The sequence below is a fragment of the Rhinolophus ferrumequinum genome, chromosome 7, assembly GCF_004115265.2.
Source record: "Rhinolophus ferrumequinum isolate MPI-CBG mRhiFer1 chromosome 7, mRhiFer1_v1.p, whole genome shotgun sequence".
NCBI classification, from domain to species: domain Eukaryota; kingdom Metazoa; phylum Chordata; class Mammalia; order Chiroptera; family Rhinolophidae; genus Rhinolophus; species Rhinolophus ferrumequinum.
In genome coordinates this window covers 35,443,109-35,731,466 of record NC_046290.1, presented here as the reverse complement: position 1 = coordinate 35,731,466, position 288,358 = coordinate 35,443,109, and the positions used below count along the sequence as shown (strand labels likewise).

The 288,358-nt window shown below is 38.8% G+C and overlaps 3 protein-coding genes, 2 long non-coding RNA genes and 1 pseudogene across 8 annotated transcripts; 4 read left to right on the top strand and 2 right to left on the bottom strand.

The window, feature by feature from the left end:
- Positions 1–30,238: 30,238 nt before the first annotated feature.
- LOC117025201 (60S ribosomal protein L7-like) lies at positions 30,239–30,972 on the top strand (annotated as a pseudogene).
- A 50,798-nt stretch (positions 30,973–81,770) lies between these two features.
- On the top strand, positions 81,771–112,005 carry MIER3 (MIER family member 3). 2 transcript variants are annotated; one of them, XM_033111183.1, is made up of 13 exons: positions 81,771–81,810; positions 83,247–83,271; positions 86,604–86,749; positions 94,887–95,021; positions 96,644–96,764; positions 98,119–98,204; positions 98,420–98,492; positions 100,533–100,684; positions 102,768–102,849; positions 104,216–104,310; positions 109,701–109,828; positions 109,912–110,054; positions 110,166–112,005. In XM_033111183.1, the coding sequence occupies exons 1-13, from the start codon at positions 81,802–81,804 to the stop codon at positions 110,621–110,623; spliced, it is 1,653 nt and encodes a 550-aa protein (XP_032967074.1). In that variant the 5' UTR covers positions 81,771–81,801; the 3' UTR covers positions 110,624–112,005. The 2 variants fall into 2 exon arrangements, with proteins under 2 accessions (XP_032967074.1, XP_032967075.1); XM_033111184.1 differs by lacking the exons at positions 81,771–81,810; positions 83,247–83,271 and adding an exon at positions 83,905–84,048.
- A 3,471-nt stretch (positions 112,006–115,476) lies between these two features.
- SETD9 (SET domain containing 9) lies at positions 115,477–123,913 on the bottom strand. Of its 2 annotated transcripts, none has more exons than XM_033111181.1 (6): positions 123,548–123,684; positions 121,341–121,708; positions 120,045–120,168; positions 119,726–119,841; positions 118,917–119,018; positions 115,477–117,608 (listed from the first exon to the last, which is right to left on the bottom strand). In XM_033111181.1, exons 1-5 carry the CDS (start codon positions 123,643–123,645, stop codon positions 118,966–118,968), a joined length of 759 nt encoding a protein of 252 aa, XP_032967072.1. In that variant the 5' UTR covers positions 123,646–123,684; the 3' UTR covers positions 115,477–117,608; positions 118,917–118,965. The 2 variants fall into 2 exon arrangements, with proteins under 2 accessions (XP_032967072.1, XP_032967071.1); XM_033111180.1 differs by having other exon boundaries at positions 117,251–117,608; positions 118,917–119,022; positions 123,548–123,913.
- On the top strand, positions 123,410–201,674 carry LOC117025305 (uncharacterized). Its single transcript, XR_004423578.1, has 4 exons — positions 123,410–123,581; positions 140,335–140,404; positions 200,785–200,885; positions 201,182–201,674. It is a non-coding gene; the product is annotated as an uncharacterized LOC117025305 (long non-coding RNA).
- On the bottom strand, positions 140,941–215,086 carry MAP3K1 (mitogen-activated protein kinase kinase kinase 1). Of its 2 annotated transcripts, none has more exons than XM_033111178.1 (20): positions 214,567–215,086; positions 177,647–177,797; positions 174,437–174,637; positions 170,779–170,979; positions 170,263–170,379; positions 169,736–169,884; positions 164,278–164,399; positions 163,312–163,393; positions 163,013–163,196; positions 160,435–160,713; positions 157,120–157,241; positions 155,431–155,522; positions 154,965–155,154; positions 153,364–154,642; positions 152,844–152,996; positions 151,977–152,139; positions 146,380–146,511; positions 145,339–145,481; positions 144,486–144,617; positions 140,941–143,563 (listed from the first exon to the last, which is right to left on the bottom strand). In XM_033111178.1, exons 1-20 carry the CDS (start codon positions 215,046–215,048, stop codon positions 143,414–143,416), a joined length of 4,524 nt encoding a protein of 1,507 aa, XP_032967069.1. In that variant the 5' UTR covers positions 215,049–215,086; the 3' UTR covers positions 140,941–143,413. The 2 variants fall into 2 exon arrangements, with proteins under 2 accessions (XP_032967069.1, XP_032967070.1); XM_033111179.1 differs by lacking the exon at positions 214,567–215,086 and adding an exon at positions 213,513–213,943 and having other exon boundaries at positions 140,975–143,563.
- A 57,539-nt stretch (positions 215,087–272,625) lies between these two features.
- On the top strand, positions 272,626–277,564 carry LOC117025017 (uncharacterized). Its single transcript, XR_004423545.1, has 3 exons — positions 272,626–272,753; positions 273,719–273,818; positions 275,486–277,564. It is a non-coding gene; the product is annotated as an uncharacterized LOC117025017 (long non-coding RNA).
- The last annotated feature ends 10,794 nt before the right edge of the window (positions 277,565–288,358 follow it).

The window sequence follows — 288,358 nt, the reverse complement described above, 5'->3', positions numbered from 1 at the left end:
TTCTGGGCAACAGGGTTGCAGGTTTAATTCCCACCTCGGCCAGCCAGCTGGGCCATCCGCAACTAGAATGAAAACAACGAGCTGCCGCTGAGCTGCCACTGAGCTCCCAGGCGGCCGCATGGCTCAGTTGTTGGAGCGTGTGCTCTCAACCACAAGGTTGCTGGTTTGACTCCCTCAAGGGATGGTGGGCTGTGCCCGCTGCAACTAAGATTGAACAACAGCAACTGGACTTGGAGCTGAGCTGAGGCCTCCACAACTAAGATTGAAAGGACAACTTGACTTGAAACTGATGGGTCCTAGGAAAAACACACTGTTCCCCAATAAAGTCCTGGAAATACACACTGTTCTCCAAAAGTCCTGTTACCCTTCCCCAATAAAATCTTTAAATAATAATAATAATAATAGAACTTCGATATAATCAAGACTTTATTTAACTTTCAGGTTACAGAAAATAAAAAAAGAACAAGTTAAACAACGCTACAAGGAAATAATCAACCAAATAATCCAGTATCTGGACTATTCTGTAGGACAAATAACCTGATTTTTCAAGAAATAAATGGCATAGGGTGGGAGTGGGGTGTAAGACAAAACTTTTAGAAATTAAGAGAAAAATCAAGAGACAGAACAATCAAAATATGATGCAGTAGACCTCATTAGGATTCTGACTGGAACAAACCAACTGTGAAAGGATATTTTTAAAACAATCAGGAAAATTTGTAAGGTGTGATAAGGTGGCTGTGTTTAAAAAATCAGACTTTGTATCTTTTAGAGATACATAGTGAACTCTTTATAGATGGAATGATATGAAATCTAACATTTGCTTTAAAATAGTCCAGCAAAATACAACTGGGGGGCTAGATGAAAAAAGAATGGAAAATTATGATAATTGTCAAAGCTAGGTGGTAGGTGCGTAGGATTCATTATACTATTGTTTTCCACTTTTATGTATATTTGAAATTTTCATGTAAGGGTTTTTTTAAATGATGAAAAAAGCAACAAGTTTGGACAATGTCACAGCCAAATTTCCTTTAATCTTCAAGTCACAGATAATTCCTGTTTTTCAAACTATTCTAAAATATATAAAAAAATCTTTATAATAGTTTTATAAATCCAGCATAGCCATGATAATAAGTATTGAGAAAGAAGACAAAAAAGAACTATAAAGTAAAAAAAAAAATTAAAATTAGAAATAGAAATACTCATCCTAAGATGTGCCCCAGGGAGAGAATACGTATTTCTGGGCATGATAAGATGGCCTGAACTCTCAGTGCTTTTGCACCTGAGAGGTAGCTGCTCACAGGACTATTTCCACTATTAAATATACAGCTAAGTTTATGCATCAGATTTTTAAAATGTTTTTACAACTATGGCAACTTCTTGATGACTGTTGAATCTGAATGATGGGTACGTGGTGGTTCATTGTACTGTTCACTCTACTTTTGTATAGGTTAATATTTTTTCATGAGAAAAATATTTTTTATGAAAAAGATAAGATTCTGGTATAACCACCATTTATTTTATGATCACAGCCCCTGAAAAGAAGAAAATAGATGTATTTTTCCTAACTCAAAGAAAATCTGACAATTCCTTTATACTCATTGAATTGATTACAATAAGACCAGTTACAATGTTGATGAGTAAATTCCAATGGAAATTCCACTGATAACAATGAGGAAATACAATTTCTCAAAAACAAACAAGTGAAACAAGCATCACTGTCTCAAAATGAAGGTAATATAATGATAAACCATTGTAGTTAAACATCAAGATGTAATCAGCAAACTTCTTAAATGCAAACAAGCCAAGAATCAACTTCATCATGATAAAAAATATAAATCTATCAAGAGGAACCTTCACCCCAACCTGGCTAATGTTTACATTTTTTAGTGTCCTCAAAACGTCTGATTGGCTAATAGTGTCCTTCTTTGATCTTTATCTCTATAACAAGCTGCAATGGCCAGCTCAGAGTTTTGTAACCTTAAAATGTCTGTGTCAATGTCTCATCTGCCTAAGGTTCCTGTTATCAAAACATCTGGTACAACCATAATTTTATTCAAGGCTGAATCACTGGTATTTGGAGCTTACATTATTTTGAAAAAAAAAAAAATTTCCTCTGCTCTAGGTCTGTAACTTTGAGAAACTCAGTGTGAAGGAGGCTTGAAAGAGATTAATACTATGTGAGGGAGATTGCCCTCTCCTGCCACCTTGAGACAGCCCCATGGGATCACCAAGGGAGCTGGCAGCAGTGGATCGTGATCCAATAGGTTGGATCATACAGGGTTAAGCATCAATAATATGTGTGCCAGCAAGACATCACGGAAGTGGGTTCTAATCAGACCCCAGACCTGTTGCTATTTGGGTGTGGAAGTTGACCGATCCTCTTTTTTCCAAGTCAAGTTGTTGTCCTTTCAGTCTTAGTTGTGGAGGGCGCAGCTCAGCTCCAGGGTCAGTTGCTGTTGCTAGTTGCAGGGGTCATAGCCCACCATCCCTTGCGGGAGTCGAGGAATCGAACCGGCAGCCTTCGGATTTAGGAGCATGGAGCTCGAGCCACCGGGCTGGCCCCGACCGATCCTCTTTTGACTGTGAAAACCCTTAAGGCTTTTAGACAATTCAGAGGCAACGTGGTGACTTCAAGGAGATACCGAAGTTCCTGCAAAAAAGTCTTATGGACTGTGCACTCTGCCGTGCCCTGATACCCAAGTGTGTGGAGCATCTCCAACTGAATACACTTGTGAAGTGCAGTCGGTGCTCTCTTCTGAGGATGAGGAGAGGTCTGTAGAGTAAAGGAGTCAAGGAAAGTGGCAGGAGTTTGAAATAGCTGCCAGGATGAATGGCAAAGTAATCTGACAAAGCATTCACTGAAGGACTTTTGGGCTGTGAGGAAGACTAAGTAGAGGTTGGAGAGCCTTATTGCTTGATTTTCTCAGCAGCTCTAAAGCACTTGAGTTCTAGGGCAAAGAGGATAGATAGATAAAGACTGGGGTAAGATGGGAGGCAAAGGCAAAGGGGCAAAGGTGGTGAGATCACTGATGAGACAATGATTGGACTCATACGACCTGGGGTCTGTGCAGAGTAAAGAAAGAAGACAGAACCGTATGGAAGTTAGGGGAAAACACAGGAGGCAGTCCCTGGGGGGCTTGACTAGATCAAAGGTCGAGTGGTAAAGATGTGGGAGAGCTAAAAGGTTGTGGTTAGTGAGCATTTTACTGGAATTCAATAGATCAGAGGTGGAGCACATAGACGGGCAAAGGTCCCCAGGTGTGCCTATGGGCAGAGGCAGTTGTTATGGAATAAAGGTCGTTATCCATATAGGCGCTAACACTGATGACAAATAGCAAAGAGAAAGACACTTTGGTATGAATTTGGGAGAATACCCAAAGATTGGTAGATGATAGGGTGCTTTTATTTGGGACTAGCAGCCCCAGCTTCTGGTCTCTATCTCTTCATTTTGGAATATTGGAGAGGAAATCAAGAACCCTGTTCACCTTCCCCCTGCCCCATTTCCCAACACACACACACACACACCTCTGTCATTCTAAAGTAGTTAAGAGCGATTAAAAGTTCCTAAACATCCCTCGTTAATTCAAAAGAGAAAAAAATGAAAATGACAACAATTTATAAGGAAGATGAATGGTTTCTCATAATATTGTGAATCAAGAAAGCAGGACATTTATTGCAGGTTGAGTTTGTGCTTTCGCAGAGTTGAAGAGTATGGCCTTTGGAGTACAGTGATCTAAAGACCATCTCTGCCACTTAATAGTTGCCTGAGCAGAGCAAATCACGTTACTTCCTGAAACTTCAGATTATTGTCTTAAAATTTCGATAGTACTGCCTACTTCATAGAGGTGCCATGAGGATTAAATGAGATGCCCCTTATAAGGTATAAAATACTTGGACTTGTAAATGCTCAATTCCTGCTAGCTATTATTATTGTTTTTCTCCTTCCTCCTTCCTGAGGCATTTTTCTCACAGGTTCCTCTTTACTTATTCCAGATGAAGTGAAATTCTGCCACATCTAGTGTTTGTCTGGGAATGTGGTGGATCCAGCTTATATCAACTCAGGGTTGTGTGCTTTTCTTCCCAACTTGCAGTTCAGTGATGTTGATATCGGAGGTCCACCATGGTGGGAGTATTTGCACCACGGAAATTGGCAAACACTACAAAATAGGGCTTTTGGGGGTGGTCAGAGTCTGTTTACCAGCACACTACTGCCCTTGGGTTTCGGCGTGGGTGTTCCTTTCTCAGATCTGTAGCTAATTTGATGTGCAGTTTTTTGCCTGATTCCCAGCCTCTTGCAAGTTTTCATCTAGTGAGACTCTGCTGGCCTGAGATGGTGTCTTCTCTTGCCCCACTGCCTCTATCATCTTCCAATTAGTGGGATCTGTGAAACATACAATTGCCAATTCTTCTATTGTCACAGCTGTTTCTGTCTTAATGTCTCTAGTGTGTTTAATTGGGGGACTACAAAGCCTCCTTTATTACCCCAGTTCCTGCCTTGTTTTTATCATGGAATTTGAAAGGTTTTAGAAAGAGAGGGAAGGGAGGACGAGGAGAGAACATTTCAGCTGCCCTCAAAACACAGCTTCTGTATGGGAAATGTTGGCTGTCTCAGGTTTCCCATTGCTACAGCCTTTTATTTCTTCAGTCAGGGCAAAGGGAAGGGCTTTTTGACCTTCCTTCTTGCCTGTAAGTTTGCTGTTTTCCCCATATAGGAAGAGAGCGCAATTGATTACATTTTTCTAAACTCTTCCATCTGACTAATACTTAGTGGAGTTACCGCCTTGTTTCTACCCACAGGTTAATTGTCAGTTTATATTTTATTTTCGTATTCATCTTCTTTCTTCTTATTATTTCAATTGGAAGTTGAAAAAGGTTCTGTCTGGATCTGCTAGCTTAATGCCATTTTATATTAGAAACCATCCTAAGATAAACTCAATTTTACAAACTTTATTTTTGTTCTACTCCTTTTCATGCTCCCCCAAAAGTTGTTATTAAATAGAATTATTTGTATTATATCTTCTTACAGAAATTACAAGTAGTAATGAGAAGATCCAATTCAACCTCGAGTTTCTAGGAATTTGTTAGAATGTACAATTAGTGCCCTAAATAAAAAGATTCCTCTAATATGCACAAATTAATTAATAAAATTATGAACTCTGCCTAGACGGAAAGCTGCGAGCCAGGAAGTACTCAGATATGGTAAAGTATGTTTTCAAAAATTACCTTTTAATCTAAATAGATAAAGCCTATATCCAAATTGAAATTTTAAAATCCCCCTTGAAACTAATGGATTTAGGTGAAACTAATGGATTTAGAAACAAAGTCCTAAAAAAAAAAAAAAAGAAAGAAAGAAAAAGAAAAAGAAAAAGAAAAGAAAAGAAACAAAGCCCTAACTCAAGTATGTATTGGATACTATCGACCAAAATAATTTTTGGCAGAGAAAAAATTTTTATCAAAAGCTATACCAGAAAGGCCTATATTTTAGGAACATCCTTAGGAATTAACACTCTACAGTTGATAGAGGACATTTTCTGAATAAGATCTGTTGATTTGAAATGGACAAAAAAGGTAACCAGGAAGGTATCCATGGATTATTCAAAGGCTGGTCTTGTGCCATGGAGCTCTGGGGACTGTGTGTGGATGCTGGAAAGCAACAGGAGTGAGGCTGTACCCCTCTTCCCTCATTTCTCATCAAAGGACAGTCTAGGAGGATGAGTAATTCAATTTGATTTACTTTATCTGCATGCTGCCAGGTTGTGATTAGCTGTCAAGAGGTGTAACCTCACTCCTGTGAGTGAGTGAGTCACCACATTGTTTTATTTCTGTAGGAGTTACACCTTCCCTTCCACACCCTCTAGGAGAGCTGGGTGAATTTATTAGGCGTTGTTAAACAAATCAGAATCCTTTTATATGGCAGTAGGCACCAACTTGCGTTCAGCAGGAGCAAGGCATGCCAAAGTAACCTCATTGTCTTCTTTATAAGAGATTGGTGAAAGAGAGGAAAGCTATGGATAGTTATTTCTTGGCTTAATAAGATACCTGACAAAGCAATCATGATATCTTTATGGATGAGTCCAGGAAATGTCATGTGGAAAATAACACAATGGATTAGGTGGATTAGATTCTTAGCTAATTTAGTAATGGTGACCAAACATTTCTGATTAATCAACCATGTTGGCTTGGAGGATTTTTGTTTGGTTGGATTTTTTTGCTTGTTTTGTAGTTTTATGCAGGATTCGTGAATTATTTGTATTTTTATTAGCTACCTCAATGACAACTTAGAAGAGATGTTTACCAAATAGGCAGATGCCCGAAAGCTGGAGGAACAGATTATAGGGTAGGTGATAGAATCAAGACCGCCACAGACCACACAATGGACTCTTAAAAGATAAAGCTTAGCATGATTTAATAAGTCTACGCTTAAATTTTAAAGATCAGCCTCACAAACAGAAGTTGAAGGGGAGATCTAGAATAGAAAAAAAGCAAAAGGCTTTGTTGATTTCAAGATTATGTTACCTAACAGTTTATGACTAAGAAAAAGCGAATACAACCTTAGGTTGTATTATAAAAGTATAGTAAAAGGAGAATGAGCCCAATAGTTTCTGTAATGATCAGACCATTCATGATTATTTATTATCATGGTTCAGGCCATCATTCTAGCAGTTATGGGAATCCAAAAGTGGATCAGTCCAAGTTACTTCAGGAAACTTCCAGTTTACTCAGAGGATAAGTCTACACTTGAATAACCATAGCAAAAGGTAGGAATTGAGGTATTATTAAGGGAGATACAAGGGCGGCCGGATAGCTCAGTTGGTTAGAGCTCAGTGTTCTTAACAACAAGGTTGCCGATTCAATCTCACATGAGCCACTCCACAACAAGATTAAAACAACTACTTGACTGGGAGCTGATGGCTCCTGGAAAAACACACTTAAGGGGTGGCCGAATGGCTCAGTTGATTAGAACCTGAGCTCTGAACAGTAGGGTTACGGGTTCGATTCCCACATGGCCCAGTGAGTTGCGCCCTCCACACCTAGACTGAAGGACAATGACTTGAAGCTGATGGACCCTGGAGAAACACACTGTTCCCCAATATTCCCCAATAAAAAATTTAAAAAGAAAAAAAAAGAGCTTATCCTTTTTTTAAAAAAAAAAAGAGAGAGATACAGGTAAAATTGTATGTAAATTCAGAGGAGTCAGTGATTATTTCTAGGAGTAGAGATCAAGAAATGCTCATTGAGTAGAAGGAATAGCTGGAGTAAAGAACATGGACAAATCTCTTGTGTTGTGTATGAGTCTTTAGGGGCTTAGTGTGTGTCCAGCAGATTTTGGCTCGTGGTTACAGAAGAAAAAATGTCAGAGGCAAAATGAACCTAATTGAAAATCCCAAGTGCAGAAATGGTGCAGAAAGTAATTAAGTTTAGCTGAGTTTGTCAAGGGCAATACTGTGAAAGAAGACTAGCAAGAAAATTGGAGCCAGATAATTGTACTTTATTAATATCAGTAGGAAGGGACCTCGGGTCTTCACAGAAGTTCTTTCTCCTTAAACAGGGCTGAATTTCCAAGCTTTCCCTCTATTTTCTGACCATCATAGTTTTAACTCTGGATTATTATTCTCTAACTCATGCTACTGGGGATTGGATGCCTCCTGCTATTCAGAACCATACATGACTCTGGTTTCCCTTATCTCTTCCTTTGCATCTCTTCTATCTATGCTTTTTCCAAAACCCAATACCAATAATTTCATGTCTTATTAATACTTGTAACAACTACACCTCATGCAGAAGGCCTTGCATGACAAGGAAAGGTGTTTTTATTTTACAGACTAGACACAGAAGTGGTGTAATCAGAGCAGTGATTTGAATACCTACTCAACCATCAAGGGTAGATAGAGTGAAAAGGGGAAGATTGAGGCAGAAAAAGTGGCAAAGAACATCAGATTTAGGTTTGTACTTATGGGAATATAGAGGAGGGAGCAGTTTGAAAAAATATACATAGTCATCTCTAACACAGGATCTTATTTACTGGGGAAATACTTTACACATTCCTTCTCAAGTTAGGAACTGGACGAGAATGATCACTATCTCCACAACAAACTGTCTCTATCAGACTTTAGCCTACACAAGCACTTGGTAGAAAACAATTAGAAGGTAAAAATTAAAAAGAGGCAAAACCATCGTTATTTTCAGATTATATGGTAGCTTAACTGAAAAAAAACACACCTCTAAATGGAAAGCAAAATGAAACAAATCAATCTAACTATATATCAAATTGGTGATACAACCATAAAGAGGAAAGAATTATTTCAACTGTCCATGAAATAGGACTCTGACTATATCCTTAGTGAGATATATCATATGAGTAAAAAGAAAAAAAAGGCAAAGAAATCTTAACATTTTACTTAGTAGCAACGTTGGTATTACTAATGACATAATTTAGAAACTACTTCATGTACATTATAAGATAAAACAAACCAAAAAATAATTATGTTAGTGTAATTAGGAACCAGTATTTTCAGCATAAGGGAGGTGATATAAATATAAAATCAAAGAAGTTATAAAAACCTTATGTGATTCTCAGCAAACTAGGAAGGGAACTTCATCAATTTGGTAAGGCACACATACAAAACAAAAATAACCACAATGTCACTTTAATGGTGAACTATTGAATGTTTCCCCCCTTCTATTCACATTGTACTGGAGACCTAAACCAATAACAAGAAATAAAAGGCATATAATTGGAAAGGAAGAAGTAAAATTCTCTATTCACAAGTGATTTGATGGTATACTTAAAAAATCCAGTCAAGTCTACAAATAAATTTCTAAAATAATAAGCTGAATTTAACAAAGGTATCTGGATAAAAAGTCAATAGAAAAAAAAACATATTTTACATGTTATATAATTTTCACATATTATATATTATATAAAACTTAAGAGTAATCTAAAAGAGTAATTAAGACAGTGTGCTAGTGACATAAGGATAAATAGATCAATGGAATAGAATAGAGAGTTTGAAAATAGACCCATCCATATGTAGTTACTTGACTTAAAACAAAGTCACTAATGGGAAAAGGATAACTTTTTTTCAATGAATGGTGTTGTAACAATTTAATGTTTACATGGAATAAAAAGACCCTAGTAACATGCTCTGCCCTACAGCATGCTCAAAAATTAATTTGAGATTAAATCATTAGGTCTAAATGTAAAAGGTAAAACTGTAATACTTCTAGAAAACACATAAGATAATATATTCATGGAATTGGGGTAGGCAAAAAAAAAATTGTAACTAGGACACTAATGATTTAATCATAAAAAAAGAAAAGTTGACAAATACTTCCTCAAAATTAAAAACTTCTGTTCATCAAAAGCACGATTAAGGGCTGGCCCGGTGGCTCAGGCGGTTAGAGCTCCATGCTCCTAACTCCGAAGGCTGCCGCTTGGATTCCTACATGGGCCAGTGGGCTCTCAACCACAAGGTTGACAGTTCAATTCCTCGACTCCCTCAAGGGATGGTGGGTTCTGTCCCCTGCAACTAAGATTGAACACGGCACCTTGAGCTGAGCTGCCGCTGAGCTCCCAGATGGCTCAGTTGGTTGGAGTGCATCCTCTCAACCACAAGGTTGCCGGTTCAACTCCCGCAAGGGATGGTGGGCTGTGCCCCCTGCAACTAGCAACGGCAAGTGGACCTGGAGCTGAGCTGCGCCCCCACAACTAAGACTGAAAGGACAACAACTTGAAGCTGAATGGCACCCTCCACAACTAAGATTGAAAGGACAACAACTTGACTTGAAAGATAGGCCTGGAGGTGCACACTGTTCCCCAATAAAGTCCTGTTCCCCTTCCCCAATAAAATCTTAAAAAAAAAAAAAAAGCACGATTAAGAGAGCAAAATAAAATCATATGTTTACAAAGACAACTGTACTGAGATGTATATAGCAGTTTTACTCATAATAGTCAAAAACTGGGAATGGTCCAAGTGTCCATCAAGAGAAGAATGGATAAATAAACTGTGCATATGGGTGATTACTGGGCAATCCTTTCAACTTTTTTATATTTTTGAAATTTTCATAGGAAGATTTTGGGCAGAAAAGTACAGAAATGGAACAAACACAACAGGGTGCTAAATATGCTTTTAGATTATCCCTGTGTATTTAGATCTGGAATGAATTTATGAACTGGCAAGGACACATCACATGCCATAAAATAGTTTCTAATTTATGTTTTATATAGCATACATGCATTTTTTAATTAATTGGGGAATATCGGGGAACAGTGTGTTTCTCCAGGACCCATCAGCTCCAAGTCTTCCTTCAATCTAGTTGTGGAGGGCGCAGCTCAGCTCCAAGTCCACTTGCCATTTTCAATCTGTAGTTGCAAGGGGTGCGATCCACCATCCCATGGGGGAGTTCAACTGACAACCTTGTTGTTGAGAGCTCGCACTCTAACCAACGGAGCCATGTGGCTGCCCCTCCAGAAGCTCAGCAGCTGCTTGTTGTCTTCAATCTAGTTGTGGAGGGCGCAGCTCACTGGCCCATGTGGGATTTGAACCGGCAACCTTGTTGTTCAGAGTTCACGCTTTAACAGATTGAGCCATCCAGCTGCCCCCATATTTTTAAATTTAGTATATATTTTTTGATAAATCATGAATTTTACTTTATCATATGGTATAAAAGAAAAAGAAGCATATGTACATCCTGTTACTGCAGCTGCACCTATGATAGATCCACTGCCAACACAATATTTTCTGTGATTTTTAAAGGTATATGGAATTATCTGACTTTTTCATAATTACTCTGAGTGCATATTACCAAATAAGATAGTTATTTTAAAAACATAGAAAATACAGAAATAACTGTAGTCAGCAGTAATTTGGATGTACTTTGCAGTTTAAATAGGAAATTTCTCATATTACTAAAACTATTTCTAGAATTTTTTTTACACAAAATGCACACAGTATTTCCATAAAAGTAAATGTACAGTGATTTTAAATACAAAAAAAAAAAAAAAAAAAAGGTAATGCATTGCTTTCCAACACAAATGTATGAAGACCAATTTTTTCTTTAAAGAAGACAAAGATAAAAATTGGCTGTAGGGGATGAGGCACTGACACCAGTCAGAGATAGCCCAGAGTCCAGCCTGAGTGAACACAAGTAATCTGAACAGACTATTTTCTGGAATGCTAGGTCTACCCGTAGGCCCCTCTGAGAGGTTCCTTCCCTGAACCCCCACAGAGGGAAGCAGACCCTGGTGGTTGCTCCTGCCTTAGCTCATTGCAGTAGGTTGTCCCAGAGGAACTGTAGTGATTTCCAGGACCAATCAGATTCTCACTCGTGGGGAGTTTGGGAAGTTTCAAGAGATAGCTGAGCAGTGGGCAAGTTGTAGAAGCTAAGCTCACATAGAAAAAAACAGTATGCAGATGCCACGAGGGAGTGGAAGCCATGAGTAAGCCAAAGCCATCAACAGCAGAAGCCATTAGCATGAGAAAGTGATATGGGATTCTGATGTCTGGTGCCCGGAGATCGTGGTCTCACATATGTGGACTCGGAAGAAGAGATAGAGGAGCAAAGATTTTTATTAGAGCCAAAGTACAGCTCTCTTGTGAAAGGGGGTACCCGAAACTGGGATGCCCACTGCTAAGGCAAAAGCCTCTTACTTTTATACTTTCTCTTGCATGCATGGGGAAGGGAGTTGTCGCCTTCTGATGGATTTTGTCTATCAGATTCGCTCTGTTGTCCAGCCTAAAGGGATTTATGAGATAATCCATTTACCCTCAGAGCACAATTACATTTTTGCCCTGGAGTGAATGAGTCATTTCAGAACCTGGAGTTCCAAGATATGGCTGCCTTTGTTTATCCTATCAGAGACTTCCCTGTTTACCTAACAGCATGCTAGCTAACCTGTCTCAAAAGGGTGAGACAGGGTAGTTGGACGACAGGAAAGGGAAAAGTCAGAAATGGCTTTGAGCTAAGTCATTAAAGCTCATATAGTGCTTACTGCTTGCCAGCAAATGTGCTAAGTGTTTTACATATACTAACCATATAATCCTTAATGTAAGGTAGGTACTTTATTATTCTCATCTTTACAGATGAGGAAACTGAGGCAGAAAAGCATCAAGTCTCTTGGCAGTCTGGTTCCAGGGGCCCTGCTTTTAGCCACTGCACTGTATTCCCTGCCCCACCACATGGCTCCCCAGGAGAGGCAGGCTCAGCTGCAGAAGCAACTCGTGCCCTATACTGATGGAGAAACTGACCTAAAATGGTTCCGTGCCACGTGGAGCTGACCTAAAATGGTGGCCCGAGCAGAGAGAGAAGTCCCCAGCTTAAGCCCCAGCCCACTTCCGCATAACTCCCTCCAAGCTACACCCCGAACCAATCACCAGAAGACACCTACACCTTCCCCAACTCAAGGAAGTCCCCAACCCATAAAAACCTGCTCAAAACCTTGCTAGGGGCTCAGTCTTTGGGAAGGATCCCGCTGAACCCGCCGGCGTAAGAAAGCTGACCTTCCTAACTCTCTAAGTGCCACTTGGGTTCTTTCCGGACCTGGTATCCGTAACAATACCACACAGGACTCAGGCCCAGCTCTATGGTTTTTCAAGTTGTTTCTCATGAAGCCTATCTGTGTGACCTGTCATGGGATTTGATGAAGTCTGGCTCTGGGCTTGAGGATCCTATCTTCTAACACACAAGGGCAGAGGACAAAGAATGGCCACCAGGAGAGAAAGAGTTGTAATAAGTTGAGACTTGAAATGTAAGCAGGGACCACATCAGAAAGAGCCTTATCAGCCATGTTAAGGTGTTTGAACTTTATTCCAAAAGTAAGAGGTGTCACTGAAGTGTTGTCAGCAGGAGGGGGCGGGAGGATCATGATGACATTTGCATTTTTAGAAAGATCTTAGCCTCCTTTGTGGAAGAGTAAGATAGGAGGCAGCATGAGTGGCGGAAGGCTTCTGGGTAAAGGGTGATGACAGCCTGAATTAGGGAGGTCGGCAGAGGGGATAAAGAGGTGTGGACAAGCTGGAGAAATATTTAAGTGGGAGAATTCAAGATTTGGTGATTTATTAGATATGAGGGAGAGGAACAGTCAAGAATGATAACCAAGGAAACTGGATTCGATGATGCCACTCATTGAAAACGCAGTAGGAGCGTTCATCAGGTAGGGCTGGCTTCATGGGCGTGTGAACTGGGCAGCCACACAGGGCCCTGTGCTCCGAAGGGCTCCATCATTGGCTTAATGCTCTGCCGCTGTTGTTCGTCATTTTGGAACAAGGAACTCCACACTTCGGTTTTGCACTAGGCCCTACAAATCACATAGTTGGTCCTGCCATCAAACATTTGGGAGTGCAGCATCGGAGCTCAGAGAAATCAGGGTCTGAGTCGAGTTCCCCAGACGGTGTTTCTCTGGAGTGCTAATAGGTGTTATTGGGAGGGAGTAGTGGGGGGAGGGGAGTAGGGTCCGTAAAATGGGGCTTCATGGTCAAGGAAACTGAGGAAGTGTCAGGTTAAGCAAAGTTAAATTGTTTTTTAAACTGCAGAGTATCCCAGAATTGTGAATATGCTAAAGAGCTGTGGTAAAATAAAGAATATCTGGTCTTTGTCCTTGGTTCCTGGCCCAGAACTTCCTAAACCTTTGGAATTTCCTTACTGATAGGAGTGTCTTTGTTATGCTAATGTTAATGTGGGTGGGGGTGCCTCAATAGCCTCAGGGTGAGGGTTGATTATTAGAAAGACTAAACATGTAATTAGAAGGTTGGAAATTTTGGCCACCCAACCTCCAAGGAAGGGAAGGGGGCTGGAGATTGAGTTCAATTACGTGACCAGTGATTTAATCCGCCATGCTTATATTATACCTATAATGAAGTCCCAATAAAAAACAAACCAAAAAACCCCTCTGGACTCAGAGGCTTGGTAGAGCTTCCTGGTTGGTGAACACATTGATGTGCTGGAAGGATGATATACACCCAGATTTTACAAGGACAGGATGTGGAAGCTCTGTGTCCTCCTGCGACCCCTTGACCTTGCCTTATGTGTCTCTTTCATTTGTCTGTTCATGAGTTGTATTCTTTAGAATAAAACTAATCATAAGTACAGTGCTTTTAATAAGTTTAGTGAGTCACTCTAGTGAATGATTGAAACTGAGGGGATTGTGGGAACCCCCAATTTTATACCTAGTGAGTCAGAAGTGCCCCTGTTGCACTTCTGAATCTTGACTGGTCCCTAAGACTAGCATTTGGTGTCTGAAGTGGAGACAGTCTTGAGAAGGACTTAACTTTTAACCTGTGGGGTCTGTGCTAACTCTGGGTAGTTAGTATCAGACTTGAATTGAATTGTAAGACACGAGTTGGTATCTGAGAATTCATGTCAGGACCATTGAGCTATAGTGTGGCATTTTGGTGTACCACCCAACTCGGGTTCCCCCTTCAGAACTGAAGTACTCATTCTCCCAGCTGAGAAATCAGAGGGGCTGAATGCTGGCTGCTCATAGCTCCGTCTCTCTCTGAGAGATGCCCTGTTCAGAAGAGAGCTGAATTGCCAGTGGGTTTCCCTCATTCCTGGCACAACGTGCATCCAGTGACTAGAGAAGCCTGACCCCTTGTGCCTCAATGCAGCACAACTCTGAATGGCAATCAAGCTCCACAGCTCCCTGTGGGATTAGCTGAGGGCTTTATGGCCAGTATATTGCCACGAAACTTCTGTCAGTCTTGCTTCCCTCACTCCCTTACAGGTGGTGTTTCCAAAGGCACTCCCCAGTGAACCATCTGCACACAAATCTCAGTCTGTTTCCTAGGGAACTGGACCTAGAGGCATCATGAACCTCTAAAGGAAATAAAGTATGTAGTTTTTCCCAAACTTATTTGACAGTGGAATCCTTTTTCTATAGCATCATGTGGAGTGAGAGTGTTGCTGACTTGCTGGCTTTCAGAAATGAAGGGTGGCACTGATTGTTTGGCTTGCAGAAGTGTATTATTCTCTGAGGCAATTTGTCCTTGATTGATTAAATGGGTTGAAATCTGATAACAGCAGATACACATTTCTATGGCTACAAAATAATCAGGTTTTGATTTTTTTTCCTTAGGAATCTGGGAACTTTTTTTTCTTTCTTTTTTTTCTTAAAATAAGTTTCAGGTGTACAAAGCAACGCGATAACTAGACATTTACACCCCTCACAAAGTAACAACCCCCCGCCCCAATCTACTACCCCTCTGACATGGTATGCAGCTGTTACAATACCATTGACTATCTTCCCTATGCTGTACTCCATATTCGGTGGCAATATATACTGGGGTGCCAAAAACTTTATACACATTTTAGAAAGGAAAAACCTGTATTAAAGTTGGACTACTCAATATATACTGATAACAAAAGATGTATAAAAGTCACGTTTGACTTCTGCAACTACAAGAGATGCTCAAAGTGGTTACCATCAGCATCCAGACATTTCTGATTATGGTGAACTACTGCTTGAGCAACGTTGACCAAAGTGTCCATTTGTATACAGTTTCTTGTCACCCCCGGTGTGTGTGTGTGTGTATACACACATATATATTCAATTATAGTTGACATCCAATATTATTCTACTTCAGCTTTAGGTATACGGGAACTTATTTTTCATAAGGAGGTACTCTTTTTTACCATTATTGAACAGAATAAGGAATCTGAAGAGAGAAGATTAAGTAACTTGCCTAAGATCAAAAGTGGCAGGGAGAGAATTCACATTTCTAGATTTTAAAACTTACTACAAAGCTACAAGTGATCAAGTCAGCGTGGTACTGGCCTGAGGATAGACATATAGGTCAATGGAATAGAATCGAGAGTCCAAAAGTACACTCTTTACATTATGGTTGCTTGATTTTTGACAGGGTGCCAAAATAATTCAATGGGGAAGGAATAGTCTTTTCTACAAATGATGAGACAACTGGATAGCCACATGCAAAAGAATGAAGTTGCTATCACACCGTATAAAAAGTTAATTTAGAAGGATCATAGATGTAAATGCAAGAGTTAAAACTATAAAATTCTTAGAAGAAAACATAGGAATAAATCTTCATGAATTTAGATTAGACAAAGCCTTCTGAGATATAATATAAAACATGTACAACAAAAGAAAACACTGCATTTTATTGGATTAAATTGAATTTTATCCAAATTTAAAACTTATGCTGCAAATATAACCATTAAGAAAGTGAGAAACCAACCACAGAATGGGAAAGAGTATTTGTAAATCAAATATTTGGTCAGGGAGTTGTATCCAGAATACAGAAAGAATTCTTACAACTCAAATATTAGAAGACAAATATCCTGATGTACAAATAGGCAGAGGACTTAAATTGGCATTTCTCTGTAGAAAATATAACTATGGCCAGTGAGCACATGAAGAGATGCTCCACATCATTAGCCTTCAGGAAAGGAACTAGTGAAAGAAGAGGCAAATCCTTAAGAGAGAGGCTGTAAGGATGAGACAGAGTTTTGAGAAAAGGAAAGAAGTCAAACCAAGGACACAAGTGGAAAACTTACTTTTGGAAAATAGGTAGGATGTTTCTTTAAGATAATAGGAAAAGTCAATTCAACACACAAAGACATTTAAAGCTGATGAAAGAAAACTTGATGGAGTTCTCTTCAGATGGTTTCTACCTTCACGGTAAATCATAAATCAAGGTTGTCCAAAGAAAGTAGGTTGAATATTTTATTTAACTCTGAATAACAAAGGTTTTTAAAGAGTTCAAAAATTTTAGTGGAATATATGGAATTCTTTTAAAAAAACCTTTTCTTTCCAAAGCTGCATAACCTCTTTTAAAAAGATTTTTATTAAAATATATCTAATACTCTGGTTTCTCTTCAGATCATATAAATCTTTTGCCTGTTTAAAATATATCTAATATACAATATTATATTAGTTTCAGGTATACACTATAGTTATTCAATGTTTATATACCTAAAGAGTAATTACCGTAAGTCCAGCAACCATCTGACATCGTACTATGCTATCACAATATTATTGACTATACCTTACATCCCTATGACTTATTTGTTTTATACCTGGAAATTTGAACCTCTTATTTCTCTTCACCTTTTCCCCCCTTTTTAATTTTTCAGTTACAGTTGACATTCAATATTATTTTATATTAATTTTAGGTGTGCAGCTTAGTTGTTAGACATTTATATAAGAAGTGATCCCCTGACTAGCCTAGTACCCACCTGGCACTATACATAGTTATTACCATATTATTGACTATATTCCCTATGCTTTACTTTATATCCCCATAACTATTTTGTAATTACCAATTTTTACTTAATCCCTTCCCCTTTTTCACCCACCTCCAACCTCCCTCCCATCTGGCAACCATCAATATGTTCTCTGTATCTATGAGTTTGTTTCTGTTTTGTTTGTTTATTTTGTTTTTTAGATTTTACATATAAGCAAAATCACATTGCATCTGTGTTACTCTGTCTGACATTCTCCACTCAGCCAGTATCCTTCAGGTCCATCCATGCCACTGCAAATAGCAAGAACCAACTCTCTTCTCTGGCCAAGCAATACCATATATATATATGTATATATGTATATGTGTATATATATATATATATATCTCCCCATTCATACATCAATGGACATCCAGGCTGCTGCTTCCACATCTTGGCCATTGAAAACAATGCTGCAATGAACATATGGATGCATACACCTCCTTGAAGTATGCATACACCTCCTTGAAGTATGCAAAACACAAGTAGTGTTTTGGGTTTCTTCAGATAAATACCCAGAAGTGGGATTACTGGATCCTTCTTTGTCTCTTGCTGTAGCCTTTGTTTTAAAGTCTGTTTTGTCTGGTATAAGTATTGTTACCTCAACTTTCAAAAATTTTCATTTCCATTTGTGTGAAATATCATTTTACTTTCAGTCTGTGTAGGTCTTTCAATCTGAAGTGAATCTCTTGTAGGCAGCATATGTAAGGGTCTTGTTTTCTTATCCATTCAGCCACCCTATCTTTTGATTGGAGCATTTAATCCATTTACATTTGAAATAATTATTGATAGATATGTAGTTATTACCATTTTATTATTCATATTTTCTCTCTCTCTCTCGTTCATCTTAAAGAAATTGCTCTAAGATTCCTTGTAATTCTGGTTTGGTGGTAATGAACTCTTTTAGCTTTTTCTTGTCTGGGAAGCTCTTTATCTGTTCTTTGATTCTAAATGATAGCTTTGCTGGGTTGAGTAATCTTGGTTGTAGGTCCTTGCTTTTCATCACTTTAAATATTCCGTGCAAATCTCTTTCTGGACTGCAAAGTTTCTGTTGAGAGATCAGCTGATAGTCTTATGGAAGCTCCCTTGAAGGTAACTATGAGGTGTGATCAACAATATGGTGAATGTTTAAATTTAAAAAAAATTATTACAGTAAAAGGCACATTGCCATTAATCCCTCTCAAAATACTCCCCCTTGCTTCGAAGATCCCATCGTTCTTGCCACTTTCTGAAGCAGTTATGGAAGTCCTTTTTCATGAGTGCCTGTAGCTGTGCTGTTGTGGCTGCTTTGATGTCCTGAATCATTTTGACTTTGGGGAATAGCCAGAAGTTGCACAGTGCCAGATCTAGTGAATAAGGAGGATGAGGACACACTGTAATGTTTTTATTTGACAGAAATTGCCATATACCAGAAGTGATGTGTGACACAGAGCATTGTCATGATGCAGGATGATTTATGGTACACTTTAAACACACCTTTTCTCAACCATAGCCCTAACCCAACTGACTGCACTATGGATGGCATTTGGCAGCAGCATTCACCATATTTTGTGATCACAACGGAAAGGCTCCATGTTACACATAGCTTCTGGTATGGCAATTTCTGTTAAATAAAAACATGATCATGTGTCTTCATCCACCTATTCACTGGATCTGGCACCGTGTAACTTCTGGCTCTTCCGCAAAGTCAAAATGACCATGAAAGGTAAATGTTTTGAATAGATTGAGGACATTGGGGCAGCCACGACAATGCAACTGAAGACTCGTGAAAGAGGAGTTCCAGAACTGCTTCAGAAAGCATGTTAATGTTCTGGGGATTTATCTCCCTGGCACAGGAACCCTGGGCTGGGGAGCTTGGTGTGGGGCTGGGATCCCTCACTCCACAGCTAAGATATCCCTCCCATTTTTTAATGGTCACATGCAGGTGTGGGACCAGCCCATTCTGAGTCTCTGCCTCTCCTACCAGTTTGAGGTGGCTTCTTCTGTATGTCCTTACTTCTAGGGCTTGAGTTCAGCTAAACTGCATAAAGTTGATAAATAAATTTATTATAATTAAACAATAAGTCTCCAAGGATTGAACATTGGTTCTAAGCTTTCTATATTATTTGTAACTCTAGGAAAATATTTTCATACCTAGTATGGATTTTTCTTTAGAATACATTAACAAGTAGAATTACTTGGTTAGGAACTAGAAATAATTTTCTGCCTCATGATTTATAGTGTTACTTCAAGTACACACTTGGGAAACTATCACCTCAGTAATAATTAAACTAAAAACAAAATATAATTTTTGGTTTACCATCAATTTGGCCTACCAAATTAACCAAAAAAGTGAATAAATTAAATATTTGTTAGTAAGTTGTTATGAATCTTTTAATAAAGCAATTTGACAGAAAACGACAGCCATAAATATTCTTATGCTCAAGTTGCAACATATTTAAGGGACATTGCCTAATCAAAGCATGCTTAGCAAAGGTATTTAAGATTTTTCATATTGGAAAGAGGTGGTCTGCTTAAATTTTCAAAACCTGAAAACAATGAAAATGAGCAGCCTTCAGTTGCATAGGATTAAATTTAGCAAACAGGACATTATATTACAAATTCTGTTTAGCAAGTGTTTAATTACTCATCAAAAACAATGAAAATGAGCAAGAAAATTATTCTCATCAAATCTACAACTTGAACAAATAGATGAAATTTCTGCAACTCAAAATTTTGTAACAGAGGGAGAATTTACTTATTGATTTAAAAATTCAAATATGAGTAGACGCCATTTATATTCTTGCCCAGGGATCTGCGAATGTTAGGGGTGGACCTGTGAGAACAGAAAGGGGGTGTTAACATTTTGATGGGGAGGGCCTGTTTCTTTTTAGTGTCTGAGCTCCGCTTTTGTATTTTTTATTTCTTTTGCTTGTTTTATTTATTTATTGAGATATAATTGGCATATAACATTATATTGGTTTCAGATGTACAACATAAAGATTTGATCCTTGTATATCTTGAGAAATGATCACCACAATAAATCTGGTTAACATGTCACCATACATAGTTATAAAAAATTGTTTTCGTTCTTGTGATGAGAACTTTTAAGATCCACTCTTTTAGCAATGTTCAAATATAAAATACAATATTATTAACTAATTCACCAAGCTGTACATTATATCCCCAGGACTTATATAAGTATTTTTTCATTTCTAAATCAAATATAACAGTATTCAAGATACACAAACTTTATATACACATATTTATAAAAATGTAAATTAAAGTGAAATTTTAAAAATAAAATATTCTATATATTTTATATATATTTGACAACATTATTTTATGTATTTTATATTTTACATATAAAAATGATGGTTAGTTCTATGTATCAAGCTGGTTAGGCTATATTACCTAGTTATTCATACTAATCTGGATGTTGCTATGAGGATATTTTATAGATGTGGTTAACATCTATAATCAATTGACTTTAAGTATAGGCGATTGCCCTCAATAATGTAGGTGGGTCTCATCCAATCAGTTTAAAGGTCTTAAGAGCAAGAACTGAAGTTTCCTAGACAAGAAGAAATTCTCCCTCAAGACTGCGGCATCAATTTCTGCCCACGAGCTTCCAGTCTTGCTGGCCTGTCCTATAGATTTCAACCTTGCCAGCCTCCAAAATCTCATCAGCCAGTTCCTTGAGATAAATTAATAATTTTCTCTCTCTGTCTCTCATCCTAATACATTAAGTTTTAAAAATAAGTTTTTCTTCCAAAATACTCAAGATTACTGAAAGTAAAAGATCTAATTTAAATAATAATTCATTAATATAAAAAATTTTAAAGCCCACGTATTTAAATAAACTTGTATTTTAATTTTTTGAGAGTTTAATTCAATCTTATTAAATAAGTTGATAAAAATAAAGCATTCACATTGCAGCACTCGGTGTCCATCTAGTTGCAGTATAAAGAATATTGTTATGCTTCATGCTTACTACATTCAGACCTATTGTATCAGTCAGGGCCAGTTAGGGAAACAAAAATAACACCAGTTGTTTTAACAGCAAAAAGTTAAGGAATTGGGTATCAGAGGACTGAAAAACTGAAAATGGGTCATGAAGGTGACCTGAAGATTGTATCTGCAGAAGCTACCATGCCTAGGGCTGGTAGAACACGGAAGAAACTGGAAGCTTGGAGGTGGGCACTGCAGAACTGGGGCAGAGGCTTTTGAACAGGAAGAGTTGCCTGGCTCATGGATGCCATGATGCTGCTCTGGCACCTTGATAAAGCTGGACATAAACCAGCTAAACATATGCCAAGCTAAAGTGCTGCCGGGGAGGAGATACTGACAGGAACACCCAGCAAACAGGAGGGAGGAGCAAGTCCCTACCTTCCCTGGCCTTACAGCCTCTCTATTCCCTATTAGTGGAAAGTAGAAATGTATTTTGCAGAGACCCATTGTTATGCTTCATGCTTACTTCATGCTTTACAAAGCAAAATATAGAAGATGGTTTGGATCTGAGCGACAATACGATTTAAGAGTAAAACAACTTATTTAATGTTACAAAATACTCCTCTGCCACCATATGCAACTGTTGTGAACACAACATTAATTCGTCAGTTCCTCCAGAACCATGTATTGGAACACAAAGAAAAACAAGAAAGCTTGGCACTATTGGGAAATACTTCACTATGGAAGAATCTATTGGCTTTCTGCTCTCTGAGAAGGATTTGACAAGTTAACAAATTTATCTTTTTTTTTCCCTAACCTAAGCACTTTTGCTGCTCAAATCTGTCCTGAACTCCAAGAAGGTATTAGTTAGTCTCCACTGTCTGCAGTGGAACTACCTACAAATCTTCATGCACATTTGACACAGTTGCCTTCAGCTTTGAGGATACACAGAGGGCAAGCCATGTGAAGAAGTATTCCCTGGGTCCTGAACAGGAGCAGACGTTTAGGGTTAAAGATTGTGCTGTGTCAGTGCTGATGGTAGGACACCAAATTGCAGACATGCTCTCTACTGTGTGTGTGTGTGTGTGTGTGTGTGTGTGTGTGTGTGTGTGTGTAAGTTTGTGGTATGCAGGGCAAGTCTATAGCATTAAGCCCAGGGCAGAGTTACTTCTTATCTGCATCTAAGAGTAGTACTGTTCAAGAGTACCCTGGCAGTGTTGGAGAATTAGTGCCTCATATTAATTCCAATGAAAGATGGGAACCTATGGATAAAGTCTTCCTTTTTTCCCTCTTCCTTCCCCAAACTGGGGCTGAGATGACATTTATGTGATTTCCCAGGGGTGTGATCTCCTGGCTGAGTTATCAGTTGTACTCACTGGTGGCCAGCCTGATAAATTCTCTTCACCTTGATTCTTTCTCCTTCCCTGCCTCACTGCCCTGCAGCCTTGCTCCTGCTTCCTGGGCCTGCATTCTTTGGTAAAGTAACCACACATATGCCCTTGGCTTCAGATTCTTTCTTTCTGGGAACCTGGGCTATGACACTGTCAGTACCACTAACTTGAGAATCATAAATGGAGAGTATTTCTATTCTGGTAAAGAGGAGTGAAACCAGCTCTCTCAGGCAGGGTCAGGACTGGGGTGAGGCAAGAGAGATGCGTAGGTGCAACATTTAAGGGGGCATTCACTCCCAGGGTCACACAAGTGCAGGCTGGCCTGAACTAGGAGTGTCTCCTTGAATTTTGTGCCTTAGGAGCCTCGCTTCCTTATACTTGTCTGGCTTTCCTGTTGGAGGTTAGAGGGAATCAATCAATCATTCCTGCACTTGGAGTCACAATCAATTGGACATAGACATAAGAAACCAGTAAAGCAGAAGCTTTAATATTGTTCAGGCAACACCCAACAACTCCAAAATATAGGATTTTTACTAAATTGTGTTGGAGGATGTGGAAATTGTACTGTAGTTTTCTTCAAATCCACCTAGCTGATGTTTTTCAGAGGGGTTCTACATAAGGAGACAAACAAGTTCATCATTGTTTTTCCCTGTATCCAAAATGATGTTCCTATAATTAGATTTCAGGTGCAGAGTACTGAGTTAAACATTCTTAGTGTGTGGCACACTGTTACTGTTGGTTACATGATGTCTTTTAGGCATAATTGTTTAACCTTCATTTGAATGTCATTTTTAGAAACCTCTTTATTTTTCAGTTTTATGTTTTCTCTTCTAATTAATAAAATAATTTCTTTTAATTATAGAAAATGTAGGAAGTTTCGTAGAATATAGAAATACCAATAACCCCACACCCAATGGCACCATTGTTAACATTTTGGTAATTCCTTCTAGACCGTTCTCTGTGCATTTTAAATTTTTGAATATATTGTGCATATACTTTATAATTGTACATCATGCTCTTTTACTCAAGGTTATATCATGATCATTTTGCAATGCCATTAAAAAGTTTTAGTAAAATTTTAAGATGGCAATAGCAACTTAATTTTGGTAACAAAAGTTGTGACATGTTTATTGTAAAAAATATTGCTAGTATAGAAAAATATAAAGAATAAAGTAAAAATCACCTGTAATTCCATGTCCTAAATACACACCACTAACACATTAGTGGTAGATTGTATGCAAAAGTTGCCACAATTATTCTCTTCCCTGTATCCACGTCCCTTTACAATGTGACTTGGCAGCTTCTCATATAAAGAGGTAGAGTCTATTTGCCTTCCCCTGGAACCTGAGCTGGCCTTTTGATTTACTTTGGCCAAGAGAATGTGGCAGAAATAACATGCCAGCTCTCAGCTTAGGATTCACTCTTGCTCTTAGAACCCTAGGAGGTACATGTGATCAAACCGATGCTAGTTTCCTTGGGAATGAGAGACCAGGAAGAGCAGAGATGAACTGTCTAGCTGAGGCAATCTTAGATCAACGAGTTTCTAGCTAATAGACTACTGACTTCAGAATCATGAGGGAGCCCAAGACCAGAACTGCTCCACTGAACCCAACCCAAATTGTTGCCCTGCAAAATAATGAACTACAGAAATGGTTGTTGTTTTAAGACGCTTAGTTTTAGGGTGGTTTGTTATGCGGCAAAATATTAACAATACAATCTTTCCAGACTTCTTTTTTATGTTTCACAAACATATGAGGTCTGACAATTAAGTTCGAGAACTTGTTGCAACGATGTTGCTAACCTTTTTTGATATTAGAGGGATTATTCATTATGAATTTGTACCAACTGGACAAACAGTTAACCAAGTTTACTACTTGGAAGTGCTGAAAAGGCTGTGTGAGAAAGTTAGACAACCTGAACTTTTCACCAACAGCCCATGGCTCTTGCTTCACGACAATGCACCAGCTCACACATCCTGTCTGTGAGGGAGTTTTTAGCCAGTAATCAAATAACTGTATTGGAACACCCTCCCTACTCACCTGATCTGGTCCCCAATGACTTCTTTCTTTACCCAAAGATAAAGGAAATATTGAAAGGAACACATTTTGATGACATTCAGGACATCAAGGGTAATATAATGACAGCTCTGATGGCCATTCCAGAAAAAGAGTTCCAATTGCTTTGAAGCGTGGACTGGCATCGGTGCCTAGCTTCCCAAGGGGAGTACTTTGAAGGTGACCATAGTGATATTTAGCAATAAGGTACCATGTTTCCCCGAAAATAAGACCTAGCCGGACCATCAGCTCTAAAGCGTCTTTTGGAGCAAAAGTTAAAATAAGACTGGGTCTTATATTAAAATACAACCGGGTCTTATATTAATTTTTGCTTCAAAAGATGCATTAGAGCTAATGGTTCGGCTAGGTCTTATTTTTGGGGAAACACGATATGTAACACTTTTTCTAGGATGAGTTCGCGAACTTAATTGTCCAACCTCGTATACTTTTTAAAAACCAAACTAAGATTTTGCTCTATGTATTAATATTATTTTGTAACATGCTTAATTTTTTTACTTAATACTATAGCACGTGTTAAATAAGTATATTTCTGTGCTAAGTAAATGCTGATGTCATTGTTTATTATTAACTTTAGTATTATGCTATGTCAAACTCTAATTTATTTGAGTAATTCCCTGTCGGTGGACACATTTTTCTACTACAAAAAGCCTCCATTAACATCCTGTATATACATGTTTGCAAATTTGTGCTATTATTTACTTGGATTAAATGTTTTAGAAATAGAATTTTTGGGTAAAAGGCAGTGTGCATATTTAAGGATATTAATACGTGTTGTTAAACTGCCCTCAAGAAAGGTGATGCCACATTGCCAATTTTTTGTTGTCTCCATTATATCGATTTTAATTGCATAATTTCATAGTTTATCTCACTCACCTCATTTTCCTTTCATTCCATTGTCTTTCCATCTCAGCCCATCCTGTGCTTTTCTGAATCTGTTTCAAAGAGGTCAGTTGCTTTGCCTTCTTCTGAGGAGGTAAAACTTTCCAAACTTTTTTTTTTTTTCCTGATTCCTGTAGGAAATCTTTTCAGGGGCCTGCAAATTATTTGAGTCTGAGGATGATGTCTCTTCTCTTGTTGTTGGTATTTTTTCACAGGCTCCATTTTATTATTTGTAGTTTACTCATATTCTATGTATCCTCTGGAGAAGCAAGATCTGTACAGAGATCCCACTTACGTGTGCCTTTTGCCCTCAGTGATGCTCGCTCATCACGTGGGTGCTGGTAGGGACTGCTAGTCGGCTCTACAGAGAATGGCTGGCAGGTACACACTGCTCCTGGCTTTCATCAGACATCTCTGCTGGAACATGATGGGATCTTCCATACCTATCTATTTGTTGGCCCTCTCACACTCTGGACAGACGCGGTTCATAAAAGGATACAATCCCTAGCACGCACATCTCAAGGGTTCTTGCTCTCTCTGCCCCCCATCTCTAGGACTTTGCTTTGAGGGTCAGCCACTTCGCAACTTAGTTGAGTGCTTTGTAGCTAATGGCTCTCTTGTTACTAATTAGATCATCATGTAAAGACATTTGCATTAAAAAAAGACAAACGACACACCACTGTCTATGTAAGAAAGGGCCTCGGATGCTAATAGGCTCTTGTGTCACTGTGGTTTGGTGCTCCATTTGTGTTTGCACTGTAGCATCTTTCAAAATTCTAAGTACTTGGCCAGCATTACCTGCAATCCTCAAAACAACCTTACAAGGCAAGTAGAAGTCAGGCGTTCTTGTCCTTGAACTTTAGGGGGACACAGCACCACAGAGGGACAAGGTGATTCATCTGCTCAGTTGGTGGGCATCTGTGGTTCCCTAGCTTCCCCTCCAGTGCTTCTTCCCGTCGCATTATGCTGCCAGTCCGCCCATCCCCTCAGGTTAGTTGGGCTTCCGCGGAGGGTCAGTATGCATGAGTGATTCAAACACTTGAATTGCTTTGCTGCTGCTTAGAAAGTTCCCTTAACACAGACCGCCCTGCTGAGCAGTGAGGTGTGGTGCTGGATGAAACTGCATGCCACTCCGCCTGCCCCAAAAGCCCTGTGTTACGTGTTTACTGCTCAGACTCTGTTAAGTCTTAATCCACTTCATCCTCAATAACAGCTTAGTCAGTATGAAGTGCTTCTAATAATAGCAGCAGGACATGAGCATACACAATACCTGTCATCCTGAAGGTGCTTTCTTGCACAGGTGTTTCTGTGTCTGTCTGGTCATCACTTTAACCATGCATCTGGAGGCAGATGGAAATATTTGGTAACTGGGAAGTCATGGGGCTATATCCTATTCAGTAGAGAATGTAACTATGTCCAGCTAACCACATTAGATGTGTCACCTGCCATGAACTTGCATTCCTAGGAGAATGGAAACCAGCATTTACTAAGCATATTTTAAGAATCTTTTGGTTCTTGTGGAATGTAGAACTATAATGGGTTCAGCAGGTGCAGAAGGGAGCCAGCTGTGAAAGGGTTAGTAGGTCAGGTAGCCCAAGGGCTAATATTAGACACTCAGAAAGTGGTTATTTGTTGGACCTACAGAAATGGCAGCTGGTATAGAAGAGAGGGAGAGAGAGAAATGGAGGAAGAGAGAATAATATTGTTCCTGTTTCAGAAAAGGGGGGATTAAATTATTGATTGGAGAGATCCTGAGGCTGGTGTGTTCCCGGGGGGCAAGGATAGTAAACAAGACAATTCACTGGCCAATGGCAATGAGGCTGAAGTGATATGGGATCCAGGAGAACTGTGAGATACCTGAGGCCTCCTCATTCTGCAGAAGAGATGTGGTCTTTTACCCAGAGCCACCCTTCAAGTATGAACAGCTTAGACAGACGTAATGGGGACTGGAGAAGAAAGATGACAGTGAGAGAGGAAAAGAGAATCTGTGATGGATTAGTTGCTTCAAGTTTCTGAAACAAATATATATAACATATACAAAATATGTAACCATATACACATATAAACATTTGTGACTCTTTCAGGAGAAAATCCTGATTCCATGATTTCATTCCATGAACAAATCCACCTTGTCATTTTTCTTGATAAATGAAATTTTACTCATGGACTCAAGTCTATTTAGAAACCTTTTTTTATTTTAAAATCTCATTGATTTAAGGACTTATGTAAAACCTGTTCTCTGCAGAATCTCCTCAGTTATGATCTCCACATTGTGACAATTCAGTTTCTAGTCAACCATAGAAAGAGGAATAATCTTTTGAGAATGGGCCTAAAGATAGAAAAGCACTGTAATGCTTTTAATATACAAGTCATACTTCTGGAGGGGAATATACTTAGTATGAAAAGAATTACAGTGGGTAGGGCAGTTTTGGGTTTCACTTCCTTCTTCAGCCATAATTTTAGAGGTGTGCCATGCTAAGCCATAAAACCAGAATTACACACTAAATTGTATTCACAGGCTTGGGTATTATTTCAGGGGTTCTGGAGTGACTCAATGTTTTCATTGACCTTAAGTGACTAAATTGTGTATTCCTTTTTTTTTTTCTCCAAATTTATATTACAGAAATTTTCAAGCACTCAATAAAGTTGAAAGAATAGTTTAAAGAACACTCATGTACCTCTTCTTAGATTCAGCAATGGTTAATATTTTGCCATATTTGCTTTTTCTTTCTCTGGACATTATATAGATTTATAACCTTTGAAAGTAAGTTGTAGATATTCATGACACTTTACTCCTAAACATTTCACCAAGCTTGACACTTGTTATGCCATCAGAAAGTGAGAATTCTTGAACAGTAAACTCTTGTTTAGAAAAGGATGGGTAAGATGAATTGTCAGTGGAATGGAGGTTTCTAGCACGTAGCTAATTCTCACATTGATTTTCTGATAGATACATGGTGCCATTTTACAAAGCGTGCATAATACATTTTGTCTTGGCAGCTTTGTTTCAATAATTTCAAAAGAGACAAAGCAGATCCATTTTAATTCTACACTTCCATGTCCATTTTCTTCATTGTTTACTTCAAAACCACGTCTTTATTACGATGTCCTCTTGTACACACGAGAAGATAGAACTTGCTTTTATCCTACCAGAATACTAAGTACTTCAGTTATTTTGTGGTACGTATTTGACACTATTAGGAGAGAGTGAAGTCCTTTCATTATTTTACCTGTGACTTGAATCATAATAAAATGCTCACTTTCCAAGGTGAAAGATGTTAAACATCACAATTGATACTTGCTGATGTTTACAGTGCATTACTGTGTGGCACATTATAATAATGGTTATCTTCTGCAGAAAAAATAATTATATTGCTTTAATGCACTCATAATATCTGCAATTTTTAGCTGCTGTTTTATTCCCAGGCCAGCTTGTACACAAAAACAGAGCTTAGTGCTGGTTAATCAGCGGCTACATTATAGAAGAGAGAAATTATTCATTAGGACATTACAGATGTCCTGTCTTGGTTTCAGAACACAACAGAGAGTTTAATTCAGAGTTCTAAGTAGTTCTAAAAAATTTTTGGCAGGCAAATGGGATATGAACTTAATAAACCAGTTACAGAGCAGCACTTTCTAATATGTCAAACCCCTCTCTGGCACTTCCCTTTTCTTCTCGCAAGCCCCTATACCTCACAACAGGTCAACAGGTGGCACCCATGACAAATCCTCAACAATAATCGTTTAAAATCAGATGAAAGCCATTGTAATTGGACAATAATGGTATATAAAACAGTAGAAGCCAGTTGTTTTAGGTAAAAAGTAGTTTGGCTACATATTAAATACCCAGGAACCTGGTTCTGCATTGTGTGTCTTGATGCAGTTTAGGTAGACATTCTGGTTCAGTGGTTCTCAAAGTTCAGGGAGCCTGAGGATGATTGGGTGCCTGACCAAAATGCTGATTCTTTGATCCTGATCCTAGAAGTTTTGATTTAGCAGATCTGGAGTGAGGCCCAGGAATTTTTACTCTAGTTCCCCACGTGATTCTGATGCAGGCTGAGATGGAACATGCTTTGACCTATACTGTTTCCAGCCCCTCAGATGCGGGGTGGTGGAGGGAGAGGGGGTGGTCATTGCTCAGCCTGATCCATTATGTGTGAGCTGGTTTAAGGCTTGTCTTTGCTCGTCAACCAGAGCTAATCGTCGCTTTCTCATCCAAGATCAGTCACTGATCAGAAGGAACAAGGGACTCGTATCCTGCAGCTAAGAACCATTGTGTGGGTTCACTCTGAAAAGGATGCTTTTTTCCCCTGTCAGTCCTGAAACAAACTTATATAACAGGACACCTGCCTAGTAGTGTTTAAACAAAGCTCGTGGGGGCGTGGGGGGCGTTGCACGCACAAGCCCACGCACGCACAAGCCCACGCACGCACAGCTATTGGACCCAAGATTAGTCTTTCATGGCTCTACATTACCCTTCTGATATAGTTCTACAATAATGTGACATATAGCTTCATAAAAACCACCATGCTGTGCACAATAGCGCAATAAGAGCCACAGGACTTACGGGAAAAGATGAGATTAGGGAGACAACACTCCAAAACTTCATCAGTGACATATTACAAAATAAAGATAGGAACCTAATACAAATGCGATCACAGTTTTACACATGTTAAATGGTTAAGAAATTCGTAAATAGCCTTTTCTCTGGCTGAAACTCTGTGGGGTGTAGAAGAGAAGAAAAAGAAGGTTCCTGCTGTACCAGAGACCATTAAGAAAAAGCAAAGGAATTTTTCAGAGCTAAAGTGAGGATCAAGCACCTGAGAAAGAAGTTTGCCCAAAAGATGCTTCAAATGGCAAAGAGGACGCTTACCTGTGAAAAAGCTTAGCACCATAATAAGGAAAATAGGCAGATGTTCAGAAGTGAGAATCAAATAGTGAGGATGGCATGAAAAGCAGGCACCTTCTATGTAACTGTGGAACCCAAATGGAATTTGTCTTCAGGATCAGAGGTATCAACAGTGAAACCCAAAGGTGTTGCAGCTCCTGTACCTTTGTCAGCATTTCAATGGCACCTTTGTTAAACTCAACATGGCTTCAGTTAATATGCAGAGGATTGTGGAGCCATGTACTACATGGGGGTACCCAAACCTGAAATCAGTAAATGAATGGATCCAAGAGTGTAGTTATGGCCAAATCAACAAGAAGCTAATTGTCCTGACAGATACCTTTTGGATTGTTAGATATTTTGGTAAATAGGGTATGTCTGTATGAAGGATCTGATTCATGAGAACTATACTGTTGAAAAATGCTTCAAAGAAGTAAACAACACCCTGTGGTCCTTCAAATTATCTTCTCCACATGGTGGAATGAAGAACAAGACCTGGCATTTTGTAGAAGGTAGAGATGTTGGCAACAACGAAGACGAGATCAACAGGCTTGTTAGAAGGATGAACTAAAGACATTATTTTTATAATCTGGTCACTTAATAAACAGCTTTCAACTCAAAAATGAAATTCATAAATAATACAACAAATATGACACTTTACCATAAAAAGATTTGAAATTTGTTTGAAGAAGTGCACATTGGAAGGGTTGTAGCTTATGATTCATTACAAAGTGGTAGGAAGGTAATTTATCTAAAATCAGAGGGAAAATTGTAATACCAGATGTAGAAGGGCACAACTCATAACACAGGTATGAACTGAGGTAGCTGGTCAATATCTGAGGGGAGTGTGTGTGTCTGTGTGTGTGTGTCTGTGTGTGTGTGTGTGTGTGTGTGTTATATGTACATAAATGCCCATTTTGTGTATTTGTAGGCAGCTCAGTTCAGGTAGGCGCATTTTTTTTGCTTTTATCTAGTGTTTCTTGCTTATAAAAATCTCACATAGGTAAAGGCGTGTTTGCATTATGCTCATATTGTTTCCTAATATAATCACATTGGAATAAATTTGTGTTTTCGAGACAAGCATTATAGCAGAACTGACTGTACCTGTAAGGAACTCACTTCAAAGCAATGGTTTCAAGTTGTCTAGACTCTGAGGGTAACCAGATGGGCATTTACTGCCCTACAAGGAGTATTGTCTGTGTAAGAGGGTTTGGGGACTGAAAATATGAAGGTAGGGTGTTCCCTTCCATGTTCTGGGCCATCTGCATGGCCACGAAAGAACTCAGTGTCCCCCAGGCATTATCTCATTCCATATTTTCATAGATTAACAACTACCCAAGGGTTTAGGATAGCTAGATATAAAACACACAAACAAACAAACCAGCATTAGAGTAAGCTTCAGAGGATTCACATTTTATTCTTTGCTTTGCAAACTGTGTGACCTAAGGGAAGTCCCTTTATTTTTCTTGTATTCATTTCCTCATCTGTAAAATAAACTGGACTGTATTTTGTCCGAGATCTCCCCCATCTCAATATCTTGTGACCCTAAGGCCTTCTATGCTGATTAAATGCAGAGAATATGAACACTTTGAACCTTTTTAAAACTTTCCACATGGTTCAGTAATATTTTTTTCTCATCCCAGGTTGTCTTCTTTGATCATTTTCCAAAGTGAAAATTCCAAACTGTTAAATGACCGCCAATCTCTGTCTCTACCAACAGATGGAATTCACTGAGGCAAATCAAGTCTGAGCTCACAAAGCTCCTTTATTGATTTTGTTGATAGTTTTATTGAAATAAAATTTACATACAATGAGCTGTACAGATTTAAAGCATGCAATTTGGTAAGTTTTGACATATGCATACACCCATGAAATCATCACCACTATCAAGATAATGAACATATCCCACGCCCCCAAGGGTTTGCTCATGCCCCTTGTAATCCCTCCCTCCCTTTCTCTTTCTCCTTCTGTCCCCCCCCACCCAGGCAACCACCAATCTGCTTTCTGTCATTATAGACTAGTTTGCATTTTCTAGAATGCTATATAAATGAAATCATATAGTATGTACTATTGTTTTTGTCTGGCTTCTTTCAGCATAATTATTTTGAGATCCATCCATGTTCCTTTTGTTTTAAAAAAGGAGTAATAAATATGAGCTAGGTAGTAGTCTATCATATGGCTATACCACAATTTGTTTATCCATCCACCTATTGATGAACATTTAGGTTGTTTCCAGGTTTATAGCCTTTAGAAACAAAACTGCTGTAATTTTTTTTACAAGTCTTTTCATGGATACATGCTTCCATCTCTCTTGGTAAGTACTTAAGAGTCAAAATGCTGGGTCACATATGGTGAATGTATGTTTCACTTTTTTAGAAACTACCCAACTGTTTTCCAAAGTGGTTGTACCATTTTACATTTCCATCAGCACTATATGAAAATTCGAATTCTTCCATATCCTTGCAAAAACTTAGTATGGTCAGTATTTTCAGTTTTGGCCATTCTAATAAATATGCAGTCATCTCTCATTGTGGTTTTAATTTGCATTTCCACAATGACTAACAATGTGGACCATCTTTTCATATGCTTATTTTTCTAGTGTCTATCTTCTTTGGAAAATGTCTGCTCAAATATTTTGCCTAATTTTAAAAACTAGGTTTCTTTTTATTTGTTGAGATTTCTTTAAATTGTGGTAAAATATACATAGCATAAAATTTACCATTTTAACCATTTTTATGTTTCCAGTTCAATGGCATTAAGTACTTTCACATTGTTGTGCTACTATCATCACAATCCATCTCCAGAACTCTTTCATCTTGAAAAACTGTAACTCTATATCTATTAAATCATTCTTAACAATGTCTTCCAGAGAGCAGAGATTTTTAATTTTAATGAAGTCCAATTCATAAAATTTTTTCTTTTTTATAAATTTTATTGGGGAATATTGGGGGACAATGTGTTTCTCCAGGGCCCATCAGCTCCAAGTAGTTGTCCTTCAATCTAGTTGTGGAGGGCGCAGCTCAGCTCCAAGTCCAGTTGCCGTTTTCAATCTTTAATTGCAGGGGGCACAGCCCACCATCCCATGCAGGAATTGAACCGACAATCTTGTGGTTCAGAGCTCGTGCTCTACCCTCCAGAAGCTTCGGAAGGTCAGCGGCAGCTCTTTGTCTTCAATCTAGTTGCGGAGGGCGCAGCTCACTGGTCAATGTGGGAATAGAACCGGCAACCCTGTTGTTCAGAGTTCGCACTCTAACCAACTGAGCCATCCGGCTGCCCCAAATATATCTAAGAAATTTTGCCTAACCTGAGTTAATTTTTTAATGATACAAGTATGGGTCAAAATTCATTTTTGTGTATATGAATATCCAATTGCTCCAGCATCATTTGTGGAAAAGGCTATTTTTTTCTCCACTCCATTGCTTTTGCATCCTTGTCAAAAATCAGTTGTTCATATATGTGTAGGTCTCTTTCTGGACTCTCTAGTTTACTTCATTGATTTATTTGTCTTTCTGGATACCACACTGTCTCGATTATTGTAGTTTCATAATAAGTGTTGAAATGAGGTAGCATTAGTCCTCCAGTTTCGTTCTTTTTCAAAAACAGTTTGGCTCTTCTGGGTCCTTTACACTGCTATATACATTTTAGAATAAGCTTGTCTATTTCTACAAAAAAAGCCTGGGATTATTGAAAATATAGGTCAATTTGAGAACTGACATCTCAACAATACTGAATCTTCTCTGAACACCATGTCTCTTCCATTTATTAAAGTCTCCCTTAATTTTTCTCAGCAATATTTTTGTAGTTTTCAGGGTACATAGCTTGCACATATTTTCTCAGATTTATCCCTGATTATTTCATATTTTGATGCTGTTTTAAATATTATTTTTATTCACTTTTCAATTGTTTATTGGTAGTGTATAGAATTACTATTGATTTTTATGTATTGACTTTGAATTCTGCAACGTTGCTGAACTCATTTATTAATTCTAGTAGCTTTTATATATATTCCTTCTGATTTTCTACTCAGACAATTATGTCTTCTGTAAATACAGTGTTACTAATTTCTTTGTAGTCTTGCTGCTCTTTATTCATTTATTTATTTTAGCCTTACTGCACTGGTTAGACCTGACAATGCAATGCTGACTAGAAATGCAAAAGTTCATATCTTTGTCTTATTCCTGAATTTATAGAAAGAAATATTCAGTTTCCATTACATATGATGTTAGTCGTAGGTTTTTCGTAAATGCACTTTATCAGATTGCGGAATTTTTTTCTTTTGTTTATTAAAAAATTGATGCTGGATTTTGTTAAATATTTTACTACATCTATTGAAATGATCATACATAGTGGTCATCATTATTTTAGTTTTTTAGCTGAAAAAAAGAAACCTGTATGGTAAATTATGTTTGAATGTTTAACTAATATTGTATTCTTAGGATTACCCCCATGTACTGGGGAATACACTAGGGTAAGCCCCAAGTAATGACACTGTAGTGTCATTTTTATATTGTTGGATACAATTTATATTTAAAATTTTGTTTGGAATTTTTACATCTATGTTCATGAGGGCTGTTTGTCTGTAGAGTTTTTGTATTATCTACCTAGTTTTGGTATCAGGATTATGCTGATCTCATAGAATGAATTAACAAATATTCTATCTTTTTCTATTTGGGGGGATTGTTTGTACAGAATTTGTATGATTTCTTCCTTAAATATTTGGTGGAACTTTGTAAAGACCTGTGTACCTGAAGTTTTCTTTGGGGAAGGGTATTTAATTACAAATTCAATTTCTTTAATAGACATAGGGCTATTAAAGCTATCTATTTCTTCTTGAGTAAGCTTTGGTAGTTTGTGGAATTTGTCCATTTGATTATCTAAGTTGTTGAATTTATTGGCACAACATTAGTCATAATATTTTCTTATTATTTTAATATCTGTAGAATATATAGTGATATCACTTCTCTTATTCCTAATATTGTTAATTTGTGTTCTGTTTCTTTTTCTGATCAATCTGGCTAAAGGTTTATCAATTTTAATCTTTTGGTTTGGTGTTTCCTCTTCCACAGAGCAGTATGAATTTGTAGTCTCCCATACTTGTGGCACAGATTTGGGATTCTGATTTCTGATGGATGCCACTCTCCCTTGGTAGAAAAATAGCTTCATTAACATTTCCTGGATAGTGGTCAGTGTCCTTCCATTTCATTATTATGGGCAGAGAAGGCTTGTGAGCCCTGGCTTTTGTGGGAAGTCCAAATCCTCACCTCTCATCCCCATGAAACCACTATACCCTAGTCCTTGACCTCTCAGGTTTATATTAATTTGTCAATATTTTCTTGAGAAGTTTGGCTCCAATTCCTATTTTGTGCATCTGGCACCTAGGGATCTCCTTTACTTGCTTTCGAATTTAGCTATGTATGAATTTTTTTTGTTGTTAGACTTTTTTTTTTTTACCAGCAATATTATTGTTTGAGGGTGATCCTTTTATATCAGCTCAATCCACCATATTGCCTAGAAATTGGAGCTATATCTTGTACATCTTGAGTCTTCTTTATCATGGAACCCAGACAAGGTATGTAGAAGGGTTGAACAAATGTTGAATGCATGAATAAATGCGTTGTACACAACTCTGTTGATCCCCCTACCCAAGTCTTGCTTCTCCGTAGATTGATGTACATAATCACAAAATCTTTGATCATAGCAGGTCTCCTTGTTCATGGCCTAAAACAAAATGAGAAAAGCTAATGTAAAAATCAAGAACTTTCCCAGTTTGTGGGCATTGTCTTTCCTAGTCAAGATTATATATACTGACCTGGGTATACATGCCTGAGCAGTGGTAATGCTCTCAATCCCTGACAGTGCAGCAGAAACAAACTCTGGCTATCACATTTCACTTGCAGCATTATCTCACAGGGGCTATGGTGACACTCCCATCACCACTGAAGGGACATAGAGATCTTTTGGAGGGGGTGGGCCATGGATTACTGTCATTTAATGGAGGCCTCTCACACTACATTGTGGGAACAATGCAGATTCATTTTGGAATGATGGGAATCAAAAGAATCTTGTCTGGGATCATCCATGATCATCATTCTTTTAATAATCTACTTTCAGGGTAGGATATTTTGCATAGAAAGACTATTGGTTTTTCCAAATTTTGTATGGAAATGGATGCATGAAAGTAAAACAGCTCTAATGATTTGCCAGGACTCTGGAGAAGAGGGTGGACTGGAACAGAAAAGACTCACATAATGAGTAAAGGGAAGAGCTAAACAAATTGGTCATCCATTCCTTTTAAAGAATCATGATCTGTAAATTCAAAAACAAACTATTGTTTAGGATACCAGAATTTGTGGCCAGCTCTGCCCCTAATTAAGAACATTTGTCAGGGTTAATATACTTTATAAATTTGACTGGAAAAAATCCCAAGATGGCTTTTGTTTATATACAGAGGGTGCCAAAAAAATGTATACACATTTTAAGAAAGGAAAAAAACTGTATTAAAATTGTAACACTTAATATATACCAATAATAAAAAATGAACACAATCATGTGTATACCTTTTTTTTTGGCACTCCAGTATTTATTGAATATCTACTATGAGTCAGTACTATTCTATATATAATAAGTGATGCAATGATTCTTACCTATTACTACAAATAATATATGAGTAGATGCACAAAAATCTATATCAAAAGTCATAATATAATGTGTCAAAAGAGAGGAAAGTTGCAAAAGAGAGCTCATAGAAAGCTAAGAGGTGATTAAGGAAAGCTTGTAGTGGAGGTGACCTGAAAAATGAAGACTATTTCAGCAGGAAAAAAATGGGTGTGGAGCCAAGGGGAGCATCAGCACAGCCCTGGGAAGATAAGGCAGTTCAGCTGAACTGGTGTGTTGTGTACACAGAGGAGAGAGGAGGACATACGTCCATAAAAATTGGGTAAGGCCTGAGAACGTGAGGTATTGAATGCCAGTCTAAGGAACTAGAAGTTAATTTCCAACTATTTCCAGAGGTAATAATAAGCTATTGAATAATTTTGAACAAAAAACAAACAGGAAGCCTTTAGGCAGGACAATAACAAGATTAATATTCTACATTTAAGTCATTGCTTCCCAAACCAGGTAGATCTCTAAAATCACCTTGGGGAGTTTATTTTAAGATATAAATTTATAAGCTACATTCCTCCAGGTCTTGACTCATTAGAATCACCTGGAGATCCTGATTTTTCATCTTCATTCGTACTGTTCCCAGGGGATGCAGCTTCCCAGTGAAGGTGACAACAGTGGTGACTCCCAGGGTCCAGTGGGAGCAGAGCCATTGACAACATTCATATTAGCTGTGGTGGCAGCAGCAGCATTGGCTCCAACCAAGCTGGCATGACCTTGGCAGTAGGCCCAACTACTTGACCCACCGTGGTTTATACTCCTTTTCTGAGGTAGGTTCTTCATGCTTCCTGATGATAAATTCCCATTCTGCTTAATTACCCCAAATCTTTGTCTGTGTTTGCAACCAAGTCTTCTGACCAGTACAAAAACCAAATGGAGGGGCGGCCGGATGGCTCAGTTGGTTAGAGTGCGAGTTCTAAACAACGGGGTTGCTGGTTCGATTTCCACATGGGCCAGTGAGCTGCGCCTTCCACAACTAGATTGAAGACAATGAGCTGCTGCTGAGCTGCCAGAGGGCCGGCTGGGTGGAGGGACAGTTAGAGTGCGAGCTCTCAACAACAAGGTTGCTGGTTCAATTCCCACATGGGATGGTGGGCTGCGCCCCCTCCAACTAAAGATTGAAAACGGTGACTGGACTTGGAGCTGAGCTGCGCCCTCCACAATTAGATTGAAGGACAACGACTTGGAGCTGATGGGCCCTGGAGAAACACACTGTTACCTAATATTCCCCAAATAAAATTTATAAAAAAAAACACAAGTGGAGTTTCCAGTAAAGTTCAGTCCCTGCTCATTTCCCCTATCTGCCTTTAACAGAGAAAAGAAAACATACAGATCATCCCTTTGTCCTCTGAGAGAAAGCCTAATTGCTTGATAGCAGAGTCTACTCCTGGCCATGAAACCTGGCCGTGAAACATGCTGGAAAAGATCTTCAAGTGCGAGGATATAAAAGTGAAATGTACCCCAAGCATATCCATCCCGCGTCTCCATCCCCAATACATTGCTCCCCTACCTCCCCTACCTCAACATAGATTTTTTTGGTGTGGATTACTCTCTAATCAAAATTCCTCTCAACTTTCTAATGCTTTGGTAAAGTCTTGATTTTTTAGCCCTGAATTTCCTCTGTTGAATTTAATTTCTCAGATTTCAGAAAAGTTGCAGCTGTGAGGCTGCCAAGACATTTTGGGAAGCAAGCAGCTGTCTACTACAGTTTTTAATTCTTTCTATTTGGCATCAGAGGTAACTTGTGTGTCTTTTTTAACATCCCTGTTTGCCTTATATAAATTTTAGAAAAAAATGGTTTCCTTTAGCTTAGCTGTGGACCTTTACCCCAAGGCAAAAAATGTGTGATTACATGGTACCCAGAGCTGTTGTTTTGACAAGAGACTTTCTTCTTGTTCTTTACCATTTGCAGGGTCAGGAACTGTAAGTGTAAGCACTTTTATTTTAAAATCAGCTCCTTCGTACTTTTCAAAAGATCCTCATTTTGACCCTAAGCCTTTGAATACCATGTTTTTTTTCTCTCCAGATGAAACTAAATGGGTCGCCAGGCACAGCCTGGAGAGGTGGGCAAAGGCATTACACAGGAAGTAGGAGGCTATGGTCTGTTCCAGTAGGAACATGTCCTATGATACAGCAAGAGCCAGACTTTCTTGGAAGATGTCTGTGTAGCAAAGCTCAAGGACTTCTTTATCCTTCCACTGACCCCTACGGTCACTTACAGGTGAGCTTGGAACATTAATTTAGAATGATGGGGAATGATACCAAATTTCACCTAAAACAGTGGTTTAGAGCATATCAGATCTGATTGTTAGAAATATAGACTTCTAGGCATTGACCTGCAGCGTGTGTGTTGGGGGTATGTGGCTTGGTCATTTTTATTTTTTTAATTTTTATTGGGGAATATTGGGGAACAATGTGTTTTTCCAGGACCCATCAACTCCAAGTCAAGTCGTTGTTTTCAGTCTAGTTGTGGAGGGCACAGCTCACTGGCCCCCGTGGGAATCGAACCAGTTACCTTTGTGTTATGAGCACTGCACTCTAACCAACTGAGCCAACCGGCCACCTGTTGGCCATTTTTTTAAATTAGCAAAATGACTTTAATAAGACCATTACAGGTAAATCCAAAAATAACTAATGATCAATATTGGTATGTGATGTTAACATTGAACAATTGGGAACTATTACCTTGTTTTATTAAATCTTTTATTTTGAGATAATTATAGATCCACATGCAGCTATAAGACATAATGCTTGTTAATGTTTTGTTAGATTTATAGCTAAGTATTTTATTGGGTTTTGAAAAATTCTAAGTGGTATTATATTTTTAATTTCAATGTCCATGTGTTTATTGCTGACATATAGAAATACTATTGATTTTTGTATGAATTTCTTATATCTTGAGATCTTGATGAAGTCACTTATTAATTATAGGAGGTCTTTTTCTTTTAATTACTTGGGATTTTCTATGTGACAATCATGCCAATAGTGACAGTTTTATTTCTTCCTTTCCAATCTGGGTACCTGTTATTTCCTTGCTTTGCCTTACTACACTGGCTAGAATTTCCAGTATTATGTTGAATAAGAAGGTGAGAACAGGCATCTTTCCTATTCTAATCTTAGTGAGAATGTATTCAGTTTTTCACCATTAAGTGTAGTGTTAGCTATAAGTTTACCTGTAGATGCTTTTCAAGAGGTTGAGGAAACTCCCCTTCATTTCTAGGATACTGCGAGTTTTTATGATTAATGAATGTTGAGTTTCATCAAACTTTTTTTCTGTGTCAATTGATATAATCACATGCTCTTTTATTTTCTTTAGCATGTTGATATGGTAGATTACATTGATGTTTGAATGTTAGACCTATCTTGAATACCTGGAATAAATCCCACTTGGTCTTGGTGTATTATTCTTTTAATATATTGTTGTAACTAATATCTAAGGGTGTGTGTGTGTGTGTGTGTGTGTGTGTGTGTGTGTGTTTTGGGGTGAAGGAAATGGTAATTATCAACAAACATCCCATGTGGCTCTTATGTCTGTGGTCCCCAGACCATACTTTGAAAGACCTTGAATGGAATTAGAGATAGAACCAGCTATAACAACCAGCTGATGATTCAGGTAGGCAAAACTAGCAGAATTAAGAGAAACAGATCATGAACTAAGGCAGTATTTCCAGTGTCTAGAAGCTCTCAAATGTTGAGGAAATGGAACTGAAAAGTCAAGAGACCAAATAGAATACACTCCTCCTCCAAAGAACAAGCCTGCTGCATAGCAGCTGTGCAGTGCACCTCAAGGATAGACAGGATGGGCTGGGGGCCCACACAGAGAAAGAAGATTGGAGAATTCTGAAAAAAAAATTAGAAAACCACCCTGCTTTACCCCAGTGGTATCCCCCAAACTGACCTAAGCTGCGTTCATGCACCTTAGTCTACTCTCCAAGTGAAAGAGCACAAAAGAGAAGGATCAAGTTCCTATGAACCTTGGGTACTGTGCAAACAAAACCAGTCTTGGGCTTTTCTAGTTATTTTAGCATTAATAACTTGTGTGTAAAGAGCCCACATCTATGATCTCTACTTGGCCACTTCAGCTCTGATGAGTAGACAGACCAGAGTGCCCCTAGAGGCCAGGACTGGTAGTGTCAGCAGTTTTCACGAACCTGGCAAACCTTCATGTTGCCTGTGGCCCTGAGGAAGTTACATAGGTGAGAGCTTTGCACGGCTGGAATCAGGAACAACTGGGTGGCTGACCCATTCCTACTCGGAGATGTGCTTCTCAAAGGCAGAGCAGAGGGGTCTTGGGAACCAGAATAGCCTACAGATTAACCTGGCAAGTGATGACAGGATTGGGACAACTCTTTCCACCACAGCTCCACACATAATAACCCAGATGCAGGATTAAAGACCATAAAATGAAAAAAAAAAAAAAAGAAGAAGAAGAAGAAAGAAAGAAGGAAAGGCTATGCAAGTGGGTCTGTACTCATCTGGATGCAGTAGAGAGAGCCCTTCAGAATCACTGCCTAAGACTTAATAATAATCATATCACCGCATCATTTCTAACTTACAAAATAATAATAGGTACTATATGATAAGCACTTACTACATGCCAGGAATTGTGTACTGCATTACACGTACATCATTGCTAATCTTCATATAACAGGTGAAATATCGTGAGCATATTAAACAGGTATATTTTTGTCCTAGGTAATCCCTGGGGCCAAGTCATCTTATGGACCCCAGTTCCAGAGCCACTCTTGAGGCATTCAGAACATAGAGGTTTATATCATAGCATCAAGTAGCTACCACTTTTATCAGATGGTTAGACCATGAAGCCACATGTCCCAACAAACAAGGAGGATATAATATAGAGAAAGTGAAAAGTTGAAATCCATACCTTTTGATCTCAGGAGATTTTAAGGGAAACAATAAAGTAGAGGTACAAAAAGAAAGAAAGAGAGCTTTTTTTCTTTTGATCCTCAGGGCTGACCCTTGGGATAAGGTTACAAAGATCCTGTCGTTGTTTGAAATATCCAAGGATTCAAAGAATATCATGCTTGGTGACCTTCTACCCCAGGTGTTTTCCTGGGCTGGGATTCTTTCCCTCTGCCTGGGTAAGGAGGGGTAATTGAAAGGAGCTGTGGCTTACTGGGACCCAGAAGTGTGCTATCCCACCCTCATTCTCCTCCCTCACTCCCTCTGATGGTCCTCAGGGCCTCTCACTGGCGAAATATAACTGGAAACCAGTAAGCAAGGGAGCCACAGAAGTAGTCTATAAAAGTCTGGGTCCGCCTCAAGACAAAGCAAAGAGCAGGACGTAGGAGAGTGTAACAAGAAGGGACAAGTAGAAGACATGTGGAACACCTGCTTTCCTTTAACATCTCTCTCTAGCCCTTCTATTTCTCTCTCTCTCTCTCTCAGACACACACACACACACACACACACACACACACACACACACACTATAACCCAGCAACTCTCAGCTAATAGTTTTCCACCTTGGGTCACAGTCACTGTTCTGTGGAGCTTTGTACATGCTGGTCCTACTGTCTAAAACACCTTTTCCCTCATCTACACTCATCCTTCCAGTCTCGGTTTTGAATCTTCTCCAAGAAGCCCTTTTTGGTCCCCAAGCCTGATGAATGCCCCTTTTCTGCATTCCTATAACAATCGTGGTTAACATATTTAAGTGCATATTGTGGCAGGCGCTGGTCTAAGTAACCCCTAAAATGTATTATTTATTTTTTAAAACCTTATCAGAAAGGTACTATCATTTTCCCCAATTTAGAGACAAGAAAACTGAGGCACAGAGCAGTTAATTGATCAAAGTGACACAAGGAGTGAGAGATAAGGCCTTCATTTGAGTTCAGACAGATAGGAGCTGGAGCCCATGCTGTAAACTACTGGGGTAGGATGCTCCTGGTTTCAAGCTGTACTTATCCTTAGACCATTCACAGCCTGGAGGCACTCAGTAAATACGAGAAGACTTAACTAGCTAGTTAAATCTATGCAGAACAGGAGTCCTAAGGCAGTTTTTCAGAACATCTGGGTGAGAAGGATTTGTTATCTAGCTTTTGCTTTGTCCCCACTAAATGCTCACAGGAGATTGTGTTTTAATGCCCAAGATCTGGCTGAGAACTTCTGATACATCAGAATTTATTATCTTGGTTCCTCTTGGGAGTACATGTGTCCATATGATGAAGGATCAGACAGTACAATTTCTGCAAAAACCATTAATGGTATCCACTTCAGCAATTATATTTATCATATCCCACCTGGGGATTCAAGCCCTATCCTTTGCTCACGTGGATGAGCAGTAACTTATGGATCGGCTGCTGTGTCTGACGCCGCAGCTTCTGCAAAAACCATTAGTGATGTCTGCCTCAGCAATGAGGTACAGGAATTAGCTCTTGGAAGAAATCAAAGAAAAGAGGAAGGTAGCTATACAGGTGACTCGCGGGAAGATGGTCTAATATACAGGAAGGAAACAGCGCTAAGGGGGAAAGAATAAAGAAGGTGTATCAGATTGGATTAGATGAAGAGCTAAACCGAGATGTTGCAAAAGTGAAGAGAATCAAGAAACTAGAATTTTAGGGTACACCTTCCTATGACAGGCACCATGTTTTAAATAATAATTCATTTAATCTTTACAGCAATCCAGAGAGATTTTTCAGTTTAAAGATGAGAAAACTGAAGGTCAAAGAGGTTATGTATTTGCCCAAGGTTATCCAGCAGAAGGCTATGCTGGGATTCAAAGTCTATGTTCTTCCTACTGCTCCTAGCCCTCATGGCACATAGCTTAGAGCTTCAGTGTCTAGTACAGAGGCCAAAACATCACTTATTCATTCATTCACTTATACATGAATATTTATTGAGTGTCTACATTGTGCTAAGCACTGTGCTAAGAACTGGGGATACTACAATGAAGAAGGCAAATCCGTGCCTCATTGTGAAATATGCAATGATTGGATGCTATTGGAGTACAAGAATATGTAGCCCATCTTGGTGGAGGTGAAAAGGAAGGCTTACAAAAGAAATGGATTTAAATGGAGACTTGAGAGACTAGGGATTAGCAAGGGAAATAAGTGGGCAGTACGGGGTTGGACATTTAAGTTCGCGAACTCATCCTAGAAAAAGTGCTACATACCTCATTGCTGAATATCACTATGGTCACCTTCGAGGTACTCCCCTTGGGAAGCTATGCACCGATGCCAGTGCCTAGTCCACCCTTCAAAGCAATTTTGGAACTCTTTCTGGAATGGCCATCATAACTGTCGTTGTATTACCCTTGATGTCCTGAATGTCATCAAAATGTCTTTCTTTCAATATTTCCTCTATCTTTGGGTAAAGAAAGAGGTCATTGGGGACCAGACCAGGTGGGTAGGGAGGGTGTTCTAGTACAGTTATTTGTTTACTGGCTAAAAACTCCCTCAAAGACAGTGCGGTGTGAGCTGGTGCATTGTCGTGATGCAAAAGCCATGAATTGTTGGCAAAAAGTTTAGGTCATCTAACTTTCTCACGCAGCCTTTTTAGCACTTCCAAATAGTAAACTTGGTTAACTGTTTAAAAGTTTAGGTCATCTAACTTTCTCACGCAGCCTTTTTAGCACTTCCAAATAGTAAACTTGGTTAACTGTTTGTCCAGTTGGTACAAATTTATAATGAATAATCCCTCTGATATAAAAAAAACGTTAGCAACATCGTTGCAATAAGTTCGCAAACTTAATTGTCACATCTCATATATTTCAGGAAAAGGTTACAACTGATACAAAGCCTTAGACATCTCCCAGAACTACAAGTAGCTCAGCAGGAGGTAAGATGACAGCAAGAGATAATACAGGGCAGATAAACTGGGTCCCAAATGTGTAGTCTTGTGTAATACATAAAGTATTCTGGACTTTATCTTGAGAGGCATGAGGAGACAATGGAGTGACATTATCAGACGTGTGTTATGGAAGGATGACCAGGCTGTGTTGTGAAGAATGAATTAGGGAAGACAAGATGGGAAGCAAGAATGATAGCTTGAACTAATCTATTGGCACCAGAGAAGAGAGAAAGATTCAGAAAATATTAAGAAGGCAGAATTGACAGGACTTAGTGATGAAGTGACTATTTGAATAGGGGAGAGGAGAGTCGACTATGATGCCATGGTTTCTGGTTTGGACCATTGAAAGGTGAAAGATATTGGTATTCACTGAAATAGGGACGGCAGGAAGAGGCTTGGGACAGATTATATTGACTTTAATTTGCGACCTCCAAATGGAAAGGCCCAGTAGGCAGTTGATTTTATGGGTCTGGACCTCAGGATGGAGCTCTAAACTGAAAAGAACAATTCGAATGATCAACATGAAGATCAGAATTGTGTGGCTATAAATCAGAATTGCCTTTGGGGCTTTTTGCAAATTAGATGCCTGACTTCATCTAAAACCAACTAAATCAAAATTTTCGGAAGGCATGATATAGATACATATGTTTTTAAAGAGCTCCATCAGGATTCTGATGCCCTGCTAAGGTTGCAATTTATTGGTATGTGTGTTAGCTATGAAAGTGTTCTGCTCAGACCTCCTTCAAGAGAACCTGCTATGAGAAGTATGGTTGACTGACGGACCTCGTTGAACCCACCTTGGTGACTGTTCACACCAAGGCCATACTTCTCAGTGAGCCACACATCTACTTATCAGACAACTTTGGCTCCAGGATTCCCCATGAGCCTGACTGGAACTTTTTTAGAACTGCATGGCAGCCTGAGACTCTTCCTGCCCAAACTTCTTTCTTTTTTCCTCTTCTCCCACAGTTGTCAGAATGAAATCATAATTTTCTAAATGTTTTCCCAACCTACCTCGGCTACCTCCCCTTTTATCTTTCACAGATGTTTCCCCCAATAAATCTCTTGCACCTCGCATCACATCTTGGTAGATGCTTTTGGAAACCCTGAACTGACACAATATGGATGTTAATTGAAGGCACAGACATAGTGGAGACCATGCAGTGGGGAAGAGGAGAGGGTGACAAAAGAGCCCTAAGGATCCCCTACACGCACAGGGGCGCAGAAGGAAGGATGCTTAGGGAAAACGACTGAGACGAAGTGGCCAAAGAAGTAGGGGAGAAACCAAGAGAACATGGCTTCCCAAAAGCCCAGGGAAGGGAACTTCAAAAAAGATGAAACGGTGAATATGGTCAAATGCCACAGGGCTCAAAGAAAGACTTGAACGTGTTTTCTGGATTTAATAATATGGATTGGAGGTCTCCGTGAGAATCATGTCAATGGAGTGAGAAACCAAATTGCAGTAGCCAATGACAGGCAAGGAAGAGGAGATATTTAGTGCAGACACCTCTTTTAAGAGTCTTGTCTATGAAAGGAAGAAAATTATGCTGGGTGGATGTGGCGCTGAGAGTGAGTTTATTTTTTTTTTTTAAGATGGTGAATTCTGGGGCCGGTATGAATGCTTTCAGGAAAGAGGTAATGTGAGGGCAAGAGTGAAGATACAATATTGAGAGGTGTCAGGACCAAGTGAGATTAGGTTACAAGCAGAGAGAATAGACTTAGATAAGAGGCAAGGCATCTTTCCCATTTTGGAAACGGGGAATAGAAGGACAAAGAGTTATAGACACAATAAAATTTGTGCGTTGGGTAGCACAAAGTTAAGGGTGTTTCCTTCTATTTTCCTTAAGGTGAAGTCTCCTGTGGAGAGTGAGGAATGATGGAATATAGGTTACGAAGATGAGAGAGAAGTTTGAATAATTTCTGCAAAGAGTGGGAGTAAAGCTATGCAGACAACAGAAGGATTTCCAGGCAGCCACTTAAGACCTGGTTGGAGTCCATTACTTCAGAGTGGCCTGACTATATCTGTTTGTATAGTTGTTGTTGTTTCCATCAGTGCCCAACATACCTGGTATGTGGCACAGAAGCCAGGTTGTTGGGTTCTCCAAGCTTAGAGTTTTGCTGAGCATGTGTGATGGAAGGATCAAAGAGGGAGGTAGTGAAGGAAACTGGATGGAGAGTGGTAGAAGAGATGGGCTATGGAGTCTAGAGTACATAGAAAAGGAGATGCAGAAAAGATGAAGAAAAATGTCAAGAATAGATACTGGGAATTTCAGAGTAAGAAAAACATAAGGACAGCAGATTATGATCCAGTTAGTGGGATGTTTAAAGATTTTAGAAGTGGAATCATTTTAGATGGTGATATTCATATATCAATTGAAGTAGGTAAAGGTAATGGTACTTGGAATTGAATAGGTAAAGAAACAAGATACTAAAGTGCTTTATGGGTCTTTCATATGGACTTTGAAGCAACCGTCAATGATGATAGACTGGGGGAAAGAGGGAGATGGTAGATGAGAATCCAGGTTCGTAGTGAATGATGGGATATAATGAGGAGGTCAAAAAAATAAGAGAGATGATGAAGTAAGGACAGTAAAACTAGGTTATGGGCCTTAAAGGAACATAGGATTTTACTCAAGGATGGACGAATAATGGCTGGAATGCATCATAGTTTAAGGAAGAAGCTGTCAAGCTAATCTCTTGACCTAAGGTGTGGAACAGTGAGAAACAAATTTTCAAAGGGCAAGCAGTTTCTGTTAGGAAGGTCTGAGTTTCTGTTTTGGCAAGAAGACCTAAGAGAACATTTTGTAATGTTGAAAATCCGGTGGAGTTTGGAAATGTGCTCTGTCCAAGAGCACAATGGACAGATTTGGGAGGAAAAGGAAAAGCAGTGACAGAGGCAGGAGAAAGGAAGAACAAAATAGTATGGGAAAGAGAGTCTAGGAGAGAAGAGATGACAAAGAAGAAGATTCTTCTTCAGGGGAGTCCAATGTGGATATGGAAGTAAACCATGATGCACTAAAAGTTGGGTATCTGGAGTATTTAGTCCCCACTTATTTTCTGTAAAAAGTCAGCGATGGCCCAGATTGATTATATTTTCAAGGGAACTCTAGTCTGGATGAGCCTGTGAGCAATGATAGTTTCATTGTAAGAAAATGTAAATTGTGAGAACATGTAATTAGTAACAGCTTTTGGCGGGGGAGGAAGGAAAGAGTGTATTAATTGTATCCTGATTTCAGAAACAGTACAATATGAAACACGTATGCAGTGGAGTCAAGAAAATATGAAAGTTGGTTCTGTGTAGCTTCTCATGTCCCTGGTTGGTGGAAGGGAAGACACAGATCTCATCAGAACACACTATGGTTATTAAATGAATAAATGAATAAATGAGTAAGGTATTGAGAGATAGCGATTCAAAGAGAGTAAGAAGAAATGAGATGAAAGTTCAGTCTGGATGATGTTAGTAAGAATTTTCTAACACTGATCCTTCTAGTTTGGGCTGATCTTTGTTAATCACCAAACTGGGTTTTTACATGAAAACGTGGCACCTCCTCTGAAGGGACTCTAAATATAGTGGATTTTCATTCTTTTGAAATGGGTTTCCTGGCTGTAAGCTGAAATTTTGATAATCTCTCAACTTCTCTACGAAAGTGACTATTTGTTATAGTTCTTCTGTAATTCTTGTTTTTTTGTCTTTACCCAGCCAGTTTAGCCCTTGCTTACAGGGCAAAGTTTTATGTAAATAGGCTTCATTTAGTCTTTCTCTGAGACTTGTTTCTTTAAATCCTAAAATAAGAAATTAACCTAAGAAATTTCCTAAGTTTTCCTCTACTCTATTTACATATCAAAATGAGCATAATGGTGGAGTGATTTGTATACTCCAGGAGGCAAAACCAAACCCCTACTTGATATAATTTACTAAAATGCCAGATTCTCCTGGGGAAACTGGGCTCTCTTTATAACTTGATTCAAATAACTACTCTGATTCTCAATAGCTTTTTATGAAATTACCATGTAGAAACTAAATTTGTGCAGCTGAATTAAATAAATATCAGAGCTTAACATTCTTAATCGCTAACCTTCAATTTAACCAACCATTTATTATAATCAAAAAGCAATCAATATGTTGATTGTAGTGACGTGCAAAATGGAGATAAAATTATTAGTAATTACCCTATATTTGTGGTTCAATGTGATGAAGAAATAACTGGAAAGAAATTTTAAAGCACACTACAGTTAAAGGACTGGTTGCTATGTGTTGGAGTTGTGTGTTATATTGATTGTAGTCTTTAAATAAATTGAATAACACAGGTTGCTGTCAAACATGTGAATTATTCATGAAGCGGAGTTTAGGAACACTAAAGCAGACTCTGTTTTTGAATATTCAGATGCGCTCATGTATACGTAAATGACTGACCCAGCACTCACCAATTCTTACATGAAGAAAATGTCTCAGAAACAAAATAGAAATCTGTCAGTCAAACTCATTCACTTGGGTCACTCACTTGAAACATAACTACTGTGAGAGATGGAAAATGAAACCTAAACCTGCAGTCAGAGAGGCATTTGGCCCAGGAAGGAGGCATTGGGGACCTTTTTGGACTGGGAACACTTGATGACACCAAAGTCATTTCTGCAGGCTCCAGGGACCTTGGAGTTTCCATGATAACATTTCTGGTGTGGCCCTTGGATCACTTCCTATTAATAGTTGGAGCTATATATCAACATACGTTTGGTTTGCTTTTTTAGTCCTATTTAAGTGAAAGAATGAAAGATTACAGAGCATCCACTTTTGAGAAATCCTAAATGACGATATTCTTTTCTCTAAATAGGACTCTACAGTGGCCTATAAGCTGTATGTTTTAATATTTATGAGGCTTCATTAGGAATAAAATCCTTATTTCCTGAAAACTCTGGATATCATTGAGTCTTGGGATGATATATTTTAATAAAAAATAAAATAGGGAATTTGTCTGAGGCCATCACATACAGAGAGTATCACAAGAAGGCAGTGATTTGTGACCGATTAGGGTGACCAACCAACCCACTTTACCTGGGATTCAAGGGGTTCCCAGGGTATGGGTGGGACCTTCAGTTTTAAAACTTTCGACAGTCTCAGGCAAACTGGATGAGTTGACCACTATACTGACTCTACCAGTTTGACTAGAGAAATGTCCAGGGATATAGGACTTCCAGTGTTAAAAGAAGGAAAGCCCTGGGCCAACCAGGACTGGGGGACCCCTACCCAAACTACAAAGTGAAATGAACAGATTGGTGGTGGGGTTGGGGTGGCAGAGCTACTCCTGCTGATCAACTTCCTAGAAGAGTAATGTACAAAACTGATAACTAACCTATTAATTCACAAAAATATATAAATTTTCCTCTGAGTGGAATTTTATGCATGCCACCTAATATACTCTGTCCCATTGTCTACATGGTTTTTTACATGGAAATTTTAAATAGAATCTTTCAAGTGTGTGAATCAGAGCCAAGGGAGGGAAAGCCTGGAGTATTAATTCCCAGATGTCACTGCATATCAGAATCACCATAGGGGCTTTGTAAGAATATGGATCCTGGAGCCCCACTCCTTGAGATTTTCATTTAGTAGGGGCTTTGGGAACTGTATTTTTATAAGCTCCTGGATGACACCAACCAAACTGAGCAACAGGTGGTTGAAGAAATATTTCATTCAGGCCCAAGTGGAGAACAATGAATTCTTCCTGCCCTTTCATGGGGCACAGCTCCTGGGTGATCATGCTTTGCATGTCCCATATGATGCCGGAAGTGCACTGATTCTCAGCTTCTGGTATCCAAAACCCTTGGTTCACTCCTCACTCTGACACTTATAAACTGAAAACTTAAGCAGGTTATTCACACTCCCTGACCATCTTTTTCCTCCTCTGTTAAAAAGGTATTTCATAGAGTTGTTAAGAATTAGGTGATACAGTGTATGTGAAATATTTAGAAGCCTGAAAGACACAGAGTTCAATGAATATTAGCTCAAATTATGATTTCATGTTTCTCTCTGAACAATGATGAGAAAACTGCCAAATCTTATTCTTAGCGCTTTCTTTTACTAATTTTTTTTAAAGATCACCTCTTTGCATGAATGCACACCTTCTTCAGATAGAGTACTTCGCATTGTTAGGTTTCAGGGTAAAATATTTAATTAACTGATGTTTGATTGTGCCACAATTTCAGATCTATCGGTACAACCATGTTTCTGAAGATTGGACCCAAGTCAGCCCAGTTCATCTTGGGCGCTCTCAGATCTTCAGTCATCCCCATCTAGCTAACTGTTGGGTCGCAGTCGTAGATAACATGAAGCCATTCTATTCTGGCAACATGATCACGAGTTAGATGGTCAAAAAATAAAAAATAAAAAATGAGGGCATAGGTGAGAATGCCCTCTTTTGCGATGTCCAATTAATTCTCTCTTCTACATTGCTCAAATAGGCGGGAATTGGATATATTTTATGTATTTGGGTTGGGTTCAGCTAGGTTAATTTTCCTTTCCTTACCTCACTCCTACCTCCATGGACCACGCAGTTACCACTTGGAGGTCGTTCCCATAATGGTTATGCTAGTGTGAGCTGCAATTTGCAAGTTGGTTACCAAATTATTTCCTTTTTCCTCCTTATCACAAAACTAGATGTTTCTTAGTCTTTCTTGCAGTTAGACATGGTAATATGACCAAACTCTGGCCAATGAAATTGGGCGATATTATGAGTTATAGCCACGATTGTCTAAGAAAACTTCCTATGCACCCCTACAAACTGTCTCTTCCCTTTCCTGCTGACTGAATGCAAAGGATCTAGTGAAGCAAGTAGACTGAAAAATACTTGGTTGCTGAGTCACTGCTCATAGAAGATCTGCCTAGGAACGGCTGCACTGGACCATTATATTTGTGAAAACTAACCTCTCATTGGGTTTAGTCACAGAGATGTTGGATTTATCTGTTTCATCAGTTATCCTATCCTGACTTTTCAACTAGGAAGGAGGGGTGGCAGTATCTATGACAAGTATCTGGTAGGTAGTATTTTTGGACTCTACCATTTTAATTATTTTTTATAAAATGTGTTTTTAAAATAAAGTTATGCAAGTCTTTATGTATATTTATTTGAGAAAATGTAGAATGACAGGAGAAAGTTAAAATAACCCACAGTTATACCATATATTCTTCTGGACTATTTTCTGTATGCGTGTAAATACATTTTTTTCCCCATAAAAATTATCTCATCCATCTTTACTATTTTATAACTTTTCCGACACTTAGCATTTTATGTAAACATTGTTAGATTTCAATAATCATTTTTAATGGCTGTACCATCATCTAATTAGTGCCCTGTATTGAGCATAGAGATTCTGAATTTTTTCCTATAAGACAAATCCTGCTATGAATATCCTTTTACATTAATCTTTGTTTACATCTTTATTTTCTTAATATAAATTCATGGGAATAGAATTGCTAAATTCAACATTTTATTCTTGTAACTCATGCAGGGTTGCCTTATTTAATTGGTCTTGACCAAAACCACAACCATATTTTAATTTCATAGATTGTAAATAGGACCAAGGAAGGACTTGCCAACTTTAATTATTATGTCATGGGAATAGAAGAAGAAAATGTTGCGTCTCACTACTTAGAATTACAATCTCTCACCATAAAATATTTTTTGAGAAGGTTTGTTACAACTGCAATTCTTTGGAAAGTGATATATGAGCCTGGGGTAGATAGGACCTTTGCCATTCTGCCTCACTTTTCAGTATCTGAGGTCTGCCTGGAAGGGTGCAGTTACGTACTGAGATACATGTTAACCCAAGTGCTGCATTTAACATTCTGTAGAAATCATTCTGGTAAAGAAGCCTTTTATTTTCAAATTTGCATGCATAATTACTTGGTTAAAACATTTTCCTTAAAATTTATCTTAGGATAAACTCATAGAATGTTGTATATACGGCAAGTCTTGCCATTTGAAGGTTTTTAAATGATAGTTGACTGGTAGATTTCACAAGTCAATTATCTCAGGGCAAACAAGGCAGTAGTATGCATTTTTTAATTTCAGAAAGGAGTCCCTGCTCCCTTGGTAACACCTCTCTGGTCTCACTGATATTGTGCAACCATGAAGGCCACACACAGTTTCAAAGATTTTTATCTTCCATCTGTGGATGACTTCGTGTGCCACTGTCAAACGATACTCTTTGGAAGCTGAGTGACCTCTCAATTAATGCCCTTCAACAGCTGGCTTCAAAGATGAAGAATTGTGCAAGTGATTGAAGGCACAGATAACACAGGTTGTGTGCTCAATTGTTGACATGTGCAAGAGTTATTTTTGGAAATACAGTGGCTCAGAACATGCTTCCCTAAACATTTTTTTAAATCAAGATTACACAAATAGTTTTAAAACATTTGGCAACATCTGATTATGTTTATGCCATTTGGATGGATGGATAGAGTCTAAGGACAGATGATATAAGTTCTTCACAGAGTCCAGTTTCATACGATGCCCTTAGTATCAAAATGGTAACAAAATGTCTGGGCCATTTGCTTGATAAAGGTGCACCCTCTCCACATCAGTGTTCCTGTCTAGCTGCTCAATCACCAAAGCACAGTCTAAGAAGGTGATTGTGTCTCATCAATATCTTCTCTAGGTGGTGTCTTAGTGGCCACATGGAAACTGTCACTCTTGGTGGTGTGTTTGTTTAAAATAACAACGCTTTCTAACAACTCAAAGCCAAATAGATTGATGTATAGATCCTTGGAGTGTAAAGCATTGAGAGGATCTTAACCTGCAAGCAAAGGCTATAGATTTTATTTTGGCCTTTGCCCAATGAAAAAGCAGTAACTGCTTCAATGATTTCTTAGCTCTTGACAGTAGAAAAAAGCACGCTGAAATTAATAGCCATGTTCATGACACTATGCTCTTGAGTCAGGAAAAGTTGTCTTAATGGTGGTGAGCGTTTTCATAACAGAGATCATATGTCTTGAAATGGAATCTCACCTAAATTATTCTGATTAATGAACATCTCTCTCAGAATCTTTGAAGCACTGAATTGGCATTCAGCGCTGGTTCCTTTTCTCCTGCTAAAGTAAATACTTCACTGATAAACCGTGCCCATCGACTGTATTTTGTAGGCTAAGAATGAAGAGAAGGCATAGGTGGCAGTAGGGCTTTTCGGAACGGGGAAGGCAGGAACCTAAAGATAGGACAGATCTATGGTCTGTACACTCCACATTTGACATGTGATCTCAGCATGTCTTTTCTTTCTTTCACTCAGATCACCTGACCAATCCTCTAAAACTGGAGCTTTGCCCTTTCCAGAAAACAATTGTTTACTGATTACTTTACGTTTTTATACTGACTACTCTGAATTCTGCAATTTTAGTAGCCATGCTGAACCATTAGTTAGATGTGTGATATTGGACAAGCCACTTCACCACTCTGGGCCTAATTTCTGCCATTAAATACGATGATTGGTTGAGCTCTAAGATCCCTTCGTGCTCCAAATTCTGATTATAAACACGTCTGAATATTCATTCATTTATTCGAGAAATACATATTGAGCCCAAACTGTGTGGTAGGCATTGTGTTGGATGTTAGCAATACTGCAAACAACTTCCGACTAGTTTCTAGACCTCTAGCAGGTTCTCTCAGGCAGAGAAGACCAGAATGGGGACTAGGACGCCTGAGGCCAATGAAGCTTGACAAAGCTCCCCTGGGGATCCTAGTACTCACTCCCTCTCTCAGTTGAGAACTTTATATTCACTCTGAAAAGGTCAGGCACAATAGGCCATTAGGACGCATTATTCCCCTGTAGATTGGCTAGATAAAATCAAGCTGGAGGTCACTCCACTCTGTATATTCACAATACAGTGCATGTGTAAAGTATTCTTTTACCCAGTGCTGGGTAGTGGGTCTTTCAAAGGCCCAGGATTTCATTTGCATTAAAGCATTAGTTATGTGCTCTGTGATGTAGTCTCTTTGTAGTGTCAGGGAGTAAACATAAGGGACTTGTCAGAGAAAGGACTGGTTCAGCGGAGTGTCCTTTGACTTGGGCCCCTGTTTTCTCCACACCCCCTAGTTGGATGGGGGAAGGAGAGAGTTGAACCTGACAGCTGTCGTCTATAAGGGTGCAGCTGCCACACAAGTCTGTTGCCATTCTAGGGGTGAGGGCTTCTGAGGCACTTTGGGGCTTGTGACTCTCCTTTAGTTTGTCACCAGTTCCTCTCTCTAAGCACCAGAATAGCTCTCTGTATACGTATTATATCCATCAACACTTTGAATTCTCTCTCTCTCTCACAAATCCCTGTATAATGATGGTTGTACATAGCTATTTTCCTCTCCTCACCATTCATTTATCAGTCTACTGATCCTTCGATTCATTCACTGATTTGTTCATTTGGCCATTCATTCATTTATTCATTCCTCTGTAGATCAGGTTTGAAAAGCTTTACTTACAAGGGGGACTCAATTCTAGCACAAGATGTTTCAGAGAGACATCTGCTGTCTCTCTTTACACCACTTCCTTTTCAGTGTTCTTCCAGTTTAGACCTCAATTAGAGCTAGTTCCCTCCCATCAATCCCTCGTTCTTTACATCCTATCCTCTCCCATTTAAACATCTCTGATAGGCTTTGTTCAAGGAGATTGCGCACAGGTTTGGGAAGTTGGGGCTGGCTGCCTAGAAAGAGCTCTGTGGGCTGGTGGCAGGTGCAAGATGGCACCAGGGAACCACTGAAGTCAACTAACAACCAATTGCAGAGGATATTGGAAATATTTAAAATCTCAACCCAGAGAGTTTCCCAAGTTTTCCTTTATCTCTTTAATACAGTGACCTGTAAGTCTACTCTGGGCCAGCAAAGGTAAGGGAGACTCCAGGGTGCTTGGTACTGTGTTTACAATGGGGCAACAGAAACAATCAAGGATCCCACAGCCTGACGGTTGTTAGCTCACCACCTCTTTTGTCCAGTTTGGACCTGGTTTCTCTTTTCCTTTCCCCACAAAGTAGTCTTTCTATGTCAGCTCAGCTATGCCACAGGTCCGTAAGCAGCACCTACTTTGTCCCTGAATTCTCTATCTTTCACAGGCTCCATTTTTTGAATTTGGGTTTCTGTCTTTGAGTCTGTTCTCAATAACCTGGCTGGTGTCCTCATCTCCTCTTAGAACAGGAGCTCCCCTTGGCCTTGCCCTTTCAGTTCCCAGGGACCAGAAGTGCAGATTTCTCCAGTGCTGAGACTCCTGGCTTGGCGCCCTGGACTTCTAAGGGTGATCCACCTTGCACGCCCCATTCTGTGCTTCCCACACCTACTGGGCTCCTCTTCCCTCTCAATGCCTGCTCAGGCCATCTGCGTCTGCGCTCCCCCAAGGCTGTGCTCAAAACTGGAATTCACTGCAACTGCAGCTGCTGGTTCCCTCTCCCTCCCTATGTCTGAGTCCTCAGGGCAGAGACTCATCCAAGTCCTGCTGCCTCCTCCCACTCCATCCATCCATGAGTATTGCCAGGCCTGGCTGAATCCCACAGGGTGACACAGGTGACAGTCATGCGTGAATTAAAGGTTATGGCATTTGCTGTTCTGTAGATCCATGCCACAAAAAGAACAGTCGAAACTTGAATAACCAGAGAAATTTCAGGGCCACAAGAAAATCCTGTAATTGAAATGTTTGAAAGCAAAAAGAGACAATTAGCTACATTGTTTTTTTACTATTTCCCAATTTTACTTTCTGGAACAGGACTCTAAAAGTATCCTTAGGGCACATGCTATGCAGCTTACTTTTATGCCAAACCCCCTTATAATGTGGTTATTTTATCATTTTATCAAAATCATTTTGTGTGTCTTCAAAGGACTTGCTTAGTAGCAGGGTATCCTAGTTGAAAGAGTATTGGGCTGTGTCCTAGTCCAGTTTCTCTGGAACATACCAGCTATTTGAATTGTGCAAAGCATTAACCTCTGAGGGACTTAGCTTTCCTATCTCTGTCTGCCTGGGAAAGTGCTGGGGGGTGATGTGGAATATATAAACATATTTATTTATATATTATGTTATACATATATACATATATATATATATATTTTAAATAAGTTGATTTCTTTGACATTATTACCAAAGGCATTTATTTTATGTTATTGGTAAACCTTTAGGTTATTTGAAAATCACCTTTATGTTATCATTTTATTACAAACCACTTTGCAAAATAGATTTAAAAGCATTCCTGTTTCCATTTTATGAATGAGAACCCAGAAGTTAAGAAAAGATAAATATATAATAAGCAGTAGAACTAGGGTGCGAACCCAGTTTCCCTGCTTCTCTGGGCCAGGATTCTTTTATTGTTTTCATCCGGGCTTTTCTCTAACCAGCTCTAACACCCATGTGTTCCCTTTGTCTAATCTCTTCTGCGCCAGTGGCAGAGCTGAAGTAAGCACTCAGGTGCCAAGCAGGAGGGCAAGATGCTGAACTCTAGTAGATAGGTGGAGGACCGGGCTCTCCAGAGAACTGGACCAAAATCGAATTGCAGAATAGGAGCCAAGTTCAGATATCTAGCCAGATATCAAGTATGAAAAAAATTTTAAAAACCCAAATTCTTAGTGGATAAATATATCAGCCAAAAATGGTACAAGCAGACAATTGCAGTTGACCAGCTGTAATACACAGAAATTGGATCCGGAACAGAGTGATCTGGATTCGTTTTCTGGGAAGGGGTCTGTTTGTGCCCCTTGGAAGGCTTGGGGCCTGACTCTGAGCATGTGCTCTCACTTATCTCAAAAGTCTTTAACTCGTTTAGTCAGTTTGCACACAGGTGCCAACACATATTTAGTGAGTATTTACTAAGGACCATGGGATGTTAAGTGCTAGAGATACATTGTGAATAAACAACTATATGGTTACTGTTCTCCTAAAGCATACAGTCTAGTGTGGGGTTCTCCACATGGGCACTCTTGACATTTTGTTGTGGGACTGTCCTGGGCATTGTAGCATGTTTAGCCGTATTCTGGCCTCTACCCCCTAGAAACTAGTGCTATCTTTCCAGTTAAGACAACCCAAAATATCTCCAGACATTGCCAAATGTTCCCTGGTGGGGGTGGGGACAGGAAGGGACAGACGCCCCAGGGTTGAGAACCACTGATCTGGTATTAATAATGATTAACAATTACTGAGCACTTACTAAGGTACCAGGCGCAGTGTCAGCACAACCAGCCAAAAGGCAGATAACAATGGAAACTCCTAAGCAGACCCCACTAAAACAACTCATCAGATTCCCCAAGGCTCTCCATTTCCTCCATGGCCTACAAGGATGGACTCCAAGGTCACATGGAACATTTACAGCCAATAACTCTGGTTTGCCTGTGCACTTCTGCTCCCAAAGGATGAGTCATGTGCTTATATAAAAAAATTTTCTTTGTTCTCACACCAGTTTGTGCCTATTGTATTTGTTATAATTGTGCAATTTGATTGAATAGTACATAGACGTTGGGTACAAGTGTGAAGAGTTGCTCCTAAGAAAATTAAGGGGAGTACTTTGGAACAATGTGATAAAAAACTTTTGGTCAACTAAATGTGGGTAAGAACAATTGTTAACAGGTAGAAAATAAAGCCTAGAAGGTACAAATTTTTGCTATACCTTAAAGAATCCCAAAATGGAAATTGTTGCCATTGGGATTCAATTTGCCATATGGATCTGGATTAGATAAGAAAAAATTCGTGAAGTACAGTTAGCCAAAGAAAAGGCCTATGCTCTACATAAAGATGTATAAATAAATGCATATTTGTATGTTTTAAGTTTAAAAAATGTTTAACATATATGACATTTTATGATTCTCTATCTCAATTGTTTGATATAAGTGGGATTCTCTTACATTACCGCATTTTAGAGATGAAAGTTGAAAGCTGGAGAGGTAACTAGTCTAGATATATGTCCACAGTTAGAGATGGTGAGCCAGGAATGAAGTCTGGGTGTGTCTGGCCATAGTTCAAGCTTTTGACCATGATGTGATGTCAGCAACCCTCCCCTTTTCCAAAGATGCTCTTGGTTATATTAAAATTAAGGATTGCTGTTCAATCAAGGACATCGTGGACAAAGTTACTAGATGGTAAATTGGGAGATGTTTGCAATGTCTAAAACCAACAAGAGTTCAGTATCTAGAATATGCAAGGCAGTCCTGAAAAAAAAAAAGAAAAAGCAATGGCAACATAAAAATGGGCAAAGAATGTAAGAGGTAACTTACAGAAGAGGAATCCCTAAAGACTAATAAGCATATGAAGAAGGAGCAGTAACTCTAATAATCAGAGAAAAGAAATGTAAAACAACAAAGAGATACCACGCTATACTTGTTAGATAGGCAGAAATTAGCTGGAGGCAGAGATGAGAAGATACAGGAACTCCCTGTGCTGCTGAAGGGAATGCGAGTGGGAGCAGCCCCGCCAGGGAACAATCAGGTCTCATCCTATGATCCAACAATTTCCCTCCTAGTTGTACATCCCAACCAATCTTTACACAGTTTTATTAGGGCACATGTACAAGGATGTTTGGTGTAGCATTATGGGTCTTCCAAGAAACCGATGTCAAAAAGTAGATTAAACCAATTAACTGTACGAAGATTCTATTACGGGAGATGCCTGTGAGAAAATGGGGAAGACTGGGAGGCCCATCGTACCATGACGCAAGTATGATCCTAAGTGGTGGGAAGAGGGAAGGAAGCTTGACAGAAGTGTACGAGACGGCCATACAGTCTAAGGAAGCTTCTTCAGCCCACTGGAAGACCTCAAGCCGAATCAGCTGTGAGAGGGACCCCGTGTCTCCCAGCAATGGGTCTGTCTTCGTGTACCTGCTGCACTTCCTCACTGAGTGGGACAGCCCGTACAACGTGAGCTTGGGTGAAACACAGATGGATTTCAGAGCACAGCAGCAGTGGTGGGAGGCAGGGGCTGCTTTGGTCAGCAACACTCCATGTGACTAGAGCTCTGTGAGGAGCATTCTCATGGATGGCACACATTATTGGGGGTACCGGCAGCAGAGAGAGGAAGACAGCCTGTATATCAATCATGGGGAGAGTAGCTAGGTAATGCGTAGTGCACACACACCAGTGAGCAGTGAGAAGCAAAGAATTAGGTGTACTCTTAACAGTGTGTGTAGTGCAGGGGATCCGGCCGACTACGCCAAGCGTCATGCGGGGCGGCCTGCAGGGTCTCAGCTCCCACTCCCCACATAAGAACGCAGGACATGGCGAGGCCAAAAAGGAACACCCACGGAGCCATAGATAGGGGAGTCAGACCACTATACTCTCACTGGCGGCTGGGTTGGAGACACAGGAACAACACAATTCTCAACCCTCACTGTGCCGCTTGCAGACTCAGCCACCATCTTCTTGCTAGCTCCCCCCTTTTTTTGCTAGCCTAGCCACGGAAGTTATATTATTGCCCAATGGCTCACTGGTTACAGCTGACGGCCAACTAGCCACAGCTGCTGGCCATTTGATCACAGTCGATGGCCATTTACTACCTGAGCCAGCACCTTTCTATGTGAGTCCAAGAGCCTGGAAACTGCTTTTTGGGGTTCTGTCCCCACACTCCACCCCTACAGGCTCTCGCCTCACAATCTACGCGACAAGCGTCTTCCGCGAGGGGCCCTGTGCGAGGAAGCCTGGAGGTGAATGCTATTTCCTGGACACAGCCAAGCTCTCTGTTCACAGCCAGGGTTTCTCAGGGCACCACCAGTACTTCTGGGCACAGCCAGACTTCCTGGACTTCTTAGAGTACCACCAGTCTCCCCGGGCACAGCCAGGGTTTCTCAGGGCACCACCAATACTTCTGGGCACAGCCAGACTTCCTGGACTTCTTGGGGTACCACTAGTCTCCCCGGACACAGCGAGGGCCTCTCAGGGCACTGCCACACTCTCTCTCTGGGCACAGCCAGACTTCCTGGACTCAGACAGGGCTTCTCAGGGCACTGCCACTCTCTCTGGGCACAGCCAGACTTCCTGGACACAGCCAGGGCTCTCAGGGCACTGCCACTCTCTCTGGGCCTCTCAGGGTACCATGCTGGAACAACAGCGGCTCACAGTCAAGGTGCTTACATATTCTCGATGGCGGCCGGTCAAGACACAAAAGCAAATATCCCCAAGTTCCATTACATAGTGGTATGTTCCCAAACAGTCAAGTGGTCAATTAAATTAGGGATGGAAGGCAATTCCCCATAGTCCATAGTCATTTGCCAGGGCTGTCCTGGGGTGAGGGATGACCTTGACCTCACCCTCACCTCCCATGGAAGACTCAGCAAGTGTTTCCTCCTGGGACTACAAGTCCTGCATCCGGGCTGCCTCAGCAAGCACTTCCCAGCTCACAGGGCCGAAACTGCCTTCGCTTTCTCCAGCTTTGATGGATGGGGAACGTCCACGTCTTCCCACCCCTCCACGGGGTCCAGCTCTCAGGCAGCTGCTCCTCCTAGTCTTCCTGCAACTGAGTGTTCATAGGCACAAATTGCTCCACCGTCCTTCGGGGAGCTTTGGCCGACACCGTACCCTGCTCGCTGCACCATGTGTCGTGCGGGGCGGCCTGCGTGGTCTCTGCTCCCGCTCCCCACATAAGAACGCAGGACATGGTGAGGCCAAAAAGGAACACCCTCGGAGCCATAGGTAGGGGAGTCATACTACTATACTGTCACTGGCAGCTGGGTTGGAGACACAGGAACCAGGAACAACACAATTCTCAACCCTCACTGTGCCGCTTGCAGACTCAGCCACCATCTTCTTGCTAGCTCCCCCCTTTTTTTGCTAGCCTAGCCACGGAAGTTATATTATTGCCCAATGGCTCACTGGTTACAGCTGACGGCCAACTAGCCACAGCTGCTGGCCATTTGATCACAGTCGATGACCATTTACTACCTGAGCCAGCACCTTTCTATGTGAGGCCGAGAGCCTGGAAACTGCTTTTTGGGGTTCTGTCCCCACACTCCACCCCTACAGGCACTCGCCTCACAATCTACGCGCCAAGCGTCTTCCGCGAGGGGCCCTGTGCGAGGAACCTGGAGGTGAATGCTATTTCCTGGACACAGCCAAGCTCTCTGTTCACAGCCAGGGTTTCTCAGGGCAACACCAGTACTTTCTGGGCACAGCCAGACTTCCTGGACTTCTTAGGGTACCACTAGTCTCCCTGGACACAGCGAGGGCCTCTCAGGGCACTGCCACACTCTCTCTCTGGGCACAGCCAGACTTCCTGGACTCAGCCAGGGCTTCTCAGGGCACTGCCACTCTCTCTGGGCACAGCCACTCTTCCTGGACACAGCCAGGGCTCTCAGGGCACTGCCACTCTCTCTGGACACAGCCAGACTTCCTGGACACAGCCAGGGCTCTCAGAGCACTGCCACTCTCTCTGGGCTCAGCCAGACTTCCTGGACACAGCCAAGGCTCTCAGGGCACTGCCACTCTCTCTGGGCCTCTCAGGGTACCATGCTGGAACAACAGCGGCTCACAGTCAAGGTGCTTACATATTCTCGATGGCGGCCGGTCAAGACACAAAAGCAAATATCCCCAAGTTCCATTACATAGTGGTATGTTCCCAAACAGTCAAGTGGTCAATTAAATTAGGGATGGAAGGCAATTCCCCATAGTCCATAGTCATTTGCCAGGGCTGTCCTGGGGGTGAAGGATGACCTTGACCTCACCCTCAGCTCCCACGGACTCAGCAAGCCTTTCCTCCTGGGACTACAAGTCCTGCATTTGGGCAGCCTCAGCAAGCACTTCCCAGCTCACAGGGCCGAAACTGCCTTCGCTTTCTCCAGCTTTGCTGGATGGGGAACGGTCCACGTCTTCCCACCCCTCCACGGGGTCCAGCTCTCAGGCAGCTGCTCCTCCTAGTCTTCCTGCAACTGAGTGTTCATAGGCACAAATTGCTCCACCGTCCTTCGGGGAGCTTTGGCCGACACAGTTCCCTGCTCGCTGCGCCATGTGTAGTGCAGGGGATCCTGCGGACTACGCCAAGTGTCATGCGGGGCGGCCTGCAGGGTCTCTGCTCCCGCTCCCCACATAAGAACGCAGGACATGGTGAGGCCATAAAGGAACACCCACGGAGCCATAGGGAGGGGAGTCAGACCACTATACTCTCGCTGGCGGCTGGGTTGGAGACACAGGAACCAGGAGCAACACAATTCTCAACCCTCACTGTGCCGCTTGCAGACTCAGCCACCATCTTCTTGCTAGCTCCCCCTTTTTCTGCTAGCCTAGCCATGGCAGTTATATTATTGCCCAATGGCTCACTGGTTACAGCTGACGGCCAACTAGCCACAGCTGCTGGCCATTTGATCCCAGTCGATGGCCATTTACTACCTGAGCCAGCACCTTTCTATGTGAGGCCAAGAGCCTGGAAACTGCTTTTTGGGGTTCTGTCCCCACACTCCACCCCTACAGGCTCTCGCCTCACAATCTACGCGACAAGTGTCTTCCGCGAGGGGCCCTGTGCGAGGAGCCTGGAGGTGAATGCTATTTCCTGGACACAGCCAAGCTCTCTGGTCATAGCCAGGGTTTCTCAGGGCACCACCAGTACTTCTGGGCACAGCCAGACTTTCTGGACTTCTTAGGGTACCACTAGTCTCCCCGGACACAGCGAGGGCCTCTCAGGGCACTGCCACACTCTCTCTCTGGGCACAGCCAGACTTCCTGGACTCAGCCAGGGCTCTCAGGGCACTGCCACTCTCTCTGGGCCTCTCAGGGTACCGTGCTGGAACAACAGCGGCTCACAGTCAAGGTGCTTACATATTCTCGATGGCGCCGGTCAAGACACAAAAGCAAATATCCCCAAGTTCCATTACATAGTGGTATGTTCCCAAACAGTCAAGTGGTCAATTAAATTAGGGATGGAAGGCAATTCCCCATAGTCCATAGTCATTTGCCAGGGCTGTCCTGGGGGTGAGGGATGACCTTGACCTCACCCTCATCTGCCATGGAGGACTCAGCAAGTGTTTCCTCCTGGGACTACAAGTCCTGCATCCGGGCTGCCTCAGCAAGCACTTCCCAGCTCACAGGGCCGAAACTGCCTTCGCTTTCTCCGCTTTCTCCGGCTTTGCTGGTTGGGGAACCGTCCACATCTTCCCACCCCTCCACGTGGTCCAGCTCTCAGGCAGCTGCTCCTCCTAGTCTTCCTGCAACTGAGTGTTCATATGCACAAACTGCTCCACCGCCCTGCGGAGAGCTTTGGCCGACACCGTACCCTGCTCGCTGTGCCATTTGTCGTGCAGGGGATCCTGCGGACTACGCCAAGTGTCATGCGGGTGGCCTGCAGGTTCTCTGCTCCCGCTCCCCACAGAAGAACGCAGGACATGGTGAGGCCATAAAGGAACACCCACGGAGCCATAGGGAGGGGAGTCAGACCACTATACTCTCGCTGGCGGCTGGGTTGGAGACACAGGAACCAGGAGCAACACAATTCTCAACCCTCACTGTGCCGCTTGCAGACTCAGCCACCATCTTCTTGCTAGCTCCCCCTTTTTTTGCTAGCGTAGCCACGGCAGTTATATTCATGGCTAATGGCTCACAGGTTACAGCTGACGGCCAACTAGCCACAGCTGCTGGCCATTTATCACAGTCGATGGCCATTTACTACCTGAGCCAGCACCTTTCTATGTGAGGCCAAGAGCCTGGAAACTGCTTTTTGGGGTTCTGTCCCCACACATGGATCCTTGGTTGCTATTCTTACACCTTATGTAGGGCGACGGATCCATGAAGTTACAACTGCCATGGCCACCCTAGGGGATGTTGAAAGCCAGAGGCGAAGGAGATTAAGACAGGAGGTTCGCACAGTTGAGACCTGGAAGCCAAAACCAAAGGTAAAGGGGCGAGGTCGCGGACCTCAGAGAGTAACACGCGCACAGATGTGGCGTGATCTTGTGGCAGCAGGGGTCGATCGGGAGAAAATAGATGGAAAACCCAATGCACTCCTGCTGGAACTTTGGAAACAGTTGCGTCCAGAACAACAATTCCGGAGAAGCATAAAGGAGACGTCTGGGCAAGCGCGACCCGTGTCCCTCCAGGACTTCATGCAGCCACTTGAGGACAACTCCTTTCAGCTTGATTAGATGTGGGGCCAAGGTACCCGGTCAGAGGGGACGAGCAGGGTCCCCTGCATGTTAAGGTTAAAAATAGCATGTCTCGTACCCATTTCACGGATGATTTGCGTAAGTTCTGTATATGACTGCCATTGACTCACAGTGTCTGGCAGCTCGCCAGCCTGTCCCCATACTGTGTGTACCGCGGCAGTGAGCCACTCCTTAGAGAATGGTTGCCCTGGTCGTGGGCCAACCTATGGCAGTTCTGTAACCTTTGTCGCAGGGACGGATGCACTGTCACAAAGGCTAGCTTTTCCATCTCGCCCGGGGAGCAGAGAATGCTGTCTGCCCCCTCATCCCATAAACGTAGTAGCCAAGCCGAGACTGGCTCTCCAGGGCACTGTCTGTACCGCCTCCCCAGCTCCTGCAACTCAGTGGGAGTGTAAGGGGTGCAGGTTGTGAACTCAGTCACAGCTGGGTTGCCTGCAGCAACACCTCCGGGGCCCAAAGGTTGCTCACGTTTTACTCTTTGCTTCAAGATTGGCCGGGCTTGGGGGTTGGGAGCTACATTGTCTCCACTGGCTTCCTCTGCCTCTGTCTCAGAGTCTCCACTGTGGGGCCCCTCTTCTAACAGGCAGACCCGAGCTTCCAGCGCTTCCAACCGGGACACCTGGTCCGGCACCTGGGCCATTTCATTAAGCGCATTTTCCGTATTGAGACTCAAGGCCGTGAGGAACAGCCAGCCCACATGGCCGGCTGTAGCCTTCACCTCCTCCGGCAACCGCTCAGCCAGAGCCTGCAGGGCCCTCTCCACGCTGGCCGGAGAGCCATCCATGTCCTGCGTTCTTGTGTGGGGAGCGGGACCAGAGACCCTGCCTGACACCCCGCATGACACTTGGCGTAGTCGGCAGGATTCCCTGCCTGATACCCCGCATGACAGTGTGGATAGGTCTTAAACAATGTGTGGAGTGAAAAAAGAGAAGAACCAGAGTGAGACCTCCTATACAAGAATATTTACTAAGTTTAAGGATACATGCATACAAAACAGTAGCACTCGGGCCAGCCTGGCCCAGCCCGGTGGCTCAGGCGGTTAGAGCTCCATGCTCCTAAGTCCGAAGGCTGTCGGTTCGATTCCCACATGGGCCAGTGGGCTCTCAACCACAAGGTTGCCAGTTCAATTCCTCAAGTCCCACAAGGGATGGTGGGCAGCGCCCCCTGCAACTAAAATTGAACACGGCACCTTGAGCTGAGCTGCCGTTGAGCTCCCAGATGGCTCAGTTGGTTGGAGTGCATCCTCTCAACCACAAGGTTGCCTGTTCGACCCCCGCAGGGGATGGTGGGCTGTGCCCCCTGCAACTAGAAAACGGCAACTGGACCTGGAGCTGAGCTGCACCCTCCACAACTAAAACTGAAAGGACAACAACTTGAAGCTGAAAGGCACCCTCCACAACTAAGATTGAAAGGACAACAACTTGACTTGGAAAAAAGTTCTGGAAGTACACACTGTTCCCCAATAAAAGTCCTGTTCCCCTTCCCCAATAAAATCTTAAAAAAACAAAAACAAACAAAAAAACTAAAGAAGAAAAAAATAAAGTGGACATCATTGAGGGTAACAACAATAGAACATAAACACATCTTTAAAAAAACAAACAAAAAAACAGTAGCACTCATAGGCAAGTGTACAAACCAAAAGATGTTCATTATGCCCATTAGAATGGTTGCTTGAGTCAGATATGGGAGTAAAAACGAATAAATATAAAGGAATATACAAAAAGGCCTTACATGAGGTCAGAGAGGATCAAGTGTCTTGAACTGAGTATAAATAACTCTACATTGTGACCCTGAGGACCTAAATAAGTCAACACAGTGCTCACCACCAGCCCCCTAAAAAAACCCTGAACACAAAAGCAGCCTCTTGGGATTCTTTAATAGCAAATATAAAAGCACTCTTCTTATAAAAACAGCAGTTCACTATACAGTAGATGTCTAGCCCATCCTCTGGTCCTGTACATTCACCTCCCCGTGTCAGTGCCCCAGGTTGCAGCAAACAAAGACCAGCAGCAGCAGCACACAACACCCAGCCCAGGAACTGCCTCAGGCCACCTGCCTGCTTACTCTCTATCGCAACCCCACCCTTCTGGTGAACTTGTGGGTCTTCCATTCCTGCCTGGGTCCCCTAGTTCTTTTTTTCCTCCTTGTAATAACTGTATTGAAATAGAATTCACACACCATATAATTTTCCCATTTAAAGTATACAATTCAATGGCTTGTAGGATATTCACAGTGTTGTGCAACCATCACCCCAATCACTTTTAGAACATTTTCATCACCCCAAAAAGAAACACTGCACTCCTTAGCCATGAACCTCCAATCCTTCCATGTGCCACCTCTCCCTTTCCCCACTCCCACCGGCCCTAGGCAACAGCTATTCTACTTTCTGTCTCCGTAGATTTGCCTGGTCTGGACATTTCCTATAAATGGAATTATACAGCATGTAAGCCTCTGTGACTGGCTTCTTTCCTATAGCATAATGTTTTCAAGACTCATCCACGTTATAGCATGTATCAATGCTTCATTCCTTTATGTTGCCAAATAATATTCCATTGTATGGACAAACCACATTTTGTTTATCCTTTCTTCGATTGATGAACATTTGGGTTGTTTCCACTTTTTGGTAATTATGGGTAATGCTGCTATGACATTTGTGTATAAATTGTTATGTGGACATATGTTTTCATATCATTTGGGCATATACCTATGAGTGGAGTTGCTGGGTCATGTGGTAACTCTGTGTTTAACCTTTTGAGGAATGGCCAGACTATTTTCCAAAGCAGCTGCACCTTTTTGCATTCCCACCAGCAGTGTACAAGGGTTCCAATTTTTCTACATCCTCAACACTTTTTATCATGTCTTTTTTTATTATGGTCCCCTTGTTATTGGCTCCCCTGGGCCACACTAAAGTTACTGTCCTATACTTCCTTGATTTCAGGGCTTTTCTGGGTTTCCTATAAAAGGCATCCTCCATCACACCGGCAGACTTAGCCCTTGGCTTCCCCCACTAAAGAAAAGAAGTTGCAGATAATGGTGTGCTTAGATTCTACCCCCAAAATAAAAGAGTAGAGAAAGAGGAGCGTTGAATATGACTAGCAGTTTATCGTAGTCCTTCTCTTTCTTTTCTGCTCCCATTGTTGGACTGACAAGATGAAGAGTCCAGGAGGGGCTGACCTGAGGACAGCAGCCATTCTGGAATTTTACCGTGAGAAGAACAAGGATGGCAAGTGCAATTCCCGGTTTAGAGGTAGACTCTGATTTCTTTCCGTTTTTTCACTTTCTGCACATGCAAAGATAAGGGAGAGAAGGGTCAGTGTCAGGCATGGTGATAATAAATCACTGTTTTTACTGATGACAGTTACATAATTGATAATGTTAATTGTTCCTCTTATGAATGACTTCTCTTTTATGGCTGGTTTATTTGGAAACAATTGTTGGCATTGGTACCATTTCTATTTGTTCCAGGCTGAAGGGTCCTAGTTCAGGGTGAGACGGATTTTAGGATCAGCCAAAGGAGAAATGCTGTCAGCACAAAGAGAAAAACCACCAGAAAATTCGTGAATCGTGTTTCTGTTTAACCCTCTATTCTGAGGCTGGGGTCACTCAAGTAGAGTTTTCTGCCTTGCAAAATTGACTTTGATTTGGATTTCTCAAGCATATTTAAATTTCGCCCTAGGAAAGTAGGCTCAGTGAAAGTACACTTTCCTACAATAACCATTCTATACACAGCGGAAGCCTTTACTTAACAACCATTTAGACTTGGGAGTAGTTTAAATCCATTAACTAGGCCAGTGTTTTCTCTCTTAACTGTGGTCATTAACCAAATTGCTACCTTTAGTTATAGCACAGATAACCATGTTTAAACATAACCTAGACTTATTGGTTAGCATTTTTATTTTGATGGGCATGACTAGGAAATACATTCTCAACCTATTTAGTTTTGTGGAATTCAAGCACAAACCTTTAAATATCAAGTCTCTTGAGGTGAAATTCCCTTATGTCTAAGTGCACCAATTTTAAGGGTACTGGATTAATGAATTACACATTTGTGTAGCCACTGCCATAATCAAGATATAGAACATTTCCATCACCCTTTTCTCCTGCCCTTTACTGTCAATCCCCAACCACTTTCTGGCTCCAGGCTAGCACTAATCTACTTTCTGTCACTAGATTAGTTGTGCCATTTCATGAACTTAATGTAAATGAAATGGATCCAGAGTTTTTTTGAGATTCATCCATGTTGTTGCATGTATCAGTTGCTCATGCCTTTTTACTGAGCAATAATATTCCCATTGTATGTATTCACCACAATTATGAAGTTTATCTCGGGAATGAAAGGTTCGTTACACATTGAAAATGACCATATTACCAGAATACAGGTGAAAACCCTACGATCATCTCAATATATGGAGAAAAGGTGCTTGAGAAAATTCATACCCACTCATGATAAATACTCTCAGCAAACTAGTAATACCAGGGAATGTCCTAACACGATAAAGGGCATATACAGGAAACACAATACTTAATGACTGTATTAGTTATCTCTTACTGTGTAAAAAATTACCCCAAAACTTAGCAGCTAAAACAATAAACACTTATCTCACTATTTCTTAGGGTTAGGGATTTGAGAGCAGCTTAGCGGGGTAGTTTTGGCTGAGATTCTCTGATGAGGTTGCACTGAAGATGCCAGCTGACGCTACAGTCATCAGGAGTCTTCACTAGGGCTGGAGGATATGTTTCCAAGATGGCTCATCACGGAGCTATTGGGGTAAAACTTCAGGTCCGTACTTGCTATTTGTAGGAAGCCTCAGGTCCTTCCCATATGGATCTCTTCACAAGGCTTCTTGAGTGTTTTCATGGCTTGGCAAATTGTTTCCCCCAGAGTGAGTGATCCAAGAGAAAGAGAAAGCAAGGACAGAGCCACAATGCCTTTAATGACCTAGTTGTTTGGAAGTTATATACAGTCATTTTCATCAGAATCTATTCATTAGAATCAAGTCACTAACTATGGCTCACATGCCAGGGGAAGGGGAATTAAGCTCCACTTTTTTTCTTCTCTTTCAATATATTATTATTATTATTATTATTATTATTTTAATTTATTGGGGTGACAATTGTTAGTAAAATTACATAGATTTCAGGTGTACAATTCTGTATTACATCATCTATAAACCCCATTGTGTATTCACCACCCAGAGTCAGTTCTCCTTCCATCACCATATATTTGAAGCTCCACTTTTTGAAGGGAAGAGAATCAGAGAAATTGTGAATATATTTCAAAACCACTCCAACAGGAAAAGATGAGATGCTTTATATCCCCCAGGAATATCAGAAATGAGGCAGGATAAGTACTCTCCACATTTTTATTCAACGTTGTTGTGAAGGTCCTTCAACAAGAAAACGAAAAAGGCATGTGGATCAGAAAGGCAAAAGTAAAACCGTCTCTATTCACAGATGGCATGTTTATGAACATAGGAAATCCTAAGCATTCTACTAAAAAGCTACTAAAATAATAAATAAGTTTAGCAAAGCTGTAGGATACTCATACAAGGTCAATATATAAAATATAATTAAGTATCTATATACTAACAACAATCAATTATAAAATAAAAATTTTTAAATGCTATTTAAAACAGTATTGAAGATACACAAAATACTTTGTTAAGTTTAACAAAAGATGTGCAAGACTGGTATAATGAAAACTATAAAACATTACTGAGTAAATAAGATCTAAATAAATGGAGACATATGAGTATGTCGTGTTCATGGATTTGAAGAATCACTGTTTTTCAGATTTCATTTCTCTCCAAATGGATCTATAGATTCAAAACAATCTCAATCAAAATAGTGGCAGGCGTTTTTTATAAATTGACAAACTGATTCTAAAATTCTTATAGAAAAAAACAAAAGATGTAGAATAGCCAAAATAATTTTGAAAAAGAAGCAAGTTGAAGGGTTTCTACCTGATTTCAAGATTTGTTATAAATCTTATTATTATAAGTCATCAAGACAGTGTGGAATTGTCTTAAGGACAGACATATAGAACAATGAAACAAAATATGGAGCCCAGAAATAGGCATTATATACTCACATATATAATATATTGTATATAAAATATGTATATAATGCATATTTCAACTGATTCAGATACATATTATATTCTCAGATGATTTTTGACAAAGGTGCCAGTAAGGAAAACTTTTCATCAAATCGTGCTGGGACAACTGTACTCGTATATTTATGTGGGGGGAAAAAAGAATCTTGATCCTTAACTCACACCAAACATAAAAATTAACTCAAGTAGATCACAGACCAAAACATTAAACTTAAAACTGTGACATATTTTGAAAAAAGGTATCAAAGAAAACTTTTGAAAACTTAGAGTAGGCAAAAATTACATAGGCTACAAAGAGTAACAACCATAAAAGAAAAAAATCAATACACTGGACCTCATTAAAATCAAACTCTTTTGTTTTTCAAGTATAAATGTAACCAAGAGAATAGCAGTATTGGGGTGATGAAGGCTCTGTGAAGGGCACCAGATCCTGTGAAAGGCAGTGACCAGACAGTTTGTAAATGACCGTGACTGGGAGTGAAGCGAGTGTGAATGAAACTAGGATCCTCAGAGGGCACAGCATCCTGGCTTCCCATCAAAGGAGCAAGGGCATGGACCTCACCTCCTGATCCTGAGGTTTGTGTAGCCTGAAAGGACGGTGTACTGGGGGGATTGAAAAAGGAGACAGGTTTCAGCTAAGGCAGACGGTGGGGAGAAATGCCTGGGGAAGCGGTTCTGGCTCGGAGGGTGTGTTGATCACAGAGTGTGACTTCTGGGGACTTGGTGCAAGGATTTGGGAGGACAGTGAAACCTGTTAGGAGGAAGAGGTCCCGAGGATAGAGGATAGGAGACATTTTGGACCTTGGTGGAGGATAACAAGGACCAGGTCAGGAAGACTTAGTCCTCTCTGGCTCCGAAAGTAGTGGTCTTCAAACTTTTTTGCTTGAATACTCTCACAAAAGAATTTTGAAAAACCTCTTTATTTACTTTTTTGCTTTTATTAAAATATAACTTTTATAAGGTATGCAAATCTTAAGTATATGGCTCAGTGAACTTTTCCATATTTATACACTCACGTTACCTCCACCAAGATCAAGATATAGAATATTCCAGCCCCTTAGCAGGCTCTCTTCTTGTTGATACGTACCCTCTTCTATGCACAGGTAACCATTATTCTGACTTCTGTCACCATCCTCTCACATTTTAAAGTCAACATGTACATGTTTCTATTACGAATCTACATAGTTGCAAAGGATGTTATTTCTGGAATATTATATATTGTACTTTGGCCTGAAAATTTAACCAATTTAGTCTATGGAAACGTCTGATATAGTGAGTAAATGGCAACACCAGTCCGCATTGTCAAACCAATTAGCCAGATTGAATTTTCAGTCAGAAAAAGTCTGACTTCATTAATCAATTCATATAAATGTGTTAATATGTCTCCCTGTGATCAACTTATCTTACTTTTGGATTCTAATTCTAAGACATATCGATGGGGACATAAAGGCCCAGGGACTTGCCAGGAGTTTGTGACCTGTGTAAAAGAAGACACTGCTGCTTTAATATTTTTATGAAACACTTTTGCTTTGCACTCAGGGAGCTGCCTCACAGTTCCTCCTCACAGGGGAGAGCTGTACATTCTCAAATTGTCCCTTGTTGTGTGCCTTGGAAGTTTTTATACCCAGGAAAATATATTTGGGATTTGGGAGAAAGGTCATTGTGAAACGGAGGTGGGAAAGGAGAATGTGGCCAACCAAATTTAGGAGAGGACAAATAGAAAATGACGATTTATCACCAATCAGCTTAAAATCGTCTGTGTCTGCTCACCCCTGGGAAGCATACATACAACCGTAGGCCAGAGTTTCCCAGTGCTGGCACTATTGACATTTTGGGTCATTTAATTGCTTGTTGTGGGGGCTATCCTGTGCATTGTAGGATATTTAGTGACATCCTTGACATCTACTTATTAGATGCCAGTAGCAATGTCCCCCATTCCAATTATGACAACCAGAAATGTCTCCAGACATTGCCAAATGTCCCCTGCAGAGCAAAACTGCCCTTGGTTGAGAGCCACTGTCCTAAGGTACTCCAGTTTGAGGACTGCTACCCTGGAAGATAGTAGCTTCGCAGAACTCACCAGCAAGCTGGACAGGAGAACCACAGTTGCATTGTGGGACCCTGTGTTTCTTCTGTGCTTAGTCCACAGAAGTGGGACTTGCATCTCCTTCCCAAGTAGGCTGGGTGGCAGCAGGAGCAGGGAGGCAGGGCGCCAGGGAGTATGGACTAAGGGGTGGACTAAGTATTGCAGGGGTGAGCGGAGGGTGTGGGCAGTGTTCTTCACCCCTGCTTCTAGCCTTCACATTAAAGGAGAGGATGGGGACCTTCTGTAAATGTGGTTTGATGACATCATCAGAGACGTCCTTTAGAGACTCCAACAAATAACTGAATGAGACTTTGGAGGGCTAGGGATCTTTTCACAACAGAGAAGGGCAAGTGTTAGAAAAATTTTTTTTATATTCTTGAAACAAGCCGTTTTTTCCCCAGCCCCATTTAAGTGTGGTCGAGGGCAGTGCTACTCAAAGTGTGGGTCCATGAACTGTTACTGGTCTCTGACTAGAGAACAGGCTTGTGCCAAAATATCAACCAACACACTGCTTCCTTCATTGAGAATATCTTGCTATGAATTTAGTACTTAAGGACTTTAGTGTATAGTGACATCGTTTATTTACAGTCTGGCTCCAGCTCCTTATTTGTCACAGCAGCAGTCAGCACTTTGAGTAGCTAGAATAATGAACTATGTAAGGTCTTTAGAGGGTCATAAAATCATTTTGGGGACTTGCAACCTTTGTTTAAAAACGTCGAATGAAATAGGAAAATATTAGAATACATGCTACTTAGAAAGAGTAAGTATTGTTTTATGAAACTTTTGTTTCAGTTATAGATGTGTATGTATACAAATATACACATGGTGTATACTGGGTCGCAATGTAAAAATATATTTCTAACTGTGAATATTGGTCAGAAAAGTTGGAAAAGCCCTGGTTTGGAGAAACATGAAAGCACAGTCGTGCTGCGTTAAGGCTGGACTGAGGCCCCTTATGATTTTTAGATCTTTTGCAGCTGTACATCAGCAGCAGCTACTGCCCGTGCTGATCCCCATTCCTCCGTCTACCCAGCAGCCGCCTTCGCACAGCACCTGTATATACTTGGTTCCTGCATCTTTCCACCTAAGTGTCTTCTCTGGCTCCAAGAGTGGGCTGGGCTCTCCTGAAGGGCAGGCCAAAGTGCCCAGGAGTTAATACCAGGAGTGACCTTCAGTGGGGATGGGGATGGGTAGGTAAAATCCAACTTCCTCACTTTTCAGTGGAACAATTCTGAAGTATTACACACTGTTTCTAGGAGGGTGACAGCACAGAATGAAAGGAGGAAACTGAGGTTCATGTAAATTAAATGACTTATTCAAGGTCACATGCTAATGACGCTTGAATTCAGATCTGTTTTAGTCCAATGTCCACTATGTTTAACTGTGTTTTATTTTTTTCTCCCAAGGTACACTTCCCTGGTTCTTAAATTTGTTGATCTAACTATTTCTCCAGCTTAACCTTTGTTGTTTTCTGGGCCAGTCCTTAGCCTGTGCCATTAATTCCATTCTATATTCTTCCCTCAAACTGCTCTGTATTGACAGGAGTGCCAACTCCTGCAAGCTGCATTTCCCAGGCTCCTGGGTCAGCTGGTTTTTTCCTGAATTCAGATAATGGGAGGCACTGGCAGGAAATCGGAGGAAGTAAAAAGCGGGATATTCGTCCTGTGGCTCTGTCTCTGGTTGCATCCCAGCAGAGTTGTATCTTCAGAGCTCTAGCTGATCAAGCACACCAGAGTTCCAGCACCTTCCACTGAGTGGTCTCTGGGCTGTGGTAAGACTGATTCTTCCTTTTGTCTTAGGAGTGGTAGCATTTTCTGCTTTTGCAAATATCTGGATAGCTTCACAGTCCTTTCTTGTACCTCTCAGCTCTTTCATGACCTATGTAACCAATTCATGGATTAATTTCCTTTGTTTTAAATCCTAGAATGGTTTCTGTTTTTCCAGTTAGAATGGACTGATACACTTTCCAGTCTCATATTTCATAAGATGTGATGATGAGTCCTCTGAACTCAACATATATAATGCAAGAGCTTGTTTTTGATGAATGATATTCAGCTCAGAATCAGAATCAGACAAGATTCCTTGTCAGTGTTTGTCAATTTTAACAGGTGGTTCCTCTTTTTGCAGCCTTATTTTCCTGTTGGCAAGTATGCTAGCATCCTAGCCTGACTTCCCTAGAAACTGAGCCTGAGGCAGGAATGAAAAGATGATGTACTTGGGAGTATTTAGGAGGTACAAAGCCATGGCAGCAAGAGTGAGGAAAAAGGGAAGTTAAACAGGGAAGGATGGGAAGCAATGCAAGGTGATACCTAACCACACTGGTCCCCGCTTCATGACAAAGCCATGGGAGATGTGGCAGGCTGCTCAGCAGGGACTTCTGCTGGACATTTTAGGATGTCGTGCTGTGTGACCTGCTGTATGGAGAAACAGTGCCCTAGAGCCATCCACCCAAGGGAGGGAAGAGAGGGAGTTTAATTGCCTGGCACCCTTTGTCTTCTATGTTCCCATTCACTGAAGTTTGCCTCATGTAGAATTAAAACCTCCTCCACATTTTTGGCTTATACTATCCAACTTCTCCAACAGTCACTCAGGAAGCCAGAGTCTATACTCTGCAACGTCTTCTGAGTGATAAAGTGGCAGGAGCCAGACACCAGCACGCAGCTGCCCAAGTGTAATTGGTCATGCATGTTGGAGGCTGTGGGTCGGAAAGGCAAATTGCGGGGAAGGAATCCGAAGAGGCACATCTTATGAAATGAGTCATTTCCCCCCAAATTCATGGGTTGAAGTCCTAATTCCCTGGTACCCTCAGAATGAGAGATGGGCCCTTTAAACACGTGATTAAGTTAAAATGATGCTGTTAGGGTGGGTCCTCATCCATTCTGACTGATGTCCTTATGAAAAGATACAATTTGGACACAAACAACAAGGATATGTGTACACAGAGGAAAGGCCATGTGAGTATGTGGTTAGAATACTCACAGCCATCTGCAAGCTAAGGAAAGAGGCCTCAGGAGAAACCAAACCTGTCTGCACTTTGGTCATGGATTTCCAGCCTCCAGAACTATGAGCAAATAAATTTCTGTTGTTAAAGCCACCCATTACATTGAATGATAAACTAAGTAATGAAGAACTGTACGTTGATTACTTTTATTTTTATAACATAAAATGAGTAAACTATTTTAATCGTGCATTGCCTGCTTTATAGAATGTGGTTTATCATTAGTTTTCAATGGTTTTTAATATGCTTCAAAATAAGATTTAACATGTTCATTAGAATTGAAAAATGAAGTCAGATTTTTGCTGAAAGAAAGCATACCTGACCTGGCACTTTGGTTTGACAAAGAAGACAGTCTTTGCTAGTTGGGTTATAAGGCAGACATTTTCCACAAACTGAAAGGGATAAATGTACACCTCCAAGGTTTTGACAAAAATATATTTTAAATGTGTGACACAATAAAGCATTTTATTTAAAAATACTATATTGGCAAGAAAGTATTGAAGTTAAGAATATTTTCATTTCCCCTCCTTTTTCTGAGTCTGTTGGGTTAAACAGGTGCTTCTGAGCAAAGAAAGTAACTGGTACAATTAATAGACGTATAAGTCTTGGCGAAGTCTTTTTTGGCATTTTTCATAGAAATTTAAGTGAATTATAGTGAAAGACTGTAAGGGATGGGTAACAAATCCTTTTGTATGTCAGGCAGCTTTTAATTCTTTGCTTTCAAAAAATTGAAGACAATCAAAATATCAATGTAAGAACATTAAAAATAATGTTTGATAGAAGATCACAACATGAGTTCAAAGAATTGAGTGATGGTTTAATAAAATAATAAAACCCTTCCATTCTCATCTACTTATTGTATGAATATGGTTTCTCTGAGCTTACTTCTAAACAAATAAAAACTAAGAATATCGTTGATGCTAAACTCATTCTCATTTTAGCATTAAGTAATGGTCACCCACAGGTACGTACATGAACTAATTTGTTTTAAGGTCCCATTCATCTTATTAAGAGATTGATTTCCAATGCAATTTTGATTTTTGTTCAATAAGCTTTAATCAAAATTTGTAATACATGTATATTGTTTTGATTGTGAATTAATAAATTATACTGATAATGTAATCTAGAGGAAAATTATTAATTTTGAATGCCAATTTATAGGGCTATTTGTTTTGCAGAGCAAGATAGTAGGGTATCAACCAAAGACTTCTAGGCATAAAGCTTTTACATTGGGATAAAATTCTTTGGAGGAAAAAGAAGGTGAATATGAGTTTAAAGACAAAAAGGAATTATAAAGTGTTTTATTGTTAAAGAAGAAACATGCTCATTTTTAAAAGAATAATGGCTATATCAAATTGCTATGGTATTTAGATTACATTGCGTACATTTAAAAGTGTTAGATAATAGCTTATTTTACAATGACCATTACAGTATGTTGTAAAGTACATCCTTTGCAACTATTTAAACTTACATGAAAAAATTAGATGTCCACTTGGGTATGTGGAAAGCAGTACAGTTCTTCAAAATTATTTTGAGAACATTCCTTCAATTTAAAGCCACTGAGTTGTAAGATCTAAGTGGTGAGCCTTACAAAGGTATGTTAGCTTGATGCATCCATCTTATTATAAAGTCAGCCTTGAATCATTATAGGTCAGATAGATTCTCATGTCTATGAACCAGGTCCCATCCTCCTTTGTAATGAACTGAGGATTTACTCTCTTTTTATCTCTGAATGCTCTTTTCTTTTCTTTTTTTTTTAGGTACCATGCAGATCATCTCCCTTCTGTGAACAATTTTGTTTAGGCAAAGCTTACTACAGTGAATTAGCTTTCTCAGAGAGTAGTCATTCATTCCAACACAGAATATTTGAGTTTCACACACGTGTATATGTTTAGAAAAATGCAAGAAGTTTGATGTGATGGAGAGCTGAATTGTTGGTGTCACAGTTTTATCCAAAGCCATGTTGAAAGGATATTAGGAGGATGTTCCAGGTTAGTCTGCCAACTGGAAGCTCACAGTTAACATGATTTACTGAATGTGATTTATTTGGCCTACATTGTGTTTAAAAAGTTTGTAATTAGTTGACAAGTTTTATAAACCAGGAGAATTCACATTAAAAATCCAGCTTTCCAGCTGTTCTTGGAAAATCAGAAGGTCTGGAAGCACTGGGCTCACATTCTCACAAGGCAAGAACCAGTCTGCTGAGAGCGAGTGGCTGCCCCATTTAGGCAGGATTTCCATCAGCGGGTTTGCTGTTGCCCCCACTTCTGTCTTCACACTGGCCTGCTTCATTCATTCATTGTGCCTGCTTGACTACTATACCACTTGAGATTAACTTTGGATAGTCTATTATCTTTCCTTGGGTTAGATAGAATCTGTAGAAAATGAAATATTTGTATTGCATTATTGTGGCCCTATTAAAACTGCTTTCAGTAAGTCATACTTTCATGGATGGTCACCAAAAAAGCCTGCTAGTGGGTTTGAAGATCTGGCAGAGGATATTTCCCTCTGCATTACTGTTACTGCGTAGCTCAGGTAAGACATTTCTTTTCAAGTGTCCTGAAAAGCTTTGCTTCCTTTGAAGAATTTGTATATTTCTCCTCAAAGACAATGAGAACCAAACAACTGATTGTATTTACTTTTTAAAAATTTTTTTGCTTTGGTTCCAGAAAGCTCTAAGCCAAATTTATGGTTTAACTCTCATATTGTGCGTTACACTTCATTACCTGCCTATTCTTGTTCTAACTTTTTCTCTGGTGTTAACCTCCTAGCCTAACTAGTTTCACTGGTTCTCATTTTTTCACATTTACATTTTCCTACTTTATTGTGTGTAGTTATTGTAAAATATCTCAAATCACATATTCATAATCTTTTCCTGATTTATTTTATTTCTGAAGATGACAGGAGGATCTATTATATTTTGGTTCTCCTTAGGGAGTTACCATGGTTTCAGTTTTGAGTTTTCTTGGCTCTTGTTCCCATCTACCACATATAAAAATTACTCAGTTACATTATAAGCTTTTGAGGGGCCAGGACTTTTATGGTGACCCCACAGTGCCCAGTGTTCAGCATTGGACTTCCTTTCTACATAACGCCACCTTTTGTGTGGTGACAGGATAACAACAGTAAAAAGTAATTTTGTGTTTCAACTCCCTGGAAAATGGGACTTTTTATCTGTACTAACTCCTTGTCATCAAAAGGAATGAAAGATACATGTACATACAGTAGACTCTTCACACTTTATCATAAAAGAACTGTGTTATATGAGACTGGGTAGTAAAATTTTTCTCTAGTGATTAGGGGTGGGAAAGGAGCTGTTTCCTTAAACTGTGAATTGATTTAGCTTCACTTATCTTTCTATGAATCATTCTTTAATAACCGGGACACAGACTACATAAACTTTGTGCTATGATGGAGAGAATATAAGCAATCAAAATTACAAATGCCTGTACAAAATCTTTACAATTTAATAAAAGGAGAATCTGCAGAAACTCTACTAAGTTTATGCAAGTGCATGAGTCTGTATATTTCTTAAATATGGCAACATGGAGCCTAAGGCTACATTTATAGTTTAGACTAGCAATGTTTTGCTATGAAGAAAATGTTTTTCCTTAGGATTAAGTACGAGGCAAACTGTTGGAGACACTTTCTTCATGACTCAGAGTCCAGGCCCTGTGGTCAAGCTCAAGGCTCTGTTTCATGGTCGGTCCATGGCGTGTGCTCACTGCCACATTTCTAAAGTTCATCACTTGCACTTAATTTCAAACCATTTTTTTCCCCTTTAAAACTCTAAATGCCTCATTGAGGACAGTTCGTACAACATGTGCCAAGCCTCTGGTTTCAAAGTTCAGCTGTTTTTAAGTTATTTGACTGGACAAAAGGTCGAAAGGTATCTTTCACAGCAGGGAAAGTGTAATTTTCCATATCTTTACGATGCTCAGAAATGGTTGAAGTGATTTTCCCTAAAATTTCCATAAATAAATAGGTTTTACCAGTGGAGTAACTTTAATTTTGAGATGCCTTGGCAAAAATGTTGAAAGTAACCCTTCCCCTCCTATCCACCATCCAGTCTCCAGCCTCATCCTCAGTATGCACCCATGGAGGGGAGAATCAAAGGTGACCCCAGGTTAAAACTCAGACCTTTCACGTTTAGACTAAGTATGGAAAGTTTTAGAGACTCCTAAAAAGTCTCTCTCTCAACTTGTGAGATTACAGCAAAAACCTCAACTCTGTATCATTTAATATTACATGTTTCAGCAATAGTTGGGAGAAGAGCGTACCTGAGATCACTTTCCTCTCAAGTTCTTTGCAAGGCCCTGATTGTGTAGGCATCTCACTTATCCATGAACCTTACAGCAGACTTTTCTTTTCCATATTTTTGGACTTTCTTTTCCATACATATTATTATTTCTGGCCTCCTGCCTCAAGACAATCCTGTGCCAAGGTACCCTGGCAAGATGCCTTGAACTTCTTGTAGGGTTTACCTCTATGGGCTATGAAGTTTTTAGTATTTCTGTATACTTTGCACAAAGTTGTTCAGTGGATATGGATCTGTCTGGAGTTAGACTTACGTCTTCTAAGGAAGAGCAAATGGCCATAAGGTATGCATAGGAGCAGGTATACCTGTTAAGCATTTTCCTTCCTTCTGCACCCATCCACTTGCCCATAGGACTAGTTTCCATTTTGACCCTAAGCTTTTAGGGAGGAAGGTGGGTGGTAGAGTATTTGAGACTCATTTCAGGGACTTTGGTATACTATTCCTGCCCTTCCACAAGTCTATCAAGTGAGTACCTCTGGGTCACCCCCTGGACTATCTGGTGATCAACAACCCCTAGGACTGTTCTAATTTTTTCTGTACGCGCACGGTTTATATTTCATGAGTGTCTTCTTTGGACTGTGCAAGTCTATGTATCACCAATTGTTTGCCCTGTTGATCTTTTCTTCTTTACTGTCACTACCTTCCAGAGACTTTTTGGCAAATGACCACTTCTACCTTACACTCCAAGAGCCATTGTATGTTGATCTGCATCCCCAATTCGGCAGGTATCTTCCGGTAAAACTCAAAATGCCTGGTCGCTGTCCTCTCATTTTGGACTGACCCTGCCGTCCATCGTCCACTTCTCCCATTTCTCGGGGCTTCCTCTCGTCCATCAGTCTACTCCATCGATCACCTCCTCTCTTCTTAAGGAAGTCTGTCGAGTTGCCCCTCCAAGTCTCCTGCCCGCTTCCCCCACGCCCTACTCGACCAGGGTGTCTGTCGTTGGGTCCTCAGCCGCCATGGCCGGCTCTTTGGCCTCGACTAGCTGGATGTGGGTCTGTCCCGCACCCGTGCTTCCATCCGTCCCCCGCTTGACTCCAATTCTGCAAGAACTTAACTCCAGCCGAGAGAGGAGGGGCGGGTGAGCGCGGGTGCAAGGCGGGCCACCCGCAGTGGGAGCGGGGCGCGGCGAGGGGCGCCGGGCGGGGTGGGCGTGCAAGGGGGCCGGGGGCGTCGTGGGCTGCCCTGCCCTATAAGGGGCCGAGCCGCCTCCGCCGCCGGGCGGGTGCCGGGCGGACCGCGGCGGCGGCGGCGGCGGCTGCTGCGATTGGCTCAGGCGCCCCATCCGGGGACTGGGCTCGGCGCTGCTCGTTCGCCCTAAAGGTACCAATATGGCGGAGGTGAGCAGGGAAACCGGGCAAGAGCGGCCGGGCTGGACCGGGCGCCCGGCGGATCCCCGCGGTTCCCGAGCCAGCCTGGAGGATCCGGGGCCCTTCCCACGGCCCCATGGGGGGCGGCGCGGGGGCCGCGGGGCGGCGACTGGCCGCGGCGGGGGCGGCAGGGGGGCGGGAGCGGGCGCGAGAGCGGTCTCCCTCCGGGACTAGGCCGCGTCGGCTCCAGCCGCGACCCGACCGGGCGACGGGGCCGGACCGGAGGCGGTGGCCAGAGGCATCGAGCCCTGCCCCGGGGACTGCGCCGTGTCGTTGCCCCCGGGCAGCTGACGCGGGCCGCCAGATCCTGCGCGCCGCCTCCCCGGGCCGGGGTGGGTGGAAACCGGCCGATCCCCCCCTTCGCGGCCGGATTGCAAAGCGGGGAGCGGGCTGCGCCACTGCCCCGCGGGAGGAGTGCTCTGTGTCCCCGGTCCACAGGGTCCCGGCTGCAGCGCGAAGGAGCCTCACCCTCCACTTTGCTCCCTGCGTGGAGGCGAGCGGGATGCGCGGCCGCCGGGCTTCGCGGGAGGCGAGTGGGACTCCAGGCTCCGCAGCCCCAGAGATGCGGGAGCCCCTGGGGGTGACGGGGGGACGACCAAGACCCTCTACGCTCTCTCCAGGGGCTCTCAGTAGCCCCACTTCCCCCTAGGCTGGAGGAGGGAGGCAGGGCGAGCGAAGCTGCCCTGGCCGTGTCCCCCGGGACTAGTGAGCTGGGGGGAGGGGGTAGCGCAGCAGGAGCCCCTCGGCAGGAACTCGTTGGGGCGAGGGGCTCGCTGGCAGGCCCGGGGAGGGAGTGAACACCCGGGAAGGAACCAGCATCTTTGCGACCGAGGGACCGCGTCTCCGGACTCGGGGGAGAGGATGGCGGTTTGCGCTTTGGTTTGGGGGAAAGTGTCCGGTTGCGAGCTGGCCTACGCGCTGGGGCAGAAGACAGCCCCGGAGTTGGGGCTCCCAGGCCCCGGGGGATGGACTAGGTTGTCAGAGGGTGTGCCCCTTCCAGGCAAGGGTGTGCGTTGCGAGGTGGTGTTTGGGGTGATGGAGAGCTGGGTGGGATTTGGGGGACTCCTGAGATGCCAGGGATGGGGACCGATGTTGCGAACCGACTGCTCTGGGTTTTGCGTCTTCCCTTTGTAACTTGCTGAGCTCCGAGGGGCTGCTTGGAGTTGCCTGTTAGATTCCGGGCTTCGTCCCGGGTCTGTGAGTTTGTACACTGGGGACTCAAAAAGGAAGACGAGGCAGCCAAGAGGGGCCCGAAAGGGGCCGGGAGCGATTGGAGCGAAGCTACGTCTTGCACTTTTGGCAGCTGCGGAGGAGCGCTGGGCTCCGCCTCCTCTGCGCCCAGTTGCCGGCGCTGCCTCTTCCCCTAGGCTTCGCGATCTAACCGCACGTTTTCTTCTCTCTCCTAGGCTTCTTTTGGAAGTTCGAGCCCAGGTTTGTCCTATTTTCTTACCTCTTCAGTGGGTCCCAAAGGGTAATGGGGGCTCAAAGGTCTATTGCTAAAGGTTTTTCACAAAAACTTGTCTTGCGAGTTTTTCATCATTTGTTTTTAAGCGTTTCAGTGTACATGTTGGTGATTAAGTTGTTCGAGGAAGGAACAGTTAAACTGTTCTCTTTTTCTTTTCATGCTTGTTGAAAAAAAATTACCTTGTTGCAAAGCTGCTAACAGACAAGTGTTCTTTTTGAGTAATATTTGTTTAATGCTCACGATATCTTGTTTTTCTCCAAGGCTGAAACAATTAATCCCAAATTATCTTTGCACAACTTTAGAAATTTAGTTTAGATTTTAATTTTGGTTTCTTCAAGAAATCAACTCTTTAGTTTGTCAGAACTTTGGGGTTGCTTATATTGACTATTAACTATGACTCTTGTCTGCCCTATTTTGTCTTATATTTTTCATAATTGAGCAATGTCTATAGACTGTATTAAAATAGAATTTTGAGAGTTGGGTAAAGCCACCTTAATTTAAAGAAGCAAAATTTCCAAGTTTGGCACTGAAAAATGGTAACATAGAATTTCTGAGGTGAGACTACCTTCGATCTTCTAATACAGTGTTTCTTAGCCTTTTGGGGGCCAGAAACTCCTGTCAGGATCGGATGAAAGCAAGGGACTCTCTCCAGAACTCTGCACACATGCGTAATTGCATACAATGGGGTTTATGGAACCCCTGAAGCCCATCTATGGTGAGGACCTTTCCTCCTGTGCTAAAATGTAAGGATAGCATTGTTTCAATTTCTCATCCCCTTTCCAGCCCCCTCTTGGCTGACTTTTCCCTCTTACAGTCTCCAGGAAAAGTACCTCTGAACAGTCCAACTCCCTTATTTTACACTTGAAGAGATTTTTAAATAATTCTACTGAGAGTCACCTAGTTAATAGCAGAGCCTGGATGAGCTCCCAAGTCTAAGTATATTACAACATGTTGTCTTAGAGTGAATAGTCCATTTCCTTGCATATTACTTTGTGTGCTTAGTTGCCTTTGAGTTCTACGCGATTATCATTTAAAGTATTATAAAATAGTTAACACCAAGTAGAAGAAATTGTGGCTATTTTAAAAATAGCTGTCTACATCTTTACATTTTAAAACACTTCTCTAATTTTGAGACTAACGTTTTTTTTTGTTATAACTGATTTCAGGAAAAGAATATTTATATACATGATGCCAAACATCTGGATGATAATGGAATTTTTTCCATTTTGTATCACTGTCTGCTTTTAAGAAGTTGCAATCCAAATAAAAAGCAAAAAGATAGTGTGGTTTTCGTGTTTTAACAAATTTATAACCTGTTTTTAATTGATTGGCCCATTTTAAAGGGAATTTTATAGCTAGAAGAGACTCTTGAGGTCATTTAAACCAACCCTATGTGTTTTACAAATGAAAAACTGGACCTAAGCCCAGAAAGTTTAAATGACTTGCCTCCGGTCCCAGAAAGCCAGGGACAAAGCCAAACGTAGACCCTGAGGCCCTTCATTTCTGGCCCTTATTGAATACCTTCCACTTTACGGAGCCTGCTGGGCCAAGTGATAGGGATTAGAAAAGAGGTAGAACTAAGTTACCATCTGTTTACTCCCTGACACTTTGGCATACCACAGAGGTTTCCAGCAATTCCTCAAAAAAAGAAATTTGTAATGGTGGGTGTTCTGCTTTTGAGCTATTTAATAAGTATTGTTTTTTCTTTCAAGTTAAGTTAAACCACCTATATTTAAACAGGTTTTGGAATGAGCAGATTTTTCAGCATTAAAAAAAACAAACATAACATAACGTGTGCCAAAAAAATGTATATCCATTTTAAGAAAGGAAAAAAACTATTAAAATTGTAATACTCAATATGTACCAATAACAAAAGATGAATACAAGTCATGTGTATACATTTTTTTGGCACCCGTGGTAAAAACCTCCTAAAGAATTCAGTCCCACAGAAATTGTATTATTTTTGGAACTAATTGTCAGAGTTCTCCAAACTCAGAATCAAAAACATTGTGTTAAATGTCTGTAGTATTTTTCCATAGTGAAAAATCTTTTGGTCTAGTTCAGTATCTTCTTAATGATCTCACAGTGTCCTTAAATATTTGAAATTTCAAAACATTAAATAGCTTGACTAAAAACAGATCAAACTTTTTATGTTGAATATGCTTCCTTCCACTTTTCTTTCACCCCAGGATTCTGACACTTCTTTCCTTCCGTGCTCTGAGAGTCACTGGTCTAATTGAATTAGATACTATAGTAAAACAAATGGAGAAAATCCTGCTTTTCATAATTTGATTTCATTCTCTTGGAATTTTAGATCTTATTTATTTTTCCACTTGGTTTTCAGAGTATCCTGCTAACTTCATATTTGCCATTAAAATGCAATACAATTTTATTAGCAAGTATGATTTGACCAAAACTTGGAACGGGATACATCTTCCAAAACTTTTAGATATGATTCTCAATATTCCCTTTATTACTGATGTAAAGAAAAGCATGCTCTTACAGTTTAATGCTTGTCTGATTAAAGCTGGGGAGCTTGAAATACTGTACAGGCATGAAAAGTGATAGTGCTTTTAAAGAGTGAATTGCTGTATAGCTGTTTCACAGAAACTTACATTTGTTCAAAAACCATATTCCTGTTGTGTTTTGCATCTTTGAGGGTTAGAATTTGGGTAAAATTTATATTCTTCTGAAGTGTGTTTGGCCGTAGTGTATAACAGATTCTTGTGAACTCTTTCATTCATAATCCTTCTGACATTTTCCTATTGCTTTTAGACAAATAATTAAACCAACTCATAAAGCAAGTTTGACTTTCCTATTAAAACTTTTCTTTATTTTAAGGGCCACTCCATTTATTTATTTAAATGTGTTTTTCCAGGACCCATCAGCTCCAAGTCACGTAGTTGTTTCAATCTAGTTGTGGAGGGCGCAGTTCAAAGTGTCCCATGCGGGGATCAAACCAGCAACCTTGTTAAGAGCACCGCGCTCTAACGAACTGAGCTAACCGGATGCCTGAGGGCCACTCCATTTAAAAATCACTTTGATGCCATTATAAGTCTTATTCTCATGGATTGGACCCCTTATAAAAGTGTTAAATTACTCTGCCTTCTTCTTTTGCTGGTTTAGATATCCTTTCAGAACTGTGTGGTCTTACTTTATAACCTGTAAAATATATAGTAAATGCATTTAACAAAGCTCAACCTTACGCATTAAAAGGAACTGGCAGAAGAACGCAAAATATTTTCTTTTGTAAGTAACCTTGTGAACTTGTAAGGTGATTGAGTTTGTTTCATTCTAGTTGGGTCTTTGTCTTCCGAGGATCATGATTTTGACCCCACTGCTGAGATGTTGGTCCATGATTATGATGATGAAAGAACTCTTGAAGAAGAGGAAATGATGGATGAGGGTAAAAACTTCAGTTCTGAAATTGAAGACTTAGAAAAGGTAAAGGATTTTACTTTAGTATTTCAATAGAAACTTTAAGTAAAAATTTTGAAATTTTATCATAAATTACTTTACAATCTATCTGAAATAATAATAGGATCAGCTTTTTTGTTTTTGACCTCGTTTTTCTAGATTGTCCCTGTTTTTCTCATTATTTTGGAGGATAGACAAAGTACACTTTTAATTCTTCAAAATTATTTTATATTTGTTGTCCAAGTTTTTAAGTTTATAGCAGCATAGTGAAGTAGGTACATCTGCTTATCTTACAGATAGAGACAACTGTAGACCCTAAACTTAGTTCTGAATCCTAGCCCAGGCTTCTTTGCATTATACCACTCTATTCTACTGAGGGTCAAACTTGAGTTTAAGCACTGCAGTAGATACAGGGAGAAGTCTTGTCCTTCAGATTACTTACATCTGGTAGAATACTGTAAGAAACTTGAAAGAGAAAAAAGTTTCACTCTATTTTAAAATGTAAATTAGTAATATCCCATTTCCTAATTCCAGTCATCTTTTGAAAAGTTGGCAGGAGTAAATCTAGTTTATAACTTTTTAAACTCAAAAATCAATATAAATTCAAATGAACTGGATTTTAAACACATATTTATACCAGGACTACAAACAGAGACCTCCATAGGGGTCACTTTGAAAAAATGTAGGATTATACTTATCTATAAATTAATCTTATTTGCACATCTCTAGTCAGCCCAGAATAACAAGACCTTTCAGGAATACTATTGAATAATAATAATCCTTTGAGTTTCTATACCTCTTGTTCCTCAAGAAAACAAAGTACATTCTTATATAATCTTTTCTGCTATTTTTGTGAGGCAAAGGTGGCTATTATTGCATTTCTTTCTTCGTGTTAATATACAGGGAAACAGAAAGCAAAGTCATCAGGGCTTAGACCCCAGGCTTGCTCTGGTAGACCTAAAATTTTCTAAACACGTTCATTTGGCAAATTAATCTAACACAGTTACAGTTAGATTTAGTCATTTAAAAATATGTATATCTTCTATAAAAGCCAAACATATTTGGGAATGTAGAGATAAATTTGTTAGGAAATACTCAAGAAGAAAAGTCTTGCCAATCACTTCTTTCAGGTGTGATGACAAAGTGTTGCCTGTTGATGAGGAAAGAAGCCCAAGAGTCTTCAGCTCTGCCTTGGCAATTCCTTTCTAGCTCTTATCCATGTGTAACCTAGAATAACTGAGAATTACAACCCAGCTAACATTATCACTAAACCGAGGACTGTGGTAGATCTTGGGATTGCAAAAATGAGCAATTTGACAATGTTCCTGAACTCGAGGAGCTTACAATCTAGTGTGGGGTGACAAATGGGAACAAATTTTTTTTTTTCAGATTTTTAAAAATTTATTGGGGTGACATTCATTACTAAAATTATATAGGTTTCAAGTGAACATTTCTATAATACATCATCTGTATATTGTATTGTGTGTTTACCACCCAGAGTCAGTTCTTGTTTCATCACCATATATTTGAATGGAACAAATATTTTTATATGATATGCCAAGAGCTATGAAAGCAATGAGAGCTATGGAAGAAAGGGTATATACAGAGGGTGCCAAAAAAAAATTATGTACACATTTTAAGAAAGGAAAAAACTGTATTAACATTATAATACTCAATATATACCAATGACAAAAGATGAATACAAGTCATGTGTGTACATTTTTTTGGCATACCCCCCGACATATTTAGTAAAAGATGTTTAGCCTGGTGTGGAAGTTCATGGAGGGCTTCTTAGAATCGTCACTTTTCTCCTGTAGATTTTTAAGTCAGGACACCACTATGGGTATGGGGCAAAAGTCTCAGGTGTTCTCGTAATGCACCTTTCTTGATTACATATTAACAAATGTAAAGATAGGGAGACAGCAGTCTAGTTATAGCATGACATAGGAAAATAATATAAATATGCCGGACTGCATGTCAGTCATGCAGGTAGCTGTTTTGTCAGTAAAACAGTAAGAATTAAGAATTTCATGTAATGTGTTAACTCATTCAGTACTAGAGATTCTTATGGTTTGGTAAAATTCTGTTTTTCAGATTTATAGGTTTTATTCTTCGAAAGATTGTAATAATTGCTTTGATTTGTGCTTATTGAGTTTTAAAAGGAAATTAGAGAAGATACAGAGAAATAATCAACAGCAAAAAGTTACTTATCTATTCACAGAAATACCTAATCCCTGATTTCTGCGATTTTCATTTTGTTTAGTAAAGACTGGTAATTAAATTCTTACTTTGTAATGGTATCTAGCACTGAATTTGTAGATTCGGAAAAATTATAGCCCTTTATATATTTCAAATGAAATATGTAAAGTTTTGCTTCTTGGCATTTTATCACATTCTTGGAAATCGCGACAAAATAATACAGATGATCTTTAAGCAAATTCCAGTGAAGTCCTAAGAGCTGTGTCTCCACTCAGAAGGCTAATCCTTCTCTCATTGAGCAAGAGACAAGAGCTATTTCTAAAAGTGACTGACGCCCACTTTCTCTGAACTGTGATTCTTATCTGTAGTAAAGCATGCTGTGTAGATGTGGTCTCTATTCTTTATTGATGTTTAATGAAACATGAAAATAAATAAAAGAAACAGAATCACAGATATGAAGAGTAAGGATCATTTAACTTTCAGAAATTTAAAATTATTTGTACACAGTTTAAAGTAATGTATTCTATTAATCTTTTATTGAAACGGTGATTTAGGCACTGGTACATGTTAAGAGTCTTAGGGGCTAGATGTTAATACTCATTTTCAAAATTCACAATAAGGTTTTATACTCATAGTAAATAAACTCAATAGTTTGTAGACTAAAAGTATGGCCTACGTTTTGGTGCTTACAATTTTTTTTAGTACCTTATTTGGCATGAAAAATAAGCACAAAATCAGTTTTCTTATAGCAGCGATTTGGTAAGTATAGAGGACAGATTATGTAACTAGATTTTTGTTATTAAACATTAAAATAAGGTTTATATGTCATGTGTTTCTATATTTTAATTTATTCACGTCACTCTTTCCTGAGAGGTTTTATTCAGTAGTCCTAGATTTAGAACTATAACTTTTTTTTAAAAAGTCCTTGACATTTTTTATATTAACATATAGATTTCCCCCCTGATATTCTTTGTGAAATGAGAAAGTAGAAACCATCTTTTGTAACACTTAGACTTTGGTATTGGTCCTTCCTTTTTTTATTTTTTTTTAAGCATTTTTAAAAAGTTACATGTATGCTGTTTTGTATCTTGTATTTTAAGATACCAGACTAGCGTTATATTAAAATTGATCTGTACTTCACTTAGACAATCTCATTTGACCCATCCAGCAGCACTATCAGGTGTGTCAGATGAGTATTAGCATTATTTCCTTGTCTCAGAGGCCTTGTTGATTGTAAGATGTGCCATAGATTGAGAAATCAATAGATGGGGCCAGGGAGGAGCACTGTACATTGGTAATGGGATGCATCCTGATTTCTGATATGTGAGGATACGTGTCATAGGATCAAGGAAATTAGATATTTTTGTATTTACAGATGAGGAAATGGAGGTAGAAGGGGTTAGGTGATGAGCCAACAGAAATAATAATAAGTGCATCCTCTGCCTCTAAATCTTGTTCTCTTCCTGATATAAGCCCTTCAGCTTATAAAACAGTTCATTTATAAGTGGACCTAGATTTAAATGTGTCCCTTAAAAGTAGGGCCAACAATATACCTGAGAAAAAATACAGAAGAGAAAAATCCTTATACTTGGGGTAAGGTGCTAGGTCAAACTTCTAAGCTGATCTCGTCACCACAGATCCTTAGAGACTGAGATTTACTAACTCGGTTTTGAAAAAAATGTCATTTATGCTTTAAAGGACTACTAAGTGCTTTCTTTATTAATAGGCTTTAATAGAAAGCTCATTCGCGATAAGTGCTTCAGAGACTGGATGCACCTTTTCTAGTTTTGCTTTAAAAATTTTAGTGCAGATAATTTCTGTGTTTTAGAACCAGACCCCTTTAGGGGACTAGTATGAGCATAGAGTGTCACCCCCTGAACGAATTAATGAGGTTTCCACTAAGGTGGTCCCCTTCTCCCTCAACAGATGATCATGCTTGTGTCTTTATAGAGAAAATAGGATTTTCATGAGTGACTACCTGGAACCTCCTGTTTGCCCCACACATACAAACTTAACTTTTATACTCATTCTTCCTTCTTTCCCTCTGTCCCAGGAGTATCTGCCACACCCCCAGTAAACGCCTAGATTCCATCCCTGCTGCCCTCAGTTTATTCTTCTAATTTTTTATTTCAGCATAGAATCCTACTTGTACATTTCCCACATTTGAAAGAAATGCTCTTTTGACCCTGTGTTGCCCTGAGTCATTCTTGTATAGTGTATGTACTTTCTCTCCTCCCATTTTGGTGCTTAGCTTTGCTTCTTCAAACAGGTTGTAAGTTCAAATTCCTAATTGACAGATACTAAGAATGCATGTCTGTCTTTATCTCGACCGATTTCTCTTTGATATTTGACCCAAGTCACCACCCCTGATTTCGTCACACTCTCTTCTTCTAACTTACATTATCTTGATTTCTCCTAGTTCTGCTTCTGCTCTCTGATGTGTTCCTCTGTCACATTTATGGACTTTTCTTTCTTTGTCCACATTTTAATTTATGGTGTTCTGCAGGGTTCTAGCTCTTGTTTTCTTACTCTATATCCTTTTTCTGGATAATCGAATTCAAGCCCATGCTACAACATTTACATTAAGTCATCATCTACCATCCCACCCTCCATCCTCAAGTTTATTTGTTTTGTGTTTCTGTCTCATGGTGCTATAGCTATTTAGCCTTCTCAGGCCAGAAATGGGCAATCCATTTAGACTCAGTGTCACTTTCATTCATTCTATCAAGTAAGTCAAGAAACAGATTCTTTTCCTCAATTTCGTTCAGATAATTCCCTTCTTTAGTTCAGGCTCTCATTCTTTTACTCCCTGTAGAATGTTATTTCCAAAATGTAAACCATGTTTACATTTTTCTAGACATACCTCATTGCCTGTAGGGTAATATATCTGAAAGTTCCTATAATAAAGCATGTATCCCCTTCTCTTTTCCCTCTACCCTCTCCCTGAGTGAGCTCATCAACTCTTGTAGCTTTAAATATCATCTAGATGCTAATGAATGCCAGATTTATATCTTTAGCCCAGCCTGATCCTCTGAGCTCCAGGCTCCCCGCCAAGTTGACTTTTCCACTTGGATGTTTCATAGGCCTCTCAAACTTAGCTTGTACCCTATGTAGAACTCTTAATTTTTCCCTGCAAAGGTCTTTTCTTTCTTTAGTTTTCGTCTATGTCAGTACAAGTGACCACCATCTAAGCAATTGCTCCAATAGAAGTCTGGGGGTATCTTTCCTTCTCCCTTTCACTCCCACATCCAGTAACTCATTTGATTGCACCTCAAAATATGTCTCATCTGTTCACTTCTCTCCAGGTCTGTATCAATACCCTGACCCAGCGTGAGCATCCTGTATGATCTCCCTGCTTCCTCTGATCTCTCCACCTCCCCAAACTTCTTCAGGACCCCACTTATTTCCTTTTTATTCTTCAGAATTAGTAGTTCTGTATTTGTGTATTATCAGTATCGCCCTTAGACTGTAAGTTGTAGAAAGGCAAGACCTGTGTTTTATACCAGCGCCTGGAGCAGTGGCCTGGCACAGTCAGAGCTCAGTGTTTCTGGCGACAGACCACAAGTCCCTAGTATACAACCTAGTATACGTCTACAAATGCCTCTTCATATTTCAAGTCTTAGCTCAGTATTCGCCCTCTGTGTGGTACCTCACTACCCTATACCATTATTCCTGGAGTGTAGGTCTTCCCTTCTTTGTACCCACCAGTTTATAGCACCATTTCCAGAACTGATTATTGTAGCCATGACATTGTAGTATAATTGTAAACTTACCGGTTTCTTCTACTAAGACTGAACTTCTTGAAAGCAGGAATTTTTCTATAAATGTCATTTCTGTATCCTTAGCTGGTAGCCCTCCTCACAGTACCTAGGACCCAGTAAATACTGTATTAAGGGGAAGGTGGACTGTCAGTGTACGATGAGTACAAATTGTCATCTCTGCAGCTGATGGAGGGAATCTGAAACTCTGAGGTTTTGGAGAAATACTATTGGCAGGTGGTTGGCAAAGGCTGCAACCCAGTTTCCTCTTATATTATAACCATTAGGAGCCAAAGGGGAGGGGTTGCATGGATTCTGCAAGGAGCAGGACTAGAGAGACTCTAAGTCTAGTTCAGGGCATCTTTGAGGAGTTCTTTGATTTGGGAGAAGAGTAATTCATAAGGTTTACCCATGGCGTTAGGTGAACTTCTGTCCATCCTGACCATCCAACTCAATTTGCATTGACTCACTGCTACCAAAGCAGCGTTTTACTGATTTTAGTCCCAAGCTAAAAGGATTTCATGAATGATATGATTGGGATGGTCATTGGAAAGGCACAGGTCTCCTACTGCAAATTGACAAATGAACACATTCAGTTGTGTATCTTATTCTAAGTTTGTTTAGCATGAATGTGCTTTAAATCGGGCATAGTGAAAAAAGTAAGTTACATACCTGCAAAGGGGAAGGCCAGATTTCTTGGGGACCCCTCAGATCCTGCATCCTCTGTGGGCCCTGGGGGGCAGTCAGCTGGCTCCCTAGGAGTCATTCATCACTGGCTCCTCTCAGCACTTAATGATCATCTGTGGGCATGTTTTGCACACTGTGCTTTAGCATCGTCACGCTGTTTGCTTCATGACTTAGGTATTTGTCTTAAGGGGAACACTAAACCAATAAGCAAGCTTTAAAAAGGAATCTCTTAATAGATGGGCATAAGTATCTTAAAAATATTTAACAAATTAACTTAACCATGGATATATTGTTTTGAAGTTACTTATTTGAATAATTTTAAATAGTCCTATATACTTCAGCAGTTGAATTAAAATATTTTTAAAAAGAAAATACAGTTGACCCTTGAATAATGTGGGGGTTAGAATTGCTAATCCCCCTTGCACAGTTGAAAGTCCACATACAATTTTTGGCTCCCTAAAAACTTAACTACTAATCGCCTGCTGTTGACCAAAAGCCTTACTATTAATATAAATAGTAGATTAACACATATTTTATATATTATATGTATTATAGACTGTATTCTTAAAGTAAGCTAGGGAAAAGAAAATGTTATTAAAAAAATCATAAGGTTTTTCAAATTGTCTGCAAGTGTTTTCAAATTGTCACAAACCTCCAAAACACTTTCCAATATATTTTTGGAAAAAAACCCACGGTTCAGTGGACCCATGACATCCAAACCCATGTTGTTCAAGGCTTGACTGTATAGCACTTATTTTCAGATGGATTAGTAGGGGGAAAAACAGTGACTCGGTGTCACTATGTGGCATGGCATAGATCTTCATAATACAGATAGCAGTGCAACCAGAGTATGTCATTTTATAAAAGCAGTGCAGCCAGTAAGGGAACTGGGGGTCCTGGAATTTGAACCCAGAGCTAAGCCTCAGTTTTCTCATTGGTAAGATGGTGGTAATAATACAAACTCCAATAGACAGTTTCGGAAAAAAATCTAAAATAATTGGTATGGAAGGTAGATATACTAGTAGAAATATAAAAGGATAGTTATGTTTTGAACATTAATATATAAATATTGTTGATTTTTAATGTTCAGCAAAGGTTTCCCATCAGGTATCTTCTAATTAACGTGAAGATTAAACCAAGTGGTAAACTGTTAATTGCAAGGAAACATGCTGAAAATTACTTGAAGTTATCGATTGATTAATTGGAAATGTTTTCAAGGCAAAGCTTTATATGTGAAAGGTAAAAAAAAAAAATCTGCACTAAAGCAGATATTTGAGGAATTTTTTAAAAAGTGAAGTGCTAGAAAATAAAAATTAAGATGTTAATTGTTAGGCTTTCGTTAATATATTAGGTGTTTTTGAGACTGTTTTCCGGCAATGGAACAAAAGGAAAAACTAAAACTTGGCTTTGATTTGATACTTCTGTTTTGATAATGTGCTTTGTGAACATTAAGGGCATGATAGTTTATCTGATGTTTTGTGACATCTTCTGAGCTCATGTTTGTGTCTTGGCTTGAATAGGAAGGAAACATGCCTTTAGAAGATTTACTGGCATTCTATGGCTACGAACCTACAGTTCCAGCAGTTGCAAATTCTAGTGCAAATAGTTCCCCAAGTGAACTTGCAGATGAACTACCAGATATGACACTAGACAAAGTAAGTACAATCATTTAAAAGAAAAATTCCAGACCTATCACCACTAATTATTTTTATTAGTTTCCTTAATTTAAAGGATTTCATAATTCTGAAATGTAAACTTCTTATTGACCCATTGCTCTTATCATTTTGGTGACTGTTTTAAATATTGTATGGCTTTGATCGCACTACTTTAGAAGTAGTACTTTGTTGCTTCATAATACATTGCATGCTTGAGTATTCTTCCATAATTTTTCCTTCTTTCCTATGCAAACACATTATATCTAAACTTAGATTTTGCCCTAACTTTTGATCCTGTGAACCCTTGAATACATTGATTAATAAATCCTCTCCAAGACTTCAAACCGATCTGGCTTAGGCATGGCATGGTTGGAGAGAATCTCTTGTTTAGTTGGGCTCTGCGAGTGACAGCGGCTGCAGCAGCCGAGGCCTCGGTGGTACATCTCCAACATAGGCTGGTTGTGGGGAAGGCCTAGTCCTTGCTGAGGAAAATTCACACAGTCACTGTCTCTGCTAACAGATCCCTGGAAAGCTTTCCTCGCCTTTCCGATCTCAGGCAGGGAGAGGAATCCACTTCTTGGAACCTCTTCCTATGAGTTATGTTCCCACTCTTCAGTCAAATGTGATATTAATGTAACACGAACCTTAATGACCATAGTCCCTCAGCAAATATTGAGTGCCTATTATGTATGAGGCACAAGGATGAATGTACACTTAGACATAAAAATTAATTCAGACCTGTTTCTTTTGAACTTACATCACTAGTCAGAGCTATTCATTAGTTGGACTTTTCAAATTATTGGAAGTGTGGAGTTTGGAGACTTTCTGGTTTTGTTTTACAGTCATCCCTCAGTACCCGTGGAGGGAGGGATTGGTTTTAGGACCCCTTGGATACCAAAATCCAAGGATGCTCAAGTTCCTTTTATAAAATGGTGTAGTATTTGCATATAGCCTGTGAACATCCTCTTGTATACTGTAAATCATCTCTAGATTACTTATAATACCTAATACAACATAAATGCAATGTAAATAGTTGTAATACTGTATTGTTTAAGGAATGTGACAAGAAAAAAAGTCTATACATGTTTAGTACAGATGCAACCATTGTAGCCCTAACTGCACAGACAATTAACAACAATGTAACATTTTTTTCAAATATTTTTGATCCGTGGTTGGTTGAATCTGTGAATGCGGTACTCGGATACTGAGGGCTGACTCTTTTTATTTATGTTGATAGAGAGTGAGTTGAATTGTTAATCACTTAGAAGTAAGATTACTTTTGTTGTAAATTCACTAAAAATTAGCCTGCAGCTTCCAATAAGTTCTCTGCATATCCATAAATTATTTTTTATGGATATAAACAATATGGGAAAATTGTTTGTTATAAGTGTATACTAATATAGTTATTAAATATTACATATAATTAAATCTTAAATGTTATTAAATAGTTACATGAAGTAAATTATAGAATTTTAAATTTTCTCAAAACTATGGGACCTTCAACTAGTTAATTATATCATAACATCATAATATGTTTATGAATAATGTTATAAAAAGACATTTTTAAAAATTGATGAGATGTAATCAGTGCTAACGCCAGCACTGCATTCCTATTCTTACAGGAGGAAATAGCAAAAGACCTATTGTCAGGTGATGATGAGGAAACTCAGTCTTCTGCAGATGATCTGACACCGTCAGTGACTTCCCATGAAACTTCTGATTTCTTCCCTAGGCCTTTACGATGTAAGAAACCCAGTCATTACTGATTAATAGTAGTATTGATATTCTAGCTTGGGTACATTTTATTACATTTCGTAGTTTGTCAAAATATTCTAAGTTTTATTTTATTTTTTTTTAAAGATTTTATTGGGGAAGGGGAACAGGACTTTATTGGGGAACAGTGTGTACTTCCAGGACTTTTTTCCAAGTCAAGTTGTTGTCCTTTCAGTCTTAGTTGTGGAGGGCGCAGCTCAGCTCCAGGTCCACTTGCCGTTGCTAGTTGCAGGGGGCGCAGCCCACCATCCCTTGTGGGAGTCCAACTGGCAAACTTGTGGTTGAGAGGATTCGCTCCAACCAACTGAGCCATCTGGGAGGCAGCTCAGCTCAAGGTGCCGTGTTCAATCTTAGTTACAGGGGGCGGAGCCAACCATCCATTGCGGGACTCGAGGGATTGAACTGGCAACCTTGTGGTTGAGAGCCCCCTGGCCCATGTGGGAATCGAACCGGCAGCCTTCGGAGTTAGGAGCACGGAGCTCTAACAGCCTGAGCCACCGGCCGGCCAGTTTTTTACTTGATTGAAATAAAATTCTATTAGAATCTGAGTAAGATTATAACCTTTTTTATTGGGATAGAGGTCAACTAACATTCAAACTAAAACATTTGCTTAGTTTTACAAGGCTGTTCTTTTCCCCAAGACTCATCTGTTGCTATGGTAATCAGTCTTAGTTTAATCATGAAATTACATAGATAGTTTTTGGACTTCTGTTAAAAGGCGTTACTCTCCTGGTTTTGACAGCTATCAGTTGATCAAAAAGTATTTTTTATTTTTAGTGATGTATTTAATCCTTTTCCTTTAGTTCTTGGTATTATCCCTTAATGTTTATGAGTAATTTAAAAGATCTTTGAACTGAAATAATTTCTCATATACCATCTTGATTATTTCTCATGTATTTATATGGTAGAAGAACTGTTCAGTTAACAAATTCAAATACACACACACGCATGCATGCACAAAACTATAACTTTGGTGGCCTTAATGTGCAGCTCTTTATGTGTGTCCCAAGTCTACATTAGTATAATCAGAACTCCAGCACTTTAATTTTTTTTTAAGGTGACCATAGTGGTTTGCCTTTTACATTCCCAAACTACTTTCTGAACACCAGATAATTATAAGGATACTATAAGCTTTCTTAGTCTTTTCAGTGTCTTGTTTTGACCAGTGTTAAAATGTAAGACTGTTACAAGACTGTTTAGTATATTTGTGCTGATCTCATTTATTCAACAAATTTTTATAAATATCACATGCGAGGCATTTTTTCAGGTGCTGCAAAAAAAGGCAATATAAATCTTTTTTAAAATTTCGTTTTCTTCTTTTAAGCAAATACTACGTGTGATGGTGATAAGGAATCAGAAGTTGAAGATGTTGAAACAGACAGTGGTAACTCACCTGAAGATTTGAGGAAGGTAAATTGAGTTACCAACTATCATCATAACTTGATAGACCATTTGGACTAAAGTATTAAAGTAGCTTTTTAAAACATTTTTGAAATAATTTGAGAAATTTTATTGTTGTAAGATGAAGTTTCTTTTGACCTATAGTAACTGATTAATGAGTTGTAAATCTTTTTCCAGTATTTATTTTTATAATAAGTTATTTTTACTTCTAAATTTTCCTGTAGGAAATAATGATCGGTTTACAATATCAGGCAGAGATTCCCCCTTATCTTGGAGAGTATGATGGCAATGAGAAAGGTAAGGAAGAAGGCTTTTGATTTTGATAATATCTGATAGGGAAGTTATCCCTTAATACATTTATTTAAACATCTGGTTATAAACCAACCTTGGTAGTATAAAGATTGATGTAGAGTCAGGGAAAATTTAGGCCTGACTTAGGAATAATATATCAAAACTAACCATGAGACTCAGAGAATCACCTCTCTCCTGGTACAGTATTTCTTGGCCAGTGTACTCAGCACCTGTTGAAATAGTAGAGTGCCTCTTATGGTGCAACTAACTGCTTGGCGTACAACCTGCTCCAATAGAATTGGGTAGAATTTTACCACCTGAGATAATGAGAATGTTAGAGATATAAACCTCTTGAAAAGAAAACTCTTGAGTGAAAAAGAGACCAGAAGAAATTCTGTCCCTTTCCTGAAAGAGAAGAAGTTGGTGGAACATAAGGATTCTGCTTCTTTTGTTGTACACCCCTACTTAAGTGTAATTAGTTTTTCCTCACATTTTTGGTAGATTCCAACTATAGTTTGTTCTGAAAATATGCAGAGAAATGGTGGGAAATAAAAATGCAGTTATACCTTCCTAGTTGAACTTGGAAACCAAGTAGATCTGGCCACGTGCAGTTGGCTTTTTTCTAATGAGTTGATTGGTCCCTGTGAAGTCATGAGGGCAAAACAGCATAGCAACACAAAATTTCCAGAGTTCTTTCGTCCTTTCCTCTATGTCAGGTCACCTCCTATTTAAAGGAAGGGGGGACTGGCTACCTTGGGGGTCATTAGCCTTGGCTAGCAATACTGTTTCGCTAAACCGCTTTCAAAGTGATGGAAAGCAGTTGTCCTGGGAAAGCAAACAGTAGCTGATCTTATTCAGATGTCCCAGCCTCTCCACCACTGCCGCCCAAATGCCACACACACCCTTGGAGCCAATTACATGCTCAGTACCTGTCAGTTCTTAGAGTAAACAGAATGAAGGTAATATTCTCTCAGTTTTATGCACACATTCAAGATGGAAGGTTTCCTTCTCTACCTTTTGAGGGAATAAACCCAAGCTATTTTACCTATTTCAGTTTTGTCCAAATTGTAAAGAAACTGGTTCGAAAAACTTAGTGCAAAAGTCAGTCTTACTGCTTCACAGGCACACTTTATTTTTAACTTTCCTGGTCACCGAGAATGATAATGGTGACCAGGCCTATACAGTTGTGAATATAAAGTACTTATCATGATCCCTGGTACATAGTGAGCTTGCAATAGATTAGTTTTGTTAACTATCCTTAGTACTTATTATGCACTTGAAGAATGGATTGCACTTGAAGCACTGAGAAAAAAAACTTGGGCCACCTGTATTTATTGTGTGAGGTAGAAGCTTTGACTACAGCAGCAATGTGTGCATTAATAAAACGGACCTGTTTTAGTGATATTTTGCTTATTAGTATATCAGCTTCTTTGTATTGCAGAGATTGTAGAAAGTTTATTCCTCTTACTGTTTATTGTTATTTTTTCATTTTTGATTAATCTGCTGCCTCCTGTAAATAAAAAATTCACCTTTTGGGAGGAAATCAGTAAAGGAATAATATACTTAGATATTTTATTATTGGCAGATATTTTGGGTTTTATTTTTGTTTGTCAATTTTTAACTTCTAGACATTTCATAGAGCCATTTTGAGAGTTCAATAGAAAATTCCATTGAGGTTATTAAATAATTTACACAGGTTATTTTTACCTCCTCATTACGAGACTATAAGACACCACTATGGAGTTTTATATTAGACTTTACTAGGCATAAAAAGCCTTCTGATTAGTTAGTAAATCCTGAAATCCAACCACCAAACAAGCCACTTGCTTTAGCCACTGAACACTTGGCCCTTAATAAAGGTTAAAAAAGACATTTTTAACCTTTATTAATGAAAAGCTCAAACTGCCAGATAATGAAATTACCGGTGTCCTTAAAGTTAGTTACTTGTTCCAGTAATAGCCTATCAAGGAAGAGGAACTACAGTTTGTATATATATCTTTGAGTGTGTTCACTATTTTTAACTTGTTAATGGGATTTCTTTATCAGTATATGAAAATGAAGATCAGTTACTTTGGCGTCCTGGTGTGGTTTTGGAGAGCAAAGTTAAGGAGTACCTTGTTGAGACCTCATTAAGAACTGGAAATGAAAAAATAATGGACAGGATTTCTTCAGGAACACACACAAGGGATAATGAGCAGGTATACTTCAACTTCTGTTGTTAATAGCAGTTAACTGGTAGTATCTTACCGGTTTTCTTATATTTGATCCAAATATTTCTTCCATGTCAACTGGATATCTTTTTCTGATAGTTGTTTAAAACTTGGAAAATACTGGTTTAAAAAAATCTTGACATAGTGATAATCACTATAATATTTCATATCTCCTGGCCTTTTTTTCTGTACAGATACATATACCTTACTTTAGATACAACTTTATATTCTGTTAATCACTTAATCTTATTTTCCTTTGCCACTGAGAATTCTTTATACCTCATTGTTGATGACTGCGTATTCCATCTGATAGTTGTGATATCATTTAGGTAAACATTCTCTATGCTTGGACTTTTAGATTTTATAATAAAGGTATTTTTGGATTATTCTTGAACTTCATTCAGGAAGTGGTTAAAGGTATGTTTATTAAGATTGTATAAATTTGACTTAGGAGCACTTGTTTAAGCTCTGTGTATCTGTAGCTGCAGAACACTCCTGATTGTGTGGGGCGGAGGTGAGATGTTGCCCACTAAAGGCCTTTTGAAGTCCCCTTTGGCCCTCTGATATCATCTTGCCTCTCACACACCTTTTCACTCTGTTGCCAGCCTAGTGAGTACCCAAGATAGGTGGACTTAAAGTTGAATTCCCAAGTAACACAGAGAAGTCGTACTAGCTGAACTTCAAAGTATGTAGTTTTGTCAGCTGTCAAAAAGAAATCCCATTGGGTTTCTGTACTGATATTCCATTAAAACTGTAAATTAATGTTGGAAGAATTAGTACCTTTAAAACATTAGTAACTTTAAAACATTAAACCTTATACTTTAAGAACGTGTTCTGACTCCATTCATTTGACTTTTTTTTTAATCACTCAAATGTTTTTGTTGAAAATCACATTCATCTAATTAATTTCTCAGTATCTTTTAAATATGTGTATGTATATTTAATGCTATTGTAAATGGGATCTCTGTTATATTTATAATTGTATATTGTTGTAGAGAAATATCATTTAAAAATTTTTTTCTCGAGCTTTTGAAACTAACATGATTTTCAGTTGTTTCTTAGGTTTTCTAGTCTTAAAGTCATTATTGAATTATACTTTTTTGTTCCTCCTTACCATTGTTATATCTCTTATTTCTGTTCTATTTCTAACTGCATTAACCATAACTCTCAGATACGTTTGGTAGTAATAGTGATATGAGGCCTGCTTTTGAAGGAAGGTAATACATTTGCGGCTTTTACATTAAGAATAATACCAGCCCTTTGTTTGATATAGGCTATCTTGATTATCGTAAGGTAGTAACTGTAGTAACTGTCTGCTTATAACTATTAGTTTTTGTCTTTTTAAAATTTGAAATGAATACTAATTTATCAGATGCTTTTTCAGCTGCTGTTGAGATTGTTTTTAATGATTGATTATTAAACTACTGATGTAGTAATAGGTTTACTGAGATTGAGCTATCCTTGCCTTTCTTGAAACTTACTTGAGAAGGTGGATTATTATTTAACTTTTAGTTGAGTTCTGTCTGCTTCTATTTAGTATATTCATAATTTCAAACATTTAATAGGAAGAAATTCTGTTTTTGAAAAATGACACCCTTCATAGCAAATGGAAATAACAGACCATTATAAACCTAGTCACTCAGGTACACATATTTCTATTCCAGGTCTGCTGCTATTCCTGTTCATTAAAACTCAAAAGCAGGAAGTAGGTGATAAAGAGATAAGACTATGGTTTTAATTTTTCCCAGCTAGGAAAAATAATGCAAAATAGGGGAATTACCACAGCTCAGAGGCCTAGCAAAAAAAAAAAAAAGTTAAGGATGATACTGCTAGATAACTTCTGAGAGGTAGAGTGAGAATGAACAGTGAACTCGGGATACCAGAGTCAATCTGCCAGGATAGTTATGTAGACTAAATGTCTGAGTCAACACACCCTTAAATGTCCTGAAATTCGAGAACATATCAGTCAATATTTGTCAGGACTTTTAAAATACACTTTTTTTTCAATGATGCTGTTAAGTATGAACTTCGGGTTATTTTTATTGAATAGTTTTTTTCCTCTCTCTACTAGGCATTATATGAACTTCTCAAGTGTAACCATAATATAAAGGAAGCGATTGAAAGGTACTGCTGCAATGGAAAGGCATCTCCAGGTAGGAACACCCGGGATTAAGAGAGGAACATGACAGACGTGGTCATTTGAGGGTCAAATTAAGCAGAGCAGCCCTTGTAACACTTTTGTAAGATCTTTGTTCATCTTCATAGCAAATAAATGTTTCCTTTTTCTTGCCCTCTATTTTTAGATGTACCAGAGTGATCAAATAAAATTAGTTACCCTCCTTGTCACTTCCACTTTCTTGAAGAAATAGTTACAGAACAAAGCAGACCCCAGAGATAACAGTATATTCAGAGTAATTAAGAAGAATGATTTTATGATTTCATTGAAAAAACTTTTTTTTAAATCAGACTGGAAATGAAAGTAGATTAAATATGTAAAGAAATATATATAATATAGTCCATTGAATTTTTTGCAAGAAGTATATTTTGAGTAATTATGTAACATTTTTATAGTGTTCAGGTTTTGTCTTATGTGTTTCAAGGAAAATGGTTAACTTTAATTTCAGTATTTTTATCATTACATAAATGGATTGCATGCCCCATTAAGTTTATGTATAGTGAACTATTACTTAGTATATGAACGACTTGGAAAAATAAAAAGCTGAAAACAGTACATTTAAACTTATAGGTCGAGATAGTCTATTGAAATGTTTCCTTTTAAACGCTTCTTTGAAATTATTTTAAGCTCTCATAACTTAAAATAAAAATTAAATTACTGGTTTCTTTCTTAGTTCAAACTATTTTTCACCTTTATGGGAGACTACTAATGGCTTTGGGGTCTTGGTCCCCAGTGTCATTGAATGAGGCACTTCAAGTCTCCCCTGGCCCAAGTAGATTTTATTTTAGTATACCAACATTAGCATTTGTTGGGAAGTTGAATAGGATTTAAGTCTCTTGAGAGCATGCACTGTTTCTTATTTCCTTTATATTTCCAGAGTCTAGCACTGAAAACTGACTTTAAATAAATATATATTGATTATTTATGGCCTTTAATTGAAGAACTTATGGTTTTGATGTGAGACCAAAATAAGGCTTTTTTTCCCATAAAGGAAATAACCCTTTTTTCTAATTAAAAGAAAAATATTCCCATTGTTTTAAAAAAAAAACACAGAAAAATAATCAGCATAAACTATAGAAAAACATTAAATTATTCCACCATATGCAGAGAAAATAATCAGTGTTTATATTTTGGTATTATAGACTTTCAAAAGATTTATAGCATGCATACTTTCTATAATCCTAACTGAAATCTCCAACATATAGAATGTGTGTGTGCGCGCACGCGCGTCTAGAGAGAGAGTGTGTTTATGGCATTTTATGGGGAAAACGCACTGACAGTAAATCAGTGATTCATATAAAAGGGTTTTGAGGCCAATGAGTTTTGTTTTAAAATTTCCTTAGAGGGAATGACGGCGTGGACGGAAGAAGAATGCCGGAGCTTTGAACATGCACTCATGCTTTTTGGAAAAGATTTTCATCTTATACAGAAGAATAAGGTAAGTTAGGCAAATTAATACAGAGAAATTGCTTAGTAATTGCAGTGAATGTAAGCAACTAATTTTCCAGTCACTTGGGTAGAAAAAAAGGAAGCCATTTGTTAATGCTTCCCTGCCACTAACATTTCTACTATTGCTCTCATAGATGCCACAGCCTGCTCGTGGGATGGCTGGTAATACACTCACATATCTTTTCACATATACAATTGTCATAATCTACTTAAAGAAAATGCATTTATTGTATTTTTCAGGAAGTCTTACTCTTCTACCATTTTCCTTGACTTTGATTTCTTTCTAAACTACTCAGAGGTTTGTGGCCTCAAAAATGTTTCTCTTCAGCAGCAAGAACTGCAGTTGCTGAAGAAACATTGGTTACTAAAAGCAATTAAAGATATTCTAACATCAAACACTGGTGAGGTTGTGGAACAGCAGGAAGTCTCATTCATTGCTGGTGGGAATGCGAAATGGTACAGACACTTTGAGAGAGTTTGGCAGTTTCTTACAACACTAACCATACTCTTAACCATACAACCTAGCAGTAGTACTCATTGGTAATTACCCAAAGGAGTTGAAAAGTTATGTCCATACAAAAACTTCACACAAATGTGTATAGCAGCTTTAATCATAATTGCTAAAATTTGCAGGTGATTAACATGTCCTTTGAAGTGAATGGATAAACTGTGGAACATCCATATAATGTAGGATTATTCAGCTCTTAAAAGAAATGAGCTATCCAGCTACAAAAAGGCATGCAGGAACCTTAAATGCATATTTCTAAGCTAAAGAAGCCAGTTTGAAAAGGCTGCATACTGTATAATTCCAACTACTGTATGAGTCTGGAAAAGGCAAAACTAGAGGCAGTAGAAGAAAGATCAGTGTTCCCGGGGTTAGTGAGGAGGGAGGAATGAATAGGCAGAGCACGGAGGATTTTTCGGGCTGTGAAATCATTATATATGATACTGTAATGGTGGATACATGTCATTATTTGTCAAAACCCATAGAATATACAATACCAGGAGTGAATCCTAATGTAAAGGATGGACTTCGGGTGATAAAAAATGAGTCTCTGGGTTCATTGATTGTAACAAATGTACCATTTTGGTGGGAATATTGATGGTGGGGGAGCCTGTGCATGTGTGGAAGCAACAAGTATATGGGAACCCCTGTATTTTCTGCTCAAGTCTGCTGTGAACCTAGAACTGCTCTGAAAAATAAAAATGTGTGTCTGTGTGTGTGTATATTCTAATAGTTTGGAATGATTTTCATTTAAGTTTGCTTAGTTTATTATCTTTCTTTATCCTAAAGGAACATAGGATTCTGAAGTATTTAGGTGGGTAGGTCAATATTTTATGCCTTTCTCTTTTTAGTTAATAGACTTCATTTTTTAGAGGAGTGTTTGCTTTACAGAAAAATTGATCAGAAAGTATGCAGAGTTCCCTTACACCCCTTCTCCCTGCACATACACAGCTTCCACTAGTATTAATATCTTACACTAGTGTGATACATTTGTTAGTGAACCAATATGAATACATTAATTAATTGTTATTAACTGAAGTCTGTAGTTTATATTACTGTTCATTCTTTGTGTTGGTTTTGACAAACATATAAAGATATGTATCCACCATTATAGTATCATACAGAATAGTTACACAGACCTAAAAATGCTTGTGCTCTAACCCCCTATTCCAACCTATTCCTTCCTCCCTCCCTCTACCCCACCTTAACCTCAGGGTTTTTACTGTCTCTATATTTTTGCCATTTCAGAATGTCGTGTAGTTGGAATCATATAGTGTCTAGTCTTTTCGGATTGACTTCGTTGACTTAGCAATTATGCATTAAGGTTTCTCCATGTCTTTTCCTGGCTTAATAGCTCATTTCTTTTATCACATTTTTTTTTATTCCATTCTGTGGATGTACCAGTTTGTTTATCCATTCACCTATTGGAGGACACCTTGGTTACTTTCAGGTTTTGGCAATTGTGAATAAAGCTGCTGTAAACATCTGTGTGGAGGCTTTTTTGTGGATGTAAGTTTCCACTTCTTTGGATAAATACCAATGGGTGTGGATTGCTGTATTATATGCTAAGAGTATGTTTGGTTTTGTAAGAAATAAACTGTCTTCCAAAGTGGCTGTATCATTTCACATTCCCTCCAGCACTGAATGAGAGTTCCTGTTGCCACATCCTTGCCAGCATTTGGTGTTGTCAGTATTTTAGATTTTGGCCATTCTAATAGGTGTGTCATGATAACTAGATGTTTTAGTTTGCATTTCCCTGATGATATATAATGTGGAGCATCTTTTCATATGCTCGTTTGCCTTCTGTATGCCTTCTCCGGTGCCTGTTAAGGTCTTTAGCCTATTGTTTTAGTCAGGTGTTTTTTTCTTATTGTTGAGTTTTAAGATTTCTTTGTATGTTTTGGATTATCGTCCTTTATCAGATATGTTTTGCAAATATTTTCTCTCAGTCTGTGGTTTGTCTTTTCATCCTTTTAACAGTGTATGCAGAGTAGAAGTTTTTAATTTTAATGAAGTCCAAGTTACCAATTTTTCTTCCATAGATTGTGCTTTTAGTGTTGTATCTAAAGTCATCATCATCCTCAAGGTCATCTAGATTTTCTCCTATGTAGTTTTTCTTCTGAGAGCTTTATAGTTTTTACATTTAGGTCCATAATCCATTTTGAATTAATTTTTGTGAAAAAATGTGAGGTCTGTGTCTAGATTTCTCTCCCTCTCCCTCTCCCTCTCCCTCTCCCCCTCCCCCTCCCCCTCCCCCTCCCCCTCCCCCTCCCCCTCCCCCTCCCCCTCCCCCTCCCCCTCCCCCTCCCCCTCCCCCTCCCCCTCCCCCTCCCCCTCCCCCTCCCCCTCCCCCTCCCCCTCCCCCTCCCTCTCCTCTTTTATTTTCTTTTCTTGTTTTTCCTTTTCTTTCTTTTGCATGTGGGTGTCTAGTTTTTCTAGCATCACTTGTGGAAAAGACTATACTTTCTTCATTGAATTTTTTTTTTGGTCAAAGGTTAGTTGACTATATATATATATATATATATATATATGTTAATTTTTAAAATTTTTTTATTGGTGAATATTGGGGAACAATGTGTTTATCCAGGGCCCATCAGCTCCAAGTTGTCCCTCAATCTAGCCCAGCAGCTCAGCTCCTAGTCCAGTTGCCATTTTTTTTCAATTTTTAGATGCAGGGGGCACAGCCCACTGTCCCATGCGAGAATTAAACCAGCAACTTTGTTGTTAAGAGCTCGCACTCTAACCAGCTGAGCCATCCGGCCTCCCCTCTGGAATCTCAGCAGCAGCTCGTTGTCTTCAATCTAGTTATGGAGGACGCAGCTCACTGGCCCATGTGGGAATCGAACCGGCAACCCTGTTGTTCAGAGCTTGTGCTCTAACCAACTGAGCCATCTGGCCGCCCCTAGTTGACTGTATTTGTGTGGGTCTATATCTGGACTCTTTATTCTGTTCCGTTAATCTGTTTGTTCTGTAAGCCAGTCCTCCAACTTTGTTCTTCTCCTTCAATGTTGTGTTGGCTATCCTGGGTTTTTTGCCTTTCCACATTAACGTTAGAATTAGTTTGTCAATATTTATTAAATAACTTGCTGGGATTTTGTTCAGGATTGTACTAAACCTATAGATCAAATTGGGAAAACTGACATTCTAACAATAATGAGTCTCCCCACTCATAAATATAGAAAGCCTTTCCATTTATTTAGCTCTTCTTTAATCAGAATTTTGTGGTTTCCTTTATATAGATCTTGCACATATTTTGTTAAGATTTATGCCTAAGTATTTCAATTTTGAGTGTGGTAATGTAGATGGTATTGTGGTTTTACTTTCAAATATCAATTGTTCATTGTTGGTATATAGGAAAGCAATTGATTTTTGCATATTAATTTTGTATCCTGCAACCTTGGCTATAATCCTTTGTTAGTTCCAGGAAGTTTTTTGGTGATTCTTTGGAATTTTCTGTATAGATAATCATGTCATCTGTGAACAGAATTTTATTTCATCCTTCTCAATCTATATATCTTTTATTTCTTTTTCTTGTCATATTGCATTATCTAGACCTTCTACTATGATATTGAATAGTTTCATGCTTTTTGTATTTATGAAAATAACTTTTTTTTTTCAAAGATGAAGTGTTTCATTTAGTGGATAAAAGATTGTTGAAGACATCTGGGTTGCCCCCAAAACATCAGTTTTGCAATGACTTGTGAAATGTATCCATTCATTTCATAAATAATTAAGTCCTGTCATTTACCAGCCATTGTTTTAAGCACTAGAGATATATCTGTGAATAAGACAGGAAAGGCCTCTGTCCCCAAGAAGCCTATATTCTCTGTGAAGACTTAAAGTTAGTGATGTTTATTGAAAGGTATCCTTTATTGTTTGGTTTAAAAAGCTTGTCCCTGTATTATTATCTTATATCATAACATGCTCACTAGTCAGGATAGATACTAAAACTTCCTTATTGGGTACTGAAGCAGTGGAGTGTTTATTAGACAGAGATACAGAATTTTCTCGGTATGTCTGACGTCATATTTGTAGCTGTGCATAGTTGGAGGAACACTAGTCTGGATGTGGAGCCAAGTTGTTGAGGCTCAGATTTTGTTATTGTTGTTTTTATGAAACTCAGTTGGCGATAAGAGCCAAATATATGTTGGAGGAAAAAACCCTGCTTTTAGCTAGCAAATCATCTTAAATTCCAGATGCAGTAGTGCTGATCCCTTTTCCAAGAGTTCTTAATCTCTTTTGGATCATGGAATCCATTGATAGTCTGATGAAGCCACTGTTCTTCCCAGAAAAGTGTATTTGCGTATAATTTTAGGGATTACTAGATTTTAGTGAGACCCATTCATGGACCCCTAAAGGTTACAAAGGACCCCTGCTGCAGTAAGAAAGAATCACAGAGTTCAATAAAGAAAAGTAAAGGATGCCAGTGTTTTACAATTCTTAGTAAAGATGTAACATAATTTCTGGATTTACATTTATTTTATAAACTAATACATTCTGATTTAAATAAAAAAACTTGGGCTTTTGAAGTTAGACCTAATTATTAAATAGTGTAAATGTAAAGATATTTCACTGATAAAATGTTCAGAATATCATAATTAGGAGGATAGAAAATGTCCCATGGATTGAAGGTACAGTGTTGTAAAAAAAAAGTTAATCAGAGCGTAGTGCTCATAACAAATACCAAGGTCGCCGGTTCGAGTCCCACATGGACCGGTGAGCTACACCCTCCACAACTAGATTGAAAACAACCACTTGACTTGGAGCTGATAGTTCGTGGAAAAACACACTGTTCCCCAATAATCCCCAATAAAAAAAAAATTAATAAAAAATGTGTTGGGTTTGTTTTTAAAAATCCAATTTTTTTTTGTTAGGTGAGAACTAGAACAGTTGCTGAATGTGTAGCATTCTACTATATGTGGAAGAAATCTGAACGCTATGATTACTTTGCTCAACAGACAAGATTCGGAAAGAAACGATATAACCATCACCCTGGAGTTACGTAAGTTCCTTGGGCTTGACTTCAGGAACTTTAATTTGTAACTGTGATAGGCAGTCATAAAATTATTGGGGCGTGTTTTTCAGGGATTACATGGATCGTTTGGTAGATGAAACAGAAGCTTTGGGTGGGACAGTAAATTCTTCAGCCTTAACTTCCAACCGACCTGAGCCTATTCCTGATCAACAGCTGAACATTCTCAACTCTTTCACTGCCAGTGACTTGACAGGTAAAATGGGCATATTTTTGTGTTCTTTAGCTTGGCCCAAAATTGTGTCCTCCTTGTTTCATGACATAGGACAACTTACTTATAAACCATTTTCTATTTTTTTCTTTTTAGCTTTGACCAACAGTGTAGCAACCAGCTGCAACCCCACGGATGTGAATTGTTTGGATGATAGCTTTCCTCCACTGGGCAACACACCCCGTGGACAAGTAAATCATGTGCCTGTTGTAACGGAGGAGTTACTCACCCTGCCCAGCAATGGGGAAAGTGATTGTTTTAATTTATTTGAGACTGGATTTTATCATTCGGAGCTTAACCCCATGAACATGTGCAGTGAAGAGTCAGAAAGACCAGCAAAGAGATTGAAAGTGGGCATTGCTGTTCCTGAATCCTTTATAAATGAGGTTTCTGTAAATAATTTGGGTGTGGACTTTGAAAATCACACACATCACATCACCAGTGCCAAAATGGCTGTCTCTGTGGCTGACTTTGGCAGTCTGTCTGCCAGTGAGACCAATGGTTTCATCAGTGCCCACACTCTGCATCAGCATGCTGCCCTTCACTCTGAGTGACACGAGTGAGGGACCCAGAAACGGTGGGTGTGCAGTACCAGTAAACTTGAGGAAAGTGTCAGGTTTGCTTAGTCTTTCACTGGAAGTTTGAACGTTTTTCACTATGACATCAGTGATGTCAGTATGTATAGAACTATATCTTGATTTATCAAGAGTATTTTCATTTTTCAATCCATAAATGTGGAAATGAACTATGATCAGCAGAGTTGGGAACTAAGATTGAACTCTGTGGTGCAGCTTTAAGCTCTGCTTATCTCTTCCTCATCTCCCAATACCTCTTCCCCACTCCCTTCTTTTTCTATTTTCTGTTCCCCACACCCCTCACTCCCAATTTTAAAACCTGTAGACAGAGGCCACCAGCTCAAAACCAGCACAGATGTTCTGAACTGAATGGAGTGGCTTCTTCTTGTGTAAATTCCTTTTGCCGTAATGGATGCAGTGGAATAACAATGTTTACAGGTACCGATCCTGATCCCTGCTAAATGTAGCATTTTTGGGTTTTATTTTCTTAACTAAAAGCAGGGTTAGGTTTCTTTAAACTGCACAAACATGCAAAGATTTTTTAAACATGGAAACTTCTCTCATGTTATTCAACTAGAGCACTTCAGTTTACAAAACAGCAAGTCCATCTTTATGGAAGCCAGCACAAGGAACTGTGTGCAAATTATGAAGACGCTTGCTTGGATCCTGTTTGAAAATACTGGACCAGGGCTACCTTACACAAAATCAGTCATCTTACTGTCGCAAGATTTTTGTGTAACTTCATTTATTGGCTACAAATTTGGCGTTTAAAGATGTGGTATTCCAGTGAGGTTTTTGTCCACCATTGTCAAGATTGTAATTGTAAAAATCATACCAGGCGTTGATAATTTAGTTTATCCTGAGGCAGTTGACTGGCCGGGCACAGTCTACAAAGCCTAGGATGTTGCCACTCAATGGTTTACATTTTGGGACACCTCTTAAGTTGTTTGTAGCACTGCAGTTCAGAGTGTTAATATTTAGGAGGGACTTCCGGATTTACACATAATGCAGTAGAACCTTGAAGTATATTTAAACTATTTTGTTTAGCTTGAACAGTTGGCAAGAAAAATGTGAGTTCCTATCTGAAATAGAATGGTACGTTACCACTTTTAAGTTTTAAAAAGTTACAGACATTCAGATGCATCTCAAACTCACTTTTATTTTTATTACAAACATTGTGAATGAGAAGCCATTGTCATAAACTTTGGCCATTTTGGCTCTATAGACATGCATCTTTAAGTTACAACGTGAATTCAAACCATATGTAATACAGTATTAGGATGTAATAAGCTTTGCTTTTATATTTCAGTTAAAACAGAATTTTACTTTTTTGCACCGCCTTAAATTTTCAATTTCTACTAGTTGTCTTGCTTTGCAAAAAACTTAAAACGTTTGGCTGTATTGCTGATATTTGTAAGTATAAGTCACTTCAAGGTTGTGCTGATGAGTAGGTAGATTGTAGTAACCTTAGTAGTGATGGAAAGGGAGGGTATTTATTATACAAACTGTGAACTGCAATGACATCCTTAGTTTTGGATGATGTGTATTCTTGTTTTTCTTTGCAGCATTTTAATGAAGATTGCTTTGAAGTGTTTACGCAGTAGCACATTTACTATAAATTGTAGGTTAGCACAGTGGACAAAAGTAAAAGTAGATAAATTAATAACTTAAAATCGGTCTTTAATTTATACATCTAAAGTCTAGCATTCCTGTATGCACACAGTAAATAATGGGTAGCCTGGGCTGTATGTTGCTTTTAGATATTTTTATCCAAGTTGTCAGCTTCGTATTGCTGTGGTGTTGTGCTAAACTTTGACCTTATTTCTTTTGTTAAAAATCAGTACAACTTCTATAATTTACTAAGATACTGGCCATAATCGTCCATTGTTATCACTTTAATTTTCACTCTGGGTTTACAGTGGCTGGTCTGTATACAGTAATTTACACAAAGATGACTGAAGGGTAATACCAGTTGCACTTAAATGAACAGGCCCATTCTCAGTAGCTGATGCAGTAATATATTCAGTTTATCTATGCATTGCTGGGATCTTGATATAAGGTGGAAACAGTGTTTCTTATCTAAAGTTTTGATTATCAGCAAGTTGAATGGACACTTTAGTTATTTAAATAAAGATTTTTGACCAAAATCCAGAAAATGATATGAGAGAAAAATAAATTCCAGCTAGTTTAATAGATTTTTAAATGCCAATCTGATTTTAGCCTCTTAGAGAGTGCTAACTAGCTGGTAACGTTTACTTTTAATTCCTTGTTAAAATGAGGCAATAATTTGCAAGATTTTTGTATATATATGTAAATTCTTCATATCTTTTTAGATCTAATTCAATATTTTCTGACTGCTTCTGCCATGTATAATACCATTTTTGTGCATGCTTGATGTGACATTCATAAATTGTACCACTATGACTTTATCCATGTAAAATAGCTATTTATTGAATTTTCTTTTAAAAGCTGGATTTAACTGGTTTTTTTCCCTCTCCGTTTAAGCATCTTTACAGAGAATTTGTTACCGTTTATTAGAAGAATTGCGTTTGAGAGCATGCAAATAATTGATTTGCAATCACATGAAGAAACAATAATGCCTTTATTATCAAGAGTTAAGCACAATTCTTATAACAAACTGTGATAAATTCTTTTTTTTTTCCTTTGCTGCATTATTTTCGTATGAACAAACCAAAAATCCATGGTGAGCAGTTGCAGTGTTGGCTGATGTATCTTTTATGTACAGAGAATTTGAAGAGGACGGCGGATTCATTTAGAAGTGTAACTGGTGCTGTGATTATAGCAATACTTTTATTAGTCGTACTTCATCTTTTTCATGCTAGCTTTTTAAATGTTCAGTTTTCCTCTTGTCATGGTCAACTGCTGAATTTACTTGAAGGATGTAGAATACTGTTTAAACAATACTAAAGTGTGTACAATTAGGTCACAGAATTGTGCAATTGTTTCCTTTTTAATTTTTAAAATTGAGGGTCATAAATATTTGAGAACGTCAGATCTAATAGAGCATAGTGATACTATTTAATTTAACCAAAGTCTCTAGTGAATATTTCAACTTTGAATGTAAACTAATGAATAAACCTGACCACCAAGGAGATTGTTTGCCCAGAGTTTCAAAGCACATTGTCTACAAATGGAAATTGAAATAATTTATAAAAATATTGACATTACTATGTTTTTTAAAAAGTTCTTAATTTTTTCACTAAAAGGAGGAAACTATTAGTTTTATTGTTAAATATGGTAGATATTAAAATTCCTCTTAGATAACCAGTGATTCCAATGGTCCCAGTTTGAAGTAAGTATCCTGTATGAGATTAATTAATTAGTGACAATCAGAACAAGTTTTAGTATCAGATGTTCAAGAGGAAGTTGCTATTGTTGTATTGATTTTAATATTTGTACATAAACACTGATTTTTTTGAGCATTATTTTGTATTTGTTGTACTTTAATACCTGGTGTACAGTTCCAGAAATAAAAATCTGGAAATCTTTTTTTTTTCTTGGTTCGTGTGAATATTTGCCACAAATAGATTTTTAGTTAATGAGTCTTAAGCTAAACACATGGGTAGATATTTAACTACTGCTAAATTGGTTTTAGATGTAGTAAATATTTGATAAGTAATAAAGGTGGTAGATAAAATAAGTTTTCTTTAAATCCTCTGTAGTAAATTTTCATTTATAACTGTAGTCATCTCTACAATTTATAATTGTAGTCATCTCAAAGTGAGGATTATACTTTCAGTTTAATTCAGGAAATATTTGTCTTATGTTTCAAAAACTGTGTCTTTTAGGAACATAGCTGAAATTTAATCACGTTATTATTTGACAATATATTTATGGTAAACTAGTCTTCCTTATCTATAATAATTCATAGTTTAGTAGACTAGAAATATCTTCCCTAAGTCTTCATGTTTTCAAGGTAAAGATCTTTCAGCCTGATTTCACAAGTTTGTCCCTATATTTCATTTGCTCTTACCAGAGCTTTCTCTGTCTAGTTCTATTCTTAATATGCAGTGATCAGATTGCATATAATGTCCAGATTTTGTATAAGGACAAAAGGGGGATAAAAATGAAAACAAAACAAAAAAAAAACCCAACCAAACCAAACAAAAACCCACCTTGACTCCTCTGCTTTGGTAACTTGTCTAAAACTACATTCTTTCATTCAGACACCAAAGAGCCTTGATGTGCAGGGTTCTGTGGTGGACACATAACATAAATGCCTTCAACGGGAACTTTTGAATACAGCCAAGAGTACAGCCAAGTATCATATGACAGCTACGTAGTATTTTAGGCTTTTAGGGGAAGGAGAGCCTTGTGGGAGCAGAATAATCTCTAGTGACTTCTAGACCTTATCCCTTTTGGCCATAATTTCCATCGATGGTACGCTTTTTGAACCTGCTGCTTCTCTGATTTCTCATAGGCCTCATGGCATCTGTAAATTGGACATTTCATAATACACATTTAAACCAACCCCTGGGACACAGTACTGTTGGCCATTTCCCATCCAAGTAAATGATCCCTAATCCTCATCCTGTTCCCGTGGCTGTGGGTTCTGACAAAACAGTGCCAGGGGCACTGAATTCCTGGTCCTCACTTTTTTCTAGGTTTAATACCCCAGTTAACGTTCACTTCAGAGATACTGTACTCTGTCGTGTACCTCAATTTTGATGAGTCTGTTTTTAGAGAGGTAAAGTCAGTGCTGCTACAAAGTTGTTTTCTGGTGTAGAATTCAAAAAAGCATTTCATAAGCATGTCAGAAATGAAAACAGCCATTTATAAGTCTGAATTATTTTAGTAAAAAATGTTTTATTTTTAAAAAATACCTTTACTCCATCTTTCCAGTCCAGACCAAGTTATACTGTGCAAGCTTTATACTCCCACTGTGAACATTTTAGGAGCAGGAACCGTGTTTTATTCTTTGAATCTCTCAGGACCTTTCACGTGGTAGGTATTCACTAAATGTTTGATGACATGTTACTCTTAAGCTGATAGAGACTTTTTCTCCAACTTAAAAAAAAAACCCAAACTTTTAAGACAAAAGTTAAAAGAAAGGTATAAAGAACAACCCAGACAGAACAATTAGCATTTTACTATATTCGATCTCTATATAACATGCATTTTTTTTTCTGAACTGTTTTTCAAGTCATCGACATTGTAACACTTCATTTGTAAATGCTTCAGCCCACCTAATATGTCCACAGGAGTTGGTTTCCATATTTTATATGTACATAAATTTCTAGGTAACAGGATCTTTTCAGTTAAGTAGGTTGGCTTTTAACAAGACGAGTCTCCCTTGGTTTCTCAGGATCTTTGTGACAAAAGACAAATGAGTTTGAGAAAAATAATCAGAGAAGCTGTCATGGAGGTGTATATTCATGATAAATGCTATAGAGAAAAAGAAGGGAAGTGGAATGGGGAGTTTCAGGGGTGGCAGCTGGGGATTGTAGATTTCAATAGGGTGGTAAGGCAGGGTGACGGAGGGAATGAGTTACAGGCTGTCTGGGGGGAGATCTTTGCAGGCAGAACTAGTGCAAAAGTCCTGAGGTAGGAGTGTGCCTGGCTGTTTCAAGGAGAGACAGGCAGGTGTGACCTAGGGTGCAGTGAGCAGGAGATGAGTTCAGCGGTAGTAAGCAGCTATATCATGTATGTGAAGGACTTCCGTGCTTACTCCAGGATAGGAGTACACAGAGGCAGGTCAAGATCTGACTTTCAAAAGAATCACTCGGTGATCTATTCTGTAAAGGGGGCAGGAGGCTATTAAAATTGCACTAAATTGAGAAAAGCTGTTGCTGTAGCAGTGAAGGTGGTTAGAATCTGGTTATACAGGTTCCATGTTAGGATCTGGGGGGCCCAATAAATAACACCCTCTTCCTTATCCATGTTTGGAACTGAGAGTTAGACGCAGGAGTCAGGTTGATGGAGATCAAAGTAATTATTACTAAGAAAACTCTCCGGAGAAGGTGGCTTCAGAGCTGCGGCCAAGTTGGCTCACTGATACTCCACCTCAGAACGAGACTCACTCCATCACTGGCTGGGCTGACTACAGGCTACTCCTTGCATAGGGCAGCCGAGGACACATTCTCTGCAGGTAGAGTCCACAGAGAAGGATCTAGAGGGGTCTGGGCCATAGGTGTCTAGTTCTTCTTCAAGGATAATCTTAGCAAAATTCTCTCCAGTGGGTGGAGAGAGAGGCCTGGAGCATTACGAATGGAAGCCTTCCACATGGAAACAGGAGAAATGGGGAATACGTGTTCTGCCCAACACTATCTTTTAACTATATTCCCACGCCAAACAACCTGTCACACTTTTAAACTGTATGTGTAACTAGTCAAATAAAGTACAGAAAATAGTATAATGACCCCCCATTTCTCCCTTAGCCAGCTAAAACAATCTTTAATTACACACATACACAAGCACACCCCAATTAATTCATGGTAACAACAAATATTTTTGGCTTTATTCTATAAAAATAGAGCTTTTATAGAAGTTCATACATATCAACACTGCAAGAATTGCTGATGACTTGGCTAAAATTTTATAAACCACCAAAGAGATACACAAATAAAAAAAAACCCATTGAAATTATATAAGTTCAGGCAGGTATTAACTTAACAAGCTTCTGTGTATTTAAGTGAAAACCAAATAAAATTGTAATTCATTACATATTTGAAATTAAAGCAAATAGCTTTTTGTCATGGAATTGAAACAAATATAGTATCAATAAAAACAAAAAAACTCCCATTCCAATTAGGTCTCAAAATATTTTTTGTACAGGTGGAACTCAGGAATAATTAACAAAAAACATTTAGAATTAATTCAATAGATGAGTAGAAAAACCTAACTTCTAATTCATAGTTAGCTGACAATTGTATAATAGTTTGAAAAAAGCTCTTCTCCTTGTTTGATGTCCCTGAGTGCAACAAGAATGACACATCGAAGTGTACTGAAAACAAATAGAAATATACAAAAGTTACAAGTAGTAACAGATACAAGCTCATATTTTTAATTTAACCAATATGGGTTTTATTGGTGTCATTTTATTCATATTCCTTATTATCCTCTTAGGAAAGAACTATATCCATAGGGAAATAGTTCTTATCACTGATGGAGGTTATTTTAAAGTAGAGTATGTCTATTCTATATCATTTTAAAAGACCACAAATCAATAAGTTTGTACAACTGACTACTTCTTCTGAACATGTTTTTATTTTCCGGTCCTCAAAACTGGTATCACAAAAAGCATTTTAAAATGGTATTCATTGTAGTTTAACATTTAAAAATTAATTTGTATCTTTATATTCTGCAAAGCTAGAAACATTACTTAAAATTAATAGATTTAAAAAAATACTTTTTGTGGATACAAGTCAGGTTACTTTCAATGTTCCTCCTCTTCATTTAACTCTTTCTGTACTTGTTGAACAGTAATGACATGCCCCAGAGTATATGGCTAAAAAAACTAATTGTTAAATACACAAACACACACATATATAGAGAAAAGTTACCAAGTTTTAAGTATAGGGAACAGTCTAAGTTTTAAATATCACTCATTTTAAAAGGACAATTTAATAGGATCCATACAAAATAAAGTTTGCTAGCAAATGGCAACACAGTGACATGATATTAGGATTATATCGTCCTACAGCATTGCTATATTTAAAAATGGTTACATGAGTATTCTCAGACTTTACACTTAATGGACAGAAAATGTTACACTAAAATAAGTATCTTCTGAGTATTTCCCTTTTATCACCGTTTTTAAAATTTTAATTTTTTTAATTTAACTATAGTTGGTATACTCCCTGTTTTTTTTTTTTTTTTTTTTTTACTAGTAAGTTTCCAAATCTAATAGTGAAATGGGCAAAAGAAATAATAGTGTAATTTGACTTCTTTCTTCAACTGGGTGTTTTCATGTGAAATGGAGAACATGATCCTTAAAGTTTTTGAAGATTTTATTTTGTGGGTATGAAAAACAGAATCACTTGAAAATAACTTTAAGGTTGATGGTATTCATAAAGTACTACCTAGAGTAAAATGGGCAATAAGTAGAATAAGCTAAATGGAAAATTTTTAATTTCAAATAAGTCTACATTAACACATCAAGGTGTGATGAACATAAAAATCTAAGTTATAATATTTCACTAAAAAACTTAATAAACTTACTGCAAATTCTATACAGCTTTGTTTTAGACAATATATATTTTTAAGTACAGCATAAGACAGAAGATAGGAAAAGCACTACTAGAAGACTAACCTTTGTTTATCATTGCTGTAGGCAATGTTTGGAAGATATTGCTTCAATTCTATAGGAAAAACTGCAGGCACATCAAATTCCTGATAACAGACATTAGCTGGTCTATCTAGGAACAAGTACATAATTTTTAGAAACAGCCATTTTATAAGGTCATGGAAAACAGGACTGAATCATGACATTTGATGTACAGTTTTCTAAATTATCAGAACATGCTCAAATTAATAATCACTATTATGTTTCAAGCACTGCTAGGTTTTATTTTCATATGTATGTGTATGTTTTATTATTTACTTTTTGAAGATCAGGAAACAGAGGCTCAGAAGGTTAAAAGTTACATGGAAAAATCAGGCTTCAAGCTCATGTCTCCCTAACACGAAAGCCTATGCTACATGTAGCCAGATGATCAAACTTATACGTATGGGAAAGTCAAGCCCCAGAGACGGTAAATGACTCACAAACTTAGTTAACAGAAAAGGGACACCAGTCTAGGGGTTAATCTATAAGGCTATATTGCGGCACAGACAAAATAATCTCTAAATTAACTATTAAAAAATGATCAAAAGGGCAGTTATCAATTGCCTATATTTACTGCAAACCCAGAACAAAAATAGTAAAGAATTCCAATTAATGTATATCATTATTTCATCAAATTCTCTCTTTATATCTGCCTCTAATATAGTTTACTTAAGGGCTTCAAACAGCTGACATGTTCAACTCAACTGCGTCTGGCACTCATTCATATAGCAAAGAAAGAGAATTACCACTGCTATATTTACATGTTGTCTCACAGCCCCATGGTGCCAACTTACCATTTGAACAATTATTGACATATTGTCCTATGGCCAGTGGATTCTGAATTTCTGATGTTAGCCATGTACTATCACTCATTTTTAGAGGGCCAAGTCGATCCCTCCCATTGCAAGACCTGAAAAAGGTAAAAGCATTAGCTAAAGGATTCTTCTTCTGTATCTTAAAACTCAAAAATGCAAAATTAACCCTACAACTGAAAAAGTGCAATTTCTCTTTAAACACTTTTGTCTAGTCAATAGGGCAACTAAGGCTAAGGGTCAGTCATTGTGGTATGGTTCTGTCTCCTATAATTAAATTTGAACACAGGCTCTAATTTACCTGTACACGACTTTTGATATTCCTTTGTCATTTCCATCAATGAGTACCCCATCCAAGCATCTAAAAATAAATGGATTTCCAATGGACTGGAAAAAGATTGGCTCATATTTATGATATACTGTACCTATTATACAACAAGACAAAGACATATTACAGCAACATGTAAAAATCATAAACATCAGGACCTTTCTATGCAACATAAATGTAACATGGAAGAATCTATTTTAATTTCTCTAGCTTTTTCTAATATTTCACTTCCAATCTAGATTATCACATGCTCTTTGACTACCTTCCCCTTTAAAGAGTGCCCAACAGTAGATGGAGCACAGAATCAACTTGTCCACACAATGTGACTTGCTTAACAAAAACGTAAACACATTTCAAGCTCAGTTTCACAAAGTCATGGTTTTTTTGTTTGTTTGTTTTTAAAGTAACATCTATCAAAGAGTCTTTTAAAAAATGTATTTTGTTAATAACCAATTAAATAATGTAGAAATATGGGGAATAGATAAGGGAATAGATAAGTCTGACATTCAGGTTGTTTCTCCTTCCATTGGCAATAGGGGAAATGAAAACATTAATATTTACTGGGTATTTATATTCTAGACATGTTAAGCTATTAAATTTATTTTAGTATTTGTTGCTGGCTTGTTCCATTTAGTTTTTACAGAGTCAGTTGTGTAGGGAGAAACTGAGACTCCTTTGCTTAGGGACAAAAATTAGAAAATAGTAGGACTTTTCCAAAAACATAGGTCTATCTGACAAACATCCACATGTATTTTACATTGCACCAAATAATATAATGTTAGTTTAACAAATAACATATTCTACTGAGCATTCCAGTGAATGATCCTTTGCAAAGATGCTACTTTACTTTCCAAGTGTAGAAATGGCAGGAAGGTCTTTATTCAGTGATTTATGGGTTTAAATTGTATCTTTCATGTTTTAACCAATAACCATTTTTACCTTCAGTTATCAATTATCTCAGCCAAACCAACTTATTCTCTAGTGACTTCTAAGTATTCAGTCTGATCCTAGTAGGCCATACTATATTCTCCTAAATTTAAACACTGACTATAACATTTTTCTTAAAAGAAAAATGCATTTATCCCAACAAATACTTATGGATACTTTCTAACAAATAATTTACAGTTCATTTCCAAATTTAAAAATCTGTGGAAATCTTGGGTTTCCAATTCAACTCCTTACTCTAAGAATTACAAGGCTAGGTATTTTTTGAACTTATATTTATCAATATATAAGAAACTCTTGGCAAAGTACTAATTGTGCCATTACCAGGATACATAGATACAACCGCGCCTTTTGGTACCAATCCTTTAGTAACGAAGACACCTTTTCCAGCAGAAATCAATGAGCTAGTTGCTCGGGCAACACTGAAACCCAATGTTTTATAAAGAACTTCTTCTGGTTTAAAGATATTTTGCTGATGATGTCTGTATTCAAGCAGATTCACCCTTGGATGTTGAACTGACAGTAGATCTTGATATTTTGATTTAATAGGTTCTGGAAGCATAGTCAAGATATCTGATTGTTTACTGAAATCATTTATGAATAGAGCCTGGAAAACTTTCAGTAATGTTCCTAGGACATCTTCATCTGAGATAACTTTGTCTTTGGATTCCTCTGGAACATATCGGAGGGTCCTGAAAATGGGAAAAGTTTCTATTCACTACCTTTCAACTGATAAAAGCCAGACAGTCTTGATGCTTTCTGGGCTACTGGACTTAATGAAGATTATTCTCATGTGTTTGATGGGCAGAACACTAAGAAGTTCGGAAAAGAGTTGTTTGGGTGTAGTTCTAGTTACCTAACTTCCAGTAATAACCTAAAACAGCAAATATTTACGAAAAGCCCACTGTATACCAAATACTTTTGGGTCCTTAATATTCATTATGTCTGTTTTGCAGACAAGGAAACACGTTTGGAGATAATAGGAAATTGCCCAAAGTACTGAAGATGGTAAGTAGGAGAGCCGTAAGCAGAAACAGGTAGCTGTTTTGGCTCAAAGACATCCATAGCTGTTATGTGAATATTATCAACGTAAGAATCTTCATATACAATGGTTTTTTATAGGTGTGTAGTTTCAAATACAAATTTAACATTATACACTTTGTTACATACTCTCCCAGGAGTACCTTACTTCTTTAATGACTACATCGCTTTTATTTCCATAATAGTATTTTTACTTCTGAACAAAAAGGAGAAATCTGCCTCAGTTTTATAGTTAATGATGCATCTGAATTTGTTTCAGTAGTATGAAACTTCGGGAAAACTCTGGTTATTTACTAGCCTTTGTCGGAGCTAGTTCACCTAAGTGAGCATTATGTGGACTTCGCCCAGATCACTACCGTGTTTCCCCGAAAATAAGACCTAGCCGGACCATCAGCTCTAATGCGTCTTTTGGAGCAAAAATTAATATAAGACCCGATATTATATTACATTAATTATATTAATTATATATGTTATAGTATACCCCGTCTTACATTATAGTAAAATAAGACCCAGTCTTGTATTAATTTTTGCTCCAAAAGACGCATTAGAGCTGATTGTCCAGCTAGGTCTTATTTTCAGGGCAACAGGGTAGCAAGCCACTTATTAAAGCCAGCAATAATGCTGAACCCCGGTCACGCACTCAGCTAGATAGGTCCCCTTCCTTCTTCAGACCCAACACTCAGACTACCTGTTAGTGGCCTTTTTTTGTTCGTTTTTATGCGTCAGGTACTCCAACCTGTTATCCTCATAGCCAGGCTGGGTTGCTTTCACGTATAAACTACAGAGCTGTGAAAATAAACTTCGGTTTGGGTTTTCTAAGGAATTTCAAGCTTCTAACTATTCCTTGGAGGAGAGAAGGGCACGTACTCTCACGCTGTATGAATTTTCTTCTTTCTCAAAAATTTGTTTTTGCCCAGTCACAGGCGCCCCCAGCCAGTGCGGACTGCAAAAACTACAACACGTGCCAACGCCCGCTGGGGACCCACACCTTGCGGATCTCCAAGCGCGGGGTACGATGGGAAGTAGACCTCAGGCTCTGCCCACCTAAAGCTCCACGCCCCCATCGGGCCCCCTGCCCTCCTCCAACTCCAGCCTCAGCCTGGGCCTCGCCTACCTTGGGCCCCGCCTGCCTCTGGGTCCGCCCACTTAAGCCCCGCCTGCCTCAGGCTCTGTGTTAGCCCCGGACTCCTCCCGTATCAGGCTCCACCCACCAGGAGTCGGCTGGCGTCAGGCCCCCTGGCCACCTAAAGCTCCGCCTGATTGAGGCTCCGCCCACTTGCCTCGGGCCCACTTGCCTCGGGCCCACTTGCCTCGGGCCCACTTGCCTCGGGCCCACTTGCCTCGGGCCCACTTGCCTCGGGCCCACTTGCCTCGGGCCCACTTGCCTCGGGCCCACTTGCCTCGGGCCCACTTGCCTCGGGCCCAGCGGCTGCAGTGGCCTCGCCGGGTTGAAGGAAGATGCCCCTGCTCCTGACGTCTCGTTCTCCTACCTCGGGTTGTGGCTTAGATTCAGCGCGATCCAAGGTACGAAGCGGTACCTGTAACGGCGCCATCGCAGCCACAGGCCCCGCAGCAGGCGGCCCGGCATGGCTGTTCGGTGGCGCCGTGACGAGGATGACGCGGGAGACGTGGGTCGTGGTCTCGGGTCCGCCCCAGCCAGGGGAGGAGCGGAGGCCGCGTTGTCCCTCCCCTCCTCGGTCTCCGCCTTCAGGGCCGCACTCGGGGTTCCTGGTACCCCTGGCTCCTGTCGCTGGTGGCCTCCGTGCCACCCCTTTATTGATCCCAACTCGCTGAACAAGTGCGTAGAGCTGAAGGAGGCCCTCTTATTCACGTTTTCTTTCTACGTTTGCTCGTGTATTCTCCCCCCCACACACACACACACTTAGGACAAGTTTAGACAACGCTTAGTTCCAATAGGAGCAAACTACAAGAATCCATCAACCATCTTCAAATCAACAAGTGTTTATTAAGAAATAAATCGGTTGGTGCCTTTTCTTCAGGCTGGGAGGTGGGCTTTCCTATTCTTTGCCTGAGAGGGTGAATCTTAACCTAAGTCTAAATTGAACAGGTCAGACCTAGTGAAAATTCAGGTAAAGGCAAGTGGCCTTAGGACATTTATTCTATTCCAGAAAGAAATAAAAGCAAAGAAAGAGAATTGCCAGTCTTATTTCACTCTAATATCATACGATTTTAGCAAACTCTAGAGGCCCTGCCGTCAGGTATTATGTTTGGTAAGTTGCCATCCAGACTTACCTGATTTGCTAAATGGAGTCATTTTGGTTCCAGGTTGTATTAATAGATGGAACTGAAAGAAAGTGATTTTATGGTCTCTAAACTTAAGAGGAATCAAAAGGAACTAGTTGAATCCTTACTTAATAGATATATTGTAGGGATGGAGTCCCAGAGAGCAGTTTCCAGGCTCTCGGCCTTACATGGAAAGGTGTTGGCTCGGGTAGTAGATGGCCATCAGCTGTGACTAGTTGGCCATCAGGTGTTACTGGTTAGCCATTAGCCACTGATATAATTGCTGTGGCTGCGTCGAGGGGTTGGTAGGTTGGCAGACAAGCAGACAAGCAGACCGCAGGCTGCGGATCATGTGGCTCTTGCTTCCTGTGTCTCCAACCCAGCCTCCAGCGAGAATATAGTGGTATGACTCCCCTATCTATGGCTCCGTGGGTGTTCCTTTCTGGCCTCACCATATCCTGCGTTCTTACGTGGGGAGCGGGACCAGAGACCCCGCATGACACCCTGCATGACATATACCAATAACAAAAGATGATTACAAATCATGTTTGACTTCTGCAATTACAAGAAATGCTCAAAGTGTTTACCGTCAGTGTAATTTTTTTCATTATATATATATATATTTATTTATTTATTTATTAGTTTTAGGTGTACAAAACAATGTAAGACATTTCACCCCTCACAAAGTGATAACCCCCCTCCCCCAATCTATTGCCCCTCTGACATCGTGTATATCTATTACAATTCCATTGATTCTATTCTGTACGCTGTACTCCATATCCCGACTATATATATATAAAATTATAATTGACATTCAATATTATTCAGCTTCAGCTTCAGGTGTATAGTGCAGTGGTCAGTCAACCAGTGTAATTTTAATACAGTTTTTTCCTTTCTTAAAATGTGTATACATTTTTGTGGCACCCTCTGTATAAGAATAGATAAATATATGTTAAATACATATATTATATCTTCTTTATCCATGGACACTTAGGTTGTTTCCATATCTTGGCTATTATAAGTAATGCTGCAGTGAACACAGAGGTGCATGTGTCTTCATAGTAGTAGTTTTCTGTTCGGATAAATACTGAGAAGTAGAATTAGTTCTATTTTTAATTATTTTGAGGAACCTCCATACTATTTTCCATAGAGGCTGCACCAGTTTACACTTCCACCAACAGTGAACAAGGATTCTCTTTTCTCCACATCCTCACCAACACTAGTTATTTATTGTCGTTTTGATAATAGCTCTTCTAACAGGTATGAGGTGATATCTCATTGTGGTTTTGATTTAAATTTTCCTAGTGATTAGTGATGTTTAGCATTTTTTTATGTACCTGTTGGCCATCTGTATGTCTTCTTTGGAAAAATGTCTATTCATATGTTCTGTCCACTTTTTAAATCTTATGGGTTTTTTGTTGTTGTTATTGAGTTCATTATATATTATAGATATTAACCCCTTATTAGATATATGATTTGCAAATATTTTCTCCTATTCAGTTGGTTTCCCTTTCATTTTGTCGATGGTTCCCTTCACTTTGCAGAAGTTTTTTTTGTTTGGTGTAGTCCCAGTTATTTATTTTTGCTTTAGTTGCCTTTGCTATTGGTGTCATATCCAAAAAATCATCACCAAGACTGATGTCAAGGAGCTTTGATTGTGTTTTCTTCTAGGAGCTTTATGGTTTTCAGTTTTACATTCAAGTCTTTAATCCATTTTGAGTTTATTTTTATGTATGGTATAAGATAGTTGTCCAGTTTCATTCTTTTGTATGTAGCTGTCCAGTTTTCCCAACACTATTTATTGAAGAGACTGTTCTTTCTCCATAGTTTATTTTGTCATCTATCAATTGACCTATATGCGTGGGTTTATTTTGGGCTCTCTATTTTGTTCCATTGATCTATATGTCTGTTTTTATGCCAATACCATACCGTTTTGATTACTGTAGTTTTGTAATATAATTTGAAATTAGGGAGCATGATGGTGCTAGCTTTGTTCTTTCTGAAGATTATTATATTGGCTATTTGAGGGTATTTTTTGGTTCCATACAATCCATACAAATTTTAGGATTGTTTGTCCTATTTCTGTGAAAAATGTCATTGGAATTTTAATAGGGATTGCATTGAATCTGCAGATTGCTTTGAGTAGTATAGACATTTTAATAATATTAATTCCTCCATTCCATGAACATGGAATATCTTTCCATTTATTTATATCTTCTTTGATTTCTTTCATTAATGTCTTACAGTTTTCAAGGTACAGGTCTTTCACCTACTTGGTTAAATTTATTTCTAGGCATTTTATTCTTTTTGATGCAATTGTAAATGGGATTTTAAAAAGAAACTCTCTTTCTGATAGTTTGTTATTAGTATATAGAAATATAACAGATTTTTGTATATTGATTTTGTATCCAGCAGCTTTACTGAATTTATTAGTTCTGACAGTTTTTTGGTGGAACCTTCAAGGCTTTCTATATATAATATCTATATAATATTATGCCATTTGTAAATAGTGATAGTTTTACTTCTTCCTTTTTAATTTGAATATCTTTTATTTATTTTTCTTTCCCAATTGCTCTGGCTAGGACTTCCAGCACTATGTTGAATTTAAATTTATGGTATTAAATTACTTTTTAGTTATCTAAGTAATTAATGAAAACAACATTTGCCTTATAACAAATAGAAACATGGTAGATAAGGCTTAGCTCTCCTTTAACCATACCCTATAACCTGTGCTTCCACAATCCTGGTCCTTATTTGCTCTCCTCAGATGTTATCAAGCTGATGTTTTCTGCCAGTCTTATTTCTATGTATTTACATACCTGTGTATGTTCCTATAGAAAAATCATAGAATTGTGTGTATGTGTTTTTAAAATACTGTAAGTGTCTGCCACTTCTTTTATTCATCCAAAAATATTTTTTGGAGTCTCCCCATATTAGCTTGTGTAACTCTACTTCATTCTTCTATTTCTAAGGTTTTGCCTTCAAGTTTTATATTTATTGTTATTTTCTGGTAGGTACACTTTATAGAATTTGTGAAGAATTTTTGTCTTAAAATTTTAGTGTAGTGAATTATAATGACAGATTGTCAAATGTTGCACCGTCCTTGGATTCCTGAGATAAGCCTACTCAGTTATGAGTAATACTTTGGCCATACTCTATAGTAGGTTTTTATATGCTTTTGTTGTCCTCCCACATTTATCTTGAAGAGTGTTTTAATTTTCAGTCTCATGGCTTGTTTGTAGTTGACAGGCTTTGGTTTTAGGCTTATGCTGACTTCATAAAAAGAGTTGAGAAGTATTCTCTACTTTCTAAAAAACAATATTTGCATAAGATTGGTGTTATTCCTTCCTTGAATGTTGATAGAGTTCACCAGTGAAACACTCTGGGCTTATCATTTTCTTTAATAATAATTCAATTTCTTTTAAAGATATAGGGCTATTCAGAATTTCCTTTTCATCTTGTTTCAAGTTTGGTAAACTATATTTTTCATGGAATTTGTTCATTTCACCTAAGTTGTCAAATTTGTTGGCATAAAGTTGTTCATAAATATAGTCTTACTGTCCTTTTAATGTCTGTATGATCTAAGTGATAATCCCACTTTCATTCCTGATTTTGGTGACTTGTGTTGTCCTTTTTTCTTCATCATTGTAGCTAGAGTTCGTTGATCTTTTCAAAGAAACAGCTTTTGACTTTATTTTCTATGTTGTATGTCTATTTTCTATTTTGTTGATTTCTATTCTTTATTATTGTATATGTTCTACTTACTTTGGGTAAGTTTACTCTTCTTTTTCTAGCTTCTTAAAGTAGAAACTTACATCACTATTTTAGACATTTCTTTTTTCAGATTTAGGCATCTAAAATTATAAATTTCCTTCCAAGCATTATTTTAGTTGAATTGCAGGAATTTTGATATGTTGTATTTTCATTATCATTTAGTATAAAATATTTTTTTAACATTTTTCTTGTGATTTTTTTCTTTTTTTTGATTCATGGTTTATTTTGAAGTGTGTTTTTAATTTCCAAATATTGGGGGTTTCTTAGATATCTTATTGTAATTGGTTCTTAATTTAATTCTGTTGTGGTTAGAGAGCATGTTTGAGTTCAGTTCTTCTAAATTTATCGACTTGTTTTATGTCCCAGGATAGGTTCTATCTTGGTAAACATACCATGTACAGTTGAAAAGAGTGTATATTCTGTAGTTCTTAGGTTTAGTGTTCTGTAAATATCATAGGTCATGATGGTTGAGCGTGTCATATCCTTTAGATCATCTATATCTTTACATAAAATTTTAAATACAGATAAATGAGAAACAACAGAATGGCAGACAGTTTTATAATACATCACATATAACAAGCAGAAGGTTAGCATTTGTAGACATGGAGATGTGCTGCTGTCCAAAATTGCCCTCTTTGCTCTGATGTCTTACCTCAGCTCATTGTGGTTTGCAGTCTCTCCAAAACCCCACCCAATTGAGAATAAGATATGTGTGCTGTATTTTTCAATTTAAAGCCCATTTATGCTAAAATCACAAAAATGCTATGTAGGAAAGATAGTCTTTATTGTTACTATTCTGTGTATCTACAAATAGGGCACGTGTCCCTAGATGGATTGTAACTTACAGATTTCAACAAATAATTTGAGTTCCTACTATGTCCCACGCTCTAGTGTAGGTGACAGATATTAAGTAAATACATGAATGATGTCAGAGATGATTAGTGCCCTCAAGAAAATGAAGCAGGGTACTGAAAGGAGAGTGGGACGGGTAACTTTTATGTGTGTCATCTGTTTCCTAATGGGACTTCACTCTCTAAGGGTCAATTGGGGTGGCACTAGGGGTAGCAGCCTTGAATGGGGTGGTGACATGAATGACTGAGACCTAAATGACAAGAAGACACCAAACTTGGGAAGATCCGTGGGGAGAATCTCTGGATAGAAAATGCAAAGGCACTGAGGCGGGGAGGAGCTTGATGTATTCAAACAAGGAACAGAAGGGCAATGTGGCTAGAATGTGCCAGTAAGGGAGAAGGGCAAGATGAAGTCAGGGAGGAGGCCAACTCATACCCGGCCTAGCCGGTCGGGCTGAGGAGTTGGGATTCGTAGTGTAATGGGAAGCCACTGGAGGGTTTTACGTAGGGGAGTAACATGATCTGATTCTTCTGTTTAAAAGATCACTTTGAGTATTTGGTGGAGAATAGGAAGGTAGTCACCACACAAGGAAGGTTAATTAGGAGGCTAACAGAGTAGTGCACGTGAGAGGTGATGTTAACTTAGACTAGAGTGGTAGCTGTGGCGACGGAAAGGGTGGATGGGTTAGGATTGTATTTCAGAGGAAATGATTGGACTTGCTGGTAGATTGGAAGTGGGAGGGTGAAGTTTTGTAATGCCTATGAGAAATGGCAAGTAGCTAGTTGAATATTACATCTGAAGCTTTGAAGTAAAGCCATAGTTGGAGATAAAACTGGAGTTTCAGCAGAGGACTAGATGAGATCACCTAGGAAGAAAAGGGAGACGGCAAAGAATGTGCATTGAGCGGTGACTATGAGTTTTGCAAGATGTGGGCCCACGATGATGTGGTCAAAAGCAGTTTCAGTGAAAAGTCTGTGTGGGTTTGAGTGTGTTGAGGAGAAAATGTGAGTTGAGGAAGCAGAGACAAGTTTACACAACTCTTGCAGTAAGTTTAACTGAAAGGGAGGCAGAGAAATGGAGCCAAAGGCAGGGAGGAATTTGGTAAGATGAAAGGTCCTCTAGCATATTTACGAAGGTTGGAAAATTAAGTTCGCGAACTCATCCTAGAAAAAGTGCTACATACCTCATTGCTGAATATCACAAGTCACCTTCGAAATACTCTCCTTGGAGTACTAGCGCCTCGTCCACCCCTCAGAGCCACTTTGGAACTCTTTCTGGAATGGCCATCAGAGCTGTCTTCATATTACCCTTGATGTCCTGAATGTCATCAAAATGTCTTCCTTTCAATATTTCCTTTATCTTCGGGTAAAGAAAGAAGTCGTTGGGGGCCAGATCAGGTGAGTAGGGAGGGTGTTCCAATACAGTTATTTACTGGCTAAAAGCTCACTCACAGACAGTGCCGGGTAAGCTGGTGCATTGTCGTGATGCAAGCGCCGTGAATTGTTGGCAAAAAGTTCAGGTTGTCTAACTTTTTCACGCAACCTTTTCAGCACTTCCAAATAGTAAACTTGGTTTACTGTTTGTCCAGTTGGTACAAATTCATAAGGAATAATCCCTCTGATATCAAAAAAGGTTAGCAACATCATCGCGAACTTAATTGTCAGACCTTGTCTGTAACGATGAGAACGACCTTATAGAGAGGAAGAAATTGTATAAATGTATGGGTAATTTCCAGAGTAAAGTCCTTAAGGTGGAAGCTGATTCAGAGCACAAGTGGAGAGGCTGTTGGCCTCTGGCAGGAGCAGGGATGCATTTTCAGCTGCAGCAAGAGGGAAGGCAGAGTGTGGGCTCAGCAGGTGTCTTCGTGGATTTGTCCTGAGAAAGATGAAGGCTAAATCTGACGACTTCTAGTTTCTCAGTGACCTATGAGGCAAGATGGTGGGTGTTTTGGAGTCTATTTGAATAGCTTCGTTGTCTAATGTGGGTAACATAATTGTCAAATATTTATTCACTGATTACCGTACAGGTTCAAAAGATTACACTGGAGATGGAAAAGCATAACTTAGAAAAACTAAATGTTGATTACCATAGATTTTTCAATGTGAGTTACTGGAGTTAAGGAGTGCGTCAAAGAGAAATAGGTAGAAGAGAGGTGGAAGGGAAGGGATAGCAATAAGTCAGCAGTTCTCAAAGTATAGCTTGGGGACACTGGGGGGTCCCTAGGAACTTTTTAGAGATTTACAGGGTAAAAACTATTTTCATAATTTTATTAAGATGTTATTTATCTTTATTTATTCCCATTCTCTTACAAGGGTGCCATGGAGATTTCTGGGGTGTTGCATTATGTATAAGACAGACTGAATACAAAAGCAGAGATGAGAGTTTAGCTGCCTTTTATTAAGCCTGAAATGAAATAGATTTACAAAAATATAAAAAATTTACATTTTATAAAAATTTACATTTTTCTCACTGAGGGGATTTAGATACTTTTCATAAAGATATGTTATCCATATTAACATGTAAAAAGGTTTCTAAGTTGTTATTTTAATGAATTAGTTAAGTAAATATTTGAAACTTTATCTGCTTTAATGTATAATACAGTAAATCTCAGTAGATATAACTCACATAAAAGCTCCTTGGGGACTTTTGATGATTTTTAAAAGTTACTGTAATGGGGTCTGAAGACAAAAATGTTTGACAATGGAGTGTTAGAACCACATATTGTGATGCAAAACTTTGAGAAGGAAAGTATATGACAAAGCATTTAATCTGACCTGAAGTTAGTGCCAGTTCTGAGTTACAGTAGTATATTGCATATTGATAAAATTAGACACAAAGTATCTTGAAGTTATTTTGTGCCGCAGGACCTAAAATATTACATAAAAAGAAGAAAGAAAAAAAAATGGTCTCTGCTAGTCTTTGTGTGAATTAGCAAAAGCCACTTCTTCCTCCAGCCACTTTCCTGGAGGAAAATAATTGTAATAAATATACAAAGCTATTAAGACTGTAATGTGAATGATGCCCAATAGAGTTGTGTGGTACACAGTTGATTGTGGTGGCTTTGAGTATCAGTTGGAAGATCCAGTGCCATTGGTTGTCAGCTGCTTCTCAGACCAAATTATGAGACCAAAATGTTCGAGAACCACTGACATGAGAAACGGTGCAGAGGTGAGATTGAACACAGTGGGTTCAGAGAATGTAATGATCTAGCTAGAGCAAAAATTTGCGTTAGGAATAGTAGGAACTAAAGTCTTGAGGCAGACTAAGGTCCGATCATTGGAGAATCTTGGGATTTGAGGTGGTAGGTAGTCATTGATGGTTCTTAAGCAGAGCGCTAGATGTAGAAATAGTTTGGGAAGTTCAGAATAACAATAGTTGGCAGGATTAATGGGTGGGTGGGTGGGTAGTCACACAAGACCAAGGTGGTCTTGAATATAGGAGACCAGGAAAGAAGGTATTAATTATCTTGATACAGCCTCTCTCTCCTAGGTTGTGACTGTCAAAAAGGCGTGGGAGAATAGGAGTGTCCTGTTTGGCAATAGGTAAACATCAAGTCTAGGCTTTAGATTGGAAAAATGGAATTCTCAGTGATTCCCTTGAATTTTTTCAATTTTCTAAGAGGAACACTGAGATAACTGCTTTATTCCTGAGTAAGGCGTGAGGGAAAGTCTGATTTTCAGATATTTGGCAAGTTTTACACACTATTAAGATCACCTTTTAATTAAAGAAAAGTTTTACTATGCTGCCCTCTTCTGGATCTTTTGTAAATGCCTAAGTAATTCTTCCACTGGTGGTCACTTAGTGTAGGCTGAATTGCGAAATACAGAAACTCAGCAAAAAGGGGAAAAAAGAGAAAGAAAGAAAAAAAAGAAATCAAGGTAAAATACAAAAAGAAATTAAGCCAAATCAAAATATATACAAACTTAGAAATATTTTCTCAACGCTTTATTTTGAAAAATTCTAACTTATAGAAAAATACAGTGAGCAACCATGTATCTTTTATGTAGGTTCACCAATTGTTAACATTTTGCAACATTTTCCCCCATATATATTTTTTCCTTTTCCGTTTGAATGTAAATTCCAGACATCAGCTTCCCAAAAATGACATTTTTCTAATTCCAGTACCATTATCACATTTTTTAAAGTGAACCTTAATTAAATATTGTGAATATATAGTCCATATTTAAATTTCTCTAATTTCAAAAATGCCTTTTTTTAGCTTTGTGTTCTTTTGTTATTTGTTTTTAAGTTGAATCTAAATTCACACATTGCATTTGATCTATTTTAGTCAAGTCCAATTTAATCTATGTCCTGCTTTCATTTCTTTTTTACGACACAAAACTTTTATGAAGAAACCATGCTTGCGTCTTGTATAACGTTGTTTTTTTGTTTTGTTTTGTTTTGTTTTACTTAGCAGAATGGTGGAAATGGATATGTTTTATTTTTTTTTAATTTTATTATTATTTCCCGTCCTTCACCCCTCTCCCCTTTGGCAATCATTAGATTGTTTTGTTTTAAAATTTTTTGGTAAGCTATAGTTGGCATACAATATTATATTAGTTTTAGGTGTACAACATAGTGATTTGATATTTATATACCTTATGATGTGATCACCACACTAAGTCTAGTAACCATCTGTCACCATGCAAAGTTATTACAATATTATTGACTATATTCCCTATGCTATATAGTACATCTCATGGCTTATTTATTTAATAACTGGAAGTTTGTACCTCTTATTCCCCTTCAGCTTTTTCACCCATCCCGTCACCTGTCTCTCCTCTGGCAACCATCAGTTTGTTACGTTTCTTTGAGTCTGTTCTTGTTTTGTTTGCTTGTTTACGTTTTTCAGTTCCACATATAAGTGAAATCATGTGGTATTTATCTTTCTCCATCTGACTTATTTCACATAACATAATACCATCTAGGTCCATCCATGTTGTTGCAAGTGGCAATATTTCATTCATTTTTATTGGTGAGTAATTTTCCCTTATATTTATACCACGTCTTCTTTATTTATTCTTCTATCACTGGACATTTAGGTTGCTTTCATATCATGGCTATTATAAATACTGCTGTAATAAACAGGGGTGCATATATCTTTTCAAATTAGTGTTTTTATTTTCCTCGGATAAATACTCAGGACTAGAATTGCTGGATAGTATGGTAGTTCTATTTTTAATTTTTTGAGGAACCTCCATACTGTTTTCCATAACAGCTGCACCAATTTACATTCCCACCAACAGTGCACAAGGGTTCCCTTTTCTCCACAGCCTCACCAACACTTGTTATTTGTTGACTTTTTGATAATAGCCATTTTGACAAGTATGAGGTGGTATCTCATTGTGGTTTTGGTTTGCATTTCCCTAATAGCTAGTGATGTTGATCATCTTTTCATGTGTCTGTTGGCCACCTGTATATCTTCTTTGGAGAAATGTCTATTCAGGTCCTCTGCCCTTTTTTAAGTTAAATTTATTGGGGTGAAATTGGTTAGTAAAATTATGTAGGTTTCAAGTGTACAATTCTGTAATACATCATCTATATACGGCATTGTGTGTTCACCACCCAGAGTGAGTTCTCCTTCTGCCCATTTTTTAATAGGATTGTTTGGTTTTTATATGTTGAGTTGTAAGAGTTCCTTGTATATTTTGGATATTAACCCTTTATCAGATATGTCATTTGTGAATATCTTTTCACATTCAATAGGTTGTCTTTTCATTTTTTTGCTGGTTTCTTTTGCTGTGCAAAAGCTTTTTAGTTTGATATAATCCCATTTGTTTATTTTTGCTTTTGTTATCCTTGCCTAAGGAGACTTATCCAAAAAGATACTGCTAAGATCGATGTCAAAGAGTTTATGCCTGTTTTCTTCTAGGAATTTTATGGTTTCAGGTCTTACATTTAAATCTTTAATCCATTTTTAGTTTATTTTTGTATATGGTGTAAGAGAGTGGTCTAGCTTCATTTTTTTGCATGTTTCTGTCTAGTTTTCCCACCACCATTTATTTGAAGAGACTATCCTTTCCCCAGTGAGTATTCTTTGCTCCCTTGTCAAATATTAGTTGACTGTATATGGAGGCTTTATTTCTGGGTTCTTGATTCTGTTCCATTGATCTATGCGTCTACTTTTTTACCACTACTGTACCATTTTGTTTACCATAGCTTTATAGTATAGTTTGAAATAAAAAAGTGGGATGCCTGCAGCTTTTTCTTTCTCAGGATTGTTTTGGCTATTAGGGGTCTTTTGTTGTTCCATACAAATTTTAGGATTGTTTTTTCTACTTCTGTGAAAAACGTCACTTGGAATTTTGACAGAGATTGCATTGAATGTAAAAATGTCTTTGAGTAGTACGGACATTTTAATATTAATTCTTCTAGTCCATGAACACAAACTATCTTTCTATCTATTTGTGTCTACTTAAGTATTTTTCATCAAAGTTTGTTTTCATTGTACAAATCTTTCACCTCCTTAAATTTATTCCTAAGTATTCTTATTGTTTTTAATGCTGTTGTGAATGGGACTGTTTTCATTTCTTTCTCAGTTATTTCTTTATTAGTGTATAGAAATGCAACTGATTTCTATATGTTGATTTTGCTTCCTGCAACTTTATTGAGGTCATTGATTAGTTCTAACAGGTTTTTGGTGGTCTTTAGGAGTTTCTATACATAAGATCGTATCGTCTGCAGAGACAGTTTTACTTCTTCCTTTCTGATTTGGATGCCTCTTATTTATTTTTTTTCTTGTCTAAGTGTTCTGGCTAGGACTTTCAGTACTATGTTGAATAGGAGTGGTGTGAATGGCACCCTTCATTGTTCCTGATCTTAGAGGAAAAGCTTTCAACTATTCACTGTTGAGTAAGATGTTAGCTGTGAGTTTGCCATACATGGCTTTTATTTTGTTGAGGTATTTTCCCCCTATACCCAAATTGTTGAGAGTTTTTATCATGAAAGGATGTTATATTTTGTCACATGCATTTCTGCATCTATTGAGATTTTTATCTTTCATTCTATTAATACTGTACCTGACATTTATTGATATTTTTCTTTCTTTTTTTAAAATTTTTATTGGGAAACTGTGTTTTTCCAGGACCTATCAGCTCTAAGTCAAGTCGTTGTTTTCAATCTAGTTGTGGAGGGCACAGCTCCATGTGGGAATTGAACTGGCAACCTTGGTGTTTTTTGAGCACTGCGCTCTAACCAACTGAGCCCACCAGCTGCCCTACTGGCAGCTCAGCTGCAAGTCAAGCCGTTATTTTCACTCTAATTGTGGAGGGCACAGCTCACTGGCCCATGTGGGAATCAAACCAGCAACCTTGGTGTTATGAGCACTGTGCTCTAACCAACTGAGCCAACTGGCTGCCCAACATTTATTGATTTTCATATATTGAACCTTGTATCCCAGGAATAAATTCCACTTGATCATGGTGTATGATTCTTATAATATGCTGTTGAATTTGGTTCGTTAATATTTTGTTGAAAAATCTTGTATCTATAGTCATTAGATATATTGGCCCATAGTTTTCTTATAGTGTCCTTATGTGGCTTTGGTATCAGGGTAATACTGGCCTCAGAAAATGAGTTTGGGAGTGTTCCCTTCTCTTCAGTTTTTGGAAGAGTTTGAGAAGGATGAATATTAATTCTTCTTTAAATGTTTGATAGAATTTGCCAGTGAAACCATCTAGTTCTGGCCTTTTTCCTTTTTTGGGAGTTTTCTGATTATTGATTCAATCTCCTTACTTGTTATTGGTCTGTTCAGATTTTCTTTCTTCATGATTCAGTTTTGGTGGGGACATCTTATTTGCTGTGATGCTCACATTACTCTTTCCTCATAATTTTTATTTATTTTTCAATTACAGTTGACATACAATACTACATCAGTTTCAGGTATACAACACAGTGATTAGACATTTACATAACTTATTAAATTATCACTCTGATTAGTACCCATCTGATACCATATAGAGTTATTACAACATGATTGATTGTATTCCCTATGCTTTATTTTACATCCCTGTGGCTGTTTTCATAACTGGTAATTTGTACTTTGTTGAAGTTCTGATTTCATCTCTTCCTCTCCTAAGGGCGTTGCGCACACTTGTAACCAGTGTTTTGAACAGTGTATCTGGTAGATTGCTAGTCTCCCTTTAGTCATTTTTCTGGAGTTTTGTCCTGTTCTTTCGTTTGGTACATATTTGTCTTCTCATTTTGGTTGCCCCCCTATGTCTGTTTATACTTGTATGTATTAGGTAGGGCTGCTGGTGTCCCAGTCTTGGCCGAGTAGTCTTAAGTAGTAGGTGCCCTGTGGGGCCCAGTGACACAGTCTCCCTGGTCACCTGAGCTGGGTGTTCCTCGTGTGGGTTGTGTGCCCTCCTGTAATACTTGGGCCTTGATTGCTGTCGGCACATCAGTGGGTGGGCTTGTCCCTCAGGCTGCTGGCTGTGAGGGCCCTTTGTGACTGCAGGGGCTGACCCACGGGGCACCTTTGTGACTACAGGGGCAGACCCACGGAGCTGCTTTCGCGGGACTCTGCCCTTCCCAAGTCTGCCCTTCGGGTGTGTTGTTTGTGGGGTAGTTGGGCGGTGCTGTGACATGGTCTGAAGCTGGCCCCCTCGTGTGTTTGACTGGACTGTCTTGGGAGGGGCTCTGGTGCACGTCAAGGTCAGCCGCGGCTTGTGCCAGGCTTGGGGCAACCAGATGGGAGTTACAGTGCAAGTTGAGACCAGTCACTGTTTGTGCTGGGCCTGAGGCCGTTTAGCAAGAGCTACAAGGCATGCCAAGGCCAGCTGCTGCTTGTTTGGGGTTTGCAGACTTTTGAGAGTTTGGGAAAGTCCACACCATGAGCCTAGACAGGATGCTTGTGTGGAAAAGCTGCCGGAAGAGGTTCAGGCCAGGCGAGTGAGTTGGATAGGGTTCAGTCTCAGGGAATCACCAGGGCAGTGTCAGCCAGGGTAATGGAGAGCACAGATTTGGCGCCCACCTGCACCTGCCAGCTGCATGGGGTAGGGCTCAGCAAAGAACGGTGGCACCTGCCAGCACTTCCATCCCTGGAAGGCGACCCTCTCCCCCTCCCCGCCCCCCCAGCTCTCCCCCTGACGTTCATCAGTGCAGATCCTCCTTGTGTGTCTCTGGCCCTTTTGGAGCTGCTGCCGCTGTGCTGGAGCCAGAGTGAGTGAGTTTGTGAGACTTGTGTGCTGGCCCCGTAAGAGCAGCCTGTCTACCGGTGCTTTGTCCCTCGGATACTCAATCCCCGTTTTCACAGCCAGGTATTATGGAGATTCCCCCCCCAGCACTGGTGCCCCGGGCTGGGGAGCCCCGTGGGACTGGGACCCCTCACTCCTCAGGGGGACCGCCACAGCAGAGACATCTCTTCTGCTGCTTAATCGCCACCCCGTGGGTGTGGGAACTGCCTGTTCTGCGTGTCCACTCCTCCTAGCAGTCTTGACGTGGCTTCTTCTTTATATCCTTTCGTTATAGGACTTGTTCAGCTCATCTTCAGGGGGTTCTCCATGATGGTTGTTCTAGAATTTGTCAGTTTGACATGATCGTAGGAGGAAGTAAGCAGTTTACTTTCTCCACTGTCTTCATCAGAAGTTGCCTGGACTCTCATTTTTATCTGAAGACTGCAGTTGTCTTCTGACCTACTCTGCCTCTTGTACTACCCCATTTGATTCTTTCTTCAAGATGCTGCTACGGTGATTTTTATGACAAATATGATCATGCCACTTGCTGTGAAAGATTTTTCAATATTCCACCATACCTCGCTGTTTCTCCTCCTTACTGTTTCGTCTAGTTCCAGCCCTCCTCCTCTGTATGTATACAAAGCTGAGAAATTTCATTAAGCAAATTGACTTTAAAGGAAAATAGCACTCGTTATCTCAAAAATAAACTCTAATAGGAATTTCAGCATTGCGTGAAGAACACCTTTGGATCGTGAAGGCTTTGTCTCAGTAGCTTCGCCGTTTTCTCTACAGGGCTGGCAAGGCTATGAACTGAAGGCCACGAGGCGTGGGCCCCAGTGACAGCAGCTTCACTACAAAGTGATGACACTGTCTTTAAGTGGTTGATGGAGTTCTTTAGTCCCAGATCATGCAGGCAGAGTGTCTATTGTAAAACTTAAAGGTGAACTACCACTGTGATGGCATATTTGAATGCTACGCATGCATAGTGTGCTACATGATAATTAGGCGTTAGTGGTAAGCATTTCACATTCTTGCATTTGGACATTGATTTTCTCTTCAGAGGTTAGTTCTCTGGTATCTATAACCAGCATCTCTACTTTCCCCTCATCTCTTATATCTTAGAATAAAAAAGTCCAGGATCCAGGTTCCCAAAACTGAGACTCCCAATTTCTTCTTTTGTTTTATAAGCCTGGACTCAGGTCAGAGCTCAAAATGCAGCCAGCCACAGGCCAAATCTAGCATATGTTTTCACCTATAGCTCCTAATAAAAATTTGTTTCTAATAAAAAAATGTTTGATAGCACGTAAAATCTAAGTTTTTAACTTCTTTTGAAAATTTAGAGACTTTGGCAACATTGGACTTTTTTTTCCCTTCCTTCCAGCATGGCAGCCATGGCTCCTTAGACATGAATTTGGCATGAACTCTCAGGTCAGCCACAAGCCCTACAAGGACACTTGTAGCTCCACAGGAATTTCAGTCTGTGACCTTTGGGTCACTCATTGATTCATACAAACATATATTGTGCATCCAGTGAGCCTGGCACTGTTCTAGGCCATTTACATAGGTTCTCTCACTTCCTACAACTGTTCCTTTCATTTTATAGATGGATAAATGGAGGTTCAGCAAGTCAAACAGTTACATAGCTGGCAAGTGGCAGAGCCAGATTTGACCCAGGTTGTCTCAGGCTCTGTGGCCACCAAGTCCATCACCTATTTTAAAAGGCCCATCCTTTCCTCCCTTATGTCAGTTCAACCAGTGATTTTTGCTTACAGCATAAATTAAACAACAAACCCACAAACTCATGCCATAAAAGATGGTACTTTGCGTAAATTTCTTAGTCGTTATTTTCTCCAATAATGGCAGTATTTGCACGCATTTTGTTTTATAATAGGTGAATTACTGTATCAGTTCACAAATGCATTCACTGGTATTTCCGTGAGCATGATACCCCAACATTTTTCTAGATTCTATCTAACCTGCAGAATTGGTCATTTAATAAAGTTATTAATATTATGTAAATAGACTCAAGGAACAATAGTTTATTTTATTCCTCTCAAAAAGCTTTTCTCAATATTTTCCTAAAATGACAAAAGTGTATACTTTAGCAAAAATATTGAGCCTATTTAAAAACTGTGTATTTTAAATCAAATTATACAGAAACTTTAAAACAAATGTAGAGACAGAAAATGGCTTCAGAACTCAGTTATTCAGTGACATTTCTTATTTTGCAGGGTTTGATCATGTGAGAAACAACTACTGAGCAGAAATAGGAAGGATGAAAGTGGAAAACACAACTACAAGGTACGATCTAAGACTAAAACTATGGGCTGGCCCAGTGAGTTCTCTGGTACAGCTAGAATTACAGCTTGATTGCAATTACATCTCCTCATTTATGAAATGGAGTATAGTCACTGTGTTCCAAAGTATGCCTGACAAATAGTAGCTGGTGAATAAATCCTCCTTTCCAATAGTTTAATGTAAGAGGACAGATTTTTTTTAATACCATATTATATAAAAAGAGTTATGTGAATAAAATCAATTATGTTTAACCTATGCCATCTGGGAGGAGTGGTAGCATTTACATGAAAGTGTGTAACATATAGAAGGTCAAAGAAGAACTAAGGAATGGTTCTAGATTGAATGAGACTGAAGAAATGTGACAACTAAGGACAACACGTCTCTAGGTGTTTGGATCCTTTTGTTATAAAGGTCATACCTGGGCAGCTGGCAAAACCTGAGTGAGGCCTTTGGTGAAGGGTATTTGAGAGTTCTTTGTGGTATTCTTACAACTTTTTTGTAAGAATGAAATTATTTCAAAAAAAGTAAAAGTAACAACCTTTGTTCAAAAACTTTTATTTGCTATAAAGACAAAACACCAAAATAGGTACAAATACTATAAAATTGGTTCAATGGGGTAAAAATTTTAATTAAAATATCTTGATATATTTAAAATAACAAAGGATACACTTAAGCCAAATTTTCTTAACCCAGAGATTTTTTTTTTGTAACATTTGCTTACACAGTAAGGTGCTAAGAGAAGTTAGCCCTTAAGCCCTGGAAGTCTTAGGAATCATAGTCACACAGCAAATATAATTTCATTGTGAAAGTGAACTTTGGTAGAAGAAAAATCTATAGGACACCTGAGGTAGTAGAAACTGGAATAAACAGCAGTAGACGTTATTTACAACTTGAGTACCAAATAACATTAAGAACACAAAAATAATTACACAATACAATTTTCAGTCCAGCTTTGATCCAAAGAAAATAAGAATATTACATCACATTTGCATTAAAAACAAAACAAAAAAACAAAACACCACAATTACCAGCAAGCTGAGGGAACTGCAAACAAACTCAAACAATGGATTTTGACATCTAGAGGCTGTCTGAGTTTGAAATGTGGTGGGCATGGTGATCTACAAAGTAATACTGATTAGCTGAGGTTCCTCAGTTTATACAGTTTACATTACTGTCAGACAGTTTTGATCTGACCAATGATCTTCCAGTACATAAAATGGCAAGAGTGCATCCTTTAAAGCTTGCACATGACAGACTTGGAAACAATCTTATTAGAACTGTGAAAATTCTAAGTAGTCAAAAAAGAGAGAAAATAAAAAAAGTCAAGTACAACACATTTAGAGCTACCAAACTTCACATTTCGGTACTATTTTTAACTCTTCAAATATTGCCAATCTTCCAAAACAAAGGAATGTAAAATTTCACTAAGAAACACATTCACATTTTAAAAAAACAAAAAAGAAAAACTGCCTTTTAAAAATTGTATGTAATATATCCCTGTAAACTTACCTTGTAACTTATTTTACTTCCAATTTGTGTTGTACATTAAAATGTACTCTCTCTATATATAGCTTATTTAGTTTCTCCTGAGTCTTTGAGAATAACCAATTCTATTTCATTCTGCAACAATTCAACTGGCTTCTGAAGAGTTAAAACAACATCTCAAAAAGTTGTATTAAATACTTAATCAGTACTTGATTTAAAAGACTCACAAAAAAAAGGGATAAAAGAGCTGCCATGTTCCTTCAGGATTCCATGCATCGGAATTCAACTTAGGTGAAACCATTAGATAAGTGTGCAAACTCCAATGAATTAGTATGTAAATGAAATTCAATTTCACTTTTCTTCCTGAATACATTTTCCACGTTCAAATCAAATTTATTGCTTAAAAACACTATTACTCATTGGTAGTTGAGTAATTTTTATCTATCAGCCAGGTCTATTGTAAAGAGATGATGCATAGTAGAAGGAAAATAGCAGTTACATGTTATTATCAGTGATGATGAATGATGGATTGTTACATACAGAGTAAGACTTAAATGGTGTGAAGTTTCCTACAAAAGAAACCAATACCTTTTGAAAATTCAAATAAATTTCAAGGTAATCTTGATCTTGGTTTGAGCTGCATCACAGAGAATAGTTGAGTTTCACTTAATTTATATTTAACCTGCACAAGACGAGCAGTGACTGACTCAATGAAGGTAGTATTAAATTCCAATTTTAAAAACAAACAAAATTCTGTATTTAAAAAAACTCTTGCAATAGCAAGATATTTAATAAGATCTAGTTCACACCTAGTTCTATTTTTTTTCTGGTTTGAAACGATCACCTTTCCCTGAATATTAAACAAAAATGAAGGTGAAATGAAAATATAGAACCATGATTTCCAAAAACGAAATGAATGGGCCAACAGTAAAATGCACAATGAACCACAATTGCCCAGGCATTTAAAAAAATAAAGGTCAACTGTGGGTCATAAAAAAGTTATCAACTTTAAAAAATATATTTATTTACTGCTATTCATAGCACATTCTGACCTAAAAGAGGCAGATACTGATTTTTATAGCCAGTGACAAAAAAAAAAAAAAACACCCAAAAAAACGGAATTGCAGAACCCTCTGCTTGTGATCAAGATGTGAAATGGAATAATAGAAACATTAAAATAGATCCTGAGCCCCTCAGCTGCTAATATTGCTGAAAAAGTGCTCCAAAAATAATAAAATTATGCTTCTGTTAATTAGTCATGCAAACTTCATTGCTTTCCTGTTCACCTAGGGCCAGTTCTTTGAAAGGCACGGTTTACAGTTTCTGCACAAACTGTGGACTTTTGCATACTAAGCTTAGGTACAGATCATGATTTGTCAATCACATACTTAGGTAAGGGTTCCCCACTGGTCTCGTTCATAGCTGCTCAGTGGCATGAAGGCCAGCAGATTATCAACGTGGTTCTCCACAAAAGTTTTTTCTCTTATTGAGCATCCTGTATCCATTACAGTTTATTTTTATAATTGGCTACCATGTAGTACGGAAGACTGGATGCTTCAGTAGCTCTCTCGATGGAGGTCTGTCCTGAGGTTGAAGTTCTAAACAACGAAGAGCCACATCTCGTAAACCAGGAGACAAATGTGAAGGGATCGATGGAGCAGTAGTTGCACTGGCAATCTGCAGGAGAGACACCAGAGAGCTGAAGCTTCCCATAAGAGGAACTTGGGATCTAGAAATACCTGCATGTTTCATAACCTCTATATATGCATCTTGTACACAGAGGACTTGAAGCAGAAGTGAGTGGACTTTTTGTTAAAAAGGAGTCTATGGAAAAACACCCACTGGATGGGAGGTTTCTTCTAAGAATCCTTCAAATTTTAGTATTTTAGTAACTGATCAAATACATTCTGACCAGCACGGGCCACTTCACAAAGAGGTAACTGTGCTAAATGCTTTACTCAGGCCCAGAGCTAATTTCATCTTCATAATAATCCCATGCTTTATTACATGCATTTTATAAACAAGAAAACAGAGGGTAGACAGAAGAAGCTCTTTTCCTAGTCACATGGCTATAAAAGGATGGAGCCAGGGTTTAGAACCAGGTCTGTATGCCCAAAGCCCAAGCTTTTAACAAGCACATGTCTGACTCAAAAGTTAAAAATCTCAGTCATTATTCTCTGATGGAAATTAAAAGAACGGATTTGAGAGTTGTCAGAAAGGTTGAACAGACAATATTTGTCAACCCATTTGGGTATGAATTTTTTAAACATAGAAAATAGTAAATTAGAGTTAAAAAATTTTGTGGATTATATATAATACATGAAGAGCTTTAAGTATTTAAATTTGAAAGTATATGTATATATTACATATTTCATCCAGGAGCAATGATCTATATTTGCTAATTCAGTGTTCACAACGACTTTGTAGAATATAAAGAATGAGAACTGACTGTACATGCTGCAGTATTCACACCATATAAATTCCTGGAGATGGATACATAATACTTATCTCAAGGCAGATATGCATTCATGTTAGTTAAGGAGAACCCATGAAAATTCGCCTCCTACCTAGCAGAAAGAAATTTTTATCTCATAATTACCTTAAATATCAAAGCAAGATGATTGGAGTGTTTTTCTGCATTCCAAGGTGGTTTGGCACAAGCCATTTCTATAATAGCACAGCCAACACTCCATACATCGCAGCTCCTACCATACTGCTGACCTCGTAGTACCTGAAATAAAGCAGAGACAATCTGGAAAGCTGACTCATTAAAAACGAGAAAGTCATTTTGTAACTATGGGTTCTAGGTTTTTACTTCAGAGCAAAACAAAGGTACAAACAACAATTCTGTGGACTACCAGCTGTCTCATTTGTTTCATTAATAAGCTTAATCTCCTATGTGGCACAAAAATATTTTGGAGAATGGTGAGATTCTAAAGAAGAGTCAGATGAAATCATAGAATTTCAAAGTAGCCCATTGCACTTAGTAAACTATGGGGCAGTAGGACAACCAACAATTACAACGCATGACCATGAAGAGAGTTCTAAAGCCAACAGAAGAGGCCCAGTTCACAACCGCCACACTTAAACTGCTTTCAATATTACTAAGATCTGCTTCTGCGTGCTCATCTCCCTTTGGAATAGAGAACAATTTTTTACATTTCTATAATGTGTACTTTGGTTTTACTACAAAACTACTATAAATTAGTCAATAATTCTTAAGTAGAAATAGCCTTTAAGCAACTCTATTAAAACCTATCTTTTAAAATTTTATTAAGATGAAGACGGAAAGGAAGGAATTAAGGGTCTGAAATCAAGGATATCATTAAAACCTATTTTTAGGGCCAGGGACTTCTAATTGGTTAAGCACATACTGGATAACACTGCAAAATAATTTGGTCACACAGAACTCCAAAATATTTTCTTTCATCACACTCAAAACTGCTTCTCACCTCAGGTGCCATAAATGCAATTGTCCCCAATAGCTGTCCCTGAAACTCTCCCGCACCAGTTCCTTTTGATGCCAATCTGGCTGCAGCTCCGAAATCTGCAATTCTCAGTCTCTGACCTGTGCTGTCAATTAGCAAATTGGCACCTGTCAACAAAAACAGCAAATGATCTCATATGTTACAAATAAAATGACAGATTAAAAACTCAGTAAAATAACTACTAATGACATAGGATAACTAATGATAAAAGAAAGAAGTGGACCACATGTCAGAGGTTCAGACAAAGCTACTCTCCCTCCCAATTTATTTCATTATTGCTAAAAGCACACAGGTCTCTACAGTGTAAACTAAATAAAATCCAAAGCCTCAGAGAGAAAATCTGACAAAGCATCAAGGCATAAGGACATAAAGGCAGAGATTTAGTGAAACTTTAAATAAGTGTTGAAAATCTTTATAATGATTCCCAACAAAAATCTTTCTTCAAAGTTCATATTTTAGTGTGGTTTACATTTTAAGACAAAGTTCTGCTGAAACACACTGACCTAGAGGAATTCAAACTACTGTAATTTCATAATTATAGCTTAATATAAAATACTACTTAATATAAAATACTACTTGACTACATCTGTCAAATAATAGCTGAAGACAAACAAAGTTGCACTTACTTAACTGAACTGCAAAAGATTTTTCTTAAAAGGAGTTTATAATATCCCAATTAATCTAAATAAAACTGGGAACAGGAACTTTTGAGGAGACAGTGCAGTATGAGACCGAGACAGGGAATTGGAGATCTGGATTCTACACTTGTTTTGCCATCAACTGGTAGTAAGCAGGACCGTGGAAAAGTCTCAGCCGCTCTGAGGAAGTCAGATAATGTGACTCGGAAGGTTCCTTCATTTCTAATAATTCTAGCGATTTGAGTTACTCAGGAGGAACAATTCCATAACTGATTTCAAGTTAGAAACTATCAACAAAGGTCCAAGTTTTAAAATTACATTTGTTTTGTACTTATTGCTAGTAAATAATAATGAACAGAATTCCTACCTTTGACATCTCTGTGGATGATCTGGTTTTCATGGAGGTACGAAAGGCCACGAAGTAATTGTTCAGTATAGTTAACAACTACTGATTCCTTGAAGGCTCCATATTTACTGAGCAAATGAGCTACAGATCCCCCTAAGACACAAACAGTAATAATTATCATAAACTTAAGTCAGAATTAAAATTATTTATTACTCTTTGGTCATTTACATAAGGTTGCACTGTTATGAGCTCACATTCACATTTGAAATATTCAATTTATACTCGCATCAGAAGTGAAACGGATTTAAAAACCAACTCATTTCAATAATCAAAACCTATCAATTAGGGAGATATTTTCATGCTCATGAACTAGTTTTCTGGAAGGTCAGTATTTCAGAAAGCTTTGAAAGTTAACAATTTTGTATGGAACTATTTCTGAAATGTACAATTCACCTGTCTTTTTTTTTAATTTATTGGGGTGACAATTGTTAGTAAAATTACATAGATTTCAGGTGTACAATTCTGTATCACATCATCTATAAAATCCCATTGTGTGTTCACCACCCAGAGTCAGTTCTCCTTCCATCGCCATATATTTGATGCCCCTTACGCTCATCTCCCAGCCCCCACCACCTCTGTCTTTTTGATGAAGGGATACAAAATGCCTTTCTTACTGACATAAGTAAACAGTGCTAACGTTATTTAGCAGAAGGTAAAGAGAACAGGAGAAGCCAGAAGACCCAGAGTTAGGTTCATATCCCATTTACTAGCTCTGACCTGGGACAAGTCACAAACTCAATGAGCCTCATTTAAAAGTGTTTATAATTATCAACTTAAATATAACAATCAATCCAGCTACAACTAACATCAGAGAATGTCCTAAGGAACTGATCTGTAGAAGGAGAGGTCAAAATGGCGGAGTAGGTAGATCCTGAACTCACCTCCTCCCATGGGCACACCAAAACTGCAACTTAATATAGAGCAACCATTACTGTGAATGACCTTAAGACTAGCTAAATCTAATTCCTACACCCAAGGATATAAAGAAATGACACATCATAATGTAGGAGGGCAGAGACATGGTCTGGTTAGGACCCACACCCCCAATGTGGTGATTCACAAGTGGGAGGGATATCACACCCATGAAGGTTGCCCTGAGGGGAACTGCGCCAGGAGGATGAGCCCCCATATTATGGGAAACAGCCAGTTAACCTGAGGGTAAACCCCGTTCACTGGCATGTCTGCAGCAATCATGGCCCCACTACAACAGGAGGGCACATTCGATTCACACAGGGGACACCCCTGCAGTACCTGGCTCTGGTGTCTAAGGGGGATTCTGCCACTGGGCCCCACAAGAGACCTTCTACATAAGACAAGACTGGGAGATGTAGCTGATCTACCTAATACATAGAACCAAACAGAGGGAGATAGGCCAAATGAGGAAAACAAAACCACAGAAAGAGAACTAAATGAAACAGATAAGCATTCTACCAGATAAAGGAGTTCAAAGCAATTGTTATAAAGATGCTCAATGAACTTGGGAGAAGAAATGGATGAACCAATCAGAACTAAGGAATCCAATAACTGAAATGAAAAATATGCTAAAGGGAATCAACAGCAGATTAGATGAATCAGTGATCTGGAATACAAGGTAATGTAAATCACCCAACCAGAACAGCAAAAGGAAAAAAAAAATTTTTTTAATGAGGATAGTTTAAGGGACCTCTGGGACAACATCAAGCATACTGACAGGCGTTCCAGAAGGAGAAGAGAAAGGGACAGAAAATCTATTTGAAGAAATAATGACTGACAACTTCCCTATCCTGATGAAGGAAACATACATCTAAGTCCATGAAGCACAGGAGATACTAAGCAAGATGAACCCAAAGAGACCCACACCAAGACATATCATAATTAAAATGCCAAAAGTTAAAGAAAAGGAGAGAATCTTAAAAGCAGAAAGAGAAAAGCAGCTAGTTATGTATAAAGGAGCTCTCATTATGCTATTAGCTGATTTTTCAGCAGAAACTTGGGAAACCAGAGGGAATGACACAATATATTAAAAGTGATGAAAAGGAAAAGGCTATACCCAAGAATACCCAGGCAAGGTTATCATTCAGAATTGAAGGAGAGACATAAAGTTTCTCAAACAAGCAAAAGCTAAAGAAGTTCACCACCTAAAAGGACTTCTTCAAGCAGGAAAGAAAAAGCCAAAACTGAAAATAAGAAAATATAGGAAACAAAAAAGCTTACTGGTGAAGGCAAATGTTTAATAAAGTAGTGGATCACCGATTACAAGGCTAGAATGAAGTTTAAAAGACAAAAGTAGTAAAATCATGGGTATCTACAATAATTAAGATATATATACACACACACAGAAAACATGGTGTCAACAACATAAAACACGGGGGAGAGAAGTAAAAACGTAGTGCTTTTCAAGTGCAATTGAACTTCAGTGACCAGCAAATTAAAATAAACTGCTATAAACATAGTTTGATATACATGAAGCTTAAAGCAATCACAGACCAAAACATGTAATACACAAAAAAATAAAGGGAAAGAAATCCAAACATAACACTAAAGGAAATCATCAATACACAAGAGAACAAGAGAAAATAAAAATCAGAGCAGAACTACAAAAACAACCAGAAAACAATAAAATGTTATTAAGTACATACCTATTAATAATTACTTTAAATTTAAATAAATGCTTCAATGAAAAGACACAGTGTGGCTCAATGGACTAAAAAACAAGACCCATTTATATGCTGCCTACAAGAGATTCACTTCAGATATAAAGACATACACAGAAAGTGAAGGGATGGAAAAAGATATTTCATGCAAGTGGAAATGAAAAGAAAGCTGGATTAGACTTGTATCAGACAAAATAGACTTTAAAACAAAGACTAATGAGATAAAGGACATTACACATAATTATAAAAGGATCAATCCAAGAAAAGGATATAACACACCCAACATAGAAATACCTAAATACAATAGTAGACATAAAGGGAGAGACTGACAGTAATACAACAGTAGTAGAAAACTTAAAAAACCCCCTGACATCAATGGATAGATCATCTTGACAAAAAATCAACAAGGAAACACTGGCCTTAAATGACATATTAGACCAGAAGGATTTAACTGATATTTTTAAGAGCATTTCACTCAAAAGGCACAGAATATATACATTCTTTTCAAGTCCACATGGAACATTTTCCAGGATAGAACACATATTAGGCCACAAAACAAGTCTCAATAAATTGTAAGACTGAAATCACTTCAAGCATCTTTTCTGACCACAACAGTATGAAATTAGATATTACAAGAAGAAAACTGAAAAAAACACGTGGAGGCTAAACAGTATGCTACTAAACAATTAATAGGTTAATGAAGAAATCAAAGAGGAAATAAAAAAATTCCTTGAGACATGATAAGAACAATCCCATTTAGAATCGCATCAAAAAGAATAAAATACCTAGGAATAATTTTAACCAAGAAGGTGAAAGACCTGTACTCGGAAAACTAAGACATTGAAGAAAGAAATCGAAGAGGACACGTAAATGGAAAAATGTACCATATTCATGGCTTGAAAGGATTAATATTGTTAAAATGACCATACTACCCAAAACAATATACAGACTGAATGAAATTCCTATCAAAATTCCAATGGCATTCTCAGAATTAGAAAAAAGTAATACTAAAATTTATGGAACCACAAAAGACTCTGAATAGCCAAAGCAATCTTGAGAAAGATACTATAAAGCTATTAATAATCAAAACAGTATGGTATTGGCATAAAAACAGACATATACATCAATGAAACAGAATAGAAAGCCCAGAAATTAACCCTCACTTCTATGATCAATTACCACAAAGGTGGCAGGAATACACATTGGGGAAAAGAGAGTCTCTTCAATAAAAATGGTGTTAGGAAAACTGGACATATGCGAAAAATGAAGCTGGACCACTCTCTTACACAACATATACAAAAAGAGACTCAAAATAGATTAAATATATAAATGTAAGACCTGAAACCGTAAGACTCCCAGAAGAAAACACAGGCATAAACTCTTTGACATCAGTCTTAGCAATATCTTTTTGGAAATGTCTCCTCAGGAAAGGGTAACAAAAACAAAAATAAATGGTACTACATCATAGAAAAGCTGTTGCACAGTGAAGAAAACCATCAACAAAATGAAAAGACTACTGAATGTGAGAAGATATTCACAAATGATATATCTGATAAGAGGTTCATATCCAAAATATTAAGGAACTGTTACAACATATAAAAATCTAACAATCCTATTAAAAAATGGGCAGAAAATGAAAACACTAATTTGAAAAGATACAGGCACAAATGCTGCATTGCAGCATTATTTACAATAGTCAAGATATGGAAGCAACCTAGGTGTCCAACGACAGATGGATGAATAGATAGATGTGTGTGTGTGTGTGTGTGTGTGTGTGTAAGCACATAAACACACACACCACACCACACACACCCCTATAATGGATTATTACTCAACCATAAAAAGAATGAAATTTTACCATTTGCAACAATGTGAATGGACCCAGAGAGTATTATTCTAAGTGAAATAAGTCAGAGAAAGACAACTACTGTATGATTTCACTTAACATGTAGAATCTAAAAAACACAAAACAAATGAACAACAACAACAAAAAAACCAGAAACAGACTCATAGGTACATAGAACTGATGGCTGCCAGAGGAAAGAGCGGGTCAGAAGATGTGTGAAAAACGTGAAGGGCAATAAGAGGTACAGACTTCTAGTTAAGTAAGTCAAAGGGATGTAACGTGTAGCATAGGGAAAATAGTCAACAATATCTTAACTGTATGGTGATAGATGGTTATTAAACAGAGTGTGGTGATCACATTGTAAGGTATATAAATGTTGAATCACTACGCTGTACATCTGAAACAAATGTAATATCGTATGTCAACTGTACTTCACTTAAAAAAACAACTTGTAAATAGAAATACATTCTTCAAACACAAAAAGTATAAGAAATTAAACCAAATACCTACCTATTCATTACACCTTAAGTCATTTATTTTACTGTATATACTGCATAATACAAAATAAAATGCTGTCTTTATTCAAGTAGATGACAAAATAGTTCAACTTTATGTTTCGGTGGTAGTTTACTACCACTTCAGTGTTAGTTTACTACCACTATGCTTCAGTGTTAGTTTATTAAAAAAAATAAATTTTTCAAGTTATATCTTAATTAATTTTAGTTTTATATTGTCATCTTAAAACATATCTTAAACTTGTCCAATTAATTGATGGCCACCTAGAAAAATATACATAGCAGATTTAAAAAGAAATGATTCCTATAAAACCATGCTACACAATCATTTTAAAAGAAACACTGAAAAAGTTTAAAAGGTAGAGGTAATTAATGTTTTATTTATATTTAAACAAAAGACAAAGTATTTACAGTTCATCCTACTATGTTAGGGATGATTTTGCTTTTAGGAACCCAAACTATTTAATAAAAATAAGTGTCCATTAAAATGTTTTTCCTAAATTTAATATCAAGCAGAAAGTTAAATCCATGTATTTAATTCTGTAATTTAAAACATGAACATACCTGCCATCCATTCGATGAAGAGATTATAATTGCTCTTCTCACATGTGGCTCCCAACATCCTAATAATGTTTGGATGATTCAGATGGCTCATCATTCTTATCTCTTCTCTTAATGCTTCCACTACTTCTTCTTGCTCAGATGATGTATTTCTGACATATGTCACCTGTTTCAATTAACATGTTTACAAAGTTTTTGCATTCTAATGAGTTTGTATTTACAGTAACTAACAATGTGATCTAAAATGGACAAACCCCAAATTAGCTTATGTATTAATAGCAGATGGCATTTATGCTGATGGATGCAATGTAGATACTTTATAAAAAACCTAGTCAAAGTTGTTTTGGTAAGATTCTAGCTTAAGAAGCAGTGAAATAGCAGGAAAATGACAAAAAACTGGAACATAGATAGCCAACCCTCCAAAACTGTCTGCAGAGTCAAAAAATGAGAAAAGCCCAATCATAACAGAAGAACCAACATGATTTAAAAATGAAAGCTTTATCCTTTTCCTGTCTTGATAAGCATGCTCATTATAAAAAGTAAACCACAGAAATCCCAGTGACGTTGCACCAGCAACATGGCTGAAAGGAATAGGAAACCATACCTCTTACTAGCTATAAAAAGCACAAACAAAAAAACAAAACCTATATAAATAAGGCCCTTCTTGATGTTGCATCTTAACTATGCTTCAACTTTTAAATAGAATTCATGATGCTTTTGATGCTTTGGCAACATCTCCTTTGAAATTTAGGTTTCTGAAAACTTAAAGAACTAAAGTATATACGTACAGGGACATATCCTTGATTCTTTTTATTTGCTCATGTTTCATTTTTATAAATTTAATCATTTATATGCTCAGTAGATGCTTACCTGTTTAACAGCCATTAAAGTTCCCGTTCCAACATCTTGAGCCTGGTAACAAGAAGAAAATGCTCCAAGGCCTATTTGTTGACCTTTCAGCCACTCAGTGTCTTCTCTATAAGGTTGTTTTGCTTTGGTATGTCCTGGTAGAGTCTCTGGTGTCTACATATTAAATGAAAGCAATCTTTTTATTGTTAAGTTAAAAGAGTAAGAGTTTGTGAAAATAGCCTTGCAAAATACTACTCTTGTTCAGTCTGGCTTCCCAAACCATCTACAAACTTGACTTATGAATGTACAGTGTTGGTAACTAGTATCAAATGCAGAGTGATCACCATTATAGTATCACCCAGAAATGCCTCTGAAATAGGCAAGGAGTATTTCTGTTCAAACAATGATACAAACATTGTGTATTCTATGTGAAAAACCTGCTTCTGACGATTAACTCATGTTAAAAGCAGCATTTCTGAATTAAATTTATTTTAGTATGGCCCACGGAAATTCTGGCACCTCTTAAAGCCTCTATACTTACATCCTGTTGAATGATGATGATATCTTCTCCATTTTCAACCTGTAGTTGAGGAACTGCGGGGAGGGCATCCTGAGATGCTGACATTGCCATGGCAATTGCTAAAGCTTCTTCTTCTTCAGCTTCCATTTTTTCTTTGCACTTTTGATTATGATTCACATCATCTTTGTAGGTATCATCATTTTCATCCTTTTCAGGAGAGAGGACAGCAACTTCTGATTTAAAAGTGACTGTTGTGTCACTTGAAGGCATAGATGCTTCAAGAAGGTCCTCAATACTGGAGTTGAGCTCTGTGTTGACATCTAATCTGCATTTCTCCTCTACTGGGGTGAACACTGTCTCGTCACTAGGTATAACAGCACTACTACTGCTGCTACTGCCAAAGCTGTCATCACCTTTGGAAGCACTGCTCAGATCAAGTGTCATGCTATTTTTTGAGGCATCTCCCTGTTTACTTGTATTACCTGGGGTAGGTCGAGATGGCTTTGGCCTGTGTATATTACTGGAGGGCAGAGGTCTTGACTGAGTAAAGATTGGGGAAAGTTTATCTGAGTCTTTGTTTTCGGAATAGTTTCTCTGGAACTGTAGAGAAAACTTGCGCTGTGTTTGAGGAGATGCAGATGGTATTTTGCAGGGAGTGAATCCCTGAGGTCTATGCTTAGAGACATCTGTTGCGGTGCCCGCTGGTACAGGTGGGGCAGATGAAGAAGGGGCTGACAAGGCCGGGAATATTAACTGGGAATGATGAGATAAAGGAGAGGAGTGCAAACACTGACTGTGGGGTCTGCCTTTTGTTTGAACCATTGGCTTTGGCTGCTCTATCGTTGTTGAACTAGAAAGTCCTACCGAAATGCTGGCCAGTCTGTCAGAAATGTCCTCTGAACTGGCACTCAATTTTGTAGCACACAATCCTTTTCCATTTTTTTCTAAATGGTCTGTGCACTCAAGGGAACTGTTCTCTATGGTTTCTGGATAGCTGTTAGGGACAGATGCCTGCAAAAAGCTGTCATGTCCACCATCCAAAGTGTCTTCTATGCCCAGCTGGATGGCCTCAGCAATTTCCACCTCATCTGCAATAGCCATCAAACGACGACGCATCCTGGTAAAATGAGTGGAACTGGAAACATTCAGCATTTCTAACAGTTTTGAAAATACATGGGGTACGGCAGTAACCATTCTCGCAGAACTCAAATATATCCTTCGGGAGAGTTTACCAACCATTGAGTGGGAATTATCAATGGACTGCAAAGCAAAGGTTAAGAGGGACAGCAGCTTCTTATACCTGAAGAAGAAAAACACATTCAATTACTAGACAAGTTAAAATTACTAATACTACAAAGTATATACAAATAAAAAGAAGATGGTACTAATTTATAGCTTATAAATTTCAAAAAAAAATCATTTCAGTAAAAGGTCTATATATTTTTAATTAATTAGCCTAGACTTCAGGTTTTTATGTCAATCAAGTATTAAAGTATTAATAATCGACATATACTCTGTAATTTTGTAGTCTTTCATGAATCTAAAATGTGTTCTCGGCAGCTGGGGTGTGGTATGGGGTAGGTAGGCAGAGGAATGTTATATATTTTCAGAAGAAAAGTTACCTGACTTCAACAGGCTCAGCTTGTGAAACATCAGTACTGACAATATGAGGGTAAAACTCAGCAGGAAATTCCAACAGCAGTCTATCTACGAGACACAGGCGGCCCAGCAGTTCTTGCCAGTTGTTTGATTCAGTTTGGTTTCCAAGAATACAATTTAAGACATAATCAACACCACCAATACCAATGGATCCTATAAAAAGGAAAGTAAAATTAAAAAACTGAAAAATAGTGATATTAAAATCTAAAACAAAACATCAAATGGCGTAAGGCCAAGAAAAATATTCTGAATTATATTAAGAATTCCTCTGATTCATATTCTATTTCAGCTAACTGAATGTTACAGCTAACTGAATCAGTTTACAAAAGTACTTCAAATCCTGTAACTTCCCTATATCAGAGATTATGAGATCAGTGCTAAGGAAAATGATAAAACATGCTATGTTAATTTTAAGTAAAAAGTTATTACCAGCTTTAAGTATTTCTCTGCCAACTGCCAATTCTCCTGCTTGGCCTTTGCACAATTCCAATAGTGTTGATATAGACAGCTGACTTGTACGACTAAAAATAAAACCAAGCAACATCAGACTTCAATCTTGGATAAAGTACACATTAAACGAAGAGCAGTTATGTAATGCCTTGTGAAAAGTTGGGGGAAAATGTTTTCAGGAGTGTTTGCTTTTCTACCAGTGAAATCACATTAACAGTGTCGTTATAAATAATAATATTCATTATTAGGTCTAGTTTCATAAATTTTATCTTATCCTCTATGTTAAGCAGAGAATCTTCACAACTGGCTCTTGGATAGCAAGTATTAATTTAACTATCAAACCAGATAAGATAAAAGGCTTATTTTCATTATCACATCTTGTTAACATAAAAACGAAAGAAGACTAAGACATTTTGATTTCTGAATTTTCACTAAGAATCTTTTGAATTAAAAATAAAACCTTCCCACCCCAAACCTTTATATTCTCTTATATACCCAGAGTCAGTTCCATATATCATAAAATCTCTTTATAGTATTTCTAATATGTTCATTGAAGTAACAGAAAGCAGAAAACACAATAAATGCCACAAAAGCGCTGAAGTTCTCAGAAAAATACCTATTCTAATAATGAAAATTGATGTGATTTTTCAATGCATTTTGCAAATTGTTAATTTGCCTAATGTTTTCCAGATATTATAGTTCTCTCTAAGATACAAGAAAACCTCTAATACTTTCAATCTGTAGGCTTGTATAGAGAAAACAATGGAGGTAAAAAAGATAAGACTTCATGAGATGAGAAATAAGTCAAAGCTAAGTACCAAAGTTTTGAGACCTTCTACAAACTTCATCATGTGATTTAGGGAGGAAGACAAATGTTGGACAGAGGGACCTCCAAACAGGTGTAATGGCAGAGGCAAAACAAGGGATATTAACGCTTCTTACCACCTGAGATTTGCTAGGACATGGAGATGAAAACTTCCAAACAACTGTTTACTATACCTATGCTTATTACATGAAAAATGACCTTTTCCTCCCACTTTATGGAAAGGGAAAATCAAAAGAACTAGTGGTCTAATAAAAGCATAGTTTGCACTCATTTTTTACTATCACCATACCTCACTTCTTTACTTTATATCTAACCCCTTCAAGTAGGGTTACTCTTGCTCTTTGTAGATTTTTAAGGATGTTGCAGGGATATATGGAAATTTTTGGTTGTTATTTGACAAACTGTCATAATTAGAGCAAAATTCCATTACACAGAATATAGTTAAGTGGGTTTTTTTGGTCCTGATAATAAGGCAAAGCAGGTGTAATGATTTTATTGGTTCCTATTGTGTGCAACTCATTCTCTAAAATGAAATTATACATATACATATATTGGCTATTGTTCTTATCAACTGGACTTCAGATTAAAAATGTTACTTTACAATAAAAGGGAATCAATCACAGTACAATAATGTGGATGTCTATGCAGTTTGTTAGCCCGGTTTTAGTTGTTGCCATTAGTTCTTCGTCCTAGTCCTTAAGAGCTTTACGTGTTACATTTTAATTTCAAATTTCACCATTATAAAACGATATTCAAAGCCTCATTTAATATGGATCAAATGCTCAGTAGGTGCTAGGCTTTTAACACAAGAAGTTTGAAGCAGTTCATCAGTAGAGCCTTACCTATTGGCGTCTGCGCACTTGACTAGGATGGTGTCTACCACTGGCCGGAGGAGTCTCTGCAGTTTGATTCTTTCTGCCAGACTATGGCAAGGAGTATATACTAGCATGGCTCTTAACGTTTTCTGGGGTGAAGTGGGGTGGGGGGGGAATAAAACTGAAGGTCAGTTTAACTACATTTAAAAAGCATCAGAGACAATAAGCTAATCTCAGACAATTTGAGAACCAAAATAAATAACAGGACTCGATTATAACCCATAAATAAAATTAAAATCCATGATACAAATAAATAATTAAATAAATAAATAGATGGGATAGAAAGGAATTCTTTGAGCTATGTCTGCAATTTTTAAAAGTCCGAATTAGTTTCAAAATGAAAGCTTAAAAAATTGTTTAAAAAGAAACTGAAACAGGAAGCAACCTGATAGAGCTCCCATTGGCCAATGCAGGAATAATTTGAGCAACAAAATAAATGATGATAACTGGATAACTCATCGAATAAAATAAATACCTGAGTCTCTATATTGACATAAATAAAAAAATGAATAAAGAAATAAATGGGTGTTAAGAGACAGCTCTTCTTTATAGAAGAATTCCAATTAACGTAGAATGAAAGGGGGAAATGGAAAATCACCATTAGAACACCACAGTAATAATTTGTTGTTGGCAAGACCACTGATACCTGCTAAAGTAAATGGGCAAAGTTTTGAAAAGAACAGGGTATCTGTACAGTCTCAAAGTATCTCCTCCAAGAGACTTACTAGTTTTACAACAAGAAACCCCGTAGCTATCATCTCAACCAAGTGATGAAGGTGACATCACCAATAAGAAGACACACCGACACCATGTGCTCCCTGACAGGAAGCACTGCACTAAGAAGGGCACATCCCCTCTGGTATTCTTGCAAAAAACGCATAAACTCAATCTAATCATGAGAAAATATCAGGTAAACTCAATTGATGGGCGTTCTTCAAAATCACTGGCCGGTACACTTCCAAAAGTGTCAAGGTCTATGAAAGCCAAGGAAAGATTGAGAATTGTCACAGATAGTAAGAGATTAAGAGGGCACGATAACTAAATGCAATGTGAGATCCTAGATTGGACCCTAAAACAGAAAAAAGACACTAATGGAAAAACTGGTGAAATCTAAATAAAATCTGCACTTTAGGTGTAAAGGACATTTGGGACAATTAGGGATATCTGAATATGGACTTTATAGTACAGAACAGTATTATTATCAATGCTAAATTTCTCAAGTCTGGCTGATTGCATTGTGGTTATATGGTAGAGTATATTTTTTCCTAAGAGATACATTCTAAATTATTTGAGGTGAAGTGTCACGATGCTTGCGATAACTCTCAAATGGTGCAGTAGAAAATTCTATATGGGGAAGGGAAAAAAGGAAGGGCAGAGTCCTAAGGGCAGGAACCATTTCTTTTTCCACTGTGCCTGGAACATTAAATAACTGTAGCAGAATCAGAATATAGTATCATTCACAGAGTCCTACTCTAGGAGCTCACAAACTGGTTGGGAAATCATCTGAACTTAAGAAGAGACAACCAGACAGTAAGGCATTGAGCAGTCAAGTATATCTGAAGGTTTGTGTTGGAAATAGTAAGAGGTAAAAAGTTGGGCCAAGAACATTTGTATTCTACAGTATTCTGGTCTTTATACTATTCTATAGTTTGCTGGTCCCTCAAGAGGCTACATGAAAAAACAGACCATGGTAAGATAAATTTAGAAAATAATGCATCGTACTCCTTAATCTTATAGATTCCCAATGTACATTAGCTTATTGGAGGTTCCTAAAGGCCTTTCAGGGGACAGATCCATTTAAACTCACGTAATTCAGTGTTCATCAATTTTAAGTTAACCTAGAACTCTTTCTTCAGGGAAGTTTTCATAATCCTGCCAAACTTCCACAGAACATGCTTCAGGAAATGCTGCTGAAACAACAGCAACCTCTAAAAGTTTCTGAGCTGAGGAATAATCAAAGTGGTGTTTAAGGAATAGTGGTGGCTGGTATATATTTGATGTTCTTAAGTAGTACTAGATATTTTGGATAAACGTTTCTATTTCAAACCCAAAAGGTAAACATTTTCATTATTTTATAGGTGAGAAAGCCGAAATTGGAGAGTCCTAAAGTAACACTGCTAGCAGACGGAAGAACCAGAATTTGTATCAAGGTCTCTATAATCTTGACCGTATGTCCAGATTGTCTGGGCTAGTCCCAATTTAACTAGCAGATTATTTAAGTATCCCAGTTTGGATGATAAATTTTGAGGTCATTCAATTCTGACTCCAAATTCATGTTCATAACCATCATACTACACTACCTCTCAGGTATAGCTGTCACAGGATGGATTAGAAAAAGACTGAAAGTGAAAGCAGAGAAATTAATGAGTTTGAAAACCAGACTAGATAAGCATTATTCTAAAGCAGTGGTTCTGAATTGGGGTGATTCTGACCCTCAGAGACCATTCAGCAATGCCTGGAGACATTCTTGGTTGTCATGACTGGGGGCAGGAGACGGGGGCTGCTACTGGTACCTAGTGGGTAGAGGCCAGGGATACTGCTAAATGCCCTACGATGAACAGGACAGCACCCCTGCCCCCAGTGATTCATTATTTGGCTCAATAGTGCTGCGGTTGCGAGACCCTGTTCTAAAGATACACATAAATATATATATACATATATATATGTGTATATATATATATATATATATATACTCAAGATGGAGAAAGTCAAATTAGCCTCCAAGATTACAAACAGAACAGCCTCTTCATTCCATCCCACTCATGAAAGACAACTTCTAACAGGTTAAACTAGAAAAAGAACCCAGTAATAATCTATGTCATGGAATCCTCTTCTGTGAAAACACTTCTGAATTTCTATACAACAAAATTTATTAAAAACAAATTCTCTTTAATGTCTACTAATATCAAGTTAAAAAAAAATCAAAGTAACTTTGATCATTTTGCTATCCCATAAAGTATTTTTAATTTGGTCATGTGTAAGGTAAGGAAAATGTAAAGATATCAACAGCAAGACACTGCTACTTTAAGGGAGAAAAGTAAACAGTATATAAGAAAACTTGAATAGATTAGTAAGTAATATCCAGATGAAGTGAAATCCAAATGAAGAGATTAAATGGAAAATTGCAATTTCCTGGGATTATGGAATAAAAATAAAATTTGGATTTTCCAAAATTAAATTAGGCAAAGTAGTTTTCCTGGGGCTTAAAAATGGTTCTCTATAAACTACCAAAAACCAACCAACCAACCCACAGTGCTACCGTTATGGAATAAAGCTACTTACTAAAGCAGCAACGTACACTTTGTAGACAGGGTCAGCACAGACCAGTGACAGCACGTTGCAGCACGCCTCCACCACGTCACCTGAGATACTGGTCTGGGAAGGCCCACTGGCAGCTCCAGCACTCGAGCTGCTTCCACCATTGCTCCCCGTATTTCCAGTGCTCTCCCCATTTGCCAATAGCAGAGCCCCACTGACATCATGGGAAAGACGTCTGAGAGCCATCTCTCTTACATTCCAGTTTCTAGAAAATAAGCAGCCAACGAGTTCCATTCCAAATACCTATAATCAAACAAATACAATTAATTCAATGTGAAGAAAAATTAATCAACGTGAAGCATTTTGAATTAAGCATGATTTTTTTTGCTACTAAAGGAAAACTGAACATTTCTTAAACATTCCCCATACTACACAATTTCAAATATGTCCAGCCACTTAAAAATCCTAAGTGGAACTTTATGTTCAAGTTTAGCTGGTAATTATAAAAAATCCTTAACATTTATTAGCTCAACTAAAATTAAGAGGCCTCCATTAAGTAATTAGATGGATATATGTTTGTGTATATATACCGAGGGTGCCAAAAAAATGTATACAAGTGGACACTTTGGTCAATGTTGCTCAAGCAGTAGTTCTCCGTAATCAGAGGTGTCTCTGGATGCCGATGGTAACCACTTTGAGCACCTCTTGTAATTGCAGAAGAAAATGTGACTTGCATTCATCTTTTGTTACCAGTATATATTGAGTATTACAATTTTAATACAGTTTTCCTTTCTTAAAATGTGTACACATTTTTTTGGCAACCTCTGTATATGTGTATATATTTTATACATACATATATATATATGCTTATTTCTATATTCCTATGCTTACCACAAAAACAAAACAAATCAGTGAAGAACCCCAACTTTGTGGTCGTGTTAAGGTAGTTTACAGAGAAAAAGCTGAAGCAAGATCGAGAAAGCCAAATCAAGAAAGGCCCTGGACTGGTGTATTCAAGAGATATATAGAGTATTTCCCCTGCAGATGATAGTGGTAAATCAAAGGCTTTTACTTGATTTTTGTCTTCTATAAATGATTAAAGAAAAATACCAGATAAAATATGTGGGACTATAATTAATGGAATGGAAAAATCAAAGAAAAGACTAAAGAACAAAATTCTTGTGTTCAAACCAGACAAGGATAATGATGTCCTGTAATTAAAATGCATGTAACTACAGTCACTACCATGCCTGCAAAGCCAGAGTCCCTAAAGAAAGGAAAGGGTACATGGTTTTGACATTACAGGCCAATTAGCTAAAAGTAAACTTAATATCTGACTTATCATATGAAAAATTTCTAAATATTAGAGATGAATAGACATAATTTGGGGGAAAACAAATCATGACATATTAACGTGTTTTGTTATGAAATGATAGTAAAGGAGAATAAACTAACTAGAATATAGTGAACTTATTATATATACTTATTTCTGTACTCCTATGCTTTTAAAATAGCATACCACTATCTAACTCTTAATTCTGTCTTACATAATATGCTTAATAAAAAAACTAGGAATATAGAGCCTAGTCCAACCTAAAGCTTAAGCAAAACAAACTACACCACTGCCTTGAAAGAATGGCCTCCAACAGCTCAGTATCAAGTTGGGAGTTGTCTTGAAGACTCATGAAGGGGCAGGTGAGGGCCTACATTAAAGACCATTAATGAACTATATAAAGGAAGTAAGATATATTTATTAAGCTTGCAAATTTTATTAGATTCACAATAGACTGCTAACATGCTAAGAGAATTAAAATCTGCAAGACAATACGAGAAAGTAAATAAATCCTAATGACATACAAGCTTAATTGGGTTAGTGTGTCTGTTTACTAATTTAAGAGTATTAAACAGAATTTAACAGATTATCAAAAATATTTTACTCTGCTTTTGTCTACTGAAGACATTGGTTTTGGATTATATTTTTTTTGAAAAAGGACTAATTAAGCATATAACAACAATGGAAATCATTAGAAACCAACCAACTAACCAATTGAAATTCCAATTTACTGAGATGAAAAGCATTAATAAGAAGAGAAGGTAAAGGAATGGAAACTGTCCTTACAAATAAAAATGACTAAGATAAGGTAAATACCATGTTTTCTCTGATTCATCCACTCAGCAATTATTAAGCCCCTATTACATGCCATGGGGATGCAGAAAATGAGAAGCTGAGTTTAAATGGCAACAAACAAATAAGAAAAATGACCGAAATTCTTAGCAGGCATGCCATTATACATTCGAACAAGTTAGCACTGAAGGGTTCTACTGTCTATCTTTGGATAACATTTTATGGCTGTTAGTTTAGAAAGAGATGTTTCTAGAGATGGGAGATGACAATATAAAGAATTTTTGAAGTTTAAACTCTATAATAAGCAGCATAGTAACACCAAAGGTAAAATTAAATTTTCCAATGGAATAAGAGGCAAGCAATCCTCATGATGGAGGCAAGCAAAAGTACTTTCTGAAATTATAAATATCTGGGGAGACAACTATTTTAATTGGTCTATAAAGTTTCTTTGAGAAGTGAAGAACAAAGACAACTTACCTGAATCCATGGCTCAGCTAAATCTTTATAAGCAGGAGGAATCTGCTGAGCTCCATAATGAGTAAGGTTAAAATTGCTCTCCTGGTTCCTTCGCTGTGGTCCAGCCAAAGGCTGCTGCTGTACAGTTGGCTGCTGTGCAGCTCGCAGGGAAGAAGGGGAATCCACAGGGCTTGACAACTCGTGACTAAATGAAAAATAAACAAAGCTTGCTAAAAATAATGAACAGATTTAAATAACACTTTGAGAACATTTTTATTTTTTTTATTAAACATATCCAAGTCATTAATTCAAAATATTACCTGTAGAAATCATGGGATCTCCACTTAGACCTACAAAGGGGACATATTAAAGGTTCTTTATTTCTTCTACATTCTTCTGCCCCTGAAAAATTTAAAAAAAAACTTTATTCTATGTAATAATTGTTCATTATGGCTAGTACAGGATTTATATGGAAGGAACCTCAAAAAAATAATCTGACATAGTATTTACCTATAAAAGCAGGAAAACACAGCAGGTTAAATTATTCTGATGCTCAGACCTTTTGCAAATGCTATTTTATTAGTTATAACATGTACTTTTTTACTGCTTTTCAAGTCATCTGCCCACTTGATTACCTGGTAATGTTATTCCAAACCTTGCTTTGATGTTACATGTTACCCTCTCTGTAATGCCTGCATAGGCCTTCTTCCACCTCTTTCTCTCCATGTATACCTTCCAGATCAGAATTAGGTTTCTAATTCTGTGCACTCCTTCCATTACCATAGGTATCACACTATTACATTTCTTTGCTAACATCTCATAACAGATCCTAAACTCCAATTTGATGAAAACTTCACATAGGGCCTAGATATACTTCTTTTCTTCTCTCATCAATTTCCTCAAAAGCCATGTTAAAATCCTAAATACACAGTTGATCCTTGAACAACCACCCCGCAGGCGAAAATTCATGTATAACTTTTGACTACCCAAACTACTAATAGTCTACTGTTGACTAGAAGCCTCACCGATAATGTAAACAGTCGATTAACACATATTTTGTATGTTATATATACTATACTGTATTCTAACAATAAAGTAAGCTAGAGAAAAGAATACGTTACTAAGAAAATCATTATGAAAGAGAAAATACATTTACTGTATTTATTGAAAAATATCCACATTTAAGTGACCCGTGTAGTCCAAACACGTGTTGTTCAAGGGTCAACTGTGGTGAGCTTATGGAGTAACCACGCTGAGTAATCAGAGGGAGAAAAAGAGCCACGTACAAATTGACATGCAGTGGTGGTGCAGCTTGTTCCTGCAGCCATCTTCGCACACTGTAAGGCTTTCTTCATCAAGCATGCCCAATAAGCAAATAGGACACATCTGTTCCTCTTCATCTTTTATACTATAAGAAATGAAAGCATTAAACACAAAGCAAAAGAATGTAACAGAATTAATACCATATGCTACATGTAATTTTGGCTTTAGAATATGAAAAAGTTAGAAATTTTTATTTAGGAGCATCTTATATATATATATATCTATTTGATAAATGTTTATTTCTCCTATTAATATATAATTTTAAATCAGATTCGCACCACTGTGTATTTATAGACGGTGGGTATGAGTTAACCTTTCCTTGCTACGAATACAATTCCATATATGAAGTACTGCCATAAGGTTTGAATGTACAAACATACTACAAGCCAACAGTTTCAAGATTTCAAGTACTGGAAGGGACCTTAGATCTCATCTATTCTACATCCTAAGTTTGACTGACCATTTCAGACACCTTTGTTGAGTGTATAAACTGGTCCAACTTTCCCAGAAACAAATTTAGAAACATTGCATTTTTAATGCATATACAACCTTTCAACTAGATTTCCAGGAATATGTCATAAGGAAATAAAGAGACAATAAAGATGTATGTATGAAAATGTTCACTAGTATTATTTAGCAAAATGAACCAAACAAACATCAAAAAGAGCTTTAAAAATGGTACACCCAGACACTATGAAGCTTTAAAAAGGATCAAAGAGATCTGTAAGTAATAACAAAGAAAGATGTCCACAATATACTATATGGTGAAAAAAGCAGGTAACATGATAAAATTCTAACTTGTATAGAATGATTCAATTTATGGTAAAATTGCAACTTCACTGTGTATATTTGAATTGTATATATGAATATTCCTAACATACAGAGCGCTTTTAAAAATCAGTAAGAAAAATACTAATAATTCACTTGTAAAATGGGCAAAGAAGATAAAAAGGCAATTGAAATAAACTGATAGCCAATCAACCAATAATAAACCAAATAACCAATAGCTAATAAATACGATTTTGCTACTATTTCTTAAAATACTAAATGTACATATCCATGACCTAAAAAACTGTGCATCCCAGACTGGAGAGAGGGATTATATTTTCTGTTTTATAAATTTTTGTTGAACCTTCGTGATGTGGTAAGTAGCTTTTAAAATCAATAAAAATATTTCCACTGCAACACGAAGACAAGGCTCTGGGATGTTAAGTGAGTTGCCCAAGATTATAAAATCGGTTTGTGGTAGACCTATCATTAGGCTTTAATTTGAGAAGATTATCCCATAACCTACCTATCCCTACAAATTCTAGAGCGTTGGCTAGCTCAGGCATTCCCCTGGGCCCAGTCTTACACTTCTACTATCTCAAGCTATATTTCCTGAAAAACAGGTCTGACTGACTGACAGACAGCAAAATAACAGTTCCCCCAAAAACTTTCCTGAAAGCTCTACAAACAGATCAGCAAAGTCACAATGAGTGATTCCTGAGGTGAAGGCACACTTGCTGGTCTCTTTCTCCCTCCCGATTATCTGTCCCATCTCTTTATCTCTTTTCATAATTATGAAGCTATGTATAATGGGGAAAAGCTATCAAAATATGCACGTATTAATGACAAAAATTACCGGAAACATTACAATAAAAATATTAGTGGCAAAGATGATCCAAGGTCAACTAACTTTTCAAATAATTACACCAAGATTAGCTTATTCAAAAGATTTAAGTAGAGGAAAAATAAAGGTTCACTATTTAGTCAAATTGTAAGTATACCATTATTACTACTTAAATGCTTTTCTGACTTCAAAACAATCCATACATCCCTTTTTTCCAAGTACATATTTTGTAAACATTATTCAGATCATTTATCTATATACATGTACAAATTCTTAAAAATTTTTTATCATAAAAATTCCACTTGTCATTAAAGTCTTCATATATATAATATTTAATGGCAACATAATATCCCACAAACTAAATTGATCCTAACTATTTAAGCATCCACTTATTGTTGAATATTTGAGTTGTTGCCATATTTTCACTTTTTAAGAAACCATCAGAAACAACTTTGTGCCACTTTTTTGACATTTCAGATTTTCTTTTTAGCACAATTTTTTCAGAAGGAAAATCATTTTAAAAGATAGCAGGGATTAGCAAACTACAAGGGGATCAAACTAGCCTGTGGCCAGCTTTTGTGAGAAAAGTTTTCCTGGAACACAATCATGCCCGTTCACATACAGTCTATGGCTACTTCAACTACAAGGGCAGCTATGACACAGACCCAATATTTACAGTGTAAAAAGTTACCTGGAATAATACCACCTATTAACCACTCCAGTTTTTACTCATTCCAATATTTATGCACCTATAACACGTTTTATATATAAAAACTGGGTTCATGTATGATATAATATTATAACCTGGATTTTGTTTCACAGCATTCAATATTCTTCAAAAGTGTAATTGTAATTGCTGCCTGAACTATTTATAACATGAGTATACTTGAATCATTCACTTGCTAGATATTTAAGTAATTCTAAAGTTTTCACTGTAACAGTGTGAGAAACAGCCATATATGTAAGTCTTATGCATTTCTCAGATTAAAACTTTCTTCTTAAAAACAAAAAGTACATTTACTGGCTCAATGAATATAAACATTTTAAAAGGCCACTTTTTTCCAGAAAGGGTATACCACTTTACATACAGTTAACCATATCTTTACAAGAATTAAACTGCCTCATTACAGAAGTGTCCACTAAGTCTGTAAATAAATTTGGTATTTTTTTAAACGAGCATTTCCTTAGTTATTAGGTTGATTGAACAACTTCCATACGTTTGTTAGCCCTCTGAAATTCTTTTTTTGTGAATATTCTCTGCACGCCCTTTCCCCTTTTATGTACTGGATCCCTAAGTTCCTGTTTACAGCTTTCATTTTTTTTTTTTTGGTAAGGTTTTGTTAATTAATTTTTGTAAGTATATTCAATTTGTCTCAATTCTGTTTTTTTCTTATATACCATTTAAAATTAATACAATGAAATAAAATATCCAGATAAATGTCTTTTTTTAATTGAGATTACATGAAACATTAACCTACTTACCTATACAATATAATCCCAGTATATCAAGATTACAAACCATTCTGTGGTTCCCCCATGGATACACTAATCCAAAAGAACTAATAAACCCCCCATTTTACAGCCAGCGTGTATCTGGAAGGTGCCTTTCTTCATCTTAGAGAGAGAACTTTGGCTATCTGGTTTAAGTTTTTCTTTTTTTCTTCAAAATAAAAAGTTACAGAAATGTCAATCAAAAGGAGAAAGGCTCTAGAATAAGTTTAGAGCAGGAAGCTTGAGAAATAAAGCTCAGTTTTTCATTCTGTTTAGAAGAGACAAGGGCTAAGAGAAAGAGCCTTGAACTAGAAATCAAGATACTCAGCTTCTGGTTCTGCCTTTGCTCAACTGAGCTGCATGACCTCTTCCGGCTTCACTTATCACTGAACGGGATAAACTAGAAAATCTCTAATGTCCCCCAAAATGCGTAAAACTCTGTGATTCTACAATCAATTTACTGAATCAAAAATAAGAAAATTCATTTACTTTCTCAATAGATGAAAAAAACCTCTCCCTCAATTCGTTTCTTCATCAGGCCCTTATCCAGATATCATTACTTTCTATTCTTCATGAATTCTGAAGTAGTTACAGTACTTAAAAGATTGATGGAGATGGGACTTAATCACTTAGACCACTGCTTCTCTAACTAGGGTGCCTTGGGAACATACAGAAGGTACCCTTGTAAGAGAAGCAGCACTCCTTTCTGGAGTAATTTAAAAATCTTATTTTTATATTAAAACCAACAAATAAAACCAGTAATCTTGGAAAAAGAAAATTCACATGAATTTTTATGATAATACCTTGTTTCCCCAAAAATAAGACCTAGCCAGACCATCAGTTCTAATGCATCTTTTGGAGGAAAAATTAATATAAGACCCCAGTTTTATTATTATACTATTTAAGACCCAGTATTATAGTAAAATAAGACCTGGTATTATTATATTACATTATTTATTATATTAATTATATAATATTATATGACTGAGTCTTATATTAATTTCTGCTCCAAAAGATGCATTAGAGCTGATTGTCTGGCTAGGTCTTATTTTCAGGGAAACACGGTACTAGAGACCCACACACTGTGCAGAAGGCAATGGTAGGTAAACCACTGCTGCATTTTCTTTTTTCTTCTCTTTGTTTTGCCATGAAAACCCTACCATGAGACAGTCCGAAATGAAATATAAGATAGTGCTGAAAGATGAGACTCCCAGGTCTAAAAGCACTCCAAGTTAGTAGGAAGAGCAGAGAACAAGCATGAATAGCATTGTTGCTAATAACGTCGCTAGACCAAAGCCGTAAGGATGTCTAGTGGCTGACGTGCACAAAAGCAGAAAGAATGACGCTGTACAACACATAATCGGAACACGGAACGAAAGCATGAACCAAGGAAAACTGGAAATTGTAAGGATGGAATGGCTCCATAAAAGGAGCCACAGGCATGAGGCTCCAGAAGCTGTGCAAGGCTGTGAGGACAGGGCATTGTAGACATCACTCATTCACAGGGTCGCCAGGAGTTGGAGCTGATTCAACAGCACATAACACACACTAGAGACTTGAAAAAATTTTCACACCTGTTATTTTGGGCTACATTCAGATCCTTCAGGGTTATGAGTTCATTCTTATCAGCAACTAGGCAATGGAAAAGCTTGAGAAGCACTGCAGATTTTAAGTAACAACTGTGATTAACAGCTACTGTATCTTTTTAATTACAATTGATTAGTCTATTTGTTTAGAAGAGTATGCTTATGTTCTCACAGGTGAAATGGCCTGTAATGAGGATTCCCTGAAAGTATCTATGAAAGAAGCAGTGATGCTACACAATTAAAAAATCCTACATTTGAAAGTGATTTGCAGAAACCACTTTCCCTTGCGTTTAAAAAAGAACTACAGACATATTCTTTACACAGCCTCAGCTTCATTATCTGCACAACAGAGATAAAACCTACCTAATGGGGTTGTAAAAACAGAATAAGACAACATATTAGGTGATTGAAGCAAAGTAATGACTGATAAACAGTAGTCACTTATTATTTTATACCTGCCACATGTTTCTTGTGAAATGGACATTTATTATATTCTGATATTTAAGGTGCCATTTTTCAACACTGTAGTTTTCAGGACAAAATGTCTGTGTGTGCACACACACACACACACACACTCAGATAACCTTTAATATTTTTTACATTTAATTTTAACTTGAAAGCCAAGGTGCAATAGTTAAATCATTTTAGAGCAAATTAACAAGTAGATATAGAAAATTACCACTAAAATGAAAAATAACACTGGATGCTTTTAAGTGCTTAAAAAGCACTAACCTGTTTTCTGAGCTAGACGTAGAAGTACTAGATGATGACAATGTATGAGGATTGGACATGCGTGAAACAAACTTCTGGATGGTGTTACGAGACGGAGCTTTGATCCTCGAGCTGCGCCTACTGTGATATTTCTGGAACAAACTCTCAACCTGACATTGAAAAAAGACAGGAACAATGATATCTGTGCCATAGTATACAGACGAAGAGTTCTAGAGGTTGAATTATATCTTTTATTTCAAGTTTTTCACAAAACCCATTTAAAAGCTTTAAAACTAAGAATACATATAGCTTACTAAGGACAATATTTTTATTGCAGGTCAGTGTTTACTTGTTTTTCAGTCTAGAAGAAAAAAACTAGTCAATGGATTATAAGAGAACTATTTGTAAGCATCAAATAATTCTTATAGACACCCCACATCTTCAAAATGACCACTATTTATTTAAACTAAGAGCTCATGGAAAAATTTTAGGAATATACCATAAAAATTTCATGACAATTTTACTCTAAAGCATTCATTTAAAATTACCTCAAAATTCTTTAAAGTTTTTCTCCATAACATTGGGTCTGAAGGTTCTAATTGAAACACCCGGAGCATAACAAATAATAGATGAATACAAAATGTTCCACGCCCACAGCTGCAGTTCTAAAGAGTTAAAAAAGTAAAAAAAAATAAAAACATGTGGTTCCATTAGAATTGTTCAGTCTATCACTTATTTTATATTTCCACGTTTATTATACTAAAATTTCTATTCATTTGTTTCATTTCCCTTATATAAGATATGTAAAAAAGTCTACAGCCATCTCCATGAATTAATCTGATTTTTGGTGAATTTATTAAATAGGTCAAATTTGTTTTCTAAAGTATATTAAGTCATAGTAAAAAACCTTCATAAATACATTAAAAATATTTATTAGCCCCCAATATATTGTAAACTTACATTAGTTTACTAAAGAGAATTGCTCTAAATTTAAGAATGTTACCATGTGTAATTTTGGGTTAGTACCAGATGCTACTAAAATATAAAATGGTGACAAAGCCTACCTGAGGCCCAATAAACACCCGGTATTTATTGTCTGGACTGTCTCCTCCAATCAGGAAAGAGTTGGGTCCTATTTGCTGCAGTAAGTACAGTCTGGCCCGCATCACTTTGTTTACACGGCGGTTTGTTTCCTCAGGGCTATATGGTGAGAAGCCATCTGGTGAAGGGGCTCTTCGAGGTGGTGTGATTCTCCCACTCTGAAACTTCACAACATTGTTTTTATATTAGGAAAATTGCTTACTTTTTGATAAAAAAACAACTACCCCAAAAAAGTCATACCAGACAGCCACGCAGCATTTTATATTCTGAAAAAAATGCCTCAATATATAATGGGACAAAATGTATTTTTCAAATGCTTTTGTCTGAAATACTCATCACGAGTTAACGTCTACAAATCAGTCCCCCCTAAAACTAATGATAAATCTTTGGCCAAGAGAGACAACCATGTGGTAATATAAATTATAAATATTTGAGTTCTTTGAAAAGTATTACGTAAATCAAAATAAAAAGCATAAAAATTCATCTCATAAGCAGACAAAATGACTTGTTTCTAGTGATAAAATTTAAACATCCAATTTCCTGACTTCCACTTAAGGTGTTACTAAATGCTGTTTTGCAACTGGAAATTTACAAATAATGCCATGGAATTCCTCCCATGGTACGTACGCTATGTAGAGAACTAATAGCAAGTGACTCTTCCCAGATTAAGACATCTCACTGGAGGCTAACAAAATTGTCCCTGTGGTGGGGATGATATATGTCCCTCTCACTCCACTCCACTGATTCCCCTAGAACTTAGTCTTTCTATCAATGCCCATTGGAAATTATGTTCTTTTTGATGCCTAACTGAATAAAGATAATACTGGCAATAACATGAAGCAGTGAACACCCTCATAAAGTGCTGGTGGGAATGTAAAATGGTGCAGATGCTTTGGAAAACATATGACCCAGCAATTCCACTCCTAGATATAAACCCAAGAGAAATGAATAGATATGTCCACAAAAAAACTTGTACACAAATGTTCACAGCAGCTTTATTCATAACAGTCAAAAAGTGGAAACAACCCAAAATGTCCATCAACTGATGAATTGATAAACAAAATGTGTATCTTCATATAATAGTATGTTATTCTACAATTGAAAATGAATGGGATATTGACAGAAGTTATACCGTGGCTGAACCTGGAAAACATGATGCTAAGTGAAAGAAGCCAATTACAAAAGACATACATATTATATGATTCCATTGATATGAAATGTCCAGAATGGGCAAATTATATGTGGCATCAGACAGTAGATCAGTGGTTGCCTTGGGCTAGGGAAAGACTGCTAATTGGTCTGGTATTTCTTTTTTGGGTGATGACAATGTTTTGAAATTTATTGTAGTAATGGGTACAACTCTATGAATATATCAGAAAGCAACAGATTATATAAACAGGTGAATTGTATAGTATGTGAATTATATTTCAATAAGGCCATTGAAATATAATTGTTTTTAATAGGCAGTTACTTAAAAATAAAAACAAAAACAAAAAACTAAAAACAAAAATAAGCACACATGCACATGCTATTTGAGCTGCTAAACGTTCAGGCTATGAATGTGCTCACAGATGTGCAAATGATATATGCATAAAAAATATTTTTGTTCCATTGTTTTTTAGTAATTAAAGGTTAAGAAGGAATATAAAGGTCCATTAGTATGTAGTTCATTAAAATAAACTATGATTTATCTAGATGATAAAGTGCTATGTAGCTGTTAAAAAGAATGAGGGCGTAACTTTGGCTAGCATGTATCCCAAAGTGGGTGGGAGGGGGCGGGGAGATGTAATTCTGTACATACAGTACTTGTGACAGACTTGTACTTTGATGGCCCCCATGAACCACAGCTCCCCGTATTTACACCCTGTGTAGTCCCTACCACACCAATTCTGGATTTGGGCATGTAATTGGCACTGGGCAGTAAGACATTAGCAAACATGATGTAAGTCATGGTTTGACAAGAGCTATGTTGGGACTTGCCCTCTTGAAACACTTTGGTTTTTTGTTTTGGCTTAACAGAAATTTATTGTCTCATAATTCGAGAGGCTCAAAGTCCACGATCAAGGTGTTAGCAGGGCTGGTTCCTTCTGAGTGCTATGAGAGAATCTGTTCCATGTTGTCTCCTAGCTTGAAACATTTCTTGTTACAACCCAACTACCTTGTGATAAGGAAGAGATGCCACCAGCCCCCAACTGTCTAGCATCCCAGGTGAAGCACCAGACAAGTCAATAAAGCAGCAGTCTTGGATATGCTGTCTTGGATATTCAGCTTTAGCAGATGACATGGACAGCAGACACAAGCCATTCCTGCTGAGCCCTGCCCAATTTGCAGATTCATAAGCTTATTAATAAATGAGTGTCTTACTTTAAGTTTAAAAAAAAAGCAAATTTAAAGGTGTGTCAATATAAAGCCAATAAATACTCCTGAGTAACTCTGGCTTCACTGTAAAAAAATTTACTTAAAATTTCCTTTTTGAAGGATTTATATGCTTTTACAACCTCAGATCGAGGAAAACCAAATCTCCCCCCTTGTGGTCACTATCAATCATTTTTCCATTCACTCATTTGCTCTTCAAGGTTAAATAAAAAGTAAGTTTTAACTTGCCATTTCTGCCACTAGAAGTCTCTCTCATAAAGTTCGCACCTATCTTTTTGCAAATCTCTTTGATGTTTTAATATAGCTGACCTAATATAGAAGACAGTTGGATTCCCATTGATGCTTCTGCATTCAATATGCTGTAATACGATGTTTTGGTTCAAGTGCATGAAGAAATCTGGCCTCACACATACATGTAGCTGGAAAAGGTATTTTAATAGCCTTTTCAAATAATTATGAATATTCTTTTTTGATACTACACCAAAGAAGTGGTTTCTTAAAGGCTGAAATGTGCAATCTGAAACCACATCAACAAACTTTTCCTATATGTTATATTAAAATCCAGGATGTGTATCTTACTCACTTTGAATGGATCATTTACCAAAGAATGATTTTGTTTCCTCATGTACTGCTCATTTGGAGAATACTGGGTTCACTAACTTATGCAGATCTTCCAAACGTTCACCCATTTCATTGTGTAGTATGTAAAAAAAAATACCCCGAAAAGCATCCCATTTGCTATTATCACCGATCTCATTAGAAAAGTCTAAGTTTTGGGAAGCTATCAAGCTTAGGTGGAATGAGTTTTACAAAATTCTGATTTTTGCTTTAAATCTCAAATTTTACCACTGGTGAAAAAAAACTTTCAATTGTTTTCCTTGATATGAGTCTCACTTACTTAATTCATCTTAAGAAAAATGTGTGCCAAGTACCCGAGTGAAGAATATAATTTCTACTGTCATAGCTTTAATTTAGGCGAATGTACCAGCAGCTTTACCCACCACTGTAAATGTCAGTGCAGTGAAAGAGGCAAATGACATCTCAGTTTTATTGCAAAATTAGTTTGGACCTAATGGATATACAGAAAGGGTCTCAGGACCTGCCCTCTCCCCGCAATCAACGGTCTGTAGACTACACACACTTTGAAAGTTGCCGCTCTAATAGATGGTTAGCCAATCTTTTCTGTATTATAAATGAGTCTACAAATTGTAGAAACTTAACATACTTGTTAAAACATTAACTTACAGGCACTGGGGAAACTCTTTTTCTCCTTACTCCTGGAGATTCTGATTTCACTGTTCGACCTGACGGGGAGCTGCCCGGGGAAGGACTGCGCCGGCCTTTGGGAGCTGGTGACACGGTGCTCGCCGGGCCCTCTCCTTGGGACTCAGTTGCCAAGTTATTAATTTCAGATCCATCTCCTTTAATTGGGATTGGTTTCACCACCTGAATTAAAATTCCAATATTTTTATTATTTAAAAATATAAGAAAGTAAGTAAATCTGAACATAATAGGCTAAGAAATGAACTCCGAGTTTATTATGCAATATTATACAAATATGACAATATATCAACTTTTATTTAGTATTACTTTAAGCCATAAATGTAAGACTATTTTACCCACACATATTTATCATTTAAGGCTTCAACAGTAGTTAAAATATAATAATTTCATAATTTCAGAATTTGGTGTTACCTGTTATTATATGCCCTAAATCACTTAACATTCAAAATCAACAATCAAAAGTTAGTAAACAACGTGAAAAATAAGCACTTAGAACTTCAACAGTTAACTTATTTAACTAGATTAAAGTAGATGTTTCCTTTTTCATTTGTATTGAAAAAATGTAGGACTTGAAAACAATACTGGGTATAATGGGAAGTACTCAGTCTGATTAATAATTTTTCTTTTTTTTCTTGGCAATGTTGTATTACAATAGACACTTTAGACATATATTTTAGAAATACCAAAGAAGCTAGAAGTTTAAAGATCAAGCTCTCAAGTAAAAATGTAGTTTATGAGACCTGCTATTTTTGAACTATGAAGGCTTACAGACTTAACCTAGCTATGACCAAAAGGCTCAAGTCTGTAGCCTGGGCACACTCAAAGCTCAGCAGACTTTTCTGGCCTTTCTCCCACTACTCCTGTCCTCCTAGCCAGGCGCTCTGCCCACCAACCCCACCCACCCGGTCCTCTTTGTGGGCTTTCACTCGCACTGGTCCTTCTAATCCACACCTCCAGCCTGCAGCGCCCCAGACAGTGTACCTTCACCTGGTGAAAATGTGCCCATCTTGTAAAGCTCAGATATAATCCTACCTTTTACGAAACCTCCCTTAACTCGACCATCCTCAAATCCTTCTTCTTTGCTAAGTCATTATTGCTCTTCTGCCCACCCCACACATTTAGCACTTAATCACAAACTGCTTTGTGATAGTTCATGCCTTTATTTTTATTTATTGTCTATAAGTCGTATTTTCACAGTTGGAGATATTTACACCTCCCTCATGTTTCAAGGAGAATTTGCTGTAACCTACACAAAACATAATAAAAACAACCAAACTCAGACCTCCAAAGTAGACTCTAAGTTTCTTAAGGATAATATGAAATCTAAATTAGATGCAGGTGGCATAATGAGCATAAGGACTACGTGAGATCTGTCTTATTCCTCACATATCTTCCCTCTTGTCCCCTGTCCTGTACACAGACAGGGTATTAAGTATTTGCTGGAAAGGGAAAAGAGAGAAAAGACAAAATGTGGTCTTAGATAACCAGATGTTCTTAGTTCATATGTATTAAAGGATAAATAGTGGGCTTCTTTTTAAAAAGTTGTGATTTCTGCTCTGTGGTTTTCTCAAAAGATTTAGACTCTCTACCAGCTCAAGGAATTCCAGAAAGCAGCACGTTCACACTTCAGATGGCTTTAATTGTTCAAAAGCTGTTTACATTAATTGGGTAGAAATATGCCACCTACTATAAAATGTTTCAATAGAACTTTCTCTTTTCTAACATGAACCTTTAATATCTTCATCCTCTGACATGATTACTAAAATGGTGAGGGGTTCTCCCCATACTACTTCATATGAGGAATAAATGGAAGAAATGTGGAAGCTTAGCTGGAAAGGAAAGGACTCATGGGTAATATAGCAGCTAAAAAAGGTGGCATCTAAAGGAGCAAATGGAGATATTCTGAATTAGCTCCATGGCTTAGAACCAATGGGTAGAATGTACAAGACAGACTACAGCTCAACAATGATGGAGGTCCAGAATCTCAGGGGTTTTGGGGATGTTTAAGAGGCTAGTCAGTCCTAGATGTCTAATAGAACTTTTGGAGATGATAGACATGTTCTGTAATTGCACTGCCGAGTTACAGAAGCCACTGGCCACATGTGGCTATGAGCATTTGAAATGTGGCCAGTATGACTGAGGAACTCAACTTTTACTTTTATTCATGTTTAATTTAAATTTAAACTTAAAACAGGCATTTGGGATGAATATAGGGCTAGATAATCATCTGTCAATGGTATAGTTTAGGGGCTTCAAATATCAAATGAGTGGTTTGCTCAGTAACATGATAATACCCACCTCCCCTTGCCCCCTGACACACACACACACACACACACACACACACACCTAATGAATCCTAAATTGCCATCTCTGTTTATAAAGAACAAATAAAACAACAACCAAAAACTTGTGTTATAGACTGGTACTGGGCCATTGTCACAACTGAGATCTTCTTCCTTTTTAAGAATGAAGAAGCATATTTTGTAGATTTCATATACAGGCATATCTAGTTTAATTGTACATTGCTTTATTGTACTTCATAGATGTTGTGTTGTTTACTCCCCACCAGCAAAAACATTACGATTCACTTTATTGCAATACTTGCTTTACTGCGGTGGCTGGAACCGAACCCACTATATCTCTAAGGTATGTCTGAACTTTAAAAGAGAAAAATCATGGCAAAAGATGAAGCACGCCTGCCTTTCCTAGTTTAGGAATCTACTTTCTTTCCCCATACCCTGGGAATCTTCTTAATCTATCTCAAACCCATGGCTATTTCATTTTTTCTGGTTTCCTGGAAGATTTCTGGAATTAAGATCCTTGGATCCTACCTTAGAGATAAAACATGAAAATAAAATTTGAAAAATTGCCTTTCTTTTTAAAGTTTTAAGTACAATATAAACCTCTTATCAAAGGATTTTAGATACTGACATTAGAGGGCAGTGTTGCTTTAAGCAAGTCTCCAACCAACCAGTTTAGAACAGTTTAAGTTGCTTAATGAGCATAGTTTTAGCTATGTTTTGTTCCTAGTGGTTAGACTATCAAGCAGATAAAACTACTGCATTTAAAATGAAGATGAAAACAAAAAGCTTACAAGAGGATCTATTTATGCTTAATTTCCCATGTCCTCCTATGCTTCCTTCCTTATAGCAGGTGACCACAGCCACTCACCACAGGGCCTCTTCTGTTTCTCCTCTCCAGCCACTCGTGCTTCCAGGCTGGCATGCAGGTCGCCTTCAGTTTCTCCCTGATCATTCGTTCTTCTGGGCGATCATCCATCTTGTGCAACCCCTTGAGAGTTTCTTTATTCTCCATCTCACGACTGCAGTGGAGGGAGAAACAAGGAGAATGAGATTTAGACAGGACAAATAATTTGCAAGAACAGAACAATACAGTTCTATTTTGTACTTGCAATGACATGTAACTAAAAAGATAACTGCTAAAAGTCTCCCAATGATCTAAGCAAAATATGAAAGTATGATTGTGAAGCACATATACATACTGCTCTACTGCTGTATTTACCATGTGGGTAGTGTTGAATGTTGCCTGATAACATGAGTTTAATAATGCCTTTAAAAAGAAAGGTTCTATTTAGAAGGTTCAGGCTTACTAATATGAATGCAGACCTTTGTTTCCAGGTAGTTAACAAAATGGATCCTAAGACATTAAGCACTGTATTAACAAATACATGTGAAGATTGCATTGTTTCTAATGATACCACTCTAACATACAAATATTCAGCAGAATATTTTACTCCTCTTTATCGCGCAGAATTTCCAGTAATTTAGGTCAATATAAATAGAATCTGGTAGATATGCTCATTTCTGAAATAAGCTAAATATTTAATAAGCTAGGTAAAACCTAATCACATCTTCTATGATCCCACAATATTTTTTCAATGATTAAATTGCATTATCAGAACAATCATCCCATGACAAAGTATTTGGGTACTCCACATACAGTACACTCATATCCACTCACATGTGGATGTATACAACACACAAGATGCATGTGCATGGCTTTTAAAACCTGGTTCATAAGGAAACAGTTAAAGCAATTGCACTCTGGAGGAAACAATTTTAAAAATAGCTAACTTCAGTAACAATTTTGGGAATTTTATCAAGTTACAGAACAGTGATTTTTCTACTCTGATAGGAAAAGGAAATACTCGAGGAAATACCAGAGATGATAACCACAAACTTACTAAGTCAAATTCAGACTCTTCTAGGAATTTTCCAGCTAATTATAACTATAAAGCAGAAGTATCTTCAGAGAACCAGCATAAAAACCTACTTAGAACTAAATATGCACTAGAAAGGAAATGGTTAACTGGTTTTACTGAAGCATCAATACTGTGAGGGGAGTGAAAACCAATATGTTAAATACCTCTGTGCCAGAGACTGCCCTAGATATTTTTAGGAATGCAAAGAGCACATAACATTTGAAACTTGCAAATGGGCATTAAAACCACGTAGAGTATTTCTACCACACAGGCATAAAAAAACTCACAAAGAAAGAGGCAATATGAGTAGAAAAAAGGTAAATAAATGAAAGAGAGCTAGAGTGAGAAAAGAAGCAAGGAGGGAGGGAGGGAGGGAGGGGAAAAGAAAAGAAAGGAGAGAAAGAGAAAGAGAAAGAAAGACTGATTCTCTTGTTTACTTAGAAGTGTTTGGCTGCTTTTCCTGCTCTGATTATATCATAAAATATAAATGCTAGTGGTGGGTGGGAAGAAGAGTAACAGGGAGGGAGGAAATGGAAAGGGAAAAGAAAGGGAGAGAGAAAGAAGAGGAGAGTAAGAAAAAGGAGGGGGAAGAGAGGGTGAGGGAAAGGAAGAAGGCTGAGAGGATGGGAGGGATTTAGGGAGGAGAGGGAAAAGGAGGGTAGGGAAGAGGAGTGGAGAGTAGAGAGAAATGTTTTGCCCCAAATTCATCCTGCTCAGTCAATACTTACCCAAGGAAACTCAGATTTATAGGCAACGGAATTTATGGGCTGATGGCATACCAAGAATTCACTACAACTCTCTAGTTTGAAAAGCAAACACATTCCCCTCCTGTAACAATGGTGTAGGGCGTGGCTAAGGTTCCCAGGCTAGTTCTCAAAAAATAAAACATTGTGGAACTGCAGTGCATTTTTACACCAGAAGTTCCTGCACTCCCAGACAAAGGTGCTTATCTTCTCCTCCCCTAGATTTGTTTTATTGAATATCTCTTTTTGGTTCTGTATTCTGTCTCTCTTCCTGGCACCCACCCAAACATGTAGAGGGCTCTCCTTGTCTAAACAAATCTTCCTGATGATGTGGCCTCCTTACACTCAGCATGCCTTGCCTCTTTCCTTGCCACTTGTTTGAAGAGAATATAATCTTTTAAACCAATTTCTTATTATAAATAATAGGGGATGAGCATACCAGGAGCTCAACTTTTGTTCATACCTAGGTTTGTTTCTTTAGAATAAGTGCCCTGAAATGGATTTACTGGGTCAAAATGTACACTTTTTGGTACATGAAGACTTTTGATAATAATAGCAAATTATCTTCTAGAATACGTATATCCATTCAAAACTCCCCAAGTCAAGTCGTTAACTTAGCTGGTCTGAACTAGCAATAGACTCCTAAGGGGGTTTCTTTCACTTTGAATCTCATTCCTAAGCAATGCAGGCTTCACAGAGCACCCCAGCTCACTGCCCCCATTTAAAGCCCTTTGGTGGTTCCCCGGGAACTTAGACTAAAATCCAAAATGTTTCACATGGCCCAGGAGGCCCTGCACCGCCTGCTCTTACCTGACCTGGTCGCCCAGACCCCCACCCCACCCTTCCCTAAAAAACTCTCCTTCTGGCTCAGGGTTTTTACACAGGCTGCTTCTCACTCCTCTACTTTTCACCTCATTAACTTCTACCCACTCTTGAGCTTTTCTTCAACTCCTAATCTCAATTAGGAATCCCGAACTCCATTCTTTCACCTTTCCTTTAAAGTGCTCATTGCAATTGTCAGCCCCTCCCTGCAACTAACTGTAAGCCCCAGGAGGGCAGGTGCCAGCATTTTATCTATCACTATATACCCAACATCTAACAATGTCTGGCTTAAAATAGGCACTAAAACATATATTAAAGGAATGATTATTTATGAACATCTTTGGCAGCCCTAAGGACCTTCCTAGTTTTAAAATTTAATGACTACTCATATTATTCTTTTTACAGTTCTGTATTTAATTAAGACTAAATTTGAAATTTAAATGTTATTCAGTAGACCAATTTTCATTGTTCCTAAATTAATCTGCAACTATAAACCAAAGTGTTCTGTCTAATGTCTTCATAAGTAATAATTTAATTAATTCTAAAATGTGTTTTTTCATATTTTAGTATCTCTGAAACCTAAATGCCTCTTACAATCAAATGTCATAATTTAATTGGCAGGGTTTTTTACTTTCCTTTCTTCATAATATATAAAATAACGGTATAATTTACAACCAATGGGATCTTAGAGTCAGTGACATATACAATAAATCCTATTCTACCTGCCAGGAAAAAAAACCACACCTACTCAGTTTCACCTGTCTCTGAAATAGAAACCAAACTGGGAGGAAAAACTTTTTCTTACGTACTTTTATTGTTTTGTTATAATCCTAACATATAGCCTTCATAGATCAGATATACGCAGGATTTTATTTTTTACCAGATATGTGTGTGTGCATGCATGTATATAACAGTAATCTGTCATCTTATCCACTTAACATAATAGCTATAGCAGGAAACATCTTTAAATATTTGCAAAATCTCCAGGAGATGAGAGGGCCCGTGATCAGTTTTTGATGAAACACGAGTGTTTTGGAGAGTTCTTTTTGCCCTATCTGTATCTAGAAACCATACCTGTTATTTTAACTAAAATAACAGCTTGTATATTTCTGACTTTTTAGCAAAACAAACATGTATTTTGGGAATACTTTGAAGACTTAAAAAAAGTAAACAAATAAAAAATGTTAGCTAGATAAACATGAGAAATTTAAACCATTGTTACAGAATACGCTTTATCTTCCTTTCCTGTTATTTAGAAAACAGGCTTCTAAACATTCCTCAGAATGAATCTGTGATTGACCTAGAGCTTCAAAGAACCTTTCTCTCCTGAGGTTTCTAGTTCTAGTCTCTTTCTAGACCTACAGAATTTACCTGCTAAAAAAACAAGATGCTTCAGCGGTCCCTTCTCAGTGAAGTCACTTGGTCCTCCCTTCATCTGACGCCACTGGTACTAGCCATTGTTGACTGGACTGTCACTCCTGTAGCTCTCCCATCTCTTGACTTCTAGAAGATGATTGTTTTCCTAGTTCTGTTTCTAACACTGCTGCTAATCTCATCGGTCTCATACACTAGACCCTTTTCCTGGAGCCCCTTCAATGCCAGCCATTGCCCTCTTCTCACAGCACTAAAGTACTTCCTCCTTAAGCACACCAAGCTTATTTCCTACCTCTCTACATTTGCAGGTGACATTTTCCCCGACACCTCATATGCCTTCAGTAAAGAATTTCTAACCACTGTTCTACAGCAGTTAGCTACTGCCTCCCAGTATTCTGATAATAATAGTAACACAGCATAAACCAGAGTACATATTTAAGTATCTGCTTCCCTCACCGCATTGGGAGCTCTTCTGGGACAGGTTACAACATCTTACTCACTTTTCTATCTTCAGTGCCAAATGTCCTGGACAGGCCACAGAAGGCCCCCAACATGAAGTGAGAGGGCCTCTCCAGCCACAACCATCACCCCTTCTAAGGGCGGTATCTGATGCCTAGGGCACCATGCTTTATACATCTGAACCCATCCTGCAGTCCACAGTGGGCAACAACGCGCCCTGATCCAAAGACCCTCTATACTGGATGGTACTGTACCAACGACTTGACTTTTGAGAAGAGGAGAGGGGAAGGAGAGGGGAAGGAGGAGAGAGGGGAGGGTGGGGGCAGGAGAGGGGAGGGAGAAGGGAAGGTGGGGGGAAGGGATAGGGGGGTGTGGAGGAGAGAGCAAGGGAGGAACTATCTTCTAAAACAAAACTGGGCCACTGTGAGATCCTTAAAACTTAAGTTTCCAAGTAAAAGGCAAAAGGAGTGACTTCAGTAAGTAACAACACAGGCTAACAATCCTTCACCATGGACAGGGCACTGTGCTAACAGTTCCACATGGCTCATCCCAGTCAAGTCTCACCAGATGGGACTCTTACTGTCCCGCTGGCAAATAAGAAAATGACAAGGAGGTTATTAGGTGTCCAAGGTGGCAAGGTCTGTATGTGAAAAACACAGGATTTAAACTTAGGTATGAATGATTCCACAGTCTCGTTTCCTACAGGGCAAAAGGAAAATGGGTCTTCATAAGTGCTTAAAATTCATTGACCTAGTAATTTGTAAAAGACTGACTTAACGATCATTGTGCAGATATAACAAGAGGTTCACAAAAGGCAGAGAGCTACTAGACAGTATCAAACCGTTCTTAAAGGTAGCAAATCTATATGGAATTCTTTCTTTGCAGTTACTTACCTTTGACCTAGTATATGGAATAAACTACAAGACTCAAAGTCACCCTTTGAAGAAGACGAGTGACTCAAAAAGAAAATTATATTTACTGTACAGCTCTCCTATACTGTATATTCTTATATGAATGCTAACATATAAGTATACTTAAAGCAATTGATATTCTACAGATATTGATATTCTACTGCTAACTACAACTCAGTATGCTACAAATTCAGACACCATTAATATATTTTTAAGTGTATATGAAATATTGATAACTACCAACTAGGTCACTAATATGATGAATAGAGCATACATTATTAAGTGAAGAAAGAAAAGAGTCTATGTTGTTTTATTCTACTCAAGACTCTTTTATGATTAAAAAGTACCTTTTTTAACCACAAATATTTTATCGGAATAATGAAACTGATAAAACTGTCTTGCAGAAAAAGTAAATCTACATTTTACTACATTAACATACAAACATTTTGGATGGACTTCAGTTGTCTCCAAAGTTACTGACATGTTCAAGGTAAAACACCAAGGCTAGATTTTCAGGTGGACATGCTTATACATTAGTCAATACCATTAAACTAAGGGGGCTGTGTTTCCTGTGACTGAGACCCAGATAAACTAAGAAAAAGATACAAAAGAATTTTCTAAATCACCTCATAACACCTGCCGAGTCCCAGAAGGAATATGAAGCAGTAATGCAAAAACTTAGCTAATCCGTGGTACATCTACGTCTCTTAGAAAGGTAGCTGGCAGATTCCATTAAAAGCCACCACAGTCGAGTTATTAATGTACCACAAACAAATCAGTCTAATATGCATTACTGATGACATCACTCAATAATGGAACCAAGATGTTCTATCCAAATCTAGAAAAAGAGTCCTTCTTCCTTCTAAATGTGCTAGTAGATGAATATAAAAATCAACAAATTTATATAAGGATGAAACTAAGTATGTATGCTTGATCAAGCCAAAAGAGGCACAAGATAACAGTCATATGTATTGATAAGTGTGTAACTGACTGGTCAAGAAAATGTCAAACTGCAACAGAAGTTAAAATTTGCCAGGAAGAAAAGGTAATTCAGACAACTCAAATATACAGCAAAATTTGGGCTATGCAGAAACAATCAAGAATATGTAATAACTATTATAACTGATAAAAAATTTTAGAGAAAACTAAAGGAAATCAGACAAATCAAGTTAGGTTAGTAAGGAAATGAAAATCCTAGAAGATCAGCAATTTGAAATCAGAAAATATTATTTTTTAAAAAGCAGGAGACAAACCAGAGAAGGGCAGATAGATCTTCAAATTGGTGTTAGGCATAGAAGAAATCAAATCAGACTAAAGTGAAACCAACATGTTGTCAGTACTAAAATGACTTATGACTCAAATTCAATGAAATTCACTGACTTGTCACAAATTATGAACTAAAATTTGACGGTAATATTTATGGAGACAAGTGAAAACTGTAAAAATGGTCAGAATTGGATGGAAAATAGTTTTGTGATCTTTGTAAGATGCATCAACTCACAAAATATATGAAAATCTTAGTGACAGAAAAACAGTGAATGCTTTTCTGCTGCCAATGACAGACAAAACTAATGGACTGAAAAGTTACTAGCTGTCACTAGAATGTTTATTGCTTTAACTAAATATTTTTCAAAAATACTTTTCTTACGCATCAAAGTAATCACCTTTGTAACAGTATTTCTAAATACTACTAGTTTAAAACCGATTTGCTCCCATTTCTCACTTGTTCCTTTCCAACAAAAAAAGCATCAAATACTTTTAATCCTGTAGGCTTGTATTCTTTAGATATTCAGTGCTAAAAATTCCACTGTTTATTCCTTCCTTTGTTGTGTCCTTGATACGTGAAGAACCGTCAGAAGTCTTTGGGGAACAAAATGGGAAGTATGAGCATCCTCTTCCTTAAATATTGAACACACACCAGTAAGCAAGGAACAGGATGCTAAGTTTTTACAGTATGTCTCTAAATGCGTATTTCCTTTCAAGAATTCCCCTTGTGTGCCACTTGACAAATCTAGACTTGGGAATGTCTAAAAGACAACTGATGGGTAAATGTGCTGAGCTTTTACACACATTAGCAAAGTAGATCGGAACTCCATGTACCACTACTGTGGGGCAGTTTTCAGGAAAGCAATGTGTGCTGTCCTCCACCAAAGAGCACTGGTACATAGTTTATGGCACAAAGCAGGCATTCGTGTTGAAAAAGATGCTGCTCCTTCACCATTTTGCTTTTCATCAAAGAGATCCCAGCCAGTGTTATATGGAGGCTCTGGTACATGGTTTTCTTTGAAACCTTCTCCAATGGGTGTGTAACTACATTTTTACTAAGTCGATTACCGTTACAGAAATGTGACAGCTCAGTTTGAGTATTCTTCCAAGAGATCAAATGAACAAAGCTAATAAATGGCAAGATGGTCTGTTACTACACATATTCACCTCCCACATTTTATGAAACGTGGTTTAAAGTTAAAAAGTATCTTGTGTGATAATAAAAACCCTTGTTTTTAATGTTCCCAGAGAAGAGGGTATAGTGCTGAATTAGAGCACAAAGCCCTTTTACAGCCTTTGCTGAGAGAAGGATTTCTTTCACACCCTGCAGAACAGCTAGTCCTCTTTCTACAGTACTTCCTTCTCGCCAGTGCAAAGGCATGCTAACTGGCGTGCTCAGAAAGAGGAAGAGTGACTTCCTCACAAATGTAGCTTTTCTTCTTGATGCTCTTAGCGCTAGAACACGGCTCTGTTCAATGAATGTTGGCACGCCTACTATGTGTAAGCTCTGGCCCAGGCAACAGACATAAATACAAGTGGGATAAAGAAACAAAAGATAAATAAGACAGGATCTCTCTCCCTCCAGCGGCTTAGTCTAGCACTCGGAGAAAATACGATGCCATCTCTGCTATAACACAAGTATTTTAACGTCATAAATAGTTTCAAAGATGGAGCAGATCTCCATCCTTAACGTCATCTGGGGAAATCCTGGAAAGATCCACAGAGGAGCAATATTAATGATTTTAAAGGAAAGAATAGGACTGGCAGGCGTGGAACTGATAAAGGTTGAAAGGAGATTTTCTAGACAAAAGAAACAGCGTTGGTGAAAATAATGTTCTATAAAATACTAAACAGCTTATGATTCTGCTGTTTAGGAACCACTAGATAAAATAAAATTAAACTGGTTTATTTAAAGAGCTATGTGCATCATAATTCTCCAAGACAGAGGGAAAAAAAACGGTACACAGCATTCCTCACACTTATTTGACACGAAAGTCCTTTTTAGCAGGATACCTTTGACTGGCATGTAATGTCAGAAATCTGTACAGAACCATCTCTAAAGTCCCTTCTGGCTCAAATCAGTCAATGTGCATAAGAAGAAAACTCCAGAGAAGAAACTAACACCAGCTGTCATAAGGTCTTCGTACATGATTCTCAAGCTATCAGAAAATTCACCATGTCTTTAGTGCAACTAAGGGTCCAAGAATTCAAAATATGAGGGGAAAAGATTATTTGACAGCTAGCTAGAGAGACAGATAAAACCATCTGGTACAAACACATCCTAAGAGAAGTAAGTGCCAGAAATTCAAACTTGGCCCAATCTACCCATTAGAAGAGGCCAGAGTTTGTCACTAAGATTTGCCCTGGCCACGCCCACTCGCTCTCTGCCAAGGACTTAGGTCTGGGGTGATGACAAAGACGACATCAGCCAAAAAAAAAAAAAAAAGCAAACAAAAGAAACCCCAATCAACCAATGAACCAACCAACCAAAAACCTTAACAAGCCATTTTCTCTAAAAATCTCTATATGCCTAGAGGAAAGCCCCAGAATGTGACATAAAAAAGGAGCCTGGGGCATGGTTCTCACTTTACTATAAAGCCCTGGAGCTCTAGCACAGTGGAAACACTTGTGTGTCTTCAGCACTGATGGCAGTGCTCCTGGCAGTGACAGGTGGGAAGCAGGTCACAGCAGAAGAAGCATCAGTGCCCAGAGGGGGCAGCAAGACCAACGTGGCCGAAGGGGGAGAAGGCCAAGGAGGCAGTGCTGTCCTGAGACGGTTACAGGGCAACTGCCCAAATTCACTGCCCAGCGCGTGTGAGACCCCCACTAGGGAGTTTAGAGTATTGGGGGGGGGTTTATTGGGGGTATTGATGGGGCAATAGCCACAAAACCAAAAGGGCTTCTTATTCAACAGAGATGACCTACCTTGAAGGACATGTTCCTCGGATGGTAGAAAAAGGAAGAAGTCACCCCACAAACATAATCAAGAGTGTGGCACAGGGATCAGGAACATGACTCCACAGCTAACTGCCTGGATTCAAACCCAAGGTCTGCCATTCACCATTCCTATGGCTGGGGCCCACTGAACCGCTCTGTACCCTGATTTCCTCACTGTAAAATGGGGATCATAGTACCTACCATATCGAATAGTTATTAGGACTAAATAAGTTAATATATATGTACAGAGTTTAAAAGGAAGTTAACCTCCCTAATTTTCTCCCACTAATTTCTTCTTTAAAATAGAGATAATAGCTAATACTTAGGATGCACTTCCTATGTGCTTTTCACTATTTTAAGCCCTCTGGATGTAGTTCTCACCTCAGAGTTTTAAAATGAATGAACAGTGCCACGTTCATAATAAGCGAACAACAAATGTTACTGTAACAACTACTATTATCATTGATGACGATGACAAGTGACGACTGATGACGATGACAAGTGACGATTAAAGCTGTTCTTTACGGAGTGCCTCCTCTGTATCAGGAGCTGTCCACACAGCGGCTCTGAGCCTCACACTAGGTTACAAGGGAAGATATGTCATCTTATCTTCGTCATTAGGTAAAGAAACTTGCAGAGAGATTAAGTAACTTGACTAAGAATCCATAGTAAGTGGGAATTCTGAGTTTCAAAACCAGGTGTCTCCGGCTTCAAAGCCCTGTCCTCTGCCTTTACACTATGTTGCTTCATAATGTAACAATATGGTAGTTGAAAAACACATGAAAAGAGCACAATACAACTATTTGTTCTAGTTTCAGGAGGTAACCATGTTGACTAGAGACACGTGGCCACTACACAACACAACCATGTGGTCCATTCCATGTGGGCCCCGGAGGGAGGGACGACGAAGGAGGTTTCTACTGTGCTTTTAATATTTCTTTCCTGAAAGTACACATGCTCAGGCACCCGACTGTGCGAATATGTTGCAGGATTAGCATCTATTAAATACAGGAAAAGGTTTCGTGGCTATTCGTTATACTATTTTCTAATATTTTCCCTCTGTATTTTTCTATATGCCTGAAGTAGTTCCTTAAAAATAAACACGTGCTATGGAACTACTACTCTACATTGTGGGAGGTTTCGTGGAAGCAAAGGAAAACAGGACTGGGGAGTGTGGAGATTCCACGTCAAGTCCTAACTTAAAGCAATTAACCAGCTACATGGTCTTATGTAACTCACAACCAAATCAGATCAGACTACAAAACGGTATTTTAGGGCTGCTCCAGTGTGAACATTATGATTCGTTTATTAATGCCACTATTGAAATGCTACAGTCCTGCAAGGGAGGCAGACTATCAAAAAACAGGAAACTCAACAGGAGCCACCAAGCCCCTAAATGTTAAATCTGGAGAGTAGGAGAGCACCTCCCAATAGCGCATTTTGTGCAACATCCTTTGCCACTTCTAGAACCCCGTGGCTCCCAGTGTTTTAAAGCGTGAGATCCCTTCACATGACCGTCCGCACCGACGCAGCGCACACATGGAGCCGCAGCCTCTGGCTTTCAAATTCAGTACCTACCTGCCACAGTCACTGTCATAAGAGCAATTCAAACCTTGTTGCTAAGCAGGTGAGTATTACGCATGAGGGACTCTATCAAAGCTCTCAGAAAGATTAAACTGTCAGGAGGAACATGCAAGAAAGGAGAGTCCACAAAACATGGATTTTAAGGTTTCTCATACTAAAAACATTAACTCGTCTCAGTCGTCTTTTTTTTTAAATGAATGAGCCCCATATTTCTTTTCCTTAAAAGACACATAACCATTTTGCATATTTAAATACTACGAGTCAAAAAGAAAAAATAAATAAATAAATAAATAAATAAATACTACGAGTCAAAAAGAGGGGAAGTAGTAGCCTGAAATGCACAATGAAGTATGGTGGCTCTCTGGCCAAGTCTCAGCTCCAGGGACAATGAATGTCCCAATCTGAATTCTAACTGCCCTGGCCCAGTCCAAGGCTCTCTCCAGCCCAGAGCCTGCTTTTCTCATTATCTGGTATCATAATTTCAGAAATGCTTGATCTGTGTCCAGTCACATAAGTGACAGTTTGCTTTTTTTAAATGGAGAAAAGCTAGGACAGGGGTGTCCAAACTTTTTTCAGTGTTTTTCACCAAGGGCCATACACAAACAGCCGGGCCACTCACTCGAGGTGAAGTACGTATTGCCTCACCTGGTTTATTTAAGTAAACTAAATATATTTTTGGAAATTGCTTCAGGCCAATTAACAATGGATTGCAGGCTGCAGTTGGCCCGCGGGCCGCAGTTTGGACACCCCTGAGCTAGGATATGGTGTTAACATTTAATGAGTCATTCTGAGTACTAATCTGAAAACACAATTACTGCTAAAATATTCTTGCTTTTGTATTATTAAAAATTATGTTTTCAGAGAATGCTTGCCATTCAGCCAATACTCCTTATTTAAGTAACATGAGTAGATATCATTGCATTTTAAAAATAATTTTAAGATCTATTCACTTAGATGCAATTTATTCTTTAAATTGAAAAAAGTGATTAACCTTTGGTTAATTACATCTGATGTTTCGAACACAAACAACATATTTTGGTTAGACAATATATACATTTTATATGGAATGAGTTCTAATACCTTACACTATACATATTTTTTGTTTTTTACTTGAGGATTTTAATAAAAAATATCCTGCAGTGGGCTGTATAATTAATCTGTCGACATCAGCAAGTGCAAATCAATCTAGCACACAGTCTACCTCCTTTCAAAAGAAGTCACTTTCTACTTGCATAGTCTAATAAACAAGTAGAAAAAGCTAGAGACAATTGATGCCTAGCAATGAATTAAGCCAAAACACCACAAATGTGCCAATAAACTGTAACACAAATAATGGCCATGTAAAATTCTCAAATAAAACATTTTAATTTTGGTATTAGTGTGTCCGCTAGTGTTCACGTTCTCAACCTTTCATTGGTGAGATAATATCTTCTTTTTGAGAACTATAGAAAAGTACCACGTGGGTTATGCTGAAGTAGGTATTTGGATTTGTAATTCAGGAATCTCCCCAAATGACCGAGGGCCAAGCTGTGATCAAACAATCTCTGCATTAATATTATCCTCTAGGAGAATGAGATGTTCCCAGTAGATCTTGACCAATGAAAGAGATACGTTCCTCAATCCCTTCAATTATTCCTTGGAATAATTTCTTCCCAGCCACGTGCTCACCTACTCCTACTCACTGAGTGTCAATATATCTACCGTAAAACAAGACAAGACCAAAAAACCTTTGAGGCAGTGAGTACACTAAAACAGTGGGAAGATTTGAAACTTGCAAAGTGCTGAATCATGCTTATGTTTAGATATTATTTCTACAACTGGTTTTGGAGGCACAAACTCCCTTTACCAATACTGGCTAGAGATACTTCCATCTTAAGCGACTGGAAGATGGGATCAGGAATGAACCTGACGTCTTTGGTCACTGTCTGGCATAAAGTACCTACTGGAATTATCTACTGGAACCACTATCACACAGAGTTGGAGAAACTAAGAATTCAAAGTGAAACAACATTCTAGAATTGGAATGCCAGGGAAGGAAAAAAAAAACTTCATTCAGTAGGTGGCACTCTTTCCTTAAAGATGTAACTTAGGTGACTTAATAACAAAGGTATCATCTGCCCACTAATCACTTGAAAAAGGCACACAGATTCTGACATCCTGTCCTAAATATAGTCCCAATCATTACTTTCTGTCTATCTAAATAACGTCTTCCTCATTTCAATGGCATTCTGGAGGTGTTCATAAATATGTTAATTTCTTTTCACTATACCAAAAGCTACAATTTAGTAGAACCAAACAACTGCATTTATTTTAAACTGGCAGGTTTTGACATATGACTTAGCTTGGTATATGCTTCAAAAGAAATGGATCATAACCATTTTCTAATTTTAATGAATTCAGTTATGAATTAATAAGATGAACGGAAATGGGGCAAATGACCGTACCTGTTATACAGACACTATATTATTGTATTATTTGTTTTAAAACATGACAAACTCTTTTTCACAAGCATGCATGTGAATATTCTTTTTACCTAGGAAAACTCTGCCTCAATTTATTATCATTCTGGCTGATACAAAACCCAAAACTTCTCAGTTGAAAAATAGAAACAGCTGACAATTAATAAAATGTGAGTTTATCTAGTATATGAAGAAGCAAAAAATAAAAATAAAATTTGTCTAGTTTTCCTTAGGCATATCTCTCTGGATTTTAATACCCTGTAGTTCTACTTCATCACTCAAATTCTAGGGTCACCCCTTCCTTGGAGAAACTGGCACAGATGCTGCCTTCAGCCTCCTCCACGAGTCACAGCTCCTCTAAAACTAAAACTTAACGAGTCACGGCCCCTCTAAAACTTAACGGAGTGAGGTAGGGCTTCCTCTGTCCACCAGCTAATAGCACCCTGTTATAATGGCTTCTTACTTATCTGTCTCCAACACCTGACTGTGAGATCCTTGAGGGCAGAAATGGGTCTTGACTTTATGTCCCCTGCCCTAGCAGAAAGCTTGGCAAATGGGAGGTACTTAATAAATACGTGGTGAATAAAGGAACAGACTGATCTTTTGCCTCCAGCTGGCTGTATTTTTCCTTGAGGACAAGCCTCTGTCTTACTCACCTTCCATTCTAACAATACTGACTCTCAGAATGCCTGTGTGTCCATGGCAGGCTGTGAGGAAGTAATGCCTTTCCCATGAGCCTCCAGACCAGAAAGAGCTTCAAGATGTAAATAAGCTTCACTGAGGCCTAATGTAAACCAAGTATCCACCATCAGTTCTAGGGACACTGAAGAGAGAAGGGCTGGGAAAACCAGTCGTGGGAAGAGTGACAGATTGTATCCCTAGTAAAACACTAAGAGATGATCAGTAAAAGAAGCTAAGAACCATGAGCCTAGGTAGCTATATTTCAGTAAGAAAAAAACTGTCCCATACTTTTGGAAATTGTCCATGTCTCTAATTTTCTTAATGGTTGTTGATTTTCCTCTGGTTACTAGGAAAAGTCTTGAAGAAAAGATTTTGTGCTTGGGAGGGGAGAGGCAGAAGCCAAGAGACTACATCCTATTAGGAAGCAAATTAGGAAGAAAGGGAAGTAGCTAAGGAGGTCAGTGAATGGGCTGGAACCCCAAATCCAGACTCCTCAAACCTAGATTTTCCTAATTTGGGGGGATATAGCTGGCTGAATGCATTTGAAACCACAGCATAAGAATTAAAAATAGAGCATGTTTCCCGAATGTCAGTTTTTTTCCAAGATTTGGGAGAGGGGTGCAGTGATAGTTCTGTGCTAAAAATACAAATATGACTAAGATATAAAATTCAAATGAATGAAGGTAAACCATGAGAGTAGGGGCCTGAATCCAGTTTGCTCTGTGTCCCCAGTAAGCCTTCCCAAGGTGGCAGGCCGCACAGGATACCGCTGGCTCCCTGCTGAATGCACAGCCAGGACCGTCACCAACACGCTAAGCAGCTCTTCTCAGCAATGTTCCCATCCCAGTTTCATGTTCATATACACACAATGTGACAAAACTTCAAAAACCTGTTGAGGGTGCATAATTTATCAATGGCACAACAATTAGCCATTTATCAGTAACAAGTCACCCTCTACACCTGAGGCAGAGATAAGGTAGGTAAACAGTGTAACTGCTAAGTGCTAGCCATATCTTTACCATCAAAGAAAGCCTATTAGTTATCCAAGATAAAAATATTTAGAGATAGTTCTAAATATGCTTTAAATTAGTTTTCTAAAAATAAATCATTTTAAAACTTTGGTATTTTATTATTACCAAGAAAGTACTCATGGATCACCATCCCAGGTGTGTTGCCATTCCTACACCTTCAAAATCTACGTGGCTACTGGTCAGGTACACATGCTGACCCAGATAAAATGGGACTGGGACCGTATTTCTCTGAGGTTACTACATGTGTCACTTAGGAAGAGGGCAGAGAAATGCAAGAGCCACCTGGAAGGCTTGGACAGGAAGCAATCCTCTGAACACTTGGGGCAGGAAGGTCAACATTAAAAGAATTATTCATGTCATCCTAAGGGAAGTCCATAAAACCTGGGGAAAAAATGTGCAAGTAGAACCCATAAGGTGGGTTGTAAGCACACTTACGACCATGTTTCTGTTAGAACATAATCTCTTTGAGAGCAGGGAGTTTTGTCTGTTTCATCACTGCTGCTTTCGTAGTGCAATTCTTAATAAGTTCGTTGAATGAATGTTTTGTTACACCATGAGCTACAATAATTTAAGCACAGAGAGAACTCCTGCCTACATAGTTCATAACCATGGCAAGCTTAGTCACAGACCTGCTTGCTATCCAACAGTCAAGTGCCTTCCAAGATTGAGAAAGGTCAGTGTGTCAGAAAAGCACACTCACTACTTTAACAACAAAACCTCCTCCCTTTGCTCTCTCTTCTTGCCTTAAAACAAAAACCAGTCCAACTAACCCCAAGCTGCTTCTTTTCCTTGGCCAATTCCTGGGCTTCCTCCTCTCCCCAGCTCCGTCCTCCTCCAGCTTCGCCTGTGCCTCTCACGGTCCTGCCATCCCTTCAGGAAGCACAGTGGCTCTGACACCATCATTCCACTAAAACTGCTGGTCTTGAGACAGTCACTGCCGCCCTGCATTCTGTGCCTAGTGACATCACTACTGCTGATCATTTTCCCGACGGTCTTTTCCAGTGTCACCTGTCCTGCAATGTCTCAGGCTCCCTCTGCGGGTTCTCTGCTGTCTTCCAGGAAATCCTGGCACTCCTCAGAGGGAGGAATCCAAGCCAGAATCTCTCCACTACCCTTTTAGAGGTACGGATATGAACCTGGGCCTACCTACCTATCAAGAAATTCAAATTCATTCCTCAATCCCCGGCAGTTGTGACAGATTCTAAGCAACCCAGGATTCAATTGGGCAAAGATATCATTAGAGGGAAAAATCTGTGAGAAGCCATGTGACTTCAACCCAAAGCTAGAATTACTATCAATGTAAAAAAAATAAACTTACGCATATCTTACTTTCCACAAGTTATTTTCTGTACATAAATAAAATACACATAATAAAATCACTTTCTCATGAGTCTGACACTGAATCATTTTTGATTTTTTTCAGGGGGCTGTCAACTCGCATTTTTATTAAGAGGACTTTCTTAAAGCACAACAGTATTTCTTTCTTCATCTTTTTTCTTCATTGCCTACACGATTTGTACCCTAAAAGCACAATCAATAGGCAGCATTCACGAAACCGGGAGTCCCCACAGCCAGTGTGGACACGAACACTGTCGAGTGCAGGCAGAACCTCCAACCATCCCTGAGGTTTCTCTCTGAGTTTCTCATGAAACTAACTAACCAGTCATCAATGGCTAGCTAGAGAACAGCAGAACTGATCCTCCCGCCCAACACTTGCCTGGGGTAACTCAGTTTCCAGCACAGGAGTTCACACACAGTACGCCGGTAAACGTGCACCGAGTTGCAGTGATAGTGTAAGTTTCCATAGCAGCACACAGACGTGTAAGACTAACGGGACAGCAGACACATTACTGTTATAATTTAAGAAAACAAACTAATGGAATATCAGAGACACAGTTAAGGGCAAAGATATTTATCTTGCCTTGTAGGAGATTTCAGTTTTACATGGATGACCTTTCTGTAATTAAACTCAAGGATAATCTCCTTGGTTTGTTGGGGAAGCACAGGGTCAGGAAGATTACTGAATTCTCTCCGAGCCACTAAGCTCTTCATTATCAAAGATGCCTGCTGAACACAAAATAAAGATCCCATGTTTAGTAGGCAGGCATTCATTAACTTCTATTACTAGTAAAGAACAAACATCAACAAGAAAATACCTGAAGTTCATTTAGGCACAAGTCTATATTGAATGTTAGCCTTAGGTATCATCTATACTCAAATAGTAAACAGGCACAATTACAATTAAAACACACCAACTAAAAGAATGCCGAAGTCTGAACTGAGCTTTAATTTAAAACCACTGGAAATGAAAACTAGCTATTTTTTCCAGAACCCATCTATAAAGAGCTCTAATAGCTATGTTTTGTTGTAAAGAAATAAATTTCAAAATGCCTGCGGTACCCAAGGCAACCCCTCGAGCATGCACAAGGGCACAGGTGTGAGCTGTGGGGCCGCGCAGGGGACGCGTGTGGACAGAGCAGAGGGTCAGCTTCCACTCTGCCTCTCGCTGCTCCACTGGCTCAGGAGGCCACCTCCCTTTTCTGAGCTATTGCCACCAAGTGTACAACGGGAATGCTACCTGTGTAACGGCGCGGGTGAGACGACGTCTGCGCAAGCACTCTGTAAAGGGTGACGGCTCCCCACGTGCTAACAGTGACCACTTTTAACGCACGTGCGCTGCCAGCACATCTCCCATCCTGCTGGCAAAGATGTGCGCATTAAGGAAGTTAATCATGTCGGAAACCTGGAGCCTACTCTCTTCTCTGGTACAGTTAACACACGGAAGTCTACATTTATTTGTTTACAATTGGCCTTATTTTATAACAACTTCACGTAACAATGAAAAATGTTACAATGTTTCACTGATGCTTCCTGTATATTTTGGAAAATCTAAACATAATTTAAAGTTATCACTAGATAGGATTTTTACTTCAGTAAAAGCCAAGGCAAGGAAATGAATAATAGATCATGAAATTTGTGCTCTGATGTAACTCAAACCCATCTCCTGATATAAAAAAATGCAAAAGTATGCATAAAGGATTATCACGAAGGTTAAGAGGACAGTCTTGGAGTCAAATGGCCAGGGTTCACAGCCAAGCTTCACCACACACTAGTGGCCGAGTCACCTCACCTCTCAGAGTCTCTGCTTTCTCGTTTGTAAAATGGGAATAAAAATGCACTTACTTCACAAGGATGGTGCAAGGCTTAAATAAGACGAGCTATATAACGCACCCAAGGTACCAGGCTCAGAGGAAGTCCACTATTATTGCTATTTGCAATAAGGGCACAGCAGGAGAATGCTGCTGACTGAGGGCGCTGGAGGTGAACTAGGCACGGGCCACCCCTGCCCCACAATGCACTGCAGCGCTCAACCTGACAACGATGGAACCTTTCTGGTGCCAGATACTCAGCCAGACAGTTGTACTGCTGATTTCTAAAATGCTGTAACCTCAAGTCCTAATGCTTTGTTTTTACCCTTTGAAAGCACTTTCACATCCATTATCTCATTTGATCCTCTCAAATTTTGGAAGTAGGAGAGGTATTATTTCTAGCTCACAGATGAGAACAGTCAAACTCAAAGTTAAAGTAACTTTACTCAGTGCCCTGCAGAGGTGGTAGGACAGTACAGGGGACAGCCCTGATGAGTCGAGCAAATGCTAACACTTACTCTGCCCCAAAAAGCAGTTAGCAGGTTAAATGCCTTTCAACTAAAGACACCTGGCAATTCTCCTCCAACAGCTTAAGGGAGAAAGCAGGTATCACCTATGTCCATAAGGAACTCTTGAATATGAACTGCAATTTGATTAGGCTTTTCATTTTAACTGAAACAGTAAAGGAAACGGTTAAGTTTTGTATCAGAATAGTTTTGGTTTTCAAAATATTATCCACATTGTCTCACTTCAAGTAGGGCTACTTGATTCCTAAGAAGAATTCTCACGGAGTTCATCTGTTTCTAATTTTTTCATTAGTTCTACAAAAGCAATCATAGATATCTTGAAATAGACTAGAATGTTCAAGTTTTATTTTTTTAAGTTTAAAGTTTTAAGAGAAACAATCAATGATTACAAATACCATTTTTAATAAGCACAGAAGTTAACATGTGTGGGGACAGAGCCAGGAGTGCCGTTTCCAGGCTCTCGGCCTCACGTGGAAAGGTGCTCACTCGGGTAGTAAATGGCCATCAGCTATGATTGGATGGCCATCAGCTGTGGCTAGTTGGCTGTCAGCTGTAACCAGTGAGCCACTGGCCACTAATATAACTGCCGTGGCTACGCTAGCAGAAAATGGGGGCTAGCAAGAAGATGGGGGCTGGCAAGCGCGGATTGCAGTTAGCAAGTAGTCGGTCGGATGGCAGAAAAGCGGACAGCAGGTCGCACGTCCTGTGAATCCAACCTCCAGTGAGACTATAGTGGTATGACTCCCCTACCTATGGCTCCCTGGGTGTTCCTTTTTGGCCTCACCATATCCTGTGTTCTTATGCGGGGAGCAGGAGCTGAGACTCCACAGGCTGCCCTGAGTGACACATGGGGCAGTGAGCAGGGTCTCCTGCATGACACATGGCACAGCGAGCAGGGTCTCCCGCATGACACCCTGCATGATAACATGCTACCAATTTTTTTAAATAGCAGTCTAAAGGCCCACCTGGTAGTCAGCCTGATTAAACTTGAATTATGAAATGATTAGGAAAACATTAAGTTACAAATCAGGGGTTAAAAAAAATGTAAGCCTAGGTCTTTCGTGGTCCATCCTCCTCTCTCAAAGTCTACCTACCTTTAAAGAAGCCTGATTAGTTTGTGCAGTTCACTGTTGCCAGGGATTGATTCTAGCCACAGCTGCTACCACCACCACCACCAACTCTGCCTGCTCTCCACCTCCCAGTCTGGTGTCTGGAAAACGTCCCACTGGCTGCTTCTAGGCTCCAACAGGCAAGCACGGGTCAATATCCTTTTGGGGCAGTCTTATTCAGGAGGAGGAGTTCTAAGTGGTACCTGAAATGATCTGTGCCAGGGAGTCTACCTGGCTTCGGATGCATCACAGTAACCAATGCCTCTGTGGCCCAGGGTCCAAGGTAAGACCTAGCAAGGTTTCACGGCCCAGACTTAAAGACTCCAAAACACTGGGGATGCCAAAAAAATGTATACACATGCCTTGTGTTCATCTTTTGTTATCGGTATATATTGAACACTACAATTTTAGTAGTTTTTTTCCTTTCTTAAAATGTGTATACATTTTTTGGCACCCTCATAGTTACTGAGCTACAAGGGAGAAAAATGAAAGCCACGCGGCTAAGAGAGCTGACATCACCATTTCCCCGTGACAATCACAGGTGACATATATAGTCTTAGAGGAGAGTTAGTGATAGCTGCCAGGTCTCTGAACCTCAAATTCACACATATGGTCCTAAAAAAAACAAACATTATTCCATTTTCACAGGTAAAAGAATTGTGGAAGACAGAGCTGAACTTATGAAACTTCCAGGATATTTTCATGGTTTATGGAAGAACAGAATATTGTATTTAAAAAGATTTGACACATGTGGCCACCTAAGTAAATGGGAAAGAATTCATCAACATTTAAATATATTCCTTAAGCAGAAACTTTTTACAAAACATAAGTGTCATTACCAATGTTTGTAATGTAGGCAGTCTCCCATAGTACACTGAAAAAAAAATCCTACATTACAAACTAAAAAATCAGTAACTGATGTCTTTGGGCTAACTTTTGTGACATTTAAGAACTCTGGCTTTGGCCAATATAAAATGTAGCTCATGTGCTCTATATTCACAAGAAATGATACACCGGGGCAAAGGGAACTGAATAATATGAGGGCAGAAAGTTAGCCTAGGAATTCAAGTGAGGTAAAGGTAACCCAAAGTGTAAAGCAGATTTGATCACAAATGCAAACGCTATCAATGCTCAATAAATGACTTATAAAATGAGGATGATTTTTAATAAAGAAATACAGAAAAAAGTGAGTGCACTGGCACTATGGGAACTTGCTATAGCACAGAGTTCAGTGTAAGTGGTTTACTGGAGACCTTGTAACAGCAAGTCTCAGAATAATTTGCCAGCATGGAGTCAAAAGACAGCATTTGAGCAAGACCTGTGTGCGTACTGGGGTTGGGGGAGGTCACATGTGTATGTATGGAGTGGGGTGGTTAAGAAACAGACAAACACAGAGAAAACAATTTCACCTGGCCTCAGCGTATGGCCAACCATATGTTCTACTTAGATAAGAAAGTTCTAATTTGTTTTTAGTAATTAAAATCTGTGACATTCAGTATTTTGAAGAAATTTCAAGAAGAATAAAGCATTACCTTGCACAATGTAATTCTGAATGCATTTCTTTAGCAAGTTGCTGCTGCATTTACAGATATGCTGACTTCAGACACTAATGGTTTTTTATCTTATCATCAAAACTTGGCCCAGGAAGTGAGAAAGAGAAGAGAAAGGAAGAAGTTCTTGAGCATAAACCTTTTCTCTTTGATGCCAAAACTGCCTTTATGGACCCAAGCCCAAAAAGGGAAGACTTTGTTCTTGTGTGTCTTTGGCACTATTCACAACTCTCCTAGCAAATCCTCTTGTACTGAAGGGAATGTTCTAGTATCCACTTATAAAACTGCAGGACGACTTCCGTTTGCATTGTATAAATGATAGTCTAGCTGCCTTATTTATTGCAGACAAGACCTATAGCCAGTTATCACAACCAGTCACAATAGGCTGGAAGAATGGTGCACTAAGGCAATCAAGACTCAAAAGGACTTTGTTCTATTTCTTATCACAGCCTTGTCTGGAAATCAGACACTGGTCAGCATGTAGTGAGTGCTCCCAAATATCTGAATACCTGATCACAACAATCAGAACTATGGAACTGCATGGATTGTGACATAAGCGGAAGGGTCAAGTGCTCTTCACTACTGGGAATCTAAGACAAACAGCAACTCCTGTTGGATGTCCATGGGATCAGCAATGAATTCTGAGCAGCTTCAGCTTGGTGCAGTCACATCCTTACAAGTTAGTCTTATTCCAAATCTATTTGAAAGTCAAAATTTTCTAGAACTCAAGCCACACGTTATTAGATTAAAAAGAAAAAAAAGATTCATAGTGAAATTCATATTTTCCAGTAATTGCCAACTTTTCCAAATTATGTGAAAAGAAGCCCCCAAATATAATTAAATATTAAGTTTCACAATTAGGAAACAATATACCTGTCACTGAACAATGTATTTTATGTATACATTTGTATACAAAATTAAAAAGTCTATATATTATACATGTGTATTTATGAAAAGGTCTTTACAAAAATAGGAAAAGACAAAGGATTGCATTATTAAAAGTTATCTCTGGAGAATGTCTCTTCCTTATACAATTAAAGTTGGGAGGGGAAGATAGATTTTAATGGTAAAGTTACCAAAAATTAGATTTAAAGTTATTTTCAAAACTGTTCTCTGAGCATATTTATGAAACACAAACATGCTAACAACTTTGCTCTAATTTATTTTCTCCACTTTGCAAAATACTATTCTCCCAGCAGTTATATGTTTCTTAATAAAATATTTTTGCATCATTTAATGTCAGTTAACAAAAAATGATTTCTCTTTTTTCTGAGCCTTCATTGCTTTTCATTTGTACTTCTCCTCCTGGTTGGTACCCAGGTTTAAAATTCCAAGACTTTATAACTTCAAAAAAGTATAACTGCTGTTTCAATAAATACAACTAAATTTAGCCACAAGAAATAATTTTCAAATTCAATTTTTGGAAAGGTGCTAGAGCTTGAAGGGACCCAAGACATTATGTAATCCAACCTCTTCTTTTCACAGATGAGAAAACGAGACCCAGGAGACTGGCATTGGGTCCTCACGAAGTGATGGACCTCATCTACGTCCTCCCGATGACATACATGCTTTATCCCACATCACAGGTTTGAAAGTTGCACTTTTCCCTTACTCTAGCAAATAATTTCAAAATAATGGGGGGGGGGGGAGAAATTGCTCTCAAAATGATTCATAGTCCATACAAAATGCCTTTGCTAAACTAATGGTAACTAGTAAATTAACAGGGAGTCTCACTTTCATCATCTGCACAGGTTTAAGGAATGAGCCTTCATAGTTACTTGCAGTAAGATCAGTGATAGTTAATGTTTACTGAGTGCTTTTCTGGGTCAAGAATCGTGCTTCATTATTTCATTTAATCACCACCACTCACCCCATTTTCTAGATGAGAAATATGAGGTTCGGAGAAGTTAAGTGCCTTCCCTGGAGTCTAACAACAGCAGTGGCTAACAGGTCGACCGCCTAGGGCCCAGCTTCCTTACCAAGACACCGTGCTGTCTCCGAAATGTAAACATTGCAGTTCCAAAACCACACTCAGGACCAGAGAAGATGGAGTTTGTTTTGCAGGACAAATTTCCCGATCTGTGAACCACTGAAATTATGGGGAGCTGTTAGAAGTGCTCGAGCCACAGCTCCCAGACCATCTTGCACCAGCTCTGATGTAACTAACTCCTTGGGGCCTCCTGACCCACTTCCTGGTGCACTGTGGTTACCTGTCACACTACAAAGGCTTTTTATTTTCTCCTAAGCACGGAGATCTAAGGATTGGCTAGTGGGAGCAACAAGGAGAAAGAAAGCCAGAGCCAGGTTTCTGAGCCCCATCTGCACCCTGCTTTCTACCCAGAGGGGGACTATCTGAGCTACACTTGCAATTTTCAGATCAGCACCAGCCTTGCGGGGGAGGTGGCGCTCCTCCCCTCTTCCCCTCCACCCCCAGGCCACGAAACTTCCCGGCAAGTCCCTTTCACCTGTCCAACTCCTCCACATTCTTCAGGACTTGGCAGGGACTTCCCATTTCCCAGGAAACACTCCCTGCACGCCCCTCCCCCCAGCTGACTGAAGCCAGCACCACCACTGTCATCAGGTAGACTATCACTTTGTTAAACTCCTTAGCAGGCTTCCTCCCTGCTGGGTCCCCAGCTCCTGGGTGCCTGGCTCACAGCAGTCACTCAGAGAGTGTTCCTGAAGGCATGGCTGCCGCCCGTGTCTGGAGAGACGACAGCACCGACAATAGGCATTCATTCACCTTGGCGTGTTTACTGCTCCGGCGTGGACCCGACAAAAAGAGATGTGAAATGACCCTACATCGGATGTGCTTGTTCTTCTAGGACCCACCGGTTCCCTGGGACCTTGCCTAGGGAGCCCGGCAGCTGACGTAAAACCTGGGATGGAAGCGCCCAGGCCACAAGTAAGCTCTGTGCTTGAAGTACTTGAGCATGTTTGTTCTGAGTTCAGATGGTCTTGGATTCTTCTTGATGACAGCAATTGCTTGGCACCAAAGTATGTTCCTGAGAATGCATCTCTGAAATTTTAATACAACAGGAAAATCTGATTCACTCTACAATAATGTATATTTCACCAAACTCTTTGTGAACACTTGTTCAGCAAGACGTAACTGCATATGCAATGACAGAGGAAAAACTGAAAAGGCTGAAAAGTGGCAAATCTAGCTCAGACACTGAAGAATTTTCAACCAAAGATTTCAGTAGAATTCAGACTACAGTACTGATGTCGGTAAATAGCCACATTTATATTTACAGAATACTAATAATTCTTTATTACAACAGGAATAAAATCATATTAAAAAACACTTCACAGCAGAGACAAACTGGGTATTCCAGATAGAGGAAACAGCATTTAGTACGTTGAGAAAAAAGGACAAGCTGGAGGAACAAAAACATGAACATGGCACCAAATGAATGGAGCAGGGGGTTCTGGAAACAGGAACTGAGAGGGGAGCACAGCTGATCACAACAGAGGCTTCAGAACAAGAAGGAATGTGGACTTTATTCTGAAGATGAAGAAAAAATTTCCTGGATAGAAATGTCAAGATCAGACCTGCACTACAGAAGCCTCTCTCTAACTGCAGCGTCGAGACCGAGAAGGACATGTCCGAAAGCAGGAGGCTGGTTAGAAGGAGGCCTTGCACGGACTGGAGGAGGTGACAGGAGCCTGACCCTGGGTTAGCAGCTGTGGGGGTGGATTCCAAGGCGAGCAGATAAGTGGCAACAATAGAACTGGAGGCTGATTGGACGCCTGAGGGTGAGAAAGCCAGAGGAGTAAGAGCACAGCAATTTGGGAGCCGGTGTCAGGTGACCGATGGGCACCCAACCACCAGATCTAAGAGGAAGACAAGGAGGCTGGGGAGGACTAGGGATTCAGCTCCGACACTGGTGGCTGCAGGAGCAGGCAGAGCTGAACCTCCTGGAGAAACTGCTCCAGAGGCAGGTGGATGCACGTTTCTGTCACTGAAGCCAAGACATTTTAGGCACCGAAATATCCGTAAGAACAAGTCAGCAAAGATACAGCAATAGCCTCACATATCCTGTTCTCTATCATCAGTGACTTTCTTTTCATCTTTGTACAAAACTTGAAATGTGGTTATTTAGGAACTTAGGCCCTGGTACAAGAGAAAGATCAGAAAGAAATGTATTTGGAAACTTCCAACTACTTGAAAAATTAGTATGTGATAAAGGAGATACTTTTAATCAATAAGCAGTGCGGGGACACCAAGCCAGTCACTTGGAAAAAATAAAGTTAGAGCCCTATGTTGCCCCTGAAACTGCAGATGGATTAAAGTATTGTTTTAAAACCTACACAAATACTGTTAGAAAACACTGATGAGGTTTTTTATAATTTTGCTGTTGAAAATGATAATAGTTATTACTTATATAGTGCTTATCATTCAGCAAGCTTTGTTCTAAGAACTATACGAACACTTTCTGTCCTCGCAACTCTGAAGTAGAATCTTCATTTTACAGTTGAGGAAATTTAAGTGCAAAGAAGGTGTACTACTTGAGAGTGGTGACACTGACTAGGTCTCAGGCCTTTGTACTCTAACCACTCTCCACAGCACTGCCTTTCTAGGCCATTCTATAAGACCTAAACACAGAAATAATGAAAGAAAAAAAATACCATGATTGAAATTCGTGAGTCATAATACCAAAGTGGAGGAAAACAATTACAATAAATGTCAGAGCTAATATTCTAATATACAAAGGACGCATACAAATCAATAGGAAAAATGAACAATTCTCTTCCATGTGTGAAAGGAAATACATAAAAGTCTGACATTGTCTACAGACAAGTTGTAAAATGATGCTAAAAAGCTAAGAAATGCAAATACGAAATCATCTTTCATCTACCAGACTGGCAAAAATTGAGGGCTGATGATGAGATATCCAATGTTGGCAAGAATGTGGGACAATGGGCACCCTCACAAACTGTGAGGGAAACAAGCAATGTGGCTCTATGACCAAATTGTTAAATACGTATGGCCTTTGACTCAGCAATCCACTTCTGAATACTTATTTTACAGAATTAAATGCACAAATATATGGAAATACATATATGTATATCTATATCCTGAAGTTTAACATAACAACCAAAAAGCAAACGATATAAATGTCTAAAAATAGGGAACTGATTAAGGAGACTTCCATATCCATATGATGGAATACTACACAGTTATTAAACAGACAGCACTATATTTATCATTAAGATAACTAACAAAAGTACTGTTAAGAAAAAAGCAGATTGCATAGCAGTCTACATAGTACAATCCTTTTTAAGTGATAAAAACACAAATGTTTAAAATTGTTCTGTGGCTTTCAAAAGAGTTATCAAATCATTTTGTAAACGAAGTTTAATTCTATAAATTATGAATCCCAGAAACATCATAAACACTTTGTATAACAGCATGGAGGTGCCAATGTACCAGAATAATTGAAACATATTCTCATCAAAAGTCAAAATAAGTTTAGATTAAGACACTAAAAATTTTTCAGGAATATTAATATCTACATTAATCTGTCATATCTTTTTAAAAATCTAAGGTTCAGTAAAATTAATTTGATTAGTCAAGAAGAATTTAAGAATACCAATAGAAATCCAAAAAATAAGTAACAGATATAGCCAATTAATGATTTTGAAGGAGAAAAAAAAGAAATGTGAAATATGTTTCAAAACATTTATCATCTTAAGAGTATGTAGACATTAAGAACATGTTTTCAAGTAGCCATCTTATTAAACCAAAAACCTTCAAGTAATTAAATAACTTGGGCAGCGTTACAAAGCTGGAGTTCACTGCCTGACTCCTCACAGTCTAACTAGGAGAAAAGTCAGTATGTAATGGTGGTGGTGACTAATTATTTTAAAGAAATTGCAGAGTACAAAATGACTCAGGCAAACAATTTAAAAACACACACACACAAAACAAAAATAAAAACTTTCCCACATAAACAACCCCCAAGACATTTTTAATGGGCAGTGCCCCATTTTATGTAATTCTAAAGAGCACTTTTTTTATTCAATATCATCAAGGCTTCAGGACTACCTCTTTCAGGTAATTTAGACATTTACCACTTTAAGGATCAAAATACTTTCTACAGCTATCTTGGATGGAAATCTTCCTTAATATACTGCAAGCTTTCTAACTTTAATTCACTGAGTAGATAGAAACACAATCTTGTAATAATAAGCCACAGTCAACATTAAAAAAAATTATATATAAATTCGATCACATTCATTTTACAAATAAGGAAACTGATGCCCAAAAGGTAATGTTGGAAAGTGCTGTGATTTACTAAATTTATAATCTCAGAGGCTATACAGGTATGTAGAACTACATGTTCCGACGCCAGGTGGCCCCCACTGCAATGTTTAATGCCCTCTCTCTACCTCTCCCTCCTCTGGCTGTCAGGGAACCTGTCCCTTGCTCATGCTGCAAGTCCTTCTCATTGGCTGCTTCTAATTGCTGCACGTCAGGGACACCAAATGGGTAAGACTGCAAGAATAATATCTTAAATAAGTGTCAGCGAATGCTGAGTGAGCGCCCTTGGAACTCTTCTAAGTGTAAAATAAAAAACTTCAAAGCACAGATTTTGTTACAGGCCCTTTGGCGGCTCAGAGCCTTTTCCCCTTAGTGCTAAACCATGTTCTAGATAAGGGAGGCTGCAGGGTTCAGTTACCACCAGTTAAACTTAAAACGTTTTCTGTTATGTGGCTTCCTGGCTCCTGAAATCTCATGCAGCACCTGCCTCGCAAATCTTTTCTTTAATGCAAATGTGAACTACTACTTAGCCCAAGTTGAATTATCATCAGTAACAAATTAATAAATTTTGGATGAAGTACGGTTATTAGGACAAGAATCCTAAAAATCTTACATTTAGATAACATTCTGAGAACTTGGAAAAAGGAACCATTATATTAATGCATAACAGCTTTATGCATATACTTATTCATATATACAGAGGGTGCCAAAAAATGTATACACATTTTAAGAAAGGAAAAAACTGTATTAAAGTTGTAATACTTAATATGTACCACTAACAAAAGATGAATAGAAGTCATATGTACACATTTTTTGGCACCTCCGGTACATATTCATTCTCTCTCTCTCTCTCTTTTTCTCTCTCTCTCTCTCCTCCCCAGTAAGTGAAAAAGTACTGCATACAGACAGCAAGCAAACTCCTCTTACCTACAGCACATTATCCTGCGGTAGAGCTATTTCCACCATACCACATTAAGCTGTCCTACTTCACTCCAGGCACTTGGCGTGTCTAATACTGCAGATACCTTCCAATGATTCTATAGCAAAGCAGCAATTTGGGAACACCAACTGCTGGAACACGAACTGCTGCACCAATTTTGGAACACCAGCTTCTGCTGGTTAACCTCCTCTCTGCTAGGACGTAGCCTACACATGTGACCAAGGGAAAGAACAGATGACCCACAAAATTGAACTTGCCGTGTCATTATTACCCTCATCCACTTCTACAACGGACATTTACTGAATGTCTACTCTGGGCATTTTGCTAGGTGCCGGGTCCCTACCACGCCACAGGCTCTGCCCACTCAGGTCTTCCAGTCTTCTGAGAGTGGCATGAGATAACAAATGTGGAATCACAACCCTGACAGCAGGGAAGCAGCAGTGAGCTAAGATGTGAAGGATGAGGGGTTGACGCCGCCGAACGGGGGAAGTTCCCGGCAGAGGGAGCCTGCTGCCTGTGCAGAGGCCCTATGGCAGGAGGTGCTGCGCGGAGTTTGAGGAAATGAAAGGCCTTCCTGCAGAGAACAAGGGCAAGTGATCTGAGATGGGCCTGGAGAGGCGGGTAGGGGCAGACCAGGCAAGGACTCGATAGGGCATGTTAAGGTCTTTATCCAAATGGAAAGCATTTGAAAGTTTTAAAATTTAACTTTATTTATTTCTCTAGAGGAAAACAGTGATAATCAGATTTACATTTTTAAATGATCACATAATATGGAGAACAGATTGGAAGGGAGGAAGTAGGATATAGGGAGCAAATTGGAAGGCTACCACCGCCTTAGTCCAAATGAGAGATCTCAGAAGCCTGCACGAGGGAGTGATAACAGGTCAAATCACCAGCCTGTGATGATGGACTGAATACAAGCTCTTAAGGTAACTCCTCAGTTCTCATTCTGCCCTTTTATGAGCACGGAACCTATTAGTAGGACAAGATAGAGGGGAAATCCTGAATTTGGTTTTAGATAGCTGAGTATTGGATGTGCCATGTAGACAGTGAGGTGTAGATCTGGAGTTTAGGAGAGGTCATGGCTGGAAAAATAAACTCTGCAATCGTGCGAATGGTCAATAATCGATCTAAAGGCATTAATGACACCAGGGTAGGGATGGAGGAGACAGAATGACAGAAGCCCTAGGACCACCCTGAGGATCTTCTAATATTAACGTTCAAGAGGATGATGTTGGACCATCATGGAAGAATTGTCAGGGTTGAGAAAACCAGGAGGGCTTAGCCATCAGCCCAAATAACTACACACATTCAAATATCAGAAACTCAATTTTCTCAGTATTTGACAGGTTGAGTATGGCTCCAATTACTTTGTAACTACACTTAGTTGTTAAACTAAGTATTATAAGATTTACCTTATGTGAAATTGGTCAATATTATCAACTCCTACTTGCTAAATACCAATTACTTTTACTAACTATCAAGCTACTAAGTATCAATGTACGTAATAAACTCACAAGAGGGGGTTGGGTAGCAGGGTGAAAAAGGTGAAGGGATTAAGAAGTACAAATTGGTAGTTAAACAAAATAATCATGAGGAAGTGAAGCATAGGGAATACAGTCAATAATATGGAAAAAACTATGTATCGCGCCAGGTGGGTCACTTCCTGGGGACCACTTCCTAAATTATATAAATTTCTAACCACTATGCAGTACACCTGAAATTAACATAAATACTGAATATCAACTGTAATTGAAAAATTAAGAAAGCGGGGGAGAAAGGTGAAGGGGAATAAGAGGTTCAAATTACCAGGTATACAACAAGTAAGTCACGGGGAGGTAATGCATGGCACAGGGAACATAGTCAATAATACTGTGATAGCGTGGTACAGTGTCAGATGGTTGCTGGACTTATCATGGTGATCACTTCTTTAGGTACTTAAATGTTGAATAACTTAAGGTGTACACCTGCAACTAACATAATATTGCATGTTAGCTATATTTTAATAAAAATCTTTAAAAAAAAAACTCCTGAGAAACAATTCTTGCCATCAAAACTTGCCTTAAGATAGACCATGATTAAAATCACATTACAGGAAGTTATTGTAATCTTCTGACACACTAATTTTAAGATAGCTACTTTGGGAAAATTAATTCATCCTAACATTCATGGGCACCTAATGTTCAGAGGTTCCAGACACTACTCTGGGTGGTGGGCAATGGTATAAAGAAAAAGACAGAATTCCTTGTCTGTTAATAACTGATAGATATTACTCAGAATGCTGTAAAACCACCGTGAAGATTATTTGATAATATATCAGTTAAATGATTATTTAGGCAATAAAGACAGGTAATGCTCACTCACGTCTATTCATAGTCAAAAGCAAAGCCTTCGCCCGCTGCCAAGTATCTCCCGTATCCTCCCCCCACCTACACTCTCATCATGATGCGTCCATGGGACAGTCAGTTACTGCACTAACTACAGCACTGTGTGTTCTAGGGACTTCCTCCGGTCTTCAAGAAGTCTGATGGTCTCATTAGTCATTCCCAGGTGACAGGCGGTACTTTCAGAAAAGTATGCTTGGTGGGTCTTAAAAACTTTACAGTTCTTGATACTCTACATCTCAATCTATTGAAAAACTGGAATCAGACTGGTATTCAAGGACTTAGTCACTAGCAATAGAGAACTGTCTTCCATCCCAAACATACCAAAACCAACTGATATGCCACAGAGTAAAGGGAGACAAGGCTGTCTCCTTGGCTATCTTATGCCCTAAAGCGTATTTCACATTTCCCTACATTGTTTTCTTAACTAGCAGAGTTGTTGTTTCTATAATAAAAAAGACTGAATTTTAAAACTAGCACTGGCAGATACTGCGGTTCTTTCTCCCCATATCCCCATTTTGATTTCCTCTTTCAAAAAAGAAAAAAAAATCACCTCTGAACTTGCAGTTTCATATATATTCCTGTTAAGAATGTAAGCAGAAATAGTTTGAAACTAATCTTTATCTGTATTCCTTTTCCCATTACTGTGAAAATGGAAAAACTACAGCATATATCTGTCCTAAGACATGGGAAAGAGACCAAAGGAAAAGAGCAAACACCAGCAGAACAAATGACAAGCAGAAAGTAGAACAAAGCTATCAGCCTTAAGTACTAACCATGAAGGACAATTAATTCCTCAGAAAGTTAGAGAGGTACCGCAGGAATACAGAGTGGAACACTGGATGAGATTCAGAGCACTAATTTTTCATTTGGGAGCCCCTCTGTATTCCCATTTCTCTTACAGCACTTAACATGATATTGTAAAGCATGTTCATACTACAACCTACCAACAGAAACAGAAGCTGTGCGTTGACCATCTTTTTCTCTACCATCCAGACCACCATCACCCTGTAGAGGTTCATAAATGTTGGGTGAATGAAATCTAAACAATAACAAAGGGGCAGGGTCCAACTATATTGGAACCGTTTCTCTCCATGTGTGATGATTAAGATGAATGAGTGATGTTAATTCCAGCTTCTTTATTTTCTTCCACTTATGATTTCATACAGCACAAATCAAGAAATCTAAGAAACACTCAACACAAGTCACTTATTCTCCTTGCCTAACACGAAGAGCTGATCTAGTAAGTACAGTTTACTTGTATCACATGTCTGAGGCCAGGTTACCGAAAGCTACGCATTACAATATACGTACGTATCAGGAGATAAATGTATTAGCAATGGCACTGAGTAGAGACCTATCAGTCTATTATGACTCCTGCAGCACAACTTCCTCCATAAAAATCAATTAGTTTGATTATTAACTTGAAAAAGAAATGGAGGTAGCATAGAGTAGTGGAAACAAATGGTGTGTGGAGTCAGACCAACTTAGGTTTGAATCCTAGCTGTGTCTTCTAGTTGTATGATAATGACGCTTCAGCAACACAGATGAGTTTTCACCTCTCAAAAACAGAAATTACAATGCCTTGGAGGGCTGCAGTGATGATGAAATGAGAAAAAATACGTAATGTGCCTGATACATGGAAAGCAAGGAGGTGACGATATGAAAGGTATCTAAACCTATCTATATGTTCAATAAACATGTTTTAGTTCCAGCTAAAATCCTGATCTTCTTGTAATAAGAAACGCACTTGACAAATCCCGCTGCTTTACAACGAGCATTTGCTTTACTTGTTCCTGATTATTTCTTTCATGTTTAAAAATATTCTTAAATTATTTCTTAAAGGCAACTTGGGTTTACTCCTAATAGTGCACATTTCCTCACATTAATCTCTACCCATTTCCAATTTTAAGTAGCTCTAACTTTTGACTTAGGATACAAAAGAGACCAAGGCTGACAAAAACAACCACGTCTAAGGAATATACATACTTGGTATATCTGATATAAGCAAAGCATCCCAAGGTTAGAGGCGCAATATGCTGCAGCTCTGAAGAGCCTCTGGAGACTCTTACTTTTCCACGCCACATTTTTCTATTGCCTTCTTCATAAATACCTTTGAACCTAAGAAAACGGGTTACAAAATGTTCTGAAGGCTCCGTATTTTTCCTCAGGGGAATCCATTCCCCATTAACTGCCTTGCCACCCCATCATTTCTTCTTGTGGAATGCTCCCCGCCAGTGTCAAGGACTGATCACAGACAGCCTAGGCAAGCTGTAGCTGGTTCTTTTGCTCTTGTTGAAAGCAAAGAACACTCCTTTCTTTTCAGATTTTGAAATCTTCAAGTTGACAAGTCAGTGACCATTTCTAAAAAATGCATCATACGCTTGGTGCTATAGAAGATGTGAAAATATCAATGAACAGGGCTACTTCCTGCTTTTTGTATCTAACAAAATGGAGTTATTATAGTGTATTGGAAATCATATATTAAGGAATGTTGGTTAACCAGTCACCCTTGCCAAAATCAGATATGAAAAGAAAACAAACGTTGGTAACAATTCTAGCTCTGATATTTCTCTTTCAGAATTATATTTAACAAAGGCTAATCTTTGAAGAATGCATTAATTCTCTTACCTAATTTAAAATAGAAAGAACTTAAGAGACAATGCATAACTACAAAACTTACAAATTTGTGTAAGACTAATTTATGTAACTACCTCTATCGTTTTATAAAATCACCAACTTAATTTTTTAAATTAATTTTTAGGTAATAATGTGCCTATACCTCCTCTAGTAAAAAAAAATTTTTTTTGAATCACTAAATTATATTTTTAGCCTAACAGCTTCTAAAAGGGAGTGAAAAGTGAGGGCTACATGAGGATGTAAAAGCAGCCTATGAAATAGCTTTAGTTTTAAACAAAAACTAACATTAACAAGTATAGCATATCTTGTTCTTTCGTGGGGCCAGCAAATTGATAGGTAGGTTTTTTTTAAGTTACAAAAATAGGTTGGAGTAATTACATCTACCAAACTCACAATAGCCTGTTCAATGGAGAGTAACACTGTAATTTTTCTTCAAAGACAGTAAATAGGAAGAAAAAGTCCCTAATTCTGTAATATAAGGAAAAAAATCAAACCCTTGGGCGCCACTTACAGGCACAAAGCTTTCACTGATTTCAGTTATCACCCTGAAAAAGGACAGACTTAAAATCTATTTTTACTATGAGTATTATTTATATAATTTATACTTCACAAATATATTTTCTACACGTTCAATTTCTATATCCAAAGATTAAAAACTAAAGGAAAATCTGAAATAAAGAAATCACAGAATTCTCTTTAAAAATACAGTAGGCCTTTAGACAGAAGGGGTCTCCAGACCCATACCACTACTAAAATATAAAAGTAGTTCAAAATCTATTCGATTTTGCTCTGTAAGTATGAATGTAGCTATTGCCAAAAAAAGTAAAATGTAGAGTTCAACTGAAAATTTATTGCACTGCTTATAATAAAAGTGCTTGTACTAACAGATTAAAATGAATTTCAACCTCATTGAAAAGGAAATTGGGGGGAAAACCACTGTTATCTCAAAAAATGGGGAATCAACATTTTACTATAAATAAAGCCTTTAGGTATGACATTTGGGGTGAGCAAACTAGCACTGTGGCCAGTGAAATTCATTTAAAAAATGATTGTGCTGACTAGCTCCTTATTTCACATACTGGGCAATTACAATCCATCGCTTAAACAAAGAGGAGTAAAAAAACCCTAGGTTATAAAATGCAAAAATTAAGCATGGATTATTCAGTCCCTGAATTCTATCTGCCTCCACTTTATTCCCCTTATTCTGTGTGGAGACAACACTATACAACTTGTATACAGTATTTTAATAGTGGTTGCTCTTCCACATTCATAGCTCATTAAATGACTAGAATGCTGACACTTGCTAATTTACTGTATCCAAACAGGTGTTCTCATGAGAATAGGTAAATTTCTCAAATTTGGGGTTTAATATTTTTACCTGGAGCTCACTTGTAGTAATAATTATTCTAGTGAAGTTTTAATCCAGTCTGCACAGAAGCAGGAAAATGTAGAGAAACGTAACTCTTGTAAGACTAAATTACACGTACAAGTGCACACACATAACTATCAGTCACAAATCTCCTTTCCTCTCAATATTGCCATGGCACAGTGCTGACTGTATTTTTCAGGGTTTTCTTTATTTTGCGGGAGGCCGGGGAGAGGACAACTTCCAAGTAATAAATAAATTGTGGTTTTAAACAAATAATCAAGTTCAAAAAAATGCCGAAATCACTTTAGAAAATTAATCAAAACCAACGATTTGTACTGTCCAATTCGTCTCAAAAGGGAACAAACAGGAGACAGTCTTTAAAACACTCAGAATAAAGGCCAGGAACTCTACAAGTCAACGGGTGACCATCACAAAAACATTTCCAGCAACTCAAAATACGCATCAAGACTGTGTTTGGCATACACTAGTTAGATTTTTTAACACAAGGATTACCACTGTCACACTTAAAAGAGTTTACTTTAACATTGAAAGTTTCACTTGCCAAAAAAGGGTCAGACCAGGAACCGTTGATCTGAGTTACCTTACACATACCATTCTGCACAGGCATCACAGGACTATCTGAGCCGAAACCCACCGCACTGTGGCCCCTGGAATTCCGCAGTCGGCGGGCGGCCCGCGCAGCTGCAGAGCAGGAAGCACCGCACCCGCGCCGCGGTCTCCAACCACGCCGGAGAGGCTGCGGGGAGCAGTCACCACCGCTTTGAAACTGAATGGCTGACACATCCGGTCCTGGCTCTTACACCACTCCGCCAAATGCAAACTTCAAAGGCCAAAATTCAAACTCCAAACAGAAGTCACTCATGTCTTAGTGGTGCAGTTCGCATTCCCCAGAACACTCGGAGTCCTTGGGGGACGCAATTAGAAACCCCCACGTCTGAAAAGAGTGCAAGCCCCAGAATCTGCAGCCCATCCGCCCGCACAGCTTTGACAGGCGTTACCGAGTTGTCCACCCGGAGGCCTCTCAGGCCGCGCCGCCTTCGTCCCGCCCCGGACCCCGGTACCTGCAGAGCAGCTACGCCTGTCAAGGCCACCGGGACCTCACCGCTTTCTCCTCCGCCCTCCGCCGCCACCCCCACCCACCCCGCCCCTTTTTTGACGACCGCCCGCCTGCAGGCTCGGCTCGCAACCCCGGCGTCCCCCCTCCCGGGCTATCATCTGGGGGCGCCGCCGCCGTGCTATTGCCCACCCCCCAGCCCGGCCCGGAGGACACTGCCAGGGTCCCGCGCCGGGGCTCCTGTAAGAGCCCCGATTCCGAGAGCCCCACAAAGCCAGCCCGGGCCCCCACACCTTAGCTCAACCGGTCCCAGCGGCGCGGCTCGCACGCCTGTCACATGTCTGCAAACAATAACAAACTCTTCGGCACGTCCCCGCCCGGAGACCCCATTCCGTCCCCTAGGCCAGGTCCGGGGCGCCGTCCGACGTCGGAAGGGTCAAAGGGGGTTGCCGGAGGACTCTGGTCCCGGAGAGCCGCGCGCAGCCTCGTTGCGCGGAGCCCCGGGACGCCGTGCGCATTCCCCAGGATTCATTCATTGCCCTCGTCCGCCCGACCCCCAAATCCCCGCCGCGCCGTGGCCGCGCTGCTCACCCGGCGGGGGCCGCTGCAGGAGGCGGCTCGGTGGCCGGCGTCCGCTTCTCTCCGGGCTCGGCACCCGTGGGGCTCGGGCCGCCGCTGTCCGACGCGGCCGCTGACTCGGGAGGGTGGGCGCCGCCGCGAATCGCGGCTCCGTGGGGCGGTAGCACCGCCACAGGCTGGAAACCGCTCCCGCCCGCCGCCGCGTCCGCGGGCTCCGGAGACGGGGAAGTGGAGGAGGACAGTGGCGAGGCGGTGAGGAAGAGCGGCGGCTCCGGCAGCTGGTCCAGCTCTACACTCCGCACTTTGCGCAGCTGCCGCCGCCGCCAGTCCGTCCGCTCGCGGCCCCCGCTGCCCGCCTCCCGCAGTAGCCCCGCGGCTGCCACAGGCGCGCTGCTCGCCTTAGGGGATCTTCCGCCGCCGCCCGCCTCGGGGCTCGCTGCCCCGGCGCCCGGGAATCCCGACGACGAGGCGCGATTCCCCGCCGCCGCCGCCATTTTCTCTCGCGGGCTACATTAGCTGGGCCCCTGCGAGGGACGGAGGGGGCGGGGAGAGTGCAGGGGGCGGGCAGACCGGCGGGCGGGCGGGCAGGCGGGCGCTGCGCCGCTAGCGTAGGCCCGCCTGCGCCAACTGCGTGAGCACGGCCCGCCGGGCGCGCCTGGCCTGGACCGACGGGCGGGTGCACCGTGTTCGGCCGGGAGGTAGTGTGGGACCCCGGCCGCAGGTGGAAGGAATGGGTTGTGCGCTGGACTTTGCGCGCAGGCCGGCGAGGTGGGCTCGGACGTGGCCGCCACTGGGACACCCCGGGCTTTGCGCACTTCCCGCGCCACGCCGCCAGGTAGTCCCGGGTTGCACCGGCGAGAGGAGGAGCCTCGGCGGCTGCAGCGCGCCGCGTCCTCTCCGCTGCAATCTCGGTCGGCTCGGCCGGGCTCGCCCAGCAGGAGTTGCAGTTTGGACTTAGGTGTGTGGTGCGTTGAAGGGGACGCAGGCGAGAGTGTTTATAGTATGTCATTCGCACAGCCCTTTGCAGTGGGCGTCGGCGAACCTGGGCTCGGACCAACCCCACCCCCACTTCGTTCTGGACGCGCAGGTGGCTCCCTGGGCGGTCGCCTGCTGCAAAGCGAAAGAAACTCAACGTTCAACCGACAGGCCGCCACGTATCAAAAACATGGATTTCTTTTAAAAAAAGTTTTTCTCTTCTTTTGGTCCCTTCCCCGCCAACTCGTACTACAAATAAAACTTGAGAGAGTATCCTGGGATATCTTGTTCACCTCAAGTGCCAAGATGTGGGACTCGCTTCTCACCCCCTACCCCGCCCCCCGCTAGAGAGAGAGAGACCTGAATGGGCGGGGTCCCTGTAGATGTTTATTTGTCCCTCCACTCTTTGGGAAAGGCAGCGGTATACAGGACCACCTAGCGCAGGTTCGGGGAAGGAACCACCGGTGTGCCAGGAAGTGCTCGGTGTGTCATCCTCCAGGTCCTGGCCCTCCCCGAATCCGACGCCTCTAGCGGCACGTCCCTCTTCCCCGCAGGGTCCGCCGGCGGTGCGGCTTCCCTCCGCCCCCACCCCCGCAGTGCCCGACTTCTCTCACGTGGCGAGCCGAACCCTTCCCGTCCCTGGGGGCGTCCGGGCGATAAGGTGCTTTGGAATGTTAAAAACACCATTTGCAAGTTAGTGATTTTCGACCTCTCTTCGGGCGAGTAGAGCTCCTGTGTCTCGTTGATTTCTCCCCTCCTTTCTTTTCCTCGAGCCGGTTTGTCTGTGATGGGAAATCTCCCACAACCCGGCAGCAGCGTCCCTAGATTTACTCTGTGAAACATTAAGATACGGGGGCGGAGGGGCAGGGTCCCTCATGAACAGAAAGGAGAGCACTGTCTTGTCAGTCTTCATATATTCAGACGAAAGTCTGAAATGTCTGCAAAATAATTCCTTTGACTTATTGGAAATAGATGAAATGAAAGCCCCCTTCCCGGGTGTAAATGTTAATTGAGGAGGACGGTGATATCCGAGGGTTTTTTTTTTTTAAAAAGTCCTGATTTCATGTTAATGTTTTGAACACTCCTACAACATCTGCCATAAGATAGTTTTCGATAGTAACATCCAACGGTACAAATTTTGGAAGTTTAGATAAATCTGTTAAAATTTGAACTCAACATTTAGGCTATAATTATACTCTCTTTTCATGGTAGCCAAGTGTATCACCCAAACCAAACAGTAGTTATTTCCCAGGTCTTCCCGGATTGCCACACCCACCAAATCCTAAATTGAAAGTAATACTTTCCTCTTTTCTATTTAAATTTTTTTAAAAATCATTAAGTTTCACACACACACACACACACACACACACACACACACAGGCACCTGTAAATGAGAAAAGTGAATGCCTTTAGCTCTTGTTCAAAATTCTTCCATGTTTGAGTTTGGCCAGAGTAGCAAAGTGGAAGGGATTCCAGCAAAACGTTTACACAGTGATGAAAACGGGGGCCAAGTGAAAGGGGTTTCAAATGCAACACTGCCGATTGGCCAGGGCTCTCTGACCTCCATCCACCACACACCACCATGGAGAAACCTAAGTGCTGGTCTTTCACCTAGTTTTTGGTGCTTTGAGTCATTTTCCCCTGAATCTTTTATGTAAATATTTGGGTTGTCATTATGCATCTATATACTGAAAAAACTGATTTTTTTAAGAGAAAAATAATCAAAGGACATGGTTGACTGAAGGGTGTTCTTCCTCTGCCCTGTGTTAATACAATCTTTGAGGAGAATTTAACCCATGGGATTGCCACCATAGTTTCTGTCTTAAGCATGGGTAAGATTCTAGCTCAGTTTTGGGGTTACTAGATCCTGCTTTATATTACTTCACATAGGCATGTGTTGAATTGCCTTAATTTGATTTCGTTAATGACATAAAGGGGACTTTGTGTGTATCTTCAAAGGTTGCTTGTACACTGAAACTCCATTTACTATTTCCACACTTTTTATTTCCATCCTCTCTGATATAAACGTTGCAATGATTTCATTTATGCTGTGACAACTTGGGTAACCTTTATACCAGGGTTTTACAGATCACTGCTTCCACATAGTGATTCTGGGAATAGCCGAAAATCACACTTTAGTTGCTATACCCCATTCATTTAGAGGATTCGGTTAATATCGGTGCATTTCCTCATTGTGCATAAATATCACTGACATTCGCATGAACAGCTTTAATATACACTGTTGAAATATTTCAGCCTGTGCATCATCATATATTTATTAAGCCCCTACTATGCACATGCATGGAGTTTTCTTCATCTCTGGGGATGTTTTTTGTTGTTTTCATCATTACAAAATTAAAAATTAAATAAAACATCCCCATCTACAATTATTTTTATTAGTGGGTATTTATTGGGCTGATTCTGATAGAATTTCATATCCCGCCCCCCTCTCTCTCTCTCTGATCTATGTCTTAGGTAAACAGAAAGAGTAAAAATGTAATCTTCAGAATCGAGCAACAGCTGGTGTTCTGTCAGGCTTATAAATACATATTATGGAATACTTGACCGAAAGTTGAGGCTAGAACTTAGTTTTTCTGTGCTCTTTCCAGACACCAATCTTCCCGGGTGTTTCTGGATATTCTAAGTCAGGAAATCTTGTCATTAATGGAATAATTGAACCCCCTACAAAGATACTGTAGGTGACATTATAGTAGAAAGTTTCTTAACCAGCCTCTACTTAGCTGGCTTATACAGTAACAGATAATTGTCATTCCTAGTGTGATGTACAACATGCAGAGGGATGAATGCCTATGGCACCTGCACACTTCTGCTCCCACCGAGTGACTTATGGGCCTCAAGAGAATCCATCATACTTGTTCCCAAACCTGATTACACCCAGTATAACTGTCCTTATGAAACTTAAATACTATTAAATTGATTATTAAATTAATAAAGCATGAGTACATGAGGGCAAAAAGAAAGATGTTCCAATGAAAACTAAGTTAAATGCTTTGAAAGAATGAGGGTGAGACACTGAAAAAAGTCTCTGTCAAATTAGTTGTGGGAATGATGATTGTAAAAGACTGGGGAAAAAACATACAAATCTATAAGAACTTTGTTGTATCTTATGAGTCCTCACTTTGTTTTAAAGAAACTAAAAGTGGAAATTGTAGAAAATAAGATATGTGAGAAAGATACATGGCACTCTTAAATTGTGGACCCATACACAAAAGACCAAGGCCCTACAGCCAAATACTGGTTTAAAAAAACCCAAACCATATAAAACAAAGCCTTGTTATTTATGCTTTAAGCTAAAGTAAAATATTTAAGATATATACATTCCCTTTTATTAACCAGTCATCTAAACATTTTGCATGTACTTAAAAATCAGAAGCTACATGTTGTAGTACATGATGAAAAACAGTTGAATTGGGATTTTACATTTAAAAATAAAACTACATCGTAGGAAACTTGATCTCGGTTAGCAAAGTTCTGCTTACCTTTACAACTCTGCAGTAATTCTTTGAGTTCTTTGAATGAGCCCTATTGGTTGCTGTTTTTAAAAGCTGATGAGATATTCCTTTTCCATTTGACTTTTGTGGCTTAATCATTACTATCATTTTTGCAAAAAATAGTAGAAACTTCATACATTCTCCCAGGGTCCTCTATAATAATTAATTACTTTCTTTGAATTAGTATCCTTGTTGGTTTTTCTCCCTTTATGATCCACTGGTCGAACTTTGCTGAATCCTACACTGACATGTGATCTGAGAAGTTCAGAACCACTTTTAGTGGATTAGTCAATGTCTGCATCTTTTGCAACGTTTGCACCTTCACTTTACAATTGATGTGCATTGTTTTGGGGTCAAAGCTGCTAAGGGGGTATACAAAATTGACATCCACTAGAGCACTACTGCCCAATAAAATATAAGGCAAGCCACAAATGCAAGTCACATATATAATGTTAAGTTTTCTAGTAGCCCTATTAAAAAAATACTAAAAAAAAAAAAGTGAAATTAATTTCAATAATACATTTTGTTTCACATAACATATCCAAAATATTACTGTTTCCATGTGTAATCAATATATAAAATATTACTAATGACATCTTTTACCATTTATTTTTGTTCTAGATCTTTGAAATCTGGTGTGTATTTCACACTTCAGAATATCTTGAAAATCATTTTGGATTAGTCACACTTCATGTGCTTAGAAGGCACACATATCCAGTGGCTAGTGTATAGACAATACAGCCTTTGAGCCATTGTACCTAAGACTTAGGAGTTTTGTGGACTGTTAAATGCCTGATTACGTCAGATTAGTATATAATAAAAAATATCCACATTTATATGTTCAGGAAATAAAGAATCACAATAGATATAAATTAGTAACACATAACTAAGTTAATTAGTTTTTCTACTTCCAGTAGCTAACCTTTCAAATAAATTTTAGGCACCATTGTCAGTTATCTTTCTAAGCTACCATTCTAATTCTGCCTTCTCTTTTCAAACTCTTTAATGGTTCCATATTACATAGAGTACAGAATCCAAATTTCTTCTTTCATTCATTCAACAAATATTAAGTGCATTACTCCTCTGTGCAGGACACTATGGAAGGTCCAGGAATACCATAGCAATGAAAGTAGGCATGTCCTTTACCTTCCTGGAGTTCCCAGTCTATCACTTCTCTCTACTTTCCACCATAGATTGTTCGGTTCTCATCTTAACTAGCCTTGTCTGTCCTGAGGCCTGTCCAGCCACGGATATGTTTCCCAGGTCAGACCTCTTATCTCCAGGCTTTCACTCATGGGGCCCTCTTCTCCTGAAAACACTTCCTTAAACCCACCCCACCTCCTCAATCCCTGCCCACTGCCACCTAGGGCCAGGCTGATGCCTAACATTTGGAGGGCCAGGCCTTATACAACATTTTTAATTACTTAGTGTTAACATGTAAGCCAACAATAAAAAAAAAAAAAAAATTTATCCTAAGCTCCTACCTTGATAAGTACATCTTTATAAAGACAAAATGGAATACTATATGTAAAATTATGGTTTTTATATAACTGAAATGACAAAATACCAAAGACAGTTGTATTTAATTATACATATCTGAGCATTCCATTGATGCACTGACAGTGTTTGGATGGGGAGTAAAATAAAGACATACGTTAATTTCTTAGTTTTTATCTCAACAAAATTACTAATTATGTCATTATTTAGTCATAAGATTGTCATATAATTTGTGATCACTTGAAACAATCCAATTACCTATTATTATTAAAAGGCAAAATTCTATTCTAAAGTACAAATTCGATGAATGTTAAAATTTTAAATAACATTATTTAAATAACGCTGACTTTAAAAGCTTTTTGAAAAATTAATTAAATGTTATACAGTATTTTATCAAAATAAAACTATTCGCAATTCTAGCATTCAATATCCATAAAGTTGCCAATGTAGGGAATAGCAACACATTTCACACGTTTTGTCTATACCTACATCAATATAAACTTAAGTCCTACATATTGCTTACTATTGCAAAATGTTCCTTAGTATTTGTGTGCAACTACTGTGCATACTGCTTTGGACCCACAGAATGGGACACAAAAAGAAGCACATGACTAGGCTATAACACGTTGTTATTTAGGAATCCATTGCATTCCTGCTCTCTGAGGGGACAGAATTGACAAGTTAGCTCAATTTGTCTCTTCTCCTACTAAACACTTCTACTAATGAGATCCTCTTGGAGTCCTAAGTGGTGTTGTTCTCCAACATCACAAGCAGCACATCCACAGACCTTCTTGGCACTAAAAGGCCATGGGACAAGGCATATGAAACAATGTTTCCCTGGAGCCTGAAAGGTGCTGGGCACGAGAGCAGATGTTTATGGTTATGGGTCATACTGAACCAGCCCTTCCCACCAGACCCGAGTGACCAGGGCAGCTGTGTTCTTTAATAAATTTGTTTGTCTAAATTTGTAGCACATGGTGCACTCTAAAGCACAGTGCCAAGGGCAGAGTCTCCTCCTGCGCAGGTCTGAAGGAGCTATTGCTAAGCATCTGCTAAGAGTCAGGCCCTGTTGTAGGTGCCGGGAATAGAGAAAATGAGATAGTGAGTGCCCTTGCTCTTGAAGTACTTCCCGATCCTGCATTTTCCACCCGCTTATGAGACCCTGGAGAGAGGGACCATCTCCTCTCATCATCCTTTTCTCTCAGCGGTCCCTAGGGGTCTTGTGTGTAGTAGATGCTCAGTTAACAGTTGATTTAGGTGGTTACAAATACCAACTAAGGCTCCTTAGGATTTGACCTTCTGTGACAACGTTCCCTCACTAATAGGGAGTTCCCTTTTCCTTAAAATGATACTACTTTATTTGCAAATTTAATTGTGCACTCCCTTCAGAAAAAAGTGAGAATTTATTTCTCTGTATAGAGAAATAAAAGTGTATTTATTTCTCTGTGTTTCCCCAAAAATAAAACCGGGTCTTATATTAAGTTTTGATCCAAAAGACGCATTAGGGCTTATGTTCAGGGGATGTCATCCTGAAAAATCATGCTAGGGCTTATTTTTCGGTTAGGTCTTATTTTCAGGGAAACACGGTATTGTAATTGTCTATTATTGGGGATAATTGGGAGGGAAGGGAGGGAAAGAAGGGGAAGAGGGAGAGAGAGAATGAAAGAGAGAACTGGGAAATGGGAATCTATAAAGCAGAAGAGAATGGCAGAAAAGGAGCAGAAAATTTTGCAGTGATGCCTCAGAAGTTTAGGGAAGATGAGGGATGGCAAGCGCAGGCCTTAAACTGCACTTCAGCGGCCACTGTGAGGAAGAAGGGACTCTTATTGCAGGAGACAGCAGGTGGAACCCTGAGAACCACCCTAGAGTAAATGTGGGGTCAGTGGTCATAAATTCAAAAGGCATTGAGCATTTGTGTAGAAGCCCATAAAGAGCAAGAAAAACATTTCTGGGTGTGTGTATTATCAGTAACACAAAAAACAAATCTGAAAGTTTGTGCAAAGAGAATCCTGCAACGTTTCTAGGGAGCAAAGGGTATTAAAAATTATTAATAATAATTATGAACATTTATTGAACATTTACTATGTGCCAGTACAATGATAAATACTTCATGTATATTAACTTATTTAGTCTATGCAATAACCATATGAAATAGGCACTATCATCATTTTACACATGAAGAAACTGAAGCACAGAGAGGTTAAGTAACTTAATCAGGGTTACTCAGCCAGGAATTGGTGGAGGTGGGATTTGAACTTAGATACTCTGGCTCCACAGTTCATTCTTTTTCTTTAAATTAAAGTGTATTGGGGTGACAATGGTTCATTCTTTTAATCTCAAAGCTCCTATGTTCATTATTACTAATATATGAAATATCTTTGTGGTTTTCCTATGGCTAGGTGTTACTGTTTTCTCAGTGAGCATAAAAACATTTGTGAGATTTCAGAGTTCTTGCTTCAATGAAGTTTTTATTCCCTAATGCTTTGAGTATCTCAAGTGAAAATTTTACCAAGAGGGTCTTTTCGAACGCACCACTTGGAATGGGGAAAGGGATACTACACTCTGTATTATTTTTTTAAACCAAAGTTTCAAACTTTTTCAAATCTTAAATTTGAAAAATCTTTGTGTACTAGACACAAAAATTTACTTTAAATTACTATAGATCTTAAAACTCATTATACAAAGAAATGAAAAACAATATCTAGCCTAAATATTCTGTGCAAAGGTGTGGTAGATACACTTAGCTGTCCATCAAATTCTCTCTTGCCATATAGTTGTAGCTGAGACCAAGAGCAGAGTCTGAGACGGGAACAGGAGTGGGGGAGTGAAAAGGAGAAAGAGGAAGCCAGTCCAGGGGAGCCTTTTCCAGCTGGTCACCACATTTGTGGGCAGTCGGGGTGGGATCCCTCTGGGACCTTCTGGGGAGTTACATACACTGTGGCTCAAAATTGTCCACCTGAAGAATGGGAGAAGGGAGGGAGCATTTACTCACCAGCTCCTGTCCTCATTGCCTTTCACATATTAAGGTCTGTGCATGTGCAAAAGCTGATCAGGGGCCCAGGCATCCCTGACACAGCAGGAGAAACCTTTGAGCAGAAGCGAGGGGTAACAAGGTGAGGCTGGAATGAGGGGCTGCCAGGCTGCAGACAGCTGCTGGACGCTGCAGCCATAGTGGGAGGAAAAGGCGGGCCAAGATGGGAGGTGGGCACAAGAAGCATCCAGCGCAGTACCATAGTTAGCGGGCAATGTGAAATACCCTTCAAACATTTAAATAAACCTGTGCTTTGAAGCCGCGTTTCTACTCTGCAGAGAACCGTTTCTGTTCTACAGAGAACCAAGAATGCCTTTAGAGCAGTGTTTATATTCATGAAAGAGTAGCAATAAACCAAATGCCAGTTAATAACAGATTTAAACAATTATGCTACCTAAGTGGATATTCAGTAGTAGAGAGTGGAAAAGCTTGCTTTATCTACCTATTTATTGTATTGAAAAAGAAAGTTGTGTAAGGCATAGTGAAATGGAAAAAGCCAGTAGCAGAGTATATTATATGACGTCATTTCTGTAGTCTATCCATGCATTTTATTTTACATATATTTATATATAATGCTAATATAACATGAGATAAATTTTTATATATTTCAAATACACATAAGATGGTTAATAGTACCACTTGGGAATTGGATGGAGGAACTTTCACTTTTTACTGTTATGTTTGTTTATACATCTTAAAACAAACATGTTTCCTTTTTTAAAAAATAAATTATAAGTAATAAATCTTTAAGTAATACATAAAATATAAAATAATAATCTTTATAAAAAGTGTGTCTTATTATCAGTGATTTTGTTTTGGCTAAGTTTTAGTTAGACTCATATAATGTACCTAACTTTTAAAAATAAAAGTGTTTTTATAACAAGCACACCAATGTACGAACATTTTCAAGTCTACATTTTGGATGGGGTGAGAGGGTGACATTAAATGCTAGAATGTCAGATTTTCTTTGGAAACATAAAATTTTATAACATTTTATTTACTTATTGTCTCCAAATTTCACTGTCAAAACTTAGTTATGAAGCCTTTGCACTTCACTCTGAAATTACAACACGAAGATACCATTCCTTGCAATATGTTCAGTGCATGCTGTGGACACACAGCATGCTTCTCAGTGCATTCAGTAATTAAATGAAATGTTTTTGCTAAGTTAAAAAAAAAAAAAACAACTGAAAAAGAAATACAACTTCACGAGATCGGGGGAAACCATTTTGATTTTTGGACTTAGTTTAGTACCACTCTGCATTTCCTAAGAGGATGCCTATGGCTGACTTCCATTTTAATTAAGTTACAAAGAAAAATAATTTCTAAGATGGAAAAGTATAAGTGTCGTTGTAGCAACAGTTCTAACACAGGAAATCTCTGCAGAGAGCCCTCTCTTTCACACATATTTATTGGCAGTTGCAGGAGTTGCAGGATACATCTGTTGTTTCAGATGATGTAGTGGGAGGAGAATCTGCCGGGCCAAGCTGTAGGAGAATATGGCAATATGTGGAGGCTGAAACAGAAGCATTTGCTCTCTTCAATTTTGTAGACTGCAAAGCAAATCGTATCGTATCCTAACCTAAGAGAGGCATAGGTTAACTTAGAGCGGCTGTTCTTTGAGAAGTGCTCAAAATGGTGGGAAAATCACAAGACCATCTTCTTATTACTAAATAGAGTAATGTAACATGGGCAGGCATTGTTGGGATAGCTCATTAGGTCCGTGTTTCCCCGAAAATAAGACCTAGCCAGACAATCAGGTCTAATGCGTCTTTTGGAGCAAAAATTAATATAAGACCCAGTCTTATTTTACTATAATATAAGACTCGGTCTTATATAATATAATACAATACAATATAATACCGGGTCTTATATAACATAATATAATATAAGACAGGGTATAATATAATATAAATAATCTAATCTAATATAATGTAATATAATACCGGGTCTCATATTAATTTTTACTCCAAAAGATGCATTAGAGCTGATTGTCGGCTAGGTCTTATTTTCGGGGAAATGGTATATATATGAAAACACTGGAATGCCCACTCATTTTAAGGTAAGAAAGCAGACTAGGCACAGTAAGACCATGGAAATAAACTTCCTATCTTATTTTAAATCACCTTTGATATCTCTGAGGGTCTCAAAATTTTGTTTGAAAGACTCGTCTTTTTCAGAAATTAGATATTGATAAAATGAGTTGAACTAAATTGTGGAAGATTTGGGTTTTTTATTTTTTACATATTAAAATGGTCAGGGATGAAAATTATAAAGGGATATCATTGGAAATCAAAACCCTTATGAAATATAAGAACATTTCTAAATGAATTTTTAAATTGTGCTATTTTTCTAAAAGCAATTCTTTATCTTCCTGAAACAGCTGACTGTGTATTGGTACTTACTTCTGCATCGATGGCTGAGAAGACCCAGGCCATTTGCATTTTTCCATTCTCCAACTGCTTTGCAGGCTCGTTGGCTGGGACTGGTGTCCCTCACTGCAGTTTCAGGCCCAGGCCCAGCTCTGCTTATTCATGTGACAGTTACTGATCATCATCTGGTCTGGCAGAAGAGAAGGGGCAGCTCCCAAACAGTCTGGCCTGTCACATACTAGAGCTGTCAGTCTCCTAAGGGGCTGAGCATATGTTCCGAGTGGCTTCTTTCTGACTCAGCTGATTTTGGGCCCCTTCACTCGGATCTCCTCCTTTTTCTTTAGATGTTATTTCTAATTTTATTTGAAGTGGAGCATTTCAGCATCTGTCATAACTTTTCATATTAATCTAATCAATAATAATAATAATGATGATAATAATAATAATAATCATAATAATGTCGGCTTAGGTAACTGCCAAGAGGCTGTCCTTGATGAGAGGATAGCATAAAATTATAATCAGTTGGGTTCTCTGTGAAAAGCTGTACTTTTCCTTACTCAGGGACATCATTGTTGGATTCCCTACCTTCCTTACCAGTGCACACCCAGGAGCCTGGAGCTGCTCTGTGAGCTTACTTGTATCTCAAAGAAGATCTTACTCCTTTTTATTGACATTGCAATGTTTAATATCCTTATTATTTTTGCTTCCTTCTGTACTTTGCCAAAAATGAGTTAATTATTTTTAAGGAAGGATACTATATAATCCAGAGAATATATATATTAATTAAATATTGAGTTAATTATATAATGAGTTAATTATTTTTAAGGGAGGAAGGATACTATATAATCCAGAGAATATATATATTTAATTAAACATATTAAATATATATATTAATATATATATTAATTAAATATATATATTCTCTGGATTATATAGTATCCTTCCTCCCTTAAAAATAATATATATATATATAATTAAATATATTATTTAATTATATATATATTAAAATTATTGGTGGAAAGACTAAAATTAAGGACAGATTCATTCGTGAGAATTAGTAATTTAGGATTCATTTCAACCAACAATGCGAAAGACCCCCTGTATGTCAGGCTTTTTGCATGCTGTCACCCCATTTAATTCTCCCACAAGTCTTCTTCCAGACAGACATAGTTCTTCCCATCTTACAGACTTGGAAGTGGAGTGTTAATCTCTGCTTCCCAGAGAACCCAACCTATGATCAGAGTAAATGGGATACTTCTGACATTGTCACATGAAAAGGACACGATATAGAAAGAGATAGAACGTAGGCAAAAATACAAACTTCATAAGGAGTACATGTCAGGTATATTTATATTATATTTCCACCTTTAATGATGGGAAACTATCCCTACAAATGGCAATTCATTACTTCCCCTCTGAAAAAGGTTCTGAAGCGCATTGCCAAGATCACTCCATGAACCTTTCAAAGGAGGAGGCCACTGTTTGTTATCTTTCCAAAGTCATGCAAGACCCAACACAAGGACCAGTACCAAGGCCTGCTCCTTGGATTCGCTTATGAAGACCATCAAGGAACCAAAGAATCACAGAATGTTGGGAATGGAAAGGATTGCAGGTCTTTATTATCACTGATAGAGGCTGACTCCTACTGGAGAGGCTTCACATGCCTGATAGTCATTGTCACGTCTTCCTTTAAAACATGGGACCCAAGGAGAACTCTGCTAGGGTCTTCTAGGTAAGATTTCTACCTTAACAAAAAGACTCACAAGAAAGTAATCCCTCCTTCTCTTCTTTGATCTGACATACTCTTGACATCTGGGACTATGGCAGCCATTTGCAACCATCAGGAGCGACATCATACTAAAGATGATACTCAGTAAGACAAAAGAGCCTGTGTCCTTGATTATATCACTGAGCTGTCGAACCAATCCATGAAATAACCCTGAGTCCAGAATTTTGATTTTGACATAATATATCCCTATTTTTAAAGTCATTTTTACTTAGGTATTGTGATTTACAGCCCAAAGCTCCATAATTAGAGGTGCTAATTCAATAGTTTTCTTCCACAGATAAAGAAACTGAGACTCAGAGTGAATAACTTGCTCAACACCCACAGTGATTAAGTGACAGAGCTACAACTCAAATGCTGTTATCCTGATTCTTGGACGAAAGCACTTTCTGCCAGTCCTTAGAGAACATTCTAGATGAAATCAAAGGAAATATGTCTATTAGGCTCTGAAGGGAAGCAATCTTAGGCATTCAGGGAGAAGAGGGTTTCTACTACTAAGTACTGACCAACAGGACAGGATCCCAGCCAATTGTGAGTACTCTCCTGCCTTGTTCCTGAACTCTTAGCCTACCCTTATGTCCCCAGAAAGCCAATTAAAAATAAGCATTGACCATGTCACTGTCCTAGATACATAAAAATAACATTACTGTACATGACCAAAAGTGAACCAGATTCTCTGAATTTTTTTCCAACTTCTAAAAATAGTTGGGACTTTCTGCCAAAAAGAGTGGGGCTTGAATTCCCATGAAAAAACATCAGTCGATGGCATTTGCTCCACTGTAGAAATAATTAAATATACACTATAAAGAATGGAATTCTCAGTGCTCTCTTATCCCACCGGACTGTTTTCTGAAAGTAAAGGGGAAAAAAATGTGGCACCCATAATGTAGTGAAGAAAGCACTAGACTTGGAATCAGGAAAACTGGGTTCTACTCTGTAGAAAATATTTGCCATTCCTTTTAGTCACCAGGATTTGACCCTTCCTTTACAGGTTTGAGGAACCTCTCATCTTAAGACATAGAACCCATCTCTCATTCTGTAAGCTTAAAAGACCAGACACTTATTTCCCCAGCCTCCCTTGCAGCTAGAATTTGGGTGTATAACTTAAGCTCCACTGTAATAGCTAACTTAATGTATCAATTTACTGGGCCACAGGGTGCCCAGATATTTGGTTAAATAATATTCTGGGTGTGTCTGTGAGAGTGTGTTTGTGAGGGTGTTCTAGATGAGATTAATGTTTGAATCAGTAGGCTGGGCAAAGCATATTACCTTCTTTAATATATTGGGCCTTATCCAATCCATGGAAGGCCTGAGTAGAACAAAAAGGCAGAGTAAGAGAAAATCATTCTTTCTACCTGATCTTCCTCAAGCCAGGACATTGGTCTTCTGCCTTCTGACTCAGACTGAAACTACACCACTGGTTCTCCTGGGTCTTCAGCTTGCCAGCTACAGATCCTGGAACTTTCTCAGCCTCCATAACAATGTGAGCCAATTCCTTACTATCAGATTCCTAACAATATTATAACTTTCATTCCTTATAACCTAATTCCTTATAATAAAAATCATGCTAAATCATCCTATTAGTTCTGTTTCTCTCAAGAATCCAGACTAGTACATCTACCAAAAAAACACCGTGCCCAGATTTTGAACAGGAAGCCAGTGTGGCAAAGAAGGACTTGGAGGGAGGGGTTGGTGAAGAGGGGAGGGGATAGAGTTGATCAGACACTCCTAGTTGAGATTTGACCTGGCGCTTTTGTTTTCTCTCTCAGTGTTGAGTCACTGGACATTACTGATTCACAAGTCAATCACTGACTCTTGGCCAGACTGGAAGTTCCATGAGGAAAGAAACCTTTACTGGCTTTATTCACCTCTGTATCCCCAACACCTACCTCAGCACCTAGGGACCAGTACCTGCTGAATTAACAACGTCTGCTTCGTATAGGAACACATTAGCCATTTCTTGCAAATAGGATTGTTTTGTTTTGAGATTTTTATACTGACCAAATCAAACCTTGCTCATTGTAGGAACTTTGAGGAAACCTCAGGCTAACAGAAGCATACTAATAAACCAAAGAGTTTTGGATTTGGACTTAACTTTAGATTTGACTTTGACTGGAAGAAGTCACAACATGGAACATTGCTCTAACATTGAAGAATCTAGTGATTGGTGCCTTGGCTGGGAGGTGATATCCTGCAACTACAGACACTCTCACGCAGCGTGCCAAGATGAGCTGGGATATAGGGTGACAAGACTTGCCTGGACTACCTCCAATCCGATGCTCTCAGCAGCGGCCCAAATTACATTCTGGTCTTGCTTGTGACATTTTGTTATTGCCATTAAAGGGTGAAAGGAGGATCAAGGGAGGGGGCAGATTCTCCCTTTACAACTTAGCTTGCCCTCCGATCTTTAAGTCTTTATTTTCTTAATGTGTTTATTACACCACAAGAGAGCTTTAGTTCAAAGGTAGCAGATGCCTAAAGCTAGATTTGTGGAAACATTGAAAACGCAGCTCGTTGTGTCAGAATTGTACTTCTTTAGGCCAGCATGGGGTGTGGCAGTAAAAAAGGCAGGGCACAAACAGACCACCAAGGCAGCCTGCTAGATTTTCTGGTCGTTGGGTGAAGGGTTCACACTAAGTGAAATGACAACCATTCTCAGAAAGACAGTAATAGCTGACACATGCCCAGAACTGCTAAACACTGTAGATAACACTGTAAATTCAGGTCAGAGTTGGAGATCTGTCTTCAGTTAGTTATTTTGTCCTGACCTTGCCTCTTTCTATTCCTCGTAGCCCTCTCTGTCTCAGATCCCTTCCCAGTGACGACTTGCCCTTATCCCTTCAGGGCTGAGCGAAGACACTGCCCTGCTAGTGTTCTCCACACCCTCACTCCTGGCACCTCTGCCTACATTGCGGTTTAGCCCTGGAGGTCTGGACAGTCCAGGACAGCTTGAGCTGAATCTCAGAGAATGGGAAAGTTCAGTGTTTGCCTGAGGCATGACAAGTCATTCAACAGTGACTCGTACCAGTTAGCACTACGTCCCAGCAGTGCCCTCACTGTACCTTTCGGCCTGCTGAGGAGAGCCAGCCTTGATAGGCCTGCTTCCCTCACCCATCCTCCTGCAAGGGGCGTAAGCAAGATTTCTGACAGAAATTTCTTTCTGTGGAATTTTGCCAGCATTCAGCCACTTCACACATTTGTTTAAAACTGTATCAAGCTATACTTTAGTCCATTTTCAAAAATGATCAGTGGCAGCTTGATTCCAAAGTTGGCTGCCATCAATTCCTACCCTCCTTGTGGGTACATGCCACTTTTCCATTGACAGGTAGACTCTGTTCCTCCAAGCTCTTGAATCTAGGTTGGCCTGTGACTGCTTTAAACAATGGAATGTGATAGAAGTGACATTTGTGTCAGCTCTGGACTCTAGCCTTGAAGGGACTGGCAGCTTTCCCTCCTACCTCTTGAAGCCCTGAGTGCTATGCTGTTTTGCATTCTGATTTTTGTACCCGTTTTATAATCAGAAGAAAAAATAAACTTTAAAACGTAAAATTGATGCAATTTTTCTCAGAACATCTCATTGCCTTCCTTCTCTCCTCTTACATACAAATTTGCAGAGATGTGCAGACACATGCAAATAATGTAACCACAGGAACGCACATCCCATACCCCAAAATAACTGTGTAAGAATTGTGCCACTAAGCAGTAATCCATACATTAGGAAAGTTGATATTTAGCATCTTGGAGAAAAAGGCTTCTTGTTGCTCTCTTTTCCCTTATGGTAGCCAATCTGTCTTGGAGGACCATGAACCTGACACCCACTGATAGCAAGTGAGTCTTGTTAAGAGGTTACAGGCAGGGCGATTGCCAGCCTGCCTGCCTGCCTGAGTTAGAATTCCTCCTTCGCCTCACGCTGGCCCTCTGACCTTGAGAAAATGACTTAACTTCTGTAAGCCTCTATTTCTTTATCTAAAAAACAGAGGCAATTCTATAAATGATCTCAAAGGGATGTTGTACACATCGAACGGGGCGGCCGATGCGATGCGCTCAGCACAGTTACTATCTAGGTGCTGGTGAGGTCATTATTCTTTCTTTCTAGTAAGTGTTGTCACATTTCATTTGGCTTAAACCTCACCCAGACAACCAGCATTTAGTCCTTGCACATAGTCTGTCCACGTTGTTTTGAAAGATTTTAATTTAGGAGAAAAACCAGGCAGCAGGCACACATTTTTATAATATGGATGTCATAATACCATAATGTTCCACATTGCTTTAGTATCCCATGATGGGTATTAACAAAGAGAGTTTGGAAATGGGAAGAAAATTTAACATTAAGGTTTCAGTATATTTTATCAGGCACTCGACGTAAGAACAACAGGAGGAGGAGGAGAGGAAAAGAAGGGCACCTACAATTTTTGTATGCTGACCATATGCCAAGCAGCACGCTCAGGGCAGGTGCAAAACGGAATCCTCCCTACAAGTATTCTTACCCCCCATTTTACAAATGGGGAAACTGAGGCTTAAGGAAATTAAACAACTTGCCTAAGGACACGCACTTGGTAAATGGGTGAACCAGGATTTGAATATAGTGCGCTTGATCCCAAACCACTGAGCTCAACAACAAACTACATGAAGTAGGCATTACCTGGAGTGTTACCTAAGATTACACCTAAGAGGGTGTCCATGCTGGAATTTACAAGATCTTTGCTGAAATATTCACTCCCTACTACCCCACATGTATTAATTACCTGTTCAGAAGTTGACTTCATGGCTGCACATTAAGCACAGAAACCCTCTCTACAGAGATTATAATGTAACTACATCTGAATGGCCCTGGGCCCAACTTGGCCCAACAGACCCATTATGGAGAAGCACTGCCAGAAGCATCCACTGCTCCCAAACGGACTCTCAAGTGGTTTTCCTATTCCCTCGGTTCCCCAGTGATTCCTACTCCATCCAGCAGCACCCACAGCTCTTGTTCTAGCTTTGCTCTTCTCTCTCATTGAGTCTCTGTTCTGTCACCAATGACCTTAAGTCACTTTCCTCAATAATCCATACCCCCTTCAAGTTTCCTAGAAAGCTTTGGTGAAAACGTGTTCTCTTTTTTTTTTTTTTTTCCCAATGAGCTCCGGAAGCCACTTTTCAGTGAGATTGGGGGGGGGGGGGGGCGGGGGCGGGGAAGACAAAGAAAAAGGATGCTCAAAATCATCATTCATCATTCCTAGGAACCTACCCTATCAGTGATTTTCAAGAATAAAGAAAGGAAGACTTATCAGACCCCTCTTGTCCTGAAAATTGTCTGGCAGGGATTTTGCTGGCTTCTTAGGAGTGCATTCTTCTGGATAGAGGGTCATTCTATGTCTTGGGAGCCAGCCGACCCTAAGGAGCTATAGCTTCTGTTTTCTACATTACATAGTCTGTGGAAGATTCTTATTACATGGGTCTTATTGCACAAATAATGTTCAGTTCTCAGACCTTCTAACTTCTAGAAGGGAAAACCACACTGATTTCTTCACCGGTAAAATCATATTAAAATATGTACCTAGGTATTTTTCTCATGTACCTAGGTATTTTTCTTAAAATGATGTACCACTGTTGTTTCTATAGACTACTCCCTTTTGCACGTTCTATATTCAAACACACAATATAATTCTGAAAATACTTCTTTTGACCTATTTAAATCTTTATCTTCCCATTGCAGTTTTTTATCTCTGCTTCAAACAGTTCACAAAGCCATCAGTCAATGTAAAACTTTTGCTACTTTTCACTGATAAACTCACAGAAAGGGGCTTTTATTTGAGGTGAAATCACTGTTCTCTCTTCCCATCTCTGACAGTTTAACATCTATGTGGCCACAAGAAAAAACTTTAAATAGCTCAACCTTCAGCTGTGCCTCTGGTGGAAACCAGGAATAAGAATGAAGATCTTGTCTGAACAACCAGAAACTAATGCCAGCCTCTATGGAAGGTTTTCGCAGTTCTGCATCTCAGAAGAACCTGAGACTTTAAGCTGCATGTAAGAACTGAAGCTGTGATATTGCTGGTGCATGTTCCTCTTAAAAGGGCTTTGGCTTATTTTGTCTGCATCTCATTATTAATTTACCTTTTGCCGTAGTGGAGACCCAAAGAAAAATGCTCAAGGACCAAATCTCCAAGAGATTGTACTGAACAAAGTGGACAGGGCTTACCAGCTCTTTCTGGAAAGCATCCCCTAACTATCACAGAATTAAGAACAAATTGTTCCAGCAACTCAAGGCTGCTTTTTTTCTTCTAAACTGGTCTTAAAGAATACATAGAAAAATAGGGGTTAAGCAACGCTTCAAAAAATTAAATTAAGCAAAAGCATCTAAAGTTGGATCCGTAGTCACTTAGGTATATCTTACTGATTAGAAAAACAAAGTGAGAATTTTGAAATCCTAATTTACAAATTATATAACTTCTTATTAACTATTACAAGTCACTCATAAAATCATGTATTTATTGTAATCATTAGCATTTTCTGGAGAAGACACAATAAAACAAGTGAGATGTACTCAGTTTTACAGACGACGTGGAATAAATTGAACTTGAAATCAGTGAATCAAGAGGTGGGCCAGATCATTGTAGTATTCAAGTATACTCCTCCATGGGTATGATTTATCTATATGCTTGTGGATACACACAGACAATTCTTTTTCTGGACTGATAATCATGAACAATGGTTATGTTTAGTTTTCATTTAATGTTCAGTTTAAAGCTGGTCGATTGAGCTTCCTAACCATATACTATTGATAGGTGTTTTTTTTTAGTGTATGTGCTGCTGAAGCAAGAACGATCGTTTCTTTTTAATACAAAAAAGTTTTATCTGGGCAGTGAGGATATATCCTATTTTAATTTTTTCCTATGCTCTTCTTAATATTAAAAACCTAATCATACTATTTCACAATTAAATATTATTACCCATTCTATTATTCAAACAAATTGGGGAAAGAGGGAAGCCATCACATTCAAGTTAGAGCTGGTAGAAAACGTTATGCAAGGTATTCTCTAAGAATCCAAACAGATTTTTTTCTCATTAGCATATTTATTCCACTGTCCATTCATGACCAGTAGATTTTAGTTTGGTCAACAACCGTATTCTAGTTTTTTCAAAAATTCTAAAATTTTAAAAAGCACTTGAAGATCCACCAGAATAAAAAGTTTTTTGAATGCTAACAAGTTATCATATGATCGCATCTTAAGTAGAGTCACAGGAAAAAAACAACAATCCAGAATTTCATGAAGTATACTGCAGATTTTGAGTATAGTATGTTGTTCCTCATAGCTATGGGTGCTTTTGCACTTCTTTGTTCCTCACAAAGTATTAGTGTTTCATGTTTTCCATTGTCCAGCCCCTAAGAACCTTGACTGAAGAACCAGCCATCTGTGCTGGGTTTGAATTCACCATTAGCACTCAGGGTAACCTCAGTCCACAGAATGTAAGAAGACAAGTGAGGCAATGTTTGTGGAGTCCAGCGGCTGAACCCGCTCCGCGAGAGAAGAAATGCCCCGATTGTCTTCCTAAGCAAAAATTGCCATGATTCCCCATAAACAAGCAGTTGTCCGTTGGCTGTTATAAATAGACTTTAATTCACAACCAGCTGTCTGAGAGAGTTTATAACTGTTAACCAAAGACACAGTAGAGAAGGGAAATGGGAGATTTCCACATAGCAGGAGAATGGCTTGTCTGCAGCGAGAGAGGTTGCACACAAGCCTCCCCCCCCCCCCCCCCATCACCCCCGCCATTTAAAATATGTCAGCATGCCTGGGTGCAAGCTAAAATTAGGGGACAGCACAATGGGCTTCATGTGGGAGTCTTTTCAATAGAGACTGTATTCTTCGCTCATGGGCACTTTGAATTGAGGATTGTATGGTAAGTGGCAGTTCCCAGCAGATATCCTGGTCAAAAGAGAGATTTTAGCAGATATAGAGCGGGATGCGCCAGTTTGGCTGTGATAAGAATTAACCTCTGCCCCTGAATCTTCCTCATTTCCTGTACTGCTTTCCTTCATCTTTTCCAAGACGACTCTCCTTCCTCTTCTTGCCCAATCTCCCCAGATAACCATTCTCTACGAGAGTGTTCTGAACAGTTTATTTTAACCAGACCCAATCCCTGGGGCAAGATGGTGTCTCAAAACTCTGATGGGGTGTGACAGAGAACAGGGCCCCGAACAGCCAGCCAGGAGCACATGCTTCTCTGAACTGTACACGATCCCACCCATGGCTACTTCAAGTTCTGACCAGCCAGCCAGAGATAACTGGATGTGGCGGAGGCTCAAAGTGGAAGGGGTGTTGTTGCCAGGCTCAGTAAAACTAAGCAGGAAAGGACAGACATGCCTGAGAAAAGAAAAGATGGAAATAAAGAGGCTGGCACAGAAGACAGACATGGGAGGGTATAATCCAGAAGGAAAGACTTATTATTGTAGAATGTTTCTTGCCCCTGTCATATAAATAGGGATTAAGAAAGAACAAAAAAGATAATTTTTAATAGAAAATAGTACATTGTGTACATTTGTAAAATGCACCTTTTCCCAAATGTCTGTGAAATACACTTTGAGATGCTGAAATGTTTTTTTTTTTTTCTCAAATAAATTCCTGGTTTGATCTCCAACCCCTAAAAAATTTGCAAGATTTTACAAATTCTTTTAAAAACTTACCTAGCTAAAGATAAGCCTATCATGATTGTTTTTGAACTACGCAGAGTGAATACCCGTCCCACGATCCTAGCTTACCCTGAGAGTAACATGAGTAAGTTTACAACTAGTATAAATTAGAGAATTTCTTTTTTCCTTCTGGCTGAGAGACATGCAATTTAACATCAAAGAGCTATTTTTTTTTAGGAATTAGAAGTTCTTCTATTTTAAAGATAAAAAAACTTCCAACTGAGTAGGCAAGGGAATGGACCTCTAGAGAGGTATACCCAGAAGACTATAGATGACTACTCTTTTTTCATTAGACTGCTGTTCCTCAGTTTCCTCTTTTATAAAGCAGCACCTCCCTTGGAATGTTGTAAGAGGGTTCAATGCACGAATAGAAGAGTGTCTTGCATCTGGCACTCAATAGTGTAGCCTATTACAAATTAATTCTTCCTATTAAGATTTCTCATTTCTTTATCTTCCAGGATAACTTTGTATTGGAATCTAATAGTCAGACAGGAGTGCATGTAAGTAAGCTTGCATGAATTGTCACAAACTGCGTGTACCCACGAGAACCCTGCCCAGACTAAGAACGTCTCCTAACTCCTTAAGAACTCCCTTCAGGCTCCCTCCAGCCACTACTACCCCACCTGCTCGTCAACAGCAGCATTATCCTAACGATATTAGTTTACCTTTTAAAAAATATACATTTATATTTTTAACGGTGATAAAATACATATAAAATTGATTAAGATGATAAATTTTAAGTGTACAATTCTATAACATTAAGTACATTCACATTGTTGTGCTACTATCCCCACCATCCAACTCCAGAGCTCTTTTCATCATCCCAAACTGAACCTCTGTACCCACCAAACAATCTCTCCCTATTTCCCCCGTTCTCTAGGCCCTGTCAATCTCCATTATACTTTCCATCTCAACGAGTTTGACTATTCTAGATACTTCATATAAATGGAATGATACCATATTTGTGCTAATTTTTGTCTATTTTTGTTTTTTATAAAAATGGAACCACACCATTATATGCTCTTCTGCTCTGCTTTCCCCCTCCACATCATGTCTCTGAGATTCATCACTCGTATTGTAGACAGTTGTACTTTATTCATTCTCATAAACACATAGGATTCCTCTGTGGGAATATACCATAATGGATTTATTCTACTGGTGATAGGCATTGGGGTAGTTTCCAGTTTGAGGTTTTTACATAGAGTATTGCTACATCTTTTGGTGAACTACATGCCTAGGAGTAAAATTGCGAGGTCATAGGGTATGCATGTGTTCAGCTTTAGTAGACAACCCCATTACTTTTTTAATACAAGTCACCATAGAGAAGTACTCTCTTGCATCATGTGAGTTATGTGATTTCTTTCCTGAAGAAAAGCAAAAAATATTTGAATACATCTGATGCCACAGGCTCTGTTTAGGAAAGTTCTTTTCTCCAAGGGTTTATCTGCCCACCCCACTTAGCTCCTCTCACTTCAAATCTTCTTTCCAGCTCCATTGAGCTTTCTGCGCTTACCCAAACTCAGTTCTCGTAATCTCTCCTTAGGCTATCATGAGAACTACTTTGGTCACCTCAGACACATCTCACTATTCCTACCCTCTTCCACCTAGTTTGCCAGCTGCTTGCCATTCAGACCTCATCTACTTTGAGAAGTGGTCCCAAAGCACACAAGCTCAGAATACGTGTCATGGTACCACGAGTCTATTTTCCCTGGTAGAATATAAGCTCTGAGGATGAGGCTCTGACAGTCTCTTCTTGCTCAGGGCTTAGCACTTACTACCTCTGCTGTTTCTTCTAGAAGTTGTCTGCAGATGTTGGTTAATCATATTTTGGACCTCCATCCTGGGATTCCCACGGTTGTAAAATGATGCTTAGGGTATACACAGATCCAAACCACTCAGATTGGCTTCAGCAATCAGATTCAATTCACCATCTAATAATTAATTGCACATAACACCATCTTGCTATTCTAGATGATACCAAGTCTAGGGACTCACTAATAGTTAATAACTCCACTTAATTCAAACACAGAAGAAAAAAGCTATTCAATGGAATGTTTGAAAGGACTAGAAAGCACCGAATTCTGAGTTGGTCTTTACTGTTAGACAACAAACAACACTGAGTCCACATGGTTTCAGTTGCTGGTGGGGAGAGTAAAGTGGACTGATGGCATAGAAGTAAGCCCTGTTAACAGTCCCTTTCATATTTACAACAGCAACATGGATCACTCAAGACTAAATCTAAGTAGATATAGGCATGGCCTAAGTGAAAAAAAAAATAAGGGCACTTAATCAGGTCTTTTTTCCTTCATCAAAATGTAAAATTATACCATGTTCATGAATGGAACTTATCATAATGTCTTTTTTCCACAAATTACTCTATAAACTCAATGTAAACCCAACCGAGAGTTTATGGAACTCAGCCTTATTCTAAAATAAGCTGAGGAAAATAAAGACATGAGAACTGATGAGAAAGACATTTACTGTATAGAGCAAATCCTCCCAGAGTCATAATTATACATTAAAACTATGGAAATTATGTTGATAATATTGATGTGAAAGTGGAGAAAGATCAGTAGTAGATTGGAGTGGAATTTAAATGACTCATTTAAAAAATATTGTTTCAGATCAATGGGGAAACGTTTGAATAGCTAATAAAAGGTCAGGGTAATTGGCTATTTAGAAAAAAAATTAGACCCCTATCAAATAAGAATGCATATGACTACAAGCAACCAAAAATATATATATATATACATATATAAACAAAGCAAAAACAAAACAGAACAAAAAAACCAACCATCCTAACAGTGGCTTAAACAAATAGGGATGCGCTTTCTCACATAGCAAGTCAGAAGAGGTAGTTGCTAGTAGTAGCCCTCCTGGTCAGTGATACCCTAGGTCAGAGGTATCATACTCATGAGCCAATCGCCGCCTGTTTTTGTACAGCTTTTGTTACAGTGGTCTCTATCTTTTTAAATGGTTGAAAAGAGAGCAAAAGAATATTTTGTGACAAGTAAAAATTATGTGAAATTCACATTTTAGTGCCCATGAATAAAGTTATATTGGAATACAGCCCTGCTCACTTGTTTACCTTTCTTCTATGGCTGTCTTCATGACACAATGACAGAGTAGTTGCGACAGAGACTGTATGGCCCAGAAAACCCAAGATAGTAACTACCTGGCCCTTTACAGAAGAGGCTTGCTGACTTCTGCCCTAAGAGACCCAAGCTCATTCCAGTGTTTTCTTTTTGTTATTTTTGCTACATTGCCCCAGTAATGTAGTACTTTATTACTACACACTTGGCTCCCAGATCCAAAGCCAAGCTTTTCTGGAAAGCTTGTCAACTCCCACTTATACCTCATTGACCAAAATATTACACATCCATCCCTAGACACAAGGGGGTCTTTAAGTTTAAAGCACAAACTATGTCCATAAATTTGTTAGAACTTCAATTGCAGAAGTACTGAAAATCTAGGAATCAACCAGCTAGTGCACCCCTACTTCATAAAACCCATTATACAGCTGAAAAACAGCTTGGGAAAGTCAGGAGCCAAGGGGTGTTCTGCCTTCCCTAACTAAGCCCCATCCTGAACACCATCCTTCCCTACTTTCAACTACATTGATTACGCTGCAAGACCCAGGCTCACATGGAGAACTATAAACATCTGCTGGGCAAGTTGAATATGGCAATCTTAAGATTTCCAAATGTAGCTGATGTATTCTTCTCCGTTCCTAGGATTTAATGACAGATAATGTAAAATTGTTAAGGCATTGAGTAAATGCAGTATTATCTTTAACTCTCAGTTTCTCCTCTGCACCAAGATCTAACATGCAACATTTGCATTAATATCCATGTTAGAGTACTTCCTTATATTTTGTAGCTATGGTTTAGAACTTAAACCAGAAATCATTTGAGTGAACACCATAATGGACATTTATTTCAAATGGTGGTGGAGTTGCTTCTCTTTTCTGCGATCCTTGACGATAAGGTTTGAGCCCTAACATTCTGATTCAGACACTCAAAGACATTAAGTGATAAATAATGTAACATAAGAGACCCATAACACTGGTATTATAAAGTGTTTTATTAAAGGTAATAAAAAACCTAATATAATTAAATTAAACAGTCATTATGTAGAAAGTCCCTTAAATGACAAGGAGAGACTTAACCAAGGCCAAAGGCTCCTCCCCCAAGGGTCAGTACCAGGGGACATCCTCCATGCCCAGTGAGTCCCAGGAGCTTATCTGACACTCATTATTAGTAGCCACGGCCTTGGTGTCTTACAGCCATGACCAGCCATGGCAGAATGCTTACTTGGACAGAGCGCTTACTCCAGAGAGGCCAGGAATGCTAGGTGGACAGGAATGCGCATTCCAAGGCCCAGGCCTATGGTACAGAGAGGATAAGAGCAGGGAAATAGCTTGAAATGGTCTAAAGCAGAGCCCTGTTCAACACCAAAAATAGTTTTAGCCCCACTCCCAGGGGAGACACATACCCATTCCAGCTCCTCCTTCCTCACTTAAATGACCCCCAAACTGGCACAGAACCTGGCCAATGCTTGATCTAGAATAGACCAATATTCAGACATCTAGACACACAATGGGTCCAGCTCCCTCAGTGATGGGGTAGTGAGAATAGCACGAGACAGACCTTGGCCCACATCAAAGACTAACATCCAAGGAGGGTTTGCTCCTACAACTCCATCCTAAGTGTGCTTGAAAAATAGAAACCAAATCTTACCTCCCTTCAAATAGCTCTTGGAGTTGTGAGGACCACCTCAGTTGTTCACTAGAGTCCTAAGACTGCAGTGGCCCTGGGGAGGCTCCAGGGGTGTCAAAAGCAGGCACCAGGGATGTGTTCATGATCCGGGACCATCAAGGAAAAAATCTCGATCTTGATGGAAGAGCCGGGAGCAGGTAGAAGCCTCCTTCTGCAAGCACAAAGGAGAGGAGAAGAGTGCATGCTATGATAGCCACAGGCGCACACTCATAGAATCAGTAGACTAGGAGTAGATAAACGGGCAAGGAGAACGAGGGTGTAGCGGGGAAGCTCCCAAATCAGGCCTGCTTCGGAAAAATCTTTAGAAAACTGACGTTTCTTTTGGACCAAGATAAGGCATAAGGTCACAATATGGGAAGATGTGACATACGACATCAGTGCTAGATTACACTGGTGCTACCTTCAATGACTTCTTTGGCTAAAAATGAGACAGGTCTGGAGAGTTGAGCACTGAATGTTCTCATAATAAGACCCCAGAAGAGAAAGAACAGGTTCCAAATCTTACCTTGTAGCACTAGAATTTGGCCTGATGGAGCTCGCTATTCAGGGCCAGGCAGGTCCTTGGACAGTAAAGGAAGTTGAAAGTCTTGGGTGCAACAATATGCTCATCCCAGGCAGCTCTGTGAAGTTCCACCTTGTGATCCTGCAAATGACAGAGCTTCTCTGCTGGAGACTTAGCCGGGTCCGACTCCACCTCCCAGTGTCTCTGCTTCAGGGGGCCCAGGACCAGCTGCTCCACATTGGGTCAAAGGTCTCCTGCATATAAGACAGTGACACAGAGACAGCTGTGCAAGGCGCGAGGACACACCCAGCAACGTTATATCCCACTTGCCTTGGGTGCTGACACGATCAGTGAATGGGACCTTCCTTCCTTCATGAGGGTGGGTACCAGCTCCATCTAATACCTTAGTAAACAGTACATCTCCAATAATGATCCTCTCTCTGACGAATAGGTTGGAAAGATAATGGGGAAAGAACCCAGAATGAATCTTTTGGGGTTCCTCTGATGGTACTCCAACTCTAGAACAAGCTCAGTGGTGTGTGTGTGTGGGTTAATTGGTACCCAGGCCCAAAGTTGTATCAAGGGAACCCCCAAGAAGGAGGCCTGCTTTGAAATGGAGAAGCCAGTAACTATACAGGAACTGAGAGCCTCTCGGGAAGAACAGAAGCTGCTCCAGGAAGCTATCACAGAGTGTCCCATAGAGGAAGCTTTCTCAAATACCACCTCCCCACCCACCCAGCCTCACAGGATAGGGTTGAGACTTAGCAGGCCCAGTGCATGTTCACCCACCCACAAAGCCAGTTCTGACTCCGTAGCATTTAGGGCTGACAGAGCTTCTTCCAGTCCCCTCCTATTGGCATTTCCATCTTTAGAAATGCCACACCAACTAGGCCTGACAACCATCCCAGTCACTATGACCTAGGACAACCACTTGCCCTGTCATATCTCTGAACACTGTAGTTGCCCAGCCTACCAGTTGCGCACTCCGTACTAGGGCATACTTTCACACAGAACGTTAAAGATGTCAGCCACAGAGCTTAAGAACATCTCGCCTATCAGACCTGCAGAGCTGAGACCCCGAAAGAGATTCCTTTCCTACTTGATCAGCAAGGAGTATTTCCTGCCCCAAATGCCGTGCTTTACCCCCAAGAGGCCCAAATATGTGTGGCCATTTACATCCCACTCCCCCACTAGTGCCACAAAATGCAGCCAGGCAGATTCTAGATTTCTTCCCTGGCAGGGACCAGAGCTCTAGCTACTTATTTGGACGTGAGAGTAAAGGCACATTGCCTGGCAAAAAAATATGTATTTTACCTAGGAAGGCAGAATCCAACTGGGACAGTCCAGTGGCTCTACCCAGTTAAAATGCCATGCACCAAAGTCCAGAGCCTAAAAGCACAAGAACAAACCAAGAGCTGCCCTTCCTCCTGCTGCCAGCCCCCATTGTGCCTGCTCTCAGATGCTAGGCTGCCTTCTTCATGGTCTTTAAATGTCCTTCAGCACAGGTATGAGCCCTTGTCTACGCCCTACAGCACTGTGTGGGGCTGGCCGGGAAGCGCATCTTGAATCCAAGAATTGAATTCAGATGACAGAATCGGCCACACCCAGGACAACTTCAACACCTACTCCTGCTTATAGAGCGGAGGTGCAAGAAGTGATTATACAGATTGTTTCTAACATTAAATCTGAAAGCACAGGTACTTAATTAGTAGAGAGATGCTCTTATGTGGAAGGAGTGCGCTGATAGACTATGTCAGTCGCAAATGCTGGCAGCACAGACTGATGTGGACAGTCTACATGTTACAAACAATCTAGACCAACTTTGTGTCCTCCAGAGCAGTGTTAGACATTAGTGAACATCAGAATCATGGAGAGGGTTTGTTAAAATATAAATTGCTGGGCCCCATTCCCAGAGTTCCTGACTGAGAAGTCTGCGGTGAGGGCCGAGAAGTTACCTCTCGGACAAGTTCCTGGGTAACGCTGATCTTGAGACTACACTTTGAGAACAACTCCACATCATCGATACCAGGACTAGTCGATCAAAGATGTTCACTATGTGTATGTTGATTCGTTGAAAATAAGGGATGCCTGGTGTGTTTTGCAGTTCTAGAATTTTTTAAAAACACACACCCAAAAAGCAACTTCTGGGTGAAAGGATGACAGTCACTAAATCTGGAAATTATCAAAGGAAGTATCCATGTAGGTAACTAGCATTTGGGATTCATGCTCCCAACCTTCTTTTGTTTTGTTCAGAGAGAGCAAAAATCTGGATCTTCAATAATTCAAAAATGACAGAGACGTAAGAAGCCAATAGAGTCCTTTTCAGGCTTCCCAACACTTACGGGTTATTATGAATGTCATAGGAATCATCTATCAATAAAACATCCAACGGAAGGCATACTTCACTAACAAATTAACCAACAGTTCACAATAGTTGCTTCTCTTAAATGACCAAATCACATTGACACATACACACAATCAAGACACGAGAATGTTGAGGTTTATTAAGTCTCAGTGAAAAATTCAGTGTCCTAAATTACATAAATAAGTATATCAAAAGCAATGATAATCAAAATATTCCATCTTTAGAAATGCCACACCAATAATGGACTCACATGGCAAGTGTGTGAGGCAGGCACTATTATTCTTATTTTACGGATGGAGAAACTGAGGAAGGAGGAGGAAGTTGACTTGCCCAAGGTGGGCATGAGTCAGCACTGAATGCAGAGTAGATGCTATGTTAAAACAATTGCTTTGGATTTTTGTCTCTTAAAAATCAAGCAATGTAAGACAAAACCAAAGGATAACCCAATTTAGAAAAAACAAGCTTTGGTAAAAGGAATAGATTTTTTGTTTTGTTTTGTTTTTTAAAGCTAAGAACACATCTAACAATAATTTGCATGCCCCCTAGTTTCCTGTTATTTACCACCGTCTTCTCTATGTTATCTTTCTCATCAAGGAGAGGTTGATAATAACTTTCTCTCTTTCGACCTGACATGCTTTGCTTTTTAATGAACAGTCTCTGATGGAACGCCAAATAAATAAATAGTGAGCTTGTCGAAGTTCTAGCAAACGTGGCTTTCCTTTTTGTTTACAGAATTAATCTTCAAATTCTCAGCAAAGGAAATCCTGTGTAATCCTCAGACCTTCCCTAAATGGCTTCAAAAGCTGTATCAACTTTAAATGTGTTAAGTAAAATCCTTCATGAATTTGTAAATTGCTTTAAATAAAGCCCTTCAATAATAATCTTGCCCGAAAAGCTTGTTTTAGTAATTTACAGCTAAGCAGCTGTTATTTTGGTGGTATCTTCAGTCTGTTTTACACAAGAAAATTGGAAAATGAATCCTGTAAACAGGAAGACCAGATTGCTTTCCATAGTCAATATTTTTGTATTCTTGTCTCATAGAACTTTTAAATTTTCTGAAAAGTAAACAGCAATCACACTAGAGAAAATATTGGCCAATGATATGTTTAATTTATATTCCAATGAATTTTATATTTTATATGTCATTGCCATAGCTGAGTGTGATGAACAAATAGGCTGGCAAAATAGGAGGCAACTTCTCTGACGCCTTGCAAAGCCTACAATGCCTCCTCAGGGGTGTTAAGGATTGACTTCTCAAGTCATTTACTCTGCTATGCCTGTGTTCACAACATTCAGTTCTGTCCACTTGGATGTGGCAAGAATCAGAAACTGATGAAAGGTACGTAGTTGCTAATATGCTCAGAGTCATTTTGGCACTTGAGGTAATGTGTGCAAAGTATATATTGTAAGTTATAAATTGTGATTCCCTTCTGTAGACAGGGATGTTATGTACTTCAGTAATGCAATCATCTCTGCGCTTTTGATTGAGTACCAGTGAAAAGAAATTAACATTTCTCTCCATACTTATATATGTGTTTATTCATTCATTAATAAACTGTATATGTATACTTCTCTACTAATATATTATAAAATACATAAAATAGAAATTGAAAAGGGGTAAGAAAAATAAATAGGAATAGAAATTCTAGTATTTTCTTCCTCCTCCCAATGAATTATCTTTGGAGACTACCGCTCTAATGGAATGTTAAATCTATCTTGAAAATAAGGTGTGATAATTATAATTAGTATTTACATAATATATGTAAATACTGCTAAATAATACTAACTCTAGTGTTTTACATATATTAACTGGTTTTTATCTTGGTATCAGCCTTATGCAAGAGGTATAATTATTATCTCCATTTCATAAATGATGAAATTAAGGTAGAGATTGGTCACCTAACTTGTCTGTGGCAACACAATTACAAAGTAGGAGGGATGGGGTTTAAACCCAGGCAGGCTAGAGTTAGACTCAAGCTAATCTGGAACTCTGAAGGCCTGGCAAGTTATTATTCTACCCAGTAAGTAAGAGTCTCCATGACACCTGCACAATGGCGTGTATCTCTCATCAGGTTATAATTGTTGCTTCAAATGTTTCTCTCTCCCACTAGAACAAAAACTTCTTGAGTTCGAGGACTGAAGTATTTTTATATTTGTCTTGCAATATAATTTTTATATTTTATATTTGTCTCAATATAAATATAAATTATATTTATATTTATATTGAGCAGAGTGTCTGGTATCTAGAAGGTATTTGGTAGGTACTTATTGAATGACAGCTGGATGAAAGAAAAAAAGGTATTTAAAATGTGGGGCTGGATTTACACCAAAATACTATATATCCACTGAAATTTGAATGTCTTTCAAATAGGGTCAGGAAGCTATCTTGCCAACCAAGATATACTTACTTTTATCCGAATGGGTTATTGCTCTATTGCTAAACCAACACACAGAAAATAATAACCTATTTATGTTATCCAACCGCTTCCGGGGAGGAATAATGTCCTATCCGTGAGCCTTCTAATCCTTTGATTCTAGAGAAACCGAAAAGGTAAAAGTAGAAAGATAGGAATGATGTTTATGGAAATAATATGTCCCTAAGGAGCCTTAATTGTGTTTTCTCTCATTAAAAGAACAAAACAAAAAGAGAAGCTGCCCTCATGCTCTGGAATCAACAGGAAATTTATTTCATTACAGACTTAGCCTGGATAGTTGCAGGAAAAAAGAAAAAAAAAAGGATGGGTGAATTAAGGAATTAGGAACTTGCTTTCTAGGCAACGGAATGTAGATATCCAGGTTTCAATCCAGTCTTAATCTATAATCTGTGGTTACAATTCCACTGGCAATATGCTTTGCCACAATGCAAACTACCCAGAATGCAAGACTGATGTTTACCCTTAAACCATGAGAATTTGTATATTGCCTTCCCTTCATTTTGAGTGGCACAAACCAGCACCAGGATATGTTAGCCAAACCTTGGAAACTTTTCCTACACTTGAAGCTTTAAAAGCTTCAAGGAACTTTGACCCAAGCGCACATTCTAATAAAATGTATATTTCTTCCACACCAGTTACTTCTGTGCATACTTAAGACTCAAAAGCCTCTGAATCTAAACAATGATTGTGGAATTGCTTTAGCAAATCAAATGATGTACTTAATGTAATGTAATGTGATAGGTTCCATCTAAATACTATTCCATTGATTTAATATATATTTAAATATATAATTTTGTCTGTTTTCTATCGCTTTATATTTTTTGAAATAAAAAATGGTTTTATAAAAGTTGAATTCTGGACTTTGTTACTAGGTTGGTGCAAAAGTAATTGTGGTTTTTGCAATGATTTTAACCTTTTAAGCTGCAATTACTTTTGCACCAACCTCATATATTCATATATAACGTAATTATATATAAATATTAACTATCTATACATATTACATATGATGTTTTCGATTTAGGCTGATTAGTGTTGCTCTTTAGAACTTTCTTGGAGGAATCAAATGCAACTACTACTGTTCTATAACAGTGCTTATCAAACTCATTTTTTCTCTCTCTGAGAGCTGTGCCTGACTATCTAATTTTTCTGTCTTCAGGACAATGTCCACTGTAGTGTTGGTAAACCTTTATTGTATTGAATGACTATTGAGCTACTCAGCAGGGTAGCATTTTTTCAAAGTATTACTCATTTTAACAAGTAGAGAGGGAGTAGAGTCCTGCTACTTAAACGGACCAGCAGAGCACCCTCTACATCACTAAAGAGCATCTTAAAAATGCAGAATCTCAAATCTCTCACCTTCATGTACATTCGAACCCACTGAGGATTGTGTTAAAAAGCAGATTCCTACTCAAAAGGTCTGGGATGAGGAAATCCTACAATTCAGTGAGCTCTCATGTGATACCTACGAGTATAGAGCTGGTGATGTGGGAACCCACAGGCAGAATAGCAAGCAAGGGCAATGCTATGTCCAGGGGGTGGGGTTTAATGCCCATATGGGGTCAGAGATGTGGCCTGGGCCCACATGAGGCAAGGAACTGAAACCGAGACTTCCTCATAAAGTTGGGACACCCTTAGTAAATGGAGGATTAGAAAAACTCAGTCCTCTGCCCAAAGAAGCCGGTCTTCTCCTCAGGCTCTGAGTGGAAAAAAGAGGAATTGTGTGGGAGATTTTGATATCCATCTGGGCATGCATGAACGTGGAGTCTGATTTAACACCCCACAGGATATGGAGATCCCAGCGTGAAATACCTGAAGACCACTAAGGCTAGCAGAAGCAAGCATGAAACCTCCCTGTGGGGGTGTTTCCACTGGTGACAGTCTGTTACACCTGGAAACACCAGGTGTAGCAGACTGTCACCAGAAGATAGAGAAAATGTAAGTGTGGAAAAAAAAAACGATTTTCAAGCAAGGAGAGTCTATCATCTAAAAGACCGTGGCCAGTAAAGATTGTACCTCAGTGCAAAGGAATTGAACTCAGAAAGAATTTCTAACAACTCCACAATAAAATGACAAAACAATTAAAAAATAAGTAAAGGATCAGAATACACATCTCTTCAAAGAAGATAAACAAATGATCAATAATCTCAACATCAAAAGATGCTCAACAAGATTAGCCATTAGAGAAATGCAAACCAAAATCACAATGAAATACCACTTCATACCTACTAGGACAGCTGAAATTTAAAAAAATAATAATAGACAGGGCAACCAGTTAGCTCAATTTGTTAGAGCACGATGCTCGTAACACCAGGGTTGCCAGTTTGATCCCCGCATGGACCAGTGTGAGCTGCGCCCTCCACAACTAGATTGAAATAACTACTTGACTTGGAGCTGATGGGTCCTGGAAAAACACACTTAAAATAAATAAAAGGTTTTTTTTTTAATTAAAGTTTATTAGAGTGACAATTCTTAGTAAAGTTACATAGATTTCAGGTATACAATTCTGTAATACATCATCTATGTATCACATTGTGTGTTCACCACCCAGAGTCAGTTCTCCTTCCATCACCATATATTTGATCCCCTTTTATCCTCATCTACCACCCTCCTCACCCCCTAACCTCTGGTAACCACTAAACTATTGTTTGTGTCTATGAGTGGCAGTTTTCTTAAATAACCAGCCTAAATTTATAACATGATATCAAAATTTCAAAGACAGTGTAAGACTGCCAAACACAAATATCAAAGAAGAGAATTTTCTGTATCTTTATCTGGTGTAGAAATGGACTTGAAGGCTATAAGGAGAAAAAGAGGACCATAATTTTTCCCTATGAATCCATCTAGAATGCATGGCTGGAATGAAGCCAGAATGAGTGCCTATCCAATGCTTTCTTAGAGGACTTGAGTGACTTACATATTTTGATATTTGAAACAGAATGACCAGCTTTCAGGTACATCTAGGCCTTAATTCCAATTGATTTCTTTCCAATAGGATGAAGTTTCCATGTGCCTAGCTTCTAAAATGTTATCTTAATTTCACCTGCAAAAATTAGATTATTCAATTTATGTATGGGGAGTCAGAGAATTTTCACTTGACTTTGTACATACAGTGTGTGCATTTTTGCAGCCAGGACCCTTTGGCGCCTGGAAACATTGAAAAGATTATGGAGTCCTCCCACCCCACTGGTGATTCAAAAGTTTATTACGACACCAAACGTCCGTGCATGCTGAAATTAAAAGAGTTTATTTCTATATTTCTGCATGTGAAATTCTGGGAAAGTATGTCAAAGTTAACTGTTTTTAGGGAGAGGGTGCCCTTGCATTGCTGGTGCTATGAGCATACTCCTTGGGTAGTCCTACACCGTCTCAACTATCAATAAAGCTAACGGGTTCTTTATAGCAACCCATTATTTTAATCTGTGTAAGAGACTAGGAAAAGCTACGAGAGCTTCTAAGTTTTCTCACTGGCTTCAGGACTCAGATTCTCGTCTGAAATAGCCAACACTCAAGTAACTGAATGACTAGTACCACAGGGCTGAAGCCTAACATTGAAATGTTCATTTACATCCTCCCATCCTCAGCCACAAGATTAGAATGTAAGACATCAGTGGAATTTGGACCTACGACCTTCTCAATACACTCCATGAAAACCTTTTTGAAAAGACTGCACTCTTCAGCTTCAGGACAGCTTTTGTTGTGTTTGATATGGTGCAATGACTAAAATAAGATTGCCAAAATGCCTTTCCCAGCCAATGATACAGATCTCTGCAAATAAAGGTCATGTAAGAATATGCACTTTTAGGGTTCAAAAAGGTTAATTGTAACAATGGGTATGGCTTTAAACCAATTAATTTAGGCCCATGCAGTCTTACCAAAGGGCTTTAAGTTTTTATACATTTGTTTTAGCTAACTTGTTGTGAGCAGGGACTGTCTGTGATATTCTGTACCGTACCCAGTGAGGTGGTGGGTGCAACATCGAGTTGTTACATTGCAAGTCATGACACCTGTTTTCAATTATGAAAAGACATTAAAAAGCACATAAGTTAAAATTCCCATAAATCTAAAAAGGTCAGCATATTGATTTTCAAAAAAGCACCAAAGGAATCATATGTAATACTACAGTAGGAAATATCACCTGAGACCTTTTAAAAAAATATTCCTTTTCTGTTTTGAGACTCCAAATAAGCTTTTTAAATCCAAGAACATTATCAACCAACCTGCCAATTAATCAATGTTTTTGAGTCCCTGTTATATGAAAAAAAACAACACAAAAACAAACAAACAAACAAACAAACAAACAAAAAACCATGACAGTTGGTACAGGGTACAGGGAATATAAAAGGCATAAAGTAAGGTTTTTGCCCTTAAGAGATTTATAATTTGATTAGGAAAAGGCTTAAAAGTACATTAAAACATAAGTTGCAGCATACGGAAACAACACAAAGACAGAGGCAATGCATGAACAGTGGTATAAACTCTAAATAAATGTAATGTTTTCATAAAAGAAAGACATTATTGCAGAACAAAATTTTGCATGTGAAAATTTCATTATTTAACCAAGAAACACTGAAAGACAGGTGCGCCACAGGCCAGTTAGGCAAGAGGGTCCCCTTGCTCCAGGGTGAAGACCAAACAAAATTAAAACTCTTTGGGTATTTACATGTCTCTGGGGAAGTCTAAAATATCTACCATTTGAAATATTGGAAATATGGTACAGTTAAACTCAATTAAGCTTTTGATTTTTGCTTTTTAAACACAGGTGCAGGAAAGGGCTGAGGTTATCATACACCTCTACTGTTGATGACACGCTATCATAGATGGTGCAATACGCCCCACCCCCACTCTTTTTTTATTTTGTATTTACTTATTCCCTTTATCCCCATGTTTCACTCCCTTTTCCCTCTTCCCTCATAGACAGCCATTCTGATGTGTTTTATGTGTTTACCACGTATGGTTACATTTACATGTGTTCTTACAAAACGGATATTATTGTTTTGTCTACATGTTTATTTTGTAACTGCTTTATCAAGATATATTAATAATTCACATACTCTACAATTCACTCATTTAAAGTGTACAATTCAATGGTTTGTTATTACATCGACAGAGATAGGTAATCATCACCACAATCACTTTTACTATATTTTTATCATGCCGGAAAGAAACTTTATATCCATTAAGGAGTCACTCCCCATACCCCCTCTGCCCAGCCCCTCCCTGGCAACCACTAATCTGCTTTCTGCATTTATGAGTGTGCCTTTTTTGAACATTTCATTAAGGGGAATTATACGTATGTGGCCTTTGGTGTCTTGCTTCTTTCATTTGCATGATGTTTTCAAGATTTATCCATGTTGTAGCATAAATCAGTACTTCATTCCTTTTCATGGCTAAGTAACATTTCATTGCATGGATTTACCATATCTTACTTTATCCATTCATTTGATGAACATTTGGGCTTATGAATAATACTGCTATGAAATTCATGTACCATTTTTTGTGTGTACATATGTTTTCAATTCTCATAGGTATATACCCAAGAGTGGAATTTCAGAGTCATATGGTAACTGCATGTTTAACATTTGAAGGAATGGCCAAACTGTTTTTCAAAGTGGCTATGCGACTTTATATTCCCACCAGCAATTTCTCTACAATCTCACCAATGCTTGTTCTTACTTTTTTTTTTATTATAACCGTTGCAGTAGGTGTGAAGTAGCATTTCATTGTGCTTTTGATTTGTGTTTCCCTGATAGTTAATGATGTTAGCCATCTTTTCATACACTCGTTGACAACTTGTATATCTTCTTTGGAGAAATGTCTTTCCAATACTTTGCTCATTTTTAAATTGGGTTATTTGTCTTTTTATTATTAAGTTAAAAGAGTTCTTTATATATTCTAGATACAAGTTCCTTATCAGGATTGTTAATGTCCGATGAAACACAAAAGTTTTCCTTTTGATGAAGTTCAATTTGTTTGTTTTTTCTTTTGTTTCTTGTGCTTTTGATGCCATGTCTAAAAAATGATTACAAAACACAAAGTCACAAAGATTTACCCTTATGTATTCTTCTTAAGAATTTTATAGTTTTAACTCTTACAATTGGGTTTTTGATCCATTTTGAGTTAGTTTTTGTATATGCTATGAAGTAGGGATCCAACTTTATTCTTTTGCACGTGGCTATCTAGTTGTCCCAGAACCATTTGGTGAAAACATTATTCTATCCCCATTGAATTTTCTTAGCACCTTGTCAAAAATCAATTGGCCCTAAATGTGAGGGTTTATTTCTGGATTCTCAATTGATTCCATTGATCTATGGCATATCTGTCCTTATACTAGTGCCACAGTGTCTTGTTTCCTGTTGCTTTTTAATAAGTCGTGAAATGAGGACGTGTGAGTCTTCCAACTTTTTTTTTCCAGAACTGTTTTGGAGCATTTTATAGTATTTTTTATCTATAACATATTTCATTTGTTATCCACATATCTTTTCTATAGCAGATTTTGAAACAAAGTCCTAGTGATAATTCTATATAAAAGCTGTCATTTCCTCTTTGTGGAGGTGTCCCATCATTTTCTCCTCTGGGTTGATGTCAACGTCAAGGCTGTTACTACAACTGACTGAGGCGACACTCCCCAACAAAGCCTTGTGTGAGGGTGACTGTTCTTCCTTCTTCCTCAAAGCTTCTTACACTAGGTCTGTTCTCTTTGCATTGCTTTCTTTAAACTCATGAGACCTTTAGGACAATTGCTCTGTGATAATTCCAGTTGAACTGCTCAAACTGAAACCAAGTGAATAAATGCCTTAATAATAGGCTGTTGGGGTATATTTTTAAAGTATGTGTATATAAAACATGCACACAGAGACAAGCAGAAATCACAATGTTCCAAGTGCGTATATACATATATTTTTAATTCATGCAAATGCTATTGTGAGATAGACATATATCTTAATGTTTTACACATAAGTTTCCACACACAACTCCTTTCGTAATTGACTAAATGAAAACTTGGTTTCACTCCTACACCAGGTAGAGTGTAAATTTTAATTTACAAACAAACAAAAGACCCTTTTTCACCAGGCATTAGACTATCTCTGTTGACTATTTTTGTGTCTTGAGGAGCACAGGTTCCCTGGCACACTGGCTCTGCCACGTAATGCCACCACACTGGCTGTGCCACCTGCTGCCACCACACCGGCTATGCCACAAACCTGAGACCAGCGGCCAGCAGTTGCCCGACCCCTTCTATGATTGTTAGCTAAAATTCTGAAAGCAAATAATACATGACCAGCGGGTTTTCCTGGATTGAGAGATGGACTTATTTTCTTAATTAAATTTTAAACCATCCAATATATATCTGAAGAAATTATCTCTTTAGAAAAATAGGCAAAAAACTTTCCATAAAAGCTGACAGGAGGCGGAAAAAAGTGGCTAATGTTCTGCTAATATCAAAATTGTGGTGTGTGGAAAGGATCCCTATGTCTACGTCGAACAGAGTTTGTAACAATGTCCATGTATCCTTAGCACATGTAATGACCAAGGCTATTCAGGTAAAAGTGACCGAAAACTGACATGACCGCTAAGTCCAAATAAGATGACATGCTGTTAATGTACACAATAAATGCTGCATTTTATTCTACGTCTGCTTTTTGCTTTTAGTATTTTGAAAATAAACTAAGGTATTCAGTTTGTATTAGTAGGACATTGCTTGTTCTACATTCTCGCTTGATAAATACTGACCAAATACTTAAATCATATCTACTGGAAAGGTGCTGAATTGTTAGCCTGCCTGGGGTAGGGAAATCCCACAAATCTCAGTGAAGGACAACTTTCAGCAAAACAAGATTTTTATCTCCCAGCAGAGGAATTGGCAAAGGGTCAGTCACTCTCTGAAAGGCTTGAAGGGAGAAGGTGAGAACACGAGCAGAGATTTTTTTCAGTGGCTACTGTGGCATGTCCGCTGATAGCAGGCTGTCACCAGCACAAGTAGCAGGTTTATGGAAAAGACCAACAAGACAACATTTGAAGGGGCTGTCTGATGGCAGGTTCATTATGAGGCGGGCATTACAAAGTAGACCCAGGATTTCACCTATGGACAAAGGGAGGACATTTGCTGGCCACCCAGGGAAGTCTGAGCATTGAACGCATAAGGTTGCTTTCTTACTACACCCCCTTGAGAAGAGTGCAAGGCACCAGGTGTTAACATTTGAAAGGACATGTTATGTTACAGGGATATTCTTGATGAATATAGATTCCTGGGAATAAAACTACTATGCATATAGTGGTTGTGAGCAAACCCTGAACTTCTAAACAATGAATTAATAACTACCTCTGAGGAACAGAATTGGGTTAAGACATTTAGGAGCCCAAAGCATAACAACAACAATGGACACTAACTTCAGGGAAAACAATGGTTTTTCATGGGTTAACTGTGAATAGTGGTCATATAACATAAACACTGAATTCTTAGATAACCCCGATTACAATTTAACCTTGCTAGGAGGATAGTGTGTGCATGATGAGGATGGAGGGAAGAAAGGGACTAAAGCCTCTTCTATTCTGGGAGAAAGACATCAGAGAATGCCTAACCTAAATAATCAAGAAGTAGTGATGCAGCATGCTAAAAGACACAGGAAGATAAACATAAAAGTCAGCAGCTAAAAGAGGTGACAATGGTTTTGTGAGGGAAAATGGTGGGAAGGGAGGAAGAGAACCACTTTTTAAAAAAAGATTTTTATTAAAATATAGCTAACAATATTATATTGGTTTCAGGAGTAAATCATAGTTATTCAACTGTACCCACCTGGAATTATACAAAGTTATTACCACATTATTGATTATATTCTCTACACTAAAGAAGTGATCACTATGGTGTGGGGACAGAGCCAGGAGTGCAGTTTCCAGGCTCTCGCCCTCACGTGGAAAGGTGCTGGCTCAGGTAGTAAATGGCCATCAACTATGATTGGATGGCCATCAGCTGTGGCTAGTTGGCCGTCAGCTGTAACCAGTGAGCCATTGGCCACTAATATAACTGCCGTGGCTACACTAGCAGAAAATGGCGGCTAACAAGAAGATGGTGGCTGAACTAGCAAGCGTGGATTGCAGTTAGCAAGTGGGGTTGGTTTGTTGACAGAGAAGCGGATGGCAGGTTGCAGATCGTGTGGATCCTGCTTCCTGTGTCTCCAACCCAGCCGCCAGCGAGACTATAGTGGTATGACTCCCCTATCTATGGCTCCATGGGTGTTCCTTTTTGGCCTCACCATATCCTGCATTCTTATGTGGGGAGCGGGAGCTGAGACCCTGCATGACACCCCCGCATGACATATGGTAAGTCCAGCAACCATCTGACACTGTACCATGCTATAACAATATTACTGACTATATTTCCTGTGCTGTATATTACATCCCCAAGACTTGGGCTTATATATCTATTTTCTTCGCCAGGTTAGGGAAGTTTTTTGTCATTATTTCTTCAAATAGGTATTCAGTTCCTTGCTCTCTCTCTTCTCCTTCTGGTACCCCTATGGTGAGAATGTTGGTATGCTTGATGTTGTCCCAGAGGCTCCTTCAACTATCCTCAGTTTTTTGGATTCTTTTTTCTTTTTGCCATCTTAATTGGGTGTTTTCTGCTACCATGTCTTCTTAATTGCTGACTCAGTCCTCTGCTTCATCTAATCTACTGTTGATTCCCTCTAATGTGTTCTTCATTTCCATTATTGTATTCTTTATTTCTGACTTGCTCTTTTTTATGTTTTCTATCTTTGTTTTTATGTTCCCTATCTCTATGTTGAAGTTCTTCTTGAGATCATTGAACATCCTTATAACTAGTGTTTGGAATTCTGCGATTGGTAGATTACTTGTCTCCATTTTGCTTAGTTCTTTTTCTGGAGCTTTGTTCTGTTCTTTTATTTGGGACATGTTTCTTTGTCTCCCCATTTAGCTGCCTCCCTGTGTTTTTTCTATGTATTAGGTAGGGCTGCTATGTCTCCCGATCTTAGTAGAGTGGCCTTATGTGGTAGGTGTGCTGTGGGGCTCAGTAGCGCAGTTTTCCTGGTCACTTGAGCTGTGCTTTGTGTGGGTTGTTTGTGCCCTTCTCTTGTAGTTGAGCTTTCGTTGCTATTTGGGAGGGATTGACTCTCGGGTTTATTGGTTGTGAGGACTGGCTGTGACTATAGTGGAGGAGTTGTGGTGCAGGGGCTGACCCTAGAGAGCAAGATCTGCCTCAGCAGGACTCTGGTGCCTGTACAATCCACCCATTGGTTGTGTCATCCAGGGAGGTGGCTGGGTGATGCTCCAGCTTGTTTCAAAGCTGGCCACTGGGGACACTAGCCCCAGGAACACCTGGGAGGGGACCCACTGCAGGTCAAGTACAGCTGCAGCCCATGCCCTACTGGGGGCCTCCTGGCAGGAAGCACAAAGCAATCCACAGATGGCCACTGCCCATACTGTGCTTGGAATTGCCTCGAAAGGCCAATCTGTGAATGAAAGCCAACTGTTGCTAGTGCTGGGCTTAGAGTTGTTCAGCCAGAGGTACAGGACACACTAAAGCCAGATGCTGCTTGTCTGGGTTCCATGAACCTTTGAGAGACCCTAGGAAAGTCTGCAGCATGAGCCAAGGCAGGCTGTTTGTACAAAAAAGCCATTGGAAGTGGCTTGGGTGTGCCCGAAAGTTGGGTGGGGGTGGGGTCTCAAATCGCCAGGGTGTGGCAAATGTTAGCCAGCTTGAGGGAGACTCAGATATGGTGGTCACCTGCGTCTGCATGCTGGGAAGAGGGAGGGCTCAACAAGGAAACAGTGGCTTCCACCAGCTCCTTTGACTGGGAGAAAGCTGCTCCTTCAGCCCCCTTCCTGCAGCCAGACAACTCAGTTCCCCACCATATGTTTCTGCTGCCTCTCCAGCATCTGTCCCAGCCCTGGAACTCAGAGCCAATGATTCATTTGGTGAGTAAGTCCATGCACTGTCTGTTTAAGAGGAGCACCTGGGAGTACAGCCGCCCTCCGTCTTACTCAGTCACAATCTCCACTGGTTTGCACAACCAGAAATTATGGGGATTTCTCTCCCCAGGACTGGAGCCCTGGGCTGGAGAGAGGCTGGACCCCTTGCTCCTCCCGGGACGATCTCCACAGCGAAGATATCCCTGCTGATTTTTCATGGTCACACATGAGTGTGGGACCAACCTGTCTCTACCCCTCCTACCAGTCTCAAGTTGGCTTCTTTTGCACGTCTTTAGTTGTAAGGCTAGGGTTCATCAAGATTTAAGGCAATTTTCAATGATGGTTGTTTTGTAGTTTAGTTGTAATTTTGATGTGGTCATGAGAGAAGGTAAGCCCAGTATTTACTTACTGGGCCATGTTGACCGGAACTTGAGAACCACTGTTTTTCATAACAAAATATGGGACTATTTGAGATCTTAATCTATTTTTATTGATAAAACTAAAAAAAGAAAGGAAGGAAAGAAGGAAGGAAGGAAAAGAGGGGAAAGGAACTGGGAAAATAACCCAGTAAACAATTGCAATAATCCAGGAACAACTACTGAACTCTGATGGAGAGGATAGAAATAGGGGAAAAAGTGGGAGAGAACTGAAAGAAGTTTTTTGTTTTGTTTTGTTTTGTTTTTGAAAATTGGAAAAGGCTTAGTGCTTGAATGTGGAGGAGAGATAGTTGAAATCTGAAGCTGGTTTGTTGGAAGAATAGTGTGTACTTAGAGAAGAATAAACTAATATTATATTGCACATATGCCCACCTACTACGATTAGTGCATTATTATATACTGCATTGTTTTCTAATTATGTAACTGTAGGATTTAGCACTTTATTTGTACAGGGCTGTCAGTCTCATGAACTGCATCATGTCAGTATCATTTTTTACTGTACTATGAACTCCTTTGCTTTATACCACTTTTGAATGCCCCCTTGGTCCCACATAGCTAGGGATATAATAGAGCCTCTATACACAATCAATGGTTAGTTGATGATGTTAGGTAGAAAAATCAGGCTTTAAATGTTGATAGCTGATAACAAAAAAGGAAATCAAATCTGTAATTCTAAAGTGACTTTATTTATAAGTACTTTATATATGTTATTTTACATAGAAGTATAATAACAAACACTTATATAGTACTTTCTGTGTTCCAGGCACTATTTTAAGTACTTTACATATTTTAATTCATCCACTCCTCTCACTGACCCCATAAAGTAGGTACCACTATTATGCCTGTTTTACAGATGAGGAAAGCAATGCACAGGGACATTAAGCAATTTGTTCAAGGTCACACAGTTACTAAGTTGCAGAATCAGATTTAAACCTGGGCAGTCTTGCTCCAAAGTTTGCAGTCATATATATATATATATATATATATATATATATATATATATATATATATACACACACATACACACACACACACCATAGTTCATCCCAACACGGTATGATACTATTATGTGGTATAGAGAAGTAGTGAATAGCCAACATATCATAACGTATAGTGTGATTCAGAGAGAGAATGTGCAAGGGACCAGAGGGGAGAGTAGTCCTTATGAATGGAAATGTTTAGAAAATAATTTCCTTGGAGAGAGGATACAAGCAGATCACAGGTAAGTTTGCTGTAAGTCAATTTACAAATGATTAATTTTCCAAATGAGAAATTTGCTGAAATTTTAAAAAACATTAATTTTTAAATTAAATTTTTTGGGTAACAGTATTTTAAAATGTTTTTTATTAATTTATTGGGGTACAAATTTGCTGAAATTTGTCAGAAAATTCATTGTAGCTATATTACCACAAGAGCCATCCACGTGGCCAGAGGCAGAAAGGGACAGAAATATCTAAGTTGTGAGATTGATAGCCAAAATTGATACTCTTTGACAAGTCTATCCAATCTCCAGCTAAAGGAGACTGGAATGTGGAAAAAGGCCCAGTAAGGCAACGAACTGATGAGTCAGTGAATACATTATTTGTGGAATTGATTTTTGGTAACTGGTTTGTGGCAAATTCACTGTCAATAAATTGATTTTTGCTGCATGGGCCTGATTTAACATCTAGAACTGGAATGTGACCACACACACACACACACACACACACACACACACGCAGCAAAAGATTCACATTGCCCTTACATCAGGCAATGTACTCTGTTATTCTCTATTGTATTTTCTTTCCTTTAAAAAAAATAATACTCGTTACAACACAATAACATGATTTCCTAATCATTCAATTCATGAAGACCTACAGTTTAGAAAACCTTGTAACAGAAAACCTGTTGTAACTTGAATATGTAGTACAAGGCTGAGGGTTCAATAGAACTATATATACTAAGATGTTTAATATTGCTTTGGGAAAAACAATGGATATAATTCCAACTCAGTGTTCCAGGACACAATTCCCCACTGCAATGGAACAAGGAACATTCTATCTATTCTAAATCCTGCTGGGGGACAGACTGTAGGGAGATCTTAAAGGTCCAAATCACTGGTATGGCTGCCTTGGCCTGTTGGGTCACTGAGTCACTAGTTAAAGGGCTGGGAGAGATATGTCTTGATCACCAGATGACTTACTGCTTGAGCCCTTCCTTTGCCTCCCCAAAACCTACCTGTTTCACTTTCCACTGCTAAAACTTGCTATTGGCTGTCCATGGGAATTTCTCTTTCCCTTGTTCCACTAATAAACTAAATACCATCTTAAGATTTTCACTTCCTCTAATGTCCTAGAATGAAGTCACCAATCCTTTGAGTGCTCCTAAGGGGATATGGTACTGGTTATAAGAAAGTGCAGATAGGGTACAAGTTTTCTCTGTTTGCCTCATGCCTTTTCTTTTTCCCTTATGCCCAGTGGCAAAAGACAGAATTGCACATAGATTCTGGTGGTGGGTTTTCAAGTACAGTGATGTTGATTCATCACCATTTCAAGAAAAGCCAGGGTTGGGTTGTTCTGACTGGATGTTCTAGTCATCTGGTTAAAAACCACCGTTTTAGGATATTGTTTCTAATTCAGTGACATAAATATTAGAGGGAAAAATAATAAAAACACATGACATGTGGAATTGTATAATGTCTCTTCATTTAGCCATGCATTTAAACAAATTAAATGCTGATTACACTTCAAGTGTGAAATGCTAAGGGCCTATTCTGCCCTTTTGAATTCAATTAAAATTTTAATTACTTGATAAAGGGAAGTACATGAAGGAGAGATTATGCAATGCCTTGGTAATATAAACCCTCAAATCTCATTGGCCTCACAGGACAAATATTTATTTCTCGCTCACAACAGAGTCTTACTCAGATCAGGTGGTTTTTCTCAGTAGCTCAACTCCAGGCTGTAACTCAAAGATCCATCCAACAACCTTTCTTAGTCAGACTGTCTTATCTAGACATGTGGTTTCCAAGGTCACCACAAAGGGGAAAGAGAGTGCTAGAGAATTGAGAGAGACGTTTTTAATGACCAGGTAACAAATGGCTTAATTACTTTTACCCATATTCCACTGGTTCCCAACCAGTCTGCAAAGAAAGCTCATCAGTGCATTTGTTCTGTGTGCTCAGAAAGAAAATGTGTAGTGTACATATGGTATTGTCTTTGTCATAGAAACCAAACTGAAAAGTTCCTTGGTTTCCTAAAACATAGCAACTTTCTCAATTCCACATTTGCGTATGCTTTTCTTATTTTTGATTCGAGCTCTAAAGGCATGACCTTTTAGATGACATTAGTAATGACTGAGAGATTTGGGGGACAAAGTTAATTCTGTGAATGGTTATGTGAGTAACCATCTCTGAAGGTACCCCAAACCTAAGTATAGACTGGAATTATTTCCAGCGGAATTATTTCCGTGGTATTATGTATGTGTCCTGTCAAGACCACTGATGTAACCAGTCGAGAGGCTATTTCCTCTATTCTACCTAGGGTAAGACAACCTGTCCTTCAAGGTCTCGTTCTAACTCTTTGTGTTCCTACGCCTCAGGTAGACGCCTCCTAATGACTGCAGCTGATAGAGTGGTGTGTGAACACATCTCAGACTGAATCTCCTCTATGGATTCCTAAAAATGGCTGGGGAAAGAGGGTAACCAGAGGCTCTGTGGGTGCAGATGAAGAAAAAAATAGGATTTGAACATTAGTCATATTTCTGTAACTTCTTTTTGTATCCATGGGCTAGGAAAGTGTAAACAACACTTGAGCTATAATTTTATCTTTTTTGTTTTACCATTTTAAGTCTTTATACTTTGTAGCATTATGGTTAATTTTGGAATCAAAGAGGAAAGATTTTGAGTCATAGCTTAGGCACTTAGCATGTTTTGATAAATCATTTACTCTTTGTGAGCTTCAGTTCCTTTGTTAGTAAAATGGAGATAATAATACCTACTGAAATAGGGAGAAAATAAGATAATGTACATACGGTGCTTAGAACAGTATCTTCAACATAAGGCTTAACAATGACTTACAGATTATAATTATATTATCTTCCTGTCTCTATTTTAGGCTTCAATAAGGCAGGGATAAGGCCTTATTCATTTTTATATTTTCCAGAGCGGCTAGCACAATGTCATAACATTATAGGTACTGAATAAATATTTGTTAAAACAAATCAAGATAAATTCAGTGGTGCTTTGATCTCAGTTAGAAATGCCCTATACAAATTCAAGACACAATAAGAATTGCATACTCTTTGTAGATCACACCTTTGCTTTCCTATCAATAGAATAAGCATGTTGGAAGTTGTTTAAAAGCAGTGTTGGCTTTTATTGAGTCAACTCTGCTTGCTGAGTCTCCTTTGTGAACTTGTGCAAAGTGTGATGCAAAGCGGTGAGCTGGGCTGGGGCAAATTGAGTGAAACCAATGACATCAACAGATGTGCAGCAGCAACTCTGGCCTCTTTATCACAATGTTCTAATTAAGTGATAATTAGTTATCCATAATCCATAGTATCCATAGTATCCATAATGAGATAAATCCAAGTATCCATAATGAGATAAATTCCTGGACAAGAGATGGAGGGTCCAATGACAAAGGAAGAAATAAGCAATGGTAGAAATCATCACTGTTCCAATTAAATGTGTCACACAGTATGGATGTTCTTTGCAGTGCAGAAAGCATCTTAATTTCATTTCTACCATTGATTGAATGAAGCGTGAGGAACATTGCGGTTTGGGCTATGGTTCTGTCAGAGTACATTTAGTACTATAAGTCAAAATCCAACAGAAGCTCTTCTATAGAACAAAGACAGGGCAAACAAGACAACTGGGTTCATGGATCAATTCAAAGTAGCACATTTTAAAATAAGTATTAAATTATAGAGCACTTTCTATAATACAAATATAGACCCAACAATCAAATTGAAAGAAGTTAAGAATTCTGCTTCCTGGTGTTAATTAAACGTGGGATCTGCAGATTATTGGGTAGAAAAGGAAGGGCTAGTGAATCAATACCCAATATTTATATTAAAAAAGTGCATATTTGGAACATATTTTTGTAACTAAAATCCACCAGGGAAAAGCTTTTCTAGTAAATTTTTACTTCCTCTCTTGTTGCTGACTGATATTTGCTGTCATTCTCACTCTCCTCGTTAACATCCCAGATATTATCAACAATATAACAAAAAATTGGACTGGGTTTTTTTGTGGGAGTGTAGTGGGAGGCAGTGATAAATAGGTAGGTGGGACATGAGCCTGGGTCCTGAAATCCCCCAGAACTATTGACCTAAGAGAAAACATAATGGGCTGAGAATATTCAAATCTCTATTTGTCCCCTGATATAACCGTATCTCTAAACCCTGGGTGATTCAATTTCTCCATCTGTAAAGTGGAATTACTTACAGATATTAATACTACAAAAATTGCTTACAGATAAAACTATGTAGAGTATGTGGGAGAACCTTTTCACAGTGCCGCAAGTATTTTCTTTTCCCAACACAAAAGACTTGTATACTCTTTATCCCAGATATTCCTTCTTGTTACTCAAACAGCCGCAACAAACTCTCCGCAGAATCAATGGAAAGAAAGATGCCACTTCTGAATAATAACAACAAGAGTTTAAAAAGTACAACATCAAAAAGAAGTGATTCATACCAAAAATAAGAAGTGCAAGGTTTCACTATAAATATGAGTTTTGGGAGCCAGACCGTGATATGTTTATTCAAAATCTGGAGGTCCAATTTGGGGGTATAAGGAGACGAGACGCTATTTAGTTCTTTTCTTGAAACTGCATTGTGCATATGTGACTGGAACATGGAGGTATGTGCTGAAATGGATCTAGAAGGATGCTGACCAAGAAGTCCTGCCAACTAAGCCTTAAGGACAGGAGGGGCCCATGGCCTCTGACATACAGTGTCCTCATTGGAAATCCCCAGCTCACAGATGCCAGCAACCTTTGCGCGAGCTCCCTCTTGCTTGAGGCTATCTAGAATGCCAGATACCAGGTCTCTGTCCCTTCCAGTGGCTCCTGGTGTCTTCACCTGCCTGTCAAATGTGGGGATCAGGCACTGGCTCCCAGTCACTACATCAAGTCTGTCATTGGGAATCCTGTGTCCTTCCAATCTCATCCCTCAGACCTCCTGGGGCAGCTCTCCCCTCCCCACACTCACTCATGGTTCTTATCATCTGCCATGTGAGAACATACAAGGAGAGTAACACAATTTTTCAGAAGAAAATGGCATTTTAACATAGAACATTGGATCCTCAGTCAAGAGTCTTCTTCCTGGTAGGCCATCTGCTCAGTGACCACACGCTACAGAATTGCAGAGCCATTGTCTCTAAAGAACACAGTTTACATGTGGTGAGTGTTATATAAGCTGTAGTCTACTCCAGTGGTTCTCAAAGTGTGACCCAATAAAGTGTCTGCAATAAAAATAAGCTCAGCAGTGGGAAAATTATGCCTGAAATCTGCTTACTCTTCATCAACTATACTCATTTAGATAATACTACCATTTGACTCTGAAGACCATTTCAGTGTGCTGGTGGTTAACTGGGGGGTGGAAAGGATTTCTCTCCCTTTGGCAATGGGATGGACGCATTTGTTTCAATTCTGGGAGCACTAGACTTCCTGAAGCTTTAACTCAGTTAATTAAATTGGCACCTTGGGACCTACCAGACATAACAGATTCTAAACAATTCTGGCAAGAAATCTTCTCCTAGGCTCCTAGGGGCTTTTCAATTTTAGGCAATTAATCAGTCATTTTATAGTAGGTTGAAACTATTAGTTTCCAACCTAGGATTATCCTGGAATTTAGAAAATAAAAAGAGACTGTTTAAGGACTATATAATTAAGTGAAGTAACTTGCCATCAATGGAAATTTGTGCTATAGCAATTCCTATTTCACAACTCATTTGGGGGAAAAGGGATTAATATGTTCCAAACTATGCATTTGTTAAGGATTTTGACAGCTGAGTCAAAGTTTCCAATTTAGGATTTTTAAAAGTGATGTCGTCTTTGTGAAATATCCTCAATAATTAGGGTTTAATTGTTTGTAATTTTGCTTTATGGTAGGTAGCCTTTGACAGATAAATTATAAGATGATGAATTTTTCATTTAAGAGTAGTCAGGTCCGGCTTCAGCTCTTTGCTATCTAGAAATACATAATTAAAAAGAAACTTTCAGATGGAAGATAATATACGTAGAATGCTATCATTCTTTAGATCCTACTCAAAGTGTGTCTGTGGACCAGCAGCATTGGGGTCAAGTAGGAGTTTGTTAGAATTGAAGAAGCTTCGGCCCCTCCCACACTAACTGAATCAGAATATGCATTTTAATAAGATCTCTAAGTAATTTGTATGCACATTCAATTTGTTAAACACTGTTTTAGATCGATGGAAGCTAATCAAATACAGAGACTGCCTTTAGTACCTTATCCTATTGTCTTGTCGTTCTACTTGACAATCAGGGTCAGAATAATTTTAAGAAAAGCTTTCCTTCAAATTTTATAATAAATTGACCAAAATTAAGCTGAGACATTTCAAATACATAGAAAAGTACAGAAACTAATAAAATAGACCATCTGTAACCCTACCACTGGATTTAAAACAATTTTAATTTTAACATTTTGCCATAGTTGGTTTATCCTCCCTATTGAAAAAAAAATTTACAGTGATAAAATATATGTAACATAAAAATTAGCATTTTAACCCTTTTTAAGTGTACAATTCAATGAAATTAAGTATACTCACATTATTACACAACATCACCACTACCTGTTTCCAGAATGCTTTCATCATCCCAAACTGAAATTCTATACCCATTGAATAACAACTTTCCATTCCTCCTTTCTTCAACCCGTGGTAACCACTATTTTACTTTTTTGTAAGTACCTTCCTCAGTGGCTGCACCATTTTGCATTCCTACCAGCAATGCACAAGGATTCCAATTTCTACATTTCCTCACCAATGCTTGTTATTTTCTGTTTTTTTTTTTTAATTTATTTTTAATTTATTGGGGTGACAATTGTTAGTAAAATTACATAGATTTCAGGTGTGCAATTCTGTATCACATTGTCCATAAATCACACTGTGTGTTCACCACCCAGAGTCAGCTCCCCTTCCATCACCATACATTTGATCCCCCTCACCCTCATCCCCCACCCCCCAACCCCTTTACCTTCTGGTTTACGTTCCCCAGATTAATTTTCAAACCCCGTGGCCATCCTGTGGTCACCGACTGACCTCCAATCCCCTCACCCTCCCCCCCACCCCCACCCCTCCCACCCATCTAACAACCCTCAGTTTTTCCTCATTGTCTCCCAAACTGTTTCTGATTAGTTCATTCACTTATTCTTTTCTTTAGAATCCGCAAATAAGTGAGATCATATGGTACTTATCTTTCTCAGTCTGACTTATTTCACTTAACATAATGTTCTCTAGGTCCATCCATGTTGTTGCAAATGGTAAGATTTCTTTCTTCTTTATGGCTGCGTAATACTCCATTGTATAAATGTACCACAGTTTAAGAAACTGTTTTGTTTTTGATTTTTTTAGTAATAACCATTCTGATGGATGTGAAGTGGGATCTCATTATTTTTGATTCATATTTCCCTAATAATTAGTGATTTTGAACATCTTTTCATGTGCTTGTTGCTCATTTGTGTATGTTTTTTGGAGAAATATGTACACGTTCATGTCTTTTGCCCACTTTAATTGTTGTTATTGTAGTTGTTGAGTTATAGCAGTTCTTTGTATAATCTGCATATTAATCTGTTATCGGATATATGATTTAGAAATATTTTCTCCCATTTTGTGGATTGTCTTTTCACTCTGTTGATAGTGTCATTTGAGACACAAAATTTTTAATTTCAATGAAGTCTAATTTATCTATTTTTTTCTTTTGTTGCTTATGCTACCGTGTCATATCTAAGAAATAATTACCAAGTCCAATGCCATGAAGCTTTTCTCTACATTTTCTTCTGAGAATTTTATATTTTAGGTTTTTGACCCATGTTGAGTTAATTTATTTGTGGTGAAAGGCATGGGTTTAATATCATTCTTTTGCATGCGGATATCCAGTTTGCCCAGCACTAGTTGTTGAAAAGACTGTCCTTTCCCCAGTGAGTGGTTTTGGCACCCTTATCAAAATTATTTGACCATGTATGCAAAGGTTTATCTCTGGGCTCCCCATTCTATTCTCCTGGCCTATATGTCTGTCTTTATACTGTTTTTTTCTAACTATTTATTTTAACATTCAATATTATTTTATATTAATTTCAGGTGTACAGCATAGTGATTAGATATTTAAATGCTCCTCCTGATGAGCCTAGTACCCACCTGACACTATGCATAGTTATTACCATATTATTGGCTATATTCTCTATACTTTACATACTCATGACTATTTTGTAACTACCAATATGCACTTCTTTTTTTTTTTTTTTAATTTATTTTTAATTTATTGGGGTGACAATTGTTAGTAGAATTACATAGATTTCAGTTGCCAATATGCACTTCTTAATTCCTTCAACTTTTTTACCCTGCCCCCCCAAGTCCCCATCTACCATTCCCATGAATCTGGTACCCACCTGACACCATCCTGACTATATTTCTTATGCTACACCCTACATCCCCATGACTACTGTGTTAACAGCCAATTTCTACTTCTTCATCCTTTCCCCTTTCTCACTCAACTCCAACCCCCCTCCCATCTGGCAACCATCAAAATGTTCTCTGAATATATGAGGTTGTTTCTGTTTCATTTTTTAATTTATTTTGTTCCTTAGGTTACACATATAAGCAAAATCACATTTCATTTGTCTTTCTCTGTCTGACATATTTCACTCAGCACAATATCCTCAGTTCCATCCATGCCACCACAGATGGTAAAAACCCATTCCCTGACTGAACAATATTCCATTGTATATATATGTACCACCTACTCTTTTTCCATTAACCATTGACAAACACCTATGCTGCCTCCACATCTTGCCCATTGTAAACAATACTATAATGAATATATGGATGCACAAGTCCCCTCGAAGTAGTGTTTTAGGTTTCTTCAGATAAATACCTAGAAGTGGGATTACTGGGTCCTTCTTTGTCTCTTGTTATAGCCTTTGTTTTAAAGTCTATTTGGTCTGGTATCAGTATTACTATCTCCGCTATTTTTGTTTGTTTGTTTCTTTGTTTCCATTTCCACGAAATATCTTTTTCCCATCCCTTTACTTTCAGTCTGTGTGTTTCTTTTGATCTGAACTGAATCCTTGTAGGCAGCATATTTCTTACCCATTCAGTCACTTTATGTTTTGATTGAAGCATTTAATCCATTTACATTTGAAGTAATAGTTGATAGATATGTAGTTAGTGCTGTTTTATTATTTATGTTTTTGAGCTTTATTTTCTCCTTCTTTTTTTTTTTTCTTCTTCTCCTCCTTCATCTTCTTCAAGAAATCCCTCTAACATTTCTTGTAATACTGGTTTGATGGTGATAAACTCCTTCAGCTTTTTCTTATCTAGGAAGCTCTTTATCTGTCTTTCAATTCTAAATGACAGCTTTACTGGGTAGAGTAATCTTGATTGTAGGTCCTTGCTTTTCATCATTTGGAATATTTCCTGCCAATCCCTTCTGGCCTGCAAAGTTTCTGTTGAGAAATCAGCTGACAATGTTATGGGAGCTGCTTTTCTCTTGCTGCTTTTAAGATTCTCTCTTTGCCTTTAACCTTTGGCATTTGAATTATGATGTGCCTTGGTGTGGGCCTCTTTGGGCTCATCTTGTTTGGGACTCTGTATGCTTCCTGGGCTCGTATATCTATTTCCTTTGCCCGGTTAGGAAGTTTTCTGTCATTATTTCTTCAAATAGATTTTCAATTCCTTGCTCTGTCTCTTCTCTTTCTGGTACCCCTATGATGCAAATGTTGGTACACTTGATGTTGAAGGTCCCTTCAACTCTCCACAATTTTTTGGATTTTTTTTTTTTTTCTGTTCTGATTGGGTGTTTTCTGCTACTGTGTATTCTTAATTGCTGATTCAGTCCTCTGCTTCATCTAATCTACTGTTGATTCCCTCTAATGTATTCTTCATTTCCATTATTATAGTCTTTATTTCTAACTGGTTCTTATTTATGTTTTCTCTCTCCACTTTTATGTTTTCTATCTGTTTGTTGAAGTTCTCCCTGAGATCAATCATTGAGCATTCTAAGAACTAGTGTTTGGAACTTGGTGTCTTTTATTTAGTTCTTTTTCTGGAGCTTTGTTCTTTTCTTTTATTTGGGATATGTTTCTTTGTCTCCCCATTTTGGCTGCCTCCCTGTGTTTGTTTCCATGTAATAGATAGGCCTGCTATGTCTCCCAGTCCTTATGTACTAGGTGTCCTGTGGGATCCAGTGGTGCAGTCTCCCTGGTCACCAGAGCTGGGTGCTCCAGGTGTGTCCCTTATATGGATTTTGTGTGCCCTCCTGTTGTAGTTGAGCTTTGGTAGCTGTTTGCATGTCAGTAGGAGGAATTGACCCTCAGGCTGATTGGTTGTAAGAAGTGACCATGACTACAATAGAGAAGCTGTGGTTCAAGGGCTGACCCTACAGAGCAGGGTTTACTTTAGCAGGGCTCTGGTGCCTGCCTAGTCTACCCTTTGGGTGTGTCATCCTTGGAGGTGGCTGGGTGATGCTCTGGCTTGGTTGGAAGCTGGCCACCAGGTGTGTCAGCCTTGCGGCCTTTTGGGAGGTAACCTGCTGCAGGTGAAGTTTAACTGCAGACTGTGTTCTGCCTGGAGCCACCTGGTATGAGCCACAAAGCAATCCACATATGGCCACCACCCACACTGGGCTTAGAGGTGCTTCAAAAGGCCAATCTGTGGACCGAGGCTGGCTGTTGCTAGTGCGGAACTTAGGGCTGCTCAGCCATATGTACAGGACACACTGAAGCCAGAAGCTGCTTGTTTGGGTTTTGTGAACCTTTGAGAGATTTTATAAAAGCATGAGCTAAGACAGGTTTTTTTTGCATGGAAAAACCACTAGAAGTGGCTTGGGTGTGCCCCAAAATTGGGTGGGGTGTGGTCTCAAGGAATCACTAGGGTGGGACTGATGGAAGGTGATAGTTTGATAGAGACTCAGTTTGATGGAGACTCAGATACGATGTCTGCTTGTGTCTGCATGCAAGGAAGTGGGAGAGCTCAACAAATTAATAATGACTTTTGCCAGCTCCTCCATCCTGGAGAAAGCTGCCCCTCCAGGCCTCAACCTGGAGCCAGACAATTCAGTTTATCCCTGTGTGTCCCTGGCACCTTTCAAGCTGCTGCCCCAGTGCTGGAACTCAGCGTAAGTGAATACATCAGTGAGTACGTCTGTGTGCAGTCACTTTAAGAGGAGAACCTGGGACTCCAGCTGCCCTTTGTCTCACTCATTCACAATCTCCGCTGGTTTTCACAACCATGAGTTATGAAGACTTCTCTCCCTGGCACTAGAATATGGGGCTGGGACCCCTTGCTCCTCTGGGGGTACCTTGGCAGTGGAAATATCCCTTCTGATTTTAATGGTCACAAGTGGGTGTGGGACCAGCATGTTCTCTGTCTCTGCCCCTCCTACCAGTCTCGAGGGTACTGCTTCTGTATGTCCATAGTTGTAGGGCTTCAGTTTAGCTAGATTTATATAATTCTCAATGATAGTTGTTTTGTAGTTTAGTTGTAATTGATGTGGTCCTGACAGGAGATGAGCACAGCATTTACCTACTCCGCCATCTTGATTGGAAAAACATTACTGTACTGATTTGATTACTGTGAAAAAAATGTGTTAAATCTATCTAAAGATTTAAAATAATTATAGGAAGGGCAAAGCTATGGTGGAGTTTTTTATTCAGTCACTACTAGAGAACTTGCAATTTAAAATGCAACAAAAAGTACTTACACATAACTAATATTTCATCACTTTTAGTTTTGCCAAGGGAGATTTTGACCTAAAATAATAGTTTTAGTATTTGCATGCCAAAACTTAAAATTTTCTTTCAAATTAAATAGTTTTCTGTTTCCTTAAACAGAATACAGTATAATTATTTCTCCCCACTCCATAGATAAAAAGGCTGTTCCCTGGAAAAATGTGGAGAAAGGTGATCTGTGTCCATGACACTTTCTCCACATAAGAATGGAAGGCTCAGAAATACCTGCCTGAATTAAGCATGGCTGTAATTAGTGAGAAGCCCACATTGCTGGTTACTCGATCAAGAATTTTGCTCAAACATAACAAATGAAGCAATAGTGAACATTAAATGCAAAAGATATATTTGAAGATAGTATTAAAATATGAAAAATATATACAGCCTGCATTCCATAAATGTGTTAGAGAATCTGTCTCAGTGGGTAAAATGGCAACACAGTTTTCTGAAAGGCTCCTACCAGGTCTGGTTCTAATGTCCATGAGTTTGATTTGTTTTAGAAGAGAAGCCATTTAGAACTTTTATTTATTTATTTTCTCCCCTCCCCAGTTTTATTGACATATAACATTGTATTAGTTTTAGGTATACAACATGATGATTTGATATATGTCTATATTGCAAAAGGATCACCGCAACAAGTTTAGTTAACATCCATCACTACACAGTTACATTTCTTTTTCTTGTGATGAGAACTTGTGCGATGTACACTCTTTAGCAACTTTCAAATATACAATACAGTATTGTTAACTTTAGTCACCAGGCTGTACGTTACATCCCCAGAACTTATTTATCTTGTAACTAGAAGTTTGTACCATGTGAGCACCTTTACTCATTTTGCCCTTACCCTCTGGCAACGACCAATCTGTTTCTTGTATCTGTGATAGAAATTTTATTGATTGTGTATGTGTGTTATTAATAGACTTTATCATTTTTTAGAGCAGTTTTAGGTTCATAGCAGAACTGAGCAGAAAGTACAGAGTTCCCATCTACTTCCTGCTCGCCACCCCCTACCACAGTCTCTGTGGCTATCAACGTTCTCCACCAGAGTGGTGCATTTGTTACATATTGATTGTTTCGCAATAATAGGTATTGTGGTAGTAATAGTAGGTAGGTGATGTCATGTTTTACTCTTTCTTTCTTTTCTTGACTATTTTCTATGAGATTTTGATTTTTGCCCACTTCAATTTTGCTAACCATGGTGCAATTTATAGGCCTAGCTTGGGCAGATTGATAAGGGATTATAACATAAATTAAGGCCATGACCTTAAAAAAGCAATATGTCTGAATGGTGGAGGTTATTATATTTTCTTCAGGTTGAAGTTTACCCAGTTGTTTCAATACAACATTCAAGAATTTGGGGATAATGGCAGTAAGGAATCCCCAACTGTTCATCCTATGAAGTTCAAATGTACTCATGTCTTGGCTGAGGGCTGTGCTCAGATTATAACCAGTCACAGCAATTTGCGTGTAGGCACCAATTGTGACCCTGACAAATAAATATAAATTGTATTAATCCTGGAAGTTATTCATTAGGAGTTATGAACATAAAGCTCTCTTAAAATGAACAATACATGCATCACATGAAACATGAAAAAAGATAAAATCTTCCACTGGGGTGTTTTGATTTAACTAGCTTGGAGAAATAAATTTTGCCAATCATTCTCTCCCCACCCCCACTTGCCAGCAAAGTTGTATGACTCAAAACAGGATTTCCTGTATGCTACCAGAAGTATTTGTGACTGACTGCCTTTTTTTTTTTTGTCAGTTCTTTTAAAGTTCCCCTTTTGGGCCTTTCAATCTCTTACCCACATTTTCCCCCAAACCCCACGTATGGTATGGTGCAGGCTGTGCCCTGCAGAAGGGCACCCAGCCACAGAGAAGAGTGAGGGCTGAAATCTGGCGATGAGCAGGATATTGCGTGCTCAAGAGAAGGGGTGCCTTTCCCTAAATTGCAAAAGGTGCTGTATGACTAGCAAAGACTCTGCTGTCTTCCTAATCTACATTCTCCTCCATATCCTATTTTCCATTCTTGGGCCTTTAAGCTGCCTCGTCACCATGCATCAACCTGATCTTCTTTTAGTCAGTCTCTCACCCTCTGTGCCTCTCCAGCTGTCTCATAGGCCATTCCAAAGATCCCTCACCCTCTTGTTTCCAAAGAACCTCTTCTAACTTGAATAATTTTTATATGATAGATTCAAATGTACGTTTTTCTGGTGTCATTCAAAGCACCTGAAAGAAAATAAACTTCACTTGTTTGGTGCATTGATTTTCATGACGATAAAAAAAATTAAAAGGATGAAAACTAGGTTGAGTTGAAATGTAAAATTATCAAAAGCAAAACAGGAAACAAATGTTTGCTCAGCCAACCATTTCCTACTGAGGCCTGTCTGTGTAACATGGTGTATGAAGAGTTCACTGTTTAGCCTTAAAAAGATTGAAATGATCCATGGGGGGAAAATAACACCAAACCCAAGGGCTATGTGGAAGCGATGTTTAGTGCCAGGCCCCCGAGCTGCTATGGAAAGGATCGGCTGTGAGGGCCTACGAGTCTCTCGGTTGAAGGGAAGTCTTTGAAAGCTATCTTTTTAACAGGATGAATGTGAAAGCCACGGGGGAGAAAAAAAGGCAGCACAAAACTGCCACTTGAGCATTGCTTCCTGCCCATGAAGTCTTCTTTGGCTTCAAAGATTTCCTCTTTTCTATTTTTGGTAGCAGAATATGGATTTAGATCTGCATAGCCCCTCTCCACTACTAATCCATGCCTCGAAAAGAGTAGGGCTGCTGTTTTCTGTAGCTATCACTTCTCTTTTCATTTCAGCACCTCCAAATGATTTTTAATGTTAAGGACACAGATTTATGGGAAGGAGTCATTGAGTTTTCAAACTGATTTGGAGTCTCCTAATTTGCACATTCCTTTCTTCAGCAGGGGCATCTCAGAGATCATCTCAAGTAATGGAGCCTGACTTCTGTGATGAGTGAAAGAATCCAGGTTGGTGAACAGATGGCCATCGAATGACCAAACAGTAAGCAAGAATGATTTGCATTGGAGTAGCATGTAACTGGTTAAGCACAATTCCATTTTGGAAAGAAATAATGGACGCCTGTGTAATCTAAGATTAGTTTAACCTATATAAACTGCAACAAAAAGCTACAAACTGTCCCAGACTGGAATGCTGAGGACCCTGGCCCATGAAAAGGAAAACACATTGCCTAGAGCAAGCTTTGTAAATTTCAGGGGTGTTCAATTTCATGCTCTCTAATTCTATTTGTTAAATCGCTTCTATTTTTCCTGATCTCATGACCACCTAACTTTGCTGGCCCACTAATATTAATAACAACCTTGCATGGGTTGTCTTTTATATCCAGATATCTCAACTTTTTTTTTTTTTTTTTTTTAAGAGCTATTAAGCCCTTGAGTCCTCCCATAAAAAAATGGGGTCGGTCACTTGGCTGAATGCAGAGCTGGGGATCAGGAATGCAGCCCCCTCAGCCCAGCTGCCTCTGCCCCATGGTCTTAATAATCTTCATCAGGGTTTCCTTGATAGCTTTAAAAAGGGTGACAATCTTATACTTGAGAAGGATTATTGTGGGAAGGTGTAAACTGAAGAAGCATCAATGGGTTGCCCCGCCTCCCCAAGGTTACCTGCAAATTTCTGTCCATCATAGCATCTGGTTTGACCTTCACAACCCTCTAGAAACCATGAACCTACACCCTGTGAATATTCTTTGCTTGTCATTGATTTTATTTTGTTTTGCAAAGAACAAAACGGATGGAAGTATATTGCAATTTAGGGGAGGGGCGGAACTTTGAGAATTAATTCTAGGCACTTTGCAAATGAACATTTGGTAAGAAAGAAAAAAAAAAAAAACCAAACCAAATCTAGGTCATATATTAGGTTTCCAGCACTGAGAAGGTCTTTAAATATATTTTACATATTGGTTTTGGGGAGCAGGCAGAATTATCTGCTAAGTGGCAGTATTGACAGTGAGCTAAAAAGCTATATAATAGAGTGAAAAAGAAAGCCTCCTTTAACTTTTCTTCAGAGCCTTTTTACCCTGCTGAATATTTTAGGTGTTATTTTAAATGTCAGACTTGTTCAGAAAGAGAGCATTGAGTCTCCCAAGAGAGTGATGATTCTCTCTTTTTTTCTTTTTTAGTGGAGCAAAATGCTACCTTTTAATAGACTATCTAGCCTTTTCTGTACAGAATATGTCCTCCCTCAGAATTCCTATGCAAATTTTAAAGCTCCAGGGTTGGGAAAAGGTTAAAAGGAACTGAAAAAGTCTACAGTGGCTCTTTCTGAGATGCACCCCGACACTTGGCAGGATGAGGTGTTCATAGCAGGTGCTGGATTTGCTATAAATGGACAATTTATAAACAGAGCTGACAACTGGGAAAACAGAGCAGTGGGGAATGCCGGCATTCCAGGGGCCAGTGGTTGATTTCCTATCATATGGTCCTCAGCATGGAATTATTGATAGCTGCTGCTCTGAAAGAAAGCCAGTTGGCTGATACATAAAAGGGCTGTACCTCAATTCCTGCCTGATCTGCTGCTAGATATTTTAAGTAGGTCAGTGCAAATTAGCCTCTTCAGGTTGGTACTTCCTTAATTAGCAATTTAATTGCAAAGTCTTCTCCTCCCTCCTTAAACTTGACTGAATTTAACTCTCTTCCTTCTCTGTAATGCAGGAGGCCTGGGACCTGGGAGAAGTATGAAGCAAGAGGAGCCTGAAGGCAGTGGGGGAGGATTCAGAACAGCCTTGGTGCCCCAGGCCAACACAGAACCTGGCTAAAGCAGGTCATGTGTGAAGCCAAGGGCAGCATTTTTGGCCAAGTGTCCTACAGGAGAAAGGAGTGGGGACTTTGTGCAAGGAGCCCTGGGGGAGAATCAGAAATGTGTAGCAAATGCAGTTCATCTCTCTTGTGTTGTTTGTCAAGGGCTGCCCGTACCGTAGGACATTCCTTGGACCCCTCTGCAAGGTTCTGCTTCCCGAGCAATCCCATGGTGCATTCTAATGATCACATCCATAGTCTCTTCTGCTTTTGTTTATTTTCTTGGACAAGTATCCCCCCTGTAGGAAAGTTTGATAGTAGTTTTCAAATAGATGGCATCGGATGGCGTTCCTACATGTATATGTGGAGCCTTGCACTGGTACAGAGTTCTGCTCAGAGCTGGTGGAGTGGCCATACCTGTTTGTTCTACCTGGATGAGTAGTTTTTCCAGGAGACATTTGTTTGGCTGGGTCTGTACTTTTCTCCTGACCACACCCTATTGTTTTTCTCTTTGCAGGAACTGATCCTGCACAGACCTTTGAATTCCTTACAAGGAGTGAAAAGTAGGTCTGAAGAGTAGGTTATTGAATTGGATGCACATTCTAGCATGAGGGTTGGCCTGGACAGGAGGGCTGTTGGAGAATAAAGCATAGGGCTTTGAGGAAGTCCAAAACAGGAACTGATGGGTGCCACACAATGGCAAATAGCTCCGGGTTAGAGAGGGATCCCAGGCATTGAGATGATGGATGCTTTTCTTAGTGGTGGGAAGTCTTGTCTGTGCATGGAAACTCCTGAGAATCTTGCCTCTGGGAATCTCAGCTTCATCAACTGTTGTGAGCTCTGTGGTAAACGCATGACCAATCTCACCGAGCATCTATTATTTACAAAGAACTGTATCGGGTACAGGAAGTACAAGAACGTGTAGGCACAGTACTGCCAGCCAGAAGTTCATGATGTGGTTAGAGATGATGTGCAAGGATGACAAGTAGGGAGCAACAGGGCATGTAAAACCACGGACAGCAGGGAATGCTCTATAAGGAAGGCCTGGGGCAGGTGGGTGAGGGAAGCCTTGACAAGGAAGACAGGACTGGAGCTGAGCCTTGAAGTGTGCCAGAACTTCAGTGTTTGGGAATGGGAAAGGGAGATTATGCTGTGTAGGGAGGTGACATGCTGAGAGCCCTGGTGAGGAGATGGCCCGTGAGCTTGGGAGGAGAGAAAAGAAGAATGTCATGGGAGATAAGCTGAAGAATCCCACGGATCTGGAGGTCACACAGAGTGTGGAGTTCGTGTTGATCAGGGAAGGGAGACCAGGAGAGCAGTATGTCAGGAAGGTGAAGGCAGAGAGAGTGGCAGTCACTGCATGAGGACCTCAGAAAGTCCCATCTTGAAGTGACCAAGGCTCAGGTCTGCAGGGGTCTGTGGACGGGGCGGTGAGTCTTCCTGAGCCACTCTGCATAAACAGAGCCCTCCTTCAGCGTTCCTTGGCACAGCCTGGGCTCGCCATCTGACTAAGCTAGGGCCACACAAGCTTCTGCTACGGAGTTTCCCCACAAGCACAGAGCCAAAGCGAAACAAAGGCAGAGTCATTCTTTTAAAGTTCACTGCTTGACTCTTATTTGCTCACCCTTGCATTCCCATTAGTGTTGCCCTGATTGATTGGGATGATTGCTCATTTTTATAGCTAACTCAGAAGGTCATTTTGAGCTCTGAAAGCATCTGCTCAACCTAACAAATGGTTAAGGAAGAGCCACAGACCTGAAGGTGGGAGTGGGGTCTTCCCTGGTCAGGGAGGACTCACCTGCTGATGATATCCCTGGGAGGAAAAGAGTGTGGAACCCTCTTTCCTGACCCGCCCCCCATTGTCTAATACCTCAATGTGTGCCCTGCAGAAAAACAGCTTGGGCATCATCTGGAAGTTAGTTAAAAATACAGAATCTGAGGCTCCAGCCCAGACCTACTGGATCAGGATCTACGTGTTTTGCAAGATCCCAAGGGATTAATATACACATTAGAGTTTGAGAAGCGCTGCTGGATGGAAGGATCACCTGTGGAGCTTTTAAAACATTCCCTGGCATATTGCCTAGCTCAGACAAACCAAGTCAGATTCTCCAAGGGTGGAGCCCTGGTACTGGTATTTAAAAAAAACTTTCCAGATGATTCTATGTGCAGCTTGAGTTGAAAACCACTGGCCAATGGTCTGGGTTAGACAATCTGTTTCCAAGGCACCAAATTCCCCTCATGTTGTAAAAGAAAATATCATTAACCTTTTAGCCACAGACCCAGATGGAGTAAAAATCATGCTAATTAAGCATTTATTCAGAAGCTGATTAGGAAACTCCTGGCCAAGAGCAGATGTAACCACTGGATTTGCTCAAAACTGTCAAAAAGGTAGCTTGTTAAAATTTTTAGTCTTGAGTATTATTCTCTCCTGGCTTCGGAGGGGGGCTCCACATAGAACCTGTAAGATAGTTGCCCTTGCCCCTAATCTTCTTGATCTAAGGAGATGGTACCCAGACCCGTGTTCCCAAAGCAGTTTCCTACCAATTCTCAGGCTAGGGTAGATGTCAAATTTGAATAACGAGCATAGTTATTTCAATACGTTTTCTTTTCCAGTGGGGCCTTTCAATTCATGCCAGAGTGCTGAAGACCTTCTCTGATGAATTTCTATGCATCTCAATTCAGTCCCTGATTTCTTCAGTCCTCCGCTCACCCTTTCCCACCCTCCTCCACCCAGGCCCCAGCTCTGATATAATATCAACGACCTTCCACCCTGAGGTTTGGATCTTGGGCCAATCTTGGTCAAATCTTGGAGGGTATTAGCATGTTAGCAGCTCTGGTTCCTCCTGCCTTCCTGGCTCTCCCTGCCCCTAAGATGGCGGCGGGCCTGAGCACTGATGTTAGAGCTATGGACTTTCTCCTTAGCCTTTCATTTTCTCCTTTGAGAACTAGGTTTGAAGTATGGCCTGCGAACTGGGCTGGATCCTACTTTGAACCAGGATATCCTAGAATTAGTATGCTGATACTTGCTGTCTGGGGTCTCCAGGTGCTGTGTCTACTCAGCAGCTGAGAACACCATACATACTGGTCTACACTGAGCCTGAGGTTACCTTATCCTTTTGCACATTGTAATTCGTACTGCTGGGCACCTCCATTAGGGGTTCACTTCTTACCTGGCCACGTTCCCTTAGCTTTGGGTCTTCCTTTCTTGGTTCTCTCTCATTTCCCTTTGGCTTGGCATTAAGGTCTCAGCACAAGTCACTGGTCCTGCTCCACTCAAGATACTGCAGTAGCAGCACCTGCTTAAATGTGACCACCAGGACATATGCCACCAGGACCACAATGCTCAATAACAATGGTAACATTTTTTGCTGAGGAGAAAACAGGTTTGGAGATGCACCACACAGTGGTGGAGAGACAAGACTCCCACTTTATCATTTCTAGTTTGAAACATCTAAGGCTTGTTCAGCTCTACATCAAAACAATGCAAGTCAAGATGACCATGGGGAAAAAAAAATCTGACTAAGTTGAAATCCAGCATTGATGCTAAACTGACATGACGTTTATATTTGGCTTTGTGATTGGTTTATTTATGTGTGTGTGTGTGTGTGCGTATGTGTGTACTTACACATATATAAAAATACATATATACTGAAAAAATATGTATATATATTTACTGAAAATGTAACAAGGGTGTTTGTGAAGTGGGTACTAAAATCCAGAAATAAATATTCTTCTTTTCAATGAAGACAAAGAACTGTCTGCTATTTGTCTGTGAGGTTCCTAGGCTATCGTTCGTGTTCACTTTCTGGGACAGCAGAACACTTACTACTCTCTGGAAGCAGATTCATGAGAAAGATCAGAGAATTTTAGACATTATTACTGTCCATAAAAAATTTTATAATTTGCACCTTGCCGTGCCCAAGTTGCTCCTAGGCACTCTCGCTCTGGTGCTTGAAGTTGGTATGCTTTCTGTCCAGACAAGTAGCTTCTTGGGCTATTATGTAATTAAAAGTCTAAACCTTCTCATTTTAAATGATAATAAAATGTTTAAAGGTATGTTACTTGTAAACCCTTTTTATTTTTTGTCTTTCCATTTATTTCCATTTTTATTGCCTTTTATTGGGGGTTGGCTGCCTGGCCAAGCCAAGCTAATTACTGCCCTATTGCTTTTGGAAGACTAGGTGACACCAAGACTCTTAGGAGTCAATAACTGGTGCTGCAGAAGAGCCTGAGTGCTTTCATTTTGTCCCTTCCCTGTCAGGCATATTGTTCTGCTGTGGTTGAATCTGAGAGGATGGGCACCATCAAATTAGCTGTTGACATGGCTGAGAGGACTAGTTGATGAAGAAATGATCAGATTGGGAAGAAAATCCAGGGACCAGGAGAGTGAGAGGGTCAGGGGTACACCATAACAGGAGAAAGGAAAGGGGGAGAATTCCACCCTATATTCGTTAGAAATGTGTCCACCCTCTGATCAAAACCCTAAGGTTTAATCAGTGTCGACTCTTATGTGAATATACTCAGCTGAATGAGAGTGAAACCCAGCAGTTATAGGGTGTCTATGGAAAAGGTAAATGTTATAAAGGGCCACACTAGGTGGCTGAGTCTTTCTTCTTATCATTAAATCTAACCCATTCTTAAAGTGAAATAAAATCTAGCAAAATCTTTTATCTTGGACTCCTGCTGATTTTAAACTTTATAAAACAAAAACTGATACTCTTTTTTTTTTTTTGAGGAATAATATAGTGCCTATCATGTTGCTTTCTTGACAAAACTCTTTTTTTCCTAAAAGTTATATAGGATATGTCTTTATTTTGTTTTTAGATTTATTTTTAAAATAAAGTGTATTTTCCCATTATAAAAGTAATATGATAAATACAGAAGAATAAAAAGAAGAAAATCATCTCTGGTCTCAAAGACCACCTCTGTTAATATTTTTGTGTATTTTCTTCCAGACTTTTCTATTAAGAGGTTTTTTTGTTTGTTTTTCTTTTTTTCTTTTTGGCAGGGGGTTGGGAAGGCAGAATGTGGGATATAATATACGTAATTATTTTAAAATTTAATTCAATGAAAATTAATTTGGTTGGGAAGAGTCTACCATCATTTGGAGTCACTGGGAATTCTTTGGCATATTCTGAATATCTGTTCTAAGAATTTAGAATAAGAGAGTTAGAGCTGGAACAGAAAGAAAGCTCATTGTTGATGCAGTGAGATGTAGAGAGATTTCATGAGCAGTTAGAAGAGCATAGAGCCTCGTCTAGGCTTCCTCGCACGTGTCCTCCAAATAAGCATCCTCATAGCAGAGTCACAGCAAGGAAGGTAACCACGAAAATTAAGGGTGGCCTGGAATTCCTGCAAAATATCAAAATATCTTGATGTAAAATATCTTGTTCTTTTTTTTTTTGTCAGCCAATTCTTTAGAAAGAAAAAATGACGTGAGCACAAGTAATAGCAAAATGGTTATCAGTGTGCGCTTGAGAGTTACAGTCCTGCGTCCAAATACTAGGTCCTCCAAAACTAGCTTTGTAGATTTGGGCGGGTTTTTAAAAACAATTTCTTTATTCATCAAATATCTGTTGGGCACCAACGATGTTCCAGGTACGCTCCGTGCTGGGAAGATAGCAGAGAACAAAGCAATGCCCTTTCCCCATGAAGTTTATATGCTAGAAGTGTCATATAGACAACAAAAATGTAAATATATGATGTGTAATGGAAATAAGAGGCAGGGAGAAAAATAAAGCAAGATGAGGGGGAGAGGGAGTACTGGGAGGAGTTACTGTTTTATAAAGGTGACACCTCAAAGATAAGGTGGCATTTGAATGGAGATCTAAAGGAAGTCCTTAATCTTTTCCAGCCTCAATATCCTCATCTTTAAACGGCATAATGATAATATCTTATATACTCAGATACTGATATAAGTATTCTCACAAGGTAGCATTGAGAATTCAATGAAAGAATGCATTAAAGCAAAATGCTCCCTTGATGGTAGTTATTGTTATAATTTGTTTCCTCCTCTGTCAAATGGAAAAATTAAGTAGATTTGTAAGGACCTTTGCAGCAATAAGCTCCTGTGATGCTTAGTCTCTAACTTGTGTGATGACATATGCTCTTAATGCAATTCTGGACCTAATTGTCACTCCCAGTTTATACTTAGCCATATCTGCCAAAAGTGCCAACCCATTTGACATCAGGTGGAAATCTTAATGCATGGCTGAGAACAACTAAGCAATATGGAAAGGATGAGAACTCAAGGTTCAACTCCCTATACAATACAACATTTCATTACAACCTTTAAACCAAGACTTTATCTAGTGGGGGACACTAAAAGAGATACTTTTGTTCAGATTAATAAGGATGTTTCTGTGGATACAAGACGCTCCTTTGCTTGGAGGGATAATATTAAAACTCATTAAACTTTGAGTAGACAAAGGACACAATGGTTCTTATTATGAAGAATTGGGGGGGGGGGAAACAGCTAAGGGTTTTGCTTGGTTGGCATTTCTAAAGTTAATGCATCTTCCATAAAAAAAGAGCTCCCACATTTTCATGTTCCCACAAGGTTCTGGAGTCTGTTTTTTCAGCCAATGTCTGAAAAATGACTTTTGCTTCATTTGCAAATTGAATAAAGTGCTTAAATCTGTATGAAAAAGTTTACGTACCTGGAAATGTTTTTTCTTTTTTTTTTAAGTGATGGGACCTTATCTTCTGCAGCAGCATCTGGAAAATTCCTCTCATGACATCTAAACATGTTTATTTCTTTTGAATAAGAACTGTCTTCTCTAAATCCTGTGTGTTGGGATGTTGCTTAGCAACATGGTTCTAAGTCTCACTGACAGGCTCTGATATTCAGAATGTTTTGACTTCCCCATTGACATTGTGATAGATATGTTTTGTTTTGTTTTGTTGTTTTTAGATGGTTTGATTCAAAATGGGAAGCGGTTCTCCACCAGGCCTTGTCAGACAGGGTAGACTTTGCATGCTACCGACATCTCTTGGTACCCTAGAAAGGAGCTCATAGATCATTGCAAATTATACCTGGATACTTTAGCTTGGCATTGCAGAACTCCTTTCTTCTGGCTAATTCCAGATGTATATATGGATTTGTGGGGGTGGAAGAATTTGACCTCCCCATTTTAAAGACATTTCCCATTTTAAAGATACACATTGGCTGTGTCCCTTTATCACTCCTGGCAAAGGTGCATTCATGGTGGTCTGAAAATTTGTTGGTCTGACGGAGGCTGAACCCAGTTATCAGCAGTTTGTATGGTTAGGCTTGTGCACGACTATCTCACAGTTGGTGTCTGGTTGTTTAAGGCTGTGCATCTCCCGATCCCTTTCCTTGGGCCTCTTCACCACAGGGTCATTAGTAGCTAAAAATGATTTGAATTTAAAGGTTCTTCAGTCTGTATTTGTAGGAAATCCTACCAGAAGGACAGCTAGGTCTGAATAGGTTTGGGCAATTTTTTTTTTTTTAAGCAAAACTCAGAGAAGCTAAGGGGAAAAAAAGATAAGCTCTGGGTTTTCAGTGGTAATAAAAACAGCCAGGGTGCCTATCCCACACCAAGTTGCCTAATCTTCAAAGAGGAAATCATATGTGACAAAGACACAAGAAATATGTAATTTTTTTTTTTTGGTTGTTCAATCTTTGCATGGGGTCCATTTTATAGTTGGATGTGTAAGTAAAGGCAGCTTTCATGGTAAGAGCCTGTGCTATATTATCTTTCTTACATTAACTTTTGTGGCAACAGCAGGTCCATATGACACTTTCCTACTTAATGCTCACCTTAGTGTAACATACCAGCTTAGTCATGGACCTCATGCGTCCAGGATTTACAGATTCGCAAAATGCCAGATTGCTTTACCAACCTCACCAGCATAGCCATTAATTACACAAAGAGGCGTGTGGCTAAGGACAGAGGTCACCAGTTACGTGATTATAAGGCCCATTGTGCCTCAACAATTTTCACGGATTAGCATATGTCTTTTTTACTACCTGTTGATCGAGAAATTACATAATATAAAAAAAGAGAACTGTTGTGAATTCAGTTACATGGTCTCTATTTAAACGTACTTAAATATAACTCTTTATTAAATTTTAGTTATACAATTAATATATGCCTACCTTTTCATTGAATAAATTAAATGCAACCCATAATCTGGAATCTCCTTCTCATCTCTTGACCTGAGCTCCATTTCCAGGCTCCTCCTGGAGGGAATTGCTATTAGTACTATAGCTTGTGTCCATCCATACCTTTTCTCTGCTCTCATATACATAGGTATGCATCTATAAAAATATGTGGTACTGCTTGTTTATGTGTGATATATGTATTTTTAACACAAACTATATCATCCTGAATGTATTACGCTGCAACTCAAGACTATGTCTAGCAAGTCATTTCTTATCAGTTCATAGAGAGCCCCACTTACTCTTTCTAATCCCTGTGTAATGCTGAGTTTATTTATCCATCACCCTGCTGTTAATCGTTTACATTTTCCCTCACATTTTTGCTCCTATAAAAGGTGTTGCAAAAAAACATCCTTTGTATTATATATATATACTTACTTAGGACTGTGTGTGGCCAGTGGTTTTCTGAGGTAGGTACCAAGAAGTGGAATTGCTGGTAGTTTTACTTTTACATGAAGTTACATTTTATTAATCACAAAATCTAGATACATTTGAAACTAACAGAATATATGGGTTAAGACATTGTTTATTTAGCCTGAAGATAATGCCTAGTGCTAAAAGAATTGAAAGACCCCTGTTTAGGAATCTCTAGAAGAATGGAAAGAATACAGGTCTAGATGTCATACAGCCTTGCTTCATCACACACTAGCTCTGTGGCTTAAAATATCTGAGCTTCTATTTCCTCATTTGTAAAATTGGGAAAATAAATTATTGATCTCATTGTCCTGATGAACAAATGAGAGATTATATAAAAGTTTTTTGGAGTTTTGGTCCCAGAAACATGGCAGACTATAAATTATTGTGGAAGCCCCACATGTAACAAGCACATAGAAATAATGAATTAAAAAATATAAAATATTAAAAATGGAAAACTGTACTCAAAAAAAAAAAAAAAAGGGAAATCTCCAAGTATCAGAAACAAAGAGGGAACTCAAAACAAGAGTGATAAGTTCATGAGCAGATGTGACCCTGGCCTAAGAGAGAATTAAACTTTGATATATGCCCCAAATGCCTAGGTAGATGGAATGGTTTCAATGCCTAAAATATGTCCTTGGGTTACTGAAGGCTGCTGACATCCAGCATAAAGCCAGAATCATGGATACTTGCTCATTCAATAAAAAATGAACTTTAAAAACTCTTCACTGGCCCAGGGAAGCTCCAAAGAAGCTCATGAGTACCATGCCTGGGTTCTGGTGGAAAAATTACCTCCCATGATAAATTGAAACTCCATGAGTATTCTATGCACGGGTGTGGAATCTAAATTTACTCTACCTGAATCTTGGGGAATCCCAAACTGAAAAATTAATGTAGAAACTGACTGTGAACTAATTAACCCCCGGGGGTTCCTTCATAGGAAAACTTAAAATCATTCTCTAAGTACATTTCTACAATTCATAGCATACACAATTCTCTCTCTCTCTCTCTCTCTCCCCCCCCCTCCCTCTCACACACCCACACCCCTCCCCCCCACACACACCACATGCCGTAGAATGAAATGATAGAACACAAATAAGGAAAATTTATAAGTCTCGTTTGAGAAGTATCACTTGAAAAAAATGTTTTACAAAGGAAAACTACAGTTGTTGAAATTGTGTTTTGTAAATATACACACATGAAAGGTGTAAATATGAAATTTAGAATACTATATGTTTAAAATAATTAAATGAATAAAATAAGGGGAAACAATAATGGAACAGAATACTAAAAAAACAAAGCAGGCTCATTTGAGAAATATCACTTGAAAAAAATGTTTACAAAGGAAAACGACAGTTGTTGAAATTGTATTTTGTAAATATACACACATGAAAGGTAGGGTTTATCATTTTAAGAGATAATTATTAGTGATTGAATAGTGAAAATAAAGCAACGGTGCATATTAGGCTATGCCCATATTCTATAAATACATTGACTCATCATGATTTCCCATTCATCTAATTTTAAGATCAAGTTCTCTTTATCTATGGTAACCTAACCCACATAAATAATAACTCAAAGGCACAAAAAATATAAATCAAATCCAAAGTCTTCAGAAGTTTCTGGACTGAAGTTTTTGAGTCTTTTAGTCTTCTTTGACTTTTTGACTTCTTTTTTAGAAAATAAATTTGCCTGTAGGAATTAAGGGACCATATCATGTGTGCATAAAATAATTCTGAAGGCAAAAGGAAAGTGCTTATAAAACTTGAACTCTAAATTTCAGAAACACCTTGTGTCCCATCACAAAAATAGTGAAGAAAATCTTGTTTTGCATCTGGGATTTGGCATGGCTCTAGCCAGGGGAGCTAGATCCTGCTGTCCTTCAGCTATAATGTTCAATGTGTATCGTATAATGTCCAATGAGTATAATGTCCAATGTGTATCGTTGCACAGAACTTCTAGTTGATGTGTTGCTAATGATGCGGTTGCTTATATTCCACGCTGAGGGGACAGTGGGCATAGGAAGAAACTCAAAGAATTTTTGCTTTATAACTGTCCTCGTACTCTTCTGAGATGTCTCTTTTTGTTGGCTTAGGGGCTGGTGAGAACTACACTGTCCTCCTGATTCTCTGTGAAAGGGTCTGGACCTCTTCGCATGACTGTCAAGAGTTTTCCTGCACTTAAAAATAAGACTCTCCCAGGAATGTTCATATTTTTGTTTCTACATTTGTAATGCCAAGTTCTGAACTAAGCAATGATATGGAATTTGCTAAGTATGAGAGAATATTTATCAAGATATCAATTCTTGCCTGAACTTTCTAACCCATCTCCTTTGCTTAGGAATTTTCTTTTCTTTTTTTCTTTTTTTTTCGCTTAGGAATGGTTTTTTGTTTGTTGTTTATATGATCCATCAATGAGAATAACAACAAATGCTAAATGATTCATTAAAATTAGATGATAAAGCTCTAAAATTACCATAGGAAAAATAAATTTGATAGAGATAATAGGAAAAGAGTCTACAACTTTGATTTATTGGAAGACTTTAGAATGAATAAGCTTAAACATTGGAAAAAAAACTGATGTAACCAGCTAAAGGGGAACGAAAGCAGAAATGAAATTTAGAATTGGGTGACCCCCACAAAAGGGGAAAAAATTTCTGTTAAGTTCACGTAAGAACAACTGAAAATAGAGCATGTATCATCCAATTTGAAAAGAATGAAATTCATGTTTACATCATGACTTGTTTCCAGCATTAAAGACTGTAGACTCAAGTGGGATCTTGGAACCAAATTCAGAGCTTGACACTGCAGGTTGGGGAGGGACTGCCTGGCTGGAAATAGTTAACTGTAAATAACTTCTTCTGAGCCTCTTTTGTTTTGGTAGAAACTGAAACATGTTATTGTGGTGTGTACCTGATGCTAGGACACCTGAATGAAAATCAGAATACAGCCACAATCTGCAGATGCATGCCTTGCCTCCCTCCCATATGTAGGAACAGTCTTTGGAATGGCTGCCCCTTTCTAGTCAGGCATCAGAGAATGGCAGTCAGGAAACAGAGGGCTATTTTCCCCTCTCACTTCACACTTTTGGGGACATCCTTCTGTCCTGCAAATTGCTTTTGTTGGCTTTGCTTCTGCTAAGAACTGTACCCTCTTCCTGTTTCCCTTTGTCTTTGTTTCTCGTTAACCCCCCTGAGTCTCAGTTTCCTTATTTGTAAAAGCCCGGTGCCTACACCGCAGTAAGAACTTAGAAAACATACATTCCTTTCTTAATGTACCCTATTTCTCATCCGCATAAGTGGTGGAAATGATAATAGCAAAAGGGAGGAAAAGAGGACAGGAAGCTAATTCTCCTGTAGGTTTTCTCTCTTTGCTTTTCATGAGGTCCTTCATGCAGGAATCTTTAGTCTCTTCCTTATCCTCTAACTCTCCCTTCTTACTCTCCAGGGTTCCCAGTGTTCTGAGGAGTTATTGGAATTGAATGCTCTTCTGAAATGTAGATGCATTTTTTTTTAGACCTCTTTGTACTCTAAACCCATTTTATTCCCTTACTGCCACACTTATCTCTCACTATAGACTATTACAATTATGGATGGATTTAGCGGGGAGCATTTAACTTTCTTAGTATTCCCAGCAACACCAACTCCTAGAAAACCTCAAAAAAGATTTTGACTTCTATAGGAAAAGGAAGGCTTAAGAGAATTTGGAAAGTGGACTAGAGTAGCGGGCAAAGCTTGAGTGGTGTCAAAAGTGGTGAAGGTAGAAAATTGAAGCAGGTAGACCCACCTTGAGGAGCTCAGAACAGAGTTTCTTGAAGCTGACCCACATTAAGAAGGTTCCAAGGAGACAAATTTACCTGGAGCCCTCAAACCTCTGTCATGACTCTGCTCCTTTGAGTGTTCCAAGATTGCCCTTTGGAATCCTTACTCTGCTGCTGGGTAGCTGGGGTGAAAGAAAGTCACTGTTACCACTAAAGTACTCTGAGGTAATTTTCTCCCAGTATTGTTGTTATGCAGTTACATGCCTAAAATAATTAGCATATTATGCCTCACGTTCCTTGTCAGCTGTTTACCACTTAGAGCTTGCTTCTTTGGGAGAATGTTTTTGAGAACCCCAAACAACCAGGTTGAAACCACACATTGAGAATCAAACATAGGGAATAATAGCTGTTGGAAAGATAAGTCCTACTGA

Coding starts and splice junctions, on each gene's coding strand:
- MIER3 (XM_033111183.1), top strand. Junction 104,311..109,700: donor ATCTTATACAGAAGAATAAG/GTAAGTTAGGCA, acceptor TTTTTTTGTTAG/GTGAGAACTAGAACAGTTGC. Junction 109,829..109,911: donor AACCATCACCCTGGAGTTAC/GTAAGTTCCTTG, acceptor CGTGTTTTTCAG/GGATTACATGGATCGTTTGG.
- SETD9 (XM_033111180.1), bottom strand. CDS start 123,645: ATGCCGGGCCGCCTGCTGCGGGGCCTGTGGCTGCGATGGCGCCGTTAC. Junction 120,169..121,340: donor GGTTGTATCTATGTATCCTG/GTAATGGCACAA, acceptor GTTGTATAATAG/GTACAGTATATCATAAATAT. Junction 117,609..118,916: donor TACAGCAATGATAAACAAAG/GTTAGTCTTCTA, acceptor ATTTGTTTTCAG/TACACTTCGATGTGTCATTC.
- MAP3K1 (XM_033111178.1), bottom strand. CDS start 215,048: ATGGCGGCGGCGGCGGGGAATCGCGCCTCGTCGTCGGGATTCCCGGGC. Junction 174,638..177,646: donor GAAACAGAAGAGGCCCTGTG/GTGAGTGGCTGT, acceptor ATTTTAATTCAG/GTGGTGAAACCAATCCCAAT. Junction 170,980..174,436: donor AAAGAGTTTCCCCAGTGCCT/GTAAGTTAATGT, acceptor AATGTTGTGAAG/TTTCAGAGTGGGAGAATCAC.